This window comes from Heterodontus francisci, chromosome 10 (assembly GCF_036365525.1).
Source record: "Heterodontus francisci isolate sHetFra1 chromosome 10, sHetFra1.hap1, whole genome shotgun sequence".
NCBI lineage: Eukaryota > Metazoa > Chordata > Chondrichthyes > Heterodontiformes > Heterodontidae > Heterodontus > Heterodontus francisci.
In genome coordinates this window covers 104452001-104740358 of record NC_090380.1, presented here as the reverse complement: position 1 = coordinate 104740358, position 288358 = coordinate 104452001, and the positions used below count along the sequence as shown (strand labels likewise).

At 44.9% G+C, this 288358-nt stretch overlaps 3 protein-coding genes across 3 annotated transcripts; 2 read left to right on the top strand and 1 right to left on the bottom strand.

Annotated features, from left to right (window-relative positions):
- Positions 1 to 4893: 4893 nt before the first annotated feature.
- Positions 4894 to 59601, top strand: ripk4 (receptor-interacting serine-threonine kinase 4). Its single transcript, XM_068041221.1, has 8 exons — positions 4894 to 5233; positions 38431 to 38722; positions 47404 to 47549; positions 48091 to 48140; positions 50479 to 50637; positions 51272 to 51381; positions 54111 to 54363; positions 55899 to 59601. The coding sequence occupies exons 1-8, from the start codon at positions 5052 to 5054 to the stop codon at positions 57101 to 57103; spliced, it is 2397 nt and encodes a 798-aa protein (XP_067897322.1). The 5' UTR covers positions 4894 to 5051; the 3' UTR covers positions 57104 to 59601.
- A 57631-nt stretch (positions 59602 to 117232) lies between these two features.
- Positions 117233 to 176146, top strand: LOC137374222 (transmembrane protease serine 2-like). The gene is made up of 13 exons (XM_068040009.1): positions 117233 to 117265; positions 118563 to 118722; positions 126798 to 126884; positions 135418 to 135525; positions 141715 to 141841; positions 144714 to 144827; positions 144945 to 144988; positions 150996 to 151170; positions 155037 to 155209; positions 159596 to 159691; positions 170152 to 170288; positions 173396 to 173552; positions 176037 to 176146. Exons 1-13 carry the CDS (start codon positions 117233 to 117235, stop codon positions 176144 to 176146), a joined length of 1521 nt encoding a protein of 506 aa, XP_067896110.1.
- A 2664-nt stretch (positions 176147 to 178810) lies between these two features.
- LOC137374699 (interferon-induced GTP-binding protein Mx3-like) lies at positions 178811 to 286981 on the bottom strand. The gene is made up of 14 exons (XM_068041220.1): positions 286906 to 286981; positions 249292 to 249510; positions 248309 to 248501; positions 246789 to 246926; positions 240310 to 240464; positions 234646 to 234784; positions 229980 to 230178; positions 198581 to 198659; positions 196915 to 197037; positions 193615 to 193759; positions 190216 to 190374; positions 184683 to 184759; positions 180805 to 181005; positions 178811 to 179966 (listed from the first exon to the last, which is right to left on the bottom strand). Exons 2-14 carry the CDS (start codon positions 249418 to 249420, stop codon positions 179739 to 179741), a joined length of 1965 nt encoding a protein of 654 aa, XP_067897321.1. The 5' UTR covers positions 249421 to 249510; positions 286906 to 286981; the 3' UTR covers positions 178811 to 179738.
- Between the last annotated feature and the right edge of the window lie 1377 nt (positions 286982 to 288358).

Below are 288358 nucleotides of genomic sequence, written 5' to 3'. Positions count from 1 at the left end.
CCATGGTATTTATATGGCTACTCCAGTTCAGTTTCTGGTCAATGGTAGCCCCTAGGATGTTGATAGTGGAGGATTCAGCGATGGTAATGCCATTGAATGTCAAGGGGAGATGGTTAGATTCTCTCTTGTTGTAGATGGTCATTGCCTGGCACTTGTGTGGCTCGAATGTTACTTGCCACTTATCAGCCCAAGCCTGGATATTGTCCAGGTCTTGCTGCATTTCTACACGGACTGCTTCAGTATTTGAGGAGTCCCGAATGGTGCTGAACATTGTGCAATCATCAGAGAACATCCCCACTTCTGACCTTATGATTGAAGGAAGGTCATTGATGAAGCAGCTGAAGATGGTTGGACCTAGGACATACCCTGAGGAACTCCTGCAGTGATGCCCTGGAGCTCAGATGATTGACCTCCAACAACCACAGCCATCTTCCTTTGCACTGGGTATGACTCCAACCAGCAGACAACTTTCCCCCTGATTCCCATTGACTCCTGTTTTGCTAGGGCTCCTTGATGCCATACTCGGTCAAATGCTGCCTTGATGTCAAGGGCAATCACTCTCACCTCACCTCTTGAGTTCAGCTCTTTTGTCCATGTTTGAACCAAGGCTGTAATGAAGTCAGGAGCTGAGTCACCCTGGCGGAACCCAAACCCAAAGCATCACAGAGCAGGTTATTGCTAAGCTAGTGCTGCTTGATGGCACTGTTGATGACACCTTCCATCACTTTACCGATGATTGAGAGTAGATTGATGGGGCGGTAATTGGCCGGGTTGGATTTGTCCTGCTTTTTGTGTACAGAACATACCTGGGTAATTTCCACATTGCCAGGTAGATGCCAGTGTTGCAGCTGTACTGGAACAGCTTGGCGAGGGGTGCGGCAAGTTCTGGAGCACAGGTCTTCAGTACTATTGCCGGAATATTGTCAGGGTCCATAGCCTTTTCAGTATCCAGTGCCTTCAGTCATTTCTTGATATCACAAGGAGTGAATCGAATTGGCTGAAGTCTGGCATCTGTGATGCTGGGGACATCAGGAGGAGGCCGAGATGGATCATCAACTCAGCACTTCTGGCTGAAGATTGTTGCAAATGCTTCTGCCTTATCTTTTGCACTGATGTGCTGGGCTCCCCCAACATTGAAGATGGGGATATTTGTGGAGCCACCTCCTCCAGTTAGTTGTTTAATTGTCCACCACCATTCACAACTGGATATGGCAGGCCTGCAGAGCTTAGATCTGATCTGTTGGTTATGGGATCGCTAGCTCTGTCTATTGTATGTTGCTTATGCAGTTTGGCATGCAAGTAGTCCTGGGTTGTAGCTTCACCGGGTTGACACCTCATTTTGAGATATGCCTGGTGCTGCTCCTGGCATGCCCTCCTGCACTCTTCATTGAACCAGGGTTGGTCTCGTGGCTTGATGGTAATGATAGAGTAGGGGATATTCCAGGCCATGAGGTTACAGATTGTGGTTGAGTACAATTCTGCTGCTGCTGTTGGCCCACAGCGCCTCATGGATGCCCAGTTTTGCATTGCTAGATCTGTTCGAAATCGATCCCATTTAGCACGGTGATAGTGCCACACAACATGATGGATGGTATCCTTAATGTGAAGGTGGGACTTCATCTCCACAAGGACTGTGCGGTGGTCACTCCTACCAATATAGTCATGGACAGAAGCATCTGCAGCAGGCAGATTGGTGAGGCAAGGTCAAGTATGTTTTTCCCTCATGTTGGTTCCCCCACCACCTGCCGCAGACCCAGTCTAGCAGCTATGTCCTTTAGTACTCAGCCAGCTTGGTCAGTAGTGGTGCTACTGAGCCACTCTTGGTGATGGACATTGAAGTCCCTCACCCAGAGTACATTTTGTGCCCTTGCCACCCTCAGTGCTTCCTCCAAATGGTGTTCAACATGGAGGAGTACTGACTCATCAGCTGAGGGAGGGCGCTAGGTGGTAACCTATGCAACGCACCAAGGCTCCTTAGACAGCAACTTCCAAACCCGCGACCTCTACCACCTCGAAGGACAAGAGCAGCAGATGCATGGGAACATCACCACCTGCAAGTTCCCATCCAAGTCACACACCATCCTGACTTGGAACTATATTGCCGTTCCTTCACTGTCGCTGGGTCAAAATCCTGGAACTCCCTTCCTAACAGCACTGTGAGTGTACCTACCTCACATGGACTGCAGCGGTTCAAGAAGGCAGCTCACCACCATCTTCTCAAGGGCAATTAGGGATGGGCAATAAATGCTGGCATAGCCAGTGCTGCCCACATCCCATGAATGAATAAAAAAAAAATCAGTAGGTGGTTACCTTGCCCATGTTTGACCTGATGCCGTGAGAATTCATGGGGTCCGGAGCCGATGTTGAGGACTCCCAGGGCAACTCCCTCCCTACTGTATACCACTGTGCCACCACCTCTGCTGGGTCTGTCCTGCCGGTGGGACAGGACATACCCAGGGATAGTGATTGCACTGCCTGTTAGGTATGATGCCCTGAGTATGACAATGTCAGGCTGTTGTTTGACTAGTCTGTGGGACAGCTCTCCCAACTTTGGCACAAGTCCCAGATGTTAGTAAGGAGGACTTTGCAGGGTCGACAGGGTTGTTGTGGTTTCCGGTCCCGAGGTCGATACCGGGTGGTCCGTCTGGTTTCATTCCTTTTTGTTGACTTCGTAGCGGTTAGGTGCAACTGAGTGGCTTGCTAGGCCATTTCAGAGGGCATGTAAGAGTTAACCACATTGCTGTGGGTCTGGAGTCACATGTGGCCAGACCAGGTAGGGACAGCAGATTTCCTTCCCTAAAGGACATTAGTGAACCAGATGGATTTTTACAACAATCGACAATGGTTTCATGGCCATCATTAGACTAGCTTTTAATTCCAGATTTATTAATTAAATTCAAATTCCACCTTCTGCTGTGATGGGATTCGAACCCATGTCTCCAGATCAATACCCTGGGTCTCTGGGTTACTAGTCCAGTGATAATACCACTACGTCACTGCCTACACAACAATTTTTTTCCCCCTTATTTACTGTCCCCTGTGATTCTGAAGGCAATTCTGGGCCTCATCGCTTCCTATCTTTGTAATTTTCTCCAGCCCTACAACCTTCCAAGAACTCTGCACTCCTCCAAATCTGACCACTTGTGCATCTCACATTCCTTTCAGCCCACTGTTGGTGGCTGTGCCTTCAGCTGTGCTCTGGAATTTCCTCCCTAAACCTTCTGCCTCACCTTGATCAAGGCCCACCATAAACTCACAGGCTGGATTTTCCCTGTAGGCTTCTGAACCCCACCGTCAGGCTCAAATGAGGGTCAGAAGCCCGCACTGTGTGGGAAATATTCATTGTGAGTTCCCCAGGAGCAGCCAATTAATGCCCAGACGGTGGGCTCTTGAAGCTGGAGGGCCGATCAGAGTATGCCATGGGATGTATGTGAGGGACGGGGCAGTTCAAAATGGAAGACCCCTCTCTCCAACTTTCTAAAATTTGAAATAAAATGTGGCCTTTGCAGCTGGGCCACCACGTTTGGGGAGGGGCTGGGGGAGAGCAGGGAGTGGGGGGGGGGGAGAACCCCTTTCCAGGGCAGCTTGCAGCTACTGCTGTACCCAGACAGGCAAGGAGACCTTGCCTGGAGCACTGGCCTCCGGTCTGCCATCAGGAGGCTGCCTCCAGGCAGCTAAACTGGACCCACTGCCTCCAGAGGTCTGGAGGCCAACTGGAAAATCCCAGTTAGCCTCCTTCAATTGGCCTTAAGTGGCTGTTAATTTTTAATCGGCTACCCGCCACATGTGGGCAGGTAGCCCTGCCACTACCCCCCACCCCGCCTCTGGGAAAATGGCCTTGGGCAGGAATGGAGCCAGGAAAATGGCATGCAGACTGGCAGCGCTATTTTTAGTGTTCACCCACCCATCTCTGTTCCCATCCCTGTCTGGGGCTCAAACTCCAAGCACACATTTCTGGATCATTAATCAGGGTCTCTGGATTGCTAGTCCAGTAACATAACCACTATGTTATCGTACCCATGCTCCTGTGAGGCACCTTGCAACATTTTCCTCATTGTTGTTGCTAATTATTGCTTGAGTTCCATTCCATGGGGTCTAGCAGCACCACCAAAACTTCATCTAAATCCAACTCCAGACTATGAATGTTGGGCCCAATCCTGCCCTTACTGAAGGCAGCAGCCACTGGACAGCAATCAGGAGCAAGAACTGTTGACGATATTTTACTCTCCCTTGCTCAGGGGTAGGATGCCTAATGAGGTTCCCAACTGCTAGTCCAGCTGCGATCAGTTAACTCAGCATAGGCCAAGATTCGAACCTGGGACCTGTTGGACCCTATGTATCAACATTTCAACAGGCAAGCCATAGAAATTTCCATTATGTTAGCATTTGCCCCTGTAATTGACATTACTTCTAAATTACATGGCATTTCAGAACAGAAACAGGCCATTCAGTCCAGTAAGTTTGTGCCAGTGTTTATGCTCCACAGGAGCTTCCTCCCATCTGGCTTTACCTAACACAATTAGCATATCCTGATATATTGCTTTCTCCCTCATATACTGATTTATCTTCCCTTTTAAATGGTCAACTACGCCACATGTGGGTCCCTGAATATCCAGTAAATTTGGTTACACCTTGAGTTTTCACTCTGATAAGTTCTTCCTCATATTGAAACGTTGGTACAAAGGAAAAGCTTGACAGGAATATATTCTGCAGGGAAAGCCTGACTGTGTTGTGGAAGCACTGAATAAGTGTGCTTTTGCTGAGTTGTGTGTTCAATGCTAATAGCTTGGGGGTGGGGAGGGGTTAAAAGACATCGGAGAGGCCTGCACATTCCTGAAGGGTGGATAACCTCAGTGCTGCAATAGGAAGTGATGTCAGCATTGAGTTAATGAACACACCTTGAACACCTGACCAGACAGATTGTGTTAGCAGCTATTACTGAAAAAAGAAGAAAGGGAGACACAGGCACATAACACACCAGAAGAAGAAAACAACAACACACCAGAAGGGAGGCGAAAAAGTTTTTTTTTGAAGGGGGAATCTTTTAAACTATGGAGAAACAGGAGAAGTCCTCCTGGGAAATGGGACTGCTAAAGACCTTTGATTCCGATGAGTTTGTGAGCTGGGAAAAGGTTGGATCTGGTGGTTTTGGACAGGTTTACAAGGTTCGTCACGTTAACTGGAAAACATGGCTGGCCATCAAGTGTCCTCCGAGTCTCCATGTCGATGAGAAGTAAGTTGCTAACTTGAGTCTTGTATTCACAGCTGAAGTGCTGAAATTTGCAATTGGCAGGCACGTTTGTTGAACGCTGTATTGATAATGTGCTCTTAAAATCCAAATAGTTGTCTGCCGCACTGACAGCAATCAGTGAGAATGTTGCAGGTAAAAGCATTGTAGCAAATTGACTTTCAGTTTAACCCTTCCCCTGTCCTGTTTCTTCTGCTGTGTGTGTGACGTGAGACTGAAGTTTACACTGTGAAAGGAATAGTTGCCTGTCAGATTTGTATCACAGAACCAACATTGGAATAAAGATCCCATTCATAATTGTTGGATATATTCCGACATCTGCAAGTCTATCCCCCACAGTTAATCACTCCTCCTCTCCCCAAAGCACGGACTCCCACGCAAATATAATTTCATCTATTATTTGGCCCAGTTGACAGTCTTGTGCGAGCTGAGACGATTGTTAACTAGATATTCAAATATGGAGGAGCTAACAGACAAGCCTAGTCCTGTCCTATCCCGAGGCCATACATGTATTCATCACTGAAGTCACGGAATATAGCACGCTAACTGACTATTCCTCCCCTGCATTTTAATCGCTCCACCATTTGCGGCCATGCCTTCAACTGCCTGGGCCCGAAAGTCTGAAATTCCCTTTCTAAACCTCTCCACCTTTCTACTTCATTACTTAAGACTCTCCTTAAAACCTAACTCTTTGACCAAGTTTTTGTTCACTTGTCCTCCTGTATCTGCACTTCTGTGAAGTGACTTGGGATGTTTTGCTGTGTTAACTGCTCTGTATAAATGCCAGTAGTTGGTGTGTTGCACCCAGGTATTTTACTCATTTGACCATTCGGAGCAACAACGATCTCCAGTTAACTGTTTCCCTGTTAGCTTATTTTTCTGCCTATTACATTTTTTTGTTCTTCTGTTGTGTATGCCCTGGGTCTAAGGGTTACAGCATGAAGGAGATGGCCACCTCATGCTACAGACAGACATTGAACAAAACATCCCCTTAACGAGTGTTTGCCTGAACCAGACTGGTGTAGATTCCAGTTGATTAATTTATGGATAACACTCCTTTAATCTGTAGTCAGTGTGAGACAGAAGTGATTCGCAGCACATTTGTATTGTCATGGGTTTGCTGGCAGAGAATCTGCAGTGAAATGGAGAGCCCTCCCTGCCCCCAGGCTTCATGTGCCATCGTCTTAGATTTAAATTTTAGATTTAGAGATACAGCACGGAAACAGGCCCTTCTCTGAAGCGGGGGCATAAAGATCAACATGAGCAATCAACAACAACTTGCATTTATATAGCATTTTTAAACTTAGTGAAGCATCTTAAGATGCTTGGCAATAGAGTTGTCAAAGAAAATTTAACACTGAGCCACATAAGGAGATATTAGGATAGGTCAAAGAGGTAGGTTTTAAGGAACATCTTAAAAGAGGCAGTGAAGGAGAGGTTTAGGGAGAGAATTCCAGTGGTTAGGACCTAGGTAGCTGAAGGCATGGCTGTCAATGGTGGAATGATGAAAATCAGGGATGCTCAAGAGGCCAGAATTGGAGGAGCACAAAGATCTTGGAGGGATATAGTGCTGGAGGAGGTTCCAGAGATAGGGAGGGATAAGGGATTTCAATATAATAATGAGAATTTTAAAATTAGGAAATAACTAAAGTATGAAGACCCCAAGGAAGGGGTTGAAATTCCTCCGGGACTTCTCAATTTAGTGAAACTTGGAGCCTGCCTTTTGGCCTCAATTTCCATTGTCGTACTATTGGTGGCTGTGTCAAAATCTTGGAACTTCCTCCCTATCAGCACTGTGGGTGTACCTACACCACATAGTTTGCAGCTGTTCAAGGAAATGGCTCACCACCACCTTCTCAAGGGTAATTAGGGATGGGTGATAAATGCTGGCCTTGCCAACAACACCTGCATCCAATAGCAAACAAAATAAAAAGCTGACTAGGCCCTAAGTTCTGGAGTTCTTTCCTTAACCCCCTCTCTCCTCCTTTTGAAGGAGCTTCTTAAAACTTGACCAAGCTTTTGGGCAGCTGTGCTAATGTCTCCCTATGCCTTGGCGTCATATTCTGTCAAAGATATGAAAAACTGAGCTAAACATCCTATCAGAGTGTGATGCTAATAATGCCAAGTTCAAGGGTTCAATATATGCATTTATTGGACCAAATTGGAGATCTATTGGAGGCAGAAGTCATGGCTGAGGTTCTAAATGAATACTTTGCATCGATGTTTACCAAGGAACAGAATTTTGCCAAAGCTATAATAAATGAGGAAGTTGCCAGAATACTGGAGACACTAGGAAGGCTGACAATACTTAAAGTGGATAAGTCTGGATGGAAATAATGGTAGAAATTGCAGAGATGCTGGCTAGAAATCTTCCAATCCTGCATAGACGCAGGGGTGGTGCCAAAGGAATGGAGGATTGCAAATGTTACACTGACGATAACATCTTGTATTTATATAGCACCTGCAATGTTGTCAAACATCTCAAAGCACTTCACAGGAGCTTTATCCCACGTAAGGGGATATTACGACAGATGGCCAAAAACTTGACTAAAGAGGTAGGTTTTAAGGAGCATCTTGAAAGAGGAAAGTGAGTCAGAGAAGGGGAGAGCTTAAGGGAGGGAGTTTCAGAGCTTAGTCCCCAGGTAGCTGATGGTATGACCACCAATGGTGGAGCAATTATAATTGGGATGCTGAAGAGACCAGAGTTAGAGGAGTACAGGCATCTTGGAGCATTGTCGGGCTAGAGGAGATTAGAGATATAAAGGATGAACTACTCTTGTCTATGAGCTTTGGCTTAGTTGGTAGCACTTTCTCCTCTAAGCTTAACGCAATCAAACAGTCAACATGGTTTTGTAAAAGGGAAATCATGTTTGACAAATTTGCTAGAGTTCTTTGAGGATATAATAAGCATATTTGATAAAGGTGAACCGGTAGATGTAGTGTATTTGGATTTCCAGAAGGCATTCGATAAGATGCCACATAAAAGATTATTGCACAAGATAGGAGCTCACAGTATTGGGGGTAATGTATTAGCATGGATTGAGGATTGATTAACTCACAGAAGACAGAGAGTCGGGATTAATGAGCCTTTTTCAGGTTGGAAAGACATAACTAGTGGAGTGGCACAAGGGTCAGTCCAAGGGCCTCAATTATTTACTATCTATATTAATGACTTGGAGGAGGGGGCAGAGTGTAATATATCCAAATTTGCTGACGATACAAAAGTGGTGGGAGGCATGTTGTGATGAGGACATAAGGAATCTGCAAGGGGATATAGATAGGTTGAGTGAGTGGGAAAAAAACTTGGCAGATGGAGTTTAATGTAGGCAAATGTGAGGTCATGCACTTTGGTAGGAAGAATCAAAAGGCAGACTATTATTTAAATGGAGAGAGACTCCAAAAAAGTGCAGCACAGAGGGATCTGGGTGTTTTTGTTCCTGAAACACAAAAAGTTAGCATGCAGGTGCAGCAAGTAATTAAGAAGGAAAATGGAAGTTTGGCCTTTATTGCTAGGGGGTTGGAGTTTAAAAATAGGGAAGTCTTGTTACAACTGTATAGGGTGTTGGTGAGGCTGCACTTAGGGTACTGTGTACAGTTTTGGTCCCCGTATTTAAGAAAGGATATACTGGCATTGGAGGCAGTTCAGAAGAGATTCACTAGACTGATTCCTGGGATGAAGGGGTTGACTCATCAAGAACGGCTGAACAGGTTAAGCCTTTATTCATTAGCGTTTAGAAGAATGAGGGGTGATCGTATTGAAATGTACAAGATTCTGAGGGGCCTTGACAGGGTAGATGTTGAGAAGATGTTTCCACTAGTGGGGAAATCTCAAACTAGGGGACATAGTTACAGAATAAGGGGACACTCATTTAAAGCTGAGATGCAAAGAATTTCTTCTCTCAGAGGGTAGTGAATCTCTGAAATTGTCTATCCCAGAGAGTTGTGGAGGCTAGATCACTGAAAATATTTAAAGAGGAGATCGATAGATTTTTGAAATATCAGGGAGTTGAGGGCTATGAGGAGCTGGAACGAAAGAGGAGTTGAGGTCTGCGGCAGATCAGCCATGATCTTATTGAATGGCGGGGCAGGCTTGAGGGGCTGAATGGCCTACTCCTGCTCTTACTTCTTATGTTCTAAGTCAGAAGGTTGTAAGTTCAAGCCCCACTGCAGAGACTTGAGCACAGTGGTGCAGTGGTTAGCATCGCAGCCTCACAGCTCCAGCGACCTGGGTTCGATTCTGGGTACTGCCTGTGCGGAGTTTGCAAGTTCTCCCTGTGACCGTGTCGGTTTTCGCCAGGTGCTCAGGTTTCCTCCCACATCCAAAGACTTGCAGGTTGATAGGTAAATTGGCCATTATAAATTGCCCCTAGTATAGGTAGGTGGTAGGGGAATTGAGGAAAGGTGGAGGCATGAGAGGGTAATGGGATTAATGTAGGATTAGTTTAAATGGGTGGTTGATAGTTGGCACAGACTCGGGAGGCCCAAGGGCCTGTTTCAGTGCTGTATCTCTAAATAAAAAATAATTAAGGCTGACACTCCAGTTCAGTACAAAGGGAGTGCTGCACTGTCAATGTCTCGTCTTTCAGATGACAAGATAATATGAGGCCTGTTGTCTTGGGTAAATGTAAAAGATCCCATAGCACTATTTTGAAAAAGAGCAGGGGTGTTCCCCTTGGTGTGCTGTCCAATTTTTATCCTTCAATCAACATCACAAAAACAGATTACCTGGTCATCATCACAATGCTGTTGTGTGAGCTTGCTTTGTACAAATTTGCTGTTGCATTTCCTACATTACAACAGTGACTACACTTCAAAAGTACTTCATTGGCTGTAAAGTGCTTTGGGATGTCCCGGGCCATATAAATGCAAGTTCTTTCTTTATGATGTATCAGGGTATTGGTTTCTTTTCTACTCCTTGTCAAAGACCAGAGTCTCTTACAGAAAATGGCCCACCTTGTTTTGATACAATGGTTCCTAAATAAAGAAGTTGACCCCAATATAACCTGGATGTGGACAGGGTCGAGGATTGTTGAGTCCAGGCTTGAAATTTAATTTTCTTTTTAAAACTTCTTATCCAACCCAAAACTACTTGTTTTTTTTGGGGGGGTGTGTGTGTTAAAATTATGCCCACTATGTCTGGTCAGACGTCTGAGGGAGAGGACCCCCACCCCCACCCCATTCAGTTCAAATACAAGCATCCCGTGAATTTTACTTGTGCACAAGTGTTCAATTGACAGCTCTCTCAGGTTAAGAGATGGATTTAAATTTCAGTTGTTCGGATAATTCTCAGTCTGGAATTCTTGTATCTGGAATTTTTCCAGCACGATGGGTAAGATTGCCTCATGATTTACTGGTAACCTTCAGCGGAATGTTCTTTGGTAACTTTATAAACTTGTGTGTCGTGCTCTCTGAGCAGAATGACGTCATTGGTCAGTGAGTACGGTAACATATGGTTAGGTACCAGATTGGTAATCTAGGGGCCTGAAATAATGCTACAATGACATGAGTTCAAATCTCACCATGGCAGCTGAGGAATTTAAATTCAATTAATTAAATAAATCTGGAATAAAAAGATAGTATCAGTAATGGTGACCATAAAACTACTGGATTGTTATAAAAACTCATCTGGTTCATGCATTTCATTCAGGGAAGGAAATCTGCCGTCCTTACCCAGTCTGGCTTATATATGACTCCAGATCCACTCTTAACTGTCCTCTGAAATGGCCTAGCAAGCCACTTGCTTGTATTCGATGAAGGGTCACTGACCCGAAACGTTAACTCTGCTTCTCTTTCCACAGATGCTGCCAGACCTGCTGAGTGATTCCAGCATTTCTTGTTTTTATTTCAGATTTCCAGCATCCGCAGCATTTTGCTTTTATGCTTGTATTCAAGCGGGTTGCTCACTACCACCTCCTCGAGGGCAATTGGGGATGGGTAATGAATGCTGGTCTTGCCAGCGATGCCCACATCCTGTGAACGAATAAAACAAAATTGTCCATCATAATATTATGCACCATAGTGACATTCCAGTGCAGTACTAAGGGAGTGCTGCACTGTTCGAGGCGCTGTCTTTTGGATGAGACGTTGAAATGCGGACCAACCTGCCTGGATGTAAAAGATCCCATGGCACTATTTCGAAGAAGAGCAGGGGAGTGCTCCCCAGTATCCTGGCCAATATTTATCCCTCAACCAACATCACAAAAAACAGATTATCTAGTCATTATCACATTGCTGTTTGTGGGAGTTTGCTCTGTGCATACTGGTTGCTGTGTTTCCTGATTATATCACTTCAAAAAGTACTTCATTGGCTGTAAAGCACTTTGAGACATCTGGTAGTCATGAAAGGCACTATAAAAATGCAAGTCTGTCTTTTTTATAATGTTGTTAACTGATTTCAGACCAATTTGTAAGTTCTATTGTAAATAGTCTCTCCAAACCCAAACAAACTATTGAACAATTCATTCTCTGTTCATTGTGGGGGAAGTATAAATGCTGTACCCGTGTGCCTTGCTTTTCACTGGGCAGTGCCTTTACCCACTTGGCAGTTTTAGGGTTAATATCAGTCCTGACCCATTCATTAACATGATGTGCTGCCTGGGTGGGGTTTCTGAGCACAGCAGAGTGGGGAAGCTAACTTAACACGCACATTGGGAATGACACATTGGCCACCTGAAGCCAAGCAATGATTGTGCCTGTACTCATGTCAATTCCCCTAACTTGCTGTCTGATCACTGATTCATGACTGCCTTCAAATCGTCAGTACTGAAACAAAGGAAAAATACTGTGGATGCTGGAAATCTGAAATGAAAATAGAAAGTGCTAGAAATACTCTGCAAGCCAGCCAGCATCTGTGGAAAGAGAAACAGAGTTGACATTTCAGGTCGATGACTTTCGGGTCATCAGTACTGATGGTTGAGATGAAGGTTTGCCGCCCCCACCCCCACCACAACTGCACCCCCCCCCCCCACTTCCCAACTACCTCCTCAAAAAAACCATAGTAAAATTAATCCTGTTTCTTTGCAATTATTTCCCCTCCTTGCCCCCTCTCCCAAAGGTATCCTGATGGTGCGATCCTGATTCTTCAAGGCACAAGGCTATAAGTTACTGTTAGTGATACGGTTATATGAATGCTCAATGCACTTATATAAAATTCCTTCCTCTGCTATTTTAACTGAGGTGTTAACCGCTTTATGAAATGAGTTAATGCCTCCATCAAAAAAGGAATTTGATGCCAATACATAATGTGTTACATGCTCGTGCATTGCTCACAGTGAATTTTTTTCAAGCTACAGAGATAGTTCGTGGCCAGTGATGTCACTGGGCTTTCTCTATATGACATTAAAAAGAAAGAATTGCATTTATATAGCACCTTTCATGACCTCATGATGTGCCAAAGTGCTTTACAGTCAATGAAGTACTTTTTAAGGGTAGTCGCTGATGTAATGTAGGAAAAATGGCAGCTAATTTGCGCACAGCAAACGCTCACAAATAGCAATGTGATAATGACCAGATAATCTGTTTTCGTGATTGTTGAATGAGGGAAAAAATATTGACAAGGACACAACTTCCCCTGCTCTTTTTTTTTTACTTCAGCCTGCGAGGGCACTGGAATGTTAGTCTAGATTGTTCTGCTCAAGTTCTGGAGTGCATCTTGAACCCACAACCTTTTGATCCTGAGGCAAGAGTGCTACCAACAGAGTCATGACTGATACAAATTAAATGCTGAACTGAGGGAGTGTTGTGTTGTTGGAAGCGCTGTCTTATTGGCTGAGTTATTAAACCGAGTACCTTCGCTGCGGATGACATTAAAGATGTAGTGGCATTATTCAAAGAAGGCCGACAGTTCTCCTGGTGTCCTACCCTGGACTTGACACACATTTCCCTTTAGCACTTGCCCACTGTGGTATGTACTACCCACACAATGCATTACAGTAACTCTCCAAGCTTACTTTAACTGCACCACCCTATGCCACTGCGAAAACAAGTGCAGACATAGGATTTCTAGCATCCGATTCCTATATGTGCCTACCCACAAAACTCAGGAAAGTTTTCAGCTTCAAAAATAGCTAAAACAGCTGAAAAAAACCCATAGAACTGAAAAAGCCCATAACCTCTCAGCCTCCCACCACTCTCCTTTTAGACGCTCCTTAAAATCAACCACTTTGACCAAGCTTTTAGTCACCCCTCCTAATATCTCCTCCTTTTGGCTCAATGTCAATTTCTATCCAATTACACCCCTGTGATGTGCCTGGGGGCGTTTTGCTTTATGTTATTGGCTCCAGGTTAAGCCATGCCTTGGTTTTAAAATTCCAATTCTTGTTTACAACTCTCTCCATGGTCTCTCCCCTCCCTGTCTCTCTAACCTCCTCCAACGCATCGAGGTCTATAAACTGCTCCAATTTTGGCCTCTTACGCATCCCCAATTGGTAGCCGTGCCTTCAGCTGCCAAGGCCCTAAGCTCCAGAATGCCCTCCCAAATCTCTCTGTCTCTCTACCTCTCCCTCCTGCTTTCAGACACCCCTTAGAACCCACTTCTTTAACTGTTCTAATATCTCCTTATGTGACTTTGTTAACACTCCTGTGAAGTGTCTTGGGATGTTCTACTTCATCAAAGGTGCTGTATAAATACAAACTATATGAATGCAGTTGCTGTTGAAAAATAGGTTTGAATACAAACCTGTGAAATAACTGTTTCAACTAAATAAGTTAAATTCCTTTTTTTATTAAATTAGATTGCAGAATTTATTTTTATTAGAAAACTGAAACCCAGTACCCTGACTTCCAATAAGATGTTACAATGAGAGTGCAGTGGGACATGAACTTGTCATGACATAAGCTGTAGCTACACCCAATCTTTCAGCAGTTGCATTATGGGGGGGGGGCGGGGCGGGGGGAACTGCACAAGGTGTAGTTTTTGCAGTGGGTGATTTGAAACCTTTTTGAAAGGGGATGAGAGCTCCGATTGTACAAAATTTACTTCCTAGGAAATTTTACTATGACACCTTATTGTATCTTCTGACAATTTTAAGTGTATTATATACCTATCACATAAAATAAGAGGAGAGTGATTCATAATTTCCTCTGAATTTATGCACCATCAACAAGTCATTGAATACCATTTCCTGATGTTTAGGGATTAGTGGTGCCAATTTGCAGCTACTAGGCTAATTGCTGCTTTAAACTTTAAGCTGGGAAGGAGGGAATGTCTGATCATATCTGGTCTAAACTGGGAGCTCATGATTCCCCCACCTGTCTACTTAAAACTAGTGGACACACTAGTAAGTCAGTTTGGATTTGGACATAACTTGTGTGAGGGTCTCAGTTAAAGAATTCTGAGCTGTCTCACCAAAAGGAAATCCAATTAGATTCCAGATTTTTATAGTGGAATCCTCATATGACAATAGAGCACTTTTCATCAATGAAACTGACATTCTATTAAAGGAAACAAAAATAAAACTAGTTTATCACAAATGTTAAATGTGAAGGAACACATTTTCATTCCCGGAGGCCCAGTAATGCATGACTAAACAACAGTGTGCACAGCAAACAGGAAGAGGAGCTGTCACCAGGCTGGCTCATATTGAAGTCTAGTTTGTAAGGAGTCTGGTGTAATAAGGAGGGGCTGACTGGATTCTGGCCTGGTCCCTTCCTGTCTCTCTAGCCTCCTCCAGCCCACATCCCTTTGAGATGTCTGTGCTCCTCCAATATGGCCTCCTTTTCATTGCTCCGCCATTGGTGACCATGTCTTCAGCTACCTAGGCCCTAAGCTCTGGAATTCCCTCCCTAAACCCCTCTACACCTCTCTCCCCCTCTTCTTAAGACCTACTTCTTTGACCAATCATTTCTCCTTATGTGGTCTGGTGTCAAATTTTGATGGACAATTGCTCCTGTGAAGTGCCTTGGGATCTTTTACCATGTTAAAGGTGCTATATAAATACAAGTTGTTGGTGTAGAGTGTGGGCAGATTGGAGTCTGCGGGGCCTGGGGATTGGGGGCAGTGCGTCACTGTTAATAGAATTCATTATGGAGTTTCACACTAAACAGCGCACAGAAAATTAAGCACCTCTGTGTGTGGAAATGGCTCCAGTTTATGAAGCTATTGATTTAAACTGGACTGTGCACATGCTGAGATACAGTTACATGGGACTGGTTGCTGTGCAGTATTATCCCAGAGATCATTCGTAAGGGTGGACCTTGACAGTGAGTATCAGCAGGCAGTTTGACAGAGGAGGACATCACAGCTGAGTCTGATCATTGTCCTGATGCTAGGACATTGGGTAAATTTAAGGAGGAGATAGACAGATTTTTAATTAGAAATGGGTTGAAAGTTATGGAGAATGGGCAGGAAAGTGGAGTTGAGGCCTAGATGAGATCAGCCATGATCATATTGAATGGCAGAGCAGGCTCGAGGAGCTGAATTGCATATTCCTGCTCCTAGTTCTTATGTTATGTTCCTTGCCCAATATTCTTACACACAAGCACACCATCCAGCAGGATTCTGGAGCAGGAACCTTGGCTGATAGTTTGTTTATTTTTAATTTCCTGTCACCACATAAGGGTTGCCAACCCTCTTTGGATTGTTCGGGAGTCTCCTGGAGTGAAGGATTGGTCTCCCAGGCACTGCTGCTACTGGAAACTTGGGGAGGGGTGTTGGGGGGCGGGGTGGGGGGAAGTACTTTGTATCTGTGGTTTCACTTTCACTTCCCATGACTCACAATCTCCATGAGTGGGCAAACTGTAATAACTAATTCAACTTATCAATTTCATGCTCCAAATGCCATGATCTTAACAGAAACTGCTCTGCAGTTCTGGGACTTCATGGTGGATGTCCCTGGCCAGAATGCAATGCATTTCAGAATAAGCCCTATCCACTTTAGAGTCATAGAGAGATACAGCACTGAAACAGGCCCTTCGGCCCACCGAGTCTGTGCCGACCAACAACCACCCATTTGTACTAATCCTACATTAATCCCATATTCCCTACCACATCCCCACCATTCTCCTACCACCTACCTACACTAGGGGCAATTTACAATGGCCAATTTACCTATCAACCTGCAAGTCTTTGGATGTGGGAGGAAACCGGAGCACCCCACTTTAGAGAAACTGCTGCAGAAAGGGCTCTTAGTATGTCGGCAGGTAAACTTAGTTGTTTTCCCTCGAGTTTAGAAGGTTGAGCGGTGATCGAATTGAAACGATAAAGGGATTTGATAGATTAAATAAAGAGAATCCATTCCTATGGTGGGGGAAACCAGAACAACGGATACAATTTTAAAAGGGAACAGGAGAATTGGGGATGTATCTACACGAGTTTTTGAAGGTGGCAAGACAAGTTGAAAAGGCTAATAAAGGCAGGTAGTGCTGTAAATACACAGCAGGTCTGGCAGCATCTGTGGAGAGAGAAACAGAGTTCAGATGTCCAGCATCCAGTGTTTTTTGCTTTTATTTAAGTTGAAAAACATATGGGATCTTTGGCTTTATAAACCGACATGGAATACAAAATAAAGTGAGTAATGCTAAACTTTTATAAATCACTGGAATGCACTGCCTGAAAGGGTGATGGAAGCAGATTCAATAGTAACTTCCAAAAGGGAATTGGATATGTACTTGAAGGGGAAAGATTTACAGGGCTATGGGGGAATGGGCTACTTGGACAGCTCTTTCTAAGAGCTGGCACAGGCACAATGGGCTGAATGGCCTACTGGAAACATGAGCTGGCCATTCCGCCCCTTAAACATGTTCCTTCAATCAATGAGATCATGCCTGATCTGTATCCTCGCTACATTCACCTGCCTTTGCTCCATATCCCTTAATCAATCTGATTTAAAATTGTTAATTAAGATAGCATCTGCTGCGTTTTGTGGGCAAGAGTTCCACACTTTTACATGAAGACGTGTTTCCGAACTTTTAGTCCCGGGAGCAGGAATGGAGGTGGGCAGGCGTGGAATTTTGCAGCGTGTGCCGGTATGCTGGGAATCCCGGCTCCATCCCACCCCGGGGCCATTTTCCTGGAGGCGGTATGGGGGGAGGTGAGGGAGGGCTATGTGGGAGTTAATGGCCACTTGCTGGAGGTCGACTGGGATTTTCTAATTGATTTCCAGGTCCCCGCTGGTGGCGGGGGACGGTACAGCCACCTGGAGGTGGCCTCCTGGTGGCCCAATGGTGGAGGTGGGCAGGACAGTGCTATAGGCAGGCTTAAAGGCTCTTCTTGTCTGACTGGGTTCGGCTGCAGCTGCAGTCCCACCCGAAGGAGGGGCTTTCCCCCTCCACAATGATGGCCTGGCTGCTTGTCTGTTTTTTTTTTTACTTAAAATTTCAAAAAGTTGGAGAGAGGGCACCTCCGTTTTGGGGACCCCTCTTCCTCATTTACCTGCCGTGGCATCCTACTGCTGCTTCCACATGGGAAGGGGTCCTATTGGCTGTCCAGCTTCAAGAACCCCCCGCCATCTGTAACTGGATGATGAGCCTGCCCTCTGGCCATTATTTGGCCAATTCAGGGAAAATCACATTGAGTGACTGTTCCCCACACAGACCTGGCTTCTGACCCCCTTTGACCCTGATGGGGTGGGGTTCAGAAGCCTTCAGGGAAAATCTAGCCCCTAGAATCAGGCCAATTCAGGTTTGACTTGAAACATTAACTCTGTTTCTCTCCACAGATGCTGCCTGACTGCTGAGTATTTCCAGCATTTTCTGTTTTTATTCCAGCATCTGCAGTATTTTGCTTTTGTACGATGTTTTCAGCCATCTGTGTACATGGACCCCTAAATCTCTTTGGACCGCCACTGTTCCTAGCTTTGCACCATTTAAAAAAAAACTCTGTTCTAGTCTTTTTTGGTCCAAAATAAATGAACTCACACTTCCTGCATTGAAATCCATGTGCCACAGTGTTACCCACTTACTTAATCTATTAATAGGTCTTTGTAATATATACTCCTGTCTACAGTACTTATTATACCACCAATCTTGGTGTCATTAGCAAACTTGGATATATGGTTCTCTATTACGTTATCGAAGTCATTAATAAATATAGCATCATAGAATAGTTATAGCACAGAAGGAGGCCATTCTGTCGTGTCCATGCCAGTTCTCTGTAAGCGCAACTCACCTAGTCCCACTTCCCCGCCTTTTCCCCGTAGCCCTGCAAATTTTTTCTCTCCAGATGATTATCCAATTTCCTATTGAAAACCACGATTGAATCTGCCTCCATGACACTCGCAGGCAGTGCATTTCAGATCCTAATCATCACTGTGTAAAATGTAAAAATTCTAACAGGACTTGACAGGGTAGATGCAGGAAGGATGTTCCCGATGGTGGGGGAGTCCAGAACCAGGGGTCATAGTCTAAGGATACGGGGTAAACCTTTCAGGACTGAGATGAGGAGAAATTTCTTCACCCAGAGAGTGGTGAGCCTGTGGAATTCGCTACCACAGAAAGCAGTTGAGGCCAAAACATTGTATGTTTTCAAGAAGGGGTTAGATATAGCTCTTGGGGCGAAAGGGATCAAAGGGTATGGGGGGAAAGCGGGAACAGGTTACTGAGTTCGATGATCAGCCATGATCATAATGAATGGCGGAGCAGGCTCGAAGGGCCGAATGGCCTACTCCTGCTCCTATTTTCTATGTTTCCCTATGTCGCCGTTCGTTCTTTTGCCATTCACCTTAAATTGGTGTCCTCTGGTTCTTAACCCTTCCACCAATGGGAACAGTTTCTTCCTATCTACTCCATCCAGACCCCTTATGATTTTGAACACCTCTATCAAATCTCCTCTCAACCTTCTCTGAGAACAGCTTCTCCAATCTATCTTCGTAACTGAAGTCCCTCAACCCTGGAATCATTCTCATAAATCTTTCCCGTCACTCAGCCAACTTCCTATCCATGCTGCCACTGTCCCTTTTATTCCATGGGCTTCAACTTTCCTGACAAGCCTGTTATCTCCTCTTTAAAGGCAGTCTGTTGTTCCATCACAGTTTTGCCTGTCAATCTCTGGTTCTAATTTAACTGGACCAGATCTGTTTTCACACGCCCTCTTCCAATTAATTATTTCACTCTGGAATCCTCCTTTCCCTTTGAGGATCAGTTGAGGCTCCAGCACTGATCCTTGTGGAACACCTCCATGTGCTTCCTTCCAATTCAAGTACATACCCATTAATCCTTACTCTCTACATTCTCTGCCTAATCAATCTCTGAACCAGGTCTTTAATTCCATGAGCTTTAACTTTAGCTAAACTTCTGTTATATGGAACCTCATCGAATGCTGTCTGGAAGTCCATATAAACTGTGCTGCATGATTGTATGAGGAGGAGATATTCCTAAAATTCATGCCAGACCATTTAATAGTGAATTTAGGGAGTATTTTTTCTGTCACACAAATCCTGAACTCTCCCCTTCCCCAAAAGGCTGTGGATGCTGCCTCAATTGAAGTTTTCAAGACTGAGATGGAAAGATTATTGTCAGATAATAGTATCAAGAGATATGAGTTAAAAGTAGGTAAATGGGGTTGAGGTACAGATCAGCCATAATATAACTGAATGGAGGAATAGGCTTGATGGGGTGAATAGCCTACTCCTGTTCCTGTGTTCATTCAACACCCACTCTGTTGACCGAGAATAAATAGTCTTTTGAAAATGTTTTCATGAGCCTGCTAATGACTTCAATAGGCAAATTAGCAGGTATTTAGACTGTTCATGATGTATTATCTATATACGAACATAAGAAAATGACAGACAGAGAAAGACTACTCGTTAAGCCTGCCCCACACATCACATGACTCTCCCCAACACCACCCATAATCACGTAATCACTTGGGAGAAGCAAAAACAAAACGGTCTAACTTGGTGTGGGGGAACTGGAAAATTATTCTTTTACACCCTTAGGTGACCAAATAAGTCACACTGGCCCTTTACATCATAGAAACCTACCAATTTTGTATGAGGTTGCATCCACCCACAACCAATAACAGTTCCAGCTCTTGCTTAAAGAAATTCCGCATTAACCGCATTACCTGGCAGTCTATTCCATTCCAGAGGTCCGCTATTCTCTGGCAAAAAAAAACAACTTAGTTCTGCCCTGACATATCTTGTAAATGTAAATAATTGGTGTACATAAACACAATCTGCTCCCTAGATCATAAAGCTGACTGTCTTTTGGTCAAATGCTCTTCTGATGTCTCACAGCAAAAGAGGGAACCTCCATCTTTGATGTGTACTGTTGAAATTTGCATGAGCAATTTAGCCGACTGTTTTCTGCTCGTAGAAGTGGATAGGTTAATTGTTATTTTTAAACAAAATTTAATGGTAACTAATAGAAATGTGAGCAACTTCAGTTTCTGCTGGGTGAGTTTGGTTTACAGGATTTCTTCAAGCAGAATACTGCAGATGTTGGAAATAAAACCTAAAGATGCTGGAAGTGCTCAGCTGATCTGACAACATCTGTAGAGAGAAACGTTTAGAGTTAATGTTTCTGAACGAGATCACCTTTTATAGAGTCATAGAGTTGTACAACATAGAAACAGGCCCTTCGGCCCACCGCGTCCATGCCGACCATAATGCCTATCTATACTAATCCCACCTGCCTGCATTAATTCCATATTCCTCTATGCCTTGCTCATTCAAGTACCTGTCCAGATGCCTCTTAAATGTCGCTACTGTTCCTGCCTCCACCACCTCCTCTGGCAGCTCATTCCAGATACCGACTATTCTTTGTGTGAAAAATTTACCCCTTTGATCCCCTTTAAACCTCCTCCCTCTCACCTTAAATCTATGCCCTCTAGTTTTAGCCAACCCTACCATGGGAAACAGCCTCTGGCTATCTACCCTATCTATGCCTCCATTAATTTTATATACCTCTATCATGTCCCCTCTCTGCCTCCTTCGCTCCAGGGAAAACAGACCCAGCCGATCCAATCTCTCTTTATAACTCAAGCCCTCCAAACCAGGCAACATCCTTGTGAATCTTTTCTGCACCCTCTCTAGCTTAATCACATCTTTCTTGTAGTGCGGCGACCAGAACTGCACACAGTACTCCAAATGCAGCCTAACCAACGTTATGCACAACTGTAACATGATGTCCCAACTCTTGTACTCAATGCCTCGGCCGATGAAGGCAAGCATGCCATACGCCTTCTTCACCACCCTGTCTACCTACGTTGCCACTTTCAGGGAACTATGTACTTGCACCCCACAACAACACTCCCCAGGGCCCTGCCATTCACTGTATATATCCTGCCCTGGTTTAACTTCCCAAAATGCATCACTTCGCACTTGTCTGCGTTAAATTCCATTTACCAATCCCTTGCCACTTTCCCAGTTGATCTATATCCTGTTGTAATCTTAGACAACCTTCTGCACTGTCCACTATATCACCAATTTTGGTGTCATCTGCAAACTTACTAATCATGCCCCCTACATTCTGGTCACTGGCCTCCAATTTGAAAAACAACCCTCCACTACCACCCTCTGCCTCCTATCACCAAGCCAATTTTGAATCCAATTGACTAGCTCACCCTGGATCCCATGTGTTCGAACCTTCTGGACCAGCCTACCATGCGGGACCTTGTCGAAGACCTTGCTAAAGTCCATGTAGACAGCGTCCATCACCCTACCCTCGTCAATCCTCTTGGTCACCTCCTCAAAGAACTCAATCAAATTCGTGAGACATGATTTCCCACGCACAAAGCCATGCTGACTATCCCTAATCAGACCTTGTGTTTCCAAATGCACATAAATCCTGTCTCTCAGAATCCCTTCCAATAACTTTCCCACCACTGATATAAGGCTCACTGGCCTGTAGTTCCCTGGCTTATCCCTGCTGCCCTTCTTAAATAAAGGCACACCATTATCTATCATCCAATCTTCCGGTACTTCACCCGTGGCTAACGATGATACAAAAATCTCTGCCTGGGCCCCAGCAATCTCTTCCCTTGCTTCCCATAGCATCCTAGGATACACCTGGTCAGGCCCTGGGGATTTATCCACCTTAATGCGCTTCAAAACCTCCAACACCTATTCCTTTGGAATGTTGATATGCTCCAGGATATCACTCTTCCCTCCCTTGAACTCACTAGCTTCCATGACCTTCTCCATGGTAAATACGGATGAGAAGTATTCATTCAAGACCTCGCCATTTCCCGTGGCTCCACACGTAGATTACCACACTGATCCTTAAGGGGACCTACTGTCTCCCTAGCTACCCTTTTACTCTTAATATACATATAGAATCTTTTAGGATTCTCCTTTATCTTATCTCATGGCCCTTTCTCGCCATCCTAATTTCCTTCTTAAGTGTACTCCTACATCTCCGATACTCCTCGAGGGACTTGCTCGATCCCAGCTGCCTATACCTGACATATGTCTCCCTCTTTGTCTTGACCAGACTCTCAATATCTCTCGTCAACCAAGGTTCCCTAAACTTGCCAGCCTTGCCCTTCCATCTAACAGGAACATGCTGGCCCTGAACTCTTCCTATCTCACTTTTAAAAGCCTCCCACCTGCCAGACGTCCCTTTACCTGTAAACAGCCTCTCCAATTCATCTTTTGAGAGTTCCTGTCTGATGCCATCGAAATTAGCCTTCCCCAATTTAGGACTTCAACCTGAGGACCAGTCCTATCCTTTTCCATAACTATCTTGAAGCTAATAGAGTTATGGTCATTGGTCCCAAAGTGCTCCCCCACTGATACGTCAACCACCTGCCCATCCTCATTTCCTGAGAGGAGGTCGAGTGTAGCCCCTTCTCCAGTAGGGCCATCCACATACTGCTTCAGAAAACTATCTTGGACACACTTAACAAATTCCTCCCCATCTGATCCCTTAGCACTAGGCAGTTCCAGTCAATATTAGGGAAGTTAAGAAGGAAGTTATCTTATGCACAAGGATTTCTTCAGCCTTACCAGCAGAAATCTGGCCAATCGGGCGCCGCCTGCAATTCTCATTTTGCACTTAAGTGGTTTAATGACCATTTAACTATTTGAGATTATGGCTGTGAATGTTAATCCTGGACAACAGGAAAAAAATTAAACCTAGAATTGAATTTGCACAGCCTGATTAATTCACACACCACTGTATCTTTTATTTTGAATTCTAGTATCCAGGTGCTAGTCATCAAGTATTGAGGCTCATGTGTGTAATCAACATCTGAATTTGAGTCAGAAACAAAGTTGCAATAATCTAAATTTTACAACGTGTGCACATCATCTATTTGTGCAGGATTCATTTAGAAAAACTGGAACAGTAATGTGGGTAAATTGCACAATGTCCCATCCGTGCGAGATCAGATCTCCAGGGATCAGACAAACCAAAGTTGTCAATCCTAAAGAGGAGTGGTAATGCATCATAGCCATTCTTTTGCCACCTCACCTGAGATTGAGCGACCTCAGTGCAATTCAGGGACCAAACTGGGAATGTTCTTGCTGTGTGTGTGACTCACTTCTACATTGGTGATGCATTTGCCAACTGAGCCATGGCAGATCCAAGTTTTTAGAATGCTAATTTCTGTCACAAATTTGGGTCACTTGAGCAGATTGAGTAATGAAACATCATCCAAAGTGAAATACGGATGAGTGTGAGATTGGGCATGTTGGAACAGGAAATAATATGATATATATCAGTGGGTGGCTGCTACTTATTGCACTTGTGTGCGTGACTACTGCAGCAGTCAACAAGCCAATTAAATGCAATCACGTGGACTATTCTGCAATGCTTCTGGTGTGCCAATGGCAATAATTGTGGGTGGGCAAAAAGTGTGTGTACTTAGCCACAGCAATATTTTGACAGGTGGCCAAAAGGTAGCTCTTAAGGAGTGTCAAAGATAGGGAAAGAGGCAGAGAGGTTCAGGGAGGTAATTCCAGATCTTATGGCTGAGGCAGCTGAAGCCACAGCTACCAATTGTGTGTGGATGAAATATGTGCGTAGCTGCCTCTGCTTCACACTCTCAAATTAAAGCTTTGTCTACTGCACAGGAGCACCTACCATGAACAAAAACTAAAAGCATGGGGGGGTTAGGGCTACACGTGGAGGGTGCTGTCCCTGGAGAGGAATGGTGGAAAATTGTCAATGTAAAAGTGGCTAAACCCCCTCCGGCGGTAGGAGTGTTTGACAGTTGCACAACAGCCCCTTAGAACTTCAAAAACTGAGTAGAACTTTGATTACCTGTAAAAGTGTCTGGGAAGCTGTTGGATTGTGATTCACTCATGTCCTTCAGGGTAGAAAACCTGCTTCTATGTAACTCCAGTCCCACATCAATGTGGTTAACTCTTAACTGCCCTCTCAAATGGCCTTCCAACCCCTCATTTGTATTAAAACATTTGCAGTGGTTTAGGAAGAAGGCCTACCACGACCTCTTCAGGGCAATTAGGCATGGATTTTAAAAAAAATTAATTTCATGGGATGTGGGCATCACTGGCAAAGCCATTATCTATTGCCCATCCCTAATTGCCCTTTCCACTGGAGGGGCTTGCTGGGCCATTTCAGAAGACACTTTAGAGTCAACCACATTGCTGTGGGTCTGGCGTCACATGTTGGCCAGTCCAGGTAAGGATGACAGATTTCCTTACTTAACGGATATTACTGAATCAGATGGGTTTTTATGCAAATTGATAGTTTCATGTCACTAGCTTACAATTCAAGATTTATTAAATTAATTTTTTATTAATTGAATATAACTTCCACCAGCTGCTTTGGTGGGATTTGAACCCGTGTCCCCAGGGCATCAGCCTGGGCCTGTGGATTACTAGTTCAGTGATATAACAACTACACCACCGTATCACCCTGCTGCGGGCCATCCGATGCGGCTACGCCCACGCAGGTAGGGATTTTGATCCAGCGACAGTGAAGGAACAGAGATGCAGTTCCAAGTTAGGATGGTGTGTGATTTGGAGGGGAACTTGCAGGTGGTGGTGTTCCCATGCGTCTGCTACCCTTGTTCTTCTAGGTGGTAGAGGTCACAGGTTTGGAAGGTGCTGTCGAAGGAGCCTTGGTAAGTTGCTGCAGTGCATCTTATATATGGTGTACACTGCTGTCACTGTGCATCGGTGGTGGAGAGAGTGAATGTTTGTGGATGGGGTGCCGATCAAGCGGGCTACTTTGTCCTGGATGGTTTTGAGCTTCTTGAGTGTTGTTGGAGCCACACTCATCTAGGCAAGTGGAGAGTGTTCCATCACACTTCTGACTTGTATCTTGTAGATGGTGGACAGGCTTTGGGGAGTCAGGAAGTGGGTTACTCGCTGTAGAATCGTCTCTGACCTGGTCTTCTTGTCACGGTATTTATGTGGCTACTTCAGTCCAGTTTCTGGTCAATGGTAACCCCCAGGATGTTAATAATGGGGGATTCAGTGATGGTAATGTCATTGAATGTCAAGGGGAGATGGTTAAACTTTCTCTTGTTTGAGATTATCATTGCCTGGCACTTGTGTGGTTCAAATGTTACTTGCCACTTATCAGCCCAAGCCTGAATGTTGTTCAAGTCTTGCTGCATATGGACATAGACTGCTTCAGTATCTGAGGAGTTGCAAATGGTACTGAACATCGTACAATAATCAACGAGCATCCCCACTTCTGACCTTATGATTGAAGGAAGGTCATTGATGAAGCAGCTGAAGATGGCACACTATTCTAAGAAACTCCTGCAGCGATATGCTGGCACTGAGATGATTGGCCTCCTACAACCACAGCCATCTTCCTTTGCGCTTGGTATGACTCCAACCAGTGGAGAGTTTCCCCCTAATTCCCATTGACTTCAATTTGGCTAGGGCTCCTTGATGCCACACTCGGTCAAATGCTATCTTGATATCAAGGACAATCACTCTTGCCTCACCACTAGAGTTCAGCTTTTTTTTCCTGTTTGGACCAAGGTTGTAATGAGGTCAGAAGCCGAGTGGTCCTGGCAGGACCCAACTGAGCGTCAGTGAGCAGGTGGTTGTTGTTTAATTGGTACTTGGTAGCACTGTCGACGACACCTTCCAAATCTTTTCTGATGATCGAGAGGAGGCTGATGGGGCAGTAATTGGCCAGATTGGATTTGTCCTTTTTGTGTACAGGATATACCTGGGCAATTTTCCACATTGTTGGGTGGATGCCAGTGTTGTAGCTGTACTGGAACAGCTTGGTTAGGGGGCATGGCTAGTTCTGCTGCACAAGTCTTCAGTACTATTGCCGAGATGTTGTCAGGACCCATAGCCTTTGTAGTCTCCAGTGCCTTCAAGCTGTTTCTTGATATCACGTGGATAAATAATAAATACCAGTTTTGCTATAAAAATCATAGATGATATCTTGCAAATATTGGTCTTGCATTATGTTATAGCAATACCCCAAGGACAGCCATGAAGACAAAATCTTTCCTGGGCTTGATGTTAATTTGTCAGATGAGGAAATTGCTGTTAGTGGACTGTCAATGAAGTGACGTCTCGCACAAGGTTTTTTTTTAGGGATACAACACTGAAACAGGCCCTTCGGCCCACCGAGTCTGTGCCGACCATCAACCACCCATTTATACTAATCCTACACTAATCCCATATTCCTACCACATCCCCACCTGTCCCTATATTTCCCTACCACCTACCTATACTAGGGACAATTTATAATGGCCAATTTACCTACCAACCTGCAAGTCTTTTGGCTTGTGGGAGGAAACCGGAGCACCCGGAGAAAACCCACGCAGACACAGGGAGAACTTGCAAACTCCGCACAGGCAGTACCCAGAATTGAACCCGGGTCGCTGGAGCTGTGAGGCTGCGGTGCTAGCCACTGTGTCTCATGAAGATTCTGGTGGCTAATCGGAAAGATGGATAATGGAAATTTCGCTTTTCCGTTAACAATTTATGTTTCTATAGCATGCTTCACGGAGTTTCCTCTTGGATAAAAACACTTTTTGTGGTGGAATTTTGGATGTAAACAGGGTGAAAAGCAAATACCCATTGACAAACTCAGATGGCAGAGTGTTATACACATAATTAAGCATTACCTGTATTTCCTTGATCTTTTATGCTTATCTGCTGATCCCTCTGCCTGAATAGTCCTTGGCTCATTATGATTTTCCCCAAGTCTAAGCAGCTGTCCAGGCAAATTTCCCGCAATTACACTGGTTCAAAAAGGTGCAAAATTGAGCCCAGTATTTTAGGTGCAGCAGCAGCAAAAAAAAAAGTGCGCCACTATAAAAATTGAAAATATTCCCCCAATTCCATGTTCTCAAATAGGATAAATAAAGACTTGCATTAGTGTAGTGCCTCAGGATGTCTCAATGCTTTACAGTTCATGAAATACTTTTTAAGTGTAGTCAGTTATAAAGTCACGGTCAATCTGCACACAGCAAGCTTTCACAAACAGCAACGAGATAATAACCAGATTATCTGATATGATGTTGGTTGAGGAATAAATATTTGCCAGGACACTGGAGAAGGCCCCTTCTCTTCAAAATGTGCCATGGTATCTTTTACGTCTTGAGAGGGCAGACATCGGCTTGGTTTAACGTTTCACTCAAAAGACAGCACCCCCCCTGATGGTGCAGCACTCCCTCAGTGCTGCACTTGAACTATCGGCTGAGATTTTGTGCTCAAATCTCTGGAGTGGGACTTAAACCCAGAACCTTCTGCCTTTGAGGTGTGCATGCCAGTAACTGCTTAATGGACATTAATGTTGATTCTTTATTTTTTTTTATATTTAGAGATACAGCACTGACACAGGCCCTTCGGCCCACCGAGTCTGTGCCGACCAACAACCACCCATTTATACTAATCCTACAGTAATCCCATATTCCCTACACTAGGGGCAATTTATAATGGTCAATTTACCTATCACCTGCAAGTCTTTTGGCAGTGGGAGGAAACCGGAGCACCCGGCGAAAACCCACGCAGACACAGGGAGAACTTGCAAATTCCACACAGGTACTACCCAGAATTGAACCCAGGTTCCTGGAGCTGTGAGGCTGCGGTGCTAACCACTGCGCCACTGTGTCGCTTGAAATTTTTAAATTTTCATTTACCTAATAAAGGAATTAATGCTGAGTATTGCACCAAGTCTTGTTTACCTATCACCCCTGTGCTCACTGACCGATATTGGCTCCCACTTAGGCAACACTTCAATTTTTAAAATTCTCATCCTTGTTTTCAAATCCCTCCATGGCCTTGCCCCTCCCTACATCTGTAACATCCTCCAGCAAAAAATCCTCCGAGATAGCTGCACTCCTCTAACTCTAAAATAAAAGCAAAATACTGCGGATGCTGGAAATCTGAAACAAACAAGAAATGCTGGATTCACTCAGCAGGTCTGGCAGCATCTGTGGAAAGAGAAGCAGAGTTAACGTTTCGGGTCAGTGACCCTTTTGAAGGGTCACTGACCCGAAACGTTAACTCTGCTTCTCTTTCCACAGATGCTGCCAGACCTGCTGAGTGAATCCAGCATTTCTTGTTTTTGCTCCTCTAACTCTAGCCGCTTGAGAATCCCTGATTTTACTCACTCCACCGTTGACAACAGTGCCTTCAGCTGCCTAGGCCTTACGCTCTGGAATTCTCCCCCACCCCCCCACTTAACCTCTCCACCTCTGTTTCCTGCTTTAAGACATCTATCCCTTTGTTCAAGCTTTTGGTCAGCTGCCCTATATGTCTCCTTATATGACTCAGTGTCAAATTTTGTTTGACTTTGCTTCAGTGAAGCACTTGGGAATGTTTTACTACATTAAAGGTGCTATATAAATACAAGTTGTTGTTGAATTATAGCACATGCTAACAAGATGGGCAGGAACTTTGGATGTAAATTGACATGGCAAAAATAACATTTTACATGTTGAAGATTTTTGTTAGGATAGTATCCTCCCCTTCAAAACCAGCAGTGCTGTTTTATTTACCAGCTGTCTGAAGGTGAGGCTAGTGACAACAGCAGCATAATATGGTAAATGTAGCTTAAGACACATGCATTCTTCACATCAGCCAAGTAGGTGCATTTCCAGAAGTAAGGTGGCACTGTGCCAATCAAGTTGCTGCGATCCAATATTTTAAAGCTGCCAAAATTATAAAATGGCCTAGTGTCATTCAAAAGCATAAGCCAGGCAATGTTCTACAAATATCCACGGAGGTGATGTACTATATGTCTTCACAAGTTACATAAAGATAAGGACGGCCATTCATTGGCAGTATTACTGCAATGACTGCACATGTGCTAAAGTCATGATTTTCAGCTTTTATCATTCTAGCCCTGACACCAGTGATAATGCTTCTGCTCTACTTCAAAGAGTGCCGTGGGATGACAAACCCCCTCTATTAGTGAAGGGAGGGACCCAAAGGAGGTCCACCATTGTGAAGATCACTTTGCCAGTCCAAAGAGGCAGAAAATTCTGATTTACAAAATTGTTTCTAATGACCTTTATATTAGCTGATTGTGGTACTCTGCTCACACAGGCAGTGATCAAAATCACCTCTTGAGGCACATGCGATGCCCCATGGGGGGGAGTTTACGCTCCTCTCTGCGCTGGGTTTGGAGGCGGGGACAGCACTTAATCATGCGGGATGGTGGTGGGTGGGGACCTTGCCAGCTTCCCACCTCCACCACAATTAAGGCCCAATTAAGGGCCTCATCCTGTATTAGCCCAACGGTAGGTGGGCCTGTTGCCACGCGGGGAGCACGCCAAGCAAACTCATGCGGGTTGCTTGCTGGCTCCGGGGTGGTGGGTGGGGGGGCGGGGGGGAAATGAGGGTGGGGTGCCTCGTTGAAAGCATTTAGTACCTGATTGAGGGACCCAACATAGGGATGGGGGTGGGGCCCGCTGATAGCCACCCGCCTGCCCTTGCTGCCGAGTCCCCACAACCCCCTCCACTGCAACCCCCCCACCACCCTGCGAAAGCCCTCCCATCATGAGTCCCCTGTGGCCTGGGTCCATTGACGCTCCTAGGCCTCGGGTGGGTGCATTACCGGCAGCAGCCACCGCCTCCACAGTGGTACTGCTCAGTAAAAGAGCTGCCGGCCTCTGATTGGCCAGCAGCTCTCAGCAGGCGGGACTTCTGTTGCCAGGGTCCTTAATCCCGGGAAAGGCTCACCACTGTCCACTGAAGCGCCTAATTGGCAATGTAATGCAGCCGGCCTTCCCCAAAGAAGGTGACTCGGAGCTCTTGCTGGCTCTTCTGCTGGTGGCTGAGACCCCCATCGCCTACCTAAGATCTCTCCCATTGCCTCGAAATATCTAATGGGCATCAAAGACAGGTCAGATACAGAGCAGGATTACAACTTTCTTCCATTGCAAAGTAGAACTGAAGTATCCTCCATGACTGTTGTGTATGGTTTGGGGTGGAAGCAGTTTTTGTTGTCTATCCCTAATTGAGCCGAGAAGGTGCTGGTGGACCACCTTCTTGAACCGCTGCAGATTTTGTGTATGAAGTTCCAGGAATGTGACTCAGCACCGATGAAGGAATGGTGATAAATGTTCAAGTCAGGAAGGTGTGTGACTTAGAGATAGTGATGTCTCCATGACATTCTTGATCATGTTAGATCATTGTACTGCAATTCAAAAGTGTCACCCAAGAAGAAACATCATACAATATGTTCATGTTGTAGGGCTGTTCCTAGGCCAAACCATTCTCTTTTTTTCAATGTTCTCCCCCTTTGTATTGAAGAGTTGACTCATACTGGTGTAGGGATCTATAGGTGCTGGCAATCAGATTGCCTATTCTTCGTACGTGAGGCCTGAATTTTCTTCTGTTCCACTCCAAGTTGAGTGGAATAATTGAGCAAATCAGGCAGCTTGTCCTATTGCCTTCTCACTGCCTTGACTTGAACTTCCCTCCTCTGCTGGATTTTGCAAATGAGAAGAAGGTAAAGAACACTAGCAATACAATTCATTAAATGGCAGGAACATTACAACTTACAACACACAGCACAGTGGCGCAGTGGTTAGCATCGCAGCCTCACAGCTCCAGCGACCCGGGTTCAATTCTGGGTACTGCCTGTGCGGAGTTTGCAAGTTCTCCCTGTGAACTGTGTGGGTTTCTGCCGGGTGCTCCGGTTTCCTCCCACACCCAAAGACTTGCAGGTTGATAGGTAAATTGGCCATTATAAATTGCCCCTAGTATAGGTAGGTGGTAGGGGAAGGTGGGATGTGGTAGGAATATGGGATTAGTGTAGGGTTAGTATAAATGGGTGGTTGATGGTCAGCACAGACTCAGTGGGCTGAAGGGCCTGTTTCAGTGCTGTATCTCTAAATAAATAAATAAACTAGTCCTCTTCACAATTGAGTATTGCTTTTGCTCTGGACTACTCTGGTTATAATGTAAGACCCACCTTTGTATCTGAATTGCTGCTCTGTTGTGATATTTAAAGTATTTGATCAGTTTACTGCCCTTCCCCCATCACTGCTGTGATTGAGAAACTTCATTCTCCGGCTGAGCCTGTAACTGGCCATTGGTTGTACTGGTTTTTCTGCTTCAGCCTATTCCTGCCAGCTCCATGAGGGGTCCTGGGGAGCCCTTGTCTTTTTTTCCTACTAAAATATACTTTATTCATAAAAATCTGTAAAAAAAATACATTACAAAACAGTTCAAAACAGCACCAAGTCGACAATACAAAGATTGCACAGGAGATCAGTTTCCTTCAATACAGGAGTGAGTTGCCTCACAACCCTTCCATTTCATTTTACATGCCATGTACATTTTGCAGCAAATACATATTTTCTGGATACAGCCTGAGGGTTTTTCATGGATTCAGTTCAGCTTGTTGGGAGGACCTTGCACAGTGGTCTTTCCCCATTGAGCCTTTGCCGCGGCTGCCCCAAGCTTTAGTGCGTTCCTCAGCACGTAGTTCTGGACAACTTTGCGCTGGAAGACCAGCAAGTTTCGGACAGACCAAAGAGCGTCTTTCACTGAATTGATAGTCCTCCAGCAGCAGTTGATGTTTATCTTGGTGTGCGTCCCTGGGAACAGCCCGTAGAGCACAGACTCCTCCTGCTGCTTGGGATGAACCTCGACAAAAACCACTGCATCTCTTTCCACAGCTGCTTTGCAAAGACACATTCCAGAAGGAGGTGGGCAACTGACTCTTACCCACCACAGCCACCTCGAGGGCATTGTGCGGAGTGGTTGAAACTCTGGGCATGCAGGAAGGATCTGACGGCGAGGGCTCTTCTCGCCACCACCCAAGCTATATCTTGGTGCTTGTTTGAAAGTTTTGGTGATGAGGCATTCTGCCAAATGACTTTGGCAGTCTGCTCGGGGAACTATCTGACTGGATCCACCACCTCCTTTTCCCGTCGGGCCTTGAGGACATTCCGTGCAGGCCACTGCCTGATGGATTGGTGGTCAAAGGTGTTTTTCCTGCAGAAACTTTCCCACGAAGGATAGGTGGTATGGCACGGTCCAACTGGATGGAGTGTTCCACGGAAATGTGACCAGGCCCATCCTTCACAACACCGGGGACAGATAGAACCTCAGCGCACAGTGACACTTGGTGTTTGCGTACTGGGAATCTACGCACAGCTTGATGCAGCCGCACACAAAGGTGGTCATCAGGATGAGGGTGACGTTGGGTACATTTTTCCCACCCTTATCCAGAGGTTTGAACATCGTGCACCTCTGGACCCGGTCCATTTTGGATCCCCAGATGAAGCGGAAAATGGCTCGGGTGACCGCCACAGCGCAGGAGTGGGGAATGGGCCAGACCTGCGCCATGTACAGCAACAACGTGAGCGCCTCGCACCTGATGACCAGGTTCTTGCCCACAATGGAGAGAGATCGCTGCTCCCACATGCTCAACTTGTGTTGTACCTTGGCTACTCACTCCTCCCAGGTTTTGGTCCACGCCCGGCCCTACTGAACCATATCCTCAGCACCTTCAGGTAGTCTGACTTGATGGTGAAGGGGACAAAGGATCGGTCCGCCCAGTTCCCAAAGAACATGGCTGCGCTCTTGCTGTGGTTAACTTTGGCTCCTGAGGCCAGTTCGAACTGGTCGCAGATGCTCATCAGTCTGCGAACGGACAGGGGATCTGAGCAGAAGATGGCGACGTCGTCCATGTACAGGGAGGTTTTAACCTGAGTGCCCCCACTGCCTGGGATTGTCACCCCTCTTATGCTCGCATCCTTCCTAATACACTCAGCAAAGGGTTCAATACAGCAAACAAACAAGACAGGGGAGAGAGGACAGCCCTGTCTGACTCCAGATTGGATCGGGAAACTTTCTGATTCCCACCCATTGATTGAGACTGCGCTACTGATGTTTGTGTAGAGCAGTTTGATCCAATTGCAGATTCCCTCCCCAAACCCCATTTTGGAAAGCACGTCCATCATGTAGGTGTGTGATATCCTGTCAAGAGCCTGGTTCAGGCTGATGAGACAGATGTCCACCCTCCTGTCCCGTACATAGGTGATCATATCCCTGAGTAGCGCGAGACTATCAGAGATCTTCCTGCCGGGTACAGTACAGGTCTGATCAGGATGAATCACCAACTTCAGAGCAAACTTGACTCGACTGGCTATGACTTTGGACAGAATCTTGTAGTCTATATTAAGCAGTGAGATGCGCCGCCTGTTTCTGATTTCTGCCCTCTCCCCCTTCCGCTTGGAGATGAGGGTGACGGTGCCTTTCCTCATAGATTCTGACATGCTGCCAGCCAGAAGCATACTCTCGTGTACTTCCAGCAGGTCTGGGCCGATCCAGTCCCACAGAGCCGAATACAACTCAAACGGTAAATCATCGCTTCTGGGAGTTTTACTCGTCTTGAAGGACTTGACGGCCTTTGTCAGCTCGTCCAGAGTTAGCGGTTTGTCCAGTCTCTCCCTCATGCTGTCATCTAAGACCTCTGTGATAGATGACAGGAAGGACTGGGAGGCTCTGCTGTCTGCAGGCTTCACGTCGTACAGCCCAGCATAAAAGGATTTGCTGAACCTTAGTATGTTGGACTGCGAAGACGTTACCGAGCCATCCTCTTTCTTCAGGCTGCTGATAACAGAGCTCTCTCTGTGTACCTTTTGGAAGAAGTAACACGAGCACGTCTTATCCTGCTCAATGGAGCGGACTCTGGACCGGAAGATGATCTTGGAATCCTCCGTGGCAAAGAACGAGGCCTGCTGGCTCTTCACCTCATGGAGGTCCTCCTTGACCTCGACCCCCATCGACTGCAGCCGGAGCAGATTTTGCATTCTTTTCTGGAGTTGGGACATTTCCCTCTGTCTCTCTCACCCTCTGAACACCTTTGAAGATAAAGAACCTCTTGATGTTCTCCTTGATCGCCTCCCACCAGTGAACTGGAGACTCAAAGAGGGGTTTCACAGTTCTCCAACCTTTGTCATCCCTTTTGAATTCCTCAACGCTTTCTGGCGTTAGCAGTGTAGCATGGAGCTTCCATGTCCCTCTGCCAACCCGCTGGTCGTCCTGTAAGTGACAGTCGACCAGTAAGAGGCAGTGGTCGGAGAAGAACACCGGCTTGACGTCGGTGCATCTGACTATGACAGCACGGGACACAAACAGGAAGTCAATCCTGGAACGGACAGACCCGTCCGATCTTGACAGGTGTATCTACGCTGCGCTCCGTCTGCAGGTTTGCTGAAGACATCGTGCAGTTTGGCATCTTGGCATTAGGAATCTGGACGTAGCATCCAGTTTGCTGTCGTCACTGCCGGATCGTCCGGCCGCATCGATGATGCAGTTGAAGTCACCGCCTAGAATGACTGGCCTGGACGTCGCCAGCAGCAATGGGAGTTGCTGGAAGACGGTCAGCTGTTGGCTGCATTGAACCGGGGCGTACACGTTGATCAACTGGAGCGGAGCGTTGTTGTACATTACATCTGCTATGAGGAGGCGACCGCCCACCACCTCCTTAACTTCGCAGATGGTGAAGTTACCTCCCCACAGCAGAATACCCAGGCTGGAGGAACGGGAATCATTGCCCCCTGACCAGATCGATGGCCCGTGGGACCACCATCGCGACCACTGCCTGTAGGTGCTGAGGTGTGGTATTCCACACTCCTGCAGAAACAGTAGGTCAGCTTTGACTTTGACGAGGTAATCCAAGGTTGAAACACATCGTGTAGTGGATTTAATGCTACGCACATTAATTGAAGCAATCTTTATACCCATTTTTAAGTTAGTTGTTGCTTCCCACACCATTTGTCCTTGCTCGTCCCAGTCCTTTGGTATGTTCCTGCATACCCATGGTGTACACAAGCTGTTTCACGTTCGTTGGGCTCCGAAACCCCTCCTGTTTTCTCATGCAGGGTTTGTTCCACTGGGGTGACATCGGGGGGTGGTGGGGGGGGGGGTTCTTGTAGGCAGCAAGGATTGGGCTGTCCTCTGCTGTTGGTATCTTTCCCCTCTGTTCCTCCTCGAAAACATCACTGCTCCTGGCTTCCTGGAGCTGGAGTGCGCCTGACGACACTTTGTTCCCGGTGTCCTGGAGCTGCGATGCGCTGGGCATGTTGCTGGGTTTGGCGCTTTGGGGCGCGTTGGGCCCATCACAGTTTCCAGTGCCTGGGGCTGGGGGGCTTTATCTTCCAGCTCCTTTGAGTTCTGCTGCTTCTTTTGCAGGTGCCGTCGTTCTGGCACTCCCTCGTCCAGTGAGGAGGAGCTGCTGTAGTCTGTCTCAGACAGTAGCCTCCTCTTGCCACTGGATTGGGTGGTGGCCTGTTCCGTTTTTGGAGGTTTTTTCTTTGTGGTTTTTCTTTTGTACCACTTGCCTGTTTGTCCATCTGCTGCCTCCTCCTCCATTGAATCTGTCTGTAGAGGAGGGGTTTCCGGGCACAGGGCAGGTGTTGGCTCTTTGGTTTCAGCTGCCTCCCCTTTCTTCTCCTCCTTCTCAGGTAGACTTTTCTCGCTGTGGAGAGGGTTGCTTATCTCCTTCCCAGCACCAGACACATTTGTCGTTCCTTCTCCTGGCCTTTCCTTGGACCTTGCCACCTGAGCGTGGGTGTGCAGCAGAATTGAATTGTACGCTTTATAAGATTGGATTAATTTTCTGGAGACTTCCTCAATTTCCTTTAAAAGGGGCATTGAAAATCTCTGAGCTTTACCTTCATTTGCGGTTTGACTTGTTGGGATGTTGGGAATAGGGATAACATTTGGAATCCTTGTTTCTTTGCAGTTGCGGACTTGTGAGCTGTTTCAAAGAGTAAGTCATAAATGTGATCGTTCTTGGTCATATATTTTGTGTGTAAAACAAGGCATTTGCACCTCCTCATCAGCAATAAATAGCACATTCACTGTTAAACATTTACCTACATTACAGCAAACTGCACTGTTAATGTAGCAAGGGAATGGCTGCAACAATATTTCTATTATTTCTTGAATAAATAGGCCTACTAATCCCACAGAACAGGTTGAGTACAAGATGCCAAAGGCACACAGATTTCTATACTGACACACATGATGATGGTGTGATGAGTTTATAATGGACTCTTTTAGCCTGGAGCACTGAGCTGCAGTTGCTATAAATGTTTTTGTTTAATGTGGCAATCTTGTCTCGGAGATTTGACTTCCATTCCTCTGGCTCCAGACAGTCTCTGAATTATCCCTACCAAAGACGCAGTTCTTGCTTAATAGTTTATCTCCAAGATGTCATTCAGGTGTGAAGGTATGTTGTGAAGATAGAGTTTTTATAAACAACAGTTGTGTGCAATGCAGTGCTTGTACAAATTTATTTTGACCCAAATGGTCAAATCTTTGGATGACTGTTTCACAAGTGCAAGCTGTTCTGTGATAGCTTGCAGAAGTAACTATTCTGGAGGTCCAATTCCAGATAGGTAGTGTTAGTAGAATCGCTGAAGAACACCATGACAGAGTCACATTTTGACCTTTCCCAAAGATCATACAGTCACTTAGCAGTAGGTGAGACTAGATAGTGATCTGGAGCTTTCTACCTTTCTCTTTCATTTCCTCTCCTAACCGGAGGTAAAGGAGCCAATTGTGACATGGCAGTGCTCCCGCCAGGTCGAGGACAGAATATGGGTCTTTCTGCTCTGCGTGGTTCAGTACTAAACTGAGTGTTACTTTACCCCAGTAAATCATTAGTTACGTTTACTGTAGCAGGACAACTTTTCCACCAGCCAAAGTCCAGTTCAATCCTTGGCCGAGGCTACATTATCTCATTTAGTGCAGGGGCTGGGGGAGGTGAGCATTACAACTGGCCTCAGCAAATTCATTCAGGACACAGGGTTAATCAATTCCCACTCGCATTCTCTTTCCAGTGACCCCTGAACATGCTGACATAAGGTGGAGCAGACTTTGCTTTGGCGACCCCCACAGGAATATAGGATCAGGAGTAGGTCATTCAACCCTGTGAGCCTGCTGCCATTTAGTTAGATCATGGCTGATCTGCATCTTTAACTCCATTTTTCCTACTTGGTTCCACATCCCTCAATACCCAGACTAACAAATAATTCTCAATCTCTGTCTTGAAATTTTCAATTGACCCAACCTCAACATCTTTTTCAGGGCGTGAGTTCCAGATTTTCACTACCTTTTCTGTGAAGTAGTGCTTCATGACATCATCCTAGTTTGAATTTTAAAATTGTATCAGTTTGCTCTAGATTTCCTCACCTGAGGAAATAGTTTCTCTCTATCCGTCCTATCAAATCCTTTAATCATCTGGAATAACTCAATTAGATCACCCCTTAATCTTCCATATGTGAGAGAATACAAGCCTAGTTTATGCAACCTGTCATAATTTAACCCTTTTAGCCCCTGTATCAGTCTGGTGAATCTGCACTGCACCACTCCCCAAGGCCAATATATCCTGTGGAATACTTGTTCGAAATAAAAACAAGAAATGCTGGAACCACTCAGCAGGTCTGGCAGCATCTGTGGAAAGAGAAGCAGAGTTAACGTTTCGGGTTCCAATGAAGGGTCACTGACCCGAAACGTTAACTCTGCTTCTCTTTCCACAGATGCTGCCAGACCTGCTGAGTGGTTCCAGCATTTCTTGTTTTTATTTCAGATTTCCAGCATTCGCAGTATTTTACTTTTATTTGAATACTTGTTTGATATTTACTGTCCAGGCAACAAGTTGGCTGAATTATTTGCATCTGATTGCAAGCTAACCAAAACCAATAAATTGGGAAAAGTGCAAATCAACCCAGTTTGCACCGATTTATACCTGACTTTGAAGTTCATCCCTTTGTCCAAAAGAGGTGTTTGGTTGCTAAGGGGACCATGTTTTCCATCATACCTGTTCCATGCACTACTCAAATGGCAGATCAGAATTGTAGTTTGTTCTTTGTTTTGCAGAGAGAATGCAGAGCTGCTAGATGAAGCCAAGAAGATGGAAATGGCAAAATTCCGTTACATACTCCCAGTGTATGGGATCTGCAAGGATCCAGTGGGACTAGTCATGGAGTACATGGAGACCGGTTCTCTGGAAAAGCTGCTGGCCTCTGAACTGTTACCATGGGAACTGCGTTTCCGTATCATCCACGAGACGGCGGTGGGCATGAATTTTCTTCACTGCATGTCCCCGCCCTTACTGCACCTGGATTTGAAGCCTGCAAACATACTGCTGGATCAACACCATCATGTCAAGGTAAGGATGAAACCCGAACAGAATAGTCTTATTTTCTGCTTTTGTATAACTTGTTTTTTGTTTTCCCCCAGTCTCCCTGCTCTCCCGCTGTGTAACCCAGTTCCGCTCTCCCGCTGTGTAACCCAGTTCCAGTCTCCCTGCTCTCCCGCTGTGTAACCCAGTTCCAGTCTCCCTGCTCTCTCGCTGTGTAACCCAGTTCCAGTCTCCCTGCTCTCTCGCTGTGTAACCCAGTTCCAGTCTCCCTGCTCTCTCGCTGTGTAACCCAGTTCCACTCTCCCTGCCCTCTCGCTGTGTAACCCAGTTCCACTCTCCCTGCCCTCTCGCTGTGTAACCCAGTTCCACTCTCCCTGCCCTCTCGCTGTGTAACCCAGTTCCACTCTCCCTGCCCTCTCGCTGTGTAACCCAGTTCCACTCTCCCTGCCCTCTCGCTGTGTAACCCAGTTCCACTCTCCCTGCCCTCTCGCTGTGTAACCCAGTTCCACTCTCCCTGCCCTCTCGCTGTGTAACCCAGTTCCACTCTCCCTGCCCTCTCGCTGTGTAACCCAGTTCCACTCTCCCTGCCCTCTCGCTGTGTAACCCAGTTCCACTCTCCCTGCCCTCTCGCTGTGTAACCCAGTTCCACTCTCCCTGCCCTCTCGCTGTGTAACCCAGTTCCACTCTCCCTGCCCTCTCGCTGTGTAACCCAGTTCCACTCTCCCTGCCCTCTCGCTGTGTAACCCAGTTCCACTCTCCCTGCCCTCTCGCTGTGTAACCCAGTTCCACTCTCCCTGCCCTCTCGCTGTGTAACCCAGTTCCACTCTCCCTGCCCTCTCGCTGTGTAACCCAGTTCCACTCTCCCTGCCCTCTCGCTGTGTAACCCAGTTCCACTCTCCCTGCCCTCTCGCTGTGTAACCCAGTTCCACTCTCCCTGCCCTCTCGCTGTGTAACCCAGTTCCACTCTCCCTGCCCTCTCGCTGTGTAACCCAGTTCCACTCTCCCTGCCCTCTCGCTGTGTAACCCAGTTCCACTCTCCCTGCCCTCTCGCTGTGTAACCCAGTTCCACTCTCCCTGCCCTCTCGCTGTGTAACCCAGTTCCACTCTCCCTGCCCTCTCGCTGTGTAACCCAGTTCCACTCTCCCTGCCCTCTCGCTGTGTAACCCAGTTCCACTCTCCCTGCCCTCTCGCTGTGTAACCCAGTTCCACTCTCCCTGCCCTCTCGCTGTGTAACCCAGTTCCACTCTCCCTGCCCTCTCGCTGTGTAACCCAGTTCCACTCTCCCTGCCCTCTCGCTGTGTAACCCAGTTCCACTCTCCCTGCCCTCTCGCTGTGTAACCCAGTTCCACTCTCCCTGCCCTCTCGCTGTGTAACCCAGTTCCACTCTCCCTGCCCTCTCGCTGTGTAACCCAGTTCCACTCTCCCTGCCCTCTCGCTGTGTAACCCAGTTCCACTCTCCCTGCCCTCTCGCTGTGTAACCCAGTTCCACTCTCCCTGCCCTCTCGCTGTGTAACCCAGTTCCACTCTCCCTGCCCTCTCGCTGTGTAACCCAGTTCCACTCTCCCTGCCCTCTCGCTGTGTAACCCAGTTCCACTCTCCCTGCCCTCTCGCTGTGTAACCCAGTTCCACTCTCCCTGCCCTCTCGCTGTGTAACCCAGTTCCACTCTCCCTGCCCTCTCGCTGTGTAACCCAGTTCCACTCTCCCTGCCCTCTCGCTGTGTCACCCAGTTCCACTCTCCCTGCCCTCTCGCTGTGTAACCCAGTTCCACTCTCCCTGCCCTCTCGCTGTGTCACCCAGTTCCACTCTCCCTGCCCTCTCGCTGTGTCACCCAGTTCCACTCTCCCTGCCCTCTCGCTGTGTCACCCAGTTCCACTCTCCCTGCCCTCTCGCTGTGTCACCCAGTTCCACTCTCCCTGCCCTCTCGCTGTGTCACCCAGTTCCACTCTCCCTGCCCTCTCGCTGTGTCACCCAGTTCCACTCTCCCTGCCCTCTCGCTGTGTCACCCAGTTCCACTCTCCCTGCCCTCTCGCTGTGTCACCCAGTTCCACTCTCCCTGCCCTCTCGCTGTGTCACCCAGTTCCACTCTCCCTGCCCTCTCGCTGTGTCACCCAGTTCCACTCTCCCTGCCCTCTCGCTGTGTCACCCAGTTCCACTCTCCCTGCCCTCTCGCTGTGTCACCCAGTTCCACTCTCCCTGCCCTCTCGCTGTGTCACCCAGTTCCACTCTCCCTGCCCTCTCGCTGTGTCACCCAGTTCCACTCTCCCTGCCCTCTCGCTGTGTCACCCAGTTCCACTCTCCCTGCCCTCTCGCTGTGTCACCCAGTTCCACTCTCCCTGCCCTCTCGCTGTGTCACCCAGTTCCACTCTCCCTGCCCTCTCGCTGTGTCACCCAGTTCCACTCTCCCTGCCCTCTCGCTGTGTCACCCAGTTCCACTCTCCCTGCCCTCTCGCTGTGTCACCCAGTTCCACTCTCCCTGCCCTCTCGCTGTGTCACCCAGTTCCACTCTCCCTGCCCTCTCGCTGTGTCACCCAGTTCCACTCTCCCTGCCCTCTCGCTGTGTAACCCAGTTCCACTCTCCCTGCCCTCTCGCTGTGTAACCCAGTTCCACTCTCCCTGCCCTCTCGCTGTGTAACCCAGTTCCACTCTCCCTGCTCTCTCGCTGTGTAACCCAGTTCCAATCTCCCTGCTCTCTCGCTGTGTAACCCAGTTCCACTCTCCCTGCTCTCTCGCTGTGTAACCCAGTTCCACTCTCCCTGCTCTCTCGCTGTGTAACCCAGTTCCACTCTCCCTGCTCTCTCGCTGTGTAACCCAGTTCCACTCTCCCTGCTCTCTCGCTGTGTAACCCAGTTCCACTGTGTAACCCAGTTCCACTCTCCCTGCTCTCTCGCTGTGTAACCCAGTTCCACTCTCCCTGCTCTCTCGCTGTGTAACCCAGTTCCACTCTCCCTGCTCTCTCGCTGTGTAACCCAGTTCCACTCTCCCTGCTCTCTCGCTGTGTAACCCAGTTCCACTCTCCCTGCTCTCTCGCTGTGTAACCCAGTTCCACTGTGTAACCCAGTTCCACTCTCCCTGCTCTCTCGCTGTGTAACCCAGTTCCACTCTCCCTGCTCTCTCGCTGTGTAACCCAGTTCCACTGTGTAACCCAGTTCCACTCTCCCTGCTCTCTCGCTGTGTAACCCAGTTCCACTCTCCCTGCTCTCTCGCTGTGTAACCCAGTTCCACTCTCCCTGCTCTCCCGCTGTGTAACCCAGTTCCGCTCTCCCGCTGTGCAACCCAGTTCCAGTCTCCCGCTGTGTAACCCAGTTCCACTCAGCCTGCTCTTTCGCTGTGTAACCCAGTTCCAGTCTCCCTGCTCTCTTGCTGTGTAACCCAGTTCCACTGTGTAACCCAGTTCCACTCTCCCTGCTCTCTCGCTGTGTAACCCAGTTCCAGTCTCCCTGCTCTCTCGCTGTGTAACCCAGTTCCACTCAGCCTGCTCTTTCGCTGTGTAACCCAGTTCCACTCAGCCTGCTCTTTCGCTGTGTAACCCAGTTCCAGTCTCCCTGCTCTCCCGCTGTGTAACCCAGTTCCAGTCTCCCTGCTCTCTTGCTGTGTAACCCAGTTCCACTGTGTAACCCAGTTCCACTCTCCCTGCTCTCCCGCTGTGTAACCCAGTTCCACTCTCCCTGCTCTCTCGCTGTGTAACCCAGTTCCAGTCTCCCTGCTCTCTCGCTGTGTAACCCAGTTCCACTCTCCCTGCTCTCTCGCTGTGTAACCCAGTTCCACTCTCCCTGCTCTCTCGCTGTGTAACCCAGTTCCACTCTCCCTGCTCTCTCGCTGTGTAACCCAGTTCCACTCTCCCTGCTCTCTCGCTGTGTAACCCAGTTCCACTCTCCCTGCTCTCTCGCTGTGTAACCCAGTTCCACTCTCCCTGCTCTCTCGCTGTGTAACCCAGTTCCACTCTCCCTGCTCTCTCGCTGTGTAACCCAGTTCCACTCTCCCTGCTCTTTCGCTGTGTAACCCAGTTCCACTCAGCCTGCTCTTTCGCTGTGTAACCCAGTTCCACTCAGCCTGCTCTTTCGCTGTGTAACCCAGTTCCACTCAGCCTGCTCTTTCGCTGTGTAACCCAGTTCCACTCAGCCTGCTCTTTCGCTGTGTAACCCAGTTCCACTCAGCCTGCTCTCCCGCTGTGTAACCCAGTTCCACTCAGCCTGCTCTTTCGCTGTGTAACCCAGTTCCACTCAGCCTGCTCTTTCGCTGTGTAACCCAGTTCCACTCAGCCTGCTCTTTCGCTGTGTAACCCAGTTCCACTCAGCCTGCTCTTTCGCTGTGTAACCCAGTTCCACTCAGCCTGCTCTTTCGCTGTGTAACCCAGTTCCACTCAGCTTGCTCTTTCGCTGTGTAACCCAGTTCCACTCAGCCTGCTCTCCCGCTGTGTAACCCAGTTCCACTCAGCCTGCTCTCCCGCTGTGTAACCCAGTTCCACTCAGCCTGCTCTCCCGCTGTGTAACCCAGTTCCACTCAGCCTGCTCTCCCGCTGTGTAACCCAGTTCCACTCAGCCTGCTCTCCCGCTGTGTAACCCAGTTCCACTCAGCCTGCTCTCCCGCTGTGTAACCCAGTTCCACTCAGCCTGCTCTCCCGCTGTGTAACCCAGTTCCACTCAGCCTGCTCTCCCGCTGTGTAACCCAGTTCCACTCAGCCTGCTCTCCCGCTGTGTAACCCAGTTCCACTCAGCCTGCTCTCCCGCTGTGTAACCCAGTTCCACTCAGCCTGCTCTCCCGCTGTGTAACCCAGTTCCACTCAGCCTGCTCTCCCGCTGTGTAACCCAGTTCCACTCAGCCTGCTCTCCCGCTGTGTAACCCAGTTCCACTCAGCCTGCTCTCCCGCTGTGTAACCCAGTTCCACTCAGCCTGCTCTCCCGCTGTGTAACCCAGTTCCACTCAGCCTGCTCTCCCGCTGTGTAACCCAGTTCCACTCAGCCTGCTCTCCCGCTGTGTAACCCAGTTCCACTCAGCCTGCTCTCCCGCTGTGTAACCCAGTTCCACTCAGCCTGCTCTCCCGCTGTGTAACCCAGTTCCACTCAGCCTGCTCTCCCGCTGTGTAACCCAGTTCCACTCAGCCTGCTCTCCCGCTGTGTAACCCAGTTCCACTCAGCCTGCTCTCCCGCTGTGTAACCCAGTTCCACTCAGCCTGCTCTCCCGCTGTGTAACCCAGTTCCACTCAGCCTGCTCTCCCGCTGTGTAACCCAGTTCCACTCAGCCTGCTCTCCCGCTGTGTAACCCAGTTCCACTCAGCCTGCTCTCCCGCTGTGTGACCCAGTTCCACTCAGCCTGCTCTCCCGCTGTGTGACCCAGTTCCACTCAGCCTGCTCTCCCGCTGTGTGACCCAGTTCCACTCAGCCTGCTCTCCCGCTGTGTGACCCAGTTCCACTCAGCCTGCTCTCCCGCTGTGTGACCCAGTTCCACTCAGCCTGCTCTCCCGCTGTGTGACCCAGTTCCACTCAGCCTGCTCTCCCGCTGTGTGACCCAGTTCCACTCAGCCTGCTCTCCCGCTGTGTGACCCAGTTCCACTCAGCCTGCTCTCCCGCTGTGTGACCCAGTTCCACTCAGCCTGCTCTCCCGCTGTGTGACCCAGTTCCACTCAGCCTGCTCTCCCGCTGTGTGACCCAGTTCCACTCAGCCTGCTCTCCCGCTGTGTGACCCAGTTCCACTCAGCCTGCTCTCCCGCTGTGTGACCCAGTTCCACTCAGCCTGCTCTCCCGCTGTGTGACCCAGTTCCACTCAGCCTGCTCTCCCGCTGTGTGACCCAGTTCCACTCAGCCTGCTCTCCCGCTGTGTGACCCAGTTCCACTCAGCCTGCTCTCCCGCTGTGTGACCCAGTTCCACTCAGCCTGCTCTCCCGCTGTGTGACCCAGTTCCACTCAGCCTGCTCTCCCGCTGTGTGACCCAGTTCCACTCAGCCTGCTCTCCCGCTGTGTGACCCAGTTCCACTCAGCCTGCTCTCCCGCTGTGTGACCCAGTTCCACTCAGCCTGCTCTCCCGCTGTGTGACCCAGTTCCACTCAGCCTGCTCTCCCGCTGTGTGACCCAGTTCCACTCAGCCTGCTCTCCCGCTGTGTGACCCAGTTCCACTCAGCCTGCTCTCCCGCTGTGTGACCCAGTTCCACTCAGCCTGCTCTCCCGCTGTGTGACCCAGTTCCACTCAGCCTGCTCTCCCGCTGTGTGACCCAGTTCCACTCAGCCTGCTCTCCCGCTGTGTGACCCAGTTCCACTCAGCCTGCTCTCCCGCTGTGTGACCCAGTTCCACTCAGCCTGCTCTCCCGCTGTGTGACCCAGTTCCACTCAGCCTGCTCTCCCGCTGTGTGACCCAGTTCCACTCAGCCTGCTCTCCCGCTGTGTGACCCAGTTCCACTCAGCCTGCTCTCCCGCTGTGTGACCCAGTTCCACTCAGCCTGCTCTCCCGCTGTGTGACCCAGTTCCACTCAGCCTGCTCTCCCGCTGTGTGACCCAGTTCCACTCAGCCTGCTCTCCCGCTGTGTGACCCAGTTCCACTCAGCCTGCTCTCCCGCTGTGTGACCCAGTTCCACTCAGCCTGCTCTCCCGCTGTGTGACCCAGTTCCACTCAGCCTGCTCTCCCGCTGTGTGACCCAGTTCCACTCAGCCTGCTCTCCCGCTGTGTGACCCAGTTCCACTCAGCCTGCTCTCCCGCTGTGTGACCCAGTTCCACTCAGCCTGCTCTCCCGCTGTGTGACCCAGTTCCACTCAGCCTGCTCTCCCGCTGTGTGACCCAGTTCCACTCAGCCTGCTCTCCCGCTGTGTGACCCAGTTCCACTCAGCCTGCTCTCCCGCTGTGTGACCCAGTTCCACTCAGCCTGCTCTCCCGCTGTGTGACCCAGTTCCACTCAGCCTGCTCTCCCGCTGTGTGACCCAGTTCCACTCAGCCTGCTCTCCCGCTGTGTGACCCAGTTCCACTCAGCCTGCTCTCCCGCTGTGTGACCCAGTTCCACTCAGCCTGCTCTCCCGCTGTGTGACCCAGTTCCACTCAGCCTGCTCTCCCGCTGTGTGACCCAGTTCCACTCAGCCTGCTCTCCCGCTGTGTGACCCAGTTCCACTCAGCCTGCTCTCCCGCTGTGTGACCCAGTTCCACTCAGCCTGCTCTCCCGCTGTGTGACCCAGTTCCACTCAGCCTGCTCTCCCGCTGTGTAACCCAGTTCCACTCAGCCTGCTCTCCCGCTGTGTAACCTAGTCCTCTTTATTATTCCACAGACAGCTGGAGGCAGGTTTCTGTCTGGTCAATGTGAATGGGGTCTCTAACTGGTTGGTGTGTGAGATTCCCTCTCCTTTGGTCTGGTCTCTGCTTAACATTTCCTCAGTGATAAAGCTAAGATTGAGAACAGTACTGTGGGAAATTGTTGGTTACAATTGTGCACCACAGAAAGGGGCCATTTGGCCCATTGTGGCAGTGTTGGCTCTTTAAAAGGGCTATCTAATTAGTTGTATTCACTCTGCTTTTTCCCCGCAGCCCTCCAAGTCTTTCCCATTTCAAGTACATATCCAATTGAGTTTTTGAAAGTTATTACTGGATCTGCTTCCAGCACTGTTTTCAGCAGTCCATTCCAGATCATAACAAATTAAGAAAGAATATATATACTCTTCTCATCTCCCCACTGGATCTTTTACCAAATATCTTAAACCTGTGTCCCCTAGTTACTGACCTGCCATCCAGTGGAAACAGTTCTCCGTTATTTTCTCTATCAAAACCCCTCCTAATTTTGAACACCTCTATTAAATCTCTGCTGTAAGGAGAACAATCCCAACTATCTAGCCCCACTTGAGTCCTAGAATTCCGTGGCATACTGTGTTGAAGCACCAACCACTGTCATCGCATTGCTCCTTGAAAATGTTTGATAAAGTCTTCTGATGGGAAATTTAAACAATGTTTAGCAAAAAATTCCTGAGGGGAGTGGAAGGTAAAGGGCAGATGGTATGAAACTATCTAGCAAATGAACCAATCTTTTCACTGATAGTATTAAATGAAGAGTATTATCTAATAACTTTCTGTTGTAAGAATGTCAACTACTTTCATTCATCTTTCATATACTCAAAGTGGCTCATCTGCTGCTGAAACCCTCATTCGTGACTTTGTTACCTCCAGACTTTACTGTTCTAACATCCTCCTGGCCAGCCTCCCACATTCTACCCTCCATAAAATTGAGGTTATCCAAAACTCTGCTGCCCATGTCCTAACTTGCACCATGTCCTGTTCACCTATAACCCCTGTGTTCGCAGACATACATTAGCTCTCCATTAGGCAATACCTCGATTTTTAAAAAATACATTCTTATCCCTGATTTCAAGTCCCTCCATGGCCTTACCCCTTCCTATCTCTCTAATCTCTGTCAGCTGCACAACCCTCCAAGATAATTGCACTCTTTTTTTTAAATTCCGGCCTTTTGAGCATCCTCAATTTTAAACGCTCCACCATTGGTGGCCATGTCTTCGGTTGCCTAGGCCCTAAGCTCCCTCTCTATTGCCCTACCTCACCTTTGTCCTTTAAGATGCTCCTTAAAACTGACCTCTTTGAGCTTTTGGTCATCTGCCCTAATGTGGCTTGGTGCCCTATTTTGTTTTATAATACCTCTGTGAAGTGCCTTAAGGTACTTTATTTTGTTTACAGGTGCTATATAAATACATGTTGCTGTTGTACATTAAACCTCTTTTCTGCATAGATCTCAGACTTTGGGTTGGCAAGGTGGAATGGATTGTCTAACACGCAAGACATCAGTTTGGATGGTTTCTGTGGTACAATTGCATACCTGCCTCCAGAACGTTTACGTCAGAAGAGGAATTCTGACATTAAGCATGACGTATACAGGTTAGACACTTTCCTCCTCACCCTCCGTCAGCTTGTATAATAAAAATGAGTGCGGGTGGCAAAAGATGGCACTTTCTGTTGGCATCATCATTTTGTTCTGGTTGTAGGCGAGTTGAGCACGTTGGGTTTTCTACAGTGCTATTGTGTCTTCTACTAACAGAAGGTTAACTTAAAAAAAAATTCTGACCATTTCCAGCTCCGGAAGCGGTCCTTAGCAAAGCTCAGCCATAATTCCCTGGAGGTTTTTTTTAGAAAGGTTTCTCAGCAAACAATGGGGTTAATTTTGTTCAATATCTGCCCTTGTTAGAATTGGCAGCTACCTTTTTAGACCAGTGAAGTTTAAAACACTGCACATCAGTGAGAGTTGCTGCTTGGGAGTATTTTAAGATGAGATATCAGAAATACTGATGCAGCTAGCTGGAGGTGTTAATATAATAAAAGAGGAAGCTCATCTCCACTTGTTACTTTGTTCAAAGCCAAATTCTTCTTTTGCAGTTCTTTTAGATATTTTAAACAGCTCTCCAATTATATCTTGTTGCAGCTTTTCCATCGTCATCTGGGGGATTTTAACACAGAAGAAGCCTTTTGCAGGTATGTATTGAGAGGTTCCCTTTTCCCACTGATGTATCTGAGATTGAAAGAGCCTTCCTCCATCAACGCAGGTATATCCTGCTTTTAAAGACACAAATTTCAATGAAATAAACTATATTATTTGATCTGTCCTGTGAAAGCCAGATTACCATCTTTGCCCTGTATATGGAAAGGTTCTTTCTTGGACCTGAGCTGTGGCTGATGACTTCTCCTGTCTTACTATTATCTTAGGATGAGGCTCTGTCCTGGTTCGTATTTTGCTCCTCCTTCATAACAATAAGCTTCTCCACTCTGTATTCAGTCTTTTTGCTGATGTTCCAGCTCTGTATTTATCAACTGCCTTGAGAGTGCATGCAACCTTCATTTCTGTTCCAATATAATTACTTTTTTTTCATATTGAAATGTGGTCTACATGTATTGCACATGCCTAGTTTTCCTGAGAAGGTGATGATAGCCTTGTTCTGAGTTCTAAATTCTGTAAATCCTCATGCCTGTCTCAAAAGTAATAAAAATATTCTTTCTTTCAACACTACAAAGACCCAACTCTCAAGTCCAAACAACAGCTCCCACCTCATACTGTTGCCAAATCCACCCTTGCTAGTTCTTCATCAATTGACATTCTTAGCCTCATGATCTTCTATCATATTTATTCATTCTCCTAACACTCGATTCCTAAAGCTCAAAGAAAACCCCAGCAAAAACTTTAATTTCTTCTTTTGTACCAAGTATTTATTAAGTACTAAGTGTGGTATTTTACAAGCCAGCCACCCCCATTAGTTAGATTGCTGTGAATTGAGTCATACTTGGTAGTATTGCACTGTGTGCCAAACTCATTTCATTTATTAATTTCGTGAATGCAAATCCCTGGAGCCAAGCGATAGCCTCCTCATTTGCTGAAATTAAGATGATTAGTCGGTCACTTAGTCTGTAGATGGGACGCTCCTCGGTAATGTGCGGCATTGTTTGTGTGACTCCACAAATGCATAAAGGGTTTGTACTGAGGCCCCAGTGGTGGAGGTTGGCTGCGCAGGGGTCCTGGCTTGCCCTGAACCTGTTTAGCAAGGACCATTCTCACCATGGTAGTTCAAAGCCTGCCTTTCGATAATGGGGTTTGTCACACGGAACTTGTTAGTGACTTCCCGTGTTTCCCAGTCCTTGATCCAAAGGATGTCTGCTGGTAGATCTTGCTCAGGATGGTTGCTCCATGTGGGGCGCCGAGATGGAAGGTGGGCAGTAGGTGGATTGAACATGTCATTATGTTATTACAAAATTGACGGACTACTGCTGCATATGGCATCTCACAGTGAATCCCTCTAAAGCCATATCTAGTGTATTCCACCTTCACAATGCCAGTGCCAAAAAAGAATTGCATGGTCAGAGACTAAAGCATGATCCCAAACCCGACATACTTGGGAGTGACTCTGGATAGGACTTTGTCCTTCCAGGAGCATCTGAAGAAAACAGCAGCAAAGGTCAAAACCAGAAGCAACATATTAACTAAACTTGCTGGATCTGCGTGGGGCGCTGCTGCCACAACACTCTGGACCTCAGCACTTGCCCTATCAAACGCAGCATCAGAGTACTGTGCACCTGTGTGGCATAAGTCATCACACACACATCTTGTTGTTACTCAATTGAATGCAACAATGCGCATCATAACTGGAACCCCCCATTCAACAGCCCTCCCCTGCCTTCCTGTCCTCACAAACATCACTCCCCCTCACATCCACCGACTGATGATAAACTCATTGCGTGTAGGATCCTTACAGGCAAAGGAGACTTTCATCCCATTACTCTTAACTGAGTTTGAATCAGGAACCAAAGGTGCAAGGTGAATACCTATTCCAATGCATTATCAAGCTCCAGGCTGTAATGAGTGTTGCAATTCTATTACCCACATCGGGGTACATGGCAGTAACTTTCATGCATTGTCAAGCATTCTGATGTTTTTAATTATTATCTGTTTGGCCCAGTTGGTAGCACACTTCTAGATAAAAAGGCAATGAATTCAAACCCAATCTGGGGGATTAGTACTCATAATCTAGGCTGCTATCCTAGTGCAGCTCCGAGAGTGTTGCCTTTTTGGAACTATTGGAAGAAGAGAAGGAAGTCTTTCCAATATCCTGGCCAAGATTCCTCCCTTGCCTGATACCCCTGAAAATGTTAGTCAATCGTCTTTTTGCTGTTTGTGAGACCAGATGTAGAATGGCTCCTGTTTCTCTACACAAGTTTCTGTTCTTTAAATATGAAGCATATTGAGATGTGATAAAATGCCAAATAAATGCAAGCATTACAATTTATTTTAAACTATACTGACCGATTGCTTTTCAATTTTTAGCTGAAACAAATATTCTGCATATTATGGTCAAAGTAGTTAGCGGGCTGCGTCCAGAATTATCAGCAATTCCTAAATCTAGGCCACCAGCATGCAAGAGTTTATTAAAACTAATGCAACAATGCTGGAAGGAGGATCCCAGCGACCGCCCAACATTTCAAGGTAAATTTAATGCTCTTTCAATATAATTTTAAAGATGGTCACTGGTCATAATTGGCACACAAGCAAAACAGTGCTACAGGAAATAATCTCCATCCCACTGTGTCAATAAACTATTTCTTTGGTTCTGGGAAGGTCGGAGATGTTGATGCTGGCTAGTAGAACTTTCTTCTAACTTTTGCTCTGAAATCAATGTCCCAGGACAAGTGCATGTTAGATGTCTGGTTTACGAACAGCCTCTGATGACCCCCTGCTACTGCACCATTATTTTGTTTCTTTTCTGATGCGAGCTGTACATCTAGCCTCTATGACCGAGACTCACTGCCGATTATGGGCAGTTTTATATTGTGTGCTTGTACTCAATAGGAACTGAACTGAGGTTGAACGATCTTGTGCACATGTGTGTGTATTGAAACAGAAAAAATTTCCATTCCACTAGTTTGTCCTAGTCTCTGCAGGGATACTGTCCTTTCACCTTGCCTATTGTCCCAACCTATCCCAATGAATCCCCCCTTTGATTTCTCCCTCTCAACTATGCCAGTCTAATTAGTACATGTATTAAAATAAATGTAATAATTTTGAAGGCATATATAATATACACAGAAGACTAATAACAAAATTCATTTTATTTTGAAAGAAATCACTTCAGAAACTGAAGAGCTTAGCACCAAACCACAAGAGATGGCACAAGAGAAAACACGAGAGCAGCCTTTGGATTCTGGCCAAATGCATGAGGCAAAGAAAAAGGTAAACTTACTTATGTTTTTGCTTTAAAGAGGGCAATTGAATCAAGTTAGAAAGGCTCATAGAAATGCTTGCTGAGACTGTGTTCTCAAGATTTGATCCCAAACCTGATGGTGCAACTTGCTTGGCATGTCCGAATACACCAACCTAAATTGGGAAATGTTACTTCCTGCTTAGTCAGGAGTACAGAGAAAACTTGTACATAATACATAGTTTAATAAAACCTGAGATCATCATTGACTGACTTGTTAATTGGCTTGATGAAGACACTTCAATTTCAGAACCAATTATAAACACTAGTGACCATATCAAAAACAGCAATTCGCTGGCAGTGAAGCTGTTTGGGAACACTTGAGGATGGGAAGGGTGCTATATAAATGTAAGTTTGTTGGAGATATTGGAGTGGTTGCACATGAGTGTAAACCGTGGAGCGGAGTCAACTCCCCCTTGGCCCCTTTATTCCCTGCACCCACTTGATCCTGGCCGTCACGTGGGACTAAGTCCTCTTAATTCAGGCTCAGGCTGGGTGTTTGGGATATCGGGGTTACAGGAGAGCCACCCTCCACTTAATCCACCGGCTATGGTTAATGGCATAGTACAAAGAGGAGGAAACTCAGTCCTTTCTTTAACTAACAATTTACTTTATTCACGTTGTTGTACAATGTAAGAATAAGGCTTATACACTTGGTTAGACAAAAGCATGCAACTCAAACTGGGTCATACAGTTAATAACAAAGCTAGCTAGAATTGATAAGCACACCCACTAGGTTCCTCTGACCTTTCCCTGACCTAGTCACTGAAAACAAAGGATAATACCCAACAAAGGGGAGAGCTGATGCTGGCCAGGCATTCCGTTCTCTCTCTTTTATGTCGTCGCCGCATTGCTCATGCAGGGTCTTCCACTTCCGCGATGGTTGGTCTCCGGAGTTTCTCGCTGGCTCTATGCCTGAGATTTTCCATACTTATTCTCTTTCTTATCTCTTCAAACTGTGCTGTTTCCTTCTGGTTGGTTTAGGCTTTCTCACCTCGTTCGTATCTTCTCCTTATTGGCCCAGGCCTAAAGACCCCGGTATCTCACCGTGTCCAAATAAGGCTCTACTCCTGTGATCTCTCCTTTGTCTTGTCGCATAAATTAATTAGTTCAAAATGGTTTTTACCAGCACAGGCCAGTGTCAGAGCTCCGGTTACTATAGTTCACAAACAATCCAACAGTGTGTAACAGATTCTGTATTTCTTGCAGCCCCTGGCCAACATGAGCACCACTCAACCACCTGAAATGATGTGTCTTCTGATATCCAGGCCTATAAAGGATTGCCAACCTTCCAGGATTAGCCTGGAGCCCCCAGAAATTGAAGATTAATCTCCAAGGCTACTTTTAGCAGTGTCCTGGAAAAAAAAACATAGGGGAATTGAAAATAGTTTTTTTTTTCATTTTCTTTGAACAATTCTGTTCAGTAGTTATCAATATATTTGAGATAGTGAGGTGGTAGGTGGAGAAAAGGCAGTTTGATTGGCAGTCAACAATCCATTGGGTACTGAAGAGTCTTTTCGCTTTCCAAATGGTTTGGGAAGGCAATGCCGAGGCAAAAAGTCATGTGATGAAACCTGCATGACAACATTCAACCAGAGCTGGCAACATGATCTCTGATTGTTCCAATGACCTGGTTTAGCCAAGTATTGTACAATATTTTCAAGAAACATAAACAAACTTGAATGGCTTTCTACATACACAGTTATGCTTGAACTATTGACCAATTGCACATGACAGAAACATAGGGCAGGATTTCCAGCCCCTGATAGGGGAGTGAACAGAGAGCAAGCGGGTGTGAAAATTTGCCAGCACCTGGGCCATTTTCCTACAGGTGGGATGGGGGGGTGGGGTGCTGCTGCAGGGTTACCCACTCACAAGTGACAAGTCGCCACTTAAGGGTCTTTAAAGGCCTATTGAGGCCTATTTTCAGAAGCTGACTGGAAATTTCCAGTCAGTTTCCGGAGCCCCCCCAAGGCATTGGGGACCAGAGGGCCAGCCAACTGGAGGCGGCCTCTTGGCGGCAGACCAGAGGGCCAGCACTCCAGACAGCTTTGAGGCTCTCCCCATCTTCCTGGCTTCAGCTGCGTCTGCAGGTCGCCCTGTTTCTTCTCCACAATGGTGGCCCAGCTGCTGAGTCCATTTTTTTTATTCAAAAGTTTAAAAAGTTGGAGAGAGGGCACCTCAATCTTGAGGCACCCTCACTCTCTCCCTTACCTGAAAAGTCAGCCTGCTACTTCATCTGTGCTGGAGGGACTCCGATTGGCCCCCCCAAGCTTCAAGAGCCCGCCCTCTGGCCACTAATTGGCCAATTCAGAGAAAATCACTGTTCTCACACAGAGGGGTATTTGACCCTCATTTGACCCCAAATCAGGGCCCAGACCTAAAGGGCAAAATCCTGCCCATGATATTGTTCTAATGTTTTCCTTCCATTTCAGCTACTGGTAAAAGGAATGAAATAATTATTAAAGGAAAGGAATAGGTGTAACCATGCAACACTGTACATTGCAAAGGATCACCCAGACATAATTCCAGCATTAGACAAGTAATATTTCAATAATATTCAAGCATGGCCCGACCTAGTTTTGCTATCTTTAAAGAGGAAGGGGCCAAAGAGGAGAATATAGTTATTGTGCGCAGTCAATACACTGTTCATTGACGTTCATCCTATGTACGACATGACATGCTCTTATTTCAATTTCAGGAGCCACCAGTAGAAGTTGAACAGCCAGTGCAGAAACGCCAGTCCAAGCGGGTCTCTGACAGTGAAGAATGCAGCCTGTCCCAACTGCTGTCCCAGCTGGACTCCGGCTTTGAATCGGCTGGCAATGAATGCCCAGCAAGTGGGGAGATGGCTGACAGCAAAAAGAGACTGTCGGGGATCTCGTCCATTGACTCCGCATTCTCATCCCAAGGATCCATATCGTTATCTTTTGGGAAGGAAGCTGGAGGAATTGGTGAGTTTATTAAACATTGAAACAAGGTGCTGCTTAGTTAGCCATTGGACATCCATTGCAATAGTTCCCAGTCATATTTTATCCCCTGAAGGTGTTGACTCATGGCTGACTCATGGCTGCAAGAGTGCCAACTTGCCGCTGCTAGTATTCGCACAAGCCTAGGCTGTGAGTGTTGGCAGAAATGTGACCATTGGCAGTATCACAGCTGATTCATCTTGTCCATATACATATTTTTCCAATGGGGCGGGGGGGGTGGGGTGGGTGGGGGTGGTCACAGATAGTGATCAGGCGTGGGAATGTTCCCTTTTTTCCCTCCTTCCCTAGCTTGGAATTTTGTAAGGCCACTTGTAGCACCCAATCATCTTAGAACAAACAAAAGACAGGAATAAACTGGGAATTAAAAATAAATTCTTTCATGGGATGTGGTCGTCGCTGGCGAGGCCAGCATTTGTTGCCCATCCCTAATTGCCCTTGACAACTGAATGGTTTGCTAGGCCATTTCAGAAGGCAGTTAAGATTCAGTCACGTTACTGTGTGTCTGCAGTCACATGTAGGCTAGACTCTGTATGGACGGCAGATTTCCTTCCCTAAACTGAATCCGATGAATTTTATTTTAACGATAATTGATGATACTTTCATGGCACCATTACTGAGACTAGCTCCTGGTCCGTGTGACTCAAAACCACACTGGGGAGCATTTGCCCACCAAGTTATCATGGGTGTAATAAAAACAAGAAATGCTGGAACCACTCAGCAGGTCTGGCAGCATCTGTGAAAAGAGAAGCAGAGTTAACGTTTCGGGTCAGTGACCCTTCTTCTGAAGAAGTATTTTGCTTTTAAGTTATCATGGGTGCTTAAGTTGCAATCTAAATGAGCCCCAGGGCCAGAAATTCACTATTTTCATAGACATCCAATTGAGCCAATTTGGTATTTGGTGAACAGTCTGGTTTGGTAGCCATGGTTATCAGTATCAACAGCTACAGTTTAGCTCTTTCAACTGTCTTTAACACAATTCACCCTCGAGGCATTAGGGCAAATGGCCAACACTCTGTGACTTTGCTAAGAATAGTCTGCCACTTTGAACTGTGCAATTTAAAACATAAAACCTATTGAAATTGCTGTTGCAGTTTGTTTGTCAGAGCAGACTATCCATAGCAACAGTCTCTATCATTAAACTCTGTGACCCAGTGGACTTCTACCTTCTGAAGTATAATTATTTTAGGTATAGGTTTTCCAAATTCTGACTATTATTAACCTCATGCAGTTAAAACTGCAGCATTGACCTATTTTGATCATATAACTCAATAGTTAAACTGGAAGTTCAATGTATTTAGATTATATCATTATACAGGTGCTTTTAATGGAATTGCTCGATTTTTCTGCCCATTCTTTGTCAACGAACAGAACATTTTTCCTCTAATTATTTATTTGATCATTTTTGCACTTCTAAAAGAGTTGGTATGTTCTCTGTATGCTTTTTAATATCCTCCATGAAGTACAAGTATTAATTGTCTTTCATTTTCTTTTTCTCCCAGAACAATCAGTCTCTGATATACCAAAGAAGAAACTCTATGAAGCCATCATGTCAGGAGATGTTGGAAAGTTGATGAAACTCCTGCAGCCTCAAGATGTGGATCTGGTCTTGGATGATGGCATGAGCCTCCTCCACTATGCTGTTCAACTGGACAATGAGGAAGCTGTGCGGTTGTTGCTTTTGTACAATGCCAACCCTAACATAGCCAACAAGCGAGGGTCAACACCACTTCACCTGGCCACAGAGAAGAACTTAAAGATCATTGCTGAGCTGCTTTTAGGGAAAAAGGCAAATATAAATGCCAAGGATGAAGATCAGTGGACCCCACTCCACTTTGCAGCACAGAGTGGTGAAGAAACCCTTTCAAGGTTACTACTGGACAGGAATGCTTCGACAAATGAGGTGGACTTTGAGGGTCGGACAGCACTGCACGTCGCTTGCCAACACAGCCATGAAAGTGTAGTCCGTGTTCTTTTGAGCCGGGGGGCTAACGTCCAAGCCAAAGGGAAGGACAATTGGACACCTTTACATTTTGCTGCATGGCAAGGCCATCACACCATCACAAAGCTTCTTATCAAGCAGGCTGGGGCAAGTGGGGATGTGCTAACGACTGATGGAAGAACCCCACTGCATCTAGCAGCCCAGAGAGGGCAGTACAGAGCTGCTCGTATCCTTTTGGGATTCAAGCGCACTGTGAATGGAAAGACCTTGAGCCGGCACACGCCTCTTCACCTGGCTGCCGAATCTGGCCACACCAGCACCTCCAGGCTTTTGATCAAGCACGGCGAGGACATCAACGCAATGACAGGGGAAGGCTGGACCTCTCTTCACCTGGCCTCCAGCCGTGGGCATCTGCAGACTGTGAAAATGTTGATCGAAGAGCAGGCCAACACTGGGGCCAGGGGATCCCTCCAGAGGACAGCCCTCCACCTAGCTGCAGACAAAGGCCACAGTGAAGTGGTAAGGGAGCTTCTCGGCAGCACGGAAAATATAAACATCACAGATGACGAAGGGCTAACACCTCTGCATTTGGCGGCAAAGTGGGGACATCTGAAATGTGTTGAGATCCTCCTTGCTCATGGCGCTGATGTTAACTTGCACAACAAAAAGTTTCAAACTCCATTCAGCCTAGCTCAAGAAACTGGGAATGGCTTAGTTATTGATGCCCTTCAGGACCTGACAGATTCGGATATAGAAATCTTGTAAGAAAGTTGGCAACAACAAAAAAACCTCAAACCCTGCTGAGTTATTGCACAAGATTACCTGAGGTGGAGAGCTGCTTGAACTGAAGACTATTTTGCATTCTTGTTTTTTATCCTCCATTTCACAGAACTGTCCACATCATGGGTTTGGATGGAAAATCATTGGAGGAATTCCCATGTGTTTTGAGGTTGTGATGGATAAAGTGTTTCCTACTCAGATTTCAAAACTTTAGTGTGCAGTGTGCCTTAGCATTGCTAAACCCCTCTACACTTAATCTTTTATATACATCTTGTTCATGATAACTGCTTTGAAGACAATATTACTTGGCGGAATAGCTTAAAAGCAGATTTCCAAAACTCTAACCTGAAACTGTTTAGCTATACCACTGGGTTTCATGATTTGTGCCATAAGAAATGTGCCTCTATGTCAGACAACAAACTTGTCATTTTCATTTTGCATTTGATTTGTCATCGAGAAACCATCGCAGACTTGATGGACTGAATGCCTTCCTTCTATGTTATACTATTCTACAATTCTATGAATAAGTTAGGAGGTTGTCTACTAATCCTTCAAACCAAAACTGCAAAGCAACATTTGATCGGTAGCCTTCATGTGCTGTAAAGCAGAGAGACGTTTATGTAGGATTACCACTTCTGTCATCCATGCATTACACACATTTATTCCAGTTTTGTTATTTCTTAGTTGTAGCATTGTTGTGCTTGACCTGGAGATGCGGGAACTTGCTTTATTGTGTCTAAATGCAAATTGATTGATTTTTGTTTCCTTAAGCTGTAAGGAAATTACTTTATGTGGTAGCATGCATGTGAGGACTGATTTATATTCCTTGGACCAATTATTTTGTAACAAGCAAGTCTATTGTATCTAAAGGCCATCAATTATATAACCAACATTTATTGCCAAGGGAACATGAATTCAAATGCCATACTGCCAGTACTGTATTATTAATCTTAGTGGTCATTTACAATTGTACTTCAATTCCAATCTTTTCCTTTTACATGATATTTGCCATTTTTGCTTGCAAGTAATACATTTTCAGCAATTTTATATTTAATAAGTGTTATAAAGGAAAATAATACCCAAGCAAGGGCCCTGTGTAGATCTTGGCAACAATACTACCTGAATCAACTGCGTAACTTTTGTTCTGCTTGTAACACCATTACTGTAACGGCACTCTTTTTAAAAAAAAAAAACCTTTTCTAAAATTTGTATGAGATATAAACGTGCCAGTCTTTTTGTTTTTGGCGTCAATGGCCTTTTAAGTGTTTTTATCTGGCAGAGCAATGCGGGTTGGTCCAATTGGTCTCCCAACCCAAGCAAAGGGGAGAAATCAGCCAAGGTTGTCGCACCCGAGTCTTCACTGCGGAGTGTGGATGTACAGACATTGAATGAGGACAGGATTGGTCTTGGATATAACAGCCTCAACACTCAGATCTGTTGTGTCCCAGGCTTTCCATGACTAGTTACTTGGGCCAGGTATTGGAATGCTAACAGCCCTGTTGAACTTTATCACACTAAGAAAAAAATAATGTGCAAGTAGGAAGATGTCTCATTAAAAATGATTAGAGTTCTGCATAAATCACAAGGGTATAACCAGAGATTGTTGCTTCAAACTTCCCCAGTGGTCAGTGTGACCCAGTGTAAGTAAAGGTTTTAAATGTGTATGCAAGACTTTAGGTATTCAAAAGTATATACTTTTTTTAAAAATCTTGCTGTTTTCGTCTTTTAACCTGGAATCGGAAATTGCTAGACACCTGCCAATTTGTAAACTACCCTCGCCAGCAGCAGTTAACCTGTGGGATGTTTACAACAATAAGACTCTGTAGCCTTAAAGCAACAAGCTCAGGTAAACACAGCCCCGCCTTAGCAGCAGAATAAGACAGTGTGAATCACATGGTGCTACACTGGTCTCTTGAAACAATTATTTGCAGAGAAGGCTGTTATTAGGAAATTGGTCCGTTCCAAAAACTTGTTTAAATGTGTCTCTGCCTCGTTAAAGGTAAACTTCAGTCTGAATGTTTCCATGTTGGTGAAAATTAAACGTATTATGTATTAGCATGAGCAAATAAGAAAGGAATCTCCCTTGGTCACGGCTGATGGTCTCTTCTTTGGCTGCCACATGTTTAGAATACTCTTACTGTATATCGGTATCGAACACAGTTGAAGTACTGACCATTTCCTCTTTCTCACTTACCAGTGTTAATGGAGATTTGCTGGGTACTTTATTGAGGTGCAAATAGTAATTCAAAACATCAGTATGTAGTCCATCATGTATAGCATTTTTAAAGTGTCTCAGGTGGTAGTGTTGATTTTTCTTTTAAGTTTTCATTTATCTTAATTGCTATGCGATTATTGAAAATATGTACGCTTTAGTACATCTCGGAAGAGGCAATGTTTGCTTTGTACTGTCGTAGATTGCTAATCCTCATTGTAACTAACATTGTTATTTCACTAAGACCACTAATAAAATAAAAATAATGACACTCCTGTGGCTCTATTTAAGTCTTGAGATTACCCCCACTATTTGCCATTAAGTATTATTGCAGCACGCTGGAATAGTGAATGAAGCCAGGCAGGAAACTACCATGTTCAACCTGTGCTGAGTTAACGTTTTACCTAGGGTTCCATTAGGGGAGGGTACTGCACCTGGCCACAAATCCACAGGGCAAAGGAAAGAGGAAAGTGGGTGGAAATCAAGAGTTCTCACTTCTGATCATTAATTCAGGTGTGGATGTCAGTTGATGCAAAGGCCTAGCTTGGCTATGATGCCCTCCAAACTCAAAAGAGCTGCCCTACATTCATTGCGTCAACACTCGCTTGAAGAATGACCGAGAATGGTGCTTGTGGAACTGTACCTGATAAACCAGGGGTCGCCAACACGTTGATTAAGTTCAAGACAGAAGTCGTTGGATATCTGAATATGAATGACATCAAGGGATATGGGGATAATGTGGGAAAGTGGCGTTGAGGTCGATGATCAGCCATAATCCAATTGAACGGCGGAGCAGCCTCAATGGGCTGAATGGCCTACTCCTGCTCCTATGTTCCTATGATCATGAGCTACTGGTAGCTTGCATTGGCCTTTGAGCAGCTCAGATAATGCTCCTGATTTCTCACGTCATCCTGCCAGCATTAATCACAGCACATGCACACCCTGACGTCACCACGTACTGAGGTCAAATTGAGCAGCGCCATCTTTATTACTGGCAGCTGCCTGAGATGTTGTGGGCGTTTGTCATTTGCGCATGCATGATTATTGTGCCACCTAGTGGTGGCATTATCAGCAAATGTGTTCTTTTCCTTTATCAGAAGTAGCTCTCACTCGGGAAAAGGTTGGAGACCCCTGCGATAACAATCTGGCTTTAAGGAATAAAGTTTGGTTGGGGAAATATAATTGTCTTTGTTTGCTGACGTAAATAATACTGTAAATCAGGAGGTGGCAGGAGGAGAGGAACTTCTTAAAATTACAATCACCAGGGAAGCGCTACTGAGCAAACTGATGAAGCTGCAGGCCAACAAGTCCCTAGGTCTGGATGGGCTTCATCCTAGGGTCTTAACAGAGGTGGCAATGAGGTAGTAGATACGTTGGTGTTAATTTTTCAAAGTTTGCTAGATTCTGGAACGGTTCCATCAGACTGGAAAGTAGCAAATATAACCCCTCTATTTAAGAGGGGTGGGGGGAGGGCAGAAAACGGGTAACTATAAACCAGTTAGCTTGATGTCTGTCGCGGAGAAGCTGTCAGAATCGATCATTAAGGAGGCTATAGCTGGGCACTTAGAAAAACCCAAGGAAATCGGGAATAGTCTGCATGATTTTGTGAAAGGGAGATCATGTTTAACCAATTTATTGCAGTTCTTTGAAGGAGTAGCATGCGCCGTGGATATAGGGGAGCCTGTTGACGTACTGTACTTGGATTTCCGGAAGGCATTTGACAAGGTTATAAAAGGTTATTGTGCAAAGTAAGAGCTCATGGTGTCTGAGGTAACCTATTAGCATGGATAGAAGATTGGTTGGCTGGCAGAAAACAGAGTCTGCATACGTGTGTCCTTTTCTGATTGGCAGGATGTGACGATTGGAGTCCCGCAGGGGTCTGTGCTGGGGCCTCAACATTTTACAATTTACATCAATCACTTAGAGTGATGGCGTGGTAGCTAAATTTGCAGACGACTGTTAAAAGCTAGGTAGGAAAGTATGTTGTGAAGAGGACATAAGGAGGTTGCAGACTGATACAGATAGGTTGAGTGAGTGAGCAAAAATCTGGCAGATGGAATATAATGTGGGAAAATGTGAAGTTGTTCACTTTGGCAGAAAGAATAAAAAAGCAGAGTTTACTTAAATGGAGAATGACTGAAGAATTCCAGGGTGCAGAGGGATTTAGGTGTTCTAGTGCATGAGTCATAAAAAGTTAATATGCAGGTACAGCAAGTAATAAGACGAATGGAATGCTATCCTTTATTATGAGAGGAATTGAAAATAAAAGTAAGGATGTTATGCTTCAGTTATACAGGGCATTGGTGAGACCACATCGCAAATACTGTGCAGTTTTGGTCTCCTTATTTAAGGAATGATGTGAATGCATTGGAGGCGGTTCAGAAGAGGTTTACGAGATTGATGCCTGGAATGAGCAGGTTGTCTAATGAGGAAAGGTTGGACAGACTGGGCTTGTTTTCACTGGAGTTTAGAAGAGTGAGGGGAGACTTGATTGAAGTTTGTAAGATCCTGAACGGTCTTGACAAGGTGAATGTGGAAAGGATGTTTCTTGTGGGTGAGTCCAGAACTAGGGGGCAATATTTTAAAATTAGGGGTTGCCCTTTTAGGACAGAGATTAGGAGAATTTTCTTCTCTGAGGGTTGTGCGACTTTGGAACTCTTTGTCTCATAAGGTGGTGGAGGCGGGGTCATTGAATATTTTTAAAGTGGAGGTAGATAGATTCTTGTTAGACAAGGGAATTAAAGGTTATCGGCAGATGGGCATGTGAAATTAGAGACAGAAAGAGATCAACCATGATCTTATTGAATGGCGGAGTGAGCTCAAGGGGCCAAATGGCCTACTTCTGCTCCCAGTTCGTATGTTCATATGTATGTCATCAGCAAAGCTGCCTGACCTAGAAGTGATGTCATCTGAAGCACCACCCATCCCCCACTGCCTCAAGAAATAAGAGAGGGTTGCACAGTGTTGCTATCATTCCCAATATAATTATTAGGATTGACTTGTAATTCCATTATCTTCATAAATAAGGGACGTTTTTAGGTGAATGACACTGCTGATATCAGTTTCTTTTATTTGCTTGCATCCCATTTGCTCCCACTTCCAATTACAGATGGATCCACCTCAGAATGAATGAATCTTCCTCCTATTCATGTCAGAGGGGCAGCCCTGAGGAAATTTGCCCACAGTAAAGATGACTCTTTGGGGAAAATGGTGGCTGCTCCATGTGATGAGAATGGATAACCCGACTGCAACGTGTTAATAGTGAAGTGCATTCCACAGCATTGTCTTGTCATGGTATCAATGAAAGGATCTTCAACGTCCCACTGTGTCAGTTTTCCTGAATAACTAGCTGGAAAGCAGAAGTCTTCCGTAAAACATTGTCTGATCCCGTCTCCTCATGTGAGGTGATGAAGTTCCACTGCAGTGACCTCATTATGGGAATAGTAAGTTGTGGGAAATGATTTCTCTGGAGAGGAATGTTCTATTATATCAGCTGATATCCCCAAACACTTAGAGCAGGAATTATGTTGTGCAGTTACGGTCCTTTAGGGTATAGCAAGATCCCACACATAGCAATGAAATCAGTGAGTATTATGTGTTTGGTGGCATTGGCTGAAGAACAATCTCAGCCAGCACACTGGAAGAAATTCCTTGCTTTTTCTGTGAAATAGCGCAATGGGATCTTTCCCTGAGCAGATAGACATGGTCTCTGTTTAACGTTTCTTCTGAAGGACAGCACCACTGACAGTGCAGCACGTCCTCATTATTGTGTTGAAATAGCAGCCTAGATTGCATACAAGTCCTGGAATGGGGTTTGAAACTGTACCCTTCTGACACAACTGAGAATGCTGAGCCAAGCCCAAGTTGACACTTGTGCGTGGAAACTCTTGAAAATCTGTTCTTGCCATCCTGTTGGAACAAATTTAGCTTGGTGCACGCTTTCATTTGAATAAAAAACGAGTGTGAATGTTCTGAAAATAGAGTGGTTCAGGCATTATGAATAGTTTCTTGACCCCATTAAAAGTGACCAATATGGTCACAATGGCTCGTATGTGTTGCCTTTATTTTCAGGGCAAAAGTCAAAGGTATCAATGCTTCATGTATCTTGTGTCTTGCATCAATCACAACCACATGCAGTAGGCTTTTGCTATACTGCCTGACCTTTGCGACCCAAGTGGAAAGGATGCTTCCCCTTGTTTCAGAATCTAGAACCAGGGGTCACTGTTTAAAAATAAGGTGTTGCCCATTTAAGACAGAGAGGAGGAGAATTTTTTTCTCTCAGAGGGTCATGAGTCCTTGGAATTCTCTTCCTTAAAAGGCGGTGGAAGCAGAGTCTTTGAGTCATTTTAAGGCAGAGGTAGATAGATTCTTGATAAGCAAGGAGGTGAAAGGTTATCGGGGGTAGATGGTTGTGGAGTAATCAGTTCAGCCATGAACTTATTGAATGGCAGAGCAGGTTCGAAGGGTCGAGTGGCCTACTCCTGCTCTTAATTCGCATGTTCATATGTATGTTCGTAAACCATCTCAAGGCCTTTTATAGCAGAAATGGCAAACAAAATTTGACACTGAGACACATAAGGAGATATTAGGACTGGTGCCCAAAAGCTTGGTCAAAGAGGTAGGTTTTAAGAATATAAGAACTAGGAGCAAGAGTAGGCAATTCAGCCCCTCGAGCTTGCTCCGCCATTCAATATTATCATGGCTGATCTCATCTTGGCCTCAACTCCACTTTCCTGCCCGTTCTCCATAACCCTTCAACCCATTACTAATGAAAAATCTGTCTATCTCCTCCTTAAATTTACTCAATGTCGCGCCATCCACTGCAGTCTGGGGTAGTGAATTCCACAGATTCACGACCCTTTGAGAGAAGTAATTTCTCCTCATCTCTGTTTTAAATCTGCTACCCCTTATCCTAAATCTATGACCTCTTGTTCTAGATTGCCCCACCAGAGGAAACATCTTCTCTACGTCTACTTTGTTAATCTCCTTAATCATCTTGTATACCTCAATTAGATCTCTCATTCTTCTAAACTCTAGAGAGTAAAGGCCTAAACTGCTCAATCTCTCTTCATAAGACAAACCCCTCATCTCTGGAATCAATCTAGTGAACCTCCTCTGAACTGCCTCCAATGCAACTACATCCCTCCTCAAGTAAGGGGACCAAAACTGTACGCAATACTCCAGGTGCGGTCTCACTAATGCCTTGTACAGTTGCAGCAACACTTCCCTACTTTTACACTCTATTACCTGCTGCACCTGCATATTAGTTTTCTGCGATTCATGCACGAACACACCCAGATCCCTCTGCACTGAAGCACTCTGAAGTTTCTTTCCATTTAGATAATTTGCCTTTCTATTCCAACCAAAATGGATAACCTCACACTTATCCACATTAAACTCCATCTGCCAAATTTTGGCCCATTCACCTAACCTATCCATATCCATTTGTAAATTTCTTATTTATTTATTGCAACTTACTATCCCACCTATTTTAGTGTCATCTGCAAATTTGGCTATAGTACCTTCTATCCCTGCATCCAAGTCATTAATATAGATTGTAAATAGTTGGGGCCTGACGACCGAACCCTGTGGCACCCCACTAGTTACATCTTGCCAACCAGAAAAAGACCCATTTATCCCGACTCTCTGTTTTCTGTTGGTTAGCCAATCCTCTATCCAAGCTAATAAGTTGAATCTAACCCCATATGATCTTACCTTTTGTGCGGCACCTTATCAAATGCCTTCTGGAAATCCAGATATACCACAACTACAAGATCCCCATTATCCACTTTACTTGTTACATCTTCAAAGAACTCTAGCAAATTAGTCAAACACGATTTACCCTTCATAAAACCATGCTGACTCTGATGGATTGCGTTTTGACTTTCTAAATGTCCTGTTATTACTTCCTTAATAATGGATTCTAACAATTTCCCAGTGACAGATGTTAAACTAGCTGGTCTATTGTTTCCTACTTTCTGCCTCCCTCCCTTTTTGAATAAGGGCATTATATTAGCATTTTTCCAATCCACTCGAACCTTTCCCGCATCCAGGGAATTTTGGAATATTCTAACCAATGTATCCACTATCTCCACTGCCACTTCCTTTAAGACCCTAGGAAGTAGGCCATCAGGCCCTGGGGACTTGTCTGCCGTCAATCCCAATAGTTTGCCCAGTACTTTTTCCCTAGTGATGATTGTTCGAAGTTCCTCCCTTTCTATAACCTCTGCATTATCTGTTACTATTGGGATGGTACTAGTGTCCTCCACCATGAAAATTGAGGCAAAATACTGATTTAATGTCTCCGCCATTTCTGTGTTCCTCACTATTAACTGACCAGTCTCATCCTCCAAGGGACCAACATTCACTTTAGCTACTCCCTTCCCTTTTATGTACTTATCGAAGCTTTTGCTATCCATTTTTAGATTTTGCGCTAGTTTTCTTTCATAATTTACCTTTGCTCTTTTTATTACTTTTTTAGTAACCCTTTGTTAATCTTTAAAAGTTTCCCAATCTTCCAGCCTTCCACTGGCCTTTGCAATATGGTATGCCTTAGTTTTTGTCTTTATGTTATCCTTAACTTCCTTGCTTAGCCATGGATGTTTTCTCCCCCTCTTAGAGTCTTTCTTCCTCTCTGGAATATATTTTAGTTGGGAGGATTTGAATATCTCCTTAAACATCCGCCACTGCTCATCAACTATCCTACCTTTTAGTCTTCCTGCCCAGTCCACTAGGGCCAAATCTGTCCTCATGCCTATGTAATTACCTTTGTTTAACTCCAGAATGCTAGTGTGGGACTCCGGTTTCTTGCCCTCAAACTGAGAGCAGCTCTGGACCTGATTTTCAGTATAGAAAGAAACAAAGGCTGTGCAATTTGGATAATCTTTAAGAGGACATGGATTATTTCTAGGTATCTATGAGGACCGGTGACTGCACATGAAGGATGGACTATACCTGAACTGAACTGGCTGTTATCTAATTCTGTCTAGATTGGTTGGTAGGGTGGAGGGAGAGAAATGATTTCTTCTGTTGGAGGAGTCCAAAACAATGGGACATACCCTTATAATTAGAGCCAGGCTGTGCAGGGGAGATGTCAGGAGGCACTTCTTCACACAAAGGGAAGTGGAAATCTGGAACACTTCACCCACCCACCTCCCCAAACCTGCCACAAAAATGTTGAAGATGCTAGGTGAAATTGAAAATGTCAAAACTGAGATTGGTAGATCTTTGTTGGTTGATCTAATTGAGTGGCAGAACAGGCCTGAGAGGCTGAATGGCCTACTCCTCCTCTTAATGTCTCTGATGTCTCTGAACGGACAGGGGGCATTCTGAAGGGGAAGGGTGAACAGCCAGAGGTTGTGGTGCACATCGGTACCAATGACATAGGCAGGAAGAGTGACGAGGTACTGCAGGGGAAGTTTAAGGAGTTAGGTAGAAAGTTAAAAGACAGGACCTCTAGGGTTATAATCTCTGGATTACTCCCTGTGCCACATACCAGTGAGGCTAGGAATAGGAAGATAGTGCAGCTAAACACGTGGCTGAACAGCTGATGTAGAAGGGAGGGTTTCAGATATCTGGACCATTGGATCTCTTCAGGGACAGATGGGACCTGTACAAGAAGGACGGGTTGCATCTAAACTGGAGGGGCACAAATATCCTGGCTGCGAGGTTTGCTAGCGTCACTCGGGAGGGTTTAAACTAGTGTGGCAGGGGGGTGGGAACCAGAGCAGTAGGACAGCAAGTGAAATAAATGAAGGGGAACTAGTAAATAAGGCCAGTAAGGCTAAGAGGCAGAGCAGGCAGGGAGATGTTGCGGAGCACAGCGGGACTGGTGGTCTGAAGTGCATTTGTTTCAATGTGAGAAGTATAACAAGTAAGGCAGATGAACTTAGAGCTTGGATTAGTACTTGGAACTACGATGTTGTTGCTAAGACAGAGACTTGGCTGAGGGAAGGACAGGATTGGCAGCTAAATGTTCCAGGATTTAGAAGCTTCAGGCGGGATAGAGGGGTTGTAAAAGGGGTGGGGGAGTTGCATTACTTGTTAAGGAGAATATCACAGCTGTACTGCGGGAGGAAACCTCAGAGGGGTGGTGCTGCGAGGCAATATAGGTGGAGCTCAGAACAGGAAGGGTGCAGTCACGATGTTGGGGGTTTACTACAGGCCTCCCAACAGCCAGCGGGAGGTAGAGGAGCAGATATGTAGACAGATTTTGGAAAGATGTAAAGGTAACAGGGTTGCAGTGGTGGGTGATTTAACTTCCCCTATATTGACTGGGACTCACTCAGTGCTAGGGGCTTGGATGGGGCAGAATTTGTAAGGAGCATCTAGGAGGGCTTCTTGAAACAATATGTAGATAGTCCAACTAGGGATGGGGCCATACTGGACCTGGTATTGGGGAATGAGCCCGGCCAGGTGGTCGAAGTTTCAGTAGGGGAGCATTTCGGGAACAGTGACCATAATTCCGTAAGTTTTAAGGTACTTGTGGATAAGGATAAGAGTAGTCCTCGGGTGAAGATGCTAAATTGGGGGAAGGCTAATTATAACAATATTAGGCAGGAACTGAAGAATTTAGATTGGGGATGGCTGTTTGAGGGTAAATCAACATCTGACATGTGGGAGTCTTTCATATGTCAGTTGATTAGAATCCAGGACCAGCATGTTCCTGTGAGGAAGAAGGATAAGTTTGGCAAGTTTCGGGAGCCTTGGATAACACGGGATATTGTGAGCCTAGTCAAAAAGAAAAAGGAAGCATTCATAAGGGCTGGAAGGCTAGGAACAGACGAATCCCTTGAGGAATATAAAGACAGTAGGAAGGAACTTAAGCAAGGAGTCAGGAGGGCTAAAAGGGGTCTTGAAAAGTCATTGGCAAACAGGATTAAAGAAAATCCCAGGCTTTTTATACGTTTATAAAGAGCAAAAGGGTAACCAGGGAAAGGGTTGGCCCACTCAAGGACAGAGAAGGGAATCTATGTGTGGAGCCAGAGGAAATGGGCGAGGTACTAAATGAGTACTTTGCATCAGTATTCACCAAAGAGAAGGACTTGGTGGATGATGAGCCTAGGGAAGGGAGTGTAGATAGTCTCAATCATCTTATTATCAAAGAGAAGGAGGTGTTGGGTGTCTTGCAAAGCATTAAGGTAGATAAGTCCCCAGGGCCTGATGGGATCTACCCCAGAATACTGAGGGAGGCAAGGGAAGAAATTGCTGGGGCCTTGACAGAAATCTTTGCATCCTCATTGGCTACAGGTGAGGTCCCAGAGGACTGGTGAATAGCCAATGGTGTTCCTTTGTTTAAGAAGGGTAGCAAGGATAATCCAGGAAATTATAGGCTGGTGAGCCTTATGTCAGTGGTAGGGAAATTATTAGAGAGGATTCTTCGGGACAGGATTTACTCCCATTTGAAAACAAATGAACTTATTAGCGAGAGACAGCATGGTTTTGTGAAGGGGAGGTCATGTCTCACTAATTTGATTGAGTTTTTTGAGGAAGTGACGAAGATGATTGATGAAGGAAGGGCAGTGGATGTTATCTATATGGACTTCAGTAAAGCCTTTGACAAGGTCCCTCATGGCAGTCTGGTACAAAAGGTGAAGTCACATGGGATCAGAGGTGAGCTGGTAAGATGGATACAGAATTGGCTCGGTCAAAGAAGACAGAGGGTAGCAGTGGATGGGTGCTTTTCTGAATGCAGGGATGTGACTAGTGGTGTTCCGCAGGGATCAGTGCTGGGACCTTTGCTGTTTGTAGTATATATAAATGATTTGGAGGAAAATGTAGCTGGTCTGATTAGTAAGTTTGCGGACGACACAAAGGTTGGTGGAGTTGCGGATAGTGATGAGGATTGTCAGAGGATAGAGCAGGATATAGATCGGTTGAAGACTTGGGCGGAGAAATGGCAGATGGAGTTTAAACCGTATAAATGTGAGGTAATGCGTTTTGGAAGGTCTAATGCAGGTGGGAAGTATACAGTAAATGGCAGAACCCTTAGGAGTATTGACAGGCAGAGAGATCTGGGCGTATAGGTCCACAGGTCACTGAAAGTGGCAACGCAGGTGGATAAGGTAGTCAAGAAGGCATACAGCATACTTGCCTTTATCGGTCGGGGCATAGAGTATAAAAATTGGCAAGTCATGTTGCAGCTGTACAGAACTTTAGTTAGGCCACACTTAGAATATTGCGTGCAATTCTGGTCGCCACACTACCAGAAGGACGTGGAGGCTTTGGAGAGGATACAGAAGAGGTTTACCAGGATGTTGCCTGGTCTGGAGGGCATTAGCTATGAGGAGAGGTTGGATAAACTCGGATTGTTTTCACTGGAACGACGGAGGTGGAGTGGCGACATGATAGAGGTTTACAAAGTTATGAGCGGCATAGACAGAGTAGATAGTCAGAAGCTTTTTCCCAGGGTGGAAGAGTCAGTTACTAGGGGACATAGGCTTAAGGTGCGAGGGGCAAAGTTTAGAGGGGATGTGCGAGGCAAGCTCTTTACACAGAGGGTGGTGAGTGCCTGGAACTTGCTGCCGGGGGAGGTGGTGGAAGCAGGTACGATAGTGACGTTTAAGAGGCATCTTGACAAATACATGAATAGGATAGGAATAGAGGGATATGGACCCCAGAAGTGCAGAAGATTTCAGTTTAGGCAGGCATCAAGATCGGCGCAGTCTTGGAGGGCCGAATGGCCTGTTCCTGTGCTGTACTGTTCTTTGTTCTGTGTTCTCATGTTCCTATCTATCTCAGGAATTTAGACAATGCTTATCTTCCAGTTGGAGAATTAACTGTTCCATAGGAGGGAACTGGATGTCACTTTGAGCTTTATTAATGACAAATATTGTCCAGAAATCGTGTTGGATCAAGCATGTTTCCCAAGGAAAATTCAGTATAAATGTTCCAATAAGATGATGAATGTATCTTAAAAACAATCCATTTAGCTTTATTGAGATACCTGGGAGAAGGGTTAAAGCCCACAGTGCAGGACATCAGCAAGGTTTAATAGACAAGGTAAATCAGAATTGAGGACAAGTGACCGGAACTCAACACAATACTCTGGGTGTGGAATAAAGAACCAGGAGTAGGCCATTGAGCCCCTCGAGCCAGTTCTGCCAAACTGAGCTTATCCAGAACACTGTGCAGTCTCAGCATAACTGCAGGGGATTTCAACTCAAGTGGTTTGGCATTATAACTCAGGATCCTATTTGCTGTCGAAAACATGCTGCAAAATGTAAGATTCTGGTGGTTAAGATAAGATTTAGTCTCATTCTATGAAGCGTACAATGGATTTTGCGCAGATTAAAAATGTCTTTTAGGACAGTTGGTAGGAGTATTGTGGGTAAGGATAATTATTTGGAAACTTTTAATTTATCAGTATGACTCAGAACTGTTCAAAGAACTCAGCATTGCTTATTTTTCTTGGGCAGGTTCTTGCAAATCAATGACCCATGAAGAAGTTAACATCTCACAGTAATGGCTGAGGAATGCAAACGGACTTTACTTTAACTCAAGGGACAGGCATGTCCGGTGATAAAATGATGTAATTTCTTCAATTATTACATTATTGTGCACTCCTCTTTGCCAGTGTAATGCAGTGACCTTTAGGACATTTCACCATGTATAGCACTTCTGACAATGAATGGCCTTTGTTGTTCTGTATTAAATACAATAAACAATGTTGTTTCAGAGAAATGGTAAGTTGAGAAACAAGGTTATGAACTGAATTAGTGCAGTGTCCTTTTATCTCTGACATCCTTCAATGGGATGAAAGTCACCATTTTCTCCAATAAGAAAGACTAGTGCCTTTGACATTTTAGGATGTTCCAAGGTGCTTTACAGCCAATGAAACTTCTGTAAGTGTCGTCACTGTTGTAATGCGGGAAACTTGGCAGCCAGTTTGTGTACAGCAAGCTCCCACAGTCAGGAATGAGATAATCTGTTCTTGTAATATGGATTGAAAGGTAAATATTGGCCAGGACACCAGGGAGAACTCCCCTGCTTTTCTTTGATTACTACCATGGGATCTTTCACATCCACCTGAGAGGGGAGATGGGGTCTCAGTTGAAAAGCCAGCATCTCCAATAGTACAGCACTTTCTCAGCACTGCTCTGAGATGTCAGTGCAGATTATGTGCTCAAGTCTATGGCGTGGGACTTGAACTCCTACCTCCTGACTCATAAGAGCATAAGAAATAGAAGAGGGCCATTCGGCCCCTCGAGCCTGCTTCGCCATTTAATAAAATCATGGCTGATCTGATTGTGGTTAACTCCGCTTTCCTACCTGCCCCCATCACCCTTCGTTCCCTTGTAGATTAAAAATCCATGAATATATTCAATGACCCAGCCTCCACTGCTCTCTGGAGAAGAGAATGTCAAAGATTAATGACCCTCAGAGAGAAGAAATTCCTTCTCATCCATCTTAAAAGGGAGACCCCTGATTTTAAAACTGTGCCCCTAGTTCTACCTTCTCCCACGAGCAGAAACATCCTCTCAGCATCTACCTTGTCAAGCCCCTCAGAATCTTACATGTTTCAATAAGATCGTCTCTCATTTTTCTAAACTCCAAAAAGTATAGGCCCAAACTGCTCAACCTTTCCTCATAAGACAACCCCTTCATCCCAGGAATCAGCCTAGTGAACCTTCTCTGAACTGCTTCCAATGCGAATATATTGCTCCTTAGGTAAAGAGACCAAAAATGTACACAGTACTCTAGGTGCAGTCTCACCAACGCCCTGTACACTTGTAGCAAAACTTCCCTACTTTTATATTCTATCCCCCTTGCAATAAAGGACAACATTCCATTTGCCTTCCTAACTACTTGCCGTACCTGCTGCTGACTTTTTATGATTCATGCATAAGGACACCCAGATCCCTCTGTACCCCAGAATTCTACAGACTCTCTTTAATGTAATGAATATTTTGCTTTTCTATTCTTCCTGCCAAAGTGGATAACCTCACTATTTCCCACTCACTTAACCTATTTATAACCCTTTTCAGACTCTTTGGCCTGAATTTTAATGCAGGCTGCTGGACCTCAACGTCTGGACGAAAAGCAGGTCCTGAGCCTGCATTTGCTGACCGGGGGACCGGCTCAGCGAATTTACCAGAGGCGGCTTCCGAAGTGGCTGCCTGCAGGGCCACCATCCTATTAAAGACAGTGGGCAGGCTCCTGATGCTTCTGGCCCAATCAGAGGGCAGGCAACTCTGAAGCCTCAGCAGCGCCACTGGGAGAGGTGAGTGCATTTTTCTTTATCCTTTCATGGAATGTAGGCATTTCTGGCTAGGCCAGCATTGTTGCCCATCCCCACTTGCCCTTGAGAAGGTGGTGGTGAGTTGCCTTCTTGAACTGCTGCAGTCCATGTGGGGTAGGTACTCCGACAGTGCTGTTAGTAAAGGAGTTCCTGGGACAGTGAAGGAATTGTGATATAGTTCCAAATCAGGATGTTGTGTGGCTTGGAGGGGAACTTTTCAATGGTGTTTCAATGCATCTGCTGCCTTTGTCCTTCCAGGTGGTAGAGGTCGTGGGTTTGGAAGGTGTTGTCGAAGTAGCCTTAGTGAGTTGCTGCAGTGCATCTTATATCTGGTACACATTGCTGCCACTGTGTGTAGGTGGTGTAGGGAGTGAATGTTTAAGGTGGTGGATGGAATGCCAATCAAGCGGACTGCTTTATCCTGGATGGTGTTGAGCTTCCTGAGTGTTGTTGGAGCTGCACCCATCCAGGCAAGTTGCTGTATATGGACACAGGCTGCTTCAGTATCTGAGGAGTCACGAATAGTGCTGAACGTTGTGCAATCATCAGTGAACATCCTCACTTCTGACCATATGATGGAGGAAAACTCATTCATGAAGCAGCTGAAGGTGGTTGGGCCTCGGGCTCTACCCTGAGGAACTCCTGCAGTGATGTCCTGGGACTGAGATGATTGACCTCCAACAACCACAACCATCTTCCTTTGTCCTCGGTATGACTCCAACCAGCGGAGAATTTTTCCCACCGAACCCCATTGACTCCAATTTTGCTTGGGCTCCTTGATGTCACACTCAGTCAAATGCTGCCTTGATATCTGGGGCAATTATTCTTGCCTCACCTTTTGATTTAGTTCTTTTGTCCATGGTTGGACCAAGATTGTAATGATTTCAGGAGCCGTGGCCCTGGCAGAACCCAAACTGAGCATTGGTGATCAGGTTATTGCTGTTTTATACATATATAAAGAAAAGAGGGTAACCAGGGAAAGGGTTGGCCCACTCAAGGGCAGAGATGGGAATCTATGTGTGGAGCCAGAGGTAATGGGTGAGGTGCTAAATGAGTACTTTGCATCAGTATTCACCAAAGAGAAGGACTTGGTGGATGATGAGCCTAGGGAAGGGAGTGCAGATAGTCTCAATCATCTCATTATCAAAAAGGAGGTGGTGTTGGGTGTCTTGCAAAGCATTAAGGTAGATAAGTCCCCAGGGCCTGATGGGATCTACCCCAGAATACTGAGGGAGGCAAGGGAAGAAATTGCTGGGGCCTTGACAGAAATCTTTGCATCCTCATTACCTACAGGTGAGGTCCCAGAGGGCTGGAGAATAGCCAATGCTGTTCCTTTGTTTAAGAAGGGTGGCAAGGATAATCCAGGAAATTATCGGCTGGTGAGCCTTACGTCAGTGGGAGGGAAACTATTAGAGAGGATTATTCGGGACAGGATTTACTCCCATTTGGAAACAAACAAACTTATTAGCGAGAGACAGCATGGTTTTGTGAAGGGGAGGTCGTGTCTTACTAATTTGATTGAGTTTTTTGAGGAAGTGACGAAGATTATTGATGAAGGAAGGGCAGTGGATGTTATCTATATGGACTTTAGTAAATCCTTTGACAAGGTCCCGCATGGCAGACTGGTACAAAAGGTGAATTCACACGGGATCAGAGGTGAGCTGGCAAGATGGATACAGAACTGGCTCGGTCATAGAAGACAGAGGGTATCAGTGGATGGGTGCTTTTCTGAATGGAGGGATGTGACTAGTGGTGTTCCGCAGGGATCAGTGCTGGGACCTTTGCTGTTTGTAGTATATATAAATGATTTGGAGGAAAATGTAGCTGGTCTGATTAGTAATTTTGCGGACGACACAAAGGTTGGTGGAGTTACGGATAATGATGAGGATCGTCAGAGGATACAGCAGGATATAGATCGGTCGGAGACTTGGGCGGAGAAATGGCAGATGGAGTTTAATCTGGACAATTGTGAGGTAATGCATTTTGGAAGATCTAATGCAGGTGGGAGGTATACAGTAAATGGCAGAACCCTTCGGAGTATTGACAGGCAGAGAGATCTGGGCGTACAGGTCCACAGGTCATTGAAAGTGGCAACGCAGGTGGATAAGGTAGTTAAGAAGGCATACAGCATGCTTGGCTTCATCGGTCGGGGCATAGAGTATACAAATTGACAAGTCATGTTGCAGCTGTACAGAACCTTAGTTAGGCCACACTTAGAATATTGCGTGCAATTCTGGTCGCCACACTACCAGAAGGACGTGGAGGCTTTGGAGAGGGTACAGAGGAGGTTTACCAGGATATTGCCTGGTCTGGAGGGCATTAGCTATGAGGAGAGGTTGGAAAAACACGGATTGTTTTCACTGGAACGACGGAGGTGGAGGGGCGACATGATAGAAGTTTACAAAGTTATGAGCGGCATGGACAGAGTGGATAGTCAGAAGCTTTTTCCCAGGGTGGAAGAGTCAGTTACTGGGGGACATAGGTTTAAGGTGCGAGGGGCAAAGTTTAGAGGGGATGTGTGAGGCAAGTTTCTGACACAGAGGGTGGTCAGTGCCTGGAACTTGCTGCCACGGGAGGTGGTGGAAGCAGATACGATAGCAACATTTAAGAGACATCTTGACAAATATATGAATAGGAAGGGAATAGAGGGATATGGGCCCCGGAAGTGCTGAAGGTGTTAGTTTAGGCAGGCATCAAGATCGGCGCAGGCTTGGAGGGCCGAATGGCCTGTTCCTGTGCTGTACTGTTCTTTGTTCTATGTTTGAGTGCCGCTTGATAGCACCATCGACGACACCTTCCATCTTTTCACTGATGATTGAGAGTAGACTGATTAGCCGATTCGATTTGTCCTGTTTTTTGTGGATAGGACATACCTGGGCAATTTTCCTCATTGTCGGGTAGATGCCAGCGTTGTAGCTGCTGAAGTAGGCGGGAGACCTTGGGAGCTTGGATAGGCAAGTTTTATAAAAAATAAAAAATTCACAGGGCTGAGGGTTTGAGGGGAAACCCTTCCTGGATGACTGTTGGGACAGCAGGGGTTGCCTTCCCCACCCATGGCCCCACTTAGCGCCTTGGAGTCTCTGGTTCTGATGCCCCCATCCCCCCCACCACCCTGGCCTGTCTCAGGGAGACCACCTACATTAAGCTGGTGGCCTCCCTATGTGGTGGGGTGGTGTCTGTAAAATGGTCCTTAATAGGGCCTATAATTATGCAAATCGACTGCCCATCTCCTTGGAGTGGCCAGCTGATCTGCATCGTGACTTGCCATAAGGGAAAATGCCCTGGTGGCAGGACTGTATCAGGGAGCCGTCCCGACAGGTCTCCCTGCTATTTTACTGGCAACCAACTCCGAACCCCCCACCCCAGCCCATCCCCCTGCCTCCTAGCCTGATTCCTGATTCCCGGAGGTGGTAAAATTCTACCTTTTGTGTCCTCCTCACAGCTTGTTTTTCCACCAACCTTTGTATGGTCAGAACATTTGGTTACAATACACTCAGTCCCTTCATTCAAGTCATTAATGTAGATTGTAAATAGTTGAGGCCCTGTGGCACACCCTAGTTACAGCTTGCCAACCTGGAAATGACCCATTTATCCCGAATCTGTTTTCTGTTACTTAACCAATCCTCTATCCATGCTAATATATTTCCCTAAACACCATGAGCTCTTATTTTGTGCAGTAAGCTATTATGTGGCACGTTATAAATTGCCTTCTGGAAATCCAAATAAACTACATAGGATATACAGCACAGATAAGGACACTTGGCTTAACCAGTCCATGCCAACGTTGATGCTCTACTCGAGTCTCTTCCCATTTTTCCTCACCTAAATCCATCATCTTCACCCTCTATTCCCTTCTCCCTCATATGCTTGTCTAGATTTCCCTTAAATACATCTATACTATGCACTTCAACCACTGCCCGTGGTAGCAAGCTCCACATTCTCACTATTCTTTGGGTAAAGAAGTTTCTTCTGAATTCCCTATTGGATTTCTTGGTGACTATCTGATATTGATGGCCTCTAGTTAAAGCATTCTCTCTGTATCCACTCTTTCAAAACCTTTCATAATCTTAAAGACCTCTATTAGGTTACCCCTCAGCCGTCTCTTTTTAAGAGAAAAGAGACACAGCCTGTTTATTCTTTCCTGATATGTCTATCCACGCATCCCTGATATCATCCTTGTAAATCTTCTCTGCACCCTCTCCAGTGCTTTTCTATCCTTTATATAGTATGGTGACCAGAACTGCATGCAATACTCTGTGTGCTGTAACAAAGGTTCGATATAGGATTTCGCATAACTTCCTTACTTTTCAATTCCATCCCTTTAGAAATAAAGCCCAGTGCTTAGTTTGCATTTTTTATGGCCTGGCTAACCTGTGGCACAACTTTTAGTATTGGTGTAATCCTTGTTCCTCTACCCTAGACTCGCACCATCCAAGTAATAAATGACCTCCCTATTCTTGCTACTAGCATGTACTCCCTCATATTTATTTGTGTTGAACTCATTTGCCAATATTTGGCCTATTCTGCAATTTATTAATGTCCTCCTGTAATTTGTTGCAGTTCTTCTCAGTATTGACTATCCCCCAAATTTGGTGTCATCCGCAAATTTAGAAATTGTGTTTTTGATTCCAAAGTCCAAATTGTTAATGTAAGTTGTGAACAGCAGTGGTCCCAGCACTGATCCCTGTGGTACACCATTTCCCACCTTCTGCCACTCTGAATAGATACCGTATACTCAAACTTTCTTCTTCCTGTCTTGAAGCCAGCTAGTAATCCATTCTGCCACTTGTCCCTGACTCCACAAACTCTGACCTTATTCATTAGTTTATTATGGGGCACCTTATTGAAGGCCTTTTGAAAATCCAGATAAATTATATTCACTGCATTACCATTGTCTACTCTCTTCACCTTCTCGAAAATTGAAGTTTATCAAGCAGGTTTGAAATCCATGCTCACTATTTATGATTATATTTTTCTTTTCTGGATGTTCTTTTATTCTCTCCTTTAGTAGGGATCCATTATTTTTCCTACCACCAATGTTAAACTGCCTGGTCTATAATTCCCTGGGCATGTTCTGTACCTTCTTAAATATAGGAATTATGGTAGCTATCCGCCAATCCTCTGGCACTACACCTCTTTCTAACAAATTGTTAAATATGTGTAGTAATGCTTCTGCTATCTCTTCCCTAGAATCTTTTCAAATACGTTGATGCAATCCACCTGGACAGGGGCTTTATCCTCTTTGAATTTTTTATTCAGTACATCCCTTTTTTATTTTAAATGCACTTATCTCATTACTCAGCTCATTAATCAATGTCATGTCTACGTGTTCTATCTCCCTGGTAAATACTGAAGTGAAATAATAATTTAATATTTATGTCATCTCTATTTTTACCGGTGGTATTATCCTGTTTATCCCTTAATAGTCCTATTCCCATCCCAGCCTTCTTTTTTTTAATTGATGTGCCTGTAAAATATTTTACTGTGTTGTTTTATGTTCCTTGATAATTTAATTCCAAAGTTCCTCTTTGCATTCCTCATGGCTTTTTTTTACTTCTCTCCCAATCCCTTTGTATTTTCTCATATCGTGCATTCCAGTGTATTTAATGTAAGCCACTTTCCTAACTCTCAATTGTTCCTTACATTTACTGGTTCCACTTTATGCACCCTGCTCATTACATCCTCAAAGAACTCTAATAAATTTGCCGAACACAATTTCCCTTTCATAAAAACATGTTCACTCTGCTTGATTATATTAAGATTTTCTAAATGTCTTACTACTACTTCCTTCATAATGGATTGCAGCATTTTCCCAATGGCAGATATTAGGCCAACTGACCTATAGTTTCCTGCTTTCTGTTTCTCTCCTTTCTTGAATAGGAGCATTATATTTGCCGTTTTCCAATCTGGTGGGACCTTTCCAGAATCTAGGGAATTTTGGAAAATTACAACCAATGCATCTTCTACCTCTGCAGTCACTTCAAGGATGAGGATACTACCACTGAGTCAAGTAAGACACCAGACAATGACTGTAAAGGCTTTAATACAAGTTTAGGTAGTTTCTAATTGGCACAGGGCCACAGCTCAGGATCGTGCTCAATTTAGCACAAAATGGTGCTAACTTGTCAGTTTTTCCCAGAGTAAAGCCACATTGCACAATACGAATTGAGACTGAATCACTCTTGAGTTTGCTGTAGTTATGGAGGTTAGACTTCATTGTCTGGGAGTGACAAACTCTGGATCTGAACTTCTAGTGAATTAAGAAACAAAGGAAATCCCATCAATTTTTTTCAAGTCAAAGATTGGTGGGAAAAATATCTTAAGTAGTGTGTTGCCTGAGCTTATCTGTGTTCCAGTCTGATTATATTTGGAGCTGCGTAAAGATAGCTTCATGCTCCATCTAATTTCTGCTGTAACTGTCCTGAGTGGGATCAATGCCAAAGTGGAAATCTATTCCATTCTCCAGTGCGGGTACCTCTCACTGCTTGTAAAGACAAAAAAAAAACACCCAAAAGTATACCTTCATGTATTGATAAAGGGCAAATTGCTGTGCTTAGCGAGGATATTGAGAAAAAGATTTCCACACTCACTGCTTCCTGTAAGCAATGTATTTATGGTTACTGGAAATGACACTTGTACCAGGTGCAATTACAAAGGTATGCTGCCTAGATTGTGATGCAGTAGCAAGCAGGTTCGACTGAGGTGACTGACATACAACAATAACACTAACAACTCAGCGGAAAGCAAAATACTGCAATTGCTGCAAATCTGAAATAAAAACATAAAATGTTGAAATACACTCAGCAAAACTTATAACTCCTGCCCTGAAACGTTATAGAATCATAGAATGGATACAGCACAGAAGGAGGCCATTTGGTCAGTCGTGTCCGTGCTGGCTCTCTGGAAGAGCAAATCAGCCAGTCCCAGTCTCCAGCCCCTTCCCCGTAGCCCAGTAACCTATAACGGTTCTGACAAAAAGTCATCGACCTGAAACGTTAACTCTGTTACCCTCTCCACATGTGCTGCCTGACAGGCTGAGTGTTTCGAGTATTTTCCATTTTTTAATGCCAGCAACTTGTTTTTTTTTTATAAAACTCCTTCCATAGTATAACACCTGACAGCGCTTTTAAAGAGGGTGAGGATAATAGAGTAGAAGATGGGCAGGGTTAAGGGAGGGAGGACCCAAAGCATCATTTTCATTAGGAAGTTTTAACTGAAAGGAGGGGATTAGCAGGATGGAGGTGTCTTGGAAGGAAGCTCAAACAAGTAGGGGAATAGTGACTGACCAATAAGTGCCAATGGTGGAAGAGAGGAGATGAGGGAATTATGGTAATATAGGGTTAGACATGGACAACATGTGGTGGGTCAGTCGAATGAAGAAGAATGCTCAGATAGAGCAGGGTGAGCCCGGGAGGCTATTTGCAGAGAGGAATGATGTGTTGGGGAACAGATAGCCATTGCAGCTTGGTGAGGAGAGGTGCAAAGGGAGTATTTAACAGGAGAGGACTTTGGTACTCTCTGGATTATTACCTGAGCCACGTGCAAATTGGCATAGGGCAAATAAGATTAGAGAAATTAATGCGTGGCTCAAAGACTGGTGTGGGAGAAGTGGGTTCCGGTTCGTGGGGCACTGGCACCAGTACTGGGGTAAGTGGTAACTCACCGTTGGGACGGTCTACACCCGAACCATGCTGGGACCAGTGTTCTAGTGAGCCTCATAACTAAGGAAGTGGAGAGGATTTTAAACTGAATAGTGAGGGCAAGGGATCAAATTTGGGAAGATATGGTAAATTAAGGAGTAGAGACAAGGCAAGAGAGAAAGGTATTAATATGGGAACTAATAAACAGACAATGACAGGAAGGGACAACGTGTACAAATCTAAGAGTAAATCAACAGATAAGGCTAGAGATTACAAAAATAATAAAAGGACAAAACTAAAGGCTCTGTACCTGAAAGCACGTAGCATTCAAAACAAAACAGATGAACTTAGAGCGCAAACAGAAATAAATAAGTACAATCTGATAGCCATTACAGAGACATGGCTGCAGAATGACATGGATTGGGACCTGAATATTGAAGGGTACATGCCATTTAGGAAGGACAGGAAACTAGGAAAAGGTGGAGGGGTAGCTCTGTTAATTAATGATAGTATTGGCGCAATAGAGAGGGATGACCTAAGTTCTGGAAACCAGTATGTAGAAGCAATTTGGGCAGAGATGAAAAATCATAAAGGCACGAAGTCACTTGTGGGAGCAATGTACAGGCCACCTAACATTAACCACACTGTAGCACGGGGTATAAAGGAAGAAATAATGGCAGTTTGTCAGAAAGGTATGGTGATAATCATGGGGGATTTTAACCTACATATAGACTAGAAAAATCAGATGGGCAGAGGTAGCCTAGATGAGGAGTATATAGAATGTTTTCGGGATAATTTCATGGAACAATACATTCTGGAGCCAACCAGAGAGCAGGCTATACTAGACCTGGTATTGTGCAATGAGATAGGATTAATTAATGACCTCGTAGTTAAGGCACTCCTAGGTAGCAGCGATCATAATTGAATTTTACATTCAGTTTGAGGGAGAGAAGAGTGGGTCCAAGACCAGTATTTTAAACTTAAATAAGGGCAATTATGAAGCCATGAAAGCAGAGCTAGCTAAAGTAAACTGGCAAATTATGTTAAGGGATAGGTCAACAGAGATGCTGTGGCAGACATTTAAGTGGATATTCCAGAATACACAGAATAGATACATTCCAATGAAAAATAAAAATTTCAAGGGGGGGGGGGGGGGGGGGGGGGGTAGACCCACCATCCATGGTTAACTAAAACAGTGAAAAATAATATCAAACTTAAAGAAAAAGTCTATAATTGCGCAAAGATGGGAGGCAGGTCAGAAAATTGGACAGAATATAAAAAACAGCAACGAATGACTAAAAGACTGATAAGGAAGGTAAAATTAGAGGATGAGAGAAAGCTAGCTAGAAATATAAAGACAAATAGTAAGAGTTTCTATAGATATTTAAAAAAGAAAAGAGTTAAAGTGAACGTTGGTCCTATAGAAAGTGAGTCTGGGGAATTAATAATGGATAATAAGGAGATGGCAGATGAATTGAACAGGTATTTTGTATCGGTCTTCACTATTGAGGATACAAGTAGCATCCCAGAATGAGCTGTAAGTCAGGAAATGGAAGTGGGGGGGAGGAACTCAAGAAAATTGCAATCACCAGGGAAATGGTACTGAACAAATTGTTGGAGCTGTGGGCTGACAAGTCCCCGGGTCCTGATGGACTCCATCCTAGGGTGTTAAAAGAAGTGGCGAGTGAGATAGTTGATGCATTAGTTTTAATTTTCCAAAATTCCCTAGATTCAGGGAGACTGGAAAATAGTGAGTGTAACTCCTTTATTCAAAAAGGGAAGGAGACAGAAAGCAGGAAACTACAGGCCAGTTAGCTTAACATCTGTCATAAGGAAAATGTTAGAAGCTATTATTAAAGACGTTATAGCAGGGTACTTAGAAAAATTGAAGGTAATTAGGCAGAGTCAACATGTTTTTGTTAAAGGGAAATCATGTTTAACCAATTTATTGGAGTTCTTTGAGGGAGTTACATGTGCAGTGGATGAAGGGGAACCAGTGGATGTATTGTACTTAGGTTTTCAGAAGGCATTTGATGAGGTGCCACATCAAAGGCTATTGCAAAAAATAAAAGCTCATCATGTAGGGGATAACATATTGGCATGGATAGAAGATTGGCTAGCTAACAGGAAACATAGAGTAGGCATAAATGGATCATTTTCTGGTTGGCAAGATGTAATAAGTGGTGTGCCACTGGGCCTCAACTTTTTACAATTTATATGTGACTTGGATGAAGGGACCGAAGGTAAGGTTGCACAAAGATAGGTAGGAAAGTAGGTTGTGAAGAGGACATAAGGAGGCTACAAAGGGATGTAGATAGGTTAAGTGAGTGGGCAAAAATCTGGCAGATGGAGTATAATGCGAAGTTGTCCATTTTGGCAGGAAGAATAACAAAGAAGCATATTATCTAAATGGTGAGAGATTGAGGAGCTCTGAGATACAGAAGGATCTGGGTGTCCTAGTGCATGAATTACAAAAGGTTATTATGCAGGTACAGCACTTAATTAGGAAAGCTAATAGAATTTTATTGTTTATCGCGAGCGGAATTGAATACAAAAGTAGGGAGGTTATGCTTCATCTGGAGACCACATCTGGAGTACTGTGTACAGTATTGGTCTCCTTATTTAAGGAAGAATGTAAATGCGTTGGAAGCTGTTCAACGAAGCTTTACTAGACTGATACATGAATGGGCGGGCTATCTTACGAGGAAAGATTAGACAGGCTAGGCTTGTATCCACTGGAATTTAGAAGCGTAAGAGGCATGATTGAAACATATAAGATCCTGAGGGGTCATGACAGGGTGGATGTGGAAAGGATGTTTCCCCTTGTGGGAGAATCTAGAACCAGGGGTCACTGTTTAAAAATAAGGTGTTGCCCATTTAAGACAGAGATGAGGAGAAATTTTTTCTCTCAGTGGGTCGTGAGTCTTTGGAATTCTCTTCCTCAAAAAGCGATGGAAGCAGAGTCTTTGAATAACTTTAAGGCAGAGGTAGATAGATTCTTGATAAGCAAGGGGGTGAAAGGTTATCCGGGGTAGGTGGTTGTGGAGTAATCAGTTCAGCCATGAACTTATTGAATGGCAGAGCAGGCTCGAAGGGCCGAGTGGCCTACTCCTGCTCCTATGTTCAAATGTACTGAATTTCTGATTTAGAGTTTGTGAAAGGTGGAGGGAGGGAGACAGGTAGGAAAAGAACTTGCATTTATATTCATGATCACCAGACATCCCAATGTACTTGAAAGTCCATGAAGTATTTTTGAAGTGTAGTCAATGTAGGAAGCACACCAGCTGATTTGCACACTGCAAACATAATGTGGTAGTAACCAGATAATCTGTTTTTGTGATGTTGATTGAGGGATAAATATTGAGGATACCAGGGAGAACTCCCTTGCTTTTCTTTGAAATAGAGCCATGGGAGATTTGATGTCCACCTGAGAGACCAGACAGGGCCTTGGTTTAACATGTCATCTGATAGACAGTACCTCTAACAGTGCGGCACTCCCTCAGTACTGCACTGGAGTACCAGCCTACAATGCGACTTGAACTTATAACTTTTTAACTTAAAGGTGAGAGTGCTACCAACTGAGCCACAAATAACACTGGGGACATTGCACTATTGTGCCTCAGCATCACACCAAGTACTGGGGAAACCTAGCCCCTGTCTGTGCCACATCTCCAGCAAATATCGATGCTTCAGGCAGGATAGAGAGGGAGGTAAAAGGGGTGGAGGAGTTGCATTACTGGTCAAAGAGGATATCACAGCTGTGCTGAAGGAGGGCACTATGGAGGACTCGAGCAGTGAGGCAATATGGGCAGAACTCAGAAATAGGAAGGGTGCGGTAACAATGTTGGGGCTGTACTACAGGCCTCCCAACAGCAAGCATGAGATAGAGGTACAAAAGATGTAGGAGCAACAGGGTGGTGGTGATAGGAGATTTTAATTTTCCCAACATTGACTGGGATTCACTTAGTGTTAGAGGTCTAGATGGAGCAGAATTTGTAAGGAGCATCCAGGAGGGTTTTCTAGAGCAGTATGTCAATAGTCCAACTCGGGAAGGGGCCATACTGGACCTGGTGTTGGGGAATGAGCCCGGCCAGGGGGTTGAAGTTTCAGTAGGGGACTACTTTGGGAATAGTGATCACAATTCCGTAAGTTTTAGAATACTCATGGACAAAGACGAGAGTGGTCCTAAAGGAAGAGTGCTAAATTGGGGGAAGGCCAACTATACCAAAATTCGGCAGGAGCTGGGGAATGTAGATTGGGAGCAGCTGTTTGAAGGTAAATCCACATTTGACATGTGGGAGTCTTTTAAAGAGAGGTTGATTAGCGTGCAGGAGAGACATGTTCCTGTGAAAATGAGGGATAGAAATGGCAAGATTAGGGAACCATGGATGGCAGGTGAAATTGTGAGACTAGCTAAGAGGAAAAAGGAAGCATACATAAGGTCTAGGAGGCTAAAGAAAGACGAAGCTTTGAAAGAATATTGGGAATGTAGGACCAATCTGAAACGAGGAATTAAGAGGGCTAAAAGGGGTCATGAAATATCTTTAGCAAACAGGGTTAAGGAAAATCCCAAAGCCTTTTATTCATATATAAGGAGCAAGAGGGTAACTAGAGTAAGGATTGGCCCACTCAAGGACAAAGGAGGAAAGTTATGCGTGGAGTCAGAGAAAAAGGGTGAGATTCTAAACGAGTACTTTGCATCGGTATTCACCGAGGAGAGGGACATGATGGATGTTGAGGTTAGGGAGAGATGTTTGATTACTCTAGGTCAAGTCGGCATAAGGAGGGAGGAAGTGTTGGGTATTCTAAAAGGCATTAAGGTGGACAAGTCCCCAGGTCCGGATGGGATCTATCCCAGGTTACTGAGGGAACAGAGAGAGGAAATAGCTGGGGCCTTAACAGATATCTTTGCAGCATCCTTAAACACGGGTGAGGTCCCCGAGGACTGGAGAATTGCTAATGTTGTCCCCTTGTTGAAGAAGGGTATCAGGGAATATCCAGGTAATTAGAGACCGGTGAGCCTGACGTCAGTGGTAGGGAAGCTGCTGGAGAAGATACTGAGAGATAGGATCTATTCCCATTTGGAAGAAAATGGGCTTATCAGTGATAGGCAACATGGTTTTGTGCAGGGAAGGTCATGTCTAACCAACTTAATAGAATTCTTTGAGGAAGTGACAAAGTTGATTGATGAGGGAAGGGCTGTAGATGTCATATACATGGACTTCACTAAGGCGTTTGATAAGGTTCCCCATGGTAGGCTGATGGAGAAGGTGAAGTCGCATGGGGTCCAGGGTGTACTAGCTAGATGGATAAAGAATTGGCTGGGCAACAGGAGACACAGAGTAGCAGTGGAAGGGAGTTTCTCAAAATGGAGACGTGTGACCGGTGGTGTTCCACAGGGATCCGTGCTGGGACCACTGTTGTTTGTGATATACATAAATGATTTGGAGGAAAGTATAGGTGGTCTGATTAGCAAGTTTGCAGACAACACTAAGATTGGTGGAGTAGCAGATAGTGAATGGGACTGTCAGAGAATACAGCAGAATATAGATAGATTGGAGAGTTGGGCAGAGAAATGGCAGATGGAGTTCAATCAGGGCAAATGCGATGTGATGCATTTTGGAAGATCCAATTCAAGAGTGAACTATACAGTAAATGGAAATGTCCTGGGGAAAATTGATGTACAGAGAGATTTGGGTATTCAGGTCCATTGTTCCCTGAAGGTGGCAACGCAGGTCAATAGAGTGGTCAAGAAGGCATACGGCATGCTTTCCTTCATCGGACGGGGTATTGAGTACAAGAGTTGACAGGTCATGTTACAGTTGTATAGGACTTTGGTTTGGCCACATTTGGAATACTGCGTGCAGTTCTGGTCGCCACATTACCAAAAGGATGCAGATGCTTTGGAGAGGGTGCAGAGGAGGTTCACCAGGATGTTGCCTGGTATGGAGGGTGCTAGCTATGAAGAGAGGTTGAGTAGATTAGGATTATTTTCATTAGAAAGATGGAGGTTGAGGGGGGACCTGATTGAGGTGTACAAAATCATGAGAGGTTTAGACAGGGTGGATAGCAAGAAGCTTTTTCCCAGTGTGGGGGATTCAATTACTAGGGGTCACGAGTTCAAAGTGAGAGGGGAAATGTTTAGGGGGGATATGCGTGGAAAGTTCTTTACGCAGAGGGTGGTGGGTGCCTGGAACGTGTTGCCAGCGGAGGTGGTAGACGCGGGCATGATAGCGTCTTTTAAGATGTATCTAGACAGATACATGAATGGGCAGGAAGCAAAGAGATACAGACCCTTAGAAAATAGGCGACATGTTTAGATAGAGGATCTGGATCGGCGCAGGCTTGGAGGGCCGAAGGGCCTGTTCCTGTGCTGTAATTTTCTTTGTTCTTTGTTCAAAGTTGCAACAATGGAAATGGGAACAGGAAATTCCAGACCGCAGTCTTTGATTTAAATAAAAACTGATGTTCTGCTAAACTGGAGATTTATTCAGGCATGCTCATGTTCTTGGAACAGATGAAGAAATTTGTAATTGTCCGTCATTAAAATACAAAGGATAATATCACTTTATCAATGTTTAGAAACCTTTGGCACCATTTTAACAGATGATGAAACCTCTCTAAGATTCCTTACTGCTGCTTATTCATAACTGTGTGCTTCAGCCCAATTGAGAAGTGTATGTTGTTGTAGTAGGAATGGTTCCAAGGACTTTTCCTGCCCACGTACCATTGTGCAGTTTGTGACTTTGTCAATCATTCTTAAGGTTCAAATCATCTCTGCCCCCGTAGTATTTTCAATACCACAATTATGCTAGGCATTATTTTTGAAAGTGTAGTTTTCGTCTTAAAACCATAGAAATTTATAACATCATGTGACAGCTTTTTGCTGAAGCATTTTCCTTTTTTTGGTTGCTTTCCTGGTTCTTCTCAACTCAAGAGGATGTTTGGGCTGTGGATCTTTCTGGAAGTGGCCTCAAGGCTACCTGTTATCAATTGATGGGAGCTGGGCGATTTGATCGGGTCAGATCTCAACTGACAACTTCTCCTCTTTCTCCGCAGTAAATTATCCACAATGAGTCATCAAATTCAAATAGCCACCATGATAAACTGTGAATACGGAAATCTGACATAAATCAGTAAATTCTGGGAATGAAAAGCAAATTAAAATTTGAAAGAGGAGGATTACGTTCATAATATTGGGCGTTGCCCTTCATCAGAACCAACAGAAAATGGATCCAATGCTTGACTGGCGATACTGAGCCCTGATTTTCCTCATCCCAATGCACCAGTTCATGGGACATTAGGATGAGGAATAAATGGAGACTGTTCTAGAGTGATACAGCACAGAAGCAGGGCACCTGGCCCAACATTCCTATGCAGTCTTTTTGATCGAGCTATCCAATTAGTTCCTATCTCCTGCTCTTCCCCCATAGCCTTTAATTTTTTTTCCCTTCAAGTACCTATCCAATTCCCTTTTGAAAGTTACTATTGAATCTGCTTCCACCGCCCTTTCAGGCAGTGCATTGCAGATCATAACTTGTTGTGTAAAAAAAAATTCCTTTTGTCGCCTCTGGTTGTTTTGCCAAATAAAAATGGGTCTTCACTCCGTACATTGCCAGCAGGCTGGTTAGCGGAAGGAGCTCCTGCTTAAAGCAAACAGGAGGTTCATTGGAAATTTATAGAACTTTATAAATTATTCCAGAATTGTAGAGAGTTTTGTGGTTTGGAGTTGCATCATGTGGGAGCTGGGTTGAGACAATCCAACTTATTACGCCTCAATAAAGGTTAAAGAGAAGTTAAATTATGAGAATGTCTTAATTGGACTTAAATAAACATTATGGAGCTAAAAGAACAATGTTGTGGAATACCATGCCACTCAAACTCCTCCAAAACATTGTATGGATGTATGCTTAGTGAATATTGCCCTATCTACAATTGGCAGAAACATGATTTGTGCTGTTAAATGGGGTTTCCACCATACTTCTGGTGAAGTTAGGGCAGTGCTGTGGCAGCAACTCAGGAAATTTCCAGCTGTATGTAGAAGCAAAACTGGATGCAATTATTCAGCTGCAGAGGTGGAGGTTAGGTGGTCTTGGTGATGCAGAGGATATGGGTTTCGGTGTTCAGGATAGCAACTTCAAGATTGTGAACAGTCTGGCCACAGAGGTTAATAGATATTGTGATGGGGACCGAAGACAATAGCTTCAATATTCTCAATATTTCATTGGAGGAAATGTCTACTCATCCAGAATTGGCTATTGGGCAAGAAACGTGTGTCAGCCTAAATTTTTGTTCTGGAGTCTTGGAGTGAGACTTGAACACACAATGTTATGATTCACTGAACTTGGACAAGTTAACAAAGGGACACGTTTGTCAAGCAAATATTTGATATTGTGTGTGTACAACTAGAAAATCCACCCACTTACAGGAGCTTTTTGTCATTCACATATCTATCCATCAGCGATGGGAGGACAGCGCCTGTAGCAACGGTCATAACACTAACAACTCAAGGGAAAAAATAGCATAGCTAGTCTGTGCTTGTCAAGCCAGAACAGTAATAAATTAAAACCCATTCTCAAACTATGATAATTTTATATGCATGCCTTTATTGATTTAGAAACAGGGTTGCATGAAAATCATACATCAATAATATGTGAATAAGGCTCCAATATAACTTGTTCCAGCAGAAAACCACAATCCACAACTCTAAAAAAACAGAATTGTTCAAATAGATAGGGAGAAACTGTACCCATTGGCATAAGGGCTGAGAACCAGAGGATATTGATTTAAAGTGATTGGCAAAAGAACCAGAGGAAAAACCTTTTTACGCAGCGAGTGGTTAGGATCTGGAATGCACTGCCTGACATTGTGGTGGAGGTAGATTCAATCATGGCTTGCAAAAGGGAATTAGATAATTAGCTGAAGAGAAAAGATTTACAGGGCTACGGGAAAAAGGCAAGGGAGTGGGACTAGCTGAATAGCTCTCGTAGAGAGCCGGTACAGACATGACAGGCAGAATGGCCTCCTTCTGCGCTGTAACCATTCAGTTAGGGCCTTTTGTTTGTGAACATATCCACTTTTATTTTTAACTGTTTGGTGTCAGCTGTGGCGCTCTTGCCTCTGAGTCAGAAGGTTGTGGGTGGAAGACCCATTCCAAGACTTCAGAACAAAAATTTAGGGTGACACACGTTTCTTGCCCAATAGCCAGTTCTGGAAGAGAAGACATTTCCTCCAGTTAAATATTGAGAAGACTGAAGCCATTGTTTTTGGTCTCCACTGCATCCCTCTGTGGCCATTTTCTGAGACCGAAGCAGACTGTTCACAATCTTGAAGTCGGTGACCTGAACACTGAAACCCATATCCTCTCCATCACCAAGACCACCTACTTCCAGCTCTGTAACATAGCCCAAATACACCCTTGCTTCAGCCCATCTGTTGCTGAAACTCCCATCCATAGCAATGTTACATCTAGACTCCACAGGCTGTATTTTCCAGCCGGTGTCGGGACCCCAACATCAGGCACACATGAGGGTCCGAAGCCCACTCACGTTGTCAGTGCGCCCGCTGGCACAACCTTCCAGGAGATGGCCTCCTAAATGGCCGCCTCCGCACTCGCAGTCTCCCGTTGCTGCAATCTCAGTCAGAGTGCTTGCAGTGATGTCAGGCTGGCATTCCGACCAGGAGAGGTGGGCGCTGCTGAGGCACAGAGTTACCCTTGGCTGCCTGCATAGAATTAATGAAATTAAGAGGCCCGAAGCCAGTGGGACCATTGTGGTGGAGGGAAAATGCCTCACTGGATTTGTTTTTAGACACGGTTGTGGCCTTTATCCCTGTGACACTGTCAATAAAGCATGGAGCTCTGGATCCAATGGCCCCGACCTGCTGCCGAGAGACCACCTTGAGTGAGCTGGTGGCCAATGCACACGGTTGGGGGGTGTGGTGGGGGGGATGGTGGGTGCTGCTTCGACATTGGTAAAATACGGGCGCTGGAGCAAGTTTGCCCCTAATTGGGCCTTAATTGCCCTAATTGGCTGCCCACCTCCATAGAGTGAGCAACTGAACCAGTTCCAAGCTTGACTCTGGGGATGTCCCTCAGTGGCGGGAATGTGTCGGGGTGCCGTCCAGATGTGGCTCCCCCTATTTTCCCGGCCTTCCCCACCTCCAACCCCTTCTCTACGTGGGTGGAAAAGTCCCGCTGGACTATTCCACTGCTTTCATGGCCGGCCTGCCCTGCTCCACCCTCCATAAACTTAGGCTCATCCAAATCTCTGCTGCCTGTATTCTATCCTGCACTAATTCATGTTCACCCATCGTTCCTCTGTTTGATAACCTACAGTGGCTCCTGGTCTGACAAAAACCCAAATTTAAAATTCTCTTTCTTGTTTTCAAATCCCTCCATCCCCTCGCCCTTCCTAATGGGAAATGATGTGAATGTTTGAGGCCTTTAATGGGCTGATGAGGTAAAAATAATAATAATTCACATTATTAAAAATAATAATAGATTCAGGGAATCTAGGGTCTGCCTTCTGATTGCCAACTCAGGTTGGGTGCATTCTTGGCGGTTTCATCACATGACCTTCAACCACCCTACACCAACACTCCCGCTGTTGGTCACCTGACACATCGGGCTCGATTTTACCGCAATCTTTGGGACCCTGATGTTGGGACGAAACAGCAGAACCCAACCAAGCCTGCACTTGCCCCCAGCAGGACCAGCTCAGCGATTTTACCACAGGTGTCCTCCTAATTGGCTGCCTGCAGGCCTGCCATCCAATTAAGGACACTGGGCGGGCTCCTGGTGCTATCAACCCAATCAGAGGGCTGACAACTCTGAAGCCTCAGCAGCCCCACCGAGAGAGGTGAGCGTTGCTGAGGCAGGTCTGGGACCTCAAGTTGGAGGCAAACATGTAAAGCTGAACCTCAGGCTCGGACTGCTGCAGGGAGGCTGCCTCCATGAAGCTAGGAGCCTCACCGTGTGGTGGGGAGGAGCGGAGGAGGGTGGGCAGCTGCCCGGCCATTGGCAAAATGCCAGTGGGACTGTAAAATGGTCATAATAGAGCCTTTAATTGTGAAAATTGTCGGCCCATCTCCTTGGGAGGGGCAGTTGAACCACCTTGCAGACCACCCAAAGCCCTGGCGATTGCAGGGAAAACCCCTCTGGGGGAGGGGGGGGGAATGGTTGGGGAAGCTTCCCTGGTGGCGGGGCAGCAACGGAGAGCCATCACGACGCAGCTCCCCAATATTTTACTGGCCTCTGCCTCCATTCCCACCACCCAGGAACTGGTAAAATTCTGCAAATCCATTCACACTGTTTCCTGCCTTCCCACATCAATTGGAAGGCGAAAAGATTCTCCATTACCTAATTGGACGAATCTTGGCTGTCAATCAAACAGCTTTCTTACCCCATCTCCAATAGAGATGGAGGTGTAGTGGCAATGTCACTGAACTAGAAATCCAATGGATCAGGCTAATGCCCTGGGGGCATGGGTTCAAATTCCACCCTGGTAGCTGGTGGAATTTAAATTGAATTAATTACTACATTTAATTAACGAAAAAAATCCAGAATGGAAAGCTAGTCTCAGTGCCATGAAACTATCAACAATTGTCATAAAACCCACCTGGTTCACAAATGCCCTTTCAGAAATCTGCTGGTCTGGCCTACATGTGACTCAAGAAACACAGCAATGTAGTTGACTCTTAACTGTCCCTTGAAATGGCCTAGCAAGCCACTCAGTTGTCAAGGGCAATTAGAGATGGGCAACAAATGCTGGCCTGCCAGTGACGCCCACATCATCTGAAAGAATAGAGAAAAAAATAAATGTGTTCAAAGAAAAGTTAAAAAATGCCATTTTTTTTAAGGCTCTGATGATTTTTTTCGACTGGGTTATTTGCAATGTTTATCATTAATTCATGGAGACTCCAGGGGCAATCCTGGAGCATTGCCATCCCAAGCCTGTGCTCTCTAGGATTATCTTTGATCTGGTAACACCTTTGGAAGGCCCAGTAAGGAACCCAGCAAGTTTGGGATTTGGTGGTTGGGAATGGACAAATGGCTCATCCATACATCTTCCAGAATAGAATTTCAGACATTGGGCTAATGAGGCAGAAATCTGGTGGGTCAGTGCTGGAGGGCACTGGCAATGTGATCCTGGTGTAACCATTGGGATTACGGCCTGCACAATTTTGGAGCATATTTCATGGACACACAACACTGGGAAATTACAGGACAGGCAGAGATTTGCCAATTTTGGTTGGGGTGTCTCATCACATGATTGTCACCTCAAGCCACACACTCCATGCCCACCCCCCTGCACTCTCACCATTGGCTGTCCTCCAGGCACCTTGTCAAAGTCCCAGTTCCTGGGGTATGCTAATCATGCATTAATATTGGTTCTTGTTCTGATTTTTCTAATTTGAAAGTCTCACCAACCACCCCGGCCCCAGTCCCCCAAACATCAACTCACCCCAGTCCCCCAATCACCAACCACCTCCAAGTCCCCCAATCACCAACTGACCCCCCAGTCCCCCAAACACCAACCGCCCCCCCAGTCCTCCAATCACCAACCGCCCCCCCAGTCCTCCAATCACCAACTGCCCCCCGGTCCTCCAATTACTAACCGCCCCCCCCAGTCCTCCAATCACCAACCGCACCCCAGTCCTCCAATGACCAACCGTCCTCCAATCACCAACCGTCCTCCAATCACCAACCGCCCCCCAGTCCTCCAATCACCAACTGACCCCAGTCCCCCAATCACTAACTGACCCCAGTCCTCCAATCACCAACCGCCCCCCAGTCCTCCAAACACCAACTGACCCCAGTCCCCCAATCACCAACCCCCCCAGTCCCCCAATCACCAACTGACCCCCGGTCCCCCAATCACCAAGCCCCCAGTCCCCCAATCACCAACTGCCCCCCCTAGTACAAGAAACACCAACTGCCCCCAGCACCCAATCATCAACTGACCCCTCAGTCCCCCAATCACCAACCACCCCCAGTCCCCCAATCACCAACTGTCCCCAATCACCCAATCACCAACTGATCTCCCAGTCCCCCAATCACCAACTGCCCCCAGCACCCAATCATCAACTGACCCCTCAGTCCCCCAATCACCAACCACCCCCAGTCCCCCAATCACCAACTGTCCCCAATCACCCAATCACCAACTGACCTCCCAGTCCCCCAATCACCAACTGCCCCCAGCACCCAATCTTCAACTGCCTCCCAGTCCAACAAATCACCTACCGCCCCCCAGCAAACACCAACTGTCCTCCCCACCCCATTCTCCATATATCCCTGGTCCCTTTCAGGACCTACTGTCAGCCACAGGCTGTAATAACTCGCTAGCTCTCAGTGTCTGGAGTTGTACATGTGACCCAGGTGATGCAGCCAACACTTACTGAGTTTATGAGCAGGAAGCTTTTACTGCGACTGGGCGACTTCAAAAGGAAGCCCGAGAGCAGCTGAAATCCCAGTCTGAACAAGGTGTCCCGGACTGCTGCTTCACAGCTGGGCATAGGATCATCGATTGAATTTGAACAGAGTGCAGCAGATGTCACAAAAATAATGTCACTTCAATCTTCCCCGTGTTTTTGAAAATTCCCAAGACTTCAGAGCCCTCTCGCGATATCATGAGAATCTTAATTTCACTGAGAAATTCTGTCTGCAGAAATGTCTTTGTCCATCAGCTGCTCTAAAACTGCTGACTGAAATATTTAACAAGCAGTGGGACCTTGCACTTCCCTGTACCTGCCATCAGAAGAATGTACACAGAGTGCTAATTCACTGAAGATTCTGCTGTTTGAAATATGAAATATTTTCATAACAAAACTATGATGTATGAGGGTCTATTTAATGTTCACGTTATTGGCAGTACTTAAATGAAGCCACGCATTCTTTAACGCTTTCACTTGCTCAATTTGTATCCATGGGGTAGAAATTGGACCTTGTTACATCTGTTTCTTGGACCCAAAACATGGGTTTGGTGGGGAGAGGGGAACAAGATCCAATTTCCTGGGGCTATGATCTGCCTCCCTAAGGGCCCTTGAAATACATCCAACATCATATTGGTTTGAGTGTTATTCAGACATCCCTGGCAGCAGCCTGAGACAGACGTTAGGCCCCTTTGCAAATGTTAGTGAAGAGCCTCAGGCCTGTTTAACATCAACAGCAACTTGCATTTACATAGCGCCTTTAACATCCCAAGGGGCTTCACAGGTGCGCAATCAGACAAAATTTAACACTAAGACAGATAAGGAGATATTCAGGCAAGGTGACCAAAAGCTTGGTTAAAGAGGTTTAAGGTAGGAGAGAAAGCTAGTAAGGCAGAGAAGTTTAGGGAAGGAATTCCAGAGCCTAGGCCCTTGGCAGCTGAAGGTATGACCACCAATGGTGGAGATATGAAAATAATGAATGCACGTGAGGTGGTAATTGGAGGAGAGAAGAGATCTTGGAAGGTTGAGGGTCTAGAGGCGGTTACAGAAATAGGGAAAGGTGAGGCCATGGAGCGATTTTAAAGGATCCTTTTGGAAATTAGTCAACACTGAGTGAAGCAAGTGCTGGGGCCTGCTTCACTTAGCTTTTGGCTCCTTCTGTGGCCTAATTGATATTCCTTGACGGGGTTGCTGGAGGCCCACACCAAAATTGTGAGTATTTAAAAATTGTACTTTAATATGGAACCAGGAGGTGCTGTGGGCTGCTGCCAGTGTTCTTGCTCCTCTCCTGTTTTCACCCCTGCCCCTCCCTCTCAGGACTACCTGAGGACTTCCAGAGTCCAGTCAAGCACTCGTTGAAAATATTAGGATGCAAGGGTCTCAATTTCGGACAGGCCTTTTACACCCACTCCATACCTGAAAATGGGCCTAATCCAAATTCTGGACCTATGGTTTTTGACACCTACAGCTACAAATGCAGTTACCAACTAGAACATGGATCAAAAATACCTTTGGATCAAAGAGCTGGCAGCTCATTTGGTTACATTACCAATCACACCTATTCGGGTACTGTTTGTAACTCTGGCCAGACTGATGGAATGGAAGAAGTCTTTTCTTGTTGATGGCTGTTCAAGGCCCAACAACAACCAGGCCACTCATAATGGGATCAAACATCTGCAGTGCCAATATCTGGTGTAATAGCTGGGATGAACCCATTGGTGACCTTTTCTCCTGACGCTGTTAAGAGTGTGTGGAGGCCAAGGGGAGGGTCACCTGTTAATTATATTCTGATTGAGGCTCACGCCATGTGGGGCACATCTTGGGCATACACCATAGTGGGGGCGGGGGATTTGGTGGGGGGAAGGGGAATTGGTGAGCAGGAATTGTGACACTGGGGAGTCACTCTTGTATGGCATTTGCTCAGGGCCCACTGACCTAGGGTTGAATGTATTCCTGGAGGTGTCATTCCATGACCACCCACTGCCCTGCCACCACCCTCCCACCATTGGTTGCCCAACATGTCCAACTTCATGGTACATCAACTTCTCACACCAATTGGTAAGACTCGATTACCGAATTGGATGATTCTTAACTGTCAAACAGTGTTTGCTCCCATCTTTGATCATTTAATCACTAATGAACAGAGGTTTTCAAAGAAAATTAAAAAAAACTCACTATTATATTTAATGGCCCTTTGAATTTTCTCCCCAATTCCTTGCAACAGTGTCCTGGAGATTAACCTTCAATTTCTGGACACTCCAGGCCAATCATTGAGGGTTGGCAACCCTACATTGACCCCACCAACCAACAAGTGAACCAAATTGTCCACCCCAGAATTTCTACATGGGTTAAGCCTAGCACCCAGGCCTCAAATCTGCCATTCCATCCCCTTTCACCAACGATACCTGTTGCTGCTATTACTCCAGGCTGGGATTATGGAAACTCCTGGCGGGCAACTCTCTTCCTCCCAAGCCATTGCCCTTCTATAGGTGCCAGATATGGCTTAGTGCAAAGCGCTCGTGCCTCTGTGTCAGAGGGTTGTGTGTTCAAGTTCCCTCCAGAGTCTTGAGCTTATAATTCAAGTTGACACTTCATTGAGGTACTGTCTCTCAGATGAGGTGTTAAACTGAGGCCCTGTCTGCCCTCCCAGGTGGACGTAAAAGATCCCACAGGACTATTCTGAAGAAGAACAGGGGAGTTCTCCCCAGTGTCCAGTTCAATATTTATCCTACAATTGACAGCACTAAAAACAGATTACCTGGTCATTTATCACATTGCTGTCTGTGGGAGCCTGCTATGCACAAATTGGCTGCTGTGTATCCTACATTAAAACAGTGAGTAAGCTTCAAAATGTATTTCATTGGCTGAAATGTCCTTTGGGTCATTCTGAAGTTGTGAAAGACGCTATGTGATTGTACGCTTTTTCTTTACTTTCTCCCTTGTTTGGGATAGATGGAAAATCTGTCCCAAACATTCCCCGTGGAAACTGGATGAGATGTCCACGGTGCAGTGTATTCAGGCCCAGGCCTTATTTCTGGCTCTTCCAATACACCTCTGCTGGACTTATGGTGGCCGTTCACAGCAAGGCCCATGGATTTTCAGCCCAAAGCACTTTTTCCTGAAGATCTAAATGTACAGTGCAAAACTGTTCACAATTCAGCACCAGTTTCAAGGAGGGAAGTCATGGACTTCTGTAGGAAAGGCATATAGCATCCCTCTCAGCAAATTTTATTTCATGGTTAAAAAGCATCAATTTCTCTTGTCGTTTCTCCCATCTCAATCCTTTGGATCTGAGGATCAGCCTCTTCTATGTACCGACTCCATATCTTGAATGTTCCTTGGCATCCCATATGCAGTGAAACTTTTGCAGTTAAAACCAACAGGATTTATTTGTCATCCATCTGCGTTCAGACACTGAACCTCAGGAAAGATATATTGGCCCTGGAAGGTGTACAGTGGAGATCTACCCAAGGGTTTAAACTTGGGTTAAATTATGAGGACAGGTTTGCATAAATTTGGTTTGCATTCCCTTGGGTTCAGAAGGGATATTATTGGGGCCTTTAAAATGAGAAAGAGGTTAGTTAGGTAGCTACAGAAAAACAATTTCCTCCAGTAAAGGACTCCAGAACAAGGGGCACAGTCTTACAAGAAAAGCCACAATGCCCGTGCTTCATTTAGATTTGTTGATGCCGAGGTCAAGCTCGAAGATTCTGAACAGTTTTGCATTGCATTTACTAATGTATGTCCACAGCAGTAGCGCAGTCACACTAATCTGCCTTCAAATTATGCTAAGCCTATCTCAACATGTCTGGTCAATGTCCCATTGTTAAATATATTACAACAGAACTAGTTTGTCAGGACACCGGAGCACAAATATGTCATGACAAGGTGCGGCTGTAAATTAAAAATCAGTAAAGTGAATCACTTTGAACCAGATGACAGGGAAAGATTCAAATGACAGAAAACTCCAAACATCAAGCAGCATTTGTATTCTGTACCCACTCCTCATTAAAACAACTTGCATTTATAAAGGGCCTTTAACATAGTAAAATGTTCCAAGATGCTTCACAGGAGCATTATAACCAAAATTTGATAGCAAGCCAGGAAAAGAGATATCAGGACTGATGACCGAAAACTTGGTCAAAGATTTTGGGAGTATCTTCCTGGGGGTGGGTTTTTTTTAATATGTTATTGGCTCCTGGTTAATCAATGTCTCAATTTTAAAATTCCAGTCCTTGTCCTTGTTTACAAATCCCTCTGCAGCCTCCCCCTTCCCTATCTCTGTAACACCCTTCAGCCCTAGAAACCTCCACGATCTCTGAACTGCTGCAATTCTGGTCACTTGAACATCCCTGATTTTAATTACTCCACCATTGGTGGCCTTGCATTCAGCTGCCAAGGCCCTAAGCCCTGGAATGCCTTCCCCTGACCTCTCCACTTCTCCACCTCCCTCTTACGAACATACGAATTAGAGCAGAAGTAGCCTATTCAGCCCTCTAGCCTGATCCGCCATTTAATAAGATCATGGCTGATCTGTTTGTGTTTCGAATTCCACACTCACATCGACCCCCGATAACCTTTGATTCCCTCGCCTAGCAAGAATCTATCTACCTCCGGCTTAAAAATATTCAATGACCCCGCCTCCACCAGCTTCTGAGGGAGAATGTTCCAAAGTCACACAATCCTCAGAGAAAAAAATTCTCCTCATCTCTGTCCTAAAAGGGTGACCCCTAATCTTAAAACAGTGTCCCCTAGTTCTGGACTTATTTACAATCCACCTTGTCAAGACCATTCAGGATCTTATAAACTTCAATCAAGTCTCTCCCTCTCTTTTAAACTCCAGTGAAAACAAGCCCAATCTGTCCAACCTTTCCTCATAAGACAACACGCTCATTCCGAGTATCAATCTAGTAAACCTCCTCTGAACTGCCTCCAACGCATTTACATCCATCCTTAAATAAGGAGACCAAAACTGCACAAAGTATTTGAGATGTGGTTTCACCAATGCCCTGTATAACTGAAGCATAACATCCTTACTTTTATTTTCAATTCTTCTCGTAATAAAGGATAGCATTCCATTAGCCTTCTTTATTACTTGCTGTACCTGCATACTAACTTTTTGTGACTCATGCATTAGATCACCTAGATCCCTCTGCACCTCTGAATTCTGCAGTCATTCTCTGTTTAAGTAATACTTTGTTTTTTTATTCTTCCTGCCAAAGTGAACAACTTCACATGTTCCCACATTATATTCCATCTGCTAGATTTTTGCCCACTCACTCAACCTATCTATATCAGTCTGCAACCTCCTTATATCCTCTTCACAACATACTTTCCGACCCATCTTTGTGTCATTTGCAAATTTAGCTACCACGCCATCGCTCCCTTCATGTATGTCATTGATATAAATTGTAAAAAGTTGAGGGCCCAGCACAGACCTCTGCGGGAATCTATTAGTCACATCCTGCCAATCAGAAAAGGACACATTTATGCATATTCGCTGTTTTCTGCCAGCTAGCCAATCTTCCATCCATGCTCTTCTCCTTTAAGACGCTCTTTAAAACCTACCTCTTTTATCAAGCTTTTGGTCACCTGTCCTAATATCTCATTATGTAGCTCGGTGTCAAATTTTGTTCAATAATAACTCCTGTGAAATACTTTGTGACATTTTAATATGTTAAAGGCACTATATAAATGCAAGTTGTTGTTGTATTACACAGACCAAAAGACAAAATTCTGATGATTTAATGATATCTCATCGTGTCATTTTTTTAATGTGCAGAAGAGTGATTTCCTAAAACATCGGGCTAACCAAACATGTTCTTTTGCTCTCAACAAAAACTGAACAGGAACAACTTCCAGCAGCTCAGAGCTCAGTCACAGCAATGGGTTGGATTTCCCTCCTGCTGCCAGAAGAGGGAAGGGTAGAACATCTTGCTGCTATGCTGACCCTCCCCACAACCTTAAAACCCCAACCCCTGCACCACCCAACTCCCTGACAGCCCAACCCATTTTCCTGTTTTACATTTGTTCAAGTGAAGCTGAATCAATTATATTGCCCTTTGCCTGTGTTTTTTGCTCTTGTTGACTTGTTGGAAGTCAATTCAGGCAATCAGGAGAACTGTGCACACAAAGGACCAGCTCTCCCATTCATTCCAAATCATCCTCCAAGACTAATGTTTGGCTGATCTCCCTCCCTTTATTCCACCTATTCATTCACCTTGGCGTCGGGAAGCAACATGGCATTTGTGATTCGCAGTCATAACTGTCAAAAAGAGCTATCTATATCCCTGACAATAGAGTCTCCTCCTCCAATCACCATTTTGAAGAATAAGTAGTGAGGACATTCTGTGAAATTGCTCCCATCAGTGCTTCCTTGAAAGGCTTGAGGGGAGCATAAATGCCAACATACACCAGCTGGGCTAAATGGCTTGTTTTTCTGCTCTAAGACATGTGGGACAGTGGAGGCAATGGACAATATAAATGTGGGAGACAGGAGCTGTCGTACATTGAGAGGTGAGGTGAGAGTGACTGCCCTTGATATCAAGGCAGCATTTGACTGAGTATGGCATCAAGGAACCCTAACAAAACTAGAATCAATGGGAATCAGGGGGAAAATGCTACACTGGCTGGAGTTATATCTAGGGCAAAGGAAGATGGTTGTGGTTGTTGGAGGTCAATCATCTCAGCTCCAGGACATCACTGCAGGAGTTTCTCAGGGTAGTGTCCTAGGCCCAAGCATCTTCAGCTGCTTCATCAATGACCTTCCATCCATCACAAGGTCAGAAGTGGGGATGTTCGCTGATGATTGCACAATGTTCAGCACCATTCGCGACTCCTCAGATACTGAAGCAGTCCATGTAGAAATGCAGCAAGGTGTGGACAATATCCAGGCTTAGACTAATAACTGGCAAGTAGCATTTGCACCACACTAGTTCCAGGCAATGACTATCTCAAACAAGAGAGAATCTAACCATCTCCCCTTGATATTCAATGGCATTACCATCGCTGAATCCCCCACTATCAATATCCAGGGGGTTGCCATTGACTGGAAATTGAACTGGAGTAGACATATAAATACCATGGCTACAAGAGCAGGTCAGAGGCTAGGAATCATGCAGTGAGTAACTCACCTCCTGACTCCCCAAAGCCTGTTCAGCATCTACAAGGCACAAGTCAGGAGTGTGATGGAATACTCTCCACTTGCCTGGATGGGTGCAGCTCCAACAACACTCAAGCAGCTCGACACCATCTGGGACAAAGCAGCCTACTTGATTGGCACCCCATCTACAAACATTCACTCCCTCCACCACTGACGCACAGTGGCAGCAGTGTGTACCAGCTACAAGATGCACTGCAGCAACACACCAAGGCTCCTGAGACAGAACCTTCCAAACCCACGACCTCTACCACCTAGAAGGTCAAGGGCAGCTGATGCATGGAAAACCATCATCTGCAAGTTCCCCTCCAAGCCACATACCATCCTGACTTGGAACTATATCGCCGTTCCTTCACTGTCGCTGGGTCAAAATCCTGGAACTCCATTCCTAACAGCCAGTGGGTGTACCTACCCCACATGGACTGCAGCGGTTCAAGAAGGCAGCTCACCACCACCTTCTCAATTAGAGATGGGCAATAAATGCTGTCCTAGCCAGTGATGCCCACATCTCATGAACGAATAAAAAAAATATAAAAAGGTTTATCGGTGAATATTATTCTTCACTAATGGTAGGATGGCACATGTCACTGCAGCATGATTTGGCCTGGTGTCATGACCCTGTTTTCTTTCCTCGGGAAATATTGCAGCGGGCCTTTAAGGCAGTAAAAGATCAGTACTTCTTTAAGCTTCATAAGTTACCAAGTGAAAGTGCATCTTGGTTGCCTGGATACAACCATACAGAGAGGGCGAACAGGACATACAATGCTGTCATTTGACTTTGAAACTGGTTGACAAAAAAATTTTGTTCAGAGAGAGAGAGACAGCTGTGCGTTAGCACCTGAAAGGAGAGGTCTCAGACCATTTCAACTGAAGGAAGAGAAGTTAGTTTGTTTATTTATCTCTCAAAATTCTGAAAAGTCAAGCAAAATTAATTCCTTTAAAAAATAATAGCAATTGTTGATTCTGATGTGTTCATCGCTGGAAAAAGAAGAGTAACACTTCAGCTGCTGAACTGGACTTCTGAATTTCCTATCATTGAAGAACTTGTTTATTTCCCATCGGACAGCTGCGAAGACTTCAAGCAACCTTGGACTGTTTCTACATTGAAGATTCCATTTCATCAGGAATGTAAATCTGCAAAGACTTTATTGTTATTTCTATTTTTTCGGGCAGCTAATTAAACACTAAACTACCGATAATTTGGGTACATGTATGTGAGTGTGGGAGTTAGATTTTTAAATAAGTTATAAGGTCTTTAGATATTGGTTTATCTTAGTAGTGTTTAAGATTTTTTTTTTAATAAAGATTTAATTTGTTGGTATCTAAAGATACCTGGTTTGGTTCACCTCATTCGGGGCTTACTAGATTGTTTAAAGACTTTAAAGGGACAGAGGTCCCACCTCCAAGAGCTATTGGCCAGTCAGAGGGCTGGCAGCTCAACACTATCGGCAGCTCCACCAAGAGCGGTGGCCACTGCTGGTACTGCAGAGGCCTCAGACCCAGGCCCAGCTGTGGAACCCCGGAACACAGGTAGGGGAGGCGGGGCCGCCGGGGCCAGAATGGAAGAGTAGGGTGGTTGGGGTGGTCATTCAGTCCAGGGAGAGGGGGGGGTCCCGGGTGATAAAGTCATTCCTGGTAGGGGTCTTTCATGGGCTACAAATTGTCCACAGAGGAGGGGCTGTGCCCCCCTCCCAAGCCCGCAGGAAGGGCGCCTCATTTTACAAGGTGTCCTCTCCGCACGGCAGAGACCCTCCCCCTCTACCCCCACCCCTGCCACTGGTAAAATCGCAGCCGCGGTGGTGGGATTAGGCCCTCAATTGGCTGTTAATAGGCCACTGAAAGGGGCTCAGTTGGTCTCAGGGCGGGAAGGCCGTTGTTGGCTTATCCTGTCTCCAGGAAGATTGTTGGGCGATGGGCCCTCCACCCTGCTGACCCCTGTCACCCATTGCATTACTCCATGCCCCCAGCCTCCGATCCCGCCTCGGGGATGCCCATAAAATACTGGCCCATGACTCTAAGCCAAGGCCCTGTCTGCCCTCTTGGGTGGACATAGAAGATCCCGAAGCACTATTTCAATGAAGAGCAGGGGAGTTCTCCCCAGTGGCCTCACCAATGTTTATCCCTCAATCAGCATCACCAAAACTGATTATCTGGTCATTATCACATTGCTCTTTTGGGGAGCTTCCTATACTCAAATTGGCTGCCGCGTTTCCTTACATCACAACAGCAACTACACTTCAAGAAAAGCACTTTGTTGGTTGCAAAGCACTTTGGGATGTCCTGAGAGCATGAAAGGTGCTCTATCAATGCAAGCTCTTTCTTTTTATATGCAACTTGGGAGATAACTTGGTGCTGACAATGGTTTCAAAACAAAGTGGAGAACAGAACTGAAATTTCCTGCCTTTGATAAAGACAGAAAGAAACAAAACCAAGAAACCTTTGTCACGTGAGGTCATTCTTAAAAGACTCAGCTCAATTCCGAAAAAAATTGGAAAGAAGGTTCAATTTAAGTCACTCTTTGAAACTGCTTCCAGCAAAGCTGTCTAAACAATAACAGGATATTATGCAACCAGAGTTGTCAATTAAAAAGGCGTGTTCAGTTATTTTGAGATTTCTGCATGCATTCCAAACACTTTGCCCTACCTTCAGGTGGCAAGGACTTGCAATACAGCTATTTAAACACCAGCCAGAGTTACTAAGGAAACTGCAAAACAATGGAACTGTTCCTGGCTGGACTTTTTTTGAGTTTCTGCTTTCTGCTAAACAAAATCCTTTGCTTCGTGACTTGTGTGCCAGAAGAGCTGTGATATTATGCAAAGCAGTTGACCTTACATTCTAGCACAAGGTCAACTCATAGTCTTCCAGGTATGGCAAGCACCCAAAGGATAACCATCTTACCCTTGCGGCATCGTGACCACAAATGGGCCCTGTTTAATCAGAAATGGACTAGAAGCTGTCTTACCTAATTTTCCGGGCAGCAAGTCCGTGGGTTCTGGTGGAATGCCACGTATACAGCCTGGCAAATATTCCTCTCCATGTACTTCAATGGAGAGTAAAATTGGGAGAGGAGTAAAACGAGCCTTCCACTCAATCCTGTCAGTTCCTCCGGACAGAATCTACAAACCTCCATGTATTGGCTTCTGCGCTCTAACTCTTGCCTTGCTTACACTCTGTCACCTGCCATTTCCAAACACAGAATCCGGACATTTAATAGACCTTTGGCTCATGGCCAACCGCCTGTAATCTCTCCTTTCACGCCATTAGCTCCCTATTCCTTTCAATTGTTCATTTCAACAAATCTATTAAAATGAAGGCTGAACACATTTGGATGTTGCTACACTGCCCAGCTTGCCAAAATTGCACATTTCAACCTTTATTGGCAGCCATGCAGCACTGTCCATCCCTCATGCACCACAACTGTTTTGTGAACACTGCCAACTACCAGCTAAACAAAACCAAGTTCTTCAGTAAGTTCAGTAAGCAAACCATAAGTTCATTGGTTGGTAAGTAACTGCTAATTTGAATTACCTATTTCAGGTTAAAGGTGAATAGGAGAAATATTTTACAGATTAAAAACTAAAGACCAGTCAGAAATTTAAAAAACAAATTAAAATCTAATTAAATAAAATAGAGATGCTGGGCCAGGTGATGTGTTGTACCTACATGATGTGGGAGTTGGTGGACCCCATTGTGGCTCCTGGTGAACACATCTGTAGCACGTGTTGGCTGCTCAAGGAACTCCAGCCCTGAGTTGATGAGCTGGAGTCTGAGTTTTGGACACTGCGACACATCAGGCAGGGGGAGAGTTACCTGGACGCTGTGTTTCAGGAGGCAGTCACACCCCTTAGATTAACTACCTTGAATTTGGCCAGTGGTCAGGGACAGGAGGGTGTGACTATGAGTGAGGCAGGTAGAGGGATCCAGGAGGTAGTGCTGCAGGAGCCTCAGCCATTGTCCTTGTCCAACAGGTTCGAGATTCTTGCTCCCTGTGTGGACGGGAGCAGGGACTGTAGGGAGGTTGAGCAAACTGACCACAGCACTGTGGTACAGGGAGCCATTCAAGTGGGGGGAGAAAAGAGAAATGTAGTCGTAATCGGGGATAGTATAGTTAGGGGCATAGACACTGTTCTCTGTGGCCAGGATCGAGAGTTCCAAAGGCTTTGTTGCCTACCTGGTGCCAGGGTTCGGGATATCTGATCTGGGCTGCAGAGGAACTAGGAGTGGGAGGGGAAAGATCCAGTTGTCGTGGTCCACACAAGTACCAATGATATAGGTAGAACGAGGTTAGAGGTTCTGTTGAGGGAATACGAGCAGCTGGGAGCTAAACTAAAAAGCAGAACCAAAAAGGTATTAACCTCCGGATTACTACCTGAGCCACGAGCAAATTGGCAAAGGGTCAATAAGATTAAAGAGGTAAATGCGTGGCTCAAAGATTGGTGTGGGAGAAATGGGTTTGAATTCATGGGACATTGACACCAGTACTGGGGAAGGAGGGAGCTGTTCCGATGGGACGGGCTCCACCTGCATCATGCTGGGACCAGAATCTTGGCGGATCGCATAACTAGGGCTGTAGATAGGGCTTTAAACTAAATAGTGGGGGGGAGGGTTCAGTTACATGGAAAAACAAGAAGTTAAAGGAGAAGGTAGGAGTGCAGGTTAATGGTGAGGTTGCTTGTTACCAAACTGCAAGAAGTATATTGGTTAAACCAGAAGAGAGAAATAATAAACAGGCGAATAAAGCATCAGTGCTGAGGGACAGGTTAGGGGGTAAAGCCCAAATAAGAGTTCTATATACAAATGCATGGAGTGTAAGGAATAAACTAGATGAGTTGCAGGCGCAAATTCAAATGGAAAATTATGATGTGGTGGCCCTTGCAGAGACGTGGCTGCAGGATGGTCGGGACTGGGAACTAAATATACCTGGTTATAAAGTTCACAGGAGGGACAGGGAAAATGGCAGAAGGGGTGGAGTAGCCTTGCTGATTAGAAATAAAATCACCTCATTGGTGAGGGAGGATATAATGAGGGGAAAACATCCAGTGGAGACCTTATGGGTGGAATTGAGGAACAGAAAAGGATCTAAAACTGTAATAGGTGTTGTGTATAGACTCCCTGGTAGCAGTTCTGAGGTTTTAGATTGTATAAATGCACAAATTAGGCAAGTGTGTAACAAAGACAGAGTAGTATTAATGGGGGGATTTTAACTTACACATAGATTGGGAGAGGCAGACTAGCACCTGTCAGGAAGGTAGTGAATTTCTGGAATGTGTCCGGGATAGTTTCCTACAGCAATATGTCCTAGATGTAACAAGGGGACAGGCAATATTAGATTTAGTTATGAGTAATGAGACAAATTTAATTAGTAGCCTAACTGTGCATGAATATTTATCAAATAGCGATCACAACATGATCGAATTCAAGGTAGCGTTTGAAAGCGAAAAGCACGAATCAGCTACTAGAATTTTAGACTTGGGTAAGGCTGACTTTACCGGGATGAGACAGAGACTGTCTATGGTAAACTGGGTAGATCTGTTAATGGGTCAAACGACTGAAGAACAGTGGAGAATATTTAAAGAAACATTTAATGAAATACAGAGCGAGTATATACCCCGAAAGGAAAAAGCTCCACTTCACAGAAAAAACAACCATGGACAACTAAAGAGATTAGGGATAAAAACAAGAAATGCTGGAAATACTCAGCAGGTCTGGCAGCATCTGTGGAGAGAGAAGCAGAGTTAACGTTTTGGGTCAGTGACCCTTCTTCGGAACTCCGTTCTAATCTTTAGAGTTCTCTTGGCTTCAGCTTAGTTTTCACATGAACCCTATCATCATGTTACACAGCGTGGCCCTCTTACTTAGTGTAAGCAGTGACTGTGTGCGGACACTAACTGCTGGAGTGCATCTCATCTGACATCAGGTGCCTATTGTGACATATCACAGCTGCCTATACATCACAAAGGACCGGTTAAGACACATGTCAGTTTCAGCTGGGAGTTACTTTGCAAGTGTGGGAAACCAGTTACCAGCAGGTAAATATTAACACCATTAGATAACTATGTGTGTCATTGGACTTTGCACAGATAAAGTTAATTTCAATGGTAAAGTTTCCCTTGGTGCTTGAAGAAACTGATAAAGAAAGGGAGAATAGAATATGAATGTAAGCTAGCAAAAAGCATAAAAACAGACTGTAAAAGCTTCTATAGGTACGTAAGAAGGAAACATTTGGCTAAGACTAATGTGGGTCCATTACAGGCAGAGTCAGGAGAATTTATAATGGAGAATAGAGAAATGGCAGAGAAACTAAATGATTACTTTGTGTCTGTCTTCACTGAGGAAGATGCAAGAAATCTCCCAGAATTAGAGATCCAAGGGATTAAGGGGAATGAGGAATTGAAGGAAATTAGTAAGAAGGTTGTATTGGAGAAATTAACGGGGCTAAAAGCTGATAAGTCCCCAGGACCTGATATTCTATATCCCAGAGTGTTGAAAGAGGTAGCTATAGAGATACTGGATGCATAAGTGATCATCTTCCAAAATTCTACAGATTCTGGAGTGGTTCCAACAGATTGGAAGGTCGCAAATGTCACTCCACTATTTAAGAAGGGAGGGAGAGAGAAAACAGGGAATTACAGACCTGTTAGCCTTACATCAGTCATTTGGAAAATGCTAGAATCTATTATAAAGGATGTGATAAATGGACACTTGGATAATAATGATCTGATTGGGCATAGTCAACATGGATTTATGAATGGGAAATCATGTCTGATGAACCTGCTGGAATTTTTTGAGGATGTTACTAACAGAAATGATAAGGACGTGGACGTGGTATATTGGGATTTTCAGAAGGCTTTTGATAAAGTCTCCCACACAGGAGGTTGTTTAGCAAAATTAAAGCACATTGGATAGGAGGTAATAAACTGGCATGGATTAAGGATTGGTTAACAGGCAGGAAGCAGAGAATAGGAATAAACGGGACATTCTTGCATTGGCAGGCTGTGACTAGTGTGGTATCACAAGGATCAGTGTTTGGGCCCCAGCTGTATATTAACAATGATTTGGATATATATCAATGATTTGGATGTGGGGACTAAATGTAGTATTTCCAAGTTTGTGGATGACGCAAGACTAGATGGGGATGTGTGTTGTGACGAAGATGCAAAGTGGCTTCCAGGGAATTTGGACAGACTTAGCGACTGGGCAAGAATGTGGCAGATGGAATATAATGTGGAAAAATGTGAGGTTATCCACTTTGGTAAGAGGAACAGATGTGCAGAATATTTCTTCAATGGTAAGAGATTAGAAAGTGTAGATGTACAAAGGGACCTGGGTATCCTTGTCAATAAGTCACTGAAAGCTAACATGCAGGTACATCAAGCAATTAGGAAGGCTAATGGTATGTTAGCTTTTATCGCAAGAGAATTTGAGTACAGGAGTAGTGAAATCTTGCTTCAATTATATACAACCTTGGTTAGACCGCACCTGGAGTACTGTGTGTAGTTTTGGCCCCCTTACCTTAGGAAGGATATTATTGCCGTAGAGGGAGTGCAACGAAGGTTCACCAGACTTGTTTCTGGGATGGCGGGATGGTCCTATGTAGAGAGACTAGGGAAACTGGGCCTGTATTCTCTAGAGTTTCGAAGACTGAGAGGTGATCTCATTGAAACCTACAAAATACTTAAAGGGATAGACAGGGTAAATGCAACTAAGATGCTTCCCCTGGTTGGGGAGTCTAGAATGAGGGGACACAATTTCAAAATAATGGGGAAGCCACTTAGGACCGAAATGAGGAGCAATTTCTTTACTAGAGGGTTGTGAATTTTTGGAATTCTCTATCCCAGAGGGCTGTGGAAGCTCAGTCATTGAGTATGTTTAAAGCAGAGCCTGACAGATTTCTAAATGCAAATGACATAAGGGGATATGAGGATAGTGTGGGAAAAAGGCATTGAAGTGGAAGATCAGCCTTGATCGTATCAAATTGCGGGGCAGGCTTGATGGGCTCCTGCTCCTATATTCCTATGTTCCTACCTGTATACCTTGCCATTTTATTCTCAATAATTTCTTCCTTTTCAGTACCCCCTGCCAACCATCCTATCCTTGATTATTATTTTGTCATCTTGTCATCTTTCTCACAATTGGCCTGCTCAAGTCTTGTTTATTTCCTTCTTTCTTGAAATGCCCTACAAAGCATTGCCTTTCACTTTACATTGTACTCCTCCCAGTTTTCTGCCTCTGTCTTCTGCAAGTGCTTACACTTGGTGGGTTACTCAGGTTACAGGGAAAATTCTCATGTACCTTGCCCAAATGGTAACTCTTCAGAAGTAAAGCTATTTATCGTGCATTGCTATGATAGCATTTGAGTTCAACTCGATGCCGTCATCATCCAACAATCACATGTACATGTTACTACGTTAAAAGGATTTGTTCGGGTCAATACAAAGAAATTATTTCCTCTGATGAGGGAAATCAAGAACGAGGGGGGGAATTTTATGCAGTCCGCCGTGGCAGATTTTGTGGTGTGTGGAGTGATAGAAGTAGGTGGGAGGTGTTTTCTCGTATTCCCTATGGCGGGATATTTTAGACAAATTAAGTCGGTGGCAGTTTTGTGGCATCCTGGGGTTCCCCCAGCGCGGTGGCGGATTGCAGCTTTGCATTCATTTAAATAACATGAATACTCATTACCTAACGCATAGTCCTGCCAGATAAAGTGAATGGCAAGCGATATTCCCGTGCCACCCAGTTCACGAATATTTCAGCGTGGCACGCCACATTTGGATTTGTGCAATTGAGTCTTAGGACTGTGCTCTTCTTTCTTTTACTCATCCACTAAACTAACGACAGCATTGGAATGGATGTTTGCCTCCAGGCTTGGCACCAGCAAGGGTGAATTATCTCAGGGGATGACGGCGACAGCATAGGCAGGGGCTACATGGAGGAGCAGGGGCGGATAGACTGGGTGGGAAGGGTGAGGTTGATTGGGTGCATGGAGGAGCAGGGGAGGATAGACTGGGTGGGAAGGGTGGGGTTGATTGGGTGCATGGAGGAGCAGGGGAGGGTGGAGTGGAGTATCCAGATTGTTGAATGGTTGATGTTGATGGTGAAGATGCATTTTGTCAGCTGCAAGGTTTTGTGGGTGGATTAGATCAGTACTATGTGAAGCTGTTTGTCAAGGGGTTAAAAGAAGGGATGAGTGTGTCGACATCAAGGAGCTGTAGAGCAAATTGAGGGTACTGGCTAGCAGAGGGAATGGTCACAGTTAATGGGGGCAAATGGATTTCGTAGGGGGGAAGGTCAAGACTAATGGGTGGGATTTCGACAACTTCATATGGAAGGCAATGGGACTCGGCAACAATTGCCAGTTTGATGTGAGGAGGTTCAAGGGTAAGAGTCGACATGTCGATAGCAACGGGAGTAGGAACAGAGGGGAGGGATCGCATGAATACATTGATGATTACACAGTGCACAGTAATGGGGGGAGGCTCAATGGTAGTGGAGGGAAGAGTAACGGTAACATTGGGTCAAGGGTGATGGGTTCAAGTTGGAAGTTTGCAGGAGGAGGTTGGAAGGTGTAGAGACTTGCCCAGAATTCCATGTGCACAAATCTCCAACAAAAATGGAAACCATGTGGACACTCAGGATTGCAAAGAGAGTGGGAGGAAGCAAACAACAGTGTGTTTGTTTTCTATCTGTCTGTAACTTGAAGGCAGATATAAGGGAGCTGTTCATTGCCTTGATGTTTCAGCTCACTGGCACTAGAGGGCTGAATTGTCATGCTCTGCTTATTTATTGTTCAGACAAGCCAGAGCGACATGGGTCTCATACACTCAATTTGTCTAGTACCATGGGAAGAAGAAACGAGAGAGAGACTAAGGAGGGCTCTTTTCCCTCAACTCATGATACCTGAGCACCAACAACAGGCAGAACAGGAAGGTGAGGATGCTCTGAATGATAACATCCAGGAACGACCTAATCGAAGACAGGCACTGACACATCATCGCATCCTCAGGACAAGGGCAAATTACCGTCAAATGTCAGAGAGGCAATGCCAGAGATGCCTAAGGATGTCACGTGAAATTGTCACAGAGATTTGTAGGATCCTGCAGCATGATCTGCAGCCGTTTGACTTCGGTGGGAGCCCATGCCAGTTGCTCTCAAGGTGACTGCTGCACTCGATGTTTTTTCCAGCGGCTCCTTCCAGGGATCCACGGGTGACATATGTGGCATCTCGCAGCCTGCAATCCACAGGTGTATCAAAGAGGTGACCAATGCCCCTTTTTGACGTACCAATGATTTCATCTACTTACCTGTAGACGAGGACAGCCAGGCAGTAAGGTCTGTGGTCTTCAGTGCCATCACTGGCTTCCTTAGAGTGAAAGGGATGACTGTACTCATGTGGCTATTAGAGCTCCCTGGGACCAGCCTGCTGTCTTTGTCAATCACAAAGGCTTCCACTTTTTAAATGTACAGCTGTTTTGCGACCACAGGAGAAGAATTATGCATGTATGCGCACGTTTCCCAGGGAGCTGTCATGGCTCGCACATTTTGAGAGACTCCCAGCTGCCAGCAATTTTCGAGGAACCAGCCGAAGTGGACAGATGGATCCTGGGTAACAAGGGTTACCTGCTTTGTACATGGTTGATGACACCAGTACATCATCCCCAAAGTGCTGCTGAAGAGATGTACAATGTTGCACACACATCCACCAGAGCCATCACTGAACACGCCATTGGCATGTTGAAAATGTGATTCTGTTGGCTTGACCTGTCTGGAGGGGCTCTTCAGTATACACCACAGAAGGTGTCACAATAATCGTTGTCTGCTGTGCTTTGCACAACCTTGCAACATTCTGCAGGCATGGGGAACAGGAGGAACACCAGTCCTCCTCAGATGAGGATGACTATGAAGAGGGTGAGGAGGAGGACAACAATGATGATGCTGTCATCGATATGAGGGCCATGGAGAGATATGCATGTTACGCCAATGTGTTTTGTTGAATGATAATTTTCTTTAATCCATTTACTGGACATCTGAATTTATATATTTTTTAAAAGACATTTTTATAAGACAAGCTTCCAGCAAAGTCGTCCTTTCAGCTGCAATTGGCTACCTAATTTGCAACGCTGTATCCTACACTGCAATGACTGAGGAGGGAGACGGAATGTTTGTGCATTTCCCAGCAAGAAATAGGACACAGGAAGTTTAGAAGAACTACTTGATCTTTCAGCAAGCAGAAAAATACTGCTAACTGCTATATTTGAATGATTGAGTGACTGTCATGTGACAAGCCCCTCCCCATCTGTGATTTTAAGCTGGTGTTTTTCCCTGGAGCAGAGGAGAAGCAACTGGACTTTGACATGACCAGACCCTAAGTGGGGATCTCTCTCTCTCTCTCCATTCTAGCTTGAAAGCTTTCAAATCCTGCTTGTTGACTGACCACCTTTGCATACTTTGGCTTCAATCAGAAACCCAGCTGGAGGAAATCATCAGCATCACTGTCTCCAAAGAGACCAACCAAACCAGTCATCTACCTGTTCAAACTAAAAGCCTCAGGACCACTGAATTCAGCTAGATGCCAGCTGAATCACCAAAGCCCACCGACTCTATTCACTTTTGTTTTATGGACTCTAACTCAACCAATCTACCTTTCCCACTCTGTAATCTATTTGTGTGTGTGCAAATCTCCAGAGTGTGTGTGTGAGTGAAAATTGGTGTGTTGTTTATTATTTTATTAGTTCTGTTTACATACAACAAATTTAACCTCTTTCTTTGTTAACTCAAGAAACCCTATCCTATTGATTCATGTTACGATCATAGCAAGTAAGTAATCAAACACCTACTGAATTGGCCAGTAAAAGCTGAAAAGAATAGAAAAATGATAGGAGGATGAACAGCCATGAGCGAGAAGGGAGAGCTGGAAACACAGGGGCCAACTCCCTCCTCAGGCCAAAAAGGAAGGTGCTGAGAACAGGAGTGACGCCTGAAATCATGTATGTTTCCATTGTAACAAGGCAGATCACCTTTGAGCTGACTGCTGGAAGTTACAGGAGAAACCCATAGGTTTAGTCAGGGTACACCAGACCAGTGCAAGAAAAGGGACCCTGATGGAATGCACAGCAGACCAGGCTGTGGTTTTAACTGCGGCAGTAAAACCCAGTAGACCTACTGCTGAGAGTGTGGGAAAACTTAACAAAATACCTGAGAGTTGCTAGGATTTTGTGTCCAGAGGAAAAGTGACCTCATACCCCTCGAGTGAGGTGAGTAAACCCATAGTCATACTTACAGATACAGAGGCCACCCAATCCCATCTGCTGGGAAAAGGCATGACCATTTCCCCAGAGCGTGCATTGAATATTAGAGTACTAGTAAATGGTATCGGAGGAAAGTATATGCACATACCTTTATATCAGGTGCACCTGGAGTGTGACCTTATTTCAGGACCGGTAACCTTGGGGATTGTCACTAGTTTACATGTGGACGGGTACGACCTGCTCCTTGGTAATGACCTGGCGGGGGGTGAAAGTGGTAGCTTCCCCAATGGTTTTAGCAAGACCAAACGAGGTCAGGGAGAAAGAGCAGCTACAGGAAAAGGTCCTTGGCATTTTTCCTGACTGTGTGGTGACCCGGTCCATGGCCAAACAAGCTCCGTCAGAGGAAGCTGAACTGGTACTGCAAACTGATGACCTTACTGTCTGGTTATCTGGAGGCTTCTTTGGGAAGTTAGAGGACCCAAAGGATGGGTTAAACAGGTCTTCCTTGGTTGCGATTCAGCAAACCAACCCAAGGTTAAAAAAGTTAGCATAGACTGTCCAAACTGAAGCTGAAGCAGAGGGAGTTCCAGAGTGCTACTATTTAAAGGATGAAATACTGATGAGGAAGTGGAGACCTCCTCACAGACCTGCAGACGAAGAGTGGACAGTGGTTCACTAGGTAGTGACACTGCTGAGGTACCGTTGGGAAATATTGAGAATAGCCCATGAGATTCCAATAGCTGGACATGTCGGTATCTGAAAAACCCAAGCCCACATAAGGCAGCATTTTCACTGGCCACAACTCCACAAGGATGTGGTGGAGTTCTGTAAGACTTGCCACATGAGCCAGGTTGTGGGGAAGCCTCAACCTGCAATAAAACCTGCACCCCTAATTCCCATACCAGCTTTTGGGGAACCATTTAGCAGAGTGCTGGTGAATCATGTGGGGCCCCTGCCGAAAACAAAAGGGGGCTACCAGTATCTTCTCACCAGTATGGATGTGGCTACCCAATTTCCAGAGACCATCCCCCTAAGAACTATCTCTGCCAAAGTAGTGGTGGAGGGGGCTAACCCAATTCTTCACCCGATATAGGCTGCCTGTTGTGATCCAGTGGGATCAGGGTATAGCTTTTCTGCTACTTTCAGGATTCAATTTAATCCAACCAGGGTGACTTGTCCATGACTACAACAAACCACTATGGGTACAGGTATATGTTGGTTATAAGTGTAGCATATTTATTAATTAATTTATATTCAGTGAAAAGGAGTTATACTTAACAAAGGCCATAGTCACAGTCTGTTCCTTAGAACCTCGGCAGTAGCCCTTTGAGTTACTATGGCGCAGTTTCTCTTTCTCTTGCTGTGTTCTGTTGACTGAAGATTCTCTTCTTTCTTTCTTTGGATTGTTCGTGCTGCTTCTTATGTTAAATAGCCTTTTTGGCCATCAGACCACCTTGTAATTTGCCCGAAGATTGGTCCAGGTCCTGTGATGTCAGTTACTACCCTACTCCAATTGGGGCTTAATCGATAAAACATTTTGATAATAATTGAGATAAAAACCTCTGAAGACTTCTATTCATTACAGTTGTTATCTCCTTGGACAGTATGAACTTGTACAGAAATTGATTCCTTTTTAGCAACATTAATGAATGTTATCAGGCTCACAATACTTTTTCTGCTGACTTTGTGTCACAGTGACTTAAAAAGTCCTACTGATATTGAATTTCTTACAAGCTTAAGATTTAGTTTTTAAATTAAAGCCCATTCTTACTAGCATGATTCTTAATGCATTAATTACAACTCAATCAAGGTCCATTACTTTGTAATCATTGTTTTTTTGATGGGTTACTACTTAATACATTAATTTGATGAATACAGTTGCCGATACCAACACAAAATGACTTTGTTGGTCACGTGTTAGTATTAAGATGGCTTACTTGACCTGGCTAATTATCACAGAGGCTACAGTGTGAAAATGGTCAAGTTAAGCTAAAATCCAGCTACCCAAACCTACTGACAAGGGCATGAATTTTATGCCCAGTATTTTTCAAAAGGTCATGGGTAAAATCTGAGCATAACCCAGCTAAAGCCCTCAGCCTACCACCCACAGTCACAAGGGGCTTTGGAGCAGTACCACCAGACCCTAAAGACAATGATCAGGGCATATACAGCTATGTGTACCCCCATGACCGGGATAAAGGGCTGGGATTTCTTCTGTTTGCTTTCAGGGACTCACCCAATGAGTCCACTGGCTTTAGTTCCTTTGAATTAGTTTATAGACATGAGGTGAGAGGTCCTCTAATCCTAATCAAGGAGAGGTTTTTAGGATGCAGGGATGAATCTTCCCTGTTAGACTACATCCCCATGTTCTGAGGACGGCTTATGAGAGCCTGTGCGGTGTCTCAGGAACACCTACAAACCTCCCAGACAACTATGAAAAGGCAGGTGGATAAACATGCCCAGAGACCTTGTGTTAGTGCTATTACCAATACAGGGAGAACCATTGAAAGCCCAATACAGTGTAGTAAAGATAATTAGCCTGGTGAATTATATAATTGAACCCCAGATCATAGGAAAAAGCAAAGGCTGTGCCTCATCGATGTGTTAAAATGGTATCATAGCAGGGAAGGGGGCAAACAAGCACAGGTCTGACAGGCAGTCAGGAAAGAGGAGGGTGAAAGGGACAGTGAGGACAAGTTAGAGGGAGGCCTGGAGGATTCCCAAATCGAACCCCATATCGTTAAGGAAATGTTAGGGAAAAACAAAACTGTGATTTTGAACACTTCTATCAGATCTCCTCTTTACCTTCTCTGCTCTAAGGAGAACAACCCCAGCTTCTCCAATATCGCCACATAACTGAAGCCCCTCATCCCTGGAGCCATTCTCACATTCTAGCAGAGAACATAGATAACAAGCAGGTATAGGAATCTGAGCCTGGGAACATGGAGGCTAACGTGATACATATCAGGGATTGGACCTGGGATTTTCCTGCTCTGCATGTTTGCCATCCCACATAATGAAGTACATTTAAGCTATTAGGCAGCAAGATCATTGGCCTTGTAATTCTATATTAAACATGACTCTGAGAGTACCGTCTTTTGCTCTTTATTCCCTCTTCCATTCTGGATGCATCTTTCCCTCTCTCTCCATTTTATATTGTTTTGTTTTAACAGCAACGAGCTTTGGGTACAATTGATTTCCATCTTTGACGAGAGGACAGTGTGGGAAGAAGTGACTGAAATCCATGAAAAGTTGACCTGAGGAGTGAGAACACCAGCAACCATAAAGGGATGAGAAGAATGAGATTAACAATGAGCTGACCTGCGAAAGAGGCAACTGAAGTTCTTGCAGGGTAGACCCAATGAACAGGAGATGGAAAATCTCTGATTCATAATGATTCGATAACAACTTTTTGCCAGCGGTAATTTAAAACCCATTAGCACTCAAAATGGGGCAAGGTCACTGGACAGTTCTCACCAAATAATCTACCTCCATTGATTGGAGTACCCTTAAAATTAGAGCCATGTTACTTCCTTAAGAAATATTGTTATGTTGTGGTTAGGCTGCATTAATGATCTGAGAGTGGTAGCTGCCATGTCAGCTGTGGCTCAGTTGGTGACACTCTTGAAGTCCCACTCCAAAGGCTGGAGCACAGTATCCTGGGTGAGATGCCAGTGCAGAGAGGAGGCATCATTCATTTGCTGAAATGCCCAATGACCCTGAAAGGTTATTGGGGCTTTTTGCCCTCTATAGTTGCAATCAATTGGGATTGAGCTCACCTGTCTTGCCTCCCCTTGAATTAATAGCTAATCTACTGATGAAGTTAAGGTGGAATATTGGGAGGGCCTCTGTGGAAATTCTATGCCAGTTTGAGCCCACTTGTTTCGCCAGTTCTTTATAGTCTCCATTGATACATGTTCCCAGCTTCTTTTTCCTTATTTCAGATTCCACCAAGCACCCAACGATTGGGGCCAGAGTCAGAGTATTGGCACAGTCTGAATCAGTTGAAATATGTCTTTTATCAATTACACAGTAAGTACAAGTCTTTAGAAACCTTTGCACCATTGTTTGATGTCCACTTTCTTTTCAGGGGGGAGGGGGAGGTGGTAAAATTGGATAATTTTCTGCAGTTTTGCCTTTCTTGACTCTGGCCTGAGGTGTAATCGTGGATTGAATAGGATAAATGGATGAAGGAAAAGATTAGGAAGGAAGAGGTGAAGGTAAATTGGATTGGCTGAATGGGTGGAGGGTAAAGGCCGACATGGATTGATTTGGCTGAATGGCCTGTTTCTGTGCTGTAACCTCTATGCACCTTTGTATGTGAGCGCATGCCAATCATGTGTACTGTCAGTGCCCCCTCCTCCCCCAACACTGTCAGCACCCTCTACCCCCACTGTCGGTGCCCCCTCTTCCCCACTGTCAGTGCCCCCTCCTCCCCCAACACTCAGCACCCTCTACCCCCACTGTTGGTGCCCCCTCTCCCCCACTGTCGGCGCTCCCCTCTTCCCCACTGTCGGTGCCCCCTCTCCCCCACTGTCAGTGTCCCCTCCTCCCCCACCACTGTCAGCACCCTCTACCCCCACTGTCGGTGCACCCTCACCCCCACTGTCGGCGCCCCCCTCTCCCCCACTGTCGGTGCCCCCTCTCCCCCACTGTCGGTGCCCCCTCTCCCCCACTGTCGGCGCCCCCCTCTCCCCCACTGTCGGCGCCCCCCTCTCCCCCACTGTCGGTGCCCCTTCTCCCCCACTGTCGGCGACCCCCTCTCCCCCACTGTCGGCGCCCCCCTCCCCCACTTTCGGCACCCCCTCTCCCCCGCTGTCGGTACCCCCTCTCCCCCACTGTCGGTGCCCCTTCTGCCCCACTTTCGGCACCCCCTCTCCCCCATTGTCGGTGCCCCCTCTCCCCCACTTTCGGCACCCCCTCTCCCCCACTGTCGGTGCCCCCTCTCCCCTACCGTCGGTACCCCCTCTCCCCCACTTTCGGCACCCTCTCTCCTCCACTGTTGGTGCCCCCTCTTCCCCACTGTCGGTGCCCCCTCTTCCCCACTGTCGGCGCCCCCCTCCCCCACTGTCGGCGTTCCCTTCCCCCACTACTGTCGGCATTCCCTTCCCCCACTGCCAGTGTCCCTTCCTCCTCAACTGTCAGTTGCCATCCCTACAACAGTAAATTGGCTACGGGGGGCACCAGGGACCACCCAAGCTTGACTCCAACTTCTGACATTCCCAGCTGCCCCTGCCTCCACCAAGACCCGGAGCAATCCCTGCAGTCTCCACTCGGTTCCCCGTTGCTCATTGAAGCTCAGCTCATGAACTGAGGAATGTGGAGCTCAGGGTCGTATCTGCTGCATATCAGCGCAGCAAACATCGGTGTGGTTGATGAATGGCTTAATCGACTGCTGACCTCACAGAAAATTCTATCTCCCCTCTAATTGAAATAAGTAAAAAAAAAAGTTAAGGATTGGGTGGTGGGGGACAAAATTGACACTTAAATCCTTTTCATGTGAACTTTCTTTTCCAGGGAGGATCTCCCTTCATGAGTCCAAACTATTCACTCAGTGCTCAGAATCTATTTCGAGGACACACATCTTCTCTATATGTCCCACCAACGCACAATACCTATGTGCCTCCAATTTACGGGAGCCAATCATTCAATCAGAAAAGTTTTGTTGCTGTGTCAGGTATGCACCTCTTCTTCCTGGATTGATCTCTCTTGCGATGCTTGGTCCTATAGACAGCTGTGCAAATCTCTGATATAATATAATGGATGTGGGACCCTTCACACCTTTGGCATGAGTCATTTTACTGTGCCCAGCTGATAAAAGAAAATATAATCTGCATTATTTCTCGTGTGCAAACAAATGCTTAGCCATTCATGACCTCAGGGCAACCCAAAGCTCTTTACTGCCAATGAGGTATTTTATTTGAAGAGTAGTCATTGGTGTAATGTAGGAAACATGGCAGGCAATTTGCACACAGGAAGGTCCCCAAAAAACGGAGGTTTGAGGGTTAAATATCAGCCAGGTCAATGGGGAGAAGTATCCTGCTCTTCTTCAAAATAGTGCTGCGGGATCTTTTATTTCCTCTTGATAATTCAGACAGAACTTCGGTTCAACATCTCATCTGAAATATAACATTTGCACAACAGTGCAGGACTCCCTCAGTACTGCACTGAAATGCCAGCTTAGATTCTGTGTTCTGGACTCTGGAGTACAAACTGAACCCAGTGACCTTCGAACTGTGGCGGCAGGAGTGCTCACTGGGCCAAGGGTCACCCTATAATTCATAAAAAAGGCCCACAGAGTTACAAATCTGTTGATGCTATGTGTTATTAATGCCAAAAGGAGTTGCTGCTTGTCTGTCCAGTTTGTGAGGTTTCTTACATAAAAGAGAACATTACTTACAAAGTAAGAAATGTGATAAAACTGAGTACCAGTTTCTGAACACTTACCCTACAGGTACCTTGCTCATTTTCACCCCACCCCTCCAAGTTGTTAAAAGTGGAGGATTCGAGGTTTATGGAACCAAGGCAGATAAATGGAGTTAAGATACAGATTATCCGTGATCTAATTTAAAGGTGGGACAGTCTCAAGGGGCTGAATGGACTATTTTTCTATGCCCCTCAGTGCTCCAGTTTATGAAAGTAAATCATCCAGGGTCTCCATCGCTGATTGCTATCCAATGATCTAAGATGAAGTGCGTGTCTGCAGAAGGGATAAAGCCCAGCTGTGATTCCTTCCGATGAGATACCCTGCCAGCATCATCAGGCTCATACTTGACGACTAGCTGCCTGGGTCAGGTGCTACATGCTGGCAAAAACCTTTCAAACAATTCATTCTGGGGATTTGCGCGTTGCTAATAAGGTCAGCATTTATTGCCCATTGCTAGTTGTTCTTGAGAAGATGGTAGTGAACCACTGCAGTTCTTGTGGTGAATGTGCTCCCACACTGCTGATAAGTAGGGAGTTCCACGATTTTGACCCAGTGACCATGAACGAACGGTGATATATGACCAAGTTGAGATGGTGTGTGACTTTGAAGAGAATTTGAGGGTGATGATGTTCCCATCGTCCTGCTACCCTTGTCCTTCCAGGTGTTGGAGGTTTCGGGTTTGGGAGATTTTAGCCCAAATCTCTAGCAGAGATTTAATATTATATTAATATTACCTGGGATAAAATCAGTGTAAAAGGTATAGAGGTATCTCAAAATGTATTCAGAAGCAAGTCCAACAAGAGAAAGGGCAGTTCTGGACTTAGTTTTAGGGAATGAAGCTGGGAAGGTGAAAGGGGCATCGGTGGGAGAGCATTTTAGTGGTAGTGATCATAATTCTATATTTTATAGTTATGGAAAAGGATAAAGCTAGACCAAGAGCAAACATTTTAAATTGGGGAAAGGCCAATTTTTCTAAAGTGAGATGTGATTTGTCAGAAGTGGACTGGAAATAGCTATTTGAAGGTCAATCAGTGTCAGAGCATTGGGAGGAATTCAAGGAGATAAAGGGAGCTCAGAACAAATACATTCCCACAAGGAAAAAGGGTAGGACTCCCAAATCTAGGCCCCCTTGAATGTCAAAGAGCATAGAGAGTAGGATAAGGTCAATAAAGAAAGTTTATGTCATATACCGAGAGCTTAATACTGGAGGAAGTGGATGAGTATAGAAAGTATAAGGGTGAAATTAAAAAGATTAGGGAAACAAAGCAAGAGCATGAAAAATATTGGCAAGTAAAATCAAGGAAAACCCAAAGATGTTTTATAAATATTTAAAGATCAAGAGGATAGCCAAGGAAAAAGTAGGACTGACTAGGACCAAAAAGGTAACGTGTGTGGAGGCATGGCTCATAATGAAAGCTTTGTTTTCCTCTTGTGAAAAACAGACGCAAAGTAGACATTGTAGCTAAGGAGGTGGAGTGTGAAATATTGGATGGGATAAACACAGTGAGGGAGGAAATATTAAGGAGTTTAGCATCTTTGAAAATGAATACATCACCATATCTGGATGAAATGCATCCCAGGCTGCTAAGAGGAGCAATGGAAGAAATAGCAGAGGCTCTGACGATTATTTTCCAATCCTCTCTGGCTACAGGTGTGGTGCCAGAAGTTTGGGGGACAGCTAATGTTGTATTGTTGTTTAAAAAGGGAGGAAGGGATAGCTCGACTAACTACAGGCCGGTCAGCCTAACCTCAGTGGTGGGAAAAATTATTTGAAAAAATTCTGATGGATAGTATAAATCGTCACTTAGCAAGTGACAGATTAATCAAGGACAGTCAGCATGGATTTCCTAAGGGAAGGTCGTATTTGACTTGATTGAACAGTTACTTGAAATGTTTGAGGAGGGTTGATGTGGACACATTGGATGTAGTCAACATGGATTTTAGCAAGGCTTTTGTCAAGACCCTGAATGGTGTCGCTGGCTAGGCCAGCATTTATTGCCCATCCCTAAATGCCCTTTGGAAGGTGGTGGTGAGCTGCCTTCTTGAACCGCTGCAGTCCTTGGGGTGTAGGTACAACAGTGCTGTTAGGGTGGGAGTTCCAGGATTTTGACCCAGCGACAGTGAAAGAATGGTGATATAGTTCCAAGGCAGGATGGTGTGTGCACTAACAGACTGGTCAGGAAATTAAAAGCTCATCGGATGCAAGGGGAAATAGTAAGTTGGATTTTAAATTGGCTCAGTGGCAGGTAGCAAAGGATTATGGCCAACAGGTGTTTTTGTGACTGGAAGGCTGTTTCCATTGGGGTTCCACAGGACTCAGTAATTGGTCCATTGCTGTTTGTGGCAGAAATCAATGATTTTAGACTTAAATGTAGGGGGCATGATGAAGAAGTTTGCAGCTGATAGAAAATTGGCCATATGGTTGATAGTGAGGAAGAAAGCTGTAGACTGCAGGAACGTATTAATGGACCAGTTAGATAGCAGAAAAGTGAAAAACAGAATTCAAACAGGAGAAGTGTGAGGTAATGCATCTCAGGAGGACAAACAAGACAACGGAATACACAATAAATGGAGAAGTGTAGAGGAACAGAGGGTCCTTGGAGTGCATGTCTACAGATCCTGGAAGTTAGCAGGATAAAGTCACAAAGTCATTAGAGTTATACAGCACAGAAACAGGCCCTTCTGCCCACCATGTCCACGCCGACCATCAAGCCTACCTATTTGAATCCCAATTTCCAGCACTTGGCCCGTAGTCTTGTATCCTATGGCATTTCAAGTGCTCATCTAAATACTTATTCAATGTTGTGAGGGTTCCTGCCTCTACCACCCTTTCAGGCAGTGTGTTCTAGATTCCAACTACCGTCTGGGTGAAAAATTATTCCCTCAAATCCCCTCTAAACCTCCTTCCCCTTACCTTAAATCTATGCCCCCTGGTTATTGACACCTCCACTAAGGGAAAAAGTTTCTTCCTATCTAACCTATTTATGCCCCTCTTAATTTTGTATACCTCAGTCAGGTTCCCCCTCAGTTTTCTTTGCTCTAAGGAAAACAACCCTAGCCTCTCCAGTCTCTCTTCATAGCTGAAATGCTCCAGCCCAGGCAACATCCTGGTGAATCTCCTCTGCACCCTCTCCAGTGCAATCACATCTTTCCTATAGTGTGGCGACCAGAACTGCACACAGTACTCCAGCTGTGGCCTAACTAGCGTTTTATACAGCTCCATAATAACTTCCCTGCTCTTTTATTGTATGCCTCATCTAATAAAGGCAAGTATTCCATATGCCTTCCTAACCACCTTATCTACCTGTGCTGTTACCTTCAGTGATCTATGGACTACAACAAGGTCCCTCTGACCCTCTGTACTTCCTAGGGTCCTACCATCCATTGTATATTCCCTTGCCTTGTTAGTCCTCCCAAAATGCATCACCTCACACTTCTCAGGATTAAATTCCATTTGCCACTGCTCCGCCCATCTTACCAGCACATCTATATTGTCCTGTAATCTAAGGCTTTCCTCCTCACTATTTACACCACCAATTTTCGTGTCATCTGTGAACTTACTGATCATAACTCCTATATTCACGTCTAAATCATTAATGTACACTACAAACAGCAAGGGTCCCAGCACCAATCCATGCGGTACACCACTGGTCACAGGCTTCCAATCGCAAAAACAACCCTCGACCATTACCCTCTGCCTCCTGCCACTAAGCCAATGTTTGATCCAATTTGCTAAATTGCCCTGGATCCCATGGGCTGTTACCTTCTTGACCAATCTCCCATGCGGGACCTTATCAAAAGCCTTACTGAAGTCCATGTAGACTACATCAAATGCTTTACCCTCATCTACGCACCTAGTCACCGCCTCAAAAAATTCAATCAAATTTGTTAGACATAATCACCCCCTGACAAAGCCATGATTGATTAATCCCTGCCTCTCCAAGTGGAGATTAACCCTGTCCCTTAGGACCCTTTCCAATAGTTTCCCTACCACTGATGTTAGACTTACTGGCCTGTAATTACCTGGTTTATCCCTACTACCCTCTTGAATAATGGTACCACATTTGCTGTCCTCCAATCCTCTGACACTTCTCCTGTGGCCAGAGAGGATTTGAAAATTTGTGTCAGAGCCACTGCAATTTCCTCCCTTGCCTCACATCTCATCTGGGCCTGGGGATTTATCCACTTTTAAGCCCTGCCAAAACCGCTAATACCTCCTCCCTTTCAATGTTAATTTGTTCAAGTATATCACAAGCCCCCTCCCTGATCTCTACACCTACATTGTCCTTCTCCATAGTGAACACAGATGAAAAATGATCATTTAAAACCTCACCTACGTCCTCCGGCTCCACTCACTGATTGCCACTTTGGTCCTTAATGGGCCCTACTCTTTCCCCCGTTATCCTTTTGCCCTTCATATACTTATAAAACACTTTGGGATTTTCTTTGATCTTGCCTGCCAGTGTTTTCGCATGTCCCCTCTTCGCTCTCCTAATTACTTTTTTAAGTACCACCCTACACTTTCTATACTCCTCTAGGGCCTCTGCTGTTTTCAGCCCTCTGAATCTGCCATAAGCCTCCTTTTTTTCCTTATCCAATCCTCTATATCCATTGACATTCAGGGTTCCCTGGACTTATTGATCCTACCCTGCTCCTTTATGGGAACATGTTGGCTCTGAACTCTATTTCCTTTTTGAATGCCTCCCACTGGTCTGATGTAGACTTTCCTACAAGAAGCTGCTCCCAGTCCACTTTGGCCAGATCCTGTTTTATCATATTGAAATTGGCTTTCCCCCAATTCAGTTCCTTTATTTCCGGTCCATCTTTGTCCTTTTCCATAACTACCTTAAATCGTACAGAGTTATGGTCACTATCCCCGAAAGACTCCATTGACATTTCTACCACTTGTGTGGCTTTATTCCCTAAGATTAGGTCCAGTACCATCCCTTCTCTTGTAGGACTTTCTATGTGCTGGCTCAAAAAGCTCTCCTGTATGCACTTTAAGAATTCCACCCCCTTTTAAGCACTAAGACTATCCCAGTTAATATTGGGGAAGTTAAAATCCCCTACTATTATTACCCTATTATTTTTACACCTCTCTGAGATTTGCCTACATATCTGCTCCTCTATCTCTCCCTGACTGTTTGGAGGCCTGTAGTACACTCCCAGCCAAGTGATTGCCCCCTTTTTGTTTTTATGTTCTACCCATATGGCCTCATTTGAGGAACCTTCTAAGGTATCATCCCTCCTTACTGCAGTAATTGACTCCTTGATCAATAGAGCAATGCCACCTCCTCTTTTACACCCCCCAGGCACACCTGAAGATTCTATATCCTAGTCCTGCCCTACCCTCAACCATGTCTCTGTGATCGCAATAATATCATATTCGCATGTGTTAATCAACACCCTCAATTCATCTGCCTTACTTGTAAGACACCTTGCATTAAAATAGATGCAATCCAGCATTGCATTATTCGCTTGTGTCTTAACAGGTTTATATTTGCTCTGCCTTCCAGACTGACTTAGTTTCTCTTCTATATTTGACTGTGCATCACCCCCTACTGTATCTCCACTCTGTATCCCATCCCCCTGACAAATTAGTTTAAACCCCTCCAACAGCACTGGCAAACCTCCCTGCAAGGATGTTGGTCCCATTCCGGTTCAGGTGCAACACGTACAACTTGTACAGGTCCCACAATCGCCAGAAACAGACCCAGTGATCTAGAAAACTAAAGCCCTCCATCCTGCACCATCTCCTCAGCCATGCATTCATCTGCTCTATCCTCCTATTCCTATACTCACTAGCACATGGCACCGGGAGTAATCCAGAGATTACAAACTTTGAGGTCCTGCTTTTCAATCTGCTACCTAGCTCCCTAAATTCTTGTTGCAGGACCTCATCCCTCCTTCTACCTATGTCGTTGGTACCAATGTGAACCACGACCTCTGACTGTTCACTCTCCCCGTTCAGAATATCCTGCAGCTACTCCATGAAATCCTTGACCCTAGCACCAGGGAGGCAATATACCATCCTGGAGTAATGTTTGCAGCCACAGAAATGCCTATCTGTACCCCTTACGATAGAATCTCCCATCACTATAGCTCTCCCACTCCTTTTCCTCCCCTCCTGTGCAGCTGAGCCACCCGTGGTGCCACAGACTTGGCTCTTGCTGCATTCCCCTGAGAAGCTATCTCCCCCAACAGTATTCAAAGTGGATAATCAGTTAGCGAGGGAGATGGACCCAGGGGACTCCTGCACTACTTACCTAGTTCTTGTACTCTGCCTGGAGGTCACCCAATCCCTTTCTGCCTGAGCAGAAAGGTGTGACCACCTCGCTGTACGTGCTATCCACAATGAACTCAGCCTCGCGGATGCTCCACAGTGTCTTCAACCACTGCTCCAGATTCAAAACGCAGATTTCGAGTAGTTGCAGCTGGAGACACTTCCTGCACACGTGTTCGCCCTGGACACTGGAGGTGTCCCTGACTTCCCACATTACACAGGAGGAGCACTCCATGCTGCCCTTAATTTACTCCCTCAAATTACTCTAAAATTAGAGATTATTTACACTAAGGACCTTGAATCCCTAAATAAACACTGCTTACTACACAAAAAAAAAACTGTAGACCTTACCTTTCTCTTTACTTTAGTTACTACCCCACCTATTTACTGGTACTCCCTAACAGCAGTTATTCACCAACCAATCAACTTGCAGCTTTCCTGTGATGTCACTGTCACTGTTCAAAATTTTTTGTCAACCTCAGTCAGTGTGTGCCAACTCCTGAAGCGGTCCAACCGTTCTCCGCTCCTGAAGGTAAGTGAAGGTCCCAAGCCTAGTGCTGAATTTCTGCACTCCCAGTTCTAGGTGCTCCCACACTGGCCCGACTGCTGTCCGCTCTGGATAGATAAGGTAAATATAGAGATCTTAACACTTGTGGCAGTGTCCAAAATTATCGACCATAGATATAAAGTCATCCCTTATAAATCCAATAGGGAAATCAAGAGAAACTTCTTTACTCAGTGTGGTTAGAATGTGGAACTTGCTACCACATGGAGTGGTTGAGATGTGTAATATAGATGCATTTATGGAGAAGCTAGTTAAGTACATGAAGGAGAAAGGAATAGAAGGATATATTAATGGGGTTAGGTGAAGTAGGGTGGGAGGAGGCTTGTGTGCAACATCTGTTGGGCTGAATGGCCTGTGTCTGTGATGGAGATTCTATGTAAAATTAGAGGTACTGTCCATCCGCTGGTAACTATCTAAGCTCAAATACTGGACTGTTCAGCATTCTTCTAATACTTTTTATATGGCGTTGCCTTACAGTTAAAAAGAAAAATATTCTTATTGGTTTGGTCACTGCTGGTGTGCTGCTCACCTTGGGAATCATAACTGCCATCACCTGGTATTTTGGTAAGTATTGTAAATGAGAATGCCCATTTTCTCTCTGCCATGTTACAAATGTGAAGTTTTGTGTTCAAAAAAGTATTTTCGCTCTAATGTTTTCTCCATGATGTGCAAGGGCAGGCAGGAGAACTAGTGGCGCTTGCTGGTAAGCAGTCTTACTGTCGATAAAGTCCCTTCTAGAAGATATAGCTGAAAGTTTGCAGAGATTTTGATTGACCAGACAAATTAGACAGGCAAATGGGAAATGACATTTAATATGGAAATATGTAAAATTTTGGACAGGGGTTAAAAATAAAATTGGTGATCATATGTATAGCATGAATGGAATTGTATTAGTATTATAAAAAATGAACTTGCATTTATTAGCACTTTCCATGACCTCAGGATGTCCTGAAGTGCTTTACAGCCAATTAAGTAATTTTTAAATGTAGTCACTGTGCTGTAATGCAACATGAAAGCAGGTTTGCACCCAGCAAGATCCTACAAACAGCAATGAGATAATGACTAGGTGATCTGTTTTATTGTTGGTTAAGCGATTAAATATTGAAGTAGTTTCTTTTCTAGTTTCTTTCCTATCTCATCTCATGCCCTCTCTGAGCTCATCTTGTCAAATGAGACAAACCTCTTGCTCACAACACTATACCCACTAAACTATTGCCCCAGCTCCCCATTCTAGCTGACATTGTTAACGCTTGTCTCTCCTTCAGTACTGTGCCTCTTCCCTTCAAATTGACTGTCATCACCCCTTCAAAAAAAAACTCCAGCCTTGACCCCTCTGTACTGGCAAACTACTGCCCCATCTCCAGCCTCCCTTTCCTCTCCTAAGTTCTTGTTGCTGGCTCTCAAATCTGTGCCTAACTTGCCTGCAATTCCATATTTGAACCTTGCCAATCAGATTTCTGTTCCTGCTACAACGCTGAATGGCATCCTCTGTAACTGCGACTGTGGTGCACTATCATTCCTCTTCTCTCAACACTGCTCCTCCGTTGTGCAGAAGAATGGGACTTCCCTCACCAGTGTTGTGGAGAAAATAACCACTCTCGAGTTCACAGGATTAAAGTAAATAAAGGTTTTTAATCAAGCATGGTGCTAGGCAGAAGTATCTGGTATTCGTCCAGGAGCTTCTTAGTGAAACAGAATTTGAAACACAATAGGATACCACCCATTACTCATATGTTCACACTACTCCGACACATTCTAGGTCTGCAGCTTGATCAATAAACTGGATTGTATTGCCCCACTAACACTCTTCTGCCATCTCCTCCCCAGCTTTGATGCTGCCAGTTCCCACAGTTTATGGCATCCTGTCCCGTCGCCAGTCGCACTCATCTCTTTGATTAGTGAACCAAGGACAGCATGTTTACACAGATATGGAGGCAGTTAGGTACTGGACTGTACAACTTTCCCAGAACAATGGCCAAGTATCCCAACATGCCCTGGTTCCCACAACTATAGTGTTTCTGTATTCCTTCTTAGACTATTCACGTATCTTAATGCTAAATAATCTACTAATGTCGCCCTTCTGGTCCCACTTCATAGGTTCCATTCTTAGATATCCAGTCATAGCCAGAGAATCTCCTGCATGGCTTCTCTTCCTACTCCAGAACTATTTCCTCTTAAGTCCCCCAAGGAACTATCCTTCGGCGATGACACCCAGTTCTACCTCATCACCACCTTTCTTGACCCCTTCACTGTCTCTGTATTGTCAGACTGCTTGCCCATCACGGATGAGCTGAAATTTCTTCCAACTAATATTGGGAAGGCCAATGATATTGCCTTTGACCTCACCACAATCTCTATTCCCAATTCTCCGATTCCATCCCCCACACTGGCCACTGCTTCAGATTGAACCAGACTGTGCATAACCTCGGCATGCTAGTTGATCCTAAGCTGGTCAGTCTACTCTCAAACATAAGCAAAGTGATGAAGGGTTGCCGTCAGTGCCATCAAGTGACACTTTCTCACCAATAACCTGCTCACTGATGCTCAATTGGGTTCCATCAGGACTGCATGGCTGCAGACCTCATTACAGTCTTGGTTCAAACATGGAAAAAAGAGCTGAATTCAAGAGGTGAGGTGAGAGTGACTGCCCTTAACATCAAGGCAGCAGTTGACTGAATATGACATTAAGGAGCCCGAGTAAAACTGAAGTCAATGGGAATTGGGGGAAAACTCTAGCGCAAAAGGATTGCTGTGGTCATTGGGGCCAATCATCTCAGCTCCAGGACATCAGTGCAGGAGTTTATTTATTTTTTTTATTTATTTATTTATTTATAGATACAGCACTGAAACAGGCCCTTTGGCCCACCAAGTCTGTGCCGACCAACAACCACCCATTTATACTAACCCTACAGTAATCCCATATTCCCTACCACCTACCTACACTGGGGGCAACTTATAATGGCCAATTTACCTATCAACCTGCAAGTCTTTGGCTGTGGGAGGAAACTGGAGCACCCGACGAAAACCCACACGGTCACAGGGAGAACTTGCAACTCCGCACAGGCAGTACCCAGAATCGAACCCGGGTCCCTGGAGCTGTGAGGCTGCGGTGCTAATCACTGCGCCACTGTGCCGCCCTCAGGGTAGTGTCCTAAGCCCAAATATCTTCATTTGCTTCATCAATGACCATCCCTCCATCGTAAGTGGAGATGTTAACTGATGATTACACAGCATTCAGTACCATTTGTAACTCCTCCGATAATGAACCCATCTGTGCTGCATGCAGCAAGACCTGGACAACATTCAAGTTTGGGCTGATAAGTGGCAAGTAATATTTGTACCACACAAGTGCCTGGCAATGACCATCTTCTTTGGCCTCCTTGTTTCGAGAGACAATGGGTAAGCGCCTGGAGGTGGTCAGTGGTTTGTGAAGCAGCGCCTGGAGTAGCTATAAAGGCCAATTCTAGAGTGACAGACTCTTCCACAGGTACTGCAGATAAAATTGGTTGTCGGGGCTGTCACACAGTTGGCTCCCCCCTTGCACTTCTGTCTTTTTTTCCTGCCAACGGCTAAGTCTTTGACTCGCCACACTTTAGCCCCGCCTTTATGGCTGTCCACCAGCTCTGGCAATCACTGGCAACTGACTCCCATGACTTGTGATCAATGTCACAGGACTTCATGTCACATTTTTATTTCTTTCTTTTTTTATTTAGAGATACAGCACTGAAACAGGCCCTTCAGCCCACTGAGTCTGTGCCAACCAACAACCACCCATTTACACTAATCCTATATTAATCCCAATACCCTCTCACATCCTCTCAAATTCCCCTACCAATACTAGGGACAATTTATAATGGCCAATTTACCTATCAACCTGCAAGTCTTTGGCTGTGGGAGGAAACCAGAGCACCCGGCGAAAACCCACACAGTCACAGGAAGAACTTGCAAACTCCACACAGGCAGTACCCAGAATCGAACCCGGGTCACTGGAGCTGTGAGGCTGCGGTGCTAACCACTGCGCCACTGTGCCGTTTGCAGATGTCTTTAAAGCGGAGACATGGCCGGTGGATCTGATACCAGTGATGAGCTTGCTGTACAATGTGTCCTTGGGGAACCTGCCATCTTCCATGCGGCTCACATGGCCAAGCCATCTCAAGTGCCGCTGGCTCAGTAGGTTGTATATGCTGGCGATGTTGGCCGCCTCGAGCACTTCTGTGTTGGAGATAAGGTCCTGCCCACCTGATGCCAAGGATTCTCTGGAGGCACCGAAGATGGAATGAATTGAGACGTCACTCATGGCTGACATACGTTGTCCAGGCCTCACTGCCGTAGAACAAGGTACTGAGGACACAGGCTTGATACACTTGGACTTTTGTATTCCGTGTCAGTGTGCCATTTTCCTACACTCTCTTGGCCAGTCTGGACATAGCAGTGGAAGCCTTTCTCATGTGCTTGTTGATTTCTGCATCGAGAGACAGGTTACAGGTGATAGTTGAGCCTAGGTAGGTGAACTCTTGAATCACTTCCAGAGCGTGGTCGCCGATATTGATGGATGGAGCATTTCTGACGTCCTGTCCCATGATGTTCGTTTTCTTGAGGCTGATGGTTAGGCCAAATGCGTTGCAGGCAGCCGCAAACCTGTCGATGAGTCTTTGCAGACACTCTTCAGTGTGAGATGTTAATGCAGCATCGTCAGCAAAGAGGAGTTCCCTGATGAGGACTTTCCGTACTTTGGTCTTTGCTCTTAGACGGGCAAGGTTGAACAACCTGCCATCTGATCTTGTGTGGAGGAAAATTCCTTCTTCTGAAGAGTTGAACGCATGTGAGAGCAGCAGGGAGAAGAAGATCCCAAACAGTGTAGGTCCGAGAACACAGCCCTGTTTCACACCACTCAGGATAGGAAAGGGGTCTGATGAGGAGCTGCTATGCTGAATTGTGCCTTTCATATTGTCATGGAATGAGGTGATGATACTTAGTAGCTTTGGTGGATATCTGATCTTTTCTAGTAGTCTGAAGAGACCACGTCTGCTGACGAGGTCAAAGGCTTTGGTGAGATCAATGAAAGCAACGTAGAGGGGCATCTGTTGTTCGCGGCATTTCTCCTGTAGCTGGCGAAGGGAGAACAGCATGTCATTGGTGGATCTCTCTGCTCGAAAGCCACACTGTGCCTCAGGGTAGACACGGTCAGCCAGCTTCTGGAGCCTGTTTAAAGCGACTCGAGCGAAGATTTTCCCCACTATGCTGAGCAGGGAGATTCCATGGTAGTTGTTGCAGTCACCGTGGTCACCCTTGTTCTTATAGAGGGTAATGATATTGGCATCGCGCATGTCCTGTGGTACTGCTACCTCATCCCAGCATAGGCAAAGCAGTTCGTACAGTGCTGAAAGTATAGCAGGCTTGGCACACTTGATTATTTCAAGAGTAATGCCGTCCTTCCCAGGGGCTTTTCCACTGGCTAGAGAATCAATGGCATCACTGAGTTCCGATTTTGTTGGCTGTATGTCCAGCTCATCCATGATTGGCAGAGACTGGGCTGCATTGAGTGCGGTCTCAGTGACAACATTTTCCCTGGAGTACAGTTCTAGGTAGTGCTCCACCCAGCGGTCCATTTGTTTGCGTTGGTCAGTGATCATGTCCCCTGATTTAGACTTGAGGAGGGCGATCTTCTTGATGGTTGGCCCAAAAGCTCTCTTAATGCCATCATATATTCCTCTGATGTTTCCAGTGTCGGAGGCCAGTTGAATATGACTGTACAGGTGTTGCCAGTAGTCAATTGCGCAGCGCCTGGCTGTTCTTTGTGCAGCGCTTCTGGCTGCTTTAAATGCTACAGATGTTAACTCGCTGGGCACTTTCTTGTAGTTCAACAGTACAGTGCGCTTAGTGGCTATGACAGGTTCCAGCTCTTCAAAGTGAGATTGAAACCAGTCTGCATTCTGCTTCACACGTTTGCCATAGGTGGTCATTGCTGGGTCATAGATGGTGCCTCTGATGTGGGCCCACTTGGTCTCTGCATCCCCTGTAGGAGTGTTTTGAAGGGCTTTTTCAAGTGAATTTAGAAACTTATGTAACAGCTGTGGATAAGAAATTCTGCTAGTGTTGATGCGCAGGCGGCCCTTCTGCTTGGAGTGATGCAGCTTCTTTGGTTTGAGTCTAACCTTGCTGCACACCAGGAAGTGGTCGGTGTCGCAGTCTGCACTGTGGAAGCTGCGTGTGATTTGAACACAGTTTAAAGAGGCTCGCCTTGTGACGATGAGGTCCAGCTGGTGATCTTAGGTGCCTCCAAGAAACCTGGTGACAGTGTTTAGTATGAAAGAACGAGTTGGTGATGCAGAGGTTGTGATAGGTACACAACTCAAGCAGTCTCTGTCCATTCTCATTCATCCTTCCAATGCCATAGCACCCAAGGCAGGAGGGCCATGAGTCATGGTCGGCCCCAACCCTGGCATTAAAGTCCCCCAGCAGGAACAGACGTTCGGTATTAGGAATGCTGCTAATGATATTATGGAGTTCCTCGTAGAACTGGTCTTTAACTTCAGGTGGGGAGCAGAGTGTTGGAGCATAGTTGCTGAGTAGGTGTACTGGACCAGAGGCGGTGAGCAGTCGGATGGACAGTATGCGTTCCGAGCCATTTGAAGGTGGCTCTATAATACTGAGCAAGGAGTTTCTGATGGCGAAGCCCACTCCATGCTGTCTTGGTTCTTCAGGATCCCTACCCTGCCAGAAGAAGGTGTAGTCTTGCTCTCTTAGAGTTCTGCTCACAGGAAGGCGTGTCTCCTGAAGTGCTGCAATGTCCACATTGAGTCTACTGAGCTCGCTGTTAATGAGGGCAGTCTTCCGAGAATCGTTGATTTGTGTAAGGTCTTCCGACAGGCCAGGACACATAGTTCTGACGTTCCAGCTTGAAAAACGAAGGGCTGGCATCTTCTTTTGTTTTTTTGTTGTGTTGTTTGGTGCAGTGTTGGAGTCCACTTTTCGGGCAATGACCCTGAACTCCAAGCACCCATTGAAGCAGGTGGACTGTGGCGGGACAGAACCTTACTGACCGGGGGCTGCCCGGTTTGAGGTGGGCGGTAGCTGTCTAGTGAGATGCGATGACCTCTCCCACCGACAAAGGCAACTCGTGGCGCCCAATCTCTAATCCAATTGAGCTGGACGTATAACCCATAACTGCTGCCTTCCGTGTTGTTTTGGTCGCTGTGAAGCGACTATGGAGTGACCTCTCCATGGCGCATGCCTGGGCGGATGTATGGGGGTTGTGAGATGCCCAAGCGCCAAAACCCCCCTCTCGGTCTTCCTGGTGGGGTCCAAAGGAGTGCAGAGCACAACGTTTGGCACCGGTATGGCTGCAGGAACTGCCGGAAACATGCCAAAGGTGACACATGACCGCCTTCGGGGTTCCACTCCGGATTTTCTGTTAGGGTTTACTCCCTTAGCCTTGGTCTCTCCCGAGACACCTACAAGGCAGTGGGGTTGTTAGGGCCTCTGCTCAGGGATAGTTGGATGCGGGTGGGAGGAGGTGGGGGAAGGGGGTGCAAGGAGGAGAGGTGCAGGGGAGGGAGCTGGCATTGACCATCTACAACACAAGATAGTCTAACCATCTCCCCTTGACATTCAGCAGCATTACCATCACTGAATCATCCACTATTAACATCCTGGGGGTTACCAATGTCTAGAAACTTTACTGGATCAACCACATAAAAAACTATGGTTACATGGGCAGGTTAGAGGCTGGGAATTCTGTGGCATGTGACTCATCCCCTCACTCCCAAAGCCTGTCCATCACCTACAAGGCACAAGTCAGGAATTTGATGAATACTGTCTGCTTACCTGGTTGAGTGCGGCTCCAACAGCACTCAAGAAGCTGGACACTATCCAAGACAAAGCATCCCAATTAATCGGCACTCCATTCACAACCTTAAACATTTACTTCCTCCATCACCAATGTGCAGTGCCAACAGTGTTTACCATCTATAAGGTGAACTGCAGCAACTCACCAAGCCACCATTAACAGCACCTTCCAAACCCACAACCTCTATCACCTAGGACAAGGGCGACAGATGCAAGGGAACACCACCATCTGTAAGTTCCACTCCAAGCCACACACCATCCTGACTTGGAACTATATTGCCATTCCTTCACTGTCAATGGGTCAAAATCCTGGAACTCCCTCCCTAACAGCACTGTGAGTGCACCTGCACCACACAGACAGCAGTGGTTCAGAAGGCAGCTCACTACCAGCTTCTCAAGGGCAATTAGGGATGGGCAATAAATGCTGGCCTTCTCAGCGATGCCCATATCCCAGGAATGAATAGAAAAAAAGCTAATCTTCCGACTCCATATCCTCTCCTCCACCAAGACAGACTACTTCCACTTCTGCTCCTGCCTCAGCCCATCTGCTGCCGAAACCTTCCAGAACTGACTATTCCAATGCTCTCCTCATTGATCGATCTTCCACCCTCCCCAATAAACTAGAACTCAGCCAAAACTCTGCTGCCCATGTCCTAACTCGCACCAAGTTCAGTTCATTATTCACCGTTGTTCTCACTGGCCTACATTGGCACCTGGTTCATCAACACTTTGAGTTTAGAATTCTCATCCTTGTGTTCAAATCCCTCCATGGTCTTTCCCCTCCCCATCTCTGAACACTCTGGCAACTCTATGAGATCTCAGCACTCCTCCAATTCTGGCTCCTGATCATCTCCCATTTCCTTCACCCCACCATTAGCAACTATGCCTTCAGTGTCTAGGCTCCAAGCTCTAGAATTCCCTTGCTAAATCTCTCCACCTCACTTTCCTCCTTTAAGTCATACCTCTTTAACTCTTTCAGTCACACTTTGGTCAGGCTTTATAATGTCTCCTTTTCTTTAGTGTCAACTTTTGTTTAAGTTCCTTGGGATGTTCTCCTGTGTTCAAGGTGCTATATAAATGCAAGTTGGTGTTGCTGTATTTTAGATTTTCTACTGCTTAGTAACATATTTTGCTTTAGATTGTTTTAAAATATGACCAAGGTTTACAGTTGAAACTTCTATATATGTAGGTTCTTGGGGGAAGGAGTTTGCCCAAAAAAGTATTGAATCTTTTACATTTCTTGTTTTAGTTTCGATTTCCGACTGTATACCCTGTGGATCAGCTGAAGGATGTGTGAGCCCATCAAACTGGTGTGATGGGATACCTCAGTGCCAAAATGGCGAGGACGAACAATGCTGTAAGAAAGATTTTGCAATGGTGTTGCTTCGTGCTTGTCTTGTATTGAACGTATTGTAACCATCTTCTCCCTCTCCACACATGTAGGTTGTCAACTCTGGCTTGATGCATTCTTGGAGCTTTGATTATGTGACATTTGATCCCATGTTACTTGATTACGTGACTTTGCACGTTACTGCATTTACCTTAGTCAAATGTTACTATCACCAAGCTCCAAATAAATTATTTAATTTGTTGTTTTAGTGAGATTAATAACAATGTAAAAATCAAAGAACACAAAAAAGAAAGATTTAAGGATAAGTAATGTTTAAATGAAAGCTACTCCTGTGATATTTCTACAGTATCGATCACACTAAGAAACACTAAGTAGAGACTACTGTTCAACAAAATCATCACCAATATCATCTAGGCATTTCTGCACAGATGAAGATTTTGGGAAGGTTGTTGTCATCGGTTGCAGGCCCGCTGGTGGCTAGTCAGGCCTATCCGTGACCGACAGATTCTCCCACAGCTGGTGCTGGTGAAAGTGTAGTCGCTGCTGGGGGCAATTGGATCTATCCCTTTCCTCCTTTTCTCTTTCATGCTGGTTCTTCGCTCAGTCTCAAAGATATCTGTAGCCTTCCCGATGTCGCATTTCCAGGCATCACGATCTATGTCCTACGCTTCACACTGGCGATGGCCGATGGGGCACACAGAGAGGGACTTCTTCAGGGAGTCCTTGAAATGTTTGCAAGGGGCCCCTCTGTTACTTTTACCCATGTTCAGCTCTCCATACAACACGATCTTGGGAAGGCGACTGTCGTCCATCCGGTCAATGTGACCCGCCCAACGCAATTGGCTTTGCAGGAGGATGGCCTCAATGCTGGTGATGTTGGCTGTTTCCAGGACCTCAGTGTTTGTGATGTGGTCCTGCCAGCGGATCTTGAGGATGATGTGGAGGCAGCGCTGATGGAAGCGCTCTAGAAGGCGTACATGATGGCGGTATAGGACCCATGACTCACCGTCATACAGAAGGGTGGTGAGGACTATGGCTTTGTACACTTTGAGTTTGGTCTGTGCTCTGAGGTTGTGGTTGCTCCACACACATTTGTACTGTCTGCCGAATGTTCTATTTGCTTTTGAAAGCCTATTATCTGCTTCCCTGTCTATGGTGGCATCAAACGAGATGACGCTCCCCAAATAAGTAAATTGCTTGCTGACACTCAGCTCAGTTCCCTCGATGACCATGCTTGGTGGTCTATATTCTTCTTGGGGTGCAGGCTGATGCAGGACTTCAGTCACCTTAAGGAGGGGGTTTACGTACGCTTCTGGACTGATGGAGGCCTTTTCAACCTCAGGCGTCTTCAGGCTCAGCCAAAGACACAAGAAAATCTCATCCGTGAACTTCTTTTTGCCAAAGATTGTGCTCTCCTGGCCCACAGTCAGTCAGACCTGCAACGTATAACAACACATTTTTCCGAGGTGGCACAACGCTCTGGACTAAAAATCAGTCTAAAGAAAACTGAAGTCCTGCATCAGCCTGCACCCCAAGAAGAATATCACCGATATAAATAACTTCTAACTAAAGTTTTCATACAATTTTATGACTTTATAGAATACACAGTAAGTTGTAAAAATAATAAATGAAACCTAAACCAAATCTAATTAATCATTAACTCCCCCACTCAACCACTGAAGCCCAGCTTCAGGGAGGTGAGGTTCAGTTCTCAGATAGAAGCACCAAAGCTGCCTGACTCCCGGAATATAACGCATCAAATGATTGGGCGCATCAGAGGCTAACATGAACTCTCACTCCCTCTAGTTTCTTTCTCCTTCCCTACCCCAGTGTGTGTGCTTTTCTCTCACTTTTCCTCCCCCGGTTTGTGTTTCACTCTCTATCTCTCTCTCTTCTCCCCCACTACCGCCCCCCCGACCCCCCCACCCCCAAGTTTATATTGCTCTCTGTCTTTCCCTCCCTCCCTCTTAGTTGCTTTCTTGGACTTATGAAATTTCCAGATGATTTTCATTTTCCTGATGCCGTTATCCCCACAACCAAAATTAAGAAGCGACAAGAACAGCAGGGGTGAGACAATGTGGTTTGAACATGTGTGAACCGTGCATACGAGGCACTGTTTCTCCTGAGTCGCCAATAGAAGTGCTCGGGGGAACCAACCATTCCGGTAGACTCCAGCCCAAAGTGGGAAGGTTGGAAAACCTATGCTGCATTTCTATTATTTTTTTTCACTCAGTGTCGTCAGGATCTGGAATGCCCTACCTAAAAAAAAAGGTGGTGGGAGCTGATTCCATAAATAATTTTTAAAGGGAGTCAGACAGGTACTTGAGGACAATTAGGGGTGGGCAATAAATGCTGGCCTTGCCAGTGATGTTCACATCCCAAGAATGAATTAAAAAAAAAAGAGGAATTTACCGGATTATGTGTTCTATTCGAGAAAGCCAAGCAATGAAGTATAGAACCATGAGCCTAATCTTATAAGTTTTTATGTACAGCGATGCATTACAAATATGCACCTCCAAACCCAACAACCACCGTTTTGTCTGCTGCTATATAAAGGAACACAAATGAATCCCCAATTGATGGCCACAACCTGAATACAAGTAAACACTCAATTAATATACACTAAATTAGTATACATTACGGACAAAAAGGCAGGGCTGTGGGACCAAGAACGACTGCTCTTTCAACGAGCCAGTACAATCATGATGGACTGAATAGCCTCCTTCTGTGCTGTATGATTCTATAATATCCTCTTGCTATATTCTCTCACCCTGAAAGAAGAAAATGTTTAATGTATTCAAGGAAATTTCAACAATTTTCCCAGAAGCAGTACTGACTGTGTACTGGCTATGTACTGTGTAACATATAATACAAATGTGTTTTTTGTTGAAATATGTGTTTGTTTTATTATTTTTATCTATTTGTTGCTCGTGTTTACCCACCTTGGTTTTTGCTTTCACCTCTCCATTGGCTATGGTCGAATGAGTGGATCAGAGGATGGGGGTGACATTCTTCCAGTGAGCTGAACCAATAAATGTTGGAACCATAGGGGCATTCTAGACAAGCTGAAGACCAATCCCAATCTCAATACAAATCCCAATTTCAATTCCAAAGCCAATAACAATGCTAATGCCAATGCCAATCCCAAACCCAATCCCAATCGCAATGCCAATCCCAATTCTATATCCAATTCTATTCACACCCACACACAACATCTACACATGCAAAATCTCCCAATAGAGATCACCGGATAGAGAGCAGGAGCTGGGATGGGGAAGCTAATTGTAGTTCGCCAGTGGTTCTGTGGATGAGTGCAACTCACTCAGCATAGGCTAGGAGTCAAACTTGGGATCTTCTGATCGGAATAGCTCAATATTACGCCATACTGCCAGTATATTTTCACTGGAGGTGTAGAGTTGCAAGAAACATGACAGCCCATTTATTACTGCAGAACGTTAGAATTCCATCTATCATTTACAGTTCTATCATTTACAGACAAAATAAATAAATATTGGCCAAAGTGTTGCAGTCAGTGGTGAACAAATGGCGCAAGCCATTCATTACATTTGCCTCCAGACTTTCTATGGGCTTTTGCACTGGAATCTGCTGTGATTGGAGAGCCAAATTGGAGGGTAGCTAATGTAACCTCAACTATTTAAAAAGGGAGGTAGAGAGAAAGCAGGGAATTATAGACCAGTCAGTCTGTCGTTGGTACTGGGGAAAACTCTTCAGTCCGTTATAAAAGATTTTATAGCAGAGCACTTGGAGAACAGTGATAGAATCGGACAAAAGGGAAACCATGCTTGACAAATCTACTAGAATTCTTTGAAGATGTAACTAGTAGAGTTGATGAAGGGGAGCCAGTGGATGTGGTTTATTTGGACTTTCAGAAGGCTTCCGACAGTGTCCCATATAAGAGATTAGCATGTTAAATGAAAGCACATGGGATTGGGGGTAGTGTATTGCGACGGACAGAAAATTGGTTGGTGGACAGGAAACAAAAAGTAGGGATAAATGGGTCTTTTTCTGAATGGCAGGCTGTGACTAGTGGGGTACGGCAGGGATCGGTGCTAGGACCCCAGCTATTCACAATATATATTAATGATTTAGATGAGGGAACTAAATGTAATATCTCCAAATTTGCAGATGACACAAAACTGGATGGGAGGGTGAGTTGTGAGAAGGATGCAGAGAGGCTTCAGGGTGATTTGGACAAGTTGAGTGAGTGGGCTAATGCATGGCAGATGCAGTATAATGTGGATAAGTGTGAGGTTATCTACTTTGGCAGCAAAAACAGGAAGGCCGATCATTATCTGAACTGCTATAAACTGAGAGAGGGGAATATGCAACGAGACCTGGGTGTTCTCGTAGACCAGTCGCTGCAGGCAATCATGCAGGTCCAACAGAAGGTAAAAAAGGCAAATGGTATGTTGGCCTTCATAGGGAGAGGACTCGAGTACAGGAGCAGGGACATCTTGCTGCAATTATACAGGGCCTTGGTGAGGCCACATCTGGAATATTGTGTGCAGTTTTGGTCTCCTTATCTGAGGAAGGATGTTCTTGCTATAGAGGGAGTGCAGCGAAGGTTTACCAGACTGATTCCTGGGATGGCAGGACTGATGTATGAGGAGAGATTGAATCAGTTACGATTATATTCACTGGAGTTCAGAAGAGTGAGGGGGGATCTCATAGAAACCCATAAAATTCATACAGGACTTGACAGGGTAGATGCAGGAAGGATGTTCCCGATGGTGGGGGTGTCCAGAACCAGGGGTCATAGTCTAAGGATATGGGGTAAACCATTCAGGACTGAGATGAGGAGAAATTTCTTCATCCAGAGAGTGGTGAGCCTGTGGAATTCACTACCACAGAAAGCAGTTGAGGCCAAAACATTGTATGTTTTCAAGAAGGAGTTAAAGGGTTTAAAGGGATCAAAAGTTATGGGGGGAAAGCGGGAACAGGTTACTGAGTTGGACGATCAGCTATGATCATAAAGAATAAAGAATGGCGGAGCAGGCTCAAAGGGCCGAATGGCCTACTCCTGCTCCTATTTTCTATGTTTCTATGTAACCCTCGATAGGGCTGTGGGACCTGTGTAAATAGGGCAAGCAACCCTATATCTCCTTAACCAATCAAATTGAAGGATCCTGACTGAGCCATGCAGAGTATGAGCCAGTAAGTGTACGAATAGTTAATTCAATGTCAAAACCTATACAAAAAGTGAAATACAGAAAGGGAAATAAAAATGTGATTATGAGTGAGATAAAAGAGCAGAAAGGAAAAGTTAAACATGTTTTCAAAGTTTTTAATTTTTTTACATCTGAAGAAATGAGACTCCACATTGTAAAAGTTAATTTTCAGTGCCAGAGAGGCTTTTTGGCAGTATTTCTTAATATGATGTTAAAGACTCACTTTCACTTGAATGGCGAAGTCCTAACTTTTTTCTGGCATGTTTAGTGGGTTTCTATCTCATGAGTAACACAACTTCTCGCCCTTCCATTTATTCCAATGCCAAACCTCTCCGGTGAGTGTCTCTGTATAGCACAGCTTCTGGAGCAGTGGGCAACCTACGCGGCAACTTCCTGATTTTCACATTTAACTGCATGTGCGGTTGCCAAAAGTTGCTGCCCAATTTACTCTTTAATAAAAGTGAATGCTGATAGCCTCATCGTTATTTTTTACTGCAAAATCAGGGCCAATGTTTCCAGAAAGTGTCTGCAATAAATATAACATCAGGTAGTTGGCATAATTTGATATCCCTTATTGTGTCTCTTTTTAGAGTATAAGTGCCTTTGATTCTGTGTGTCACTAAAGGCTCAGTGTTAGTGTATAAAATATTGTAATTTTCCTTTAATTAAAACCTGGAATAAGTTAACTAGTGCAGCGGTGTCTGCATTAGTAACTGTTCAAGAGGAGAGCAGTGTAAGAGTATGAAGGTGTCAACAAATATTGAGATTTATAACTTAAATTTTGATAGATCATAAAGACCTCTGATATCGACACCAACGCCATTGCATCCTCTTCTGGTCAATAAGCTATTTGAATTGCTTATTAATCAACGAAAGAGGAAGTGTTTTTAGCCACAGTTCAATCATGGTTAAACATAAGAATGGAACGTGATGGCTTGAACCCAACTGAAGGAATTTTGTGATGTAGGCAACAAGGTTTGTTACATTTTTTCCTTTTAAATTACAGTTCAGTTGGCAAACTCAAGTTTTGTGCTTTATGCCAAGTCTCTGACTTTGGGCTGGAGGCCAGTCTGTCATGACCACTGGAACAGGATTCATGGAAAGCAAGTCTGCAAGACAATAGGATATGACAGGTAACGGTCAAAGAGATAAAATTGATGTATTTTCTAATGCATACCTTGAAAGCTAATCACATACACCTGTGGAAAGAGAAGCAGAGTTAACATTTCGGGTCAGTGACCCTTCTTCGGAACTGACAAATATTTGAAAAGTCACAGATTATAAGCAAGTGAGGTGGGGGTGGGGCAAGAGATAACAAAAGAGAAGGTGCAGATTGGACCAGGCCACATAGCTGACCAAAAGGTCACGGAGCAAAGGCAAACAATATGTTAATGGTGTGTTGAAAGACAAAGCATTAGTACAGATTAGGTGTGAATACACTGAATATTGAACAGCAGCAAGTGCAAACCTGAAAAAAACCCTGAAAAAAACAGTGGGTAAGCAAACTGAACAAACTAAGATGAAATGAAATAAATGCAAAAAAAGATTGTAAAAAATGTAAAAAAGAATGTAAAAAAAAAGGAAGAAAAAATAACTAAAAATGAAAGTAAAATGGGGGGCTGTCATGCTCTGAAAAAGCCCCCCATTTTACTTTCATTTTTAGTTATTTTTTCTTCCTTTTTTTTTTACATTCTTTTTTACATTTTTTACAATCTTTTTTTGCATTTATTTCATTTCATCTTAGTTTGTTCAGTTTGCTTACCCACTGTTTTTTTCAGGTTTTTTTTCAGGTTTGCACTTGCTGCTGTTAAATATTCAGTGTATTCACACCTAATCTGTACTAATGCTTTGTCTTTCAACACACCATTAACATATTGTTTGCCTTTGCTCCATGACCTTTTGGTCAGCTATGTGGCCTGGTCCAATCTGCACCTTCTCCTTTGTTATCTCTTGCCCCACCCCCACCTCACTTGCTTATAATCTGTGACTTTTCTAATATTTGTCAGTTCCGAAGAAGGGTCACTGACCCGAAACGTTAACTCTGCTTCTCTTTCCACAGATGCTGCCAGACCTGCTGAGTGATTCCAGCATTTCTTGTTTTTGTTTCAGATTTCCAACATCCGCAGTATTTTGCTTTTAATCACATACACCTGTTCACCTGTTGGACCTGGGATGTTGCCCCAATAAAGGCTCTAAATGAAATGGGTTTATATGGTTTAACCCGCTTTCTTGAGGGCGTAAGGTTTCACAGAACAGAACTGGCTACAATTGGTCACAAATTGGAAGCCATATTGAGAAAAGTCACAAGGATGGTGTAGGAAATTCAAATATCACACTGGTACAATTGAAGTTGATCATATATGGCTTGAGTGCACTGTTGGAACAGAACAGAGGGAACTTTAGTCTACCTCTGAACTGTGTTGAAGCTAATTTGACCCAACCACCCAGCACTAAGGTCTCCACTGTGACAGGATGGAGATCAATGCATACCTTGAGTACTGTTGGACTTGAGTTGGGGAGCAAAGTAAATGAACAAGCAACATTTGGCATCAAACTGCATTTCTTCAATTCAGCTCCTTGTTTGGAAGAAGCACCATCATGAAAAAAATCTTCTGCGACTAATTTTTCATTGAATGTAAACACACAACACAATGAGGACATCATGAAGGTGCCAACATTTTGAAAATGCTTTGAAGAAAAGGTTTTGTTGAGCATGAAGACAATTCTACTTCAAGTGATACTTGAGAAAGGTGAAAGGCCAAAGCTGAGAACAGGTAGCCTGATTGATGGATGAGACTTTCTCAACCAAAGCACGGCCCGCAACTGGGCAATCAAAATTATTGCCACTTAGTGATAACTTGTCTTTTGAATGTGGTCTGTAGCTGTCTAGTAAACTTTTGGTTGATCTTTCAGGCCTCTGGTTGGATGGGAGGCAAAGCTGTAAAATGGCAGTTTTACCAATTTGTTTACTTTGCTGCTTTTTTTAACATTAACTCTTAATGCTCTGATGAATTCGAAAGCTAGGATGCTCACAAGCCTTCACCAATACCAGTCTCATATTTCTGGACAAAATACATGGTAAAACCTGTTGCTTTATTTGGGTGCCCGCTGTCATGGTTAGCCTCCAGCCTATCTTCTCTCTCTCTCTCTCTGTATCTTTATGTTACTCATACTACTATGGTCAGTGCCGCATGAATTTTCTTCACTTATTCCTTCTGAGGACCGATCACACTAACATGTTTTTCCTCGCAACGTCAAAATTCTTTGCATTGCACCCTATTCTAAAATTCTTTCCCAGGTTCTCAAAATGAAGGAACTTTTATCTTCCTCTTTCAACAACGTTCAGCCTTTAACACCCAACTTGGTGTCACCTAATCATTATTCCATAATTTATATTTCTCTGTCTCTCATCTCCCCCTTTTCTATATTTGTTTAGCATTAAAATAGCACTGGGTGAAACAAGAGTTACAAGCATTTAATATGGAGGCAAAAATGGTGACTTTGAACCAATGATTCCCAAAGCTCTTTGCCACCAGGGTTGTCCCTGTGTTATTTCAGGATGATTTGTATATTAATTGATTGCTATATTAATTAACAACTACCTTACCTTGTGCCATTGTGGCTACCATTATGGTAGAGGATGAACTAGATGAAATTTCGTCTTTTTAAGCTCGCAATTCCTATATCCAATGCATTGGTTTAAAGTCATCAATCTACTATTGTAAGGAATTGTTACCCGGCATTTACCTCCATCAAAGAAGCAGACAATGGAATATTGCATAAATGAATGAAATATTTCACCATTAATATTACCATGTATAATTTTAAGGCCTTTGTCTCCATGTAGGTTGTGGTATTTTCCTTCATTCCTATGAATGGGCAGAGTCATTAAGCTTGAAAAAGCATTCCTGCTTAAATTTTAGATTGTTTTGTAGCTGCCCACACAGTGTATTCCTGACCCAATCTTCCATATTAATTTTTTTTCTCTATCCATCTGTTTCACAGCAGCAGCTATTCTTCCTATGGATCAGCCTTGGCGAGCAGCGTTGGATCCTCAGAGTTTATGATACTGAATGAGAGTTTAAAAACACGAAACACGTACCAAAAACTAAGCTTCAGGTCAGAAATTGCAGAATATACTTGCTCGCATTTCAACGCATCACATTACCTGCTGTTATTTGTTGTGCACTCTCAAACTTTTAACACCCTGCTCAGAAATATGTTTTTCATTTACAGCAAAAATTGCTCGTCTGGATTGGTGGTCACATTACACTGTATAGGTAGGCATTATTTTATTATTGTGACTTTCACTTTATAAGTTCTTCACTTTATAAGTTCTTGCCCTCTTTAGGTTTTCTACATCTTCCCACTTCGTGTCTACACCAATGTGTCAGCTCACATCCCAATCAAAAGGGTAAGTTTAACTGACCTGTGTTTGACCTGCTGGCCTGCCTCTTCTGCCGATCACCTGAGGGAGGATTTTGACATTACCATTGTCAGCATACCAATACTGATCAAGCAACAACATCTTGCATTTATACAGGTGCCTTTAACAAACTAAAACATCCAAAAGCACTTGACAAGCGAAACCAGGGAATTATAGACCAGTTAACCTAACATCTGTTGTTGGGAAATTACTAGAGTCTATAGTTAAGGATGGGCGTGACTGATACCTTGAAAATTTTCAAATCATCAGAGAGCGAGTATGGATTTGTAAAGAGTAGGTCATAGCTGATGACCCTGACTGAATTTTTTGAAGCAGTGACTAAAGAAATCGACAGAACGTCTATGGATGTTATTTATATGGACTTCCAAAAGGCATTGATAAAGTCTGTCACAAGAAACTGTGAGCTAAAGTTGAAACGCATGGAATTAAAGGCAAATTATTGACCTGATTAGGAAATTGGCTGAGTGGCAGGAGACAGAATAGGAATAATGGGCAGGTGCTCTAATTGGCAGGATGTGACTTGTGCAAGGATCTGTGCTATAGAATCATAGATAGTTTACGGCACTGAATGAGGCCACTTGGCCCATCGTGTCTGCGCCGGCTGAAAAACACACCACCCAGCCTAATCCCACTTTCCAGCAGTATTGGCGCTCAACTATTTAGTGTATGTATTAATGACTTAGAGCATGGGATAGAAAGCCATGCATCCAAATTTGCTGATTACACAAAGATAGGCATTATTGTAAACAGGGTAGAACCATAAAATTACAAAGTGATACTGATAGTTTAAGTGAATGGGCAAAAATGTGGCAAATTGCTTTCAATAGAGGGAAATGAGAGGTCATGCACTTTGGATCTAAAAAGGATAGAACAGGGTACTTTCTAAATGGTGCAATGCTAGAAACAGTGAAGGTCCAAAGAGACTTGGGGGTCTAGGTGCACAGATCATTAAAATGCCATGAACAGATACAGAAAATAATCAAAAGGCTAATGGAATGCTGGCCTTTATATCTAGAGGACTAGAATACAAGGGGGTGGAAGTCATGCTTCAGGTTTACAAAGCCCCGGTTAAATCACACCTGGAGTACTGTGAGCAGTTTTGGACACCACACCTTAGCAAGGATATATTGGCTTTGGAGGGAGTGCAGTGTATGTTTACCAGAATGATACCTGGACTCCAAGAATTAAATTACGAAGAGCGAATACACAAACTGCGTTGCTTGGAATTTAGGAGGTTACAGGTGGTCTGATTGAAGATATTATAGGGAACAGATAAGGGTAGATAGAGAGAAACGATTTCTGCTGGTTGGGGAGTCTAGACTAGGGAGTATAGGCTGGGATCGTTTGGAGGCAGTGGGGCTCCCAGTGCCAGGCCAAGAAATTGGGGGGAACCCTGCTTGTGCCTTTCGATCCTCTATTATTCCAGAGGCGAAGTTTCCGGCACTGTGATCCCCATCCCTTTAAAGACGAGAGGTGGAGGTTTTGTCAGTGGCCACAGATGGAGGAGGACCCCCTTCCAAACCTACAGAAATGTGCCTCATTTTATGAGGCACCCTTCCTGCATTGCAGAGGCACTGCCACTCAAGGGCCTCAACTGGCCTCTGGGTGGGAAGGCCGTCACACCTCTGGCAAAATCGCTTGTCAACGGGCCCTCTGCGCCCCCCCCGCCACCTGTTGCAATTCATTGAGCGCCCCCCCCCCCACCCCACCGTCTCAGGGGCGCCCATAAAATCCAACCCATAGTCTAAACATTAGAGCCAGATCTTTGGGGTGAAATTTGGAAACACCTCTACATGCAAAGGATGGTGAAAGTTTGGAACTCTCTTTTGGAAATGGCAATTGATGCTAGAACAACTGTACATTTTAAATCTGAGATTGATAGATTTTTTTAATCCAAAGATGTTAAGGGATATGGGGCAAAGTTAGGTATATGGCCTTTAGTCGCAGATGTGATATCACTGAATGGTGGAAGACTCGAGGGGCTAAATGGCCTACTGCTGTTCCCTGTTCCTATGATAGGAGCATTATCAAACAAAATTTGACTCCGAGTCACATAAGGGGATATTAGGACAGGTGGCAAAAAGCTTGGCTGAATAGATAGGTACTAAGGAACATCATAAAGGAAGAGAGAGTAGAGAGGTGGAGAAGTTTAGATGCCATATTCCACAATTTAGGGTCTCGGCAGCTGATGGCAAGGTGGAGTGACTAAAATTCTCATAATAGTCCTCAATAGAACAATAATGAACACACTGCCCTAAATACACCAAGACTGAACATTCAGCTTTTTATACATCAACATTGTACTCCCATCCTTAATATACCAATACTGAATGCATAATACTCAATACCACAAAACAAAATAATTAGCACACAATATTCATTCTACCAACACTGAACACACAATCTTCGCAATATACAATACCCTAGTGTTGAGCATGCAGTTCTCAGTACACCAATATTGGATTCCATCTTTAATTCACCAAAACTAAACACACTATGCTCACACAGTACACTCAATATATAATATTCAACACACACTGTGGTGAGTAACTCACTTTCTGACTCCGCAAAGCCTGTCCACCATCTATAAGGCACAAGTCAGGAGTGTGATGGAATACCCTCCACTTTCCTGGATGGCTGCAGCTCCAACAACACTCAAGAAACTCAACACCATCCAGGACAAAGCAGCCCGCTTGATTGGCACCCCATCCACAAACATTCACTGCCTCCACCACCAAAGCACAGTAGCAGTACTGTGGATCATTTACAAATGCCTTGCAGCAACATACCAAGGCTGCTCAGGCAACCCGCAACGTCTACCACCTCAAAGGACAAGGGCAGTAGATGCATGGGAACACCAGCTTCTGCAAGTTCCCCTCCAAGCCACATACCATCCTGACTTGGAACTATATCGCCATTCCTTCATTATCACTGGGTCAAAATCCTGGAACTCCCTTCCTAACAGCACTGTGGGTATACCTACCCCTCATGGACTGCAGTGGTTCAAGAAGGCAGCTGACCACCACCTTCTCATGGGCCATTAGGAATGGGCAATAAATGCTGGCCTAGCCAACGACACTCACATCCCCACAAAAAACAAAATTGAGCTCACAGTCCTCAGTGTACCAAAACTGAACACCAAAAAGTAAAATTTTCACTGCGGGTTCTCCTGCCGTAACTGTGGCAAAAGACTGGTGAAATGGCATTTCTCCGTGGGTTCCAACAATTTCCTCTGAAGTTATGGCAGGAAATCGGAAGAACTCTTGTGGAAATTCCAGGCACCAACCCTTAATACACCAGCATTCAACTCTCAATACGCAGCGTACTAACAGTCAATAGTTAATACACCAACTCCACTACTTAACACACCAGCATTCAGCCTTCAATACACTAACACTCACTCTTTGAAATAGCAAGGATTAATATGCAATATTCAATCCACCAAAATTCAGTTAACCAATACATTTATACATAATAGTCAAAATATCAATTATTAACATCAAATGCTCAGTGCATCAGTACAAAATACGCAATGCTCAATATACTAATACCAATGTTTTATTTAACAACAGCATAGTTTCCTCTTAGGCTCAGTTTGAAATGAGCTATGTAGGACTAGTGGATATATTGCACATATAAGTGGCAAAAAGGCAACTACATGACTTTAGGTGCCAGAGTTGGCTCAGAAGTAGCTCTCTCAATTTTCAGTCAGAAGGCTATGGGTTCAAGCTCTACTGCACAACCTATACACATAATCTCGGCAGAGGGAGTGCTGTACTATCGGAAGGCCTATCTTTTGGATGAAATGTTAAACCTCTCAGGTGGGTAAAAATATTGCATGGTATTATTTTAATAAGAGGAGAAAATTTCTGCCCACTGTCCTGGCCAACAACTATCCACCAACCAATACTGAAACCATTGCTGTTTGTGGGAACTTGCTGTGCACCAAGCGGCTGAAGTGTTTCCTTACATTACAATGGTGCCCGCTATTTAAAGGTGGCTGTAAAGTACTTTGGGACATTCTCAGGTTGTGAAAGATGCTATATAAATGCAAGTTCTTTCTTGACGTCAGGAAGCCCTTCTTCATGTAAAGAATGATCCTTCAGAGAGGATGGTGGAGACCAAGACTCTAGAATCATTCAAGAGGCAGTTGGACGCTGTGTCGCTGGGACCTTAGAAAGATGAACTAGATGAGTTGAATTACTTTTGTGATTTTTATGAGCAGGATGGTTTCATCACAGGTGTGTACTGAGTTAGCTCACTGTGTGAGCTGACATGGCAGTACTGATACTTCAATTGCATTCAATGCACCTGGGGATTGGAAGGGAAAATAATCAGTCGGAGCTCCTGAACACCATCTAATGAAATAAAAGCAAAATACTGGAGATGCTGGAAATCTGAAATAAAAACAAGAAATGCTGGAAATACTCAGCAGATCTGGCAGCATCTGTGGAGAGAGAAGCAGAGTTAATGTTTCAGGTTAGTGACCTTTCAGTTCTGATGAAGGTTCACTAACCTGAAACGTTAACCATCTAATGAGTCTTGTTAAAAGATGCACATGTGTGGGCATTGGCTGAGGACAGGCTTGGGCTTATCTGAGATGCTCTATCCCCCATGCCCCTGCCACCCCCCACACCCACGTCTCCATCAATAGTCGACAGAAGTTGTTGGAGAGCTGTCAATTCTCCTGAACCACACCATAGCATAAATCAGTGCCTTCACGATTGTAGGGTATTAAATTGAAGACTTGTCAAAGACTAAGCAAAAAGGAAAACTGTGAATGCTGGGAATCTGGAATTAATACCAGAAGAGACTGGGAGTTCACTCTTTATCAAATCAATAGACAGATTTAAGGTTTTGGTGGGATTTTTCCTCAGAAGTTACTGGTTGAGAAGTTAAGCTGTAGTTGACATTGCTTTGTCATCTTTGATACATAAATTGCAATAGTACAAAAAACAGATTATGTGGCCCAACAATTGGGCTGTAATTCTATGCGCCCTGCAGGAGTGGGCTAGAGGTGAGGGGTGCGTAAAATTGAGAGGCGGAGGGTGCAATTCCCGTCGCTTTCCTGCCCCGCTGCAATTTTATGAGTGGTGGCGGCAAGAAGCGACCCGCCCACTCCAGGCCAATTATGGCCCTTAAGTAGCCAATTAACTGCCTTGTGGGCTGCAGGGAGCCCTCCTGATCGGGCACACTATGCTCCACAGAGGGTGCCCCCCACCCCCACGGCACAAGCCGCCCCCAATGCATTGCATTCTGCCCCCTCCAACTGAACCCACTTGCCTCGCTAGGGCCGGCCGATTGTCCCTGGTGAGGCCCAACACACTCACCCTCATCCTGGGGCTGGTGTCCCTCTTGCTGCTCTCCCTGGCTGCAGTCCCAGCAGTGGCCACCACTCCCAGTGGCGCTGCTGGCCTGCTGGTTTGCCGGCAGCTCTTGGGGCAGGAATCCCATCCGAGGCCAATTAAGGGCATAGGCCACATAAAATCATTGGGTGGATCCCAGGCCCGGTGGAGGCAGGCTTGTCACTGGCTTTTTTGGGCGGTGGGCAGGGCTTCCAGCCCAACATAAAATTTTGGTCTTGGTTCTTTTCTCCATGTGAGTGCAGGTGGCAGTTGGCCTCAATGCACCTGAGCATTCCATTACCCTGCTCACTCCCCATACTTTTTAATATTCCTCCTCTTCAAGCAACTATTTCTCCTCTAAAAGTACTTGTGGATTTAGTTTCAAGATTAAGTTACACCAGAGAATGCAAAATCCCGAGCAATCTTCTTTTCAAAGCCCTTTTTTCAGCCGTGAGATAAATTCTGCCTTCTTCCTCCTTAATATCTTCACTGTAGATTGTGGAATCCGCATCTACACTAGAAATACTTCTGAACGAATAGTTGGTGGACAGCCAGCAGTTGAAGGGGAGTTCCCATGGCAGGCCAGCCTCCACTTGAATGATCGTCATATCTGTGGGGGCACCATTCTCACACCCTATTGGGTAATTACAGCAGCTCACTGTGGAGAACGGCAAGTTGATTTTTCACTAATTAATTTTCATGTTCTCAAATATCTATAGTAAAAGATTCCAAAAAATGTTTTTTTTTGTATCGTACTGATAAAATTGCTGAGTTTTTCCTTTGACCAATGTCGTTGGCTAATGTCATCAAGTCATCTCAATTGTTTGTGATGCTCTCTGGAAATCTGTAACCAAGTAACCCTTCCAATCATTAGTGTCTGTTGGCTAATAGCAATCATGTGACCTCTTCCAGATGCTCATGTCACTTTCCAGCAATTTCATAGTAATAATGTAACCATTTCAAATACTGTTGTGCTTCCCAGCAATTTCATTGGTTAATAGTATTGCATGACTGCTCCCCAAGGACTGCTTTGAAAAGTGACATTTTATCTGAGCAGTGTGATTGGTCTGTTATCAATGCAATTGAAAAATGTCATGTGTCATTGATTCATGAAACCTGCAGTTCAATGGGCCTTGATAACCACATGACCATTTCTATGTTAACACTGCTCAGTGGTTTCTGCCGCTGTAATTGTCCTATGGGAAAAATGTGACTGATAAAGCTCATCCGTGATTGGTCATGGTAGTCACCTCTGAACAGACTTGGGTAACTTCATGACTGTAACATTGACAAATAACCAAGAAAGAAAGAACCACTCGGGTTCTAGTGCCATTCCAGAGATTTGAGCGCATTATCTTGGCTGACACCTCAATGTAGTACTGAGGGAGTGCTGTATTTCACATTAAATGGATAAACTGAGGCCCTGTTTGCCCACTCAGGTGGGGGTAAAAGGTTATACAACATTATGCAAAGAAGAGCAGGCGAGATCTCCCTAGTGTTCTGGCCAAATTTATCCCTCAATTGTTATGAGAGTGCCTCTGTCCTTTGTTAAATTTTTTTTGAGGATTCCTTTTCGAAGATTGAAGAAATGCTAAACTTTGGGGTTTTCAAAGGGAGTCATGTAAATGCCAATTGACTTTGAAAAACTGTCCCAGGAAATGTTTTTTAAAAGGGGCACTGAGAGGTCTTGTGAGGAAAACAAGCCTTTCTGAGAAACCACCTGACTTCCAGCAATAACAACAAGCCTTTCTGGGAAACCACCTGACTTTCAGCTCAGAAAACAACAGGGAACTTTGGACACCTGGAAAAGTTGTTTACAAAGAAGTGACAGGTCAAGATTGATGGATGTCAAAAAGTTGTCCTCCTGTTGTTGGTTTTGCTTTTGAGTTGTTTTGAATTGGGGTTGAACTATATAAAAACTTCCAAAGAGAGAAGAGGACTTCCAAGAAGAGAAGAGAACTCCTAAGGAAGGAGAGAAAACAACAATCTAGTTCAGCTATCCAGCATCTCTATAAAAGACCCTGAGAAGTCCGCTTGTCTCCTGTCTTTGAAGAAAAGCCTGCTAAATTAATTCTCAACCCTGCCTGAAAAGAACTGTTCTAAAAGATCCCAGTGACCCATCTATGTGTACTCGGAGACCCGACTGTGTGCCAGTTTTGGAACACAACATTTCTCATCTGTTTCTTCAAGAATGAGCAAGTATTCAGCCCAAGTGTTTTTTCTTGTCTGTAATAGAGCTCTCAAAAGAAAAGCCTCTTTATTTTTTCAGTTAACCAGTGTATGTGTGTGTATGAGTTTGAGGGGCTAAGGTAAAAAGGGAACTTTAATATTTCAATCTGTGTGTTTATGCTTTCCTTCATTACTGGTTAAGACTTGTTTTAGAATAAACTGATAATTTTATAAACTGATAAAAGCTATTACAGAAACCTGGTTGGTGTGTTTTATTCTGGGATAAAAATAAAGTTTATGATTGACCGTATCGGTAAGTGGGAAAATTTAACTATATGTTGTGACCCATGGGGAAGTGGGACTAGAATAAACAGTGCACTCCTCCTGCCTCAGTTGTAACACAATGCACACCTAAAATAAATTATCTGGCCATTATCACATTGTGGGCAATGCGCAAATTGGCTGTTGCATTTCCTACAATACAACAGTGACTATACTTCTAAAGTACTTCATTGGCCATAAACATAGAAACATGGAAAATAGGAGCAGGAGTAGGCCATTAGGCCCTTCAACCCTGCTCTGCTATTCATTATGATCATGTCTGATCATCCAAGCATCTTGGATCGTCCGGAGATTAAGAAAGTTGCTATAGAAATGCAAGTTTATCTTTCTTTTCTATTTTCTCTACATATTGTGAGTGACCTGTTGAATGTTTCAAGCACTTTTCGTATTTAACTACAATTTGACTCACTGGTAAGTAGAGTTCTCTTTCAGTTAAGTTTTACTGTAGGATCCACTCACATAGGGGGAAGCCAGCTACGCACAGGAACCTGGTGTTTTCAACAGCGCGTTTGTCAGTTTAACCCAGCCACTGCATTTGTATCTGATTTCTGGGTTTCCTGACCAATGCGAGCAAGTGGGCCTGATGATGACCCGCATCAATCTCTTTCAACTTCACTATTTAAAGGGACCTTGCGTGGAGCAGACTTGAAGCACTGGAGAAGCGTTACAGCAGAGCCAGGCACTGCACAGACGGAGGCTGTACTTGGAAAGGCAGCATCAAGGTTTTCTGATGCATCCCTGGACGTGATGCTACGGGCTGTAAGGGCCCACAGGGAGATCCTGTTCCCATGGACAAAAGAGGGAAGGCAGCCTCAACATACCAGCAGACATGGTTGGAAGTGGCCAAGGAGGTCAGCAGCAGGGGTGCCTCGCTCCTCGTTACAATGCTGCAAGAGGTTCAATAACCTGATCAGGCCAGGAAAGGTGAGTGGCAAAGCACGTTCAAGTACAAACCCCCTCAATTTGCCTTTATCAGCACCCTCCTGCACATTACTCCTCAGACCAACAGATCTTGCAGATAAACCCATGCCTGCATTTTGAGGCACCTCCTCACGTCCCCTTCTGACCAGTCACTGCTGATACTCATCCTCATATTTTTTTTTATTCATTCATGGGAAGTGGGCATCACTGGCTAAACCCATCCCTAATAGCTCTTGAGAAGGTGGTGGTGAGCTGCCTTCTTGAACCACTGCAGTCCTTGGGGAGTGTACGCCCACAGTGATGTTAAGAAGGGAGTTCCAGGATTTTGACCCAGGATGGTGTGTGGCTTGGAGGGGAACTTGCAGGCTGTGGTGTTCCCATGCATCTGCTGTCTTTCTAGGTGGTAGAGGTTTGGAAGGTGCTGCATGAGTAGCCTTGGTGCATCGCTACAGTGCATCTTGTAGATGGTACACACTGCTGGCACTGTGCGTCGGTGGTGGAGGGAGTGAATGTTTGTGGACAAGGTGCTAATCAAATGGGGTGCTTTGTCCTGGATGGTGTTGAGCTTCTTGTTGGAGCTGCACCCATCCAGGCAAGTGGAGAGTATTCCATCACACTCCTGCCTTGTGTCTTGTAGATGATGGACAGGCTTTGGGGAGTCAGAAGGTGAGTTACTCACTGCGGGATTCCCAGCCTCTGACTTTCTCTTTTAGCGACGGTGTTTATATGGCTACTCCACTTCAGTTTCTGGTTAATGGTAGTCCCTAGGATGTTAGTGGGAGATTCGGCAATCGTAATGCCGATGAATGTCAAGGGGAGATGGTTAGATTCTCTCTTGTTGGAGATGGTCATTGCCTGGCACTTGCGTGGCGTGAATGTTACTTGCCATTTTATCAGCCCAAGCCTGGATATTGTCCAGGTCTTGCTGCATTTCTACACGGACTGCTTCAGTCTTTTACTACGTTAAAACAATATTGGATTAGATGAAATACGGTGGGAGGAGACTCCAGTGGCGCATAAGCACTGACACAGGCCAAAGGGGAACAAATAGTTTGTTTCAGTGATGTAAATTATTCTCATAAATCTTTTTTCCCTCTTTTTCAGGCATTCCTATCCTTCACTCTGGCATGTGTATGGTGGTTTCCTACGGCAAACTGAAACACTTTATGTAAATTCTTACAATATAGACAAATTTATCAGCCATGAAAAGTTTGACTCAAAAACCAAAGATTATGACATAGCATTAATGAAGCTAAGGACTCCTTTCAAATTTTCAGGTATCTTCTAATTTATTCTATGAAAATACTTAGCTCATCTCCCCTCTGCATTCCTTGGGTTGCCAACTCTGGTTGGATGCATTGTTAGAGATTTCATTACATGACCTTTCACCTCAATTGCCCCAGCCAGTCAAAAATACCTTTTTCTCCTGTTACAACCGAGGTGGGAGGAGTGCACTGTCTTTTCTAGTTCCACTTCTCCATGGTCACAACATATTTCCCCATTTACCGATACAGTCAATTATAGACTCTACTCTTCATCCCAGAATAAAATACACCAAGCAGGTTTCTTTAATAAACAACAAAACTGTCAGTTTATTATAAAATAAGACTTATCCAGTAATGAAGCAAAGCATCAACACATAAATTGAAATATGAAAATTCTCTTTTTAAATACTTATCCCCACATACACACTCTAACACACACTTAGAGAGAAAAAAAATAAAGAATTTTTTTCTGCAGATCTCTTTTACAAATAAAACAGACAAAACAAATAAAAAATATGTTAGCCAAATACTTGTTAATTCTTGAAAAAAACGGATGAGATATGTTGCGTCCCAAAATGACACACAGTCCGTCATCCGAGAACATGTAGATGGGTCACTGGGATCTTTTCTGAAGCAGTTCTTTTCAGGCGGCGTTGAGGATTAATCCGGCAGATTTTTCCAGTTTCTCAGGAGAAATGTAGCATCAGGGGTTGTAGCTCTCACACACACTCGATACGCAGCATTTCACAGAGACAAGAGGATGGAGGCAAGCTGGGTGCTTCACTCTTGGCAAGTTGATCTCCAACTAACTCAAAACTGTCCACATCCCAACTAGAAAGTCAAAACAATATCCCAAAAGTGACCTCCTGCCCATCATAAATCTTGACCTCTCACTTCTCTATAAACATCTCCCTCAAGTCACCAAGGTTTCTGTTGTTCATTGAGCTTAAGGCATGTGACAGCCAGTAAAGGTTTGTTTTCAAACAAGATGTCTCAGTGACCCTTGTAAAAAACATGGAGTATTTTCAGTTTTCCCGAATAAACCAATGTCCATGATTCTAACATGTGAATCCTCATAAAATTTTTAAAAAGAAGTACTTTCATAACACTCCATCTCCAATATTTTAATGACTAATAAAGAATAACAAGTGACTTGAATTTATATAGTGCCTTTAATGTAGCAAACAGAGGTGCTTGAAGATAATGAAACAACCTCTACAAGCTGCACTGCAGCAACTCGCCAAGCCTCCTTTGACAGCATCTTCCAAATCTGCAATTTCTACCGCCCAGAAGGACAAGGGCAGCAGATGCATGGGAACACCACCACCTGCAAGTTCCCCCTCCAAGTCACTCACCATGCTGACTTGCAACTATATCGCCATTCCTTCACTACCGCTGGGTCAAAATCCTGGAGCTCCCTTCCTTAAAGTACTGTGGGTGTACCGACACCACATGGACTACAACAGACAGGAAGGCAGCTCACCAACGCCTTCTCGAGGACATTTAAGGTTGGGCAATAAATGCTGGCCTTGCCAGCGATGCTCACATCCCAAAGACGAATAAAAAACCTTAGCATGCTAGGCAGCATCTGTGGAGAGAGAAACAGGGTTAACGTTTCAGGTCGAAGACCTCTCATCAGAACTGGAAAATGTTAGTGATATAACTGTTTTAAGCAAGTACAGAGGCAGGGAAAAGGAGGAGGGAGAAAAGAATAAAAGGGAAGGTCTTTGATAGGGTGGAAGGCAGGAGAGATTACATGACAAAAGGGATGATGGTGCAAAGCATAAGTCAGGATGTTCACTGCTGATTGCATGGTGTTCAGTTCCATTTGCAGTTTCTCAAATACTGAAGCAATCAGTGTCCACATGTAGCAAGACCTGGACAACACCCAGACTTGGACTGATAATTGGCATTTAAAATTTGAGCCACACAAATGCCAGACAATAATTACCTTCAATAAGAAAGAGTCTAACCTACTCCCCTTGACATTCAATGGCATTACCATCATTGAATCCCCCTCCATTAACATTCTGGGGGTTTTCATTGACTAGAATCATAACTGGACCAGCCACATAACTTACAGTGGCTAGAAGATTAGACCAGAGGCTGGATATTCTGTGGAAAGGAAAACACCTCCTGATTCCTCAAAGCATTCCCACCACCTACAAGTCACAAGTCACGAGTGTGATGGAATACTCCCTATTTGCCTCAATGGGTGTAGCTCTAAGAACACTCATGAAGCTCAACACCATTCAGTACAAAGCAGTCCGCTCGATTGGCACCCCATCCACCACCTTAAAGATTTACACCTTCCATGTGGTGCATACTGGTAGCAGTGTGTACCATCCCTGGGGAGATGGTGGCATAGTACTAATGTCACTGACATTGTAATCCAGAGGCCCTGGCTAATGCCCTGGGGACATGGGTTCAAATCCCACCACGCAGCTGGTGGAATATAAATTTGATTATTTAAAATCTGGAATTGAAAGCTAGTTTCAGTAATGGTGCCATGAAACTATCATCAATTGTCATAAAAACCCATGTGGTTCACGAATGTCCTTTATGGAAGGAAATCTGCCATCCTTATCCCGTCTGACCTACATGTGACTCCAGACCCACAGCAATGTGGTTGACTCTTAACTGCCTTTTGGGGTGGCCTGGAAAGCCACTCAGTTCAAGGGCAAATTAAGGAGGGGCAACAAATACTGGCCTTGCCAGCGATGCCTGCATCCCATGAAAGAATTTAAAAAAACTACAAGATGCACAGCAGCAACTCGCCAAGCCTCCTTCAACAGCACCTTCCAAATGCATGATCTCTACCACCTGGAAGGACAAGGATAGCAAGTGCATGGGAACATCACAAACATGCAAGTTCCTCTCCAAGTCAGACATCATCCTGCCTTGGATATATAAAACTCCTCCTTCATCATTGTTGGGCTAAAATGCTGGAATTCCCTAACAGCATGATGGGAGTGCTTTCACCACATGAACTGCAGCTGTCAAGAAGGTGGCTCTCTAACATTTCTCAAGAGCAATTAGGAATGAGTAATAAATGCTGGCCTTGCCAGCAAAGTCCACATTCTCTGAATGAATAAATAAAACAAAAATTAAGTGCCAAATTGATGTCAATGTGGATCAGGGCAAAAACCTGGGAGTCATACTTGGCATAAAGGAAGATCGTTGTTGTTGTTTGAGGTCAATCATTTCAACCGAAGGATATTCCTGCAGGAGTTCCTCAGAGCAGTGTGCTAGGTCCGACCATCTTTAGCTTCTTCATCAATGACCTTCCCTCCGTCATAAGGTCAGAAGAGGGGCTGTTGCTGATGACTGTACAGTGTTCAGTACCATTCTTGATTCATCAGATACTGAAGATGTCTTGCCCACCTGCAGCAAGAACTGGACAACATCCAGGCTTGGGCTGATAAATGGCAAGTAATAGTTGTGCCATCCAGGAGCCAGACAATGACCATCTCCAATAAGAGAGAGCCTAACCATCTCCCCTTGACATTCAATACCATTGCCAAGCCCTCACCATCAACATCTTGGGGGCAACCATTGACCAGGATCTCCACTGTACCAGCCATAGCTATGAGAGCAGGTCAGAAGCTAAGCACTGTGTACTGTTATTGAGATGGAAACAGATGGTCTTAGTGATGGCACAGATATGTGGTTGGATGCTCGTGTTGGGGCAAAATATGACACTGAAGTTGTGAGCAGTCTGGTTCAGCTTCAGACAGTTGTCAGGGAGAGGGATGGAATTGGTGGTGAGGGATTGGAGTTTGTCGCAGGGACTGAGGACAATGGCTTCAGTCTTCTCAATATGTCAGACAAGCACTATGACAATTTAGAGACAGTGGAGGGATCGAGAGAGGTAGTGTTGAGGTCGAGCAGGGTGTCATCAGTGTATGTGTGGAAACTATTACAGTGTTTTTGGATAATGCTACTGAGAGGCAGCATGTAAATGGGGAATAGGAGAGGGCCAAGGATCGATCCTTGGGGGACATCAGAGGTAACTGAAGGAACAGGAAGAGAATCTATTGCAGGTAATTCTCTGACTATAGCTGGGTAGTGAAGAATCGAACCAGGGAAGTGTGGTCCCACCCAGCTGGACGATAATGGAGAGGTGTGGAGGAGAATGGTGGCTAATGGGGTCAAAGGCTGCAGTCAGATCCTGATATGTAACAACAAAGTTGTTCACCTCTTGAGGCATTTCTGAGAAATGTGATGGGGCGCTATATAAATGCAAGTCTTTCTTGTTCTTTATTAAGATAGCACCAACAACACTGAGAAACCTTTCAGAGGTAGTTTAAAAAAATGGTGTAACTAGCCCATTTATAAGTTGGTTTTGAAACTATTCCAGTGGTAGATAACAGCTCCATTATTTTGTTCTGACATTAGAAACACTAAGACCAGCCTGTTTACCAAACTATGGACAAAAGTTTTCAACTGCATCCAATTGCTGGATTTCTGGATGGGGAGACACAAAGGAAGGAGGTAAGAGATCATTTTAATTTCTTTTTAATGCAGGTTCCCCTTTTTGTTGCTATATCTTTAATCCTCTTTTATTTATTTGCTTAACCTAGTCACCTCTGTAGCTGAGAGGGTGCCAGGAGCTGTAGACACTGTCATTTCCACTCATCTTTGCTGGGAGATGGCGCATACCAACACTCCCTCTAACTTTTGTTGATTGTATGTGGCCTGCTTATTTAATGTGTGGCACATTTCTAATTGCTGCTTGGCCACACACCCACACAGCTTAGAAGGAGCATTAGTGCAGAATTGGCTTTGTGCCTCCGTGCTCAATGCACTCCCAGACCATATGGAGCTGATGGACCAAGGTTCTATTCTCAGTCTATACAAACCTATGGGCAGGAAACGACCAGCTGGTCCATCAAGCCTGCCCCACACCGTGATGGCTGGAATACCTTGACTAGACACTTCTTCCCCCCACCCCGCCCCCACCATCTCCCACCTACCCCCACAGCTATGCAATTTTCTGAGCGAGGCAAAACAAAAGAGAAAAACAACAAGGGCCAATAAGGGAAAAAGTACTCTGGGAAATTCCTTCTGACGCTCTCCTCGTGTAATCGAAACCCGTTCAGGAAGACTGAGTGTTGTCCATAAAGATGCTAACCTTCTATCTGATACAATTGACAAATTTTCCAGCTAAGTCGTGTTCACAAAAACAGGATCAATCCAATCCAGCCAATTACTGCCCCATCAGTCTACTCTCAATTATCAGCAAAGCGATGGAAGGTGTTGTTGACAGTGCTATCAAGCTACACTTACTTAGCAATAACGTGCTCACTGATGCTCAGTTTGGGCTCCAGACCTCATTACAACCTTGGTCCAAATATAGACAAAAGAGCTGAATTCCAGAGGTCAGGTGAGAGTGACTGCGCTTGACATCGAGGCAGCATTTGCCCAAGTATGGTATCAAGGAAGCCTAGCAAAATTGAAGTCAATGGGAATCAAGGGGCAAACTCTGCATTGGTAGGAGACATGCCTAGTACAAGGGAAGATGATTATGGATTGTTGGGAGATCAATCATCTCAGTCCAAGGACACTGGTGCAGGAGTTCCTCAAGGTAGTGTCCTAGGCTCAACCATTCTCAGTTGCTTCATTAATAACATTCCCTCTAACATAAGGTCAGAAGTAGGGACGTTCACTGATGATTGCACATTGTTCAGTACCATTTGCAACTCCTCAGATACTGAAACAGTGTGTGCCCACCTGCAGCGAGACCTGGTCAATATTCAGGCTTGGGCTGATAAGTCATAGAGTCATTTATAGCATAGAAGGAGGCCATTTGGCCCATTGGATCCATGCCAACTCTCTGTAGAGCAATCCAGTCAGTCCCACTGCCCCGCTCAATCCCTGTAGCCCTGCAAATCTGTTTCCTTCCCATCCAATTTCCTTTTGAAATCATTGATTGTCTCTGCTTCCACCACCCTCATGGACAATGAGTTCCACTCGCTGCGTAATGAAGTTCTTCTTCACATTCCCCCTGCATCTCTTGCCTAAAATCATTAATCTGTGTTCCCTAGTCTTTGTACCATCAGTTAATGGGAACAGTTTTTCCTTGTCGAATTTATCCAAGCCTGCCATATCTTGTACACCGCTATCAAATCTCCCCTCAATCTTCTTTGCTACAGGGAGAACAATCCCAGCTTTTCCAACCTAACCTTGTAACTAAAATCCCCCATCTCTGGAAGCATTCTGGTAAATCTCCTTTGCGTCCTTACATCATTCCAGAAGTGCAGTGACCCGAACTGGATGCTGTAATATTCTGATAACTATTAAGGCTTAGTACAGAATATATAAGAGTCTGATGGTTAAAATAACAGGAGCTTATTGAACAAATCTTGCACGTAAGGTTTCCTCTACAACTCTCCAAGAGGCTCTGTACAGATTACCTTACATCATTTCCTGTGATGATGTACACAGTCTATTAACGAATCTGCCCAGTAACAACCCAATGTCCACTATATTACATTATTCTACATCTCCCCCCAAGTCTCCGACTTCTCTTTTCAGATTGATAATCACTTTTATTTATTTGTTCATGGGATGTGGGCGTCGCTGGCTAGACCAGCATTTATTGCCCATCCCTAATTGCCCTTGAGAAGGTGGTGGTGAGCCGCCTTCTTGAACTGCTGCAGTACTTGGGGGGTGTAGGTACACCCACAGTGCTGTTGGGAAGGGAGTTCCAAGATTTTGACCCAGCGACAGTGATACCCAGTGACACCCAGCTGTGGCATTTTCACAGGTCTGCCATAACAAGTTCTTCTTTCCTTCAAAGGGGTTTGAGGTTTTGAGTCTTCTAGTTCCTCCTTCTGACTCTGCAGTGCTTGAGTAGAACTATTGGATACTCAAGTTCTTTATTCAGGTTGATGGCTGATTGCAGCATCACTGGTTCATCACATTTTTGAGATGATTGATTCTCCTGTATTTGCTGTTTCTTTGGTATCATCACCTTCTGTTTCTTCTTATCATCCCTTCAATATACCAGGCCATCATACTGAGTGTCTTGCCCTGGCTCGACATTTCGTAACAGCCAGATGACCTTGGTGTAATCTCTGCAAGATGTCTAATCTCAAGACTCTTGGGATAACTAATTTCTCATTGTAGATTAGCAAATTATCAACTGTGCTGAGATAACCCCTTTGTTTGTAATAGTGTCTTAGAGAAAGGTTATGTGGCATGTACTCTGACCGTCCATACAAGCAATATTCCCTGATTTTTGCATATACTTTGTCTGTTTTCTGCGCATTCGTCATCTCACTCAGTTTCTGAGCTGTAGCAGGTCGGGTTGTCATTGTCAAAGCCAAAACTTCTACTTCTTTGAGAAGCAAAATATCTCGTTTTTCTGGTCCTGCTGTTGAAATACGTGATAAAGTGTCTGCTGTGATCTGCTATTTCCCTGCAACGTATTCAGTTTTCATGTGCAATCTCATCAATCACAACCTAAACCTCTGTCCTCTTGGAAGTAATTTCGCAATCTCCTTTGAGTTTAAAGAGTAGCCAACAGTCCGTGATCTGTTTTGATTTTGAATTGAAGTCCTAGGACGTAACCTGAAAAATTTTCACATGCCCAAGTTGCTGCCAAAGGTTCCTTTTCTAAGACTGCGTATCTTTGCTCAGTTTCTGTTAACGAACGAGAAGCAAAATATACAGGTCTTCATCTCCCATATCTCTGCACTTGAAATAGGAAAGCTCCCAATCCCGTAGATGACGCATCCGTAGCTCTGGGTTGTAATGGGCCAACACCTCCGATGATGCTAACATTCTTTTGATTTTCTCGAATCATTCTTGCTGGGCTTCTTTCCAAAACCAAACATTGTCGTTTATCAACAACGGCCGTAATGGCTAAATTGGGTAGAAACTTTCCCCTGAAGCTGTGTCACATTTTTAGGTTCTGCGAATTACCTTATCACTTTTGCCTTTTGTGGATCTGTTCTAATACCTTCTACTAAATGTCCAAGAAACTATACCATTGGCTGTGAAAAAAACACCTTTCTCGTTCAGTGTGAGACCTGCTTCTTCCAATCTTCGTAGTACTGCTCTTACTCTAGCATCGTGTTCTTTTTCACAGAATCACAGAATGGTTACAGTGCGGAAGGGGGCCATTCAGCCCATCTTGTCTGCTCCAGCTCTCCAAATGAGCAATTCACCGAATGCCATTCCCCAGCCTTCTCCCTGTAACCCTGCACATTCCTCTTTTCCAGATAACAGTCTAATTCCCTTTTGAAAGCCTCGATTGAACCTGCCTCCACATACTCTCAGGCAGTGCATTCCAGATCCTAACCACCCGCTGCGTGAAGAAGTTTTTCCTCCTGTCCCTTTTGCTTCTTTTGCCAATCACTTTAAATCTGTGCTCTCTCATTCTAGCTCCTTTCATGAGTGGGAACAGATTTTCCCTTTCCACTCTGTCCAGGCCCCTCATGATTTTGAATACCTCTGTCAAATCTCCTCTCAACCTTCTTTTCTCCAAAGAAAACAGTCCCGTCTTCTCCAATCTGTCTTCATACCTGAAGTTCCTTATCCCTGGAACCATTCTCGTGAAATTTTTCTGTACGGTCTCCAATGCCTTTAATCTTTCCGTAAGTGCGGCACCCAGAACTGGAAGCAGTACTCCAGCTGAGGCAGAACTAGTGTCTTATACAAGTTTAACATAATTTCCTTGCCCTATGCCCCTATTAATAAAGCCCGGGATACTCTATGCTATATAAACCACGCTCTCAACCTGTCCTGCCACCTTCAATGACTTATATCCCCAGGTCCCTTTGTTCTTGCACCCCTTGAAGAGTTGTTGTACCCTTTATGCTATATTGTCTCTTCATGTTCTTCCTACCAAAATGAATGCCTTCACATTTTTCTGCATTGAACTTCATCTGCCACTTGTCCGTCCATTCCACCAACTTGTCTATGTCTTTTTGAAGTTCTATACTATCCTCCTCATGGTTCACAATTGTTCCAAGTTTCATATCATCTGCAAATTTTGAAATTGTGTCCTATACACCAAGGTCAGGTCAATATATTTCAGGAAGAGCAAGGGTCCCAACACTGACCCCTGGGGAACTCCACTACAAACCTTCCTCCAGCCGAAGAACATCTGTTAACCACTACTCTCTGTTTCCTGTCACTCAGCCAATTTTGTATCCCTGTTGCTACCATCCCTTTTATTCCATTTCTGATTGGCTGTATGGATTAGGACATCATCCTTATGGCAAATAATTCCGTCCAATCACTTTTTTTTTAGAGATACAGCACTGAATCAGGCCCTTCGGCCCACCGAGTCTGTGCCGACCAACAAACACCCATCTATGCTAACCCCACAGTAATCCCATATGCCCTACCACCTACCTACACTAGGGGCAATTTATAACAGCCAATTTACCTATCACCTGCAAGTCTTTGGCGGTGGGAGGAAACCGGAGCACCCGGAGGAAACCTACGCAGACACAGGGAGAACTTGCAAACTCCACACAGGCAGTACCCAGAATTGAACCCGGGTCCCTGGAGCTGTGAGGCTGCAGTGTTAACCACTGCGCCACTGTGCCACTGATCCTTCCAGAATCCTCCACATCATCCTTTGAAAGATCTCAGGCGTTGATGTTATTCCAAATGGTAATCTGCGAAAACAAAATCTTCCAAATGGTGTTATGAATGTAGTTAGAACCTCAGATTCCTCATCTAATGGTAATTGCCAAAATGTGCTATTTGTGTCCAATTTGGTAAAGATGGAGCTTCTCCCTAGTTTTGCCAAACTCTCATCTACTGATGACATTGGATGTATTTCTCTTTCCACTGCCTTATTCAGTTGTGTGAGATCAACACAAATCCTATTTAAACGGTTAGGTTTCTTCAATGGGACCCTACCTAAGCACCATCCTGTAGGTTTTGTTACAGGTGAAATAATCCTTCTTTTGTCATTAATTCAAGTTCCTTTTTTACTTTTTCTAGAAGTGGATATGGGACTTTTCTAGGTGTGAACAAATACACTGGCTCTGCTTCTGTCCTTAGAGTAATATAGTATGCCGTTTCTAACTTCCCCGATCCCCTAAATAATTTTGGAAATTTGGTTGTAAAATTTCTGGGTTGGTCTTCCTTACATTCGAGCTCTTCCACTCTATATATAAGTTGCAAATCTATGCAAGCCTTCTCACTTAGGAGTAAACAACTTTGGTTTTTGATTACATGTAAGGTCTCAGAAATTCCCTTTCACCAGTAACTCAATGTTGTCTTTAACTCTCCCATTACCTTTAACTTGATGCTTCCAGGCACATATAATATTTTACCTGTTGGTTTGAGAGACTTCTTTTTCAGCCATGGTTCTGCGTCTGATTGTACTGAAATTGCTGCTCCTGTGTCCAGTTTAAAATTAATCTTATTTCCTTCCACAAGAATTTATCCCGTCCAGCAATTCTCACTTGATTCCAGGATTTCACCTAAATTTGGTATTTCCACACTTTGTACATCGTGCACTTCATTAACTTTTTTGCTATCTCGGGGAGGCGGTGGCATACTGGTAGTGGTATTGTCACTGGACTAGTAACCCAGAGACCCAGGGTATTGCTCTGGGGACATGGGTTCAAATCCCACAACAGCAGAAGGTGGAATTTGAATGCAATGAATAAATCTGGAATTAAAAGCTAGTCTAATGATGGCCATGAAACCATTGTCGATTGTTGTAAAAATCCATCTGGTTCACTAATGCCCTTTAGGGAAGGAAATCTGCTGCCTTACCTGGTCTGGCCTACAGGTGACTCCAGATCCACAGCAATGTGGTTGACTATTACATGCTCTCTGAAATGGCCTAGCAAGCCTCTCAGTTGTATCTAACCGCTACAAAGTCAATAAAAAGGAATGAAACCGGACGGACCACCCCGCATCGACCTAGGTACCGGAAACGACAACGGCAAACCCAGCCCTGTGGACCCTGCAAAGTCCTCCTTACTAACATCTGGGGGCTTGTGCCAAAGTTGGGAGAGCTGTCCCACAGACTAGTCAAGCAACAGCTTGACATAGTCATACTCACAGAATCATACCTTACAGACAATGTCCCAGACACTGCCATCACCATCCCCGGGTATGTCCTGTGACTCTCAAGATCGGACTCTCCCTGTCCCCTTGGACAATGAATTGGTTGTCTGCTTGTCTGCCCAACAGAATCACTTTTGTTTCTGTTTTTGTTAATGTGAGATCATCCCTCGAGAGTAGATGATCTGATAGGGCACTGTCTAATACCCTGACTACAATCCTGTCTCTAATCAGCTCTTCCTGTAAGCTGCCGTATTTACAATCCTCAGCGAGTTTGCATCATTTATCAATGACTAATACAATGTTCTCCCCTTTTTGCTGGGTATGCTTATTAAATTTGGCACGCTCCACAATGACATTTTTCTTTACATTAAAGTAAGTCTTGAGTGCTTTAATAACTTCTTTATATGCAGCCTTCTCTTCATCTATGCCTTGAGTAATGAGGATGTTGTCGGCACATTCCCCCATTGCATGCAATAGTGTACTGACTTGCTCCTTGCCCCAGTCAAGAACCTATACAGCTCCTTCTCTCTCAAAATCAGTCGGGGCAGCAGATGGGGCTCTGTAATTGGCTTCAGTTCCATGTAAGAGGACAAGGAAAAATAAATCATGAATGTTCTCTGCTCCTGTGGCAGGTTGTGTGTATGTGTCAGTGTTGGACCAGAACAGGATTGGGCTTCTTTAAGGTGAGATGCAGGGAGGAGGGAGAACAAGCAGTATAGAGTATTTTCAGTTTAGGAAGATTTAGAGAAGCAATGACAACGAGACTACAGCACAGAAACAGGCCATTCAGCCCAATTGGCTCATGCCAGTGTTTAGGTTCCACATGACCCTCCTCTCACCTCTCTTCCTCTCACTCTATAAATATAGCCCTCTATTCCTCTATCGCCCATGTGCTTATCTTTGGAGGCAGTACAGAGAAGGTTTATTAGACTAATACCTGGAATGGGCGGGCTGTCTTACGAGGAAAGATTGGACAGGCTTGGCTTGTATCCGCTGGAATTTAGAAGAGTAAGACGCGACTTGATTGAAACATATAAGATCCTGAGGGGTCTTGACAGGGTGGATGTGGAAAGGCTGCTTCCCCTTGTGGGAGGATCTAGAACTAGGGGTCACTGTTTAAAAATAAGGGGTCGACCATTTAAGACCGAGATGAGGAGAAATGTTTTCTCTCAGAGGGTTGTGGATCTTTGAAATTTTCTTCCTCAAGAAGCGGTGGAAGCAGAGTCTTTGAATATTTTTAAGGCAGAGGTAGCTAGATTCTTGATAAGCAAGGGGGTGAAAGATTATCAGGAGTAGGTGGAAATAATGAGTAGTCAGTTTAGCTGTGAACTTGTTGAACGGCGGAGTAGGCTCGAAGGATCAAGTGGCCTACTCCTGCTCCTAATTCGTATGTTCGTATGTATCTCATGTCCCCCTTAAATGCATCATTGCTATTCCCCTCAACTACTACTTATAGTAGCACATTCCCCATTCTTTACACTCTTTGGGTAAAGAAGTTTGTCCTGAATTCCCTATTAGTTTTATTAGTAACAAGATAGGCAACAGCTAGAGTACTGCATACCATTCTGGTCACCACATTATAGCAAATATGTGTTTGCATTAGAGAGGGTACAGAGGAGATTTATGAGAATATTGCCAGGACAGGGAAATTTTTGTTATGAGGAAAGGTTGGATAGGCTGGTTCTTTGGAACAGAGGAGACTGAGGGGAGATTAAATTGAGGTGTATAAAAGTATGAGGGGGCCTAGATAGAGTGGGTAGGAAGGACCCATTTCAGTTAGCAGAGAGGTCAATAACCAGGGTGGGAGGGTTGGGCGGGGTGGGTTGAGGAGAAATTTTTTTCACCCTGAAAGTTGCGGGGGTGTGGAACTCACTGCTTGATTAACCCTCATTACATTTCAAAAATACTTTGATGTGCACTTGAAGTGTATTAACCTTCAGGGCGATGGACCAGGAGCTGGAAGGTGGCATAAGGCTGGATAGCTCTTCTTTGGCCGCATGGACATCATGGCTCGAATGGGTTCTTTCTGTGCTGTAAATTTCTATGATTCTCTGACTATCTTATGTTCTAGTTTAGAACTCGCCCACAAGTGGACACATTTTTCCACATTTACCTCATCAAACTCTTTCATAATCAGGTCACCCCACAGCCTTCTCTTTTCTACGGAAAACAGCCCAATTTGTTTAAACTTTCCAAATAATTATATCCTCTCTGTTCTGGTATCACCCTTGTGAGTTTTATTTTTTTTTGCACCTTTTGCAGTGCCTCTATATTCTTTTTTATAATATAGAGACTAGAACTGTACACAGTACTCCAAGTGTGATCCAACCAAGGTTCAATATAAGTTTAAGGTAAGATCTCTGCTATTCAATTCTAATCCTCTTGAAATGAACATCACTACTTGGTTAGCTTTTCTAATAGTCTTATTAACCTGCGTTGCTGCTTTCAGTGATTTGTGTACCTGTCCCCCCAGATCCCGTCGCTCCTCAATCCCATTTAGACTCATGTTATTCAACCAGAATGTGGTCTCATTCTTCCTTCCAAAATGGACTACCTCACACTAATAGCAGCAATTCTTTTCATAATTAAAAAAAGATTAGCGATCAATCATTCTGTATTTCTGGTTGAGCCTAATTATGTTGACATGAACTTCAGCTTTGAAAAATAAAAACTACTGTTGTATTTATTTTTTAGAAAGGTTTACAGCCAGTGTTACATTGCAATTTCAGCAGAGGGCCTCTATACCTACTACCAAATAGCTGATTGGATTTGGAAACTGATAAAAGCTGTACAAAATGACAATTTGAGTCTTTGATGAGCACTAATATGCAGGTTTCAAATATGCAATGCCTGACAAAGATAATATCTAATCAATAAAGGATTGGTGACAGGATGTTGATATTTTATTCAAAGCAAATACAGCAAGTGAGGATGTTTCTTGAATGCATTTGTGACCTGATGCATTGCTAATTGATGAAGTTACAGTTTTGCAGGCCATCAGGCCACTCCATATTTTCCATGGAAAGCAAGGGTGTATAGGATGTGCATGATTAATGGCAATAGAAAGGACCTCAGGAGGTCCCAAAGCACTTTACAATCAATGAAGTACTTTTTAGTAGCATGAATGAAACAGACAAATGAGAAAGTCCGCCATACTTTCTCACCATTCTCTTCAGGACTGTGAGAGAATATATCATAGTTTAATTATTATTCTGTCTATTCCAAGGGGGAATTGAATATATAGCATAGAAGCTTACGGCACAGAAAGAGTCCATTCAGCCCATCTTGCTTGTGCTGGCTCTTGAAAGAGCTATTCAATTAGTTCCACTCTACCGCTCTTTCCCCATAGCCCTGCAAATTTTTCCTTTTCAAGTATTTGTCCTATTTCCTTTTCACCCTTTCAGAAAGTACTTGCCAGATTACGGCAACTTGTTGCATAAAAACGATTCTCCTCATTGCTCCTCTGGTGCTTTTGCCAATTATCTTCTATCTGTGTCCTCTAGTTACCGTCCTTCCAGCCAGTGGAAACAGCTTCTCCCTATTTACTCTATCAAAACCACTCATAATTTTGAACACCTATATTAAATCTCCCCTTAAGCTTCTCTGCTGTAAGTTGAACAACACCAGCCTCTCCAGTCTTTCCACATAGCTGAAGTCCCTCATTCCTGGTACCATTGTAGTAAATCTCTTCTCTTCTTTGTCCAGAGCCTTAACATCCTTTCTAAAGTGTGATGCCCACTTGAAAACTAAAAAATTGCAGGGCTGTAGGAAAGGGGAGCAGGGGGAGTAGGACTAATTGGATAGCTCTTCCAAAGAGTCAATAAGGGCATGATGGGCTGAATGGCCTCCTTATATTCTATGAATAATGTTGCTTGGACAATTAAAATGTTTTATATTCATTTCATCAGGTTCTCCATCTGAAATTCTACAGAAGGCCTTGGTGCCTTTAATTAGTTACCGGGATTGCAAACTATTGTATTATGAAATCATCACGCCTCGTATGCAGTGTGCTGGTTTTGAAGAGGGGGGACGTGATGCATGCCAGGTATTGTTAATATTTGGCAAGTTTTTAGCAAACTTTCCCCCTCGATTAAACCCCTGCTCTGTACAAAGAACAACTGCGACACAAGGAGAGGGAATGATATCATTACCATTGGTGCCCCTCAGTTAAGGAAGGAATGCAAATTGGTCAGCTTGCATACTTCACTAACTAAAATTGTCAAGAAATTAAAAAAATGAACTTTCAATGTTGGCAGCTTTCGGGCTGTGTCCAGCAATGGCAGGAGGCGGGGGTGGGGGCAGGGTGGGGTTGACCTCATTGAAAATTGCAAGCACCCTGCCCCTCAATTTACTGGGGTCTCAGTGCCCCAGAAAATAGGTGCTGAGCTCCAAGCAGGAAGTGTGATTGGCTTGAGGGTTGGAGGGGACGTGTACATTTTCCAAACAGCCCCAGTTCTTAAAGGGCTTCTTCCTCCTTTAGAGTGGATTCTCTGCAAAATTTATTTTTGAACAAAGGGGCAATATGGTAGAACTGCTCCTTTACAGAGGATGTAAGTAAGGAGGATTGTTCTTCTTGCAGTAGAAAGCCTCGTGTACTGAAAGTAAAAGGTCCCTAGATGAAGGTAGCAGACAGACTGAAGTCTTACAGAGGCATAGGATGAAATATCATGAAAAAGAAGAAAGAAGTTGCATTTATATAATACTCCACACAGCCTTAGGGCATCCCAAAATGCTTCACAGCCAATTAAATAGCTTTGAAGTGCAGTTACTTTTGTTATGTAGGAATCACAACAGCCAATTTGTACACAGCATGATCCCATAAAAAGCAATCTGTTTTTCCATGTAGGTTGAGGGATATATGTTGGCTAGGACACCGGAAGAATTGCTGCCGCTGTTTGAATAATATTGTGGAATCTTTTATGTCCACGTAAGAGGGAAGACATGGCCTCATTTAAATGTCACGTCTGAAAGATGTCATAAGTCAGCACTCCCTCAGTACTAAAATGCCAGCCTTTCTCAAGTCTCTGGGGTGGGTTTTGAACTCATGACCTTCTGATAGTGGGCATTGACTTAAAATATGATATTCCTATGATTATATACCATCGTAACATTGAATGGAAATCCTCTCTGTTCATATCGGCTGCAGTGTTGATGTAAGAAGCCCTGCTGCCACTTGGCATACCCTGCACCCAGTGAACATTCTGTGCCCAGTCCAGTTGATGCTTGATTCCCACTTGGAATATGATAAGCTAGTTACCCCCAAGCCTATCATGTGTGTGATGCATCTATTGAATGATGATGGCGCATGCAGTTTCTTGTAAAGTTCCAAGATTGCAAAAGTTTAATGCTGTGGTAACCTTCATGGGAATGGGAAGAGCCATCCTTTGAAGTTGTCTGCAGGTCAGTAGGAATCCCTGTCATTAACACTTTGTTTGCCACAAGTTTCTTTCCAGCAGCAACAATAATACTGCAGGAAAGAGTGGCAAACAGTATTAAGATGGGCAAATGGTGCCCTCCAGAGGAAGAGAATATAAAACAGGAAGCTAAATACCACAAAATATCAACGCTGTGTCCAAAACAAAATACAAGTTTCAATTTAGTTTAGGAATAGTAACCTGGTCTTAGGAATCCAGGCTTCGTAGTGCACCCATTTTACACAGGTAACTTGGGAAGGGGAGGGGGACGTTCAGTGCTATATATGCATGTGCAAGTATGTTCCTTCCAATTTATTGTCGTTTAGATTTCAGATTGATTATCTATGCTTGTCAAATCTTTCGAGACCTTTTATTAGGCACTGAACTGAACTCACCCCCCCCCCTTTCTAGGCCAATGAGAGTTCCATTGGGCCTCACGATAAAGTCTTGCTACCCAACCAAACCCAACTACGTGTGTCGGGTTTGGGTGGGGTCAGGTCTATATTCTGTGGCCAGCATTTGGGCTCGGGTCAGGTCGGGCTGGATTGTACTGTGTTGTTTTGTATTGTTTTCTTTTTAATCTACGTTTTGACGCGATTTTTTTCTGTTTCAATAACATGTTTGATATATTTGGGTCGGGCATGAAATAAAATTAAAGGACACGGGCTCCAGTCGGGTTCGGTTTGGCTGTGGTTGGGTCAGGCCTTTACCTCACGAGTGTGTAATGGGTGAAAATCCTGGAGTAGTTTAGAACCTCCCTTAGGCACGGCTCCTTGATGTGAGGTAGGGAGAAGGGTGGGGGGAGGGGGAATTAATTTTGTTTGGTTTTTGAACAGGGTGTAAACCTAGAAGATCTTCCCCAAATTCTGCGACCCTCCATCCAGCACCCTTTCAGCCGGTGGTCCATCCACTCTTGTTGAATCCTAGAATTTTATGGCACACTGTGTTGATGCCGGCCATAAAAGAATGACCCAGCCTAATCTCACCTTCCAGCTCTTGGTCTGTTGTCCTGCAGGTTACAGCACTGCAAATGCATTTCCTAGTATTTTTCAAATGCAATGAGGGTTTCTGCCTCTACCACCCTTTCAGGCACTGAGTTCCAGACCCCCACCACCCTCTGGGTGAAATAAAATTCTCCTCAACTCGCCTCTAATCCTCCCACCAATTACTTTAAATCTATTCTCCTAAGTTATTGGCCTTTCTGCCAACCCTGTCTCAGGAATTTCTGGGCCAAAGTTTACTTCAAGAAACTCTGGATATCAATTCACCCGAAGTCTTTGTAATTGTAGTAATGATGTTCAGCTCTTTCCAAAGAATCGTTTGGTGAGAATTCTGTGTTCACTTGAGGTGAGGTGCTGGGAACTGACCTTTTATTCACTTTGTGCCCTCAGCATCTTGCATTCCCAAATCAGGTGTAGCCTGGTGAGATGTAGTGTAAAGATTGTTCTGTTCCATCCCAAAATTATGCCTCAGCATCAACCTCAGAAAAATATCGCTTGTTGCACGAGTGTTGCAGCTTTGCAATTCCATGCCAGTCATCTTATGGTGGCTGTGACTGAGGTCACCAAAAAGGGGGAAATTTTGTATTTGGTTCCATGCTCATTAGGAATTAGATTGAGGCTGTCCACGATAACCAATAGATAGAGGAGACCTTTGATCCTTCAGTTGGTACTAAATTGATAGTGTCTAAGTTCAACTATTCTGTATTGCACAAACACTGTTTCTTTGTATGAGGCAGGGTGACAGTGGCGGCCCTTTAGTTACAAACCAGAACTCAATCTGGTGGTTAGTAGGTGTCACAAGCTGGGGTTATGGATGTGCCAGATTCGGAAAACCAGGAGTATACACGAAAGTCACAACACTACTGGACTGGATTTACATGCAATTTAAGGCAAGTGAGAATTAAGAATGTGAGGCAAGTTCATTTTAAAATTGACTTCCAAATATCTCCTTTCTTCTTCTCGAAGGCATAACTCAAGCTGAGGATAACTCCAATGCCTCACCCAAGTGGCTATTTTGTCACATGTGAACCTTGGCCTTGATTGTTGGCAGGCGATATGACCATGGTGGTGGGATGGGTGGGGGAAGGTAGAGTCAGGGAGAGGGGAAGGTACATCACCATTGAGTTCAACCCTGTCCTAATCCAATGACCCACACTGTTGCTCTGGTTGAGTTTGGCGAACTCAGCACAGATTAGCGATTGAATGTTAAAGAAAGATTTGCCTTTATATAGTGCCTTTCACAAGCGCCAAAGCTTTACCCTAAAAAAGTACTTTTGAAGCGTAGTCACTGTTGTAATGGGGGAAATGCAGCAGCCAATTTGCACACAGCAAGCTCCCACAAACAACAATAATGGCCAGATAATCTGTTTATATGTAATATTGATTGAGGGATGAATATTGGCCAGGACACTGTGGAGAACTGCCCTGCTCTTCTTTGAAATATCATCATGGAATTTTTTTACATTTAACTGAGAGGGCAGATAGGACTTCGATTTAACATCCGATCAGAAAGACGCCACCTCTGACCACCCTCAGTATTGCACTGGATTGTCAGCATAGATTTTTGTGCTCAAGTCCTGGAGTGGGACTTAGAACCCACAGTCTTCTGACTCAGAGGCGAGAGAGCTACCAACAGAGCCATGGCTGTCACACAGTGTGTTATGCTTCCCCATCATCTGGGACAAAGCTTGAATCTCTGGGTTGTTTTGGACTTGGTAAAATATCGCAAGAAAATGGGCAAGCATCTATCTACCCCGCCCCGACATAAAATTAAGAATTAAGCATTGAAAGGTCCCTCAGAAGATTTCTTATAGTACAATCCATTCATTATTCTCAGGGTGCAATGGCTGGGTTGATCTGCTCACTGCCTGAGTGAGTCAGCCTTCAACAATATATTACAACATTTGGCTGAAATTACAGCATCAAGCACAAGATTCTGGGTCACAGTAACTCAAGCTGTCGGGTTCGCTGTGGGGCAAAGGGGAAGTTTTAAAAAAAAATTTAAATGTATCAGGAGCCCCGGTATCCTCGCGGGATGTGCACAGTACCTTTGTTTTGGCCATTTCCCCTCTGTTCCATTTAATATTTGTTGCTGTCCCTCTGAGGAGCCGCCTGTTCTCCTTGGCAAGGTAGCTGCAGGCCCCATCATAGCTGCCTCCTGCCTTTGCTTCTGGAGCCAGCCAGGCAGGCACTTCCCGCCTCCTGGAGGTGCTCAGCGTCTCTAACTGGGCACCGAGCTCACTTCATACCCAATTAGGGCATTAGCATTTAAAAATAGCATTTTGTAAGCAATGTAGTGGAGGTCGGGATCTGGAAATTATCCGGAAACGGGTTCTCGATCCTGGATTGAAAATCAACCCCCTTGGGTCAGCAGGAAGCCAGGTGCAGAGTTATGCAATCTGTTGCTAGGACACCTGTAGCTGCCACATAGCATAGGGTTGGCATGGCCAATGATCATTCCAGTCTGTTGCAGCCTCCAACCTGCTTCCTCTTGCTTGCTATGCGGGTGCCAGTTGCAAATATCAAACATGGAGTTGGGTGCTGGCCTGCTCTTTCACTTGCCTGGAGACTCATGTCTGCACTGGGGTTTCCTCTTTCTTCAGTATCGCCACTCACTTCTTAGTCTTCTTCCCCTACATCCTAGACAAAGGCTCATAATGGTTGAAATGTGTTACTAGCTGTTCCAAACACTCAGAATTTTTGTTGCCCTATTCCACATTTTAACTTTCCTTTAAGTTTCTTTTACATGTGTTATTTTTTCTATTTCCCACCAAAATAAGTTCCCCTGCACCCACTAAAACCTAAACCTGGGATTATGTTAGTAAACTGACCCCAGCATACTTTGACATGAATCTGGTCTATCTCTGTAACCTCCTCCAACTCTATACTCTTTCGAGATCTCTGCTTTCTCTAATTCTGGCCACCTGCACATCCCCGATTTTTATTGCTGCACCATTGGCTGCCAGGCCTTCAGCTGTCTAAGCCCTAAGCCTTGGAATTCCTTCCTTAAACCTCTTTCGTGCTCTATCTCTCTCCTCCTTTAAGATGCTCCTTTAAAACTTATTTCTCTGACCAAGCCTGTCACTGTCCTAATAACCCTTAAAGTGGGTCAGTGTCAGATTTTTTTCTGATTACACTCTTGTAAAATGCCTTGAGACACTTTATTACATTAAAAGAGCTATATAAATGCAAATTATTGCAAGGTGTGGCCATATCAGAGAATCTAGGTTAACTTGTCTAAAATAATACCTCTCCAAAATGAAGGTGATTCCTTCTTAAATATTCTGAAACGTACAATACAGGTCAGCTGAAGTCAACATCGAATGCCTTTATATTGCTGATTTTCATTTAGTTTATAATGTAATTATCTGATTTCAGACATATCGATGAAGCTGGACAAATTTGGAAGCACTTCTGTTGTTCAAGAGAATATACAGAACATAAAAGGACATATCGAGATCTCTGATTCCTCTTCTTTCCGCGGATGATGTACAATCCCCTGTGCCGGCGATGTGAAAGCTCCTCGACACCCCACTACATCCCTCCCCACCCCTTGTCCCCCACACCCTCCCAATTTACTTGAAGATTTCTCTAAGAGCATACAGAAATCTCCCTTTTAAGTGTTATCATACGATGGTGACTTGTGCAACTTGCTGAGACTATTTGCAGAGGGATTGTAGCTCCCTGGGCTAAATAGTGTTTCCATTGGTCTCTTTTCTAAGTGACAGTGTGCAGATTGCAGGGCCTGGACCCATCCAGCCAGGGAGATCATTCAGTGCCCAGTCATGTTCAGAACTGTTTTGAATACCTCATAAGTAAAATTTACCTGATTGAATGAAAGCTGAAGGAAATGACCCATTGAAAAGATTGCAGTTGGTAAAAAAAACTCCTTATAAAACTTAGAAAATCGAACCTGTTGTCTAAATTGTTTGCTGGAAGTTAGTATAATGCAGTTTCTCTATATATTTGAAATGTATTCGTGGCACCATTGCTTATGACAAATTGTTATGTGAACTGACAGGTAACCAAAGTCCTGCAAACTAACACTGAATTCTCTTGCCATTTTTCTACTTTATACTTTTCATTTATTTTTCAACTTTGCCTCGTTATTTGGAGCAATGTAATTATTCTGAAGATATTTTCTGTTTTTCACAGAGCCCATGATTCTCATACAAGTGAATCTGTGCAATTTATTTTTATGTCTGATATCCTTTGAGGAGTTTATTTTGGATCTTTTTTCCTCTTTGAAGAAGGTGATTCAGAAAGCTGTGCCATTGGCTGGCTTACTGTCAGTGCCTCAGCACCTGCTAACCCCAGGAAAAACGTGCCAGCAGTCCCTGGCATTTCAGCTGTGGCTCAGAGTCAAAGTTAAGTTTATCAGTCAGAAATCAGGCCAAAAAGCACCAAAGGGTTAACCATCAGTCTCAAAGGACAAACCATCTACTGACCTATGTGCAGTGGATGTGCCAATTAAATAGTGTAAGGTTTAGGTTCGGGAGTCCCAGATTACCCAAAATAGGTGGTCGAGAACACATAAGTAATTTTAAAGTAGTTTATTAAGAACATATGAACATACATCTAGGAGCAATAGGTTATTCGGTCCCTCAAGCCTGTTCTGCCATTCTATAAGATCATGGCTGATCTGTTTGTGGACTCAACTCCACTTTCCTGCCTACTCCAGATACTCCTTGACTCCCTTGTTTGTCAAGAATCTGTCTACCACTGCCTTAAAAACATTCAATGACTGCTTCACCGCTCTCCGCAACAGTCTAGATAAGATGCATAAACTAAATAGACAGAAGAAGTGTACGGTTCATGACATGATTTTGCAGCCCATCTCTGCAGCTGGAAGGGCTGTCTTCTCTCTCTCTCTCGCTCTCTCCCTCTGTCTTTTTGCCTCCTCCAGTTAGCCAAGGAGTCAGGAAGCTGTCTATCCTCTGCCTGACGGGGGCTGTGGTCTCTGCTCCTCTGAGCATTCATTGATGTACCTTATTTTTGGGGCTGGGAGTTCACCCTATGTCAATCACTAGTTCGAACCCTTCTAACCAATGAGTACAGGACAGGTACCCCAGGTGTCAGGGGAGGTCATCTCCTCCTTGTCCATCATTCTGCCCTCCCCGAAGTCACCTGTCATCTTATCTCGTGCTTGGTATCATTTGTAAACTTCTGCCAGACACTTGTCTAGAGAGGGTACGAGGCTCCATCTTATCAGCTTTAGGAATGTCTTGTTTCAGAGTCTGTGTTAGAGTTATGTCCTTGGCAGAGATAACAGGCTGACATTGTCCTAGCTGCCTCCTATAGAATCTTTCTTAATAAGAAAGAGAGAGAACTGTTTCTCAGAGAATTCTATATTATCATGAAAAGTATCATTTATTAAAGGTTCCACTTCTTACAATAGTGCTGCTGAAGTGTCCTTGTTGTCTGTTAGTGCCACTTGCTGCTGCGTAAGTTTATCATGTAACAGGTCAGGTGTTGGGGAAGACCAACCTTATGAAAGAATCCTACAAGCGCAGGAGTTTTATTGAAATATTTTACTCACGGTTTTACATACTATCAGAGTGCCCTGGACGTCTACAGAGCAGCTTGATCCAACATGGTGGACAGTATGCACATGCTCATTTAACACCAGAATTGTGGCGCCTGCCATATTGGAAGCCTAGATGCTTATTTTGAACCTAAGAAACTTCTAGGCCTCCCTTAATCATTTTCGATGCCTTGATTTGCTCAATCCTCAACCTCTTAAACACAAAGGAATACAAGCCAAGATTATGTGACCTGTCCTCATATTTTATGACTTTAATCCTGGTAACAATATGATGAATCTGCACATTACCCCCTTCCAAGGCCAACCTATCTTTCCTGAAATTTGGTGCCCAAAACAGAACGCAGTACACCAGATGGGTTCTAAGGCTCTTACAACTGCAGCATCACTTCCTCATTTGTGAATTCCAGTCCCACTGGTTTCAAGTCCAAAACTGCATTTGGTGCAGAATAAGAACCCACAGCATAGGATAAAATAAAGTTAAATGGAGGTTAGATAATAGTTTGCAACCTTAGGTTTTAAACTGTAAATTTTACAAAGGAAGGGAAGACAAAGGGAGGTAAAGAGATTTGAGATCCTGAAAAAGAATAAGCAGAATAGAGATGGTGAGATAAGTTTTAATCATTCTTTTCCAAAAGCACACTGTAGAACTTTTTTACATTGTTGACTATTACATCTATAGTATCCAATACAAGTCACACTTCAGAAGTCACAGTCTTCAAATCAATAGAGAAAGAAAGACAGCCACTTAACGCTGGGTTCTTTTAATCCTGGGGAGGTGCCAAGCATTTACGATTAGCTTATTTTGCAATGAGAAACCTGTGATCAGCCTATGATTGATCTTAGTAGTATTCCAGCAACATAGATAGATAGATATAAGTGTATGGGGAACAGTAATCTACTCTCTCCCCCCACCTCTCTTCCCCAACCCCCGCCACTATGAGTACTCTTGTGAAAGTGATAATTGATGATTATCAGATTTTATTTCTACCTATTTCAAGTTAAATCTTTATTGGTTGTCACATTCTGAATTGTAACAGATTATGATACATAATACAGAATGTAAAGCAAGCTGCATTGGAATGTGAAGGTACGAGATTCTACATAAGATGTCTCAAAGACAAGTTAAAAAGCCCTTGATAGTTCAGGTTGTGCAGACGACGGATTCTAAATTCAATCCATTGTCTGGTCTGAGTTAGCTGATTTCAGTCAGGATGGCACTCAGAGCAGCCCATGGTTGGGAAGAGGAAATTAGTCAGGGTTGATTTACCTGATGGCTTCCCAGTGACTGCGGCTGGACGTTTGTGTGTATGGACATTGGGTGAGAAAGACTCTGATATTCTTGCAACTCAGTTGTTAACCCTTACTGTCAAAGATCAGACATGAACAATGACCCCTTGTATCAGAGGGTGACCAGCGACTGTGGAACTATACAAATTGAACACTTTCAGGAGAGGAGATGAGGAAAGAACAGAAAATAGGGATGCATAAAGAACACAGTGAGTTAACCTATTTGTTAATCTTCATTCAATAAGGATTTATGCAAATTCTAGCAATATCTTGTGGGCTTTTTTCAGCCGGTCCATTCTGCTTTTGAGGGTTTCTCTCCTCATCTTTTTGTCTTGATCTTCATACAGATATTCATCGATGCAGTCTCTATCTTGGAGGAGCTGCAACATCTCTACCTGTAGTTTATCAGCAAACTCATTTAAAACGTAGTAACAGATCACCAGGGGAATCTGGTCAGCCAGTCGACGAGATGCAATCTAGGATTGGGGAACAAAAATAAAGGAAGATTGTGAGTTATGCATCAAAACCTCCCTTTGTGTTTCATGAATTAAACCCCATTAGTCAGAGGCTCATGACTAGCGTAGGGGTACTGTAGCCTAGTGGTTATATTACTGGACTTGCAATCCAGAGGCCTGGTCTAATAATCTGGAAGATATGAGTTCAAATTCTGCCTTGGCAGCTAGGAAAGTTAAATTGAATAAATCTGGAATAAAAAGCTAGTTTCAGTAGAGGTGACAATGAAACCACTGGGCTGTTGTAATAGACCTATCTGACTCATTGCTGTTCTATATGTGACTCCAGACACACAGCAATGTAGTTATCTCTTAACTGCCTTTGAAATGGTCCAGCAAGACACTCAGTTCTATTCAGAGAAGCCAGCTCGCCACCACATTCACAAGGGAGATTAGGGGTGGGCAATAAATTTTGGTTTTGCCAGTGGTGCCTGCACCCCTCTGAATGAAAAATACAGCACTGAAGGAAGCCATTCAGCCTATCATGCCGGTGCTGGCTTTGTGGTAGACCTTTCTGATTAATCAGAGTCCCTTGCTCTATCCCCATAGACATATAAACTTATTTCCCTTCAAGTATTTTTCCAATTCTCTTGAATGTTACTATTGAATCTGCTTCCACCACCCTTTCAGGCAGTGTGTTCAGATCACCACAGCTCACTGTGTAAAACAGTGTTTCATCATGTTGCCTCTTGTGCTTTTGCCAAACACCTTCATAACAGGAAGTGGGAAAATAACTGATCTGCACAACTGATCTGAACAGTGCACAGTTGACAGTGTTAACTTTGGTTGAGCACATGTTTACCTGGTAGTATGTTTGTACATGGTGTGACATTTCCTGGATACTGGCATTTTCAATTGATGTTTGTGGTTTGGTTTTTGTTACATTAAAATTCTTGTTGTAGATCTTGTCCTGTGAGTACACCACACTTTCAACCTTGAACTGGGCCTGCAGCATCTTCTCTGCTTCACTCTCTTGCTGTTGGCTGATGGATTCAATTTTGATCTGTACACGAAGACAAAAATGACATCAAGTGCAGTCAGATCCAGGCCCACTTCCCCTAAGGAAATTAGGAATGAGAAAAGGCTTTTCCTCTGTGAAGCTCATGTCTAAGAATGTAAGAACATTTAAGAACAGGAAATGGGCCATTAGATCTCATGTTTTGATAGATCTGAGGCCACCCGGCTACTTCTCGAAATAAATTGGAATTGGATTAGTAATTGGTTTGGAGGTAAATGACAGAGTAGTGGGTGAAAGGAAATGCATTCTGGTGGGATGTGACAAGTGGTGTTCCATAGGGATCTGTACTGGGGCCTCAGCTTTCCACCATATACATCTGTGACTTAGATGACGGAATACAGAGGGGTTTTTTAAATCCAAGTTTGCAGATGCCACAAGTGAAGAGGCACAGTATGCTGTATAGATGGAAGAAGAAAGTTTTAAAGGGGAACACAGACAGATTAAGTGAGTGGGCAAAACTGTGACAATCTTAAACATTCACACATACCAGCACAGGCACACCATGCCTGCAATGTGTAACATCTACTCGCAGCACCTCACGTAGGCTCCTTCAACAGCACTTTACAAACCCGTGACCTCTACCAACTAGAAGGACAAGGGCAGCAGATACATGGGAACACCACCACCTGCAAGTTCCACTCCAAGCCACGCACCATCCTGACTTGGAACTATATCGCCCGTTCCTTCACTGTCGCTGGGTCAAAATCCTGGAACTCTATTCCTAACAGCACTGTTGGTGTACCCGCACCAGATGAACCGCAGCTCAAGAAGGCAGCTCACCACCACCTTCTCAAGGGAAATTAGGGATGGGCAATAATTACTGGCCTAGCCAGGGATGCCCACATCCCAAGAATGAATAAAAAAAGATGGAGTTCAATGTGGAGGAAGTTTGGATGCAAGAATGACATTGGAATATTTCCTCTACGGCAAGAGATAGACACGATAGAGGAGCAATAGGATTCAGGTATTTGTGTACATCTTCTTCTTTGGCCTCCTTGTCTCAAGAGACAATGGGTAAGTGCCTGGAGGTGGCCAGTGGTTTGTGAAGCAGCAGTGGCTGTAAAGGCCAATGCTAGAGTGACAGATTCTTCCACAGGCGCTGCAGATAGAATTGGTTGTCGGGGCTGTTACACAGTTGGCTCTCTCCTTGCGCTTCTGTCTTTTTTCCTGCCAACAGCTGAGTCTCTTTGACTCGTCACTCTTTAGCCCCGCCTTTATGGCTGTCTGCCAGCTCTGGCGATCACTGGCAACTGACTCCCACGACTTGTGGTCAATGTCACAGGACGTCATGTCGCATTTGCAGACGTCTTTAAAGCGGAGACATGGACAGCCGGTGGTCTGATACCAGTGACGAGCTCACTGTGCAACGTGTCCTTGGGGATCCTGCCATCTTCCATGCGGCTCACATGGCCAAGCCATCTCAAGCGCCCCTGGTTCAGTAGGGTGCATATGCTGGGGATGTTGGCCGCCTCGAGGACTTCTACATTGGAGATACGGTCCTGCCACCTGATACAAAGGATTCTCCGGAGGCAACGAAGGTGGAATGAATTGAGACGTCGCTCTTGGTTGACATATGTTGTCCAGGCCCCTCTGCCGTAGAGCAAGGTACTGAGGACACAGGCTTGATACACTCGGACTTTTGTGTTCCGTGTAAGTGCGCCATTTTTCCACACTCTCTTGGCCAGTCTGGACATAGCAGCGGATGCCTTTCCCATGCGCTTGTTGATTTCTGCATCAAAAGACAGGTTACTGGTGATAGTTGAGCCTAGGTAGGTGAACTCTTGAACCACTTCCAGAGTGTGGTCGCCGATATTGATGGATGGAGCATTTCTGTCGTCCTTTCCCATGATGTTCGTTTTCTTGAGGCTGATGGTTAGGCCAAATTCATTGCAGGCAGCCACAATCCTGTCGATGAGTCTCTGCAGACACTCTTCTGTGTGGGATGTTAATGCAGCATCGTCAGCAAAGAGGAGTTCCCTGATGAGGACCTTCTGTACTTTGGTCTTCGCTCTTAGACAGGCAAGGTTGAACAACCTGCCATCTGATCTTGTGTGGAGGAAAATTCCTTCTTCGGAAGACTTGAGCATATGTGAGAGCAGCAGGGAAAAGAGGATCCCAAACAGTGTAGGTGCGAGAACACAGCCCTGTTTCACGCCACTCAGGATAGGAAAGGGGTCTGATGAGGCTGAATTGTGCCATAGATCACTAAAAACTAGTGCACAAGTGCAGAAATTAATCAACAGGGCGAATGGATTATTGGTCTTTATCTCAAGGAGGCTGGAATACAAAATGGGAAGAAGTGATGCTTCACTTCTACAGAGACCTGGTCAGACCCCATCTGCATTACAGTGTTCAGTTAAGGAGATATTAGCTTTTGAATAGATACAATGCAGATCCACCAAAATGATACTGAGGTTTGGCTGAATTATGAGGACATGTTGTATAAACTTGGTTTGTATTCCCTTGAGTACATTAGATTTAGGACTGATCAAATTGAAGTGTTTAAAATGACAAAGGGATTCGATAGGGTAGATACAGTAGGCTGGATTTTCAGACCCTGTTGAGGTTGAGAACAGAAGCAGACAGGGCCAGTTTCCCGACCCCATTCCTGATGACACAGGTTTGGGGCCTGGTAAGGCCACTCACCCCCATGAGCCGGGCAGGCAATTAAGCGCATTAAGAGCCTTGTTAACAGGAGATTGAGGAGGCCAACAGGTATTTTCCAGTTGGCCTCCAGTTTCTCAATATGACAAGGGACAGGCTGGGGTGCAAGAACTCCAGGCACGCCTACAGGCCCTCCCTGACTGCTTGAGTGGGGATGCAGACAAATGCTGCCTTGTAGAGGGCTACCCCCACCCCCCTCCCACACCACCCACCACCGCCCCCCCCCCCCCCACTCCCTGGCACCCCACCCCTCCACAGTGGTGGCCTGGCTGTTTTCTCTATTTTTAAATTAAATTTTAAAGTAAGTGTCCAAGAGGGCACCTTCATATTTAAGCACTCTCTCAGTTACTTACCATTTTCTGCAGCCTCTATACTCCTCTGAAACTGGAAGGCCTCTGATTGGCCCTCCAGTTTCAAGAGCCTGCCCGCTGCCCTTAATTGGCCAATTAAGGGTGCGCCCCGGACAAAATTTCAATGAGAGACTGCTACCCACTGCCCGGGGGTTTGCTTCGGACACAGAAACAGTCCTGGCTCCTGTTTCCTGCCCCCAGATCGAAAATTCAGCCGAGAGAAACTATTTCTGCTGGTGGGGAGATCCATAGCAATCTTAAAATTAGAACAAGGCCATTTTTGAGTGAGATCAGGGAGCACTTCTTCACACAAAAGGAATAAAAACCTGGAAAACTCTCTCCCAAGAGACTGTGGATGCTGGGCCAGTTGAAAATTTCAAGACAGGACTCTGTTAGGTCAGGATATCAAGGGATAGGGAGCTAACGCAGGTACATGGAGTTGAGGTAGAGATCAGCTGTGCTGGGATTGAATAATGGAGCAGGCTGGAGGGGCCGAGTGGCCTACTCTTGTTCCAATGTTCATATATACAGAAAACATTACTAAATTAACAATATATAGTTTGCTGTTGGTAATAAACCCCAACCACTGACTACCAGTAGACAAACCTTATTTAAATGATTTGTTATACAAATACATTTATACTGTACCTTGGCAGCTTTTAAAAGATTGGAAAAGTCACTGAAATGTTGCCCAGCAATATCAATAAAAGCTGTTCTTGTCAATTCTGCAACAGGAAAGGGGGATAAAATCACATCTTCCACTCATAACCATAGTTATCTAGAATGAGTTGACAAAGGTTGCTTTCGTTTTTTTGGCAAATGATCTTATTCTAGGGCTTGTTAAACACAAATCAGGGGATTTTTTGGGGTTTTTCAGTTGAGTAAAGGCCTCCAAAATCAGCCCTATACTCAACTACAGTAAAAACAGAAAATGCTGGAAACACTCAGCAGGTCTGGCAGCAGCTGTGGAGAGAGAAACAGAGTTAATGTTTCAGTTTGATGACCTTTTGTCAGAATTGAGAACGTTAAGAGTGTAACAAATTTTAAGCAAGTACAGAAGCGGGTTGGAGGTTGTGGAAGAACAAAAGGGAAGCTCTCTGATAGGGTGGAAGGAAGGAGACATTAAATGACAGAAAGGATGATGGTGCAAGGCCAAAGGAGATGGTAATGTGACAAGTAAAGAAACCAAAGATGTGTCTAGAGGTGTTGTGAATTGCAGACCCATCATCAACAGCTCCTGTCCAAAAACAAACAAAAACACAAAATAAAATACAAAATGGGGAAAGGAAAAAGAAAAAAATGGGGGGTAGTGGTTCTGAACTGAAGTTGTTGAATGCAGTTTTGAGGTGTGGAAGGCTGTAAAGAGTGGTGTTCTTCGAGTTTACGTTGAGCTTCATTGGAACATTGCGGGAGGCCGAGGACAGGGAGGTCAGAGTGGGAGTGGAGGAGAGAATTCAAATGACAGGTGACTGGAAGCTTGGGGGGACACGCTTGAGGACTGAACATGGGTGTTCTGCAAAGTGGTTAACTAACCTCTAACCAGGGGAGGCAGTGGTATAGTGCTATTGTCACTGGACTAGTAACCCGGAAACCCAGGATATTTCTCCGGGGATAAAAACAAGAAATGCTGGTAATCACTCAGCAGGTCTGGCAGCATCTGTGGAAAGAGAAGCAGAGTTAACGTTTCGGGTCAGTGACCCTTCATCGGAACTTCATCGGAGCCAGCATTTCTTGTTTTTATTTCAGATTTCCAGCATCCGCAGTATTTTGCTTTTATTTCTCCGGGGACATGGGTTCAAATCACGCCTCAGAAGGAGGTGGAATTTGAATTCAATTAATAAATCTGGAATTAAAAGCTAGTCTAATTATGGCCGTGAAACCATTGTCGATTGTTGGAAAAATTCATCTGGTTCACTAATGTCCTTTAGGGAAGGAAATCTGCTGGTCTGGCTCCAGACCCGCAGCAATCAAATATTCTTTGAAATGGCCTGGCAAGCCACTCAGTTTTATCTAACCGCTACAAAGTCAATAAAACAGAATGAAACTGGACGGACCAATCGGCATCGACCTAGGCACCAGAAATGACAACGGCAAATCCAGCCCTGCCAACCCTGCAAAGTCCTCCTGACTAACATCTGGGGGCTTGTGCCAAAGTTGGGAGAACTGTCCCACAGATTAGTCAAGCAACAGCCTGACATAATCATACTCACGGAATCATACCTTACAGACAATGTCCCAGACACTGCCATCACCATCCCCAGGTATGTCCTGTCCCACCGGCAGGACAAACCCAGCAGAGGTGGCAGCACAGTGGTACACAGTCGGGAGGGAGTTGTCTTGGGAGTCCTCAAAATTGACTCCGGATCCCATGAAGTCTCATGGCATCAGGTCAAACATGGGCAAGGAAACCTCCTGCTGATTACCACTTACCGCCCTCCCTCAGCGATGAATCAATACTCCTCCATATTGCTCTCCACTTGGAGGAAGCACTGAGGGTGGCAAGGGCACAGAATGTCCATCACCAAGAGTGTCCTCGGTAGCACCACTACTGACCGAGCTGGCTGAGTCCGAAAGGACATAGTTGCTAGACTGGGTCTGCGGCTGGTGGTGAGGGAACCAACAAGAGCGAAACACATACTTGACCTCGTCCTCACCAATCTGCCTGCCAGATATGCATCTGTCCATGACAGTATTGGTAGGAGTGACCACTGCAGAGTCCTTAGGGAGATGAAATCTCGCCTTCACATTGAGGACACCCTCCATCATGTTGTATGGCACTTCCATCGTGCTAAATGGGATAGATTTCGAAGAGATCTAGCAATGCAAAACTGGGCATCCATGAGGCACTGTGGGCCATCAGCAGCACAATTTTATTCAACCACAATCTGTAACCTCATGGCCTGGCATATCCCCCACTCTACCATTACCATCAAGCCAGGAGACCAACCCTGGTTTAATGAATAGTGTAGGAGGGCATGCCAGGAGCACCACCAGGCATACCTCAAAATGAGACGTCAACCTGGTGAAGCTACAATATAAGACTACTTGTGTGCCAAACTGCGTAAGCAGCATGTGATAGACAGAGCTAAGCGATCCCATAACCAACGATCAGATCTAAACTCTGCAGTCCTGCCACATCCAGCCCTGAATGGTGGTGGACAATTAAACAACTAACTGGAGGAGTTGGCTCCACCAATATCCCCATCCTCAATGATGGGGGAGCCCAGCACATCAGTGCAAAAGATAAGGCTGAAGCATTTGCACCAATCTTCAGCCAGAAGTGCTGAGTGGATGCTCTAACACGGCCTCCTCCTTAGGTTCCCAGCATCACAGGTGCCAGACTTCAGCCAATTCGATTCACTCCGCGTGATATCAAGAAACTGAAGGCACTGGATACTGCAAAGGCTATGGGCCTTGACACTATTCCGGCAATAGCACTGAAGACCTCTGCTCCAGAACTTGTCGCGCCCCTAGCCAAGCTGTTCCAGTACAGCTACAACACTGGCATCTACCCAGCAATGTGGAAAATTGCCCAGGTATGTCCTGTACACAAGTCCTACCTGGCCAATTTCTGCCCCATCAGTCTACTGTCAATCATCAGTAAAGTGATGGAAGGTGTCACTGACAGTGCCATCAAGCGGCACTTACTTAGCAATAGGGCGGCACAGTGGCGCAGTGGTTAATACTGCAGCCTCACAGCTCCAGCGACCCGGGTTTCAGTTCTGGGTACTGCCTGGGCAGACTTTGCAAGTTCTCCCTGTGACTGTGTGGATTTCCGCTGGGCGCTCCGGTTTCCTCCCACAGCCAAAGACTTGCAGGTTGATGGGTAAATTGGTCATTGTAAATAGCCCCTAGTGTAGGTAGGTGGTAGGAGAATGGTGGGGATGTGGTAGGGAATATGGGATTAATGTAGGATTAGTATAAATGGGTGGTTGTTGGTCAGCACAGACTCAGTGGGCCGAAGGGCCTGTTTCAGTGCTGTATCTCTCTATGACTCTAATAACCTTCTCAGTTTGGGCTCCGCCAGGGTCACTCAGCTCCTGACCTCATTACAGCCTTGCTTCAAAGATGGACAAAAGAGCTGAACTCAGGTGGTGAGGTGAGAGTGACTGCCCTTGACATCAAGACAGCATTTGACCGAATATGGCATCAAGGAGCCCTAGCAAAACTGAAGTCAATGGGAATCAGGGGAAAACTCTCTGCTGGTTGGAGTCATACCTGGCGCAAAGGAAGATGTTTGTTGTTGGAGGTTAATCCTCTGAGCTCCAGGACATCACTGCAGGAGTTCCTCAGGTTAGTGTCCTAGGCCCAACCATCTTCAGCTGCTTCATCAATGACCTTCCTTCAATCATAAGGTCAGAAGTGGGGATGTTCGCTGATGATTGCACAATGTTCAGCACCATTTGTGACTCCTCAGATACTGAAGCAGTCCGTGTAGAAATGCCGCAAGACCTGGACAATATCCAGGCTTGGGCTGATAAGTGGCAAGTAACATTTGCGCCACACAAGTGCCAAGCAATGACCATCTCCAACAAGAGAGAATCTAACTACCTCCCCTTGGCATTCAACGGCATTACCATCGCTGAATCCCCCACTACAACAGCCTAGGGGCTATCATTGACCAGAAACTGAACTGGAGTAACCATATAAACACCGTGGCTACAAGAGCAGGTCAGAGGATAGGAATCCTGCAGTGAGTAACTCACCTCCTGACTCCCCAAAGCCTATCCACCATCTACAAGGAACACGTTAGGAGTGTGATGGAATACTCTCCACTTGCCTGGATGGGTGCAGTTCCAACAACACTCAACACTCGTCCAGGAAATAGCAGCCTGCTTGATTGGCACCCTATCCACAAACATTCACTCCCTCTACCACTGACACACAGTGGCAGCAGTGTATACCATCTACAAGATGCAAAGCACCAAGGCTCCTTAGACAGCACCTTTCAAACCCGTGACCTCTACTAACTAGAAGGACAAGGGCAGCAAATGCATGGGAAGAATGAGAGGGGATCTCAAAGAAACCTATAAAATTCTAACAGGACTGGACTGACTAGATGCAGGAAGGATGTTCCCGATGGTGGAGCAGTCCAGGAGTCACAATCCATGGATAAGGGGTAAGCCATTAGGACTGACATGAGGAGGGAATTCTTCACCCAGAGAGTGGTGAACCTGTGGAATTCTCTATTACAGAAAGCAGTTGAGCCCAAATCATTAAATATAGTCAAGAAAGAGTTAGATATAGTTCTTTGGTCTAAAGGAATCAAGGGATACGGGGAGAAAGCGGGAGCAGGTTACCGAGTTTGGACGATCAGCCATGAAAACATTGAATGGCAGTGCAGGCTCGAAGGGCTGAATGGCCTACTCCTGCTCCTATTTTCTATGTTTCTATGGAACACCACCTGCAAGTTTCCCTCCAAGTCACACACCATCCTGACTTGGAACTATATCGCCGTTCCTTCACTAGCGCTGGGTCAAAATCCTGGAACTCGCTTCCTAACAGCACTGTCGGTGTACCTACCTCACATGAATTGTAGCTGTTCAAGAAGGCAGCTCACCACCACCTTCTCAAGGGCAATTAGGGATGGGCAATAAATGCTGGCCTGGCCAGTGACACCCACATCCCATGAATGAACATAAAAAAAGAGCTTACGTTGAGTGAGCAATCTTTTGAAGCACTTTTTTTTTATTCGTTCATAGGATGTGGACGTCAATGGCTGGGCCAGCATTTGTCGCCTATACCCAATTGCCCTCGAGAATGTGGTGGTGAGCTGCCTTCTTGAACTGCTGTAATCCTATGATGTAGGTACACCCATAGTGCAGTTGGAGAGGGAGTTCCAAGATTTTAACCCTGTGACAGTAAAGAAACAATGATATAGTTCCAAATCAGGATGGTGTGTGACTTGAAGGTTAATTTTCAGGTGGTGCTGTTCCCATGCATCTGCTGCTCTTTTCCTTCTAGGTGGTAGAGGTCACAGGAGTATTGGCAAGCTGCTGCAGTGCATCTTGTATTTGGTACACACCACTATTATCTCCTGGGTATGGGCTGGGTGATTGAATCCCAGATGGTTCCTTGATGAGGAGTTAAAGTGAAGATTCATCTGATATCATTGATGAATATTCTTGTCAGGGTATCAATCCTAGTGGTCTTACAAAACAAAGTTGCATACTTCACATACCTATGATGGTCTTGAGTTTCTTAATGGCTGGCTCTTCCAGATGAATAATCTCATTCCTCACAAGTAATTCAAATGTTTTGTAGTTAACAAACCCAGGCAGCTCCCTTCCACGGTAAGAATCTTCGAATTTCTGGATTTCAACACACAGGAAGTCCTGAACTAATAATGAAAATAAGCAAAGGGAGAAAAATAACTGTAAAACTCCAAGTGCCTTTTCTTTTATTGGTTTGATCACAATCTCAAATTACTTTGACTATCTCAACTTACTTTCAGTTAGAAATGACATTTATACAGCAGCTTTCTCGTCCTTAGGATGTCCCAAGACATTTCACTTTCGAAGTCGAGTCACTGTTTCTACATAATGGCCGGAATTTTATGCCGCCCCAGTGGGTCGGATGGTGGCATGGGGGCAGCGTAAAATTGAGCAGCAGGCTCCAGGAGGCCTACGCACCCCCATTCCGTCTGGACAAGTTTACAGTGTTGGGCGGGAGGCAAGTGGAAATGGCCCGCCTGCCTGAGGCCAATCAAGACCTTTAAGTGGCCACTCAACGGCCACTTAAGGGCCCTCGCCCGCCTCCATAGGTATTTTTTGGGGGAGGGCCGCCCCCGCCTCCCAACCCAACCCCAAGACCCAAGACACCCGCTCCCCCCGAAGGACCACTCCAGCCTCACCAGGGAAGGACCGATCCCCCTGGTGCGGCATGCCCCTACTTACCTTCCCTCCTCGATCCATGGCATTGGCTTGGCTGCAGTCCCAGCTCTCGGTGGCGCTGCTGGGACTAAGAGCTGCCGGCCCGCTGATTGGCCGGCAGCTCACTGAGACGGGACCTCCTCCGTCAAGTGTGTGGAAGTCCCGCCTCGGGACAATTGAAGCCTGGGGATCTGTAAAATACGGGATGGATCCCCAGGCTAGGCGGCAGCGGGTTCGTCCCCGACTTTCACATCAGAGTCCGGCTTCCATCCATCCACCGTAAAATTCCGGCCAATGTGTGCACAGCAAACATCAATGAGATAAATAACCAAATAACGTGTTTAGGTGATTTTGGGTAAGGAATGTTGTTCAGGATACTGGGAAGGTTCCCCTGCTCTTAATCAAATAGCACCATGGGGTCTTTTACAGCCATCTGAACGAGAGATAGGGCTTTGATTTAACATCTCACCCAACAGATAGCAGGTTCATCAGTGCAGCACCTACTCAATATTAGTCTAGATTATGTGCTCATGTTTTGGAGTTGGACTTGAACCGAACAATCTTCTGATGCAGACATGAGGAATGCATTATCACTGAGCCACACTGATGTAACAGTGCACCCTCAAACAGAAATCTTCAGACTTGATTCACTGATAAACTACTATATGTAAGAAAATAGTTTTCATTGTTATGTGTTAATGAATGCCACTGGGCAATATTCTTCATTAAGTGATGCCAGCGGGATAGAAACAATTGCTTGATTAACTCACAAAATTCAATCTTCTGCCTGCAAGACTACACAAAGAGACAGAACGTTCTATTTCCTTCTTGTGTGTGTATTTGGTTTGTCCATTTTTCTGTGTGCTAATTTAGCTCCTAAGGCTAAAAATTGATCTGCTCCTATTTTTGGGTGTGATTCTTTTTAATGCCACTTCAATTTTCTTCCTGGCTTGTTCACAGCAGTGTCCAGGAAATTAATCTTCAATTCCTGGAGACACCAGAACAATCCTGGAGCGTTGCTAGCCCTAGTTGTCTGTGGAATGGCCGTGACAGAATATTGTCGACTGCCCCACTAGATGTGTTCCTCCACACCTTGATTGGAGAATACCAGCTATTTTTAAGTAGGGAGGGTGGGGTTTGCATGGTAAAAACGGCAGGATGGGACCTAAAAGCCTCGCCTGGATGAAAACAGCCTAGGCTATTTGTCCTTTTCTGGCATTTTACCAATGGATCTACGGCAGATTGAGCTGTAAGTGTACTGGGCACCTCCCTGCCTCTTTCTCCTTTTCCAGAGGTGAGCACAGTGGCTTAAAATTAGCAAGTGAGTGTGCACGTGGATATAAGAAAGAAAGAAGTTATATTGATTTACATATAAACTTGCGTTCTTTGGGGGTCTCAAGTAGCATGTTACAGCCAGTGAAATACTTTTTGAAGAGTAATCACTGTTGTAATGTATGAAATTTTGCAGCCAATTTGTGCACAGCAAGCTCCCACAAATAATAATGTGATAATGACCAGGTAATCTATTTTTAGGTGTTGTGGTTGAGGGATAAATGTTGCCCATGTCATTGCAGAGAACATGCTCCTCTTCAGCAAAAGAATGCCTTGGGATCTTTTACATCACCTGAGATGAAAGACAGGGCCTTGTTTTAATGTCTCATCTGGAAGACAGCACCGACGACACTTGCAGCATTCTCTCATTACTGCACTAGGGTGCCAGCCTAGATTTTGTGCTCAGGTCTCTGTGACTTGAATCTATAACCATCAGTGCTAATGAAATTATAATGAGCAGAATATGGCCTCCTCAGTGTGTCTTGCCATGTGCTTTGATTAAATGCTGGTTCAGAGGCTGCCTATTACGTCCTGGCATCCAGTATTCTGAAGTTGATGGAGATGCTCTTGGTGAGGGAAGGGTGGCAGGTGTTCGATGGAATAGGGGCCTGTACAAGGACTCTCAAGAGACCATGGTCAATCAGCAGAAGAAAAAAATTAGCTCCTACCAAAAGAAGAGAGATTTTCTTCAGGCAGCTCAGCCACTGCTTTCTTACTTGCTGTAGCGTGTCTCTACTCGGGTCAATTTGCAAATGATCCTTGAAACATAAATACAAGGATGTGGGAAAGGGTTATCTACAACATGAGCCTGCTCGAGAGACACCCTCAGTCAGAAAGCTAGATTACACTGCTGAACTATCATTGATACACCAGCCAGGGGCCCGAATCAAAAAGGTACAAATAAATGGTGGCATAGTGATAATGTCACTGAAATAGTAATCCAAGGGCCCAGGCTAATGTCCTGGGACATGGGTTCAGATCCCACCTTGGCAGTTGGTGGAATTTAAATTCCGTGAATTAATCAAAATCTGGAATTGAGAGCTATTCTCAGTAATGGTGGCATGAAACTATCATCAATTGTTGTAAAAACCTACCTGGTTCAGATATCCTTAAGGAAGGAAATCTGCTGTCCTTATCCGATCTGGCCTATATGTGACTTGAGACCCACAGCAATGTGGTTGACTCTTAACTGCCCTCTGAAATGGCAGGGGAGATATTTTGAAGAAGCTTTCCTAGTGAGATTTAATGGCTGAATGGAGTCTATTATACATGGCCCAGGGACCATGTTGTCAAGAACAATTAGGGATGGGCAACAAATGCTGGAATTGCCAGCGATGCCCACATCCCATGAAAGAATAAAAAAAAGTCATACTCACAGTTAATTATATTGTTTTCCACAAATGAATTCCATTCTCCAAACTCTTTTCGTACTTTGGTGATGTACCTTGCTCCATTTTTGGGATTCTGAGTCTCTTCCCCAGAAGTCAACTCCTTTGTGTGACTACAGAATGTATTGATTTTCTGTGATTAAATCAAAGATATTGGAAAATTATCATTGTGCGGACACAGGAAAGTATTAAACAAGGAATGGCTATTTTACCATAAAGCTTTGTTCCTTCCCCAGATCATGTATAATCGACTCCATTCAACTATTAAATCTCCCAAAGAAAGCTTCTTCAAAATATTTCCCCTGCCATAGGGCAAAATTCCAGAATCCTATCCAATCTTACATCTCACTTCATACGAGTCCTAAAGCTCTCCACCACTGGGGTTTTTCTCATGTCATATCTTTTTTTTATTCTTTCATGGGATGTGGGTGTCGCTTTTGTTGCCCATCCCTAATTGCCCTTGACAACTGAATGGCTTGCTAAGCCATTTCAGAGGGCAGCTAAGAGTCAACCACATTGCTGTGGGTCTGGAGTCACATATAGGCCAGACCAGACCAGGAAAGCAGATTTCCTTCCCTAAAGGACATTAGTGAACCAGATGGGTTTTTCTGACAATCAATGATAGTTTCGTGGCATGATTACTAACACTAGCTTTCAGTTCCAGATTTTTTTTTAAATTAATTAATTAATTAAATTTAAATTCCACCAGCTGCTGTGGTGAGATTTAAAGCCATGTCCCCAGGCATTAGGCTGAGCCTCTGGATTACAAGTTCAGTAACAGTACCACTCGGCGACTGTCTTCCTCCTTGATCTGTTGTAAACTAATTGATAGAGACTGATTCTACGATTAGTCAACAATTCCATTATTGTTGTATCATGTGATTACCAGGATGGCAGTAGGCAATTGAGAAGGACCATTCTAGCAACTTAGTAACCATATGGGATTCCACAGTCTGCCTAAATAGCCTATTATGGTAAGGCATTCCATATTGTAATAACCTTCTGTGTGAAAGGACTTCCAACTTCTCCTTTTGTATGGCTCTGATGTTACTATCAAAGTGATATTGCCAGGTTGCGCTGTCTGTTACAATCACTTAGTTCATGGTTTGTATTAATATTTAAGAGGTCACTTTTAGTTTTGGGGAATTAGATGTGTAGCTGTAAGAATTTCAGAAGGTTGCATTCCACCCAAGATTTAAAGCTCAAAGATCTCTCGATGAGTTCTTACAGAGACAGAGTTAGGGAGGTGATGGCCATAAAACAGCAGATGGGCTCGTTTAGTTCGGAGTTGAAACCAGAAAGTCTAGAAGAAATTTCTCTACCATTGTTAACAATATCAATTATTCATGTGGGTATCAGAAATCAAAGAGATGTTTTGGGGGTAGGATGTAATTAGCTTAAATTACTTTCTGGGACATCCCATATGTATCACATTGTTCTAGAGGTAGATAATACAGAGGGTGCCTGTTGGTGTTTAGATCTGTGTGCTTGCTTACAGACAAGCAGTTGGCTTTTCAAAGCTGTTGGTCTCAGGAGCAAAGAGGCCATCGGAAACCAGGGGCATTTCTGTTTTGAGGCAGGCCCTTGCTCAAGCTGGGAAGTCCAAAGTTGGGAGAGGTTGGAAGAGAACTGGAGGTTGTTCCTAGCCAGATGCTAGAGGGAGAATCTCCAGGAGATTTTTATACCTCAGAAGATAGCTGAGAAATTAAGGAAATCGAAGTGATTTCCTCAGAGCTGTGGTACTTTGGATTGGTTCTAGGAGAAGTGAACAAACCGCAAGATCCTGTATTGTATAGGGGAACTCTTGGGGTGGAAGTAGCAATCAAATAGGAGTGTTCTGTTGAGATTTAGAGTTTAAAGTATACGTCTTTATCTTCTGTTAAGATTTTAAGTTTAAAGTATGTGTTTCCAAGTGTAGTATTACGTTTGTAGTGTTTTGCCTTATTGTACAATAAAGTTTTTTGGTTATGACATGAAATCTTGTGGCATAATTCTTGACTGGGAATTACTTTCTCTTTTTAAAAATTAACCATCCTTCATGTAACATACATCTTAGAATGTATACTACTACATTTAAATCTACCCATCTGAAGTTATAATGTTATTGAATAGAATGGGCCTATACTCATTGGAGTTTAGAAGAAACTCATTGAAGCTTTTAAGCTTCTGAGAGGGCTTGACAGGATAGATGCTGAGAGGCTGTTTATCATGACTGGAGAGTCTAGAACTAGGGGTCATAGTGTCAGGATAAGGGGTTGGTCATTTAGGACTGAGATGAGGAAACATTTCTTCATTCAGAGGGTTGTGAATAGTTGGAATTCTCTACCCCAGAGAGCTGTGGATGCTCCATCGTTGAGTCTATTCAAGGCTGAGATCAATAGATTTTTGAACTCCTGGGGAATCAAGGGGGTCAGACAGGAAAGTTAAGTTCAGGTCAAAGAACAGGCATGATTGTATTGAATGGTAGTATAGGCTCACGGGGCTGTATGGCCTACACCTGCTCCTATTTCTAATGTTCTCATGCTCATTTAGTCACAAGGGGGAAGTTAGAATAGCTGTTTTTTTCCACACACAAGGTTATTAGAGAATGGAGTACTTACAGAGAACACATGGTCCATCTGATCTGCTGGACTGGTTTTGATCACCTAAGCGAATCGGAGAGGACTGTTCCTGAGTATTTATTACTCTAATCGGTCTGTGGTTTTCTCTGTTGGTCTTGCCTCTCCACGGGGTGGGAGGAAGTGGGGACTAGGAAAGGGAGGGGGAGGAAGTGTCTTGTTATGATCCTCCACCTATCATGAACGTGGGGCCAGTCAGCTTTTTCCTGCCTGTCAATTTCATCTGCTTGCATGTAATTTCAGTTCATTGGCTATTCACTGGTTCTTTGGCCTAAATTTAATGCCAGCTTTTATAACTAAGGGTGTTCACCCATTTACTATAAAAAAAAAAGCCCAAATTCATGGTGGAGTGGAAGGTGGGGAGGAATTAAGGCTTGCAAGTCAAACCCTGGTCCCAGTCTCAGAAATCCATTTCTTTTTGGTTGATTGAGTTAATGGTCTGTTTTAAATCAGGCCCAGCTGTGAAATGAATTGGAGATTTGAGAGTGAACACTTCTTGGGAGTGAAGTTGGCCTTTGATAGTAACACAAACCTCCGGCAATAAATCAGGAGCCCATTTTACATCCCGCACAATTCTCTTTTCCATTGAATTTAGCTTCACCCATCTACTGAGGGTTAATGTTACAGAAAATGGAACACAAATGAAGTCATTAAATAGGGATGCACTTACCTTAATCATAAAGATCACCTTCTCATGGTTTGAGATAGGGACTCCTCTGTTGCAGTTTTTCAGACTTTGCATTGTTTTGTTCAGTTTCATTTCAACATCCTTTTGCAACTTTGGCAATGATTTCTTGCAAAGAAAGATCACGGGAACATCATTTTTAGCAGGGGGAAAGGTTGATTAAGCATGTGTAATGAGACCTTATCCACATCAACCCTCCTTCTCAAAAAAATCCCTAAATCCATTGTCCCTGAAGCAATAAGAAAGAAAGTCACACCTATCACAACCTCAGGACTTCCCACAGTGGTTTTAAAGCTAGTGAAGTACTTTAAAAGTGTAATCGCAGTTGTACCGTAGGAAATGTGGAATTGAGGAAAGGCTCACTGCGCACAACAAGGACCCACAAACAACAACATGATAATATCCAGATCACCTGTTGGGATTAAGGGATAAAGATGCCCAGAATACCCCAGCTTTTCTTCAAAATACTGCCATGGAATCTTTTATGTTTAACGAAGAGGGCAGATGGGACCTCGGTTTAAGGTCTCATCCAAAAGATGGCACCTCACACAGTGCAGCAGTCCCTCTGCCAGAGTATCAGCTCAGGTTTTGTGCTCAAGTCTCTGGAGTGGAACTTAAACCATAATCTTTTGACTCAGAGACAAGAATGCTACCAACTGAGCCGCAGCTGACCCCTTGCACCTATTTATATTGTGTCCTTTGTTGGACTTCCCTATAACTTATTCCACATCTCATATTTAAGTGAACAAAGCCCCTTCTTACTCCTAAAAATCCTCATTTTTACATTGTGGCACCTCATATTCAGCTAATGATATTAGCTCAGGAGATAGATATTGAAATGAATGCTCTCCAGCTGAATGCTTTCCCCGATGGGGTCCATTCTAGGATCTCAGGCCTGGAGGTCAGAACTTTCAGTATGATTTTAATATGCAGAAAATCCATGGAATTCCCCAAACTTCCTTGAATCAAATGATACTCTGTACTAGGAATGCTAGCTTGTAAAAGTTACCCCCAGAACCTTGGGTATAAGGAATAAGGTTAAAAAGAGGCCTCGCTTATGGCAATCCAGCTATGAAAGAAAATAAAAGCAAAATACTGCGGATGCTGGAAATCTGAAACAAAAACAAGAAATGCTGGAATCATTCAGAGCATGACAGCCCCCCATTTTACTTTCATTTTTAGTTATTTTTTCTTCCTTTTTTTTACATTCTTTTTTACATTTTTTACAATCTTTTTTTGCATTTATTTCATTTCATCTTAGTTTGTTCAGTTTGCTTACCCACTGTTTTTTTCAGGTTTTTTTTCAGGTTTGCACTTGCTGCTGTTCAATATTCAGTGTATTCACACCTAATCTGTACTAATGCTTTGTCTTTCAACACACCATTAACATATTGTTTGCCTTTGCTCCGTGACCTTTTGGTCAGCTATGTGGCCTGGTCCAATCTGCACCTTCTCCTTTGTTATCTCTTGCCCCACCCCCACCTCACTTGCTTATAATCTGTGACTTTTCTAATATTTGTCAGTTCCGAAGAAGGGTCACTGACCCGAAACGTTAACTCTGCTTCTCTTTCCACAGATGCCTGCTGAGTGATTCCAGCATTTCTTGTTTTTGTATGAAAGAAAATAGATTGTTTTACAAAATAAAACTTACATTGATGTGATTAACAAGTTCCGTTGTGAGTCTGCCTGCTAAACATGGAATGCCGGCCTTCCCCTCATCCAAAAGCTGCCTAAATTTTAATTAAAGCAAAAATGTCAGGGTCAGGATTGATATATTGTGAGGTAACAGCAAAATGCATAATTGATGAGACAGAATATATATTGTTATAGGTATCCTTGTTTTCAAATCCCTCCATGGTTTCACCCCTCCCTATCTCTGTAACCTCCTCCAACGCTACCACCCTCCGAGGGGTCTGCAATCCACCCATTCTGGTTTCTTGTACATCCCCGATTTTCATCACTCCACCATTGGTGGTCGTGTCTTCAGCTGCTGAGGCCCTAAGTTTTGGAATTCCCTCCTTAAACCTCTCTACCTCTCTACTTCTCTTTCCTCCTTAAACTTTTCCACCTCTCTACCTCTCTTTCCTTTTTTGAGATGCTCCTTAAAACTTACCTCTTTGACCAAGCTTTTGGTCACGTACCCTAATGGGCTGAATTTTGCCAGGTGGGTCACGATCCCAATGCAAGCCTCAATTCCGAGTTGGGAACCCAGAAGTGGCCATGGTAGAGTGATGGGCATGATCTTTCTGGAGGTGGCCAATTAAGAAGCCATCTCCAGGAGCTCTGTCCAATTAGGGACGGCGGCCGGATTCCTGTGTGTGGAGGTCATACAGTCATATAGTCAAAACGACTCAGAAGGAGGCTATTCATCCCATCGTGTCCATGCAGTTCTCTATAGAGCAGTCCAGTCAGTCCAATTCCACTGCACCCCGTAGCCCTGCAAGTTTATTTCCCTCAAGTGCCCATCCAATTTCCTTTTCATATCATTCTGCATCTCCCTCACAGGCAGCGCATTCCAGGTCATTACCACTCACTGCGTAAAAATGTTCTTCCTCACATCCTCCCTGTTTCTCTTGCCCAAAACCTGAAAACTGTGTCCCCTAGTCCTTGTACCATTAGCTAATGGGAACAGCTTTTCTTTGTCTACCATACCCAAACCTGCCATAATCTTGCGCACCTCTATCAAATCTCCCTCAATCTCTTTTGCTCCCAGGAGAACAAACCCAGCTTCTCCAATCTAACCTTGTAGCTAAAATCCCTCATCCCTGGAACCATTCTGGCAAATCTCCTTTGCACTCTCTCCAGGATCCTCACATCCTTCCTAAAGTGTGGTGACCAGAACTGGGCACAATATTCTAGTTGGTGCCTAACCAGAGCTTTATAAAGGTTCAGCATAACTTCCCTGCTTTTGTACTCAATGCTTCTATTTACGACACCCAAGATTCCATATGCTTTGCTAACTACTCTCAATATGTCCTGCCACCTTCAAAGATTGATGCACATGAAACCCCAGGTCCCTCTGTCCGTTCAGTGTGGCACATGGATTGAGCCACTGGCTGCCTTTGCAGTGTGGACACTGCTGAGGGGCCAGCAGCAGGAGTGGCAGTGACATTATGGAGGCGCCCTCAGTCGGAGAGGAGTGGCAGCTCTTGCAGTAGGGACAACATTAACGGATACATCAGCCTCCATGAAGTGGCTGCAATAGCCCACGTTCTGCTTGGGGAGACCTCAGTGATTTACTGCTGGCAAATTAGTAAAATGCCTTAAATGTTTTGCTTGGACTGTGAAGCCGCCTCTGTTGCATTGCCAGGCTCCTGACGGAGTGTGGGACATAGGGAAAACTTCAATTCATTGCCAGAGGAGGGACTGCTCGCCCTATTAAGTTCAATAATTGGCTACCCACCGCTGTTGGGCGGGCAGTTGTCACTGGTGGGTGCCTGCTTCCAAGAAGACCACGAGGTGGGAACATGTCGTAGAACCAGTCCAACCCAATTCCTGCTAAATTTCCACAACCTCCACCTCCAAAGCTGCCTCCATGGGGCTTTTTAAAAAATTCATTCATGGGATGTGGGTGTTGCTGGCCAGGCCAGCATTTATTGCCCATCCCTAATTGCCCTTGAGAAGGTGGTGGTGAGCTTTGGTAGTGGAGGCAGTGAATGTTTGTGGATGGTGTGCCAATCAAGCGGGCTGCTTTGTCCTGGATGGTGTTGAGCTTCTTGAGTGTTGTTGGAGCTGCACCCATCCAGGCAAGTTGAGCGTACTCCATCATGCTCCTGACTTGTGCCTTGTAGATGGTGGACAGGCTTTGGGGAGTCAGGAGATGAATTACTCGCCGCAGGATTCCTAGCCTCTGACTTGCTCTTGTAGCCATGGTATTTATATGGCTACCCAAGTTCAGTTTCTGGTCAATGGTAGCCCCTAGTATGTTGATAGTGGGGGATTTAACGATGGTAATGCCATTGAATGTCAAGGGGAGGTAGTTAAATTCTCTCTTGTTGGAGATGGTCATTGCCTGGCACTTGTGTGGCACGAATGTTACTTGCCACTTATCAGCCCAAGCTTGAATATTGTCCAGGTCTTACTGCATTTCTACATGGACTGCTTCGGTATCTGAGGAGTCACGAATGGTGCTGAACATTGTGCAATCATCAGTGAATATCCCTACTTCTGAACTTATGACTGAAGGAAGGTCAATTGATGAAGCAGTTGAAGATGGTTGGGCCTAGGACACTACCCTGAGAAACTCCTGCAGTGATGTCCTGGAGCTCAGATGATTGACCTCCAACAATCACAACCATCTTCCTTTGCGCTAGGTATGACTCCAACCAGTGGAAAATTTTCCCCCTGATACTCATTGGCTCCAGTTTTGCTAGGGCTCCTTGATGTCATACTTGGTCAAATGCTGCCTTGATGTCAAGGGCAGTCACTCTCACCTCACCTCTTGAGTTCAGCTCTTTTGTCCATGTTTGAACCAAGGCTGTGATGAGGTCAGGAGCTGAGTGGCCCTGGCAGAACCCAAACTGAGCGTCACTGAGCAGGTTATTGTTAAGCAAGTACTGCTTGACGACAACTTCAATCACTTTACTGATGATTGAGAGTAGACTGATGGGGCGGTAATTGGCCGGGTTGGACTTGTCCTGCTTTTTGTGTACAGGACATACCCGGACAATTTTCCACATTGCTGGTCTGATGTGGCACAGTGGTGCAGTGGTTAGCACTGCAGCCTCACAGCTCCAGCAACCCAAGTTCGGTTCTGGGTATTGCCTGTGCGGAGTTTGCAAGTTCTCCCTGTGACTGCATGGGTTTCTGCCAGGTGCTCTAGTTTCCTCCCACAGCCAAAGACTTGCAGGTTGCTAGGTAAATTGACCATTGTAAATTGCCCCTAGTGTAGGTAGGTGGTAGGAGAATTGAGGGAAGGTAGAGAGTATGGGATTAATGTAGGATTAGTATAAATGGGTGGTTGATGGTTGACATAGACTCAGTGGGCCGAAGGGCCTGTTTCAGTGCTGTATCTCTCTATGACTCTATGCCAGTGTTGTAGCTGTACTGGAACAGCTTGGCTAGGGGTGCCACAAGTTCTGGAGCACAGGTCTTCAGTACTATTGCCGGAATATTGTCAGGGCCCATAGCCTTTGCAGTATCCAGTGCCTTCAGTCATTTCTTGATGTCACGCGGGGTGAATCGAATTGGCTGAAGTCTGGCATCTGTGATGCTGGGGACTTCAGGAGGAGGCCAAGATGAATCATTAACTTGGCACTTTTGGCTGAAGATTGTTGCAAATGCTTCAGCCTTATCTTTCGCACTGATGTGCTGGGTACTCCCATCATTGAGGATGAGGATATTTGTGGAGCCACCTCCTCCAATTAGTTGTTTAATTGTCCACCACCATTCAGGGCTGGATGTGGCAGGAAGGGCTTAGATCTGATCCGTTGGTTTTGGGATCGCTTAGCTCTGTCTATCAGATGCTGCTTACACAGTTTGCACGCAAGTAGTCCTCTCTTGTAGCTTCACCAGGTTGTCACCTCATTTTGAGGTATGCCTGGTGCTGCTCCTGGAATGCCCTCCTGCACTCTTCATTGAACCAGGGTTGGTCTCCTGGCTTGATGGTAATGGTAGAGTGGGGGATATGCTGGGCCATGAGGTTACAGATTGTGGTTTAGTACAGTTCTGCTGCTGCTGATGGCCCTCAGCGCCTCATGGACGCCCAGCTTTGCATTGCCTGATCTGTTCGAAATCTATCTGATTTAGTATGGTGATAGTGCCACACAACACGATGGACGGTATCCTCAATATGAAGGCGGGACTCCGTCTCCACAAGGACTGTGTGGTGGTCACTCCTACCAATACTGTCATGGACAGAAGCATATGCGGCAGGCAGATTGGTGAGGACGAGGTCAAGTATGTTTTTCCCTCTTGTTGGTTCCCTCACCACCAGCCGCAGACCCAGTCTAGCAGTTATGTCCTTTAGGACTTGGCCAGCTCGGTCAGTAGTGGTGCTACCGAGTCACTGTTGGTGATGGACATTCTGCACCATTGCCACCCTCAGTGCCTACTCCAAGTGATGTTCAACATGGAGGAGTACTGACTCATCAGCTGAGGGCGGGCAGTAGGTGGTAAGCAGCAGGAGGTTTCCTTGCCCATGTTTGACCTGGTGCCATGAGACTTCATGGGGTCTGGAGTCAATGTTGAGGCCTCCCAAGGCAACTCCCTCCTGACTGTATACCACTGTGCCACCACCTCTGCTGGGTCTGTCCTGCCGCTGGTACAGGACATACCCGGGGATGGTGATGGTGGTGTCCGGGACATTGTCTGTAAGGCTGGGAATATTCTGTCAAATATCTCCTTTTGTGACTCAACATAAAATTTATTTATTTTGCTTCTGTGAAGGCATGTTAAAGGCATATTTACATTCTAGCTGTTGCAATTAGAGATAAGACTAGGAGTTGAGGTAAAGGTTGGGTCTATAGTAGGCAGAGTGAAGGCTGTTAGAAGGTGAGGAGGCAGAAGTCAGGCATTAAACAAGCAGGAAGAAGACTATGTGGTTGTAATAATACCTAGTTAGGTCTGCTGGGACTGGCCGTGGGGCTTTTACCTCGATACACTGTTTGAAAAAGAGTGTTGTTCTATTCAACAAACCTTTATATGGAGGTGGCTGGGGGAGTGGGGAGCGAGCAGAGCCTAATGTCGGGTTACATTGCAAGTGTACGCCATCTTAATATTATGTAGTCATAGAACCATAGAGTTATACAGCACAGAAACAGATCCTACAGCCCATCGTGTCTGTGCCGGCCATCAAGCATCTAACTATTCTGATCCCATTTTCCAACACTTGGCCCGTAGCCTTGTATGCTATGGCGTTTCAAGTGCTCATCTAAATATTTCTTAAATGTTGTGAGGGTTCCTGCCTCTACCACCTGTTCAGGCAGTGCGTTCCAGATTCCAACCACACCTGGGTGAAAACATTTTTCCTCAAATCCCCTCTAAACCTCTTGCCCCTTACCTTAAATCTATGCCCCCTGGTTATTGACCCCTCCGCTAAGGGAACAAGTTTCTTCTTATCTACCCTATCAATACCACTCATAATTTTGTATACCTCAATCATGTCCCCCCTCAGCCTTCTCTGCTCTAAGGAAAACAACCCTAGCCTATCCAGTCTCTCTTCATAGCTGAAGTGCTCCAGCCCAGGCAACATCGTGGTGAATCTCCTCTGCACCCTCTCCAGCACAATCACATCCTTCCTATAGTGTGGTGACCAGAACTGTACACAGTACTCCAGCTGTGGCCTAACTAGCATTTTATACAGCTCCATTATAACCTCCCTGCTCTTAGATTCTATACTTTGACTAATAAAGGCAAGTATCCCATATGCCTTATATAACCACTTTATCTACCTGTGCTGCTCAGTGATCTATGGACAAGTACACCAAGGTCCCTCTGACCCTCTGTACTTCCTAGGGTCCTAGCATCCATTGTATATTCCCTTGCCTTGTTAGTCAAAATGCATCACCTCACACTTCTCAGGATTAAATTCCATTTGCCACTGCTCCGCCCATCTTACCAGCCCATCTATATCGTCTTGTGGCATTCTAAGGCTTTCCTCCTCACTATTTACGACACCACCAATTTTCGTGTCATCTGCGAACTTACTGATCATACCTCCTGTATTCACGTCTAAATCATTAATGTACACTACAAACAGCAAGGGTCCCAGCACCGATCCCTGTGGTACACCACTGGCCACAGACTTCCACTGGCAAAAACAACCCTCGACCATTACCCTCTGCCTCCTGCCACTAAGCCAATTTTGGATCCAATTTGCCAAATTGTCCTGTATCCCATGGGCTCTTGCCTTCTTAACCAATCTCCCATGCCGGACCTTATCAAAAGCCTTACTGAAGTCCATGTCGACAACATCAACTGCTTTACCTTCATCTACACATCTAGTCACCTCCTTGAAAAATTCAATCAATTTAGACACGATCTCCCCCTGACAAAGCCACACTGACTATCCCTGATTAATCCCTACCTTTCCAAGTGGAGATTAATCCTGTCGCTCAGAATTTTTTCCAATAGTTTCCCAATCACTGATGTTAGTCTCACCGGCCTGTAATTACCTGGTTTATCCCTGCTACCCTTCTTGAATAATGACACCACATTCGCTGTCCTCCAATCCTCTGGTACCTCTCCTGTGGCCAGAGAGGTTTTGAAAATTTGTGTCAGAGCCCCTGCTATCTCCTCCCTTGCCTTACATAACAGCTTGGAACACATCCCATCTGGGCCTGGGGATTTATCCACTTTTAAGCCTGCTAAAACAGCTAATGCTTCCTCCCTTTCAATGCTAATATGTTCAAGTATATCACAATCCCCCTCCCTGATCTCTACACGTACATCGTCCTTCTCTATAGTGAACACAGATGAAAAGTATTCATTTAGAACCTTACCTATGTCCTCCGGCTCCACACACAGATTGCCACTTTGGTCCCTAATGGGCCCTACGCTTTCCCCGGTTATCCTCTTGCCCTTATATACTTATAAAATGCCTTAGGATTTTCCTTTATCTTGCCGCCAGTGTTTTTTCATGTCTCTTCTTCGCTCTCCTAATTACTTTTTTAAGTACCACCCTACACTTTCTATACTCCTCTAGCGCCTCCTCTGTTTTCAGTCCTCTGAATCTGCCATAAGCCTCCTTTTTTTCCCTTATCCAATCCTCTTTCTCCCTTGACATCCAGGGTTCCCTGGACTTGTTGGTCCTACCCTTCACCTTAACGGGTACATGTTGGCTCTGAACCCTCACAATTTCCTCTTTGAATGACTCCCACTGATGTGATGTAGAATTTCCTACAAGTAGCTGCTCCCAGTCCACTTTGGCCAGATCCTGTTCTATCATATTGAAATCGGCCTTCCCTCAATTCAGTACCTTTATTTCCAGTCCATTTTTGTTCTTTTCCATAACTACCTTAAATCTTAGAGTTATGGTCACTATCCCCGAAATGCTCCTCCACTGATACTTCTACGACTTGTCCAGCTTCATTCCCTAGGATTAGGTCCAGTACTGCCCCTTCTCTTGTAGGACTTTCTACGTACTGGCTCAAAAGGCTCTCCTGTATGCATTTTAAGAGTTCCGCCCCCTTTAAGCCTTTTGCACTCAGACTATCCCAGTTGGGCGGCACAGTGGCGCAGTGGTTAGCACCGCAGCCTCACAGCTCCAGCGACCCGGGTTTGATTCTGGGTACTGCCTGTGCAGAGTTTGCAAGTTCTCCCTGTGACCCAGGTGCTCCAGATTCCTTCCACAGCCAAAGACTTGTAGGTTGATAGGTAAATTGGCCATTGTAAATTGCCCCTAGTGTAGGTAGGTGGTGGGGAAGTGGTAGAAAATATGGGGTTAATGTAGGATTAGTATAAATGGGTGGCTGTTGGTTAGCACAAACTCGGTGGGCTGAAGGGCCTGTTTCAGTGCTGTATCTCTAAATAAAAAAGTTGATATTGGAGAAGTTGAAATCCCCTACTGTTATTACCCTATTATCTTTACACCACTCTGAGATTTGTCTACATATCTGCTCCTCTATCTCTCCCTGACTGTTTGGAGGCCTGTAGTACACTCTCAGCCAAGTGATTGCCCCCTTTTTGTTTTTAAGTTCTACCCATATGTCCTCATTTGAAGAACCTTTTAAGATATTGTCCCTCCTTACTGCAGTAATTGACTCCTTGATCAACAATGCAATGCCACCTCCTCTTTTATCCCCTCCTCTGTCACGCCTGAAGATTCTGTACCCTGGAATATTGAGCTGCCAGTCCTGCCCCTCCCTCAACCATGTCTCTGTGATAGCAATAATATCATATTCCCATGTGCTAATCAATGCACTCAATTCATCTGCCTTACTAGTAAGACCTCTTGCATTAACACAGATGCAATCCAGCCTTGCATTTTTCACTTGTGCCTTAACAGGTTTATATTTGCTCTGCCTTCCAGACTGACTCAGTTTCTCTTCCATATTTGACTGTGCATCACCCCCTACTGTACCTCCGCCCTGTATCCCATCCCCCTGCCAAATTAGTTGAACCCCCCCCAACTCCCCAAAAGCACTAGCAAACCTCCCAGCAAGGATGTTGGTCCTGTTCCAGTTTAGATGCAACCCGTCCAACTTGTACAGGTCCCATCTTTGCCAGAAACAGACCCAGTGATCCAGGAAACTAAAGCCCTCCCTCCTGCACCATCTCCTCAGCCACGCATTCATCTGCTCTATCCTTCTATTCCTATACTCACTAGCACGTGGCACCGTGAGTAATCCAGAGATTACAACCTTTGAGGTCCTGTTTTTTAATCTGCTATCTAGCTCCTCAAAATTCTTGTTGCAGGACCTCATCCCTCCTTCTACCTATGTCGTTGGTGCCAATGTGTGCCACGCTCTCTGACTGTTCACCCTCCCCCTTCAGAATGTCCTGCAGCCGCTCCGTGACATCCTTGACCCTAGCACCAGGAAGGCAACATATAATCCTGGAGTCACGTTTGTGGCCACAGAAACACCTATCTGTACACCTTACGATAGAATCCCCCATCACTATAGCTCTCCCACTCTTTTTCCTCCCCTCCTGTGCAGCTGTGCCACCCGTGGTGCCACAGACCTGGCTCTTGCTGCATTCCCCTGAGAAGCAATCTCCCCCAACAGTATTTAAAGTGGAAAATCTGTTAGATAGGGAGATGGACCCAGGGGACTCCTGCACTACCTGCCTAGTTCTTCTACTCTGCCTGGTGGTCACCCATTCCCTTTCTGTCTGAGCAGTCTTTACCTGCGGTGTGACCACGTCCCTGTATGCGCTATCCACGATGATCTCAGCCTCGCAGATGCTCCACAGTGTCTCCAGCTGCCGCTCCAGATCCGAAACGTGGATTTCAAGTGGCTGCAGCTGGAGACACTTCCTGCATGAGTGTTCGCCCTGGACACTGGAAGTGTCCCTGACTTCCCACATTGCACAGGAGGAGCACTCCACGTTGCCGAGTTTCCCTGCCATGACTTACCCTTAATTTATCCCCTTAAATTACCCAAAAATTAGACTATTTAAACTAGGGACATTGATTCCCTAAAAAAAAAACACTACCTACTTCTTTGGCCTCCTTGTCTCGAGAGACAATGGGTAAGCGCCTAGAGGTGGTCAGTGGTTTGTGAAGCAGCGCCTGGAGAGTCTACAAAGGCCAATTCTAGAGTGACAGACTCTTCCACAGTTGATGCAGATAAAATTGGTTGTCGGGGCTGTTACACAGTTGGCTCTCTCCTTACACTTCTGTCTCTTTTCCTGCCAACTGCTAAGTCTCTTCGACTCACCTCTCTTTAGCCCCGCCTTTATGGCTGTCCATCAGCTCTGGCGATCGCTGGCAACTGACTCCCATGACTTGTGATCAATGTCACAGGACTTCATGTCGCGTTTGCAGATGTCTTTAAAGTGGAGACATGGACAGCTGGTGGGTCTGATACCAGTGATGAGCTCGCTGTACAATGCGTCCTTGGGGATCCTGCCATCTTCCATGTGGCTCACATGGTCAAGCCATCTCAAGCGCCGCTGGCTCAGTAGTGTGTATATGCTGGGGATGTTGGCCACCTTGATGACTTCTGCGTTGGAGATACGGTCCTGCCACCTGATGCCAAGGATTCTCTGGAGACAGCGAAGATGGAATGCATTGAGACGTCACTCTTGGTTGACATACGTTGTCCAGGCCTCGCTGTTGCAGAGCAAGGTACTGAGGACACAGGCTTGAAACACTCGAACTTTTGTGTTTTGTGTCTGTGTGCAATTTTCCCACACCCTCTTGGCCAGTCTGGACATAGAAACGGACACCTTTCCCATGCGCTTGTTGATTTCCGCATCGAGAGACAGGCTCCTGGTGATAGTTGAGTCTAGGTAGGTGAACTGTTGAACCACTTCCAGAGCGTGGTCGCTGATATTGATGGATGGAGCATTTCTGATGTCCTGTCCCATGATGTTCGTTTTCTTGAGGCTGATGTTTAGGCAAAATTCGTTGCAGGCAGCCGCAATCCTGTCGCTGAGTCTCTGCAGACACTCTTTCATGTGGGATGTTAATGCAGCTATATTTAAACAAACTGTAGACCTTTCTCTTTACTTTTAGTTACTTACCCAGCTATTTAGAGTTATTCCCTAACAGCAGTTACTCACCAACCAATTACCTGGAAGCTTTCCTGTGACGTAACTGCTCACTTTGTTTTCAAACTCTGGCGCACTTGTACTCGTCTCCGCTGCCAGTGGGTAAGTGACTGGGCTGCGATCCTCGGGCTCAATTTATCCTCTTCTCGCTCGGCGTTCTCTCCGCAGGTCCGCTCTGCTTCCGGAAGGTAAGTGACTGGGCTGCGATCCTTGGGCTCAATTTATCCTCTTCTCGCTCGGCGTTTTCTCCGCAGGTTCGCTCTGCTTCCGGAAGGTAAGTGACTGGGCTGCGATCCTCGGGCTCAATTTATCCTCTTCTCTCGCTCAGCATTGTCGCCACAGGTCTGACTCCTCTCCACTCCGCTCCCAGACGGTAAGTGACTGGGCCGCGATCCTCGGGCTCGATTTCTCCTCTTCTTTCGCTCGGCGTTCTCCCCACAGGTCTGCTCCTCTCTGCTCCGCTCCCGGAAGGTAGCTATCACGACATTTGCCTCAACTGGACCATGTTGGTCTTTATCCCCCATATGAGCAATAGCCTGCTGCTCTCAAACCAGTTCAAAGGGGATTTCTAGCATGACAGTTGGTCTGGGAATGATTCTTCCACTGATTTTAGCTTCCTCTCCCTATGGGAAAACACATGGCTTCTATTTGATTCTTTGGTGGGGAGATGGTGGTGTAGTGCTAATGTCACTGGACTAGCAATCCAAAGGCTCAAGCTAATGATCTGGACAAACGGGTTCCGATCCCACCATGGCAGCTGGTGGAATTTAAATTCAATTAATAAATCATGGAATCATTGAAAGTTTAAGGAACAGAAAGAGGCCACTTGTCCAATCATGTCTGCGCCGATCGAAAAACGATCCACCTATTCTAATCCCACCTTCCTGCATTTGGTCCATAGCCCTGCAGATTACCGCACCTGAGGTGCATATCTAGACTCCTTTTGAATGAGTTGAGGGTTACTACCTCAACTACCCTTTCAGGCAGTGAGTTCCAGACCCCCACCACCCTCTGGGTGAAAAAGTTTTTCCTCATCTCCCCTCTAATTTTTCTACAAATCACTTTAAATCTATGCCCCCTCGTCACTGACACTCTGCAAAGGTGAATAGACCCTTCACCTCCACGCTATCCAGGCCCCTCAAAATTTGTACATTTCAATCAGATCTCTCCTCAGATCTCTGTTCCAAGGAGAACAACCCCAGCCTATCCAATCTTTCCTCATAGTTGCATTTTTCCAGTCCTGGCAACATCCTTGTAAATCTCCTCTGTACACTCTCTGCTGCAATTATATCATTTCTATAATGAGGTGACCAGAACTGCACACAGTACTCAAGTTGTGGCCTAACCAATGAGTTATACAGTTTCAGCATAACCTCCCTGCTCTTATATTCTATACCTTAGCTAATAAAGGAAAGGATTCCATATGCCTTCTTAACCACCTTATCAACCTGTCCTGCTACCTTCAGGAATTTGTGGACATTCACTCCAAGGTGTCTCATTTCCTTCACACTTCTCAGTATTTTACCATTAATCGTGTATTCCTTTTCCTTCTTTGACCTCCCCAAATGCATCACATCACACTTCTCCAAGTTGCATTCCATTTGCCACTTTTCTGCCCATCTGACCAGAACATCCATATCTTCCTGCAGCCTACAGCTATCCTCCTTGCTATCTACCACACAGCCAATCTTTGTGTCATCTGCAAACTTCTTGATCATGTCCCCGATATTTACATCCAAATCGTTAATGTATACCACAAAAAGCAGGCGACCATGTACTGAGCCCTGCAGAATGCCACTGGGAACAGCCCTTCAGTCGCAAAAACACCCGTCAACAATTACCCTTTGTTTCCTGCCACTGAGCCAATTTTGTATCCACCTTGCTGCATTTCCTTGGATCCCATGGGATTTTATTTTTTAAACCAGCCTGCCATGGGGACCTTGTCAAAAGTCTTGCTAAAATCCATGTAGACCACATCAACTGCACTACCCTCATCTATCTTCCTTGTTACTTCTTCAATAAATTTGATCAAGTTGGTCAAATGAGATCTTCCCTTAACAAATCCACGCAGACTATCCTTGATTAATCCATGCCTCTCTAAGTGACAGTTTATACTGTCTCTCAGAATAGATTCCAATAATTTGCCCACTACTGAGGTTAGACTGACTGGCCTGTATTTATTCGGTCTATCCCTCACTCCCTTTTTAAACAGAGGTACAACATTAGAAGTTCTCCTATCCTCCGAAACCACACCTGTATCCACTGAGGACTGGAAAATGATGGTCAGACCTTCTGCTATTTCCTCTCTTGCTTCTTTTAGAAGCCTTGGGTACATTTCATCTGGCTCTGGTGATTTATCAACTTTCAAGGATGCTAATCCCATTAATACTTCCTCTCTCCCTATGTTTATCACATCCAATACTTCACATGCCTCCTCCTTAACTACATTATCTGCATTGTCCCCTTCTTTTGTGAAGACAGACGCAAAGCATTCATTAAGAACAATACCAACATCTTCCGCCCCTACACATAGATTAACTTTTTGGTCTTTTATGGGCCCGACTCTCAATGTATTGATAAAACATCTTTGGGTTCACCCTGATTTTGCTTGCCAATATTCTTTCATGTCCTCCCTTTGCTTTCGTAATTTCCTTTTTGATGTTGCCCCTCCACTTCCTATATTCCTCTCGGCTTTCTGTAGTATTGAGTTCTCTGTGTCGGACATAAGCTTTCCTTTTCCACCTTATCTTACCCTGGGTGCTCCTTGACACGCATGGGGCTCTAGATTTGGCCATCCCACCCTTTATCTTTGTGGGAAAAGGTTTATTCTGAACCCCTTGAATCTCCCCTTTGAATGCCTCCCAGTGTTCTGACATTGATTTACCTTCAAGTAGCTGTTTAGTCCACTTTCGCTAAATCACTCCTCAGTTTAGTAAAATTGGCCTTGCCCCAACTGAGAACTCTCACTCCTGTTCTATCTCTGTCCTTTTCCATAATTATGTTAAAACTGACTGAATTATGATCACTACCACCAAAATGCTCTCCCACTGCCACTCCTTCCACCTGCCCAACTTCATTTCCTAAAACTAAGTCTAAAACTGCACCCTCTCTTGCTGGACTTGCTACATACTGGGCAAAAAGGTTCTCCTGAATGCACCTCAAGAATTCTGCTCCCTCAATTCCTTTCACATTAAAACTATCCCAGTTAATATTGGGGTAGTTAAAAATCCCTCACTATTCCTGCCCTATTGTTCTTGCACTTCTCAGAGATTTGCCTACATATCTGCTCTTCTATCTCCCTCTGACTGGTTGGGGGTCTATAGTACACTCCCAGCAGTGTGATTGCCCCTTTTCTGTTCCTTAGCTCAATCCATATGGCCTCATTTGATGAACCTTCCAACATCTCATCCCTCTTCACAGCTGTAATAGTTTCTTTGACCAAAATTGCCACTCCCGCTTCTTTCTTATCCCTCTCCCTATCACGTCTGAAAACCCTGTAACAGGAACGTTGAGCTACCATTCCTGTCCTTCCTTAAGCCATGTTTCTGTAATAGCTATGATATCATACTGCCAAATGTCTATCTGTGCCTTCAGCTCTTCTGCTTTATTTGCAATATACTCCTTGCTTTGAAATAGATACTCTTGAGCACTGCCAAATTCATTTTTTTATTTTCTAACCTTTGTTTTCTCTGTCTTCCAGACTCATCCATTAATTTCTGCCTTCAATTTTCATTTCTGATGTTGTCCCAACTTAGTCGACCCTCAAGTCCCATCCCCTTGCCAAACTAGCTTACACCCTCCCCAATAGCACTAGCAAAACGTCCCACAAGGAGCTCAGTCCCCTCTCTGCTCAGGTACAACCTGTCCAGCCTGTACAGGCCCCATCTGTCCCAGAGCCAGTCCCAATGTCCCAGGAATCTAAAGCACTCCCTCCTGCACCATCTTACCAGCCACGCATTCATCTGTCTTATCCTTCTTTTTCTATACTCACTTGCATGTGGCATTGGGAATAATCTGGAGATGACTACTTTTGAGGTCCTTCTTGCTAATTTCTTACCTAGTTCCCTACATTCTGACTGCAGGACCACATCCCTCTTTCTACCTATGTCGTTGGTTCCGATGTGGACCATGACTGCTGGCTGTTCACCCTCCCCCTTCAGGATGCTCTGCAGCCCAGTGACATCCGTGACCCTGGCACCAGGGAGGCAACACACCCAGCTGCATTCATGTCTTCAGCCACAGAAACATCTGTCTGTTCCCCTGCCTACTGCATCACCTTTCGCTATGGCTCTTCCAGTCTCCCCTGTACCCCTCTGTGCAGCTGAGCCACCCGTGGTGCCATGGACTCCCCAGGAGAAGCATCACTTTCCTCAGCATTCAGAATAAATTCAATTAATTAATTTTTAAAAATCTGGAATTGAAAGCTAGTCTCAGTAATGGTGCCATGAAACTGTCATTGATTGTCAGAAAAACCTATCTGGTTCACTTATGTCCTTTCGGGAAGGAAATCTTCCGTCCTTACCTGGTCAGGCCGACATGTGACTCCAGACCCACAGCAATGTGGTTGACTCTTAACTGCCCTCTGAAATGGCCTAGCAAGCCAATCAATTGTCAAAGGCAATTAGAGTTGGGCAACAAATGCTGACCTTGCTGGTGACACTCACATCCCCCACCCGTTGTGGGGAATGGTATAGGTAACATTATCACTCCAATGGCGGCAGGCACTGATAAGTCAGCATGCCACTTGAAAAGCATAGTTTATACTGGAAACTTGTTGGAGGACAGTGGATTCCAGTAGTGAGGATACCTTCTAATCCTTCAGTGAGATATAAAAGTGTTGGCTTTATGATTGAGCACACCCAGTGCATTTCCCACCAGCAGCATGTAGCTGGAAATTGCAGCAGAGTCCCTACGTTTTGCTACACATTAAAACTGATGGCTGGAAAAGCATAGCCAATGCACCTATCATTTCCCAGTGCACACACTTTGTTGTTCGGGAAGGGCTCATCATCAGGAGTGTACATTTATAAATTGAACTTTCGGTTCTTCCTAAATTGAGGGTCTGTAAAGAACTGTTCCCCTCCCCCACCTCTATTGTGATACTTTTTCTGTTGTTTTCTCCATTTGAGTTTGTTCAATATGCCCATGCTGTACATCACTCTTGGATGGTGACAGCAACTTTCGACCAGGACTCTGCCAAATGACAAGGGTGTCCAGTTTGAATTGGGGCCAACTTTCCTTCAGCTGCCACTCACATCTCTGGAGAGTTGCATGGCTGGAGTTTCCTTGAGCATGGAATGAAGTCCATATAATGTGAGCTTACAGTATGGAGCCAGAGAGAGGAGCGTAGGGTATCACAAACAAGACTGCCATCCCATGAACTTCAAGTTTGTATTTAAAACAATTCACCACAGAAATATGAAAAATAGATAGAATAGCAGGAGGAAAAAAAAATATCGAAAAGTGTGATCACAGTGATGTCATAATAATAGGCACCTATTCAAAAGAGACAGGCTGCACCTCAACAGGACTGGGAACAATGTCCTCGTGGGGAGATTCACTTAGTTTGGTTGGGGAGGGTTTAAACTAAATTGGCAGAGGGATGGACACCAGCATATAGAAGTAAAGAGGAAGAGGTGCATAATGTGAGAGTAATGGACAGTACTAGAGAGGGGATTAGTTCAGTATTAGATGGGAGCAGAGAAGGACTACGAGGAATGCCAAGACAGGATTACAATGCATGTGCGTAAACACAAAGTGTGGTGAATAAAGTTGGTGAGCTACAAGCACAAACAGCAGTTTGGGAATATGATGTAGTGGCAATAATGGTAACGTGGCTTAAAAATGGCGAGGACTGGGCGTTTAATATACAAGGATATAAAGTGTCCAGCAAAGATAGAGAAGAAAAATAGGGAGATGGGGTGGCAGTCCTGATTAGGGAAGACATTGTAGTGTTGGAAAGGGAGGATATCCTTGAAGGGGTAAGGACAGAATCTATTCGATTAGAGTTGAGGAGGACAAAAGGCATGATTATGTTACCAAGGGTATACTATAGGCCTCCAAATAGTGAGAGAGAGAGAGAGATAGAAGACCAAATCTGCAGGGAAATCACAGAGATGTGCAAGATCTACAGTGTGGTGATATTGGGAGAATTTAATTAGAACATTACAGTGCAGTACAGGCCCTTCGGCCCTCGATGTTGCACCGACCTGTGAAACCATCTGACCTACACTATTCCATTTTCATCCATATGTCTATCCAATGACCACTTAAATGCCCTTAAAGTTGGCGAGTCTACTACTGTTGCAGGCAGGGCGTTCCACGCCCCTACTACTCTCTGAGTAAAGAAACTACCTCTAACATCTGTCCTATATCTATCACCCCTCAACTTAAAGCTATGTCCCCTCGTGTTTGCCATCACCATCCGAGGAAAAAGACTCTCACTATCCACCCTATCTAACCCTCTGATTATCTTATATGTCTCTATTAAGTCACCTCTCCTCCTCCTTCTCTCCAACGAAAATAACCTCAAGTCCCTCAGCCTTTCCTCGTAAGACCTTCCCTCCATACCAGGCAACATCCTAGTAAATCTCCTCTGCACCCTTTCCAAAGCTTCCACATCCTTTCTATAATGCGGTGACCAGAACTGCACGCAATACTCCAGGTGCAGTCTCACCAGAGTTTTGTACAGCTGCAGCATGACCTCGTGGCTCCGAAACTCGATCCCCCTACTAATAAAAGCTAACACACCATATGCCTTCTTAACAGCCCTATTAACCTGGGTAGCAACTTTCAGGGATTTATGTACCTGGACACCAAGATCTCTCTGTTCATCTACACTACCAAGAATCTTCCCATTTGCCCAGTACTCTGCATTCCTGTTACTCCTTCCAAAGTGAATCACCTCACACTTTTCCGCATTAAACTCCATTTGCCATCTCTCAGCCCAGCTCTGCAGCCTATCTATGACCCTCTGTACCCTACAACATCCTTCGGCACTATCCACAACTCCACCGACCTTCGTGTCATCCGCAAATTTACTAACCCACCCTTCTACACCCTCTTCCAGGTCATTTATAAAAATGATAAACAGCAGTGGCCCCAAAACAGATCCTTGCGGTACACCACTAGTAACTAAACTCCAGGATGAACATTTGCCATCAACCACCACCCTCTGTCTTCTTTCAGCGAGCCAATTTCTGATCCAAAGCTCTAAATCACCTTCAACCCCATACTTCCGTATTTTCTGCAATAGCCTACCGTGGGGAACCTTATCAAACGCCTTACTGAAATCCATATACACCACATCCACTGCTTTACCCTCATCCACCTGTTTGGTCACCTTCTCGAAAAACTCAATAAGGTTTGTGAGGCACGACCTACCCTTCACAAAACCGTGCTGACTATCGCTAATGAACTTATTCTTTTCTAGATGATTATAAATCCTGTCTCTTATAACCTTTTCCAACATTTTACCCACAACCGAAGTAAGGCTCACAGGTCTATAATTACCAGGGCTGTCTCTACTCCCCTTCTTGAATAAGGGGACAACATTTGCTATCCTCCAGTCTTCCGGCACTATTCCTGTCGACAATGACGACATAAAGATCAAGGACAAAGGCTCTGCAATCTCCTCCCTGGCTTCCCAGAGAATCCGAGGATAAATCCCATCTGGCCCAGGGGACTTATCTATTTTCACACTTTCCAAAATTGCTAACACCTCCTCCTTGTGAACCTCTATCCCATCTAGCCTAGTAGTCTGAATCTCAGTATTCTCCTCGACAACATTTTCTTTCTCTACTGTAAATACTGACGAAAAATATTCATTTAACGCTTCCCCTATCTCCTCTGATTCCACACACAACTTCCCACTACTATCCTTGATTGGACCTAATCTAACTCTAGTCATTCTTTTATTCCTGATATCCCTATAGAAAGCCTTAGGGTTTTCCTTGATCCTATCCGCCAATGACTTCTCGTGTCCTCTCCTTGCTCTTCTTAGCTCTCCTTTTAGATCCTTCCTGGCTAGCTTGTAACTCTCAAGCGCCCTAACTGAGCCTTCACGTCTCATCCTAACATAAGCCTTCTTCTTCCTTTTGACAAGCGCTTCAACATCTTTAGTAAACCACGGCTCCCTCGCTCGACAACTTCCTCCCTGCCTTACAGGTACTTACTTATCAAGGACACGCAGTAGCTGCTCCTTGAATAAGCTCCACATTTCGATTGTGCCCATCCCCTGCAGTTTCCTTCCCCATCCTACGCATCCTAAATCTTGCCTAATCGCATCATAATTTCCTTTCCCCCAGCTATAATTCTTGCCCTGCGGTATATACCTGTCCCTGCTCATCGCTAAGGTAAACCTAACCGAACTGTGATCACTATCACCAAAGTGCTCACCTACATCTAAATCTAACACCTGGCCAGGTTCATTACCCAGTACCAAATCCAATGTGGCATCGCCCCTGGTTGGCCTGTCTACATACTGTGTCAGAAAACCCTCCTGCACACACTGGACAAAAACTGACCCATCTAAAGTACTCGAACTATAGTATTTCCAGTCAATATTTGGAAAGTTAAAGTCCCCCATAACCACTACCCTGTTACTCTCGCTCCTGTCGAGAATCATCTTCGCTATCCTTTCCCCTACATCTCTGGAACTATTCGGAGGTCTATAGAAGACTCCCAACAGGGTGACCTCTCCTCTCCTGTTTCTAACCTCGGCCCATACGACCTCAGTAGACGAGTCCTCAAACGTCCTTTTTGCCACTGTAATACTCTCCTTGATTAACAATGCCACACCCCCTCCTCTTTTACCATCTTCTCTGTTCTTACTGAAACATCTAAATCCCGGAACCTGCAACATCCATTCCTGCCCCTGCTCTACCCATGTCTCCGAAATGGCCACTACATCGAGATCCCAGGTACCAACCCATGCTGCAAGCTCACCCACCTTATTCCGGATGCTCCTGGCGTTGAAGTAGACACACTTTAAACCAAGTTCTTGCTTGCCAGTGCCCTCTTGCATCCTTGTAACCTTATCCCTGACCTCACTACTCTCAACATCTTGTACACTGGAACTACAATTTAGGTTCCCATTCCCCTGCTGAATTAGTTTAAACCCCCCCGAAGAGCACTAGCAAATCTCCCCCCCAGGATATTGGTACCCCTCTGGTTCAGGTGAAGACCATCCTGTTTGTAGAGGTCCCACCTACCCCAGAAAGAGCCCCAATTATCCAGGAAACCAAAACCCTCCCTCCTACACCATCCCTGCAGCCACTATCTATTGGGATTATTTTAGAGTAAAGGGTAAAGAGGGGTGGAATTTCTGAAATGTGTTCAGGACAACTTCCGTGATCAGCACAACTAGAAAAGAGGCATAAAAACAGAAAGTGCTGAAAATACTCAGCAGGTCAGGCAGCATCTGTGGAGAGAGAAGCAGAGTTAACATTGCAGGTCTGTGACCTTTCATCAGAAGTCCTTTCCAGTTCTGATATAATAATTTGAGAGTGGAGATGAAGACAAAAATAAGACTGGCAGAGAGAGAAGATGAGAGTAGAATGGCAGTCAACATAAAAGGGAACCTAAAGATCTTGTACCGGCATGTAAATATTATGTGAGTAGCAAGGGGTGGAGTGGGGCCGATTAGGGTAATATATGCTTAGAGGCACAGGGCAAGGCTAATACACTTAATGAGTACTTTCTTTCAGTGTTCACTAAGGGAATGGAATCTGACAATATATCAGTGGAAGTGGAGAGAGTAGAGGAAACAGATAGGATAAAAATTGAGAGGGAAGAGGTACTAAAAAGGTTGGCTATGCTTAGGGTAGATAAGTCACATAATCTGGATGGCTTGCATCCCAGGTTGCTAAAGGAATTGGGATGGAGATAGCAGAAGGGCTTACCATAATCTTCCAATCTTCCCTGGATACGGGGGAGGTGCCAGACGATTGGACAGTGACAAATGTGACACCCTTTTTCAAGAAAAGATGTAAGAACAGTCCTAGTAACTACAGGCCTGTTAGTTTAACATCAGTGGTGCGTGAGGTTTTAGAAACAACAATCAAGGAAAATATCAATGGACACTTAGAGAGGTTTGAGTTAATTAAAGATAGCCCATGGATTTGTAAAAGGTAGATCATGCTTGACTAATCTAATTGAGTTTTTTGATGAAATAACAGAGAAGTTTGATGACAGGAATGCGGTGGATGTTCTTTACATGGATTTTAAGAAAGGGTTTGATAAGGTACCACATAAAAGGCTGGTTATAAAATTGAGGTTCATGAAATAGGAATGTCAGTGTCCAATAGTATAAAAAATTGGCTTAAGGACAGAAAACAAGTCGTAGTAATTGATTGTTTTTCAGACTGGAGGATGGTAGACAGTGGTGGTCCCCAAGGTCAGTGCCGGGACTACTTTTTTTTGATTATATATAAATGATTTGGATCTCGGAATACAGAGTAGAATCTCAAAATTTGCCAATGACACCAAACTTGGAGGTACGGCAACAGTGAGGATGGTATGAACTATCTGCAACAGGACATAGATAGGCTAGTGGAGTGGGAAGACAGGTGGCAGATGACATTTAATACTGACACATGTGAGGTGATGTATTTTGGCAGAAGGAATAGGGAGAGGCAATATATACTTAATGGCGCAATTCTAAAGAGTGTGCAGGAACAGAGGGCCCTGCGGATGCATGTGCATAGATCTTTGAAGGTGCCAGGACATAGTGAGAGAGTGGTTAGCAAAGCATATAGGATATAGGCTTCATAAATAGAGGTATTGAGTGAAAAAGCAGAGAGGTTACGCTGAACCTTTATAAAGGTCTGGTTAGGCCACAACTAGAGTATTGCAACCAGTTCTGGTCACCACACTTTAGGAAGGATGTGAGCATCCTTGAGAGGGTGCAGAGGTGATTTACCAGAATGGTTCCAGGGATGACGGATTTTAGCTACAAGGCTAGGTTGGAGAAGCTATGGTTGTTCTTCTTGGAGTAAAAGAGATTGAGGGGAAGTTTGATAGAGGTGTACAAGATTCTTTTTCTTCTTCTTCTTCGTCTTCCTTGTCTCGAGAGACAATGGGTAAGCGCCTGGAGGTGGTCAGTGATTTGTGAAGCAGCATCTGGAGTGGCTGTAAAGGTCAATTATAGAGTGACAGACTCTTCCACAGTTGATGCAGATAAAATTGGTTGTCGGGGCTGTTACACAGTTGGCTCTCTCCTTACACTTCTGTCTCTTTTCCTGCCAACTGCTAAGTCTCTTCGACTCACCTCTCTTTAGCCCCGCCTTTATGGCTGTCCGTCAGCTCTGGTGATCACTGGCAACTGACTCCCATGACTTGTGATCAATGTCACAGGACTTCATGTCGCGTTTGCAGACGTCTTTAAAGTGGAGACATGGATGGCCAGTGGGTCTGATACCAGTGACGAGTTCGCTGTACAATGTTGCCTTGCGGATCCTGCCATCTTCCATGTGGCTCACATGGCCAAGCCATCTCAAGCGCCATTGGGCTCAGTAGGGTGTATATGCTGGGGATGTTGGCCGCCTTGAGGACTTCTGTGTTGGAGATACGGTCCTGCCACCTGATGCCAAGGATTCTCTGGAGGCAGCGAAGATGGAATGAATTGAGATGTCGCTCTCGGCTGACATATGTTTAGTTTAGTTTAGAGATACAGCACTGAAACAGGCCCTTCGGCCCACCGAGTCTGTGCCGACCATCAACCACCCATTTATACTAATCCTACACTAATTCCATATTCCTACCACATCCCCACCTGTCCCTATATTTCCCTACCACCTACCTATACTAGGGGCAATTTATAATGGCCAATTAACCTTTAAACCTGCAAGTCTTTGGCATGTGGGAGGAAACCGGAGCACTCGGAGGAAACCCACGCAGACACAGGGAGAACTTGCAAACTCCACACAGGCAGTACCCAGAAGTGAACCCGGGTCGCTGGAGCTGTGAGGCTGCGGTGCTAACCACTGCGCCACTGTGCTGCCCATCATGTTGTCCAGGCCTCGCTGCCATAGAGCAAGGTACTGAGGACCCAGGCTTGATACACTCGGACTTTTGTGTTCCTTGTCAGTGCGCCATTTTCCCACACTCTCTTGGCCAGTCTGGACATAGCAGTGGAAGCCTTTCCCATGCGCTTGTTGATTTCTGCATCGAGAGACAGGTTACTGGTGATAGTTGAGTCTAGGTAGGTGAACTCTTGAACCACGTCCAGAGCATGGTTGCCGATATTGATGGATGGAGCATTTCTGACATCCTGTCCCATGATGTTCGTTTTCTTGAGGCTGCTGGTTAGGCCAAATTCGTTGCAGGCAGCCACAAACCTGTCGATGAGACTCTGCAGACACTCTTCTGTGTGAGATGTTAATGCAGCATCATCAGCAAAGAGGAGTTCCCTGATGAGGACTTTCCATACTTTGGTCTTCGCTCAAGGTTGAACAACCTGCCACCTTATCTTGTGCGGAGGAAAATTCCTTCTTCTGAAGACTTGAACGCATGTGAGAGCAGCAGGGAGAAGAAGGTCCCAAACAGTGTAGGTGGCTGTTTCACGCCACTCAGGATAGGAAAGCGGTCTGATGAGGCACCACTGTGCTGAATTGTGCCTTTTATATTGTCATGGAATGAGGTGATGATACTTAGTAGCTTTGGTGGACATCTGATCTTTGCTAGTAGTCTGAAGAGACCACGTCTGCTGACGATGTCAAAGGCTTTGGTGAGATCAATGAAAGCAACGTAGAGGGGCATCTGTTGTTTGCAGCATTTCTCCTGTAGCTGGCGAAGGGAGAACAGCATGTCAATGGTGGATCTCTCTGCTCGAAAGCCACACTGTGCCTCAGGGTAGACACGCTCAGCCAGCTTCTGGAGCCTGTTTAAAGCGACTCGAGTGAAGACTTTCCCCACTATGCTGAGCAGGGAGATTCCACGGTAGTTGTTGCAGTCACCGCGGTCACCCTTGTTCTTATCGAGGGTGATGATATTGGCATCGCGCATGTTCTTTGGTACTGCTCCCTCGTCCCAGCACAGGCAAAGCAGTTCGTACAGTGCTGAAAGTATAGCAGGCTTGGCACTCTTAATTATTTCAGGGGAAATGCCGTCCTTCCCAGGGGATTTTCCGCTGGCTAGAGAATCAATGTCATCACTGAGTTCCGATTTTGTTGGCTGTACATCCAGCTCATCCATGACTGGCAGAGACTGAGCTGCATTGAGGGTGGTCTCAGTGACAACATTTTCTCTGGAGTACAGTTCTATGTAGTGCTCCACCCAGCAGTCCATTTGCTTGCGTTGGTCAGTGATTATGTCCCCTGATTTAGATTTGAGGGGGGCGATCTCCTTGATGGTTGGCCCAAAAGCTCTCTTAATGCAATCATACATTCCTCTGATGTTTCTGGTGTCAGAGGCCAGCTGAATATGACTGCATAGGTGTTTCCAGTAGTCATTTGCGCAGCGCCTGGCTGTTCTTTGTGCAGTGTTTCTGGCTGCTTTAAGTGCTACGGATGTTAACTCGCTGGGGGCTACAAGATTACGGTTGGCTTAAATAAGTTAGACAAGGAAGAAGCGTATCCATTAACAAATGTTACAAGGACTAGGGGACACATTGAAAGTTTTGGACAAAAGATGCAGGAGGAATATGAGGAAGCACGGAAGCACTTTTTTTACACAGCGGGTGGTAATGAGTGTCAAGAAGGGTATTTCATAAGTGAGTGAATTTTAAGGTTTACTCTCTCAAGACTGGTTTTGTTTACATCTAGCAATTAATTGAAATTCCTGTTTCAGTTAAGAGTTAAGTTAGGTTTCTTGCAGTTTTAAACAGGGATATACTAACACTCAGAGTATCTGTAGCTAGTTTATTAAGCAGCTAACTTAAACTAGTTTCTGAGCTGTAGCAGAGCTTTCGCAGAGCTGACACAGCATTGTTTTCAGAGTATAAATTCAGGGACTCTTGTTTGCATTGAGTGCAGCTGGAGGGTACAGAGTGTTAAGAAGTGAGCTTGGTAATTGAGGGAGTTCGGTAAGGAGGGGAACTATAAATTAAGAAGAAAATAAATTTGAGTGCATCGAGTGTAAAGTGGGAGTTTGGTGTGTGAGGGAGGGGCTCCTTTCTTTCTTTCTTCTACCTTTTTTCAGCCTCGAGTAGCTGCCTGTCTCTTCGGTACAGGGGAAGAGGTTGATTGGTGAGTAACTAGTAAGTTATTTTACTTCTCATTGTAATAAAAAGTTTTTAAAGTTACGTTATAGCAAATCAACTCAGCCAAGTGGAATGTATATCCTGCGGTATGTGGGAAGTCATGGACGCACATGTCCTAGACGAACACATCTGCAGGAAGTGTCACCGGCTGCAGAAGCTTGAGCTCTGGGTTTCGTAACTCAAGGCGCGGCTGGAGTCACTGTTGTGCATCCATGAGGCAGAGGACTATGTGGCTAGCACTTTTAGGGAGGTGATCAACTGCAGGTTAGGAGCATGCAGGCAGAGAGGGAATGGGTAACCACCAGGCAGTATAAGAGAACCAGACAGGCAGTGCAGGAGTCCCCTGCATCTATCTTGCTTGCTAATCGGTTTTCCATTTTGGATACTGGTGAGAGCAATGGTTCCTCGGGGGAGACCAGCCAGAGCAAAGTCTGTGGCACCATGGGTGGCTCAGCTGCACAGGAAGGAAGGAGGAAGAGTGGAAGAGCAATAGTGATAGGGAACACAATAGTCAGGGGATCAGACAGGCGTTTCTGTGGCAGTAAATGTGACTCCAGGATGGTGTGTTGCCTCCCTGGTGCCAGGGTCAAGGATGTCGCGGAGCAGCTGCAGGACATCCTTCTGGGGGAGGGTGAACAGCCAGAGGTTGTGGTCCACATTGGTACCAATGACATAGGTAGGAAGAGGGATGAGGTCCTTAAAGCAGATTTTAGGGAATTAGGAAGGAAATTAAAAAGCAGGACCTCCAAAGCAGTAATCTCAGGATTACTCCCAGTGCCACGTGCTAGTGAGCATCGGAACAGGAGGATTGATCTATTGAACACGTGGTTGGAGAATTGGTGGAGGAGGGAGGGCATCAGATTTCTGAGGCAATGGAACCGGATCTGGGGCAGGTGGAACCTGCACAAGATGGGCGGGCTACACCTTAAAAGGATCGGAACTTATATCCTCTCAGCAAGATTTGCTAGTTCTGTTGGGGAGGGTTTAAACTAGCTTGTCAGGGGGATGGGAACATGAGGAGTAGCTCAAATTGGAAGGATGTCAAGTGGTAACAGGAGGTAGAAAAGTAGCAAGTGACATTAGAAGGCAGGCGAAATAAAGACGAGCATCAACTAGGCTTAGAATGCAGAATAATGTCAAGAAGACAAGGTTAAGGCGGGTTTTCTGACACAGTATGTAGACAGGCCAACCAGGGGCGATGCCACATTGGATTTGGTACTGGGTAATGAACCCGGCCAGGTGTTAGATTTAGATGTAGGTGAGCACTTTGGTGATAGTGATCACAATTCGGTTAGGTTTACCTTAGCAATGGGCAGGGACAGGTATATACCGCAGGGCAAGAATTATAGCTGGGGGAAAGGAAATTATGATGCGATTAGGCAAGATTTAGGATGCGTAGGATGGGGAAGGAAATTGCAGGTGATGGGCACAATCGAAATGTGGAGCTTATTCAAGGAGCAGCTACTGCGTGTCCTTGATAAGTATGTACCTATCAGGCAGGGAGGAAGTTGTCGAGCGAGGGAGCCGTGGTTTACTAAAGAAGTTGAAGCACTTGTCAAGAGGAAGAAGGCGGCTTATGTTAGGATGAGACGTGAAGGCTCAGTTAGGGCGCTGGAGAGTTACAAGCTAGCCAGGAAGGATCTAAAGGGAGAGCTAAGAAGAGCAAGGAGAGGACATGAGAAGTCATTGGCGGATAGGATCAAGGAAAACCCTAAGGCTTTCTATAGGTATATCAGGAATAAAAGAATGACTAGAGTTAGATTAGGTCCAATCAAGGATAGTAGTGGGAAGTTGTGTGTGGAATCAGAGGAGATAGGGGAAGCGTTAAATGAATATTTTTCGTTAGTATTTACAGTAGAGAAAGAAAATGTTGTCGAGGAGAATACTGAGATTCAGACCACTAGGCTAGATGGGATTGAGGTTCACAAGGAGGAGGTGTTAGCAATTTTGGGCCACTGCTGTTTGTCATTTTTATAAATGACCTGGATGAGGGTGTAGAAGGGTGGGTTAGTAAATTTGCGGATGACACGAAGGTCGGTGGAGTTGTGGATAGTGCCGAAGGATGTTGTAGGGTACAGAGGGACATAGATAGGCTGCAGAGCTGGGCTGAGAGATGGCAAATGGAGTTTAATGTGGAAAAGTGTGAGGTGATTCACTTTGGAAGGAGTAACAGGAATGTAGAGTACTGGGCTAATGGGAAGATTCTTGGTAGTGTAGATGAGCAGAGAGATCTTGGTGTCCAGGTACATAAATCCCTGAAAGTTGCTACCCAGGTTAATAGGGCTGTTAAGAAGGCATATGGTGTGTTAGCTTTTATTAGTAGGGGGATCGAGTTTCGGAGCCAAGAGGTCATGCTGCAGCTGTACAAAACTCTGGTGAGGCCGCACCTGGAGTATTGCGTGCAGTTCTGGTCACCGCATTATAGGAAGGATGTGGAAGCTTTGGAAAGGGTGCAGAAGAGATTTACTAGGATGTTGCCTGGTATGGAGGGAAGGTCTTACGAGGAAAGGCTGAGGGACTTGAGGTTGTTTTCGTTGGAGAGAAGGAGGAGGAGAGGTGACTTAATAGAGACGTATAAGATAATCAGAGGGTTAGATAGGGTGGATAGTGAGAGTCTTTTTCCTCGGATGGTGATGGCAAACACGAGGCGACATAGCTTTAAGTTGAGGGGGTGATAGATATAGGACAGATGTTAGAGGTAGTTTCTTTACTCAGAGAGTAGTAGGGGCGTGGAACGCCCTGCCTGCAACAGTAGTAGACTCGCCAACTTTAAGGGCATTTAAGTGGTCATTGGATAGACATATGGATGAAAATGGAATAGTGTAGGTCAGATGGTTTCACAGGTCGGCGCAACATCAAGGGCCGAAGGGCCTGTACTGCGCTGTAATGTTCTAATTCTAAAAAAAAAGGGCACTCTACCTGAATGCACACAGCATTCGCAACAAGGTAGATGATTTAAAGGCCCAAATAGAAGTAAATGAGTATGATCTAATTGCCATAATGGAAACGTGGCTACAGGGTGACCAAGACTGGTAACTGAATAGTCAAGAATATTCAACATTTAGAAAGGACAGGCAAAAAAGGAAAAGAAGATGGTGCTGCACTGATAATAAGGGATGGGATCAGTACATTAGTAAGGGAGGATTTCAGATTCGGAAGAACAAAATGTGGAATCTGTTTGGGTGGAGCGAAGAAACAGCAAGGGGCAGCAAACGTTGGTAGGTGTTGTTTATAGGCCACCAAACAGTAGTGGTAGTGTGGGGCATGGTATTAATCAGGAGATTAGAGAAGCATGTGGCATGAGTATTACTGTAATCATGGGTGACCACCATTGGCATATAGATTGGGTAAACATAATGAGCACTAATGCTGTGGAGAATAAGTTTCTGGAGTGTGTTAGGGATGGTTTTCTAGAGCAGTATGTTGAGGAACCAACTAGAGAACAGTCTATTTTAGATTTAGTTTTATATAATGAGAAAGGGCTAATGAATAATTTTGTTGTAAAAGAACCTTTAGCGATGAGTGAACATAATATGATAACATTTTACATTATGTTTGAAAGTGAGGTAATTCAATCTGAAGCCAGGGTGTTAAATTTAAGCAAAGGAAATTATGAAGGTTTGAGGGGCAAATTGGCTGAGGTGATTGGGAAAATACATTAAAAAGTATGACAGTACAGAGGCAATGGATAGTCTTTAAAGAAATATTACATAGTTTACAGCAACTATACATTCCTTCAAGGCACAAAAACCCCAAAAGTAAAGGTAGTCAACGGTGGATAACAAAGGAAGTTAAGGATTGTATAAGATTAAAAGAAAAGACTTATAAAGTTGCCAGAAATAGTAGTAAAACTGAGGATTGGGAGGATTTTAGAATACAGCAAAGGAGGACGAAGAAACTGATAAAGAAAGGGAGAATAGAATATGAATGCAAGCTAGCAAAAATTATAGAAAACGGACTGTAAAAGCTTCTACAGGTAAATAAAAAGGAAACGTTTGGCTAAGACAAATGTGGGTCCATTACAGGCAGAGTCAGGAGAATTTATAATGGGGAATAAAGAAATGGCAGAGAAGCTAAATGATTAATTTGTGTCTGTCTTCACTGAGGAAGATGCAAGAAATCTCTCAGAATTGGAGATCCAAGGGATTAAGGGGAATGAGGAATTGAAGGAAATTAGTATTAGTAAGAAGGTTGTATTGGAGAAATTAATGGGGCTGAAGGCTGATAAGTCCCCAGGACCTGATATTCTACATCCCAGAGTGTTGAAAGAGGTAACGATGGAAATAGTGGATGCATTGGTGATCATCTTCCGAAATCTATAGATTCTGGAGCGGTTCCTGCAGATTAGAAGGTCGCAAATGTCACCCTACTATTTAAGAAGGGAGGGAGAGAGAAAACAGGGAATTACAGACCTGTTAGCCTTATATCAGTCATTGGGAAAATGCTAGAATCTATTCTAAAGGATGTGATAAATGGACACTTGGATAATAATGATCTGATTGGGCATAGTCAACATGGATTTATGAATGGGAAATCATGTTTGATGAACCTGTTGGAGTTTTTTGAGGATGTTACTAACAGAATTGATAAAGGGGACGTGGTATACTTGGATTTTCAGAAGGCTTTTGATAAAGTCTCCCACACGAGGTTGGCTAGCAAAGTTAAAGCACATGGGATAGGAGGTAATATACAGGCGTGAATTAAGGATTGGTTAACAGGCAGAAAGCAGAGAGTAGGAATAAATGGGTCATTTTCGTGTTGGCAGGCTGTAACTAGTGGGGTATCACAGGGATCAGTGCTCGAGCTCCAGCTGTTCAGAATATATATCAATGATTTGGATGTGGGGACCAAATGTAATATTTCCAAGTTCGCGGATGACACAAGACTAGGTGGGAATGTGTATTGTGAGGAAGATGCAAAGTGGCTTCAGTAGGATTCGGACAGACTTAGTGAGTGGGCAAGAATGGGGCAGATGGAATATAATGTGGAAAAATGTGGTAGGAGGAATAGAGGTGCAGAGTATTTCTTAAATGCTAAGAGATTAGAAAGTAGATGTACAAAAGGGACCTTGGTGTCCTTGTCAATAAGTCACTGAAAGCTAACATGCAGGTGCATCAAACAAATAAGAATCCTAATGGTTAAGAAGGTTAGCCTTTATCTCAAGAGGTTTTGAGTACAGAAGTAGTGAAGTCTTGCTTCAATTGTATGGAACCTTGGTTAGACCACACTTGGTTTGGTCCCCTTACCTTAGGGAGGATATTATTGTCATAGAGAGAGTGCAACGAAAGTTCATCAGACTTGTTCCCGGGATGGTGGGGCTATCCTATGAAGAGAGATTGGGAAAACTGGGCCTGTATTCTCTAGAGTTTTGAAGAATGAGAGGTGATCTCATTGAAACCTACAAAATACATAAAGGGATAGACAGGGTAGATGCAGCTAAGATATTTCCCCTCGTTGGCAAGTCTAGAACCAGGGGACACAATTTCAAAATAAGGGGGAAGCCACTTAGGACAGAGAAATTTCTTTACGCAGAGGGTTGTGAATCTTTGTAATTCTCTACCCCAGAGGGCTGTGGAAGCTCATTGAGTATGTTTAAAGCAGAGATTGACTGATTTCTAAATAAAAATGACATAAGGGGATATGAGGATAGTGCAGAAAAAAGGCATTGAAGTAGATGATCAGCTAATATCATATTGAATGGTGGGGCAGGCTCAATGGGCTGAAGGGCATACTCCTGCCCCTATGTTCCTATGCCCCTAATGATCTGGAACTCGCTGCCCACAAGGGTGATGGAAGTGGAGACAACCAATGACTTCAAGAGGAAGTTGAATGGCCATTTGAGAGGAATAACGTTGCACGGCTATGGAGATCGAGCGGGGGAGTGGGACTGATTGGATAGCTCTGTGGAGAGCCGGCATGGACTCGATGGGCCGAATGGCCGTCTTTTGTGCTACCAATGACTCTATGACTCTATCATTAGTCTAATAATCCGACGAACACTTTGAAAATTATCATGATAGATAAACATAGGAAAAAGCTATAGAAAGGGAGTTCTTCCCAAGTCCAATGAATGACACACATTAATGGCCATATATATCGCACATACATTGTTGTCAATTTCTCAGCTGTTGGTGATGACACTTCTGCTCTTAACACTTGTTTCAAAGTATGTGATTGTCACACTTCACCAATAACAGATCGTGCAATCTTTAGGTAAAACTGTGCAAGTTTTTGGATAAATATTAACATTCTTTAAGTTACTTTAGGTTATGCTGGAGAAATGACCTCAAATGTTCACAATGGCTTAGTATGGCTAAATCCTAATATCTTAACATTCTTCCACACTCGTACTATTCCACACTTTTGACCTCAAAATCATTGAATGTTTCAGTATTTTTAGATCAACGTATGCAGTGAAATCAATCACTAGTCTGACTAATAATCTGATGAACACTTTGAAATGAAGATTACCATGACAGATAAACATAGGAAAAAGCTATAGAAAGGGAATAGTTCCAAAGTCCAATGAATGACATTAATGAGATCAAAAAATATTTAAAAATTTCACACACAAAAATGATAAAATTGAAGCAACAAAGTGTGGAAAGGGCTGTAAGTAAATCGGGGTCAAAAGTTGAAGCGTTAGAAAGGACAATGAGAGGAAATTAATTGGAAGAAAATCTTCACACATTACCTAAAGTGTTCATGGTCTTCAAAAAATGCCTTCTCTTGTTCAGTTGCCTCATCCAGTGTCAGTTGGTCATTGATGTCCTTTTGTCCACGGCACTTGACAATCATGTAACCTTTCCTCAGTTCCACGACTATGTTCCGTACAATGTCAACCACATTCACCTCTGTTCCTTTATCAACCAGGTCAGGTTTCGTTAAAATGCCTTCAGATTTAAAATAAAGGCAAAATAAATTCACTGGTCTGTGTCATTTCTCTTTAAACAATTGAAAATTGAATTGAATTTGGTGAGAGTGTGAATTTGGTGAGGGAAGATTTCACTGCAGAGGGGAGAAAGTGCTACTTTTAGCCTCCAATACTTAGCTCGTGTTAGCTTGAAGCAGTAAGTATTTAACATTTTTATCCAATGTTTTATTGCTTAGTGTGTAGTGTAGTAAGTTAGTGTGTTGAAAAAGAAAAGACTTACAACAAACTAAAAGGTAGATCTAAATAATATGAATAATCTAGACGAAGATAGGTTGTGTGCCTGGACTGTATTATCTGAGAGTTTGTGGACAGTGAGACTGTCTCGAGCGAAGACATCTGCAGTAGATTTCACAATCTCAAATCTTTCCGGCTCAGTCATTGAGCTGGAGTGTGAGTTGTAGACACTTTGACACATAAAGGATGGGGAGAAGTATTTGGACTGTTTGCTGCAAGACCTTGGTCACACCTCGTCGAGAGGAGCAGATTCAGAACGGGTTTGGTGTGACCAATAGTGTGCAGAGTAAGGGGAACCTCGGTGAGATAGAGAACAAAGATCTGCAGAAATCGATCCTACCCAACAGGCATTTCTACCTGTGAGGATAAAGATAAAGATGTCGAAAGGACAGCCCACATTGCGTACCGTAGCACCTTGGAGCAGGCAGCTGCCAAAGGCAGGAGGAGGAGGAGGGAAAGTGTAAAGTGGTAGTTGTAGGGGATTCAACAATTAGGGAGACAGATAACATCCTCTATAAGCAGGATTGAGAGTCCCACATGGTATGCTGCCTATCTGGTGCCAGAGTGTGTGACAGCATGAACCTGCTTGAAAGGATATTGGATAGGAAGGGGGAGAATCCAGTAGTTAGTGTTCAATGTTGGGACTGGCAATATAAGGAACAATAGACAAGAGGTCCTTTTTCAAAAGTACAGGAACTAGGAGCCAAATTAAAGAATGGGAACTCAAGGGGTATAATCTATGGATTATTACCTGAGCCATGTGCAAATTGGTGCAGGGATACTCAAATTTGAGAGGTGAATACATGGTTGAAGGAGGGGTGTGGGAAAGAAGGGTTCCATTTCATGGGACACTGGCACCAGTATTGGGTCATCAAGGAACTGTACCATTGAGACGGGCTTCAATTGGACTGGACTGGGGCCAGGGACCAAGTGGAAAGGATAAAGAGGATGGTAACAAGGACCTTAAACTAGCAAATGGGAAGTGGGGAAAACTCAGGTGGAAAAGGTATAAATAATAGTGCAATACCAGCGAAATGGAAGAGAGTAGGATAACAGTCAGAAATTGTGTGTTAGGTACTACAGGTAATGGGAAAAGTAAAAGATGTAAAGTAGTTACAGGAGAGAGAAAACAAGAAACATGTGAGCAAAACATTAGAACAGAAGGACAGATTACGGTGTGTCATCCAAATGAAGTGTTCTTTAAACAAATGCATGGAGTAAAAGGAACAAATGAAATGAATTGCAGGCACAAATTCAACTTGAAGGCTATGACATGGTAACTTACTAAGAGACAGTTGCACGGCAGTCAGGACTGGGAACTAAATGTACCAGGTTTTAAGGTCTACAGGAAAAATTTAGAAAATGGCAGAGGAGGAGCAGCCTTGGTGGTTAGGGATGAAATGATAGAAGATAGGAGAGAAACTAGGCAGTGGAGAATTTATGTGTAGAATTACCAAAGACAAAAGGAGTTAAGACTGTGATGGGAGTTGTGGTATCAGCCCCCTGGTAACAGCTGTCAAGTTGTAGATTAGACAAGCATGTAGCAAAGGCAGAGTGGTTTGAATGGGGGATTTTAACTTTGATATAGATTGGGATAAGCAGACTTGCACGAATGTGTCCGGGATAGTTTTCTGTGGCAATATGTCCTAGAATCAACAAGGGCAAATTCCACATTAAATTTATTAATGAGTAATCAGCCAGATTTATTTAGCAGCCTAACGGTGCATAAATATTTACCGAATAGCGATCATATGATCAAGTTCAATGCAATGCTTGAAAAGGAAAAATGCGAAACTTCTAAAAAGATTCTAGATTTAGGTAAGGCTAACTTCAGCACAATGAGACAGACTGTGCACAGTAAACTGGGCAAACTTGTTAATGGGTAAAACAGCAGAAGATCAGTGGGAGATGTTCAATAAAGAATTTAATGTGATACGGAACTACTTTATACCCCTAAGGGGCAAGAGTTCTACTTGCTAAAAAAGACAACCGTGGACTAATCAAGAGGTAAGAGACAACATAAAACTAAAAGAAAAAGTATACAAAAATGCAAAAAATGTCAGATTCCCAGCGAATGGGAGATATTCAAAGAGCAGTGAAGGGGGACAGAACAGGTAGTAAGAGCTACAAAAAGGGAGCATGAAATGAAACTTCCAAGGGATAGTGAAATCTTTTTGCAATTATGTTAGGAAAACGAGGGTGGTCAGGAGCAACGTGGGCTCCTTGAAAACTAATGATAGTGATATTGTGAATGATAAATAAGGAATGTTGAATGATTACAGTTTTTTATTCTTTTATGGGATGTGGGCATCAGCAACAAGGTCAGCATTTGTTGCCCATTCCTAATTTCCCTTGACAACTGAGTGGCTTGCTAGATCATTTCAGAGGGCAGTTAAGAGTCAACCACATTACTGTGGGTCTGGAGTCACATGTAGGCCAGACCAGGTACAGGCCAGGATGGCAGATTTCCACATTAGTGAACCAGATGGATTTTTACAACAATCAATGATTGTTTCATGGCTAGCTTTCAATTCCAGATTTTCTTTTATTAATTAATTGCATTTAAATTCTACCAGCTAGCATGCTGGGATTTGAACCCATGCCCTCATGTCATTAGCCTGGACCTCTGGATTACTAGTCCAGTAACATTACCATTACGCCACCATCTCCCCTGTCAGTATTTACAGTAGAGCAAGTCAGCATGCTGGACTTCCCAAGTAAACCCGTATTGAATCATGAGCAGGGACGCATCAAAATGAACATAAGCAAAGTAAGAGAAATGAAGAAAATAATGGCTCTCAAGAGTGACAAATCCCCAGGACTAGGGATTTAAAGGAAGTAGGTGAAAACATTGCAGATGCCCTAAATAATATTCCCTTTAAGCTGTGCTAGTGTGTGGCCACACAGCAATTGGGAATATATCGCACTGGGAACAAACAGGCCACACACACGCAACATTCCCTTTAAGATGTGCACAAGTGCAGCTGCGTGCCAACCTTAAAGAGACCACACAATGCAACAAGCTGGCTGGCACAACAAATAGATGTTAGAGGGAACATTTATGCTCACTATAATCTTCCAAAATTCTCTCGATTTGGGAATAGTTCCTTTTGATTGGAAAATTACACATGTCACATTGCTAATTAAGAAAGGTGAGAGAGGGAATTATAGACCAGTTACGAGAGTTCATAATTAAGGTTAAGGTGACTGAACACCTTAAAACTTTTCAGCTGATCAGAGTTAGCATGAATTTGTAAAGAGTAGTCATGCCTGAAGAAACTGATTATTTTTTTGAAGAGATGACTGAAGTAGTGGACCTGTTAAGGAAAGTGGCGATAGTCCTTACTGTCCTACCCTGGGTGGCACCACAGATATACCTGTACAAGCCATAGACTGAGTCCTTGAGAAGGGCCAGGTCTTGGCACTTCTGACATTTAGAGGCTCTGTACCCAGGCCAGTTGATCCTTTAAGTTGATGTCCTCCTAGCTAGTGGATCAAGACGCGGCTTTTGGAAGACCATCCAGGAAACCTCAACATTAGGCTGGTACCTGGGCACACTGGTTCCTGGCGTAGCTTCTGGCCATTATGGGGTCTCCAGCTGAAGTCATTGCGGGTGTTCACCAGCAAAGCCACCAATTGTCAGGGCCATGGTTTTTTCACCTATAATAATCACTCTCATATTCCCCACCTTCAGTCAGCCACTGCACTTTGAGGGATCAGAAATAAAACATGGGGAGAGTTACAGGCTCAAGACAAATTCTTCTCCATTGGCATATACAACTGACACAGCAACATGCTGCTTTAATGAACCATTTGGAATGTGTTATCTTTCTGCAAAATTCTTCCTACCACCTGAGACAAGCACATATTACTGGACGGTAATATCTAACAGTCTTCCAGAGCAAATACAAATCAGCCACTGTAAGTGAGGATGTGTCATAAGATATAGATGAAGAAACCATTTGGCCCATCTTTGGTCACTCATGCAGGTAGAATCTACAATCTCCCAGCATAGCATTTATTGCCCAAATTCTTCAAAAAGGATCTTGATATATCAGACTGGGATGCCCAGACACTAAACATTCTTTCACAATTTCTTTGGATCTTCTCTTTACCCAAACAATAATGGTAAGATTTTTCTCTTTAGCAGCAAGCTTCATAGTTTCCCACTCCTTAGTTGATATGTAATTACCCAGAGTTCTCTCTCCAGAAGGGTCCACTTCCTGAGCCATTTTCAGAGCTTCTGTGGTTGCTATGTCAACATTGCATGGCACAACCACAAGGTTAATTGTTTCTTGCCTTTGAATAAATGTCTTAATGAGTCTCTTAATCTGAAATGAAACACAGATCACATAACTGCAGAATCAAAGAAAGGTTGGTGCCAATTTATGAGCATAATTATAACACAAGAACACAAGAAATAGGAGCAGGAGTAGACCATATGGCCCATCGAGCCTGCTCTGCCATTCAAAACGGTCGTGGCCGATCTTAGGATTCAACTACATTTTCCCACCCGCTTGCCAAATCCTTGATTCCCTGAGACCCCAAAAATCTGTCTATCCCAGCCTTAAATGTATTCAATGATGGAGCATACACAACCCTCTGGGGTAGAGAATTCAAAAATTCACAACCCTTTGAGTGAAGTAATTTCTCCTCACCTCAGTCTTAAATGATCAGCCCCTTATCCTGAGACTGTGCCCCTGTGTTTTAGATTCCCCGACCAGCGGAAATAATATCTCAGTGTCTACCCTAACCAGCCCCTTTAGAATCTTATATGTTTCAATTAGATCATCTCTCATTCTTCTAAACTCCAGAGAATACAGGCCCAATTAACTTAGTCTCTCATCAAAGGACAGCCCCTCATCCCAGGGACCAATCTAGTGAACCTTCGCTGCACCGTCTCATACGAACAAATGAATTAGGAGCAGAAGTAGGCCACTCGGCCCTTCGAGTCTGCTCAGCCATTCAATAAGTTCATGCCTGAACTGATTACTCCACATTTCCTCCTACACCCGATAACCTTTTCCCCCCTTACTTATCAAGAATCGATTTACTTCTACCTTAAAAATGTTTAAAGATGCTGCTTCCACTGCCTTTTGAGGAAGAGAATTCCAAAGACACATGTCCCTCTGAGAAAATAAATTTCTCCTCATCTCCGTCTTAAATGGGCGACCCCTTATTTTTAAACAGTGATCCCCAGTTTAGGTTCTCCCACAGGGGGAAACGTCCTTTCCATATCCACCCTGTCAAAATCCCTCAGGATCTTATACGTTTCAATCAAGTCACCTCTTACTCTTCTAAATTCCAGAAGATACAAGCCTAGCCTGTCCAATCTTTCCTCATAAGACAGCTTGCCCATTCCAGGTATTCGTCTAGTAAACCTTCTCTGTACTGCCTCCAAAGCATTTACATCCTTCCTTATATAAGGAGACCAGTACTGTACACAATACTCCAGATGTGGTCTCACCAATGCCCTGTATAGCTGAAGCATAACCTCCCTACTTTTGTACTCAATTCCCTTTGCAATAAACGATAACATTCTATTAGCTTTCCTAATTACGTGCTGTACCTGCATACTAACCTTTTGTGATTCATGTACTATGACACCCAGATCCCTCTGCATCTCAGAGTTCTGCAATCTCTCACCATTTAGATAATATGCTTCTTTTTTATTCTTCCTGCCAAAGTGGACAATTTCCCACTTTCCCACATTACACTCCATTTGCCAGGTCTTTGCCCACTCACTTAACCTATCTATATCTCTTTGTAGGCCCCTTATGCCCTTTTTACAAGTTACTGTCCTTCCTATCTTTGTGTCATCAGCAAATTTAACAATCAATAATACCTTTTGTCCCTTCATTTAAGTGATTTATATAAATTGTAAAATGTTGAGGCCCTGTGGCACACCACTCGTTACATCTTGCCAACCAGAAAATGACCCATTTATGCTTACTTTCTGTTTCCTGTTAGCTAGCCAATCTTCTATCCATGCCAATATGTTACCCCCCTACACCATGAGCTTTTATTTTTTGCAGTAATCTTTGATGTGGTACATTATCAAATGCCTTCTGGAAATCTAAGTACAATACATCCACCGGTTCTCCTTTATCCACAGAACATGTAACTCCCTCAAAGAACTCCAATAAATTGGTTAAACATGATTTTCCTTTCACATAACCATGTTGACTCTGCCTGATTACCTTCAATTTTTCTAAATGTCCTTCTATAACGTCTGTAATGATTGCTTCTAACATTTTCCCGAAGATAGATGTTAAGCTAACTGGCCTGTAGTTTCCTGCTTTCTGTCTCCCTCCCTTTTTGAATAAAGGAGATTCATTCGCTATTTTCCAATCTAATGGAACCTTCCCCAAATCTAGGGAATTTTGGAAAATTAAAACTAACGGATCAACTATCTAACTAGCCACTTCTTTTAACACCATAGGATGAAGTCCATCAGGACCCGGAGACATGTCAGCCTGCAGCTCCAAGAATTTGTTCAGTACCACTTCCTGGTGATTGTAATTTTCTTGAGTTCCTTCCATTTCCTGACTTACAGCTAACACTAGGATGTTACTTATATCCTCAATAGTGAAGACCAATGCAAAATACCTGTTCAATTCATCTTCCATCTTATTATCCATTATTAATTCCCCAGACTCATTTTCTATAGGATCAACTCTCACTTTGTTAACGCTTTTCTTTTTTAAATATCTATAGAAACTCTTACTATCTGTCTTTATATTTCGAGCTAGCTTTCTCTCATACTCTAATTTTACCTTCCTTATCAATCATTTAGTCATTCTTTGCTGTTTTTTATATTCTGTCCAACGCAAGTATATCCTTTCTTAAATGTGGAGACCAAAACTGCACACAGTATTCCAGATGTGGTCTCACCAAAACCCTGTACAATTGTAGCAATACTTCCTTATTCCTGTACATGCCATAAGTCTTCCTAATTGCTTGTTGTACCTGCATGTTAGCTTTCTGTGTTCCTTGTACAGGCACACCCAAGACTCTGAACATCAGCATTTACAAGTTGAACACCTTTCAAAAAATATTCTGCTTTGCTATTCTTACGACCAAAGTGCATAACTTCACATTTCCCTAAATTATACTGCATCTTCCATCTTGTTGCCCACTCACTTAACCTGAAAAGGAAGGGAGGCAGAAAGTAGGAAACTATAGACCAGCTAGTTTAACATCTGTCATTGGGAAATTGTTAGAATCCATTATTAAGGAAGTAATAACATGACATTTAGAAAGTCAAAACGCAATCCATCAGAGTCAGCATGGCTTTATAAAGGGTAAATCGTGTTTGACTAATTTGCTAGAGTTCTTCGAAGATGTAACAAGCAAAGTAGATAATGGGGATCCTGTAGATGTAGTATATCGGGACTTCCAGAAGGCATTTGATAAGGTGCCACACAAAAGGTTAATACACGAGGTAAGATCACCTGGGGTTAGGGGCAATTTATTAACTTGAATAGAGGATTGGCTTATAGAAAAGAGAGTCGGAATAAATGGGTCTTTTTCTGGTTGGCAAGATGTAACTAGTGGGGTGCCACAAGGTTCAGTCCTCGGTCCCCAACTATTTACAATCTATATTACTGATTTGGATGCAGGGCTAGAAGGTACTATAGCCAAATTTGCAGATGACACTAAAATAGGTGGGATAGTAAGTTGCAATAAAGAAATAAGAAATTTATAAATGGATATCGGTAGGTTAGGTGAATGGGCCAAAATTTGGCAGATGGAGTTTAACGTGGATAAGTGTGAGGTTATCCAATTGGTCGGAAGAATAGAAAGGCAGATTATTATCTAAATGGAGAGAAACTTCATAGTGCTTTGGTGCAGAGGGATCTGGGTGCCCTCATGCATGAATCGCAGAAAACTAGTATGCAGTTACAGCAGGTAATAAGGAAGGCAAATGGAATTTTGGCATTTATTGCTAAAGGAATAGAGTATAAAAGTAGGGAAGTGATGCTGCAATTGTACAAGGCATTGGTGAGACCGCATACAGTTTTGGTCCCCTTACTTGAGGAGGGATGTAGTTGCATTGGAGGCAGTTCAGAGCAGGTTCACTAGATTGATTCCAGAGATGAGGGGTTTGTCTTATGAAGAGGGATTGAGCAGTTTAGGCCTTTACTCTCTCGCATTTAGAAGAATGAGAGGAGATCTAATTGAGGTATATAAGATGATTAAGGGGATTGACAAAGTAGACGTAGAGAGGATGTTTCCTCTAGGTCATAGTTTTAGATAAGGGGTAGCAGATTTAAAACAAAGATGAGGAGAAATTACTTCTCTCAAAGGGTCGTCAGTCTGTGGAATTCACTACCCCAGAGTGTGGTGGATGCCAGGACATTGAGTAAATTTAAGGAGGAGATAGACAGATTTTTAATAGTAATGGGTTGAAGGGTTATGGAGAATGGGCAGGAAAGTGGAGTTGAGGCCGAGATGAGATCAGCCATGATCGTATTGAATGCTTGAGGGGCTGAATTGCCTACTCCTGCTCCTAGTTCTTATATTCTTATATGACAATCAACTCCACATAAAAGTGCAATGAACAACAAAGCAAGTGTCATTTTTGTTTTGCAGAGAATAAGATTTACTCTTTGCAAAAGTAGACCCAGGAGCATTTTGATGCTATTTTAAGAATTTGTAGAGATATGTAAATATTCTTATACATTGCAATGGTCTGGAAAATGATTGCAGTATTTGTTAACAAGTCTCAGTAAATGTGAGACATTTATATATATGTATATCTAAATACAGTATAAAGAGAAGACAGACTTGCATTTATATAGCACTGAGGATGTCCCAAATTGCTTTACAGCCAATAAAGTGCTATTGAAGTGAGGTCACACTTCTCAGGCTGAATTTTGTTGAGGTCCCGACGTCGGGATTTGTAGTGGGGGTGGGGGGAGTCCGGAAGATCGCACCGGCAGCAGCCTGCCACAGAGCCCGATGCTGGGAGAGCTGTGTCCGATCCTCCCGGTGGTGATGTGTCTCCGTGGCGGTCCCCCCGCTGCTGGGCCTTGGGAGACAACTTTACATATGTATATTAAGCACATGAATAAATTTAAATCAAATTGACACCAATCTTACCAGCTGCCTGGGATCTTCTGTGCGGTGGCCGGTACTCACGTGCCTTCACTTTCCCGGCCAGGGAAAACTGGTGCCACCGAGATGGAGAAGCGGGGTACTTAGGTTTTTTAGTGCAGTGGGGGGGAGGGGGCAGGGTACAGGGTCCAATCAGCATGTGTAGTGTAGGGGAGAGGTGAAGGGCTGACCTCTACACTTTGAACAGTTGTGGGGGGTTAGATCAAATCTTCCAGGTAAGTGTTTGTGGGGGGTGGCAGGGGGGAAGAGACCAACTATCACAAGTAAGTGTTATTGGGTGGGGGGGGGGGTGTGGGGGGAAGGGGTAATTTTTTTTGTGGTGTACTGGGGGCTTTAAATATTTAAATTCAGCCGCAGTTCTGGCTGCCCTTTCAAAATGGCGGCAATGCCTGTGCAGAGGCAGCTGACGCCATTGCCGGCATCGAAGAGCCGGCACCCAACACGTGATTGGGGTGGGCGGCCCGACTGGCATATTATCCTTAGCTGCCACATGTTAGATTGCGGCAGCACGCGGCACGCATTTGTGGACGGCCATTTTCTTTGCCCACCACCCGCTCCTGGTGGCAGAAACATTAAATCCAGTCCGTAATGTGGGAATCATGGCAGCCAATTTGTGCACATCAAGGCTTCACAAACAGCAATGAGATAATTTTGTTGGGACATTTTCCTATAAATGCAAGTTGTTGCTCGAAAACAATTCCTTGTTTAACAGATTGAAAAGAAGGCCTGTTTGTACCTGGTCTCCGATATTAAGCGGCTGGTTTCCAACTGCTACTCTGGCTATTCCTGGCAAGTCTATGAGGGTCAGGTCGGGGACATTGGCGGATTCAATTTCAAGACTGATTAATTCACAGCTGATTCCCAGTCCTTGTCCTGCGATTATGTTTTGGGCTGAAAAGATGTCACATTCATAAGCAACTGGATTAGACACCATAATTAGGCACACTAAATTGTATAGTGAATAATTGGTGCAGCTTAAAAAGGAAGCAGGCTCAAGTATATTGTCTCTGATGCACATTACAATCTCTTCTTCAGCTGTGTACACCCAGCTGGATGCCCTGAACTCATTTTGTGTCAGTCACCCAACTGGTCGCGTCTACTGATGTCACTAAACATTCAATGCATTGAGCAAAAAATAAGGAATAGATATCTGCAGCACTATACTTCATAGAATCATAGCAAATTTAAGGCGCAGAAAGAGGCCACTTGGCCCATCGTGTCTGTGCCGTCCGCCAAACAATCTACCTATTCTAATCCCACCTTCCAGCATTTGGTCTGTAGCCCTGCAGATTACGGCACTTGAGGTCCATATCCAGACTCCTTTTGAATGAGTTGAGGGTTTCTGTCTCTACTACCCTTTTAGGCATTGGGTTTCAGAGCCTCACCACCCTCTGGGTGAAAAAGGTTTTCCTCATCTCCCCTCTAATTTTTCTACCAATCACTTAAAACTATGCCCCCTCGTCACTGATCTCTCTGCTAAGGTGAGTAGGCCCTTCACCTCCACTTTATCCAGGCCCCTCAAAATTTTGTACATTTCAATCAGATCTCCCCTCAGCCCTCTCTGTTCCAAGGAGAACAACCCCAGCCTATCCAATCTTTCCACATAGCTGCATTTTTCCAGTCCTGGCAACATCCTTGTAAATCTCCTCTGTACCCTCTCTAGTGCAATTACATCCTTTCTGTAATGAGGTGACCAGAACTGCACACAGTACTCAAGTTGTGGCCTAACAAAGAGTTATGCAGTTCCAGCATAACCTCCCTGCTCTTATATTCTATACCTCGTCTAATAAAGGAAAGGATTCCGTATGCCTTTTTAACCACCTTATCAACCTGTCCTGCTACATTCAGGAATCTGTGGACATTCATTCCAAGGTCCCTCACTTCCTCTGCACTGCTCAGTATTTTCCCATGAATCATGTATTCCTTTGCCTTGTTTGACCTCCCCAAATGCATTACCTCACACTTCTCCAAGTTGAATTCCATTTGCCACTTCTCTGCCCATCTGACCAGAACATCAATTTCTTCCTGCAGCCTACCGCTATCCTCCTCGCAATCTACCACATAGCCAATCGTTGTGTCGTCTGCAAACTTTTTGATCATGCACCCTACATTTACGTCCAAATCGTTTATACCACAAAACGCAGGGGGCCCAGTACTGAGCCCTGCGGAATGTCAGTGGAAACAGCCCTCTAGTTGGTAAAACAGCCATCAACAATATCCCTTTGTTTCCTGCCACTGAGCCAATTTTGTATCCACCTTGATGCATTTTCCTGCGATTTTATTTTTTTAACCAGTCTGCAATGTGGGACCTTTTCAAAAGCCTTGCTAAAATCCATGTAGACCACATCAACTGCACTACCCTCATCTATCTTCCTTGATAATTCTTCAAAAAATTCGATCAAGTTGGTCAAACAAGATCATAAATAAAAGCAAAATACTGCGGATGCTGGAAATCTGAAACAAAAACAAGAAATGCTGGAATCACTCAGCAGGTCTGGCAGCATCTGTGGAAAGAGAAGCAGAGTTAACGTTTTGGGTCAGTGACCCTTCTTCGGAACTGACGAATATTAGAAAAGTCACAGATTATAAGCAAGTGAGGTGGGGGTGGGGCAAGAGATAACAAAGGAGAAGGTGCAGATCAAACAAGATCCTTCCTTAACAAATCCATGCTGACTATCCTTGATTAATCCATGCTCTCTAAGTGACAGTTTATCCTGCCTCTCAGAATAGATTCCAATAATATGCCCACTACTGAGGTTAGACTGACTGTCTTTGATACACAAGCTGGTCGTTGAGATATTACATTCATCCAAAGCCCAAATGGTTGTTATGGATCTGTAAGCATCTCAGTCATTAGTGAACTTGCTGTTGCAAGACCTTGCTCTGTTCTCCTTGTTCAGCTTTTCTCTCCGACGGGATTTCCGTTTGTCTCTTTTACCTTGTTCACCTTTATTGCTTTTTATTTCGCTCTTGGTGTTTGATAAGCTGTCGACCAAAACTCGTTTTCACAGCTACTTCTTCTTCTTCAGTGACTGTCTCCAGCTCTGACTTATTCTACATGGATTCCAGCTGAAGTTCCATCCTTCATGTTTTGAATACACCCAGGATTACAGGTATCTCTGGGAAATACAACGTTCCTCGGACTGCTGTTCTTGCCGCATCCCGAGATCCACACTCTGCCTTTCCCTGCCACATGTACACACTGGACCTCTCTCTCCAGAAGCACCGCCTCACCTTATCTCAAAGCTGTTCTGCTCCGCAGTTTCATTTCATCCTTCGTCTCATCTGACGCATTAACAAAAGACTTTTTCTCTTCCTTTCAGGTGTTAAGGAACACAAGCTCCAGCAGCTCATGGGTACTAATGCCCCTCCAGACCCTTCTTCCTCTTCACATCCCTCTGACCCCAACACTTCTCCTAATCTGACACCTTGTCCTGTATTCACAATACCCTCTGACCTTCTCATCTCTGATGCTGAATGATCTGTACTTAACAAAGGATTCAGTATTACCCCCTTACGCCCCCACCTCAATGAATTTCATGCTCGGCATGACGTTGAGCTCTTCTTTCATCGTCTTCACCTCCGGCCTCACTTCTTCGACCAGGAGTCCTCCCCCTAACCAGAGGATCGTTCACCTGTCTCCAGTATTCTCCCCCCACCTGGACCCCTCCCTCTGGCCTGTTACCCAATCTTGTACATTTCATTGAAAACTGTTGACGTGACATCAACCGTCTCAATTTCTCCACTCCCCTCGCTCACTGTAACCTGTCACCCGCCAAACTTGCTGCACTCTGTTCTCTCAGGTTTCACCCCGACATTGTGATCAAACCTGCAGACAAGGGTGGTGCAGTTGTTGTCTGGCGTACCGACCTCTACCTTGTAGAGACTGAGCACCAACTCTCAAACACTTCTTCCTACCTCCCCCGGACCATGACCCCACCACCGAACATCAAGCCACTGTCACCAGGACTGTCACTCACCTCATTTCCTTTGGAGAGCTTCCCTTTACAGCTTCCAACCTCATAGTCCCACAACCCCGGACAGCCCGCTTCCACCTCCTTCCCAAAATCCAAAGCAGGACTGTCCTGGTAGACCCATTGTTTCAGCCTTTTCCTGCTCCACAGAACCTATTTCTTCCTATCTTGACTCTATCTTTTCTCCCCTGGTCCAGTCTCTTCCCAGCTACATCCATGACTCTTCTGATGCCCTACGTCATTTCGACAATTTCCAGTTTCCTGGCCCTATCTGCCTCCTCTTCACTATGGACATCCAATCTCTCTACACCTCCACCCCTACCAGTATGGTTTGAGGGCTTTCCGCTTCTTCCTTGAACAGAGGTCCAACCAGTCTCCATCCACCACCACCCTCCTCTGTCTGGCTGAACCTGTTCTCACATTGAACAACTTCTCCTTCAATTCCACTCACTTCCTTCAAATAAAAGGTGTTGCTGTGGGTACCCGCATGGGTCCTAGTTATGCCTGTCTTTTTGTGGGATATGTCGAACATTCCTTGTTCCAGTCCTACTCAGGCCCCCTCCCTCACCTCTTTTTCCGGTACATTGATAACTGCATCGGTGCCGTTTCCTGCTCTCGCCCTGAGCTGAAAAATTTCATCAACTTTGCTTCCAACTTCCACCCTTCTCTCACCTTTACATGGTCCATCTCCAACACTTCCCCTCCCTTCCTCAACTTCTCTGTCTCCATCTCTGGGGATAGGCTGTCCGCTATTACTCATTATAAGCCCACTGACTCCCACGGCTACCTTGACTACACATCCGCACACCCTGTTTCCTGAAGAACTCCATCCCATTCTCCCAGTTTCTCTGTCTCCGACACATCTGTTCTGATGATACCACCTTCCACAACAGCGTTTCTGACATGGCATCCTTTTCCCTCAACTGAGGATTACCCCGCATTGTGGTTGACAGGGCCTTCAACCATGTCCGGTCCATTTCCCGCACTTCTGCCCTCACCCATTCCCCTTCCTCCCAGAACCGTGACAGGGATCCCCTTGTCCTCACTTTCCACCCCACCGGTCTCCTCATCCAAAGGATTATCCTATGCCATTTCCGCCACTTCCAGCATGATGCCACCACCAAACGCATCTTCCCTTCCCCTCCCGTCAGTATTCTGAAGGGATCGTTCTCTCTGTGACACCCTGATCCACTCCTCCATTACTCCTGACACCTCATCCCCTTCCCATGCAATCATAGGAGGTGTAATACCTGCCCTTTTATCTCCTCTCTCCTCACCATCCAAGGCCCCAAACACTCCTTCCAGGTGAAGCAGCGATTTACTTGTACTTCCTTCAATGTAGTATACTGTATTGGCTGTTCACAATGTGGTCTCCTCTACATTGGGGAGACTAAACGCAGATTGGGTGACCATTTTGCGGAACACCTCTGCTCAGTCCGAAAGCATGACCCCAAGCTTCCGGTTTCTTGCCATTTCAACACACCCTCCTGCTCTCACATGGCTGCAGTTCTGTCCTTGGCCTGCTGCAGTGTTCCAGTGAACATCAACGCAAGCTCGAGGAACAGCATCTCATCTTTCAATTAGGCATTCTGCAGCCTTACGGTCTTGATGTTGAGTTCAACAATTTCAGCGCATGACTGGCTTTTAAAAATTTTTTTATTTATTTTTAAAAATTATTTCATTTTATTTTTTAAACCTGTTTTTCATGTATTTATGGACAGAACTGCTCATTATTCTGCCATCAACACTCTCTCTGGACTAATGCTTGTTTTTCATCACAACCAATAACACACTCTTTGCCTTTCTCCCATGACTTCTTTGTTATTTAATCTCTCATGCCCTCTGCCCTATCACACACCTTCCCTTTTGTTCTCTTCCCCACCCCCACAACCCCCCTTCACTTGCTTAAAACCTAATGCTTTTCTTACCTTTGTTGATGAAAGATCACAGACCTGAAAAGTCAATGATGAGTATTTCCAGCACTTTCTGTTTTTATTGCAAGACCTTGGTTAGGCCTCAGTTAGAATTATTTAGTTTTGATCTCCTCACATGGTAGGTGATATTGAAGCTTTGGGAAGGATGCAGAGGTGGGTTACTTGACTAACTCTAAGTTTGAAGCATCTTATTTGTCAAGATAGGTTCAGAGACCTGGGACTCTAAACTTTAGAGCAGAGTAGATTTAGGGGTAATTTAAGTAGACAGCTTGTTTCAAGTAAATAGGATAGTGAGGGCCTATTGTTGGGGGGGGGGGGGGGGGGTGGGCAGGGGGGTGGGTAGGTGGGAGCGTCACACTTTCAAGCTAGAACTAGATTGGATGTTAGGAGGTGGTTCTTTTCCCAGAGTATGGTGGTCCAGTGGAAGAGGTTGCCAGCTCATGCTGTGGATGCCTATTTGCTGAATTCCTTCTATAATCAGTAGGTATTGCATGGAATTATCAAAGTGATCTCATTGACGACTTCCATTCTCCTAAGGGGGTGGAAAAGGAATGTTCCATATCTTTTCTTGGCTGGTATTTTTGCCTCTCCCAGGATCTCACATGGCTTTCTGGTGGGGTGAGAGTGTATGTACATGATGTACAAGGTGTTGCGACCGGCCATATGAACCAAAGGTCTTTTGCTATTCATAATTGTTTATATATTTGTAGATCATAAAATGGGTTTGGATCAGGAAAGGCCTCAAGTCTATTTGATCTCATTCTTTCAGAATATTTTCCACCTTCCCATCACATCTTCTAAAATACAAGAAATCTGTATATTTTATCTTCTTGCTGCACCTTTTCTTAAACTGCAGTCAGTATTGCACCAGGGTCAATTGACTAACTGTGGGAAGGCTAGCTGAATGGAGAATTGGCCAATATGGGATGCACTTGATGAAAGCTCATGTGTCAAAGGGGGCAAATATATCAAGACATAATGTAATATTTGATCTCTTGAATTATTGAAACCAGAAAATAAACCTCCTTCTCATGTGAGTAAATGCTGGCCTCTTAATCAAATTGGTGGCATTGTCCGAATTTAGGAAAATTTGACAAAATGTCACTTTGGGACATAAACACTAAGTCGGTATCTGGGACAAATCATTACATTTAGGGCAGGAAATTGTCAATGATCTTCCTCAAACTAATCCTCCCTGTGTTACAATATATTAAGTATCAAAGTATTCAACATGGAGATCGAGCATTAATCCACAGTACATGTCTTAAATGGCAATGACTACTGAATTAAATACTGTGGAAACAAACCTTTGCGAATTTCTTGTTCCACCTCAGTTGCATTTTTGAGTATGTTTGAGTAATCCTTGTAGCTTATTCTCCCATTCCAAACATTCTCCTTTTTGACGTTTTTGAGCTTCAGTTCCAATGGGCATCTTGTCACAATTCCTGTTGCACAGTAAAACAACATTGATGGTTAAAAAGAAACATACCAATTCGGATCAACATGTGTTTTCAATGCTGGACCTTGTAACGTGATTATGTCTTAAAAATTGTGATTTTTAAAAGATCAAGATGGTGTCCAGAAGGTCAGCTGACCTCATCTCCACTCTGTGAAAGGACAACAGAGAATGCAGATCAAAGACTGTCTTCTAAAAACAGAGGCCGGAATTTTATGACCCCCATAAGAGCGGGCTGGTGGCAGGGTGGTGGGAGGGCTAGGGGGGCATAAAATGGAGTGGGAGAAATGGCCCACCCGCCCTAGGCCAATCAAGGCCCTTAACTGACCAATTAATGGCCACTTAAGGGCCCCCGCCGGCCACCATGGTGATTTTACGGTTAGCAGGCGGGCAGCTGAGGCCTCAGAAAAGCCACCTGATGAAAGCAGACAGCTTTCTGACGGCTTTGGGGGGCGGGGGTCTCCTGATCGAGCACCCTGTGCCTGATGGACGGCTGCCTCCGAAACCCCAACCGCCCCCAACGCACAATACGCCACTCGCCCCCCTAGCCTCGCTGGTGCCCGACCAATTGCCCTCGCTGAGGCTCCAAAAACGTACCCGTTTTCTGGTGCTCCCCGTCATCTTCATTCTTCAACTGGGTTGCAGTCCCAGCTGTGGCCACAGCTCCCGGTGGCGCTGCTAAGGACTATGAGCTGCCAGTCCGCTGATTGGCCAGCAGCTCCATTAGGCAGGACTTCCTACCTCAGTGAGGCGAAAGTCCCACCACAAACAATTAAGGGCCTGGGGACCGTAAAATCACCCCCCCCCCCCCCACCCACCATAAAATTCTGGCCAGAGACTACAGCACCAACACCTGGAGAACAATGGGCTTCACCCTTCCAGACTTTCGGGTCGTAAACAAGGAGTCAGTAATTCAGAACATGTAAATGCACCAGGCAGGTATTAGCACCTGGGACAATGGAAAGGTCCGAGTACCCTTGTGAATGCATGGTTTTTTCATTTTGGGGCAGAACAATAAACTGTTGCCTTCTAAGCTCAGATATGTTTAACAGACTTGCAAGAGGCAAAGAGCCTGTTACAAAAGAAATCAGTGGATTTGGCCTCAGATTGGCTTTAAGCAGGGATCCATTGGGGTGCAGCCTCATGGCAAGTTGTAAGAGAAGATACCCATGGTGGCAGCTGGAGGGAAGAATGCATTTAGCAGAATGAAAAATTTCCTAGGTTCAGCTTTGTAATCTTGTTAAACTACCCTGAAAGATGGGCAGGCTGTGGTTGTTATAATGGTTTAATTGTATCATAGGACAGACAGCCGGATGAGTGAATATATATATGTAGATGAGCAAGTAATGATCGATTCCAAAATTCGCTTACCACTCCCTCTGGGAAGTGAGATCCCGGACAGTGCCTCCAAGACTGAGCTCTTCCCTGAGCTCTGGTCTCCAATCACTGCGATAGCCGGAAGTCCCAGATCCTTATCCACGCCTAATGCTCTCAGTGAGTCAATGACATCTATGCAAGGTCGCACCTTATGTTCATACTCATTGTAAAATGCGGTATCCATTGCCTGAGGGGAGAGAAAGAGAAATCAGACAATTAAATGCAAATTTTTTTAAAGCTAATATTTTAACAGAGTTCCCACAGTGCAATTAAAATTGCATTTCCATTATTTTATTAACACGATGGCTGGGACTGCAGTGCTGCAGAGCACATCATCGGTATATCTCTTAAAAATTATCAGGACCTGTCTAGAGATTGCTTTGATGTTCTGAGACCACCCCAATGGCTTTTCCTGCTCCTGAGGATAAATCATCCAAGCTCCGCTTCCTTCACAGCTAATGACCTGCAACAATCAACATCTATTGTCCCATTGTAAAACTGACCACAGTGCAGTGGGAGCTGAAGCCAAGATATTACTGTTGGCTACATTAAGAAATGTTTTCCCTCTCAGGGTGCATATAAAAGATCCCATGCCACAATCTGAAGAAGTGTTGGGGAATTTTTGCTGTTATTTATCCCTCAGTCAACATCACTAAAAACAGATTATCAGTATTGTTTGTGGGATCTTGCTGGATGCAAATCAGCCGCTGCGTTTCTTACATAACAGTGACTACACTTCAAAAAGTACTTCATTGGCTGTAAAGCACTTTGGGACATCCTGAGGTCACAGATGGTGCTATATAAATGCAAGCTTTCTTTCATTTTATTTCTTATGCCCAATTGGCCAAGGTGCCAGAAAGCCACTGGTAACTGTAGAACCCAATCTAGTGTGAGTCTGTGCCCTCAAGAAAGGGAGTGAGAAAAGCCAGGGTGCAGGCTGTGAGAGTGGGTTACATTCCCAAAACAAAGTCACTTGCCTTGAGTGAAATTCTTCTCTGTATCTCTATTTGCTCTTGTATCTCCGGCACGTGAAGTTTGGGAAACCTGAACTTCCACTGACAGCCAGGCTCTTTGGAATTAGCATCACCTCCGATACTGGACTGCATTTTACTTAGGCTGCTGGTTATTTCAACAGGCGTCAAGTGCGGCTGAATTGTACGACTGGTCTGCACCAAATACGTAAGCTCCTTTGCTTCCTAAAGGAAAGAATGTAACTTTGAAGCTCTACATCAATAGACACCGACACCGATGGGTCATCAAGCAAAATCCAAGTGTAAATATCCAACCCAAATTTCCACTATGTTCGTTTGATCTGCAGTCTTCCATGGACATCTTCAATAACCCACCCACTTCCTGCACCCAGCAACACCAGAGCCATTAGGGCAATGTTTCATGTCCCTGCACCTGGATGTATTGGATCACCTGGGTGCAGCATATAGAGGAAAATGTAACGTAAAAGATAATGTAAATCGGATGGATTTCTTTATGGCCAAATGCTGAAGGAACATTGAAAATCTGGCCCAGTACTGTGTCCTGTAGGCAATGTTCTCTCTAACTTCAGTTTGCTGTGTGTGGCCAGCTTGTAACACAGCATGGTCGCTTTAAGATTGACTCGCGGCCACGCATGCGTGCATCTTAAAAGGAATGTCGTTTGTGCATGGCCTGTTTGTTCCCTGCTTGGCACATTCCGGATTGCTGCATGGCCGTTCACTCTTGCAGCTTAAAGGGAACATTGCTTATTACTTACCTAATGGCCTCTTGCTCTACTTATCCTGTAACCTCCAATCCCAATCAGATATTTATCCAGATCCTTGTTTTTTCAGGAATGAGCTACATAGCATTGTGCTCTTTTGCTGGGACTCTGTTGTATGGATCTACTACTCTGCGGAGAGGATAGTGTTCTTGTAATGTTTAGGCTTATTAAAGTTATGTAAACTTTAAGGGGGCAAAATTCGATAGCCCTGAAAATGGGCGCATTTCAAGATGAGAGATTAATTCACATCCGTCGCTTCCGCTGAAGGCAGCACACTAGCTTTGTCCTGCCTGTTAATTTGAATGATTGTAGCGTGCTGTTGAGTGGCTGCACACATCAGCAAGGCGCCCCAAATCGTGCGATGAGATGTTAAACGGAATAGGAATCACAATCTAGGGAAAGGAATATCTAAGCAGCAGCATGCAAAGTTGTCGGAGAACCGGTTGGACACGGCTGTGAGAGGGGTTTCTACCACTCCGTGACCTGTGAAGGTGATGGAAAAGCAGCAGCCAGTGGTAATGGCATGTCCAGTGGAGACAGGAATTGATGAAGCCTGATGGGGTTCAAAGGATCTCCCAGGTCAAAGAGTTGAAAATGAGATTACGGCACAGGGAACATGGCCGCCACCTCCCTTCCACACTCCTCTTACCTTCTCCGACTTCTGAACCCTGAACCCATGTGTTAGATATGGTGAAGGAGCAGTTAGCTCCTCAGACACTTGTTGCCCCATAAGAGTTCACCCAACCTTCCAGTAATGCAGGGAGTGTGAGGAGCACATTCGGGTGGACAAAGCCAGAACATGACCACTCCCTCTGAGGGTTGCGAGGGCAACACTACCGTTGGTGGTTTTGGGCATTCATGGCTTGAGAGAGGAGTGGCGAAGCTACAGGATATGACAGAAAGAAAAGTGATAATGTAGGAGGATGTGGAGTTAACATCAACAGAGTTAATATCAGGCTTTTCATGACATACAAATGTTATAAAACCTTGGGTTGGATACTTGAGGTGTAACAAAAGGGTTAGGAAAAAGAGAAAGAAGTTAAAAAGCCCACAGCAAAAGTTAAAATTGTTATGAGAAAGAAACAGAATTAGTGTTTTCATCAGCTAATTTTTATTTTGAAAAAGTAAAGGCAGCTGGACTGGTTTTCATTTTCTGAGAGTTTGTGAATGTGATGAAGTTTCCGGACCTCAGTAAGAAATAATGGGCTGGATTGTACGTTACTCAGCGGCGGTCGTGAAAGATGGCGGCCCACACGGTTTTCCTCACAGAGTCGCCGCAATCTTATACGCAGCGGCTCATTAACATGGCCGGGGCGGACCTCCCCCCCCCACTCCCCTCACCCCCCTGATGACACGGAGGGGGCAGTTGAGCCTCTCCCTTCCCCACAGGTGTTGCGCCTCGTTTCCCCAGACGGGGGTTCGAAGGCGCGGCAGTGCCGGCTGCTGGGATGAAGATCGCGGCGGCACTTCAGGAGGCAACGGGAACGTCATTAATGCAGGTGAGTTAATTTATTTTAATATTCAAATCCAGGTCCTATCGCTGAGGAGCGGGGGGAGGGGGTGGGGTGGCCCGCCACGAGGCCTCACCGCCGCTGGCAAGATCGGGACGGGCCCTTACGACGTCGAGGTTCATGGTGGGCCTCATCCGGGGCAATCCATGCCCCCCCACCCCCTGCTACCACGGAGCCCAACATCGAGGCCACTATAAAATCCAGCCCAATGTCTTCAAAGAAAGAGTCTGTTTTAAACAAAGAAACATAGAAATTATGAGCAGGAGTAGGCCATTTGGCCCTTCGAGCCTGATCCGCCATTCATAATGATCATGGCTGATCATCCGACTCAGTAACCTGTTCCCTCTTTTGCCCCATACCCTTTGATCCCTTTCGCCCCAAGAGCTATATCTAACTCCTTCTTGAAAACATACAATGTTTTGGCCTCAACTGCTTTCCGTGGTAGCGAATTCCACAGGTTCACCACTCTCTGGGCGGTGCTCTCATTGTGAGCACCGTGCACTGTCCTGTTCACAGAGCGAAAAGCCATTTAATCCATTGTAGTCTTGTTTTTGATGTTGGAAGTATTGAGCAGTTTAACCTGCATTTTGTGGTCAGTGCCAAAGCAGGGATGATCAGCACTGTCCATGAAGTAAGTCACCCTGAGAGATGAGAATTTCACCTCTGTTGCTGTGCAGTGGTACTGCAAATGATTGCAGCATTCTTTACTGGGCATTCATAGTGTGGTGCTGGAGTGATGTCATCAGGCAGTCCAAGCAACCAATCATATTAAAGGATTTTCACAGACGCCCCTCCACCTCAACCAGGAAACTAAAAGCACTAAATTAAAAGCAGTTTTAACAATTTTTGCTTAGAGCAAATTAAAGATTGGACCATACATATGGGATGAATGTAGAAACTAAAATATTCTGAAAAAATAATCTTTTAAAATAAGTTATTTTTAAAAATTCAGCTTAAAAAATCTGCTAATTAATCCTGTAACAGTACTCCGTGAATATAACATTATTTTATCAGGGTTGATCATCAAATTTGATTAATGACACTTCCATTAAAATCCCAGTTACATCTGATTGAACAAGGTGTAACTTTTTAAGGGGTTTCCATTGGCAATGTGGGAGTGGGGATGTTGAAATTCTCACTGATTTCAGTGATTACCAGCTCTGGTGGATGGGGTAGGGGGGCAGAGTGCACAATGTAGCCTGTGGTGGAGCACTGAGTGACAGATTGCATCTTCATGATTTCATGCGCATTGCCCGACATCCCGAGGTTGTGGTCAGTTTCAGAGGGGCAATGACGGTGAACGCTGACAGTTCACCATCAACTCCCCCATAAAATCCGACCCAATGTCTTTTCTACAAGCGTGTGCTATTTTAAGTTTAATTATTTTCTCTATGTATATGTACACATATTGGGCTGAATTTTAATAGCTCGCCTCCGAGCTTCTGGAATCGCGTGGCGCACGCACAAGATGTGCATTGCGGAGCTGTCACGATATTTCGCGTGGTGGCTCATTAACATGGAGGGGGCAGACGCCCGACCCCGATGACGTAGAGGGGACAGGCACTCTGTCCCCAGCAAAAGTGTCCGGTGCCTCTGTGTAGGTGCTGGTGCCATTTTAAAAGGGCTTCAAGCCCTTGCAAGATATTTACATTTTTAAAGTGAAATGCAACAGTGTTTTCAATTTTCACAATCTCAAAACAAACAAAGTCCCTCTTTCACCCCCTCCCCGCCCCCCATGACCTAACAAGTTTTTAAATTCCCTTTCTCCCCCCAAAAACACTGTTTTGCCGGTCCTGGCCTTTCATCTCTTCTTTGCCCTTCAACCCCTTCCTACCTTACCCTCAGCCAATTGAAACAATTTTCCTTGTTCCCTCCTTCCCACCCTAAAGACTTCACTCCTGCCCCCTCCTCACCAGTGTTCCACTTCAGATCTCCGAACAGGGATCCGAAGGCACAGGATTTCCGGCCCCAGGCTGGAATATCGGTGTGGGACAGCCGTCGTGGAAAGGTAGGCTATTATTCTTTCATTATCATTCATTTAAATATGCTAATGAGGTTTTTCTCGCCTAGCGGTAGGGGAGGCCGCTGGCGGAAAAATGGGGTGTGGCCTTCCCGGCATCGAGGACCTCTCCCAGAAGAATTTTCTGGGCCCCTTCAGCACGACCCCCAACATCGATGGGCTGGTAAAGTTCAGCCCATTATTTTTGAGAAACTTGAGTCATGTTCTTGGCCTTTAAACTGATTTAAACTATGTGAATATTCCTTGGGCTCAAGACCTAGGAATATCACATAAAATTTGACACTGAGTTCATAACTTATTACAGAGATCAATATTTCTAATTTGTAAAATTCTGAATGTGATTATTGAGTGTATACATTTCAATTTAAGATTGTGCGCCTAGAATTGGGGAAAACTTGAAATAATATTTTAATTTAAAAACACTGTTGTAGATTTTATTTTGATTAAAGTTTACTTGTGCAACTGTGAAAAGCAATGTCTTAGAGTAATTTGAATGTTTAAAAGCACTGTCACTGCATGTCTGTGATTGGGGCCTCCTTCCTCAGGTTTTGACAAATAAGAAATAATCAGGAATTCTAATGTTCTAATGAAAGGTCATAGAAACGTTAACCCTGTTTCTCTCGCCACAGATGCTGCCAGACCTGCTGAGTAATTTTAGCATTTTGTGTTTTTATTTCAGATTTCCAGCATCCATAGGGTTTTGCTTTTATTATCAGAAATTGTAAATTAGTTTGAAGAGAAAAGCTATTAAATTACTCTCTGATAGGATAAAGGAGAAAAGGGTAGGATTCTGTCCCTTCTCTGCTGTCACACGTTGTGGGAGTTCTTTTGCATTGAACCTTTAAAAAAAAGCCTGTGTAAATGTTTCAGAGCCCACAAGCTGTAGGAAGCTCCGCCCTCTTTAACTGTTTTGTATAAGAATTTTGCAGGTTTTATTTCACTGTAAAAACCTTTTCCTTCAGTTATATTCAGTATTTTTACAGTCATTTGGAAAACCATCTGAAGAAAATAAAAAGCTGATGTAATTTACTGTTTTTTAAGCTTGTTTTACTTTCTGTTCTGTATTGTATTTGGTTAATAAAATATTGGTTTGAATTAAAATGGAATTATTGAGGTGCACTAAACTATTAAATTGTGAAAACCCGAATTTAATGTGGCCACAATTAAATTCCGGTTGCTGTAAATTGTTTGCAAGTACTCAAGTACTTGACATGAGACTGTCACGTAAATAATTGGTATTTTTTGAATTTCTGACCAATGCCAAGGAATCAGTGACTTGAGGTAGTTTAATTGTTTAATCATCTCCGTGGTTCTGGAATGTGCGACTAGAAAAAATGCTGGGGCGGGGTGGATGTGGGTGGGGGATTTCTGCTGTTGTGTGTTTGATAACGATCTGAAGACATCTTGTAGTTGGATTGTACGACAGCATGGTGTCACGGAATGTTTAAGATTAATACTGATGTTGCTAATCTGCCTTCTTATAAACCTACAAAAGAGTTAATCCTTTCTGCTGACAGCTGTTTTTTAAATTTAATTCACCGAGCAATAACTTCAGTATTGTTGAATGTAAATTTATATATTGGGCATCATTTGTTTCTGGAATTGGAATTGGTAAGATAAATTAATAAGAGGTGCTGTTTCAAGCACTCAAGAAGGGGAAATTTACCAGAAGTTTAAGGGGATTTTTCAATACCACCTTGGGATCCATATGGGTTGGCATGGGGTTACTAAATTTATTGGAGGTTCTTAGTAATAAATTACTGCCAATAACCCAGGTTGAAACAAAGGAATGGGTACACAAAATTATAATGACAGAGGATTGGAATGTCCCCAATGGCTCAATTAATTTCAAGCAGAATATCCATTCAGTCTTGATGAAATTAGGGAATTTAACAATGCAGGGGCTAATTGAGACAGTGTGAGCCAGCCTTTGCCAAAATGTGCAATTGCGTTTGAATGAATTAGGAAGAATTATCATTTAATCTTTTTTCAGCCAGAATTGGTTGCTGGACTCGGCTCGCACTCCTGGGACCATTTGGGTCTGAGAGTCAGCCCACCTCGGGGATTGCCAGTTTAACGGTTGTTTGTTTGTGGCCCTGTTGCATTTTCCATTGTAAATTTTGGTTACTTGAGTGACAATGTCATGATGACAGTACAATGCACACTCTATATAACAAAGCTACTTGACCCGACCCGAACCCGATGGGACCCGACGACATGTGTCGGGTTCAGCATTCGGGCACAGGTTGGGCTGGGCCAGACACGGTCTATCACAGGTAAGTGGCTCCACTGTTAATTTAGTTTTTTGACTAGAAAGATGGTTTTGTTACAGTTATTTTAAGCTTGTGCAGATCAGCAAGAAAATGAAAAATGGAAGGTAAGTTAACTGATGGTCGGGTCAGGCGTGGGAAAAGATGGAAGGACTCGGGCTGGGTCGGGCTCGGGTCGGATGTGGTTCTGTTGGGCTCGGGTCAGGATTTTTTTTTACTTGGTTCGACTTGGAAATTGATCTGAGATTTTGTTGGATGTTTGACAACAACTACATATGCAATAATATCAATCAAGACAATGGTACTTTAACATCCTGTATGGAACAATCCCCCTCACACAATGCTGAAGTTTGGCAGTTAAATGAATCCATAATTGTGGATATGTGGGCAATTGTGCATGCATAACTTGAGTCCTTGTAACGGATTTGATGGGCTGAATTTTAGTCATGCGCCACGCTCTGCTGCGCACTTACAACTCGGCAGCCCTCTGACACGGAAGTGCCGCCAAGAAGCCCCCATGATATTACGCACGTGGGCTCATTTAAATAGAGGGGGTGGAGCGGCCGCACCTATGACATAGAGGGGGCAGACATTGCGTCCCCGGCAACGGCATCCGGCACCACCGCACAGGTACTGGACGCCGTTTTTAAAGGGCTTTAAGCCCTTAGCAAAAATTACCATTTTTAAAGGTGTAGCATTATTAATTTTTATTAAATAAAAACTGTTGTAATAGAGGCCCTTCCGGAACTCCCCCAGTGGTCAATACATTGCCCGGGATAACCAAAAAATGACTTTTTCCCTAACTGAACTTTACCCCTCACAACCTTCAACCCCCTTCCCACCATTCACACAACCAATCAAAATTATTTTCTCCGCTCCCCCACCCGTCCCGCCCTGAAAATTTAATGGAGTTTCGAAGGTGCGCGAAGCACGAATGGCGGCCATAAAATCGGCGTAGGACGGCTGCCGCCTGCATGTACGTACATTTACATATTATTAATGTTAATTTAAATATGCAGATGAAGGGCCCGCTGCCAGGCAGGGTGGGGGGGCCGCACAGAGGTCCTCCCATCGCCGGTAATATGTGGCGGGCCCTTCTCAACATGGCGGGTCGAGGCGGGCCTCTCCCCGCAGAAATCTACCGGACCCCACACCGCGACCCGATTTTACTAATGACCTGCTCCAATCAATCTCTTCTAATTGTGGAGTGCTGTTATTTGCAATTCTATCAACACAAAGTAGTTGCAGACCAATGGACTTAAAAATGGCATCCTGAGAATCCGAGTCTACAGCAACCTGACTTCAACTCTAATCCTGCTGCTATTTGGAAGAAAGAGATGCAGAAATGGAGTACAAGGTTTCAAATGCTTCAGTGTTTGAATCAAGGGATTGCTGTGGACACTACCCATCTCACTACTGAAATTGAGAATGTTTGCACAACTTTGGATTAGATTGGACATATGAGCTGGTGGAAGTTTTTCAGATGGAACCTGAGCCTCAGCCCCTGATCTTGGCCAACAGGTACGAGGTCCTTTTTACCTGTGTGGATGAAGAGAAGGACTGCAAGGTGGATGAGCGGACTGACCATGGCACCATGGTGAAAGATGCCATTCTAGTGTGGGGAGCGAAGAGGAATGTGTTAGTGATAGGAGACAGTATAGTCAGGGGGGGTTACAGCTATTGTTCTCTGTAACAGCGACTGGGAGCTTCGACGGCTGTGTTGCCTGCCCAGAGCCAGGGTTAAGGACATCTCATTGCGGCTGGAGAGGAACCTGGAGTGGGAGGGAGAGGATCCAGTTATCGTGGTCCATGTGGGAACCAATGACAAAGGTAGAACCAGAAATGATGGTCTGCTTAGAGAATTTGAGGAGTTAGGGTCCAAACTAAAAGGCAGAACATCAAAGGTAATCATCTCTGGATAGTGGTGTGGGAAGAAGGGGTTTCGATTCTTGAGACACTGGCATCAGTACTCAGGGAAGAGGGAGCTATTCCATTGGGATGGGCTTCACTTGAACCGGGCTGGAACCAGTGTCCTAGTCAATCGCAATACTAGGGCTGTGGACAGGACTTTAAACTAACAGAGGGTGGGGGTGGGGTGGGTAGGGTTTGGGTAAAGGGAAATTTAGAAATCCAAAGAGAGAGGTTAGGGCATGGGAGTAGGATAGTGATGTGGATAACTCCCAACAGAATGGGGCAGGAAGGGACAGAGAGTTTAACAAAAATTGTACATTGACAAATAAGGTCATTGCAGGGAATAGAGGTAAAAAATGAGATTAAACTTCCTTTATCTGAATGCACAAAGCATCTGTAATAAGATAGATGAACTAGAGGCACGAATAGAGGTAAATGATCTAGATCTAATTGCCACAACCGAGATTACAAGGAGATCAAGGTTGGGAAATAAATATTCCGGGGTACACAATATTTCGGAGAGACAGACAGAATGGCAAAGGGGGAGGGGTAGCTCTGATAGTAAAGGATGGCATAAGGACATTAATAAGAAGGGATCTGTCCTCAGAAGATCATAAAGTAGAATCAGTTTGGGTGGAAATTAGGAATAGCAGGAGTCAGAAAACACTGGTCGGAGTAGTTTACAGGCCCCCTAACAGTAGTTATATTATTGGACAGAACATTAAATGGGAAATTATTGGAGCATGTAAAAAACGGTGATGTATTAATTGTGGGAGGCTTTAATCTGCATATAGACTGGGACAATCAAATTGGCAACAGTGGTCGAGAAGATAAATTTGTAGAATGCTTTCATGACTGTTTCTTGGAGCAATACATTGTACAACCGACTAGGAATAAAGCTATCTTAGATGTCGTATTGTGTAATGAAGCAGGGTTAATAAGCAATGTCATAGTAAAAGATCTATTGGGAAATAGTGATCATAATACTATTGAATTTTATGTTAAGTTTGAAAGTGACACATTTCAATCACAAACAAGAATCTTAAACTTAAACAAAGCCAATTATGAAGTTATGAGGGGAGAACTGGCTAAGATTAATTGGATAAATAGACTGGAAGGTATAGCAGTAGATAAACAGTGGGAAACATTTAAAGGAACAATTCAAAGGGTTCAACAGAAGTACATTCCGTTCAAAAACAAAAACTTGTCAAGAAAGACCCATCCATGGCTCACTCAGGAAGTTAAGGAGAGTATTAGACTAAAAGAAGAGGCTTAGAATGTTGCAAAAAATAGTAGCAAGTCTGAGTATTGGGAATGTTTTAGAAACCAGCAAAGGGCCACCAAAAAGTTGATAAAAAGGAAAAAACTAGAATATGAGAGTAAACTAGCCAGCAATATAAAAACAGATTGTAAGAGCTTTTATAAGTACATAAAAAGAGAGTAGCTAAAGTAGACATTGGTCTCTTAGAGGCAGAGACAGGAGAAATCATCATGGGGAATGAGGAAATGGCAGAGGTACTGACCAAATATTTTGTGTCAGTCTTCACAGTAGAAGACACAAGTTCCATACCAGAAATAGGCAGTAACCAGGGGCTAAAAAGAATAAGGAAATTAAGGATATTGATATCAGCCGAGAAAAGTATTGGAGAAACTTGAGGGACTAAAATCTGACCAGTCCCCAGGACCAGATGGCCTACATCCTAGGGTTCTGAAAGAGATAGCTGGAGAGATAGTGGATGTGCTGGCTATGATTTTCCAGAATTCCTTAGATTCAGGAATAGTCCCATCATATTGGAAGTTGGCAAATGTTACACCGCTTTTCAAGAAAGGAGGTAGAGAGAAAACACAACTACAGGCCAGTTAGTCTAACATCAGTCATTGGGAAGATGCTGGAAACTATTATTAAAGAATTCTTAACATTGCACTTGAAAAAGCATAGTCTGATTAGAACCAGTCAGCATGGTTTTACTAAAGGGAGATCCTGTTTGATAAATTTATTAGAGTCTTTTGAGGATGTAACTGGTAGGGTAGATAAAGGGGAACCAGTAGATGTAGTAAGACAGGGCTAAATTGTGGCGAGTCGAAGAGACTTAGTAGTTGGCAGGAAAAAAGACAGAGGCGCAAGGGGAGAGCCAACTGTGCAACAGCCCCGACAAACAAATTTCTCTGCAGCACCTGTGGAAGAGCCTGTCACTCCAGAATTGGCCTTTATAGCCACTCCAGGCGCTGCTTCACAAACCACTGACCACCTCCAGGCGCGTATCCATTGTCTCTCGAGATAAGGAGGCCCAAAAGAAAGAAGAAGAAGTAGATGTAGTATACCTGGGTTTTCAAAAGGCATTTGATAAGGTGCCACATAAAAGATTAATAGGCAAGATAAGGGCTCATGGTGTTGGGGGTAATATATTAGCTTGGCTGGAGGATTGATTAACAGACAAGAAGCAGAGAGTGGGCATAAATGGGGTATTTTCAAGTTTCAGGCAGTGAATAGTGGGGTGCTACAAGGATCAGTGCTGGGGCCTCAGCTATTTACACTCTATATTAATGACTTGGATGAAGCGACAGTGTAATGTATCTAAGTTTGCTGATGATACAAAGCTCGGTGGAAAGATAAGCTACGGGAAGGACACAGAGAGGCTGCAAAGAGATATAGAGAGGTTAAGTGAGTGGGCAACAAGATGGCAAATGGAGTATAATGTAGGGAAGTGTGAAGTTGTGCACTTTGGTCGTAAAAATAGAAAAGCAGAATATTTTTAAAAGGTGTGCAACTGGTAAGTATTGATGTTCAGAGAAACCTGGGGTATTCGTACAAGGAACACAAAGTTAACATGCAGGTGCAGCAGGCTATTAGGAAGGCAAATGGCATGTTGGCCTTTATTACAAAGGGGATTGGAGTACAGGAATAAAGAAGTCTTCCTAAAATTGTACAGGGTTTTTGTGAGACCGCACCCGGAATACTGTATGCCGTTTTGGTCTCCACATTTACGAAAGGATATACTTGCACTGGAGACATTGCAGTGAAGATTTACTAAATTGGTCCCTGGGATGAGGGGGTTGTCCTATGATGAGAGGCTGAGTAAATTGGGCCTATACCCTCTGGGGTTTAGAAGAATGAGAGGCGATCTAATTGAGACATATGAGATTCGGAAAGGGCTTGATAGGGTACAAGCTGAGAGATTGTTCCCAGTGGTCGAGGAATCTAGAACACGGGGACACAGTCTCAGGATAAGGGGCTGATCATTCAGGACTGAGATGAGGAGAAATTACTACACTCAAAGGGTTGTGAATCTTTAGAATTCTCTACCCCAGAGGGTTGTGTATGCTCCACCATTGAATACATTTAAGGCTGGGATAGATAGATTTATGGTCTCACAGGGAATCAAGGGATATGGAGTGTGGACAGGAAAGTGGAATTGAAGCCCAAGATCAGCCATGATCATATTGAATGGCGGAGCAGGCTTGAAGGGCCATATGGTCTACTTATGCTCTTATTTCTTGTGTTCTTGTGACAGCTAATGCTGTGATGACTGCAGTGATACACCTAGTTCTTTTGCTGGTGCTGTTTTAGTGAACTGGAATACACTGCCTGAAAGCGTGGTCAAAGCAGATTCATAGGGACATAGGAAATAGGAGCAGGAGTAGTCCATTCGGCCCCGCTCCGCCATTCAACTAGATCATGGCCGATCTTCTACCTCAACATCATTTTCCTGCAATATCCCCCTGCAACGCAGGTGGATAAGGTAGTCAAGAAGGCATATGGCATGCTTGCCTTCATCGATTGGGGCCTAGTGTATAAAAATTCGCAAGTCATGCTGCAGCTGTACAGAACGTTAGTTAGGCCACACTTGGAATATTGTGTACAATTCTGGTCACCGCACTACCAGAAGGATGTGGAGGCTTTGGAGAGGGTACAGAGGAGGTTTACCAGGATGTTGCCTGGTCTAGAGGGCATTAGCTATGAGGAGAGGTTGGATAAACTCAGATTGTTTTCACTGGAACGACAGAGGTGGAGGCGCGACCTGATAGAGGTTTACAAAGTTATGAGCGGCATGGACAGAGTGGATAGTCAGAAGCTTTTTCCCAGGGTGGAAGAGTCAGTTACTTGGGGACATAGGTTTAAGGTGCAAAGGGCAACGTTTAGAGGGGATGTGCGAGGCATGTTTTTTACACAGAGTGAGTGCCTGGAACTTGCTGCCAGGGGAGATGGTGGAAGCAGGTATGATAATAATGTTTAAGAGGCATCTTGACAAATACATGAATAGGATGGGAATAGAGGGATACAGTCCCCGGAAGTGCAGAAGGTTTTAATTTAGGCAGGCATCAAGATCGGTGCAGGCTTGGAGGGCCGAATGGCCTGTTCCTGTGCTGTACTGTTCTTTGTTCTTTTTCTTTTATTCCTTGATATCTTTAATATCTAGAAATCTATCGATCTCAGTCTTGAACATACTCAATAACTCAGCCTCCACAACCCTCTCGAGTAGAAAATTCCCAACATTCACCACCGTCTGAGTGAAGAAATTCCTCCTCAGTCCTAAATGGACTACTTCTTATTTTGAGACTGGGGATTTCACGTTGGGTGAAAGGTCGACTGAAAGGTCGGTGGCGAGTCCGCTTCCACCTAGCCTGGGGATTCGACCCGCATTTTACGAGTTCCGAGGTGGGACTTCCACCTGCTTGAGGGAGGCAGTCCCACCCCAGTCAGCTGCTGGCCAATCAGCGAGCCGGCAACTCAGCCCCAGCTGCGTCACCAGGAGCGGTGGCCACCGCTGGGACTGCAGCCCAGTCGACCACACAGGAAGATATGGAGCCGGGAGTCCAGGTAAGTTTTGGTTGCCTCGCCGGGGGTAATCAGTTAAGCCCTGGCGAGGCAAGGGTAGTTGTTTGGGGGGAAGGGGGGGCCATTTTGGGTCTTGGGGGTGGTTGGGGTAGCAGAGGCGACCCTCTACCGGGCATCCTGTGCCCGATAAGCAGTGCCCCCTGGGACGAATGGAAGCTGCCTGCTTTTCCAATTAAGTGGCCACTTAAGGGCCTTGATTGGCCTGGGACAGGCAGGCCATTTCTTGCCCCCTCACCCTACGTAAAGGTGGGGGCAGAGGCATGAGCGGGTCGGCAAAGCCTCCCAGAGCCTCCCACTCCATTTTACGCCACCACTGCCCCCACCCACCCCCTCTCAACCCCTGCCACCATCTGGCTCGTTTGGGTGGCGTAAAATTCCGGCCTGTGTCCCTTGGTTCTAGACCCCCAGCCAGCGGAAACATCCCTTCCCTGCATCAACCTTGTTGAGCTCTGTAAGAATTTTGATTGCTTCAATGAGCTCACCTCTCATTCTTCTAAAGTCTAGCGAATACAGGCCCAGTCTCCTCAATCTCTCCTTATAGGACAATCGTGCCATCCTAGGGATCAGACCGGTGAATTTCCATTGCACTCCCTCTATGGCAAGTATATCCTTCCTTAGATAATGACATAGCTCCTCCTGTGCTATGTGGGAAATCAGGAACGCTTCCAGTGTCCCTGACGACCATGTGTGCAGGAAGTGTATCCATCTGCAGCTACTGACTACCCGCATTACGGAGCTGGAGCTGCGGGTGGATTCACTCTGGAGCATCTGCGATGCTGAGGATGTCGTGGATAGCATGTTTAGTGAGGTGGTCACACCGCAGGTAATGGCTGCACAGGCAGAAAAGAGATGGGTGACCACCAGACGGAGTAGTAGGCGCAGGCAGGTAGTGCAGGAGTCCCCTGTGGCCATCCCCCTCTCAAACAGATATACCACTTTGGATACTGTTGGGGGGGATGATCTCCCAGGGGAAAGCAGCAACAGTCAAGTTTGTGGCACCATGGAGGGTTCTGCTGCACAGCAGGGGCGGAAAAGGGGTGGAAGAGCTATAGTGATAGGGGATTCTATCGTAAGGGTGCAGATAGGCATTTCTGTGGCCGCAAACGAGACTCCAGGATGGCATGTTGCCTCCCTGGTGCTAGGGTCAAGGATGTCTCGGAGCGGCCACAGGACATTCTGAAAGGGGAGGGTGAGCAGCCAGAGATCGTGGTCCATATTGGTACTAACGACACAGGCAGAAAGAGAGATGATGTCCTGCAAAGTGATTATAGGGAGTTAGGCAGAAGGTTAAAAAGCAGGACCGCTAGGGTTGTAATCTCAGGATTACTCCCTGTGTCACGTGCTAGTGAGGGTAGGAATAGGAGGATAAGGCAAATGAATGCGTGGCTGAAGAGCTGATGTAGGCGAGACGGCTTCAGCTACTTGGATCATTGGGATCTCTTCTGGTGCAGAGGTGACCTGCACAAGAGGGACAGGTTGCATCTGAACTGGAGGGTGACCAATATCCTTGTGGGGAGGTTTGCTAGTATTACTCGGGAGGGTTTAAACTAGTCTGGCAAGGGAGTGGGACCTAAAGTAGTAGTCTCGCCGATGAGATAGTTGAGGCAAATGTAGAGGTTAAAGAAAGCAATTCCAGTAGGCAGGCCAGGCAGGGGCAGGACAGGGAGCGTGGAAGGTCTGGTAGGCTAAACTGCATTTACTTTAATGCAAGAAGCCTTACAGATAATGCAGATGAACTCAGAGCATGGATATGCACCTCAAGTGCTGTAAGCTGCAGGGCTACAGACCAAATGCTGGAAGGTGGGATGAGAATAGGTGGATTGCTTTTTGGCTGGCACAGACATGATGGGCCAAGTGGCCTTGTTCTATGCCTTAAACATCCTATGATTCTATGATTCCATTGATTCTTTTGAAGGTTACATATCTTTCACAATGTAGTTCCCTCTCTTCGCTATGATCACGTTTCCTTTTCTGAACTACCATAAGCACTTTTGGATCAAATGGTGAACTAATTTTTGATGTTTTCGCTTGTCGAACCAGGACTTTGTCTCCTTTTATCTCATTATCTTTTGTGTGCATCCGCCAGTCTGCATGTGACTTTAGCCTTTGTTTTTGACTCTTGTCTCTATCCCCCAAGCTTTCTATTGAGTGAATGTAGGCTTGAGTAGATGTGAATTGTGGAAGTGGCTACTTCTTAAAGATGTCTTCTTTTATCAGGGAGTTCTGTCCTCTGATGGTGTTAATCATGATCAGCTTCAATTCGCTGGCAGTTTTGAAACTTAGCAGTTTTCCATTGCTTGAGTTGACAACATAGAACTCAGTCTGACATGTGATTTGGGTGTTCTTGTACTTCAGTCGCTGAAGGTAAGCATGCAGGTGCAACAGGTGGTAAAAAAAGCAAATGGTATGTTGGCCTTCATAGTGAGAGGATTCGAGTACAGGAGCAGGGATGTCTTGCTACAATTATACAGGGCCTTGGTGAGGCCACACCCGGAATATTATCTGAGGAAGGATGTTCTTGCTGCAGAGGGAGTGCAGCAAAGGTTTACCAGACTGATTCCTGGGATGGCGGGACTGACATATGAGGAGAGATTGAGTCGGTTAGGATTATATTTGCTGGAGTTCAGAAGAGTGAGGGGGGATCTCGTAGAAACCTATAAAATTCTAACAGGACTTGACAAGGTAGATGCAGGAAGGATGTTCCTGATGGTGGGGAGTCCAGAACCAGGGGTCATAGTCTAAGGTTACTGGGTAAACCTTTCAGGGCTGAGATGAGGAGAAAGTTCTTCACCCAGAGAATTAGCTGCCACAGAAAGCAGTTGAGGCCAAAACATTGTATGTTTTCAAGAAGGAGTTAGATATAGCTCTTGGAGCGAAAGGGATCAAACAATATGGGGGGAAAGCGGAAACAGGTTACTGAGTTGGATGATCAGCCATGAACATAATGTATGGTGGACAGGCTCAAAGGGCCAAATGGCCAACTACTGCTCCTATTTTCTATGTTTCTATGTTTCTAATCAGTAGAGGGCATGGGTTTGGAAGGTGCTGTTGAAGAAACCTTGGTAAGTTGCTGCCGTGCATCATGTAGCTGTTTCACAGTGCAGCCATGGTCCGCTGGTGGTTGTGATTGTGTATTTTGTTCGTATGTTCAATATAATAATTTAAATATATGATGATGCTGATATGTATATCACAGGAAGTGATGCAGTATTATGTCTTTCAGTTCTCTTGCGTAGTCAGCTAGCAGTTGTAAGCTGAAGCAATGGCAAGTGTCCAAAAAAGCTCTGTGCTGAATCTCTATGCCTGCCCTTCAGCTTTGTATTAATCTAGAAAAAATACTCCAACGTATGGCAAGGGTAATGAGTTGTCAGCATTGATCAACTGCTGAAACAAGTCAGAAGCCCTACTTAAAGCACCATGACTGGATCACAGCTCTCACATCCGAGAGCGACTGTGTGAGTCGAGATCAAAGGCGATTTGGGCGCACTCCCGGTTTTGCCCTGAGCCAGCAAGACAAAAGTATCCGTAGTTTCAGCCGTAGAGATCAGTGCAGTGTTGTGTTTTGGTGTGGATCCCTTCCCGCCATCACTACATTCATGCACCATTAGGTGACCCCGATGCCAGGGCCCCTCCCACCTACAAACTCACAAGCCTGTGCTGCAGCAGCACAGCTCAGGGCATGGCTCCTGCTCAGCTCTGCAGACAGTGCAGCTTGATGCAACTTTTAAAGCAAGGTTTGCTCCTCGGGAGATAAGAGTAGAAGGCTTTTTTTACTCATTCATGGGATGTGGGCATCGGTGGCAAGGCCACCGTTTATTGCCCATCCCTAATTGCCCTTGAGAAGGTGGTGGTGAGCTGCCTTCTTGAACCGCTGCAGTCAATATGGGGTAGGTACACTCACAGTGCTGTTAGGAAGGGAGTTCTGGGATTTTGATCCAGCGACAGTGAAGCTCCAAGTCAGGATGGTGTGTGACTTGGAGGGGGACTTGCAGGTGGTGGCATTCCCATGTATTTGCTGCCCTTGTCCTTCTAGTTGGTAGAGGTCGTGGGTTTGGAAGGTGCTGTCTAAGGAGCCTTAGTGCAGTGCATCTTGTAGATGGTACACACTGCTGCCACTGTGCGTCGGTGGTGGAGGGAGTGAATGTTTGCAGATGGGGTGCCAATCAAGCAGGCTGCTTTGTTCTGGATGGTGTCGAGCTTCTTGAGTGTTGTTGGAGCTGCACCCATCCAGGCAAGTGGAGAATATTCCATCACACTCCTGACTTGTGCCTTGTAGATGGTGGACAGGCTTTGGGGAGTCAGGAGGTGAATTACTTGCCTCAGGATTCCTAGCCTCTGACCTGCTAGTGTAGCCATGGTATTTATATGGCTACTCCAGTTCAGTTTCTGGTCAATGGTAGCCCCTAGGATGTTGATAGTGGAGGATTCAGCAATGATAATACCATTGAATGTCAAAGGGAGATGGCTAGATTCTCTCTTGGAGATGGTCATTGCCTGGTACTTGTGTGGCGCGAATGTTACTTGCCACTTATCAGCCCAAGCCTGGATATTGTCCAGGTCTTGCTGCATTTCTATACGGACTGCTTCGGTATTTGAAGAGTCGCGAAGGGTGCTGAACATTGTGCAATCATCAGTGAACATCCCCACTTCTGACCTTATGATTGAAGGGAGGTCATTGATGAAGCAGTTGAAGATGGTTGGGCGCAGGACATTACCCTGAGGAACTCCTGCAGTGATGTCCTGGAGCTCAGATGATTCACCTCCAACAACCACAACCATCTTCCTTTGCGCTAGGTATGACTCCAACTAGCGGAGGGTTTTCCCCCTGATTCCCATTGACTCCAGTTTTGCTAGGGCTCCTTGATACCATACTCGGTCAAATGCTGCCTTGATGTCAAGGGCAGTCACTTTCACCTCTCCTCTTGAGTTCAGCTCTTTTGTCCATGTTTGAACCAAGGCTGTAATGAGGTCAGGAGCTGAGTGGCCCTGGCGGAACCCAAACTGAGCGTCACTGAGCAGGTTATAGCTAAGCAAGTGCTGCTTGATGACACTGTTGATGACACCTTCCATCACTTTACTGATGATTGAGAGTAGACTGATGGGGTGGTAATTGGCCGCATTGGACTTGTCCTGCTTTTTGTGTACAGGACATACCTGGGCAATTTTCCACATTGCCGGGTAGATGCCAGTGTTGTAACTGTACTGGAACAGCTTGGCCAGGGGTGCGGCAAGTTCTGGAGCACAGATCTTCAGTACTATTGTCGGAATATTGTCAGGGCCCATAGCCTTTGCAGTATCCAGTACCTTCAGTCGTTTCTTGCTATCACGCGGAGTGAATCGAATTGGCTGAAGTCTGACATCTGTGATGTTGGGGACCTCAGGAGGAGGCCGAGATGGATCATCAACCCGGCACTTCTGGCTGAAGATTGTTGCAAATGCTTCTGCCTTATCTTTTGCACTGATGTGCTAGATACTCTCATCATTGAGGATGGGGATATTTGTGGAGCCACCTCCTCCAGTTAGTTGTTTAATTGTCCACCACCATTCTCGGCTGGATGTGGCAGGACTACAGAGCTTAGATCTGATGCGTTGGTTATGGGATCGCTTAGCTCTGTCTATCGCATGCTGCATACGCAGTTTGGCATGCCAGTAGTCCTCTATTGTAGCTTCACCAGGTTGACACCTCATTTCGGGGTATGCCTGATGCAAGTCCTGGCATGCTGTCCGGCACTGTTCATTGAACCAGGGTTGGTCTTCTGGTTTGATGGTAATGGTAGAGTGGGGGACATGCCGGGCCATGAGGTCACAGATTGTGGTTGAGTACAATTCCACTGCTGCTGATGGCCCACAGCGCCTCATGGATGCCCAGTTTTGCATTGCTAGATCTGTTCAAAATCGATCCCATTTAGCACGGTGATAGTGCCACACAACACGATGGGCGGTATCCTCAATGTGAAGGCGGGACTTTGTCTCCACAAGGACTGTGCAGTGGTCACTCCTACCAATACTGTCATGGACGGATGCATCTGTGGCAGGCAGATTGGTGAGGACGAGGTCAAGTATGTTTTTCCCTCTTGTTGGTTCCCTCACCACCTGCCGCAGACCCAGTCTAGCAGCTATGTCCTTTCGGACTCTGCCAGCTGGGTCAAGTAGTGGTGCTACCGAGCCACTCTTGGTGTTGGACGTTGAAGTCCCCCACCCAAATGTGTGTGGGTCTATTCAACTTCCTTGCTGCTTCTTGGAGAAGGCACTTTCACTAAAAGAATTGAAGAAAGACACGCCATTCCTATGGCAGGACAATCACCAACATGCGTCAATGCTTTGAAACAAGTTCCATCAGACATGTCATGTCTTCAAGACTATGACCCTCAGAAGGCAACAACATTAGAAGTGGATGCATGACAGAAAGATCTTGGTGCATGTCTTTTGCAAGACGGCAAGACTATTGCATTTGGTCCATCACCAGCACAAGCTAATTACTCCAATATCGAATGAGAATCTCTCGCTGTTGTCTTTGAGTGCACTGGGTTCCACACATACTTATTCAGCAAAGGGTTCATGGTCGAGACTGATCATAAGCCGCTGGAAGTGATCTGGAGAAAACCGCTCACAAGTGCACCGCCTCGACTCCAGAGGTTACTCATCAAGATTCAGGGCTACAACTGTGATGTCAGATACAAACCTGGTAGTCAGATGGTCCTGTCAGACACTCTAAGTCATCTGTTCAACCCTGGGAAGGTGTGAGACATATCTCAACTTCCAGGTGGACAAAGTCTGTGGAAGCTTGGAGGATGTTTACAACATTGATCTCATGTGCTTCAGTTAAAACAAGAGAGAGCAAATCGAGGGCAAGTCTTCGCAAGACCCTATACTCCAAGCCCTTTGGCAAATCGTTGTAGAGGGTTGGCCTGAGACCATTCAGGAGATCTCTGAGGATCCGAGAACATATTGGTATTGAAACGAAATCAGTATATCCAGTGGAGTTCTATTCAAAGGACACCAAGTACTCATGCCAGTGACACTTCTGTCTGACATACTTGGGCAGCTGTACCAAGGACACATGGGCATAGAAAGGATGAGATGACTCCCCGCGAGTCAGTGTTCTGGCCCGGCATCAGCAAGGACATTGACCAGATGGTGAGATCTTGTGATGCATGTCAGGAACACTAAACTGGTCAACAGAAAGAGCCTCTCCAACTGCATGACATAGCATCATGAATAAAGATAGCAACTGATCTGTGCTCTGTGGGCAGAGAAGACTATCTGCTCGTGACTGACTATCGCTCCAAATTTCCTATTGTGCAGAAGCATTGAGGCACATTGAGTCCAGCAGTGGTCAACACTTAGTGCAATCTTTAATCTTTTTGAAGCCCTGGTAGTAGTGGTGTCCAACAACTGTTCACAATACACCAGAAAACCAGGATATGTGTGAACGATGGTCAATCAATGATGTCACATCACCAGCCAGATACTCTCGTTCAAATGGGCTGGCTGGACATATGGTCAGGACAGTCAAATCGCTGATCAAAAGTGTTCCAAAACAGGACAAGATAGCCATTAGACTCTGGATTGCCATCACCTGCTGAAATTATGTTTGGCTCACCAGTGAGAACCACACGACCAAGTTATCATCGCACCAAGTCATCCTTGATCACAGACCAGTTACATCAAAAACAAGACAAGATGAAAGCCCCATATGACATGCATGTGGGTGCAGAATTGCCACCACTATACATTTGCCAGAATATCAGGGTCCAACACCCGCAAGAACAGATATGGATTCCAGCAGAGGTGCCCAAGGTGTGCAAAGAACCACGTTCATATGAGGTGACAACACCAAATGGTGCAATTCTGTGAAGATTCGATTTCACCTCAGGGGACTCTCTGCTAGCAATGCACAAGGTGACCAACCAGCATCACCTACACGTACCCGCATATGCTTTGAAGACAGAGACAACAAGCAACACACCGTCAGCTGAGGACAATCCTCCCAAACACAATCTTCAGGTAGAGAGGATGAACAGTTTGACAACACATCCACATGTCATTGTCACAAGGGCTGGTCGAGTCAGCAGATGACCAGTACTGTTCCAAATGTAGACATCACTTTGAAGAAGAGTATTCCAAATGTTCTTGTTACAGTTGAATGCTTTATGTAAATAGTGTTGCAGTTATCAAATATCTTACATCTCATAAGGGTTGCTTATTCATATACATATTAATGTTATACTACATGGAGTTGTCATTTAAAGGAAGGAGGATGCTGTGATATTTTATTTGTTAGTATGTTAAATATAATCATTTAAATATGTTTATACTAATATTTATGTCATCACAGGAAGTGATGCAATATCACATGATTCAGTTCATTTGCACAGTCAGCATGTTTAAGATGAAAAAACAAGTCCCCATTAAAGCTCTGTGTTCAACCTCTATGCCTGCCCTTCAGCTTTGTTTGTAATAATCTAGAAAGAGATAACACAACAGTGGTGAAGAAAGAGAATGTTTACGGTGTTAAATAGGGTACTGATCAAGTGGCCAGCTTTGTTCTGGATGCTGTTGGAACTGCATTCAAACAGGCAGTGGACAGTATTCTATCACACACCTAACTTGTACCTTGTAGGTGGTGCAAAGACTTTGGGGAGACAGGAGGTGAGTTACACGCCACAGAATTCCCAACCTCTGACCTGCCCTCATAGCCACAGTATTTAAATGGCTGGTCCAATTAAGTTTCCGCAAAATGGTGACCCCCAGGATGTTGACAGTGGGGTTTTCAACAATGGTAATGCCATTGAATGTCAAGGGAAGGTTGCTAGACTTTCTCTTGTTGGAGATCATCATTGCCTGGCACTTGAGTGACGTGAATGTTACTTGTCACTTACCAGTGTTGCTGTATGCTTCATTATCTGAGAAATTGTGAATGGAACTGAACATATTCAATCATCAACAAACATCCCGACTTCTAACTTGCAAATCCATTTTGTCATTTAATCTCTCCTGCCCTCCATCTTATCACAGACCTTCCCTTTTGTTCTTTCCTTCTTCCTCCCTTTCTGTGCCTCTGAACTTGCTTAAAACCTGTTATATCTTTAACTTTTTCCAGTTCTGATGAAAGGCCATAGACCTGAAATGTTAACTCTGTTACTCTCTCCACAGATGCTACCTGACCTGCTGAGTATTTGCAGCATTTTCTGTTTTTATATGCGGGTGTTCTCAGTTTACAGGTGGGACTTGGTCTCCACAGGACTATGTGGTGGTCACTCCTACCCAAACTGTCATGGACGGATGCATCCGTGACAGGCAAATTGATGAAGATATGGTCGTCATGTTTGTTCTTTCACCACCTTGGAGACTTTATGGGATCCGGATTCAATATTGACGATTCCCAGGGAGACTCCCTCCCCCCTACTGTATGCCACTATAACGCCACCTCTGCTGGGACTGTCTTGCTGATGGGACAGGACATTACCAAGGGTGATGACTGACAGGTATGATTCTGCGAATATGACTATGTCAGTCTGTTGCTTCACCAGTCTGTGGGACAGCTCTACCAACTTTGGCACAAGTCTCCAGATGTCAGTGAGGAGGACTTTGCAGAGTCAACTGGGCCAGGTGTGCCTTTTTGATTACAAGAGAAGAGTGATGGGGGGGCGTCAGAAGATTTTTTTTAACGACATAGAGGGTATAATTTGACAGTTGAAGAAGTGAACAAGACTAAATTGGTCTCAACATTGGGCTCCATAGCATCAGAGGTTCTGGTGCTAAAGGAGACGCTTAAGGTAAAAAAAATGGCAGCAGGAGTTGCTCCTGAGCACTTCCAGCATGGCCCACGTCAATCGCCGTGTTGTGGAGGATGATAGTGCAGGCTTCCTGTGTGTGCATCAGATGTATGTAGAGTTGGCAGATTGTGACTCAGTCAGCATCTAAAACTGATTTAAGACCTGACCTGCCATCTTGGACCTTGCTGCTCCTGTTAACACCCTCTCTTAAACACACACAGCTGAACCTGGATTCAGCTGCTTGAGGGACTACCACCAGTTTTAGTTAAAGACACCACCGTCCAACCTGCAGGTTAGTTACTTTTGACTTTCTACTTGTTTGTTCCTGAGTTAGTGGAAGTACTGAGTTATTGATGAGTTGTGAAAAGTTGATTAAGTCAATAGGGAGTGGAGCTGGATATTGGGAAGGAGATGTGTGCTTCTGAAAGGCCTCTGAGTGTACCACTTGCTCCCTGTCATGGGGATATCCTTACAGTTTACTTTGGGCTGCAGCATCAAAGGAAGATGGAGCAGAGGCAGCAAAGAGAAAATTTTGGCAGAGAGAGGAGGAGGAGCGTCTCAGTAGGAGACCTACGAGCTTCAGAGAGCACTTCTCCTACTGCACCTAAGCCAGGATCAGAATGTTTGGCAGTTGTGCTTCACCAAGGAGGTAGCCACCTCTTGGAACTGGACTTGAGTAGGGCAAGGATGGCACTGCCAGTGGCTGTCGAACTGACTGTACCAACATCTCACAGTTCACTATCCATCCAGGAGGTCACAGAGGTTCTGTATTCCAGATGAGGGGACATCATTGTCTTCTCTCTAAACAGAGAGAGCAGCAGGAGGAGCTTGCAAGTGGCTTTGCCAGGATAGCAGGCATCCCTATGGTGCAGGAAGCCTTACCGGCGCCACATCTCAATGGGGAGATGTACCAAAACAGCAAAGGGTACCACTTGCTCAGCATGTAGTTGGTGTGCAACTAGACCCAGCTCATCATGTTGGTGAACGCCCGCTATTCTGACAGCAGTCATGATTCATTCATCCTGCGTCAGTTCCAGTCATCTTCAACCTACTGCGTCGAACCAGAGGGTGGCTTCTTGGCGACAAAAACTAACAGCTGTACATGTGCAAAGACTCCTCCTCCGCAGCCCCACCACATGTGACCAGTGCTCATATAATAAGCACCATGCTGCAACGAGGAATGTCATTGAGCAGACCATTGGAGTCCTGAAGCAATGATTCTGCTGCCTGGACTGCTCGGAGGGAGCCCTTCAGCACTCGCGAGAGCATGTCGACCGATTACTGGTGGTCTGCTGTATCCTCCAGAATCTGACCATCATGAGGGCACTGCCCTTGCCACCAAGGTTTTGGCAACCACCTCAGGAGCAGGAAGAAGAGGAAGGGAGGAGGCAGCTGGAACACACGCAGTCTGGTTGGGCTTCCGTGTGCATATTACCAGACTCTGATTTGCCTGAATGAAATGCCAGATCTCCGTTGCACAACAATTCCCCACCTTACCACCTCACTGTGACAGACCATCACAGTGTTCTCTTGGCCACAAAACAAATTTATCCACAACACATCCAATGCTCAATAATTACCCTCGTGCATTTCCTTAGCGCTTGTCTTTCCGGTGCCTTTGCCTGTCCTAGTGCCCCCAATGGCTGCAGCATGGCTGGTAGATGGCTGCTGACTTTCAGTGAGGGAGACTGCTGTTGGCCTTGAAGGACAGCCTTGAGCAGCTCTGGACCTTGACAACCCTCCTTCAGATAGCACTGTCTTGGCTTGAGCAACAGCCGTCTGGGCTGGCTGGCAACAGCAGGAGAACTGGCAGAGTGGCAGTGGTGGGAGCATGAATGCTGTCATCTTGAGAGAAGACAGCAGGTTTGGGCTCTATTCTCTTACTTTAGAAGAGTGGCTACACTTCATAAGTACTTAATTGGCTGTAAAGAGCTTTGGGACGTCCTGACCTTGTGTAAGTTGCTATAGAAATGCATTTCTTTCTTTCTTACCACGGAATCTGTGAGACCCTGCAAGCCTCTTTGAGTACTTCTGTCCACAGTCATGATGGCAGCAGTCTGAGCCTGCATGGCACCAAGCTGGGCTTGAAGGCAACAAGCAGACATTTCATGACCTTCTGCCTAGACTGCAATGCAAGCTGAGGCATCGACTGTAAGAAGCTGCTTCGTACATGGAGCCCACAAGTGTTCTCATGGAGTTGGACACCTCTTCCATCCTGGAAAGGATGGACTCCGAGCTCTGCACAAATCCCTGTGCCAAGCTGGAGCAGGGCTCCGCAATGCTCCTTGGCAGTGACAACAGGCTGTAAGGCAGGCAAGCCAATTCATCTGTGTGAATGCCCTTTTCCTGAATGCCATCCCATCCAAGTCCTCATCTGAGCCCTCAGAAGCAGAACTCCTCTGCATTCTCACCCTCTGCGGAGTTGGCACCTATGCTATCCTTTCCCCCTGGTCTGGCTGCAGCCCACTCATGCCCAGTAACTCACCGCGTGCTGATCCTGCCTGTATACCACCCTCTAAATTATGCGTAGTGGCAGTAGCAGAGCTGTTGGCTGGGAACATCAGATCAAGTGACAGCGTGTTTTTCTCAGAGGTCTGCTCTCCCTCTGGGCCTTCTCAGGCACCACTGACTGGCCAGGCAGCAGTTCTTGGGTATCTGAAAGCATAAATGCATAAGGAGTGGGTTAGGGTGAGGGAAGGGAGGGGAGGGGATAGGGAAAGCATGAGATGCAAGGTTCCACATCTGCACTTTGTGCATCATAACAGATTGTGGGATGAGAGTGAAGTGGGATTTGAGAAGGTCGAATAGACAGAAGCATACTGCCATCCTTCATGCCTCAGCGATGCTGCTGGCCACTGCCTCTGTGACGGCCAGCGCAATTATCCCCAGCATCATCTCCTCCAAGGGGAGGACATGCAGCTGTACCTTCCCCCTGCCCATTAGCTTCTGCCTCCTACTTGGTGTCGCCTTGTCCTGCAAAAAAGAAGGAAGTGTGTCAGTGAGTATGTTGCAATATGTTTGGGTGATATGCCCGCCTCAGTTGAATAGCTGGCAGTATGTGGAAGCTGCAAGTTGTGAATGTGCAGCTTCCAGCAGTGCTAGGTGTGTAAGGATGAGGTGAAGCATATGAATGTGAGGTTTGAGTTGTGGTTGATATAGATTGTTGGTTGGCGAGTGAAGTGGGTGTGGTGACTGGAGCAGTGTGCAATGCTAGACATAGAAAGTTGCAAAATTTTCCAGCACCAAAGGAGGCCATTCAGCCCATTGTGTGCTAGCTGAAAAAGAGCGATCCAGTTTAATCCCATTTTCCAGCTCTTGGTCCGTAACCCTTTAGGTTACAGCACCTCAAGTGCATATCCAAGTGTTTTTAAATATGATGAGAGTTTCTCCTTCTACCACCCTTTCAGGCAGTGAGTTCCAGACTCCCACCACCCTCTTCATGAAAAATTACTCCTCAACTCCCCTCTAATCCAGTTACCAATTACCTTAACTCTATGAGCCTTGGTTAATGACTTCTCTGCTAAGGAAAATAGGTCCTTCCTATCCAAACTATCTCCTACTCTTATACGCCTCAATTAAATCTCACCTCAGTCTCCTCTGTTTCAAAGAAAACAATCCCAGTCTATCCAATCTTTCCTCACAGCTAAAATTCTCCAGTTCCGGCAACATCCTCATAAATCTCCTGTGTACCCTCTTTGGTACGATCCCAACCTTCCTGTAATGTGGTGGCTGGAACTTTCTAACCGTGGCCTAACTAGTATTTTATACAGTTCTAACATAACCTCCCTGCTCTTATATTCTGTGCCTCGGCTGATAAAGGAAAATATCCTGTATGCCTTATTAACCACCTTATCTACCTGCGCAGCCACCTTCAGGAATCTTTGGACATGCATTCCAAGGTCCCTCACTTCCTCTACACGTCTCAGTACCCTACCATTTATTGTGTATTCCATGGCCTTTTTGCCCTCCCTAAATGAAGTACCTCACACTTCTCCGGATTGAATTCCATTTTCCACATTTCTGTCCCCCTGGCCAGTCCAATGATATCTTCCCCCAGTCTATAGCTTTCTTCCTCATTATGAACCACATGGCTAATTTTGTATCCTCTGTTAGCTTCTTAATCAAGCCCCCGACATTTAAGTCTAAATCATTGATAGGTACCACGAAAAGCAAGGGACCTAGTACTAAAGACTGGCTACCAGACCCGAACCCAACTACGTGTCGGATTCGGGTTGGATTGGGTCTATATTCCGAGTCCAGCATTCGGGCTCGGGTCGGGTCGGACAGTGCTGCTTCCAGGAAGTCACGGGATCAGGCTTACCCATGATTCCCCACAACTCCTTCTGCAGGAACATTCTGCTGCCGGAACGGATGAACAGGATCACTAGGAACACCATTTGGACAAGATAGAGCACAATAACGTGTTTGATATCATTAAATTTATTGTAATATTCGTGTCGGGTCGGGTGTGAAAAAAAATTAAAGGACTCGGGCCCGGGTCAGGTTTCAATGTTATACCCGAGCAGGCTTTTATCTAGTACTCAGCCCTGCGGTACCCCACAGTCTTTTTGTTACAAAAGCAGCGGTCGACCTTTACCCTTTGCTTCCTGCTAATGAGCGAATTTTGAATTCAACTTGCCATTTTGCCTTGGCTCCCACGGGCTTTTACTTTTCTGAGCAGTCTGCCATGTGGGACCTTGACAAAAGCCTTGCTAAAATCCATATAGGCTGCATCAAACACCCTACCCTCATCAACCCTCTTTGTTACTTCCTTCAAAAATTCAATCACGTTCGTCAGTCATGACCTTCCCTTAACAAATCCACGCTGACCGCCTCTTGATGAATCCTTGTCTTTCTAAATGACGATTTATCCTGTCCCTCAGAAATTTTCCAATAATTTTCCCACCACTGAGGTTAAGCTGATAGGCCTGTAATTACTCGGGCTATCCCTTTCTCCATTTTTAAACAGTGGTACAATGTTAGCTATCCTCCAGTTCTCCGGCACCAGGCCTGTAGCCAGAGAGGATTGGAAAACGATGGTCTGAGCCTCACTGTTTGTTCCCTTGCTTCTCTTAGCAGCCTGGGGGATACATTTCATCAGGCTTGGCAATTTATTTACTTTCAAAGATGCTAGGCTCCTTAATATTTCCTCTCTCACTATGTTTATCCCATCTGATACAATACTCTTCTTCAACTATAATGTCTGCATCGTCCCCCTCTTTTGTAAAGACTACTCCCTCTCATTATTCTCAACTACTCCCACAAGTGGAAACTTCCTCTCTACACCTACCCTTTCAGACCCATTTCCAATTTTAAAGCCCTCAATTAGGTTGCCACTACACCTATTTTCTGGAGGAAAGTGCCTCAACCTGCTCAGTCTTTCCTAATAGTTATAAACTCTCAGTTCTGGTTTCGTCCTCGAAAATCTTTTTTGCACTTTCTCCAGCTCAATACATAAATTGCCTTAAATTGTTAAGGGACCTGAAACATTAACTATGTTTCTCTCTCCAACAGATGTCGCCAGACCTGCCGGGTATTTCCAGCATCTTCTGTTTCATTTCTGGATTTTCAGCATCTGCAGTACTTTGCTCTCCTAAATAATTAATTGTCTTTAGTCATCAACTTACGAACCATTATCCATCATTAAGGAGTGCCCTGTGACTATTATAGACTTCTGCCTCACATTGGTATGCACTCCTCAAATCAATTTTAGAAGCTAACACTTAACAGCAGTAAATATCCAAAGCATTCAGCACAATGGAATGGAGTTGAGTTTCAAGTTAACCTTCCGAATCTGCCTTCTGCAACAAAATGACTCGTTTTCAAGGAATGACAGGTACTAGAAAATAGAATACTGTCAGAAATGACCCTATATTATAAAGTTACAAAGCAAACAGAATATTCCTGAACTCTCAACTTTACAACACACTGATCTACAGTCAACAACCAGTAGTGCAAACAGGAGCTGAAACTGCTATGATAATGATAATCACCAAACTCCAGTCAGCTAACAGGACTCAGCATCAACAGAGACAAAAGAAACACTAAACCATAGCCAGAGAATCAGACCGTCAACATCTACAGGAATTAAACAGACACAATACTGTAAACAGGCTATTGGACCCTTGCCATAAACTGGAACGAACCAGACATCAGGGGCTGAATTTTCAGACCGCACCGGGGACAGGAACAGCGGTGGACGGGGCCTGAAAATACCAACACTTTTGCCAGCGCCGGCCGTATTTACAGATAGTTTTACAGATCGGGAATGGCAGGGCTACCCACCCCTATGCGATTTCTAGCCAGCATTCAATTTAGGGTCCTGGATACAGGCACCCGGTGGCAGGCCGAGGAGCCAGCACTCCAGGCAGGCCTAGAGACCCTCCATGCCTGCCCGGTCGCAATTGCAGCCACATGCCACTCTGTAGAAAGATTCCCCCTCTCTGCCCACAGTCGTTGCCTGGCTACTGAATCTATTTTTAAAATAAAGATTTAAAAGTTGGTGAGAGGTTGCCTCCATATTGAAGTACCCTGTTCCTTACTTACCTGCCATCGCAGCCTGCTGCTCTTCTAAGCTGGAAGGCATCTGATTGGCCCTCCAGCTTCGAGAGCCTGCCCACCGCTCTTAATTGGACGGAGAACCAATCGGTGACTGTTTCTCCCAGGGTTGGGTTTGGGACACAGAAACTGTCCTGAATTCTGTTTCCTGTACCGGAGGGAAAATCCAGCCACGTCTCTGTCAACAACCTACAGATAAAATAGAGCCATGAATGTCAGCATTAACTACAAAGGCACTAACCTAGACAAACAGCAGGACCTCATATGAATAATGAATTCAACAGCAACAGGATGGACAAAATGTAAAAAATGAAAAATTCCCTGCCCAATATGCAAACTACACATGACAAGTATTAAAAGACAAAAGGTAAGAAGAAATAACATGATGAAAAAGTAATCTTTCAGACTGCAAAATTAGGCTCCAGTAGTTTTGACGTTCTGCAAGCTGGTTGAGGAAAGAAATGGTGTGGGGTCCACTCTTGACCACTTCTGGTGTGGCCCATGCCAATTGCCATGTTGTGGAGGGCGATAGCACAGGAGTCCCATGCGTGGGTTGGACGTATGCAGAGTGGGTAGATCGTGCTGTCGGCCAGCGCATCACTATGATTTGACGTCTGGCCTGCCATTTTAGACCTCACCGCTCCTGTTAACGCCCTCTCGTAAACATGCAGAGTTGAACCTTCATTCAGTTGCATGGGGGAAGCCTTACCTGTGCTATGTAAAGGAATCACCTTCAAACTTTCAGGTGAGGTGCTTTTGGTTATCTACTTGCTGCTGCAGAGTTAGTGTTGTGGGAGGAGTTGACAGGAGGTTTCTCAGTTAGACGAGAGTGGTGGTGGACCTTTGGAAGGAGTTATTTGGTTTGGAAAAGCCTCTGAATACACCAATTTGCCCCAGTCATGGGGGCTATAGTTGTAGTTCCCCTTGGGCTTCAGCATCACAGAGAAGAGTGGCTGTTGGTAGAGGGAGGAGGAGGTCAACTCTCATCAGGAGCCCTTACCTACCTAGGGTTGTCAGGGAGCTCTTCTTCTACCTGCACCTAAGTTAGGAGAAGTGGCTGCAGTGGCTACGCTTCAGCAGAGTGGTGGTCATGGAACTGTGCCAGTGCCTCCAATCATACCTGCAGCCTCAAAGCAGGGCAAGGACAGCACTGCCAATGGCCATCAAGGCTACCATGGCCCTGAATTTATACCCTTCCTGTCTGGGACTGGCAACATCACCAACTTAATACAGTTCGCTGTCCATCACTGCATTCTTGAGGTCACAGAGGCTTGGTGCACCAGGAGAGGGGACTTCATTGTCTTCTCTCTAAGTAGAGAGAAGCAGGAGGAATGGTCACATGGCTTTGCCGGGATAGCAGACTTCCCTGTGGTGCAGGGAACCATCAACTGCACACATATTGCCATGTGGACATCACATCTTAATGGGGAGATGTACCACAACCGCAAGGGAAACCACTCATTGAATGTGCAATTGATGTGAAACCCATGCAAAGATCATCATGTTGGTGAATGCCCGCCATCCTGTCAACAGTCATTACGCTTTTATCCTGCACCAGTCATCTTTCAGCCTGAATGTTGAACCAGGGGTGGTTGCTTGACAACAAGGTCTATCCATTCTATACCTGGCTAATGACTCTACTCCACCACCTGACCACACGTGGACAGCGTTCCTATAATAACAGCCTGCTGCAACTAGGAACATCATGGAGCAGACCATCAGTGTCCTGAAACAGCAGTTCTTTAGATTGTAGTTCTGTGGGGGAGCCCTCCAGTACTCGTCAGTGTGTGTATCCCATTCTGTGGTGGTCTGTTGCACACATCATAACCTGGCAATAATGAGGGCACAGCAGTTTATACACACACAAATAGGTTACAGAGTGGGGAAAGGCAGATTGGTTGAGTTAGAGACTATAAAAAAGTATACAGTCTGTGGAGTTTGGTGATTTGGCTGGCTTCTAGCTGAATTTGGTGGTTCTGAGGCTTTTAGTTTGATGAGGTAAATGAATGGTTCGGTGGGCCTATTGGAGACAGCGATGCTGATGATTTCCTCCAACAGAGTTTCTGATTGTAGCTGGAGTATGCAAAGGTGGGCAGTCAGCTGGCAGTATTTGAATGCTTTCAAGCTGGAATGGAGAGAGAGAGAGAGAGACCCCCACTTAGGTCTGCACGTGTCAGAGTCCAGTTGCTTCTTCTTTGATATAGAGAAAACATCAGCTTAAAGCCACAGTTGGGGAAGGGCTTGAGACATGATTGTCACTCAGTCATTCAAACATAGCAGTTAGCAGTATTTCTCTGCTTGCTGAAAGATCAGGTAGTTCCTTTAAACTTCCTGGGTCTTGGTTCTTGCTGGGAACTGAGCAGACATTTCGTCTCCCTCCTCACAACCATTGCGGTGTAGGATACAGTGTTGCAAATTACACGACCATCCTAAGCTTTTCTTTTTGTTTAAAAAAAAAATCAAATGTCTAGTCAGTGGATTAAAGAAAACTTTCATTCAACAAAGCACAGTGGCGCAGTGGTTAGCACCGCAGCCTCACAGCTCCAGTGACCCGGGTTCAATTCTGGGTACTGCCTGTGTGGAGTTTGCAAGTTCTCCCTGTGTTTGCGTGGGTTTCCTCCGGGTGCTCCGGTTTCCTCCCACATGCCAAAGACTTGCAGGTTGATAGGTAAATTGGCCATTAGCAATTGCCCCTAGTATAGGTAGGTGGTAGGGAAATATAGGGACAGGTGGGGATGTGGTAGGAATATGGAATTAGTGTAGGATTAGTATAAATGGGTGGTTGATGGTCGGCACAGACTCGGTGGGCCGAAGGGCCTGTTTCAGTGCTGTATCTCTAAACTAAATAAACTAAAGCACATTGACATAACAGCACGCATGTCCAAACAAATGTTCAATTCACTACAACCTAGGCTCCTGGGGTCCCATTCCTTTGTGAACAAAAATATCTTATCGTCTCCCAAACGAACCTTGTACAAACAATGTTAGATCCTCTTATAAACAGTTCATCCCGGTTACATGCTGTTCACACCAATACTTCAATTATTGTTCACACAGATCTAAGTCAATCACAAGTAGATGCTGCAGCATCATGATATTTGACAAGATGTGGAAAAATCCCACATCCCAAATGCACATTGGCGCAGTGGTTAGCACCGCAGCCTCACAGCTCCAGCGACCCGGGTTCAGTTCTGGGTACTGCCTGTGCGGAGTTTGCAAGTTCTCCCTTTGTCTGCGTGGATTTCCGCCGGGAGCTCCGGTTTCCTCCCACCTCCAAAGACTTGCAGATTGATAGGTAAATTGGCCATTGTAAATTGCACCTAGTGTAGGTAGGTGGTAGGAGAACGGTGGGGATGTGGTAGAGAATATGGGGTTAATGTAGGTTAATGGGTGGTTGTTGGTCGGCGCAGACTCGGTGGGCCGAAGGGCCTGTTTCAGTGCTGTATCTCTAAATAAAATAAAATAAAATAAAGATAGGTGCACTGAACTACATGGCTTAATAGGTTAATGACTTAATGCCTGATAACTGTAGCTGTTACTAGCCTAATTAGATTGGCTTTTAATTATGACTTGGCATTGAGATAAGACACCTGGGCAACATGGACAAAGGAGTACACATGCTGTCCAAGGTCCCAGACACTTGGGCTCAAACACTGTCTCTTCATTCTTTCTCAAGAGATAGCATGTGATTAATGGTGACTGCGGAATCTCTCGAGCCTTAAGCTAACAAATATAACTGACTCCTTTATCTAATGTGTTAGTATCTAAAGAATAAGGTAAAGTTACATGCTGAGCAGAAATCAGTGAACCTTGATTGAGACAAAGGCTTAGTTCTCAAGCCCAAGTGCAAAACTGATTCGGGCCAGACAATTAGCTGCCTTTTGACCATTTTTGTGTCTGTTATCAGAAAGTCAGTTTTCTCATAGTTTTTCGCTGGCATTTTGTTTAGCATGCAGAACACAACTAGAACTCACAAACTTATATAGGAAAGTTATTAAAGCAGAACTCAAAAATAAAGGAAAACCCAAAATTAATAAAACTCTCAAAATTTATGAAATTATTAAAATCTTACAATGGATCATTATAGCATCCAATTGGCCACAATCCTGAAATAAAAGACACCATAAAACAACCATTCTGTACCAACCTTATTCAGTAACACACCCAATACTCCATTTGATACTCAGCTAATCATCCTTGTGCGTTCCCTTAGTATCTGTCTGTGGGTAACCTTTGCCTGGCCTAGTGCTGCTACACAGTGCTACCCCAGTGGCTGCAGCATGGCTGGTTGAAGGCTGCTGATTTTCAGTGGGTGGATCTGCAGATGGCTTTGCAAGATGCCATGGAGCAGCTCTGGCCTTGAGGGCCTGACTTTGGATTCCTCCACTTTGACATGGGCAGCAGCAGTCTGGGCTGTCTGGCTGACAGGCATCAGCAAGGGCACTGGCGGAGTGGCAGTGGATTGAGCACGAATGCTATCAGCCTGAGAGAGGACAACAGGTTTGTGCTCCACAGAACCACTGCCATTCCCTTGGGGTCACACCTCAGCGATCCTAGTAATCTTCTGGGCAAAGATTTCTGGACTGTTGTGACAACCTGCAGGCCCCTTTGAGCACTTGTATCCTCAGCCAAGAATGGCAGCAGTCTGAGCCTGCATGGCAGCAAGTAGAGTTTTCACGACCTCAGTCTGAGCTTCCACAGCAGCATTCAGAAATTGAGTGGCTTCTGATTGTACAACAATGGAAGCCGAGACATCAGCCACCAGACACTGGGTCCGCAAGTGTTCTCATGGAGTTGGCCACCACTTCCAGGCTGGAAAGGATAGGCGCCAAGCTCTGTGTAAAGCCCTGTGCCAAGTTGGAGCAGGACTCCTCCATGCTCCTTGACAGTGACAACTGGCTCTCTGGCAGGCCTGCAATTGCGCCAAGCATCTCAGTGTGCATGCCCAGCAGCCTTTTTCTGTATGTCAGCCCATTGAAGTCCTCATCTGAGACCTCCGCAGCAGAACCCATCTGTTGGCTTGCGCTCCGGGGAGCTGGCACACGTGCTTTCTTTCCCCCTGGCTTGGCTGCAGCCCACTCATGCCGGGTGACTCACCACGTGCAGATCCCACCTCCATACTATCTTCTAGACTATGCGCCGTGGCAGTATCAGAGGTGGTGACTGAGACTGTCAGATCAAGTGACAGTGTTTCTTCATCAGAGATCTAGTCTTCCTCTGGTCCTTCATTCTCAGGCACCACTGGCTGGCCAGGTGGAATTTCTAGGGTACCTGAAAGCATAAATGCACAAGGGAGGGGCTGGTGTAAGGCAAGGGGGTGGAGTGGGTGGAAACTGAGAGGCGGGTGATTACACCATTTACAGCTTGTGCGCCAGAACAGATTGGGGGATGAGAGTGAAGTGGGATTGGAGAAGGTGAACAGGCAGGAACATGCCATCATCCTGGGTGGCTTCAGTGACACTGCTTGCCATGACCTCAGAATCAATAATGCCAAGCACCTCCAAGGAGTCAGCACATGCAGCCATGCCTGTCCTCCCTGGTTTGTGTTGCTGCCTCTTATTATTGGTCACCTTGTCTTGCAAGAGAGATGGAAGAGTGTCAGTGAGTGTGTTGCAATGTGTTTGGGTGATGTGCCTGTCATAGCTGAATAGCTGGCAGTATTTGCAAGCTGCAAGAGGTGGGTGAGGCTAACGGCTGTGGTAAGTGTTTCAGGGTGAAGTGGGGTATCTGAATATTCATGCATGAGTCCTGATTGCTAGAAATTGTTGATGGGTGAGTGATGGAGCTGTGGTGCATTGAGTAGCGTGAGAGGTTAGTTAGTGGTAGGAGATGGCATTATAAGATGCATCACTAACCTCGAGGTGATTGAACTTCTTCCGGCACTGTCCTCCTCAGGGTCAGACTCCTGGCATTAATCTGCACGGCTATCTGCTTCCACTGCTCTTTCAGTATCTGTCTGGAGGGCCTTCTGGTCCCCTGTGGAGAGATCACCTCTCTCCTCCTTTAAACCGCCTGCAATAAGACCTTCAGTGCTGCATTGGAGAACCTAAGCCCCTCATTCTGGCCCGCTGCGCCATTAAACAGGTTTCTTCCTGCTCCTAAAATCTTTCCTAGCCAGTTCAATGAGCTGCTGCATGCTAGAATGCATCTCCCCTTTAAAAGCTGCACGCAGGCTTTAAGAAGTGTGAGCTAGCTTTAATTGGTGTTCACCTTGCACCAGCCTGGGCCTCCTGCTGAGTGTGTAACCACGCAGCAGTGTGTTTAGCGCTCGGCTGCACATCACCATCATGGAAGAGAGCAGACTGCATTCATTTGCAATGGGTGTGGCCTAGTCATGCATGATGATCCCCTCGCCTATTAACAGGTCTTATCGAATTTTTAGTCCTTATGCTCGGAAAATAGTTCTTACATTTTTGGGGGGAAAAATGCTAGAAGTAATTACAAATCTGTTGTACAACAAAGGACATCCAAAGGAACCCATTCAGTCGAGGTTAAGATACACATATCTGCATTAGGCTGGCAGACAAATGAATGGCTCTAATTAAAGTAGCAAATGTATAATGCCACTCAGAGGTACAGAGTTCTTAAACTATTCTGTTGAAAACAATAGGTGTTAAATGACTCAGAATTCTGGACTCCAATCTTGAAAGCACAACAAAATGCCATCACTAAGACCATCTATTTCCACCTTTGTAGCATTGCCTGACTCCGACCCGTCTCAGATCATCAGCTGCTGAAACCCTCATCCATGCCTTTGTTACCTCTAGATTGACTATTCCAAAGTACTCCTGACTGGTCTCCTACATTCTACCCTCTGTAAACTTGAGGTCATCCAAAACTCTGCTGCCCATGTCCTTACTTGCACCAAGTCCTGTTCATCCATCATCCTTTTGCTCGCTGATCTACATTGGCCTCGATTTTAAAATCCTCCTCTTGCTTTCAAATTCCTCCATGGCCTCGCCCTTCCCTATCTCTGTAATCTCCTCCAGCCCTACAGCCCTCTGAGATATCTCCAGTTCTGGCCTCCTGAGCATCCCCAATTTTAATCACTCCACCATTGATGGTGATACCTTCAGCTGCCAAGTCCCTAAGCTCTGGAATTTTCTCCCTGGACATCTTTGCCTCTCTTTCCTTCTTTAAGATGCTCCTTAAACCTACTCGTTGATGAAGTTTTTGGTCGTCTGCCCTAATATCTCCTTATGTGTCTCGTGTCGAGTTTTGTTTGATAACGTTCCTCTGAAGCACCTCGTAATGTTTTGCTACATTAAAGACACCAGATAAATACAAGTTGTTGCTGTGAACAGAAATTCAAACCAAAGGTTCACACCCGAAAAATAGCTGCCAAGGATTGTCACTACATCTGCCTAGGTAGAGAAGCTGCTTCTTGTATAATAGGGCTGGCTGTAACAGCACCTTCCAAACCCGTGACCTCTACCAACTAGAAGGTCAAGGGCAGCAAATACATGGGAACAGCACCACCTGCAAGTTCCCCTCCAGGTCACACACCATCCGGACTTGGAACTATATCGCCGTTCCTTCACTGTCGCTGGGTCAAAATCCTGGAACTCCCTTCCTAACAGCACTGTGGGTGTACCTATCTCACACGGACTGCAGTGGTTCAAGAAGGCCACCACTAAGGGCAATTAGGGATGGGCAATAAATGCTGGCCTGGCCAGCGACGCCCACATCCCATGAATGAATTTTTAAAAAAATATTGAAGACAAACATTTCTCAGGAAACTGAAACCAGGCTGCTTTGACCATGTTAGTTCTGTTTATGATGTATTGAAACTGAAAGTAAATCTGGCTGCAGCCACTGCTACCTAGTATGAGAGAGGTTCTTTTTAGCAATTAGCAGTGTCGATTCCCTCTTTAAATGGTAGGCATTGCTGTGAATTGTTTTAAAGAGTATCAACATTTAATTTAAACATGTAAAATAACAAGTTTACTCACAGTATTGTTCAGTAGCTGCACAGTCTGCTTCTTTACTGCATCACAGACAAGAGAGAGAAAACAAAGGAATGGCCCGGCTCATCACCGGACAAGTCACATGACAAATCCCATGATGATGACTCAGACATTACGTACCTGCAACCAACGTGTGTCTCACGTACGTTAATGTCTGGAGTTCCTTAAATGGCTGGACTGTTCAATATACTGCCCCATGTGCCAGTGGGCCATACCCGATCAGGAGATGACTTGGCTGATTCCAACTGAGATTCTGGTACAGGCACTAAAATTGGCCTCGGTATCCCTGAAATATGGATTTCAAAAAATTAGAGAAAGCTCCCACTCTTGATTACTACCCTACTTGAAAGCATCGATGTGTCAGTGCTTTGTGAGAACAAGATTTGACTTGATTATGATGCACTCCAAGGTTGAATAACCCGCTGGCATTCATTGTATCATTGCATTTCTCAGCTACAGTCTTCATCGAGTTAGATAGTCTACAGCACAGAAGCAGGCCATTCGACCCAATTAGTCAATGCTGTCATTTATGTTCCACACGAGCCTCTTCCCAACGCACATTATCTGACCCCATCAGAATAACCTTCTATTCCTTTCTCCCTCATGTGCTTAGTTAGCTTTCCCTTAAATGCGTCTATACTATTTGCCTCAATCACTCCTTGTGGTAGTGAGTTCCACATTCTTCCCACTCTCCAGGGAAAGAACTTTCTCCTGAATTCCCAGTTGGATTTATTAGTGACTATCTTATGTTTATCACTGCTAGTTTTGGATTCCCCCACAAGTGGAAACATTTTCTTTCAGACTATCCTATCAAACTATTTCATTATCTTAAAGACCTCCATCAGGTCACCCCTCAGCCTTCTCTTTTCTAGAGAAAAGAGCTCCAGCCTGTTCAGCTTTTCCTGATAAATATATCCTCTCCGAAAGCTCCAACTTTGGATATCTCAAAGAGGAAATTAGGGCAATTGTTACGACCAGGTGAGGCAGTGGTCTCGGGTTCCCATTTCAACCTTTTCTTGGTTTGGCCGTACCAGGGTTTAATTTTTAAAACACTGTGTTTTTAGCTTCCCCTCAGTGAGTCCTTGCTCACTGCTCTCTAATTGTAATTGCAAAGAAATCAACCAGACAGGTTTTCTTAGATTTAAACAAGGAAGGTGTAAGTTTATTAACCTTAAAACTCTAACTCAGTTAAAACTACTAAGAATGCGCGACACAACCACATTAGCATGCGTACTAGATAAACACACACAACTAGAGACAGAGGAAGAGAAAGAATTAAAGGGGAAAGGCTTTAAGTAATAGATGGAATTCAGTTACTGATTCTGGGTTGGATGTAAAGTCTTCAATTGAAGTTAAGTCTTGCAGTTCTCGTTCAGGCCCAGTGCATACTTTCAAACTTGTTTGGCTGGTACCAGAAGGCTGCAGAAGTCTTGAGGCC

Excerpts from the sequence above, each read along its gene's own strand:
- ripk4 (XM_068041221.1), top strand. The coding sequence starts at position 5,052 with ATGGAGAAACAGGAGAAGTCCTCCTGGGAAATGGGACTGCTAAAGACC. Across the intron at positions 38,723-47,403 it reads ATCAACACCATCATGTCAAG|ATCTCAGACTTTGGGTTGGC; the intron begins GTAAGGATGAAA and ends TTTTCTGCATAG. Across the intron at positions 51,382-54,110 it reads TGCATGAGGCAAAGAAAAAG|GAGCCACCAGTAGAAGTTGA; the intron begins GTAAACTTACTT and ends TTTCAATTTCAG.
- LOC137374222 (XM_068040009.1), top strand. The coding sequence starts at position 117,233 with ATGAAGGAAAAGATTAGGAAGGAAGAGGTGAAG. Across the intron at positions 135,526-141,714 it reads TGGCGAGGACGAACAATGCT|TTCAGTTGGCAAACTCAAGT; the intron begins GTAAGAAAGATT and ends TTTAAATTACAG. Across the intron at positions 170,289-173,395 it reads GGGGACGTGATGCATGCCAG|GGTGACAGTGGCGGCCCTTT; the intron begins GTATTGTTAATA and ends TGTATGAGGCAG.
- LOC137374699 (XM_068041220.1), bottom strand. The coding sequence starts at position 249,420 with ATGCAGTCCAGTATCGGAGGTGATGCTAATTCCAAAGAGCCTGGCTGT. Across the intron at positions 234,785-240,309 it reads CGCTTAATATCGGAGACCAG|ATTAAGAGACTCATTAAGAC; the intron begins GTACAAACAGGC and ends GTTTCATTTCAG. Across the intron at positions 198,660-229,979 it reads GAAGACCATGAACACTTTAG|GCAGCTTTTGGATGAGGGGA; the intron begins GTAATGTGTGAA and ends ATTAAAATTTAG.